This window comes from Nelumbo lutea, chromosome 6 (genome assembly GCF_056320005.1).
Source record: "Nelumbo lutea isolate HS-2025 chromosome 6, American lotus-T2T, whole genome shotgun sequence".
NCBI classification, from domain to species: Eukaryota; Viridiplantae; Streptophyta; class Magnoliopsida; order Proteales; family Nelumbonaceae; genus Nelumbo; species Nelumbo lutea.
In genome coordinates, this window is record NC_142689.1 from 62,787,738 (window position 1) to 62,996,113 (window position 208,376).

General features: G+C 39.5%; 5 protein-coding genes, 1 long non-coding RNA gene and 1 pseudogene across 16 annotated transcripts; 1 reads left to right on the forward strand and 6 right to left on the reverse strand.

Annotated features, from left to right (window-relative positions):
- Nucleotides 1-14,809: 14,809 nt before the first annotated feature.
- On the reverse strand, nt 14,810-16,163 carry LOC148849221 (methyl jasmonate esterase 1-like). Its single transcript, XM_088951203.1, has 3 exons — nt 15,706-16,163; nt 15,482-15,619; nt 14,810-15,372 (listed from the first exon to the last, which is right to left on the reverse strand). Exons 1-3 carry the CDS (start codon nt 16,081-16,083, stop codon nt 15,088-15,090), a joined length of 801 nt encoding a protein of 266 aa, XP_088807329.1. The 5' UTR covers nt 16,084-16,163; the 3' UTR covers nt 14,810-15,087.
- A 16,286-nt stretch (nt 16,164-32,449) lies between these two features.
- Nucleotides 32,450-86,388, reverse strand: LOC148849222 (delta-1-pyrroline-5-carboxylate synthase). 5 transcript variants are annotated; one of them, XM_088949101.1, is made up of 22 exons: nt 85,943-86,336; nt 85,566-85,714; nt 83,639-83,710; nt 83,407-83,510; nt 71,390-71,492; nt 71,083-71,244; nt 58,466-58,743; nt 50,486-50,636; nt 48,442-48,606; nt 48,149-48,226; nt 40,456-40,545; nt 39,431-39,517; nt 39,244-39,330; nt 39,061-39,157; nt 38,816-38,919; nt 38,564-38,639; nt 36,626-36,776; nt 36,473-36,541; nt 36,003-36,069; nt 35,836-35,906; nt 35,270-35,358; nt 32,450-33,017 (listed from the first exon to the last, which is right to left on the reverse strand). In XM_088949101.1, the coding sequence occupies exons 2-21, from the start codon at nt 85,623-85,625 to the stop codon at nt 35,277-35,279; spliced, it is 2,154 nt and encodes a 717-aa protein (XP_088805227.1). In that variant the 5' UTR covers nt 85,626-85,714; nt 85,943-86,336; the 3' UTR covers nt 32,450-33,017; nt 35,270-35,276. The 5 variants fall into 5 exon arrangements, with proteins under 5 accessions (XP_088805227.1, XP_088805226.1, XP_088805229.1 ...); XM_088949100.1 differs by lacking the exon at nt 32,450-33,017 and adding an exon at nt 34,322-34,632; XM_088949103.1 differs by lacking the exons at nt 32,450-33,017; nt 85,943-86,336 and adding exons at nt 34,322-34,632; nt 84,025-84,086.
- Nucleotides 86,389-88,993: 2,605 nt separating this feature from the next.
- On the reverse strand, nt 88,994-147,773 carry LOC148849223 (ubiquitin carboxyl-terminal hydrolase 14-like). Of its 7 annotated transcripts, XR_016100594.1 has the most exons (4): nt 146,168-147,764; nt 145,743-146,079; nt 143,042-143,195; nt 142,767-142,940 (listed from the first exon to the last, which is right to left on the reverse strand). XR_016100594.1 is itself a non-coding variant. In XM_088949106.1 (3 exons), the coding sequence occupies exons 2-3, from the start codon at nt 146,050-146,052 to the stop codon at nt 89,181-89,183; spliced, it is 345 nt and encodes a 114-aa protein (XP_088805232.1). In that variant the 5' UTR covers nt 146,053-146,079; nt 146,168-147,764; the 3' UTR covers nt 88,994-89,180. The 7 variants fall into 7 exon arrangements, 6 of the variants coding, with proteins under 6 accessions (XP_088805232.1, XP_088805235.1, XP_088805230.1 ...); XM_088949106.1 differs by lacking the exons at nt 142,767-142,940; nt 143,042-143,195 and adding an exon at nt 88,994-89,215; XM_088949109.1 differs by lacking the exons at nt 142,767-142,940; nt 143,042-143,195 and adding an exon at nt 96,057-96,180.
- Nucleotides 109,188-109,610, reverse strand: LOC148849224 (uncharacterized). Its single transcript, XR_016100595.1, has 2 exons — nt 109,474-109,610; nt 109,188-109,372 (listed from the first exon to the last, which is right to left on the reverse strand). It is a non-coding gene; the product is annotated as an uncharacterized LOC148849224 (long non-coding RNA).
- On the reverse strand, nt 146,746-147,153 carry LOC148849225 (putative inactive receptor kinase At1g27190 pseudogene; annotated as a pseudogene).
- Nucleotides 147,774-150,867: 3,094 nt separating the features above from the next.
- LOC148849226 (autophagy-related protein 101-like) lies at nt 150,868-164,986 on the reverse strand. The gene is made up of 7 exons (XM_088951248.1): nt 164,414-164,986; nt 164,131-164,170; nt 162,331-162,416; nt 160,465-160,560; nt 156,011-156,152; nt 155,749-155,911; nt 150,868-151,333 (listed from the first exon to the last, which is right to left on the reverse strand). Exons 1-7 carry the CDS (start codon nt 164,444-164,446, stop codon nt 151,258-151,260), a joined length of 636 nt encoding a protein of 211 aa, XP_088807374.1. The 5' UTR covers nt 164,447-164,986; the 3' UTR covers nt 150,868-151,257.
- A 32,602-nt stretch (nt 164,987-197,588) lies between these two features.
- LOC148849227 (uncharacterized) lies at nt 197,589-199,261 on the forward strand. Its single transcript, XM_088948668.1, has one exon. It carries the CDS (start codon nt 197,864-197,866, stop codon nt 198,872-198,874), a length of 1,011 nt encoding a protein of 336 aa, XP_088804794.1. The 5' UTR covers nt 197,589-197,863; the 3' UTR covers nt 198,875-199,261.
- The last annotated feature ends 9,115 nt before the right edge of the window (nt 199,262-208,376 follow it).

The following is a 208,376-nucleotide window of genomic DNA, read 5'->3' on the forward strand; positions in this document are numbered from 1 at the left end:
ATTAATTTTTTAACCTAAAAATAATTAATCTTTTTCCTTCCCAAGAACCCTAAATAGTCTCGTTCTCTCCATTCCATTCTCCACAACATACTGCTCCAGAAAACTTCAATGGCATCCAGCAATCGACAATTGACAATCGGTGATGTACTCACCGGCATCTTATTCTCTCCGTAGTCCATTGGTTAACCTTCTATTCTCCGTAGCCTCCTATTCCAAGAGGTGTCACTAACATCCAACATTCAGCAATTGACAACCAATAGTTGACAACAGAGGACGTGCTCACCGATACACCAGTGCTTAAGTAACCTCAACCAAAACAAGAAAAAATTGAGCATTATTTTCTTATAGTTCTTCCAACTAGGTTCCTCTCACCGGTAGTTATATATGTTATGTTTTATTTGATTCACTTATTTTTTGTTTTTTTTCCTAGTAAGGCACAATAATCTCCTTGGTTAGCGGTTGCCGGTTGCCAGATGTCGATCAAATCTCTTGGAAAAGGATGTTATGGATAATAGAAGAAGGTTAACTGATGGAGTACAGAGAGAATAAGATGCCAGTGAACACGTCATAGGTTGTCGGTTGCCAGATGCCGGTGAAGTTTCTTGGATCAGTAAGTTGTGGAGAAGAGAAACATGCTAGTGGACATGTGTCCAAAATTTATGGCATGGGCAGGGATGTGGGTAGGAAGCTATCGGCAGGAGATCCGGCCTCTTTCCTTTACCCACTCCGGTACATGTTTCCCTTGCAAAAGTTATCCAAATAACTTCAGTGCCAACATTTTTCTTCATATTCACTTTACCTGGTTAAAGAGAGAGGCTAGAGGGGATTAACATTTTTTGGTGTGTAAGTGACTAACCCACCCTTTAGGAGTGCATCTGATGTTGCGTGATCTGATAGTTCCCAGCTGGTTGATGATTCAGATGCTGAGCTAGAGAATTTCCTGCTGGAAAGTAACTTGGATGTCAAGCTGAATATGGCTGAGCTAGAAGGTAGTTCGAATGCCGAGCTATGTAGTTCTCTAGAGAGACCTACAAGGAAATTGTGTTAGAGTGCCAGGTTGCTTTTACCCGGGGTGGGCACTCTTATGCGTAAGTCAGCGGATTAGGATTTTTAGAAGGAATTAGAGTGCTAGAAGATCAGAGTGTGTGAGAGCTGAATCATGCGCACCTTCTTTTAAGAAAGCAATTCCTTTATATAGGTGTGAGTGGCTCTAGGTCCCTCGTAACGTCTGAGATTCTCAGAGAGCTGCTCCCTCTATGCTTGGAGAGAATACCTCAGTCAGTTACGTGATCTATGTAGAGGGCTAAGATCCCTTTGATTGACTCTGAGGTGGATGATGTGGGTAGGTGGGCTTAACGGTCTATCTGTTCCCAAGTCAGCTCGGCCAGTCCTCGGAGGAGGCCGCTCCTTACCCCGTGGTACCTTAGGTCAGCCAAGCCGAGGTACTATAGGTCATCCCTAGACAAGGTGCTGCTAGTTGCTCTATCGAGGTGGTCTACTTACTGAGTGTTTAGGAGTCATCTAGGTGTTTAGGGATGCCACGTGTCGTGATGTCATTTAGAGGACCAAGTTACCCCTCATCAACTACCTCCACTCCTGAGTCGACATTAACTCAACGAAGGGAGTAGCTCACAATTTAGAGGACCAAATTCTCAATTTGGTAATTTGTCCGACCGGTCCGCAAATCACTCGGCTCACTCATCCTGGGCACGCAAGTTAGGCACGCAGTACAATCTTTTTGATGTTGATTTGCTAATAGGGCATCTTAGCCATCGATTTTCCTCACGAGCAGGTTATAAATTGGGGGGTCCCCACTAGGGTCCCACTCGCATTGTTCCGAGGTTTTCACCGAGGGAATGGGTGATCAGTTGGATGAGAGTTCTGCCAAGAAATTGTTGTTAGATTGCCAGTTGAAGTTTGCTTGCTGCCGGTTTCTATTTCCCAAAACTGGTGTCCTTTTTATTCTGTAAATATGTCAAGCTCTTTGGGTAGCTCTGAAGGGAGGTCACTGAACTTTTCTTGGGTTGAGGAGAGGTCCTCAATGCCGAGATCTCGACGTCTCAGTTGGATCCTGAGATTACCCCATTCGGCCCTAATGAGCTGAGCGGGGAACAAATAGTAAACTTAATTTTGACATTCCAAATCCCGACTGAATACAATTGCATCCAGCCTGGCCTGGATCAATTCCCGTGGAGTCATGGCCGAGGTGAGGCTTGTGTCTTTGAGGAGAAACTGATCGCCGGCCTCCATTTACCACTGCACCCTTTCATTCCCAAGGTGCTTTTTTTTGTGTCTCCTTGGGGAAGCTTCATCCTAATGCTGCCTAGACTCTTGTGGGGGTGATTTCTTTGAGCTACCACTTAGATTTCCCTCTAGACATTGACATTTTTTCTAGGTTGTGTAGCATAAAAAAGGTCCCAAACGTGCCCTATTGCTTCTATTTGCCTTTTCGTCGCGTTTATAAGCTCCTGGAAGGCTTTCCTTCAAAAATTTAGGATTGGAAGGGCAAATATTTCTTTCCTCCTCAGGAGGACAATGGCGACGTAATGCGAGAAAGGTCATTGAAGTAGAGTTCAACAAAGAGCTGAGTCATGAAGTTCAACATCTCGTGCATCAACGGTTTCTAGTAGAATAGTTTCTAGTTGAACCCATGCTCGTCCAGGTTGGCCTAAGCCAGTTAGGTAGGTTGACCGAATCATCCTTTGTACTAATTTTTGTAATTGATTTTTTAGCTTGGCTAATCTTTCTTTTGTCTTTTTCAGAGGTGGCGAGTATTGCTTCCCTTTTGGAGATGGCAAAGAACTGAAGTACTTGCCATCATTTGCCCCATGCAATTGCATTAGGGCTTGGAAACTGTTGAGATAGTCGGTGGGGGTCTATTGTTCTATTATAAGATTCCAAATTGGGGGCCTTAAAGTCTTTAGGCTGTGCGGTCACGAGGTTCTCGGCGGCCAATGACGAGGCGCGGGATACAAGTTGTGGCAGCGAGGTGCCAATCTGGCTGGCCTCCTTCTTCTTGTGTTTCTTCTCCACCTCGCTTTGCAACCGAGGCGAGTTGACTCTTCCTTGAAGTGCAATGTGAGCATCTATGGTGCCTCCTTCGGAACCCTTCAATCGAGCTAGTGGTTTTGCTCCCAATAGGTGTTGTATCTCGGGTCAGCTATTTTATCAGGTTTGGTTCACGTTTTGATTGGGGACTTGGTTATGGTTTTGGTTAGGAACCTGGTTCAAGTTCAACCCAACGTTCTGATTCTACAGTTGTTGTTGTTGTGTTCGCTGTTGCTGTTGTGGTTGCTGTTGTTGTTGTATCCCTACCAAGGTAGCAAATCGATCTTCCCACATTTTCATCTATAAATTCATCACCCAAACATAATTTACCAACTCACGGAACTAGCACACAACGATCCCAAGAGGAGCCACTAGGGGCTCAACCGAAGGGAGAGGTACGTTCACCTAGGGCAGTAGAAAAGCCATGTTTGGCACAGTTGGGATGCTTGATAGGGTCAAGAGCAGTGTGAGTTGTCTGATGGTCACTGAAGGGACCTCTGGGGGTGGTACAATCTGGTCTGATGGTCACTGAAGGGACCTTTGGGCTTAGGTTTTATGTTAAGGGACCATTGGGTTCAAATTTTTGGAACCATCTAGGCCTAAGGCTTAAGCCTGGTCTAGCCTATATATATTTAAATAAATGTATTTTAAATATATGTATGTGTGCTATTTTATGTTAGATTATATATTTTATATATAAATATTATAATATAACAGTAATAAATATATATTATATATAATATTTTATATTATATAATGCATAAAATAAAATTATATGACTATAATATATCCTTTAACATTATATATATATATAAATCAGGCCCAGCCCGGGTCCATGATCGCCCCTGATCCAAATTCATACGTAGAGAAAATATTATATAATGTTATTGGATAGGAACACACTATAATTGAGAAATCTGTTAGATAGATTGTAATATTGTTATCGTTAGGCTGAATTAAGAAAACTATTTTGTCAGAATCTCTTTGTGTATATTCAAAAAGGGTAGAAGAATAATAATCTCAATTAAATAATGATTTCAGGCTTTTAAACTAAAGGAATCGAAGCCATCATAATCCAACAAAGAGTATTAATTCTCATTCTTTCTTTTATTGAATCATATATTAAATAATTATATTAAAGAAAAATAAACATGACAAAGAATAATTTTTTTATTATTGATAAAAATAAAATACAAATTTAAAACTAACTAAAAAATGAAGTTGTTTTTGTTTGGTTGTGAATCAACCCATTGATATCATAATTAAATAATAATAATAATAATAAATAAGATAAAACACACAAAGTACTAAAAATACAAAAAAAATTGTTGAAAATATTTGGACACATCTCTGATATTGTATTGTATATTCATCATATTAAACAAAAATAAGTGTGATAATAAAAATAATTTTTATAGATATGGAAATATAAAATAGTGTAAAAAATTTTAAAAACATATTATTTACTATCATCATCATCATTAAAATTTGTAATGTGCAAAGCCTGTGCACAATTTCTAGTGCCTAAAAAGGAAAAAATCGATGATATGTACAAGTCAAAATATTTTACTATCTTCTTACCTCTTCCAAAAAAAATTCCCCTTTTCCATGTCCAAATCACCCCCCAAGAAATTATAGACTTTTTTAATCTTTGAGAGCTAAATTCGTATATTTTCATGGCATAAATTATTTATCAATGTTTTTGAACTGCTGCTGACACAGATGCCAGACTATTCTACCTAGGAATTGTTTAGGCAATTGGTTCCGTTTTACCCCAAACCCAGTCCTTAGCCAAAAACCGTTGAATTGGTCAATGAACCTTGACCCAGGCAGTCGAACTATCAACCTGTTCAATGGTTTTAGCCATTTTATTTTAAATATTGTTTTTTAATTTGTTTAATTTTTTGTTAAAACGGGCCATCTATTCGAACTAGAAGGTTGAACCATCGACCCAAAAACCAGTGGATAGTATGGTTTCGATTTTGCGTAATGTTTTAAAACATTGTTATTTATTTGATTTTTGTCAAATATTTAAACTTTTGTTTAAATCTTCCTTCACATTTCAAAGATATCGGGCCCATTTGGCATGTCTTTCTGGATGGGCTTTCAGCTATTTACAAGTTGGGCAGATCGATTTTTAGTCTCTTCCTGTTTGGTTCATGGAAGATCTAGCTGCCAAAAGCCGGAGCGCTAAAAAGACGCAAGAAGCCCATTTGGGGATAATTTCGGAAAGCTCCAAATGAAAATTTTTGTCTTTCACACTTTATTCTCATGCGGAAAGACACAAAAAGACACATGGAAAGACATGTATATGCTAAACTAGCTTTGGGCTGCTCAGATCTTCGTGCAAAAGATCAACGTGTCTTTTGACCGTCAAAACTACCTGAAGATCTTCTCAAAAAGACTTGCCAAATAGACCCATCATCAAATGCTCACCCTTTTTTAGTTAGGATTGATGTAATACTTTAAACTTTTTGAAAATTTCATTTTTTTCCCATGACTAAGCTATTAGAGTAGAGGTTTATCGATCAAAAAACTGCCTCAATGCCCAAAAATTTTGATGAAAGCAACTCTTCAAACTGCCTAATTTTTCTTTCTATTTGTAGGACAAACATCAAGAAACCCACCAAAAGAATAGAGGAATCAGTTCAACTTATTCTAGAAGTTTAAGTTATTTTAAACCTTCTAATTTTGTTAACCTCTATTTTCTGATTTTTTGGAAGCCAAAATAAGGCAAATTCAATGGAATTTGGATTTGCTCCTAGGTGGATTGAAAACATTTTCCATACTTAGTTTTGTCATTTATAATAAAATATTCCCATGCAATAAAGACTACGACGTTATATGAGGTTGGTGTGAGGCGCAGTCCGTGGGGAGCAAATTCGATTCCCATTCAATGGATCAAAACAATACAAATCATCGTCCTTCAAAATAACAGATGTCAAAAACTCAAGAGAAAAATTGAGCACCGTTGCTGGGCTAATAAATGAGGTGCTACATTTGATAAGAGCAACGTGTATGAATGACTTATAGTTGAATGAAATCATTCAAGGGTCTGTGCCTATATAAACAAAGGCAAGATATTATTGGACGGTTGTTATATGCTAACCAAATCCTTTTCCACCTTTTGTTTGCAATTTATCACAAGCCACTCGTTTTCCACTCTAGATCCAAATGGGTGACAATTTGACCTGAACGGATTTTCTCTTTTAAGTCATATCACATTGGTGATTTGGAATCAACTTACAACCAATTGAATTAATGAAAATATTTTTGCTTTTGTTATATGAAAAAGCAGTTAATAGGCCCAATTTGTTTTCGTTGCGAGGCTGGATCTCCTGCTTACCCATATCCTTATCCACACCATAAATTTTGAACATATGTTCACTACTACATTTCTCTTTTTCATATGTGCATAATTGTATGTGAATTCAATGGGATGGATGGTATATTCATTCCGTCGGAACTCACCCATTAACCTAATTAACTTTTTAATCTAAAAATAATTAATCTTTCTCTTTCCCAATAATCCTAAATAGTCTCGTCCTCTCCATTCACAGCATATTGTTCCAGAAATCGACAATTGACAATCGGCGACGTACTCACCGACATCTTATTCTCTCCGTAGTCCATTGGTTAACCTTCTTCTATTCTCCATAACGTCCTATTCCAAGAGGTTTCACTGACATCCGACATTCGGCAACTGACAACCGGTAGTTGACAACAGAGGACGTGCTCACCGATGCACCGGTGGTTAAGTAACCTCAACCAAAACAAGAAAAAATTGAGCATTATTTTCTTATAGTTCTTCCAACTTGGTTCTTCTCACCGGTAGTTATATATGTTCTATTTTATTTGATTCACTTATTTTTATTTTTATTTTTTTTGGTCAGGCACAGTAATCTCCTTGGTTACCGGTTGCCAGTTGCCAGATGTCGATCAAATCTCTTGGAACAGGACGTTACGGAGAATAGAAGAAGGTTAATTGATGGAGTACAGAGAGAATAAGGTGCCAGTGAACAACACGTCATAGGTTGTCGGTTGCCGGATGCCGATGAAGTTTCCTAGAATAGTAAGTTGTGGAGAATGGAATGGAGAGAATGAGCCTATTTAGGGTTCTTGGGAAGGGGTAATATTAATTATTGTTAGGTTAAAAAAATTAATTAGGTTAATGGGTGAGTTTCGACGGAATGGTCTGTGTCCCATTACATAATTACATCCCATTGAATTCACATGCAATTGTGCACATGTGAAGAAGAGAAACATGCTAGTGGACATGTGTCCAAAATTTATGGTGTGGGCGGGGATGTGGGTAGGAAGCTATCGGCAAGAGATTCAGCCTCTTTCTTTTACCCACTCTGGTACATGTTTCCCTTGCAAAAGTTATCCAAATAACTTCAATGCCAACATTTTTCTTCATATTCACTTTACCTGGTTAGAGAGAGAGGCTGGAGGGGATTAACAGTTTTTGGTGTGTAAGTGACTAACCCACCCTTTAGGAGTGCATCGGATGTTGCGTGATCTGATAGTTCCCAGCTAGTTGATGATTCAGATGCCGAGTTGGAGGATTTCCTACTGGAAAGTAACTTGGATGTCAAGCTGAATATGGCTGAGTTAGGAGGTAGCTCGAATGCTGAGCTATGTAGTTCTCTAGAGAGACCTACAAGGAAATTGTATTAGAGTGCCCAAGTTGCTTTTACCCGGGGTGGGCACTCTAATGCGTAAGTCAGCGGATTAGGATTTTTAGAAGGAATTAGAGTGTTAGAAGATCAGAGTGTGTGAGAGCTGAATCATGCACACCTTCTTTTAGGAAAGTAATTCCTTTATATAGGTGTGAGTGGCTGTAGGTCCCTCGTAATGGATATGAGATTCTCGGATAGCCACTCCCTCTATGCTTGGAGAGAATACCTCAGTCAGTTACGTGATCTATGTAGAGGGCTAAGATCCGTTTGATTGACTTTGAGTTGGATGATGTGGGTAGGTGGGCTAAACGGTCTAGCGTTGTTACTCTTGGAGAACTCGGTCTTGATAATGGGCTCAAAGAGTAAGTTGGCAAGCACATCACGTAGGTCGATACCTGTTCCCAAGTCAGCTTGGTCAGTCCTTGGAGGAGGCCGCTCCTTACACCGAGGTGCCTTAGGTTAGCCAAGCCGAGGTACTATAGGTCTGCCCTAGACATGGTGCTGCTAGCCGCTCTATTGAGGTGGTCTACTTAGTTTTTAGGTGTCATCTACGTGTTTAGGGATGCCACATGTCGTGATGTCATTTAGAGGACCATTTTCCCCTCATCAACTACCCCTACTCCTGAGTTGGCGTTAACTCGGCGAAGGGAGTAGCTCACAATTTAGAGGAGCAAATTCTTAGTCTGGTAATTTGTTCAACCGGTCCACAAATCACTCGGCTCACTCATCCAACTTGGCTCAAAGAAGGGTGATGCTGTGATGAGGTTTGGATTTTTAAAATTTAAGTGGGCACGCAAGTTAGGCGTGTAGTACAATCTTTTTGATAGTTGATTCGCCAATAGGGCATCTTAGCCGTCGATTTTCCTCACGAGCAGGTTATAAATTGGGGGGTCCCCACTAGGGTCTCCCTCGCATTATTTTGAGGTTTTCACCGAGGGAGTGGGTGATCAGTTGGAGGAGAGTTCTGCCAAGAAATTGTTGTTAGATTGCCAGTTGAAGTTTGCTTGCTGCTGGTTTCTATTTCCCAAAACTAGTGAGTCCTTTTTTTTCTGTAAATATGTCGAGCTCTTCAGGTAGTTCAGAAGGGAGGTCGCTGAACTTTCCTTGGGTTGAGGATAGGTACTCCTTGCGAGAATGGAGAGGCTCTCATGCCGAGATCTCGACGTCTTAGTCGGATCTAGAGGTTACCCCATTCAGCCCTAGTGAGCTAAGTGGGGAACAAATAGTAAACTTAATTTCGACTTTCCAAATCCCTACTGAATACAATTGCATCCTACCTGGCTTGGATCAATTCCCATGGAGTCATGGCCGAGGTGAGGCTTGTGTCTTTGGGGAGGCACTGATCGCTGGCCTCCATTTTCCACAACACCTTTTCATTCCTGAGGTGCTTTTTTTTGTCTCCTTGGGGCAGCTTCATCCTAATGCTGCCTAGACTTTTGTGGGGGTGATTTCTTTGAGCTACCACTTAGATTTCTCTCTAGACATTGACATTTTTTCTAGGTTGTATAACATAAAAAATGTCCCAAACGTGCCCTATTGCTTCTATTTGCCTTTCCGTCACGGTTATAAGCTGATAGAAGGCTTTCCTTAAAAAATTTAGGATTGGAAGAGAAAATATTTCTTTCCTCCTCAGGAGGACAGTGGTGACGTAGTGCGAGAAAGGTCGTTGAAGTAGAGTTCAACAAAGAGCTGAGTCGTGAAGTTCAACATCTTGTGCATCAATGGTTTCTAGTAGAATAGTTTATAGCTGAACCCATGCTCGATCAAGTTACCCTAAGCCACTTAAGTAGGTCGACCGAATCATTCTTTGTACTAATTTTTGTAATTGATTTTTTATCTTGGCTAATCTTTCTTTTGTCTTTTTCAGAGGTGGCGAGTATTGCTTCCCTTCTAGCGGTGGCGAAGAACTAAAGAAGTACTTGCCATCATTTGCTCCATGCAATTGCATTAGGGCTTGGAAACTGTTGAGATGGTCGGTGGGGTCTATTGTTCCATTATAAGATTCCAAATTGGGGGCCTTAAAGTCTTTATGCTGTGGGGTCATGAGGATCTTGGTGGCCAATGACGAGGTGCGGGATACAAGTTGTAGCAGCGAGGTGCCAATCTGGCTGGCCTCCTTCTTCTTGTGTTTCTTCTCCACCTCGCTTTGCCGCTGGGGCGAGTTGTCTCTTCCTTGAAGTGCAATGTGAACATCTATGGTGCCTCCTTCAAAACCCTTCAATTAGGTGTTGTAGCTCGGGTCAGCTCTTTTATCAGGTCCGGTTCACGTTTTGATTGGGGACTTGGTTCTGGTTTTGGTTAGGAACCTGGTTCAGGTTCAGCCCAACGTTCTAATTCTATAGTTGTTGTTGTTGTGTTCGCTACTGCTGTTGTGGTTGCTATTGTTGTTGTATCCCTACCAAGGTAGCAAATCGATCTTCCGACATTTTCATCTATAAATTCATCTCCCAAACATAATTTACCAAATCATGGAACTAGCGCACAACGATCTCATTAGGAGCCACTGGGGGCTCAACCAAAGGGAGAGGCATGTTCACCTAAGGCAGTAGAAAAGCCAGGTTTGGCACAGTTGGGACGCTTGATAGGGTCAAGAGCAGTGTGAGTTGTCCGATGGCCACTGAAGGGAACTCTGGGGGTGGTACAGCCTGGTCCTTCCCCCTAGTGACCTGGTTGTTGTTGTTATTGTTTGTGGGTTGGTTGCTAGAAGAAGCCATTAGATCAATAGGAATGAGAGAACAAGGTGAAACTATGACTTCTTATTGTGTGTTTCCACAAACGGCACCAATTTATGGTGTGCGATTTGACAACTCCCTACTAGTTGATGACTTGGATGCCAAACTGGAGGTTTTCCTACTAGAAAGTGGCTCGAATGTCGAGACGAGTGGTGTCGAGCTAGGAGGTAGCTTGGATGCCGAGCTAGTTTGATCGGCTAACTGTGTAGTTCTCTAAACAGATTTGCAAGGAAATAGTATTAGAGTGCCCGGGTTGCGTTTACCCGGGTGGGCACTCCGATGCTTATGTTAGCGAGTTAGGATTTTAGAAGGAATTAGAGTGCTAGATGATTAGAGTGTGTGAGAGCTGAATCATGTGTGCCTTCTTTTAGGAAAGTGATTCCTTTTATATAAGCGTGAGTGGCTGCAGGTCCCTCGTAACGGGTCTGAGATTCCCGGAGAGCCGCTCCCTCTATGCATGAAGAGAATGCCTCTGTCGGTTACGTGATCTATGCAGAGGTCTAAGATCCGTTTGATTGACTCTGAGGCGGATGATGCAGGTAAGTGGGCTTAACGGTCGAGCATTGTTACTCCCGGAGAATTCAGTCTTGATAATGGGCTCAAAATGTAAGTTGGCGAGCATGTCTCGTAAGTCGCTACCTGTTCCCAAGTTAGCTCGGCCGGTTCTTAGAGGAGGTCACTCCTTACATTGAGGTATTATAGTTTGTCCCTATATGAGGTGCTGCTAGCCATTGTGCCGAGGTGATCTGCTTACTTATTGATGAGGTGTCATCTAGGTGTCTAGAGATGCCACATGTCGTGATGTCATTCGAAAGCTTAGATTACCCCTCATCATCATTGATTACCCATGCTCTCAAAAAATTTACTTACCATAGGACCCACTATAGCACCGTAAGAATATAGGGAAATTGGTTAATTACGTTAACTAACTTAGGGCATGTTCGTTTGCTCTGAAGTCTGACATCTAAAAGTGCAATAATTACATTAAGAGGTATATTGGTATTAGTAAACTTTTCTCTCCTCTGAACTCTAATTGTAGAGAATGTTGTTCTGAATTCTGAAAATTATCAAATATCCATTTTGACACCATATATGAGAGTTTTTGTTTGTCTTTTAGGGGTATCATTGGAAAACAAAAAGTTGTATGATTGCATTTTAAGAGATAAGAGATAAGAGGAAATGAGCAATCATTTTTCTGTTAAAGTTAAAAGCTTCCTCTTAAGAGATAAGAGTTAAGAGGAAACGAAGGCCCTTACTCATCGTGAGATACCGACAAATGAACGAGGTCTTAACATACAACCAAAATAGACTACATCCATCATATCGAAGGTCAAACCGCATTTGCTACGACACTGTCATAGTGCTACGCTGAAACAACTAAATCAAAACCTTCAATGTGTTGGCATGTCCCCACCTTGAATTAGATGAAGTGGCGTCTTGGTGGGGCCACTACAATACATTTAAGGCTATCTTATATATATATATATAGGATTGGGGTGCTCTCTCCATGCAAGAAATGGTGAGTAGACCTGCTCATGGGCCGGGTGGCCCGACCCGACCTAAAATTAGACTTAAAATGGGTTATGTGATTATGTCCATTTGAATAAATTTTTTGATTTAAGAATGTAAACCTATGTTTTAAAACGTAAAAGAAAGGGAAAAAAACCATCTTGTAGGCCAATTGTTCATTTAAATAGAAAAAAAAAACCATATGAATTTTTAATTCTAATTTGAATAGGGCAAATTGTAATTTTTTTATTAGGTCGGGCTTCGGGCTCGGGCTTTTTATCAGGGTCGGGCTCAGGTCGGGCCTAGTGTATTTCCATTAATGATGAGTAAAATCCTGGCCCGACCCGACCCATGAACAGGTCTAATGGCGAGTAGATTCCCACGTGAGAGCAACCCATTTCCTATTAATTATATAAATATTGTTAAATAAATATATAATAATTATTATATATAATTATCTAATTATATAAATATATATAATAGTTATTATAAATATTGTTAATAACTAGATATCGAATTATTCGAACGATTTTGACTGTTTTATTAAATTTTTGTTAGAACGGGCCAACTGTTCGACCCAGTAACTGGACCCCTAACCAATTTGGTCTCCGGGTCGGTTTTAAAAACCATGATGTTATGCCATTCGAGCGTGTGACTCATATGACCCGAAAATGGAACCGTTATGGCCATCGGTTTTCGGGTCAATGGTTCGACCATCTGATTCGAACGGACAACCCGTTTTGACAACAAAAAATAAAAAAAAGGCCAAAAACCATTGAATGGGTTGACGGTTTGACCACTCAAGTCAATGGGTTATTGACCGATTCGATGGTTTTTGGCTAGGGACCGGAATTGGCGTAAAACGGAATTGGTTGCTTGGACGTTTCCCAATAAAAAAATAAAAAAACAGAGGGCCCATTCTGATAATAAAAATTACAGGCAAAAAATTGAGTGTGTGGGGTCCATTAAGTAGTACCATACGTGTTATGTCATTCGAGCGTGTGACTCATGCGACCTGAAAACAGAATCGTTCTGGCCACCGGTTTTCAGGTTGATGGTTCGATTGTTCGGTTCGAATGGTGGCCCATTCTGACAACAAAAATAAAAAAACGACCAAAAACCATTGAATGGGTCAATGGTTCAACCGCCCGAGTCAATGGGTCATTGACTGATTCAATGATTTTTTGCTAGGGACCGAGATTAGGATAAAACGGAACCGGTTGCTTGAATGGTTCCCAATTAAAAAAATAAAAAACGGCCAAAAACCATTTTATGGGTCAACTGGTTGATGGTTCGACCGCTCAAGTCAATGGATCGTTGACCGATTCAATAGTTTTTGGCCAGAGACCGAATCAACGGCAACGATTCCATTCCAGCCCCTGTCAAGGAGGGCCCTTCCACTAGTGATTTTTTATTTTAGCCACCTATGAGGGTAATTGGAGCTTTCTTCCTCCTCCCCAGTGAATTAATGCCAATTGCGATGCATGATTCAATCATACGTTATAGCTCTCCCAGTCTCCCCGTGGCTTTTGTCGCTTGAGAAGAGGTTGGTAAGTGCGTGTATGAGCAAAAGCTGGGCATCTAGAAGATGTGAGTGAAATCTGATATCAATCTTGCTGTTGAAGCCATTTCCCACATAGAATGATGGATACTGTTCAGCTCTGTGCCCCTCTCTTTGCTATTGGCATAGAGTTCTTCAATCAAGAACTTCACTTAATAGTTTAAGTTGTTAGGTTGAATGGTTATTTGAAATGGTAGGGGAATTTATTTGTCCAAATTATCTAATGGTTGGTTCCTTAACATGATAGGAGAGTTTGTTTGACCAAATGGTCTAATGATTCTTTCAAATGGTAGGAGAGTTTGTTGACCAAATGATCTAATGATTGGTTCCTTGACATGATAGGAGAGTTTGTTCCACTTGGTTAATAGGGGCAGATCAAGCTCTTTTGGCGTCGGGCCTTGCTGTTAGTTACTGTGAAAGATCAAACCTTCATTGTTAGCTCTTCAATGTTTAAACACCATTTTTAACGAAGGTATTTTACTCTAGTCCTTTTCAGAAAAACTTCCTCATAATTTGCGCCTCACACCAAGGATTATCTCTTTGCACTTGCATGTTGTCATTAATGGGGAATATTTTCAATGAATGACTGCAAGTAGTGCTGTGAGATTGGTGTGAGGTGCGTTCCGTGAGGAGAAAATCCGAATTCAGCTGCTAAGTCTTCTGTCACTATAACCAATGCTTGTTGAAGCTTTACCCCAAATAGTCAAAGGTTGGATGCTTCCAGTCTGGATCATTTCCTCACAAAGTGCTTGTTGAAGTTTAGTGTGAGGCACACTCTATCGAACTTTATTTCAATCAACTGTTGGATGTTATTATGGTGAGGTTAAAGCGCACTTTCTGTACCATGCCTTTACCAATTAAAAAAACTTTGAATTGCCATTTCACTACCAAGTTCATCTAACACCACGAAATGTGTGGTTTGAACGTGTTTTTGTTGTCAGGTGATTCATACTCGAAGTTTATTCCAACGCAGCACCCAGTACCATGTCAAAATGTTATTGGACTCCCTTGGAGTCCAAATGCACTAAACCCGGAGTGGTCGTTTTCTTCCGGTCAATGAATCATATAACATAAAAAATTCTTTCTTATCCGGTTTCTTCCTCTTCATTCTCATGTCATGATCATGTTAATTAATTAATGAACCAAGAAAACAAAAAGCTGTAAAATTTTAAATTAAAAATTAAAAATTATACTGCAAAAGCGATTGAAAGCAAGAATCACAACAATAATTAACAGTTCAACACCCGCTGGGCGGTTGCACCATAAATACCCAGAAATGAATATAAAGTTGTTCGTCTGTATACAGGGTTGGAGTCTTGGAGTACTTGGAGATGATCGATCACAGTTCACAGTTACACAGACCTGAAGACCCATAAATAAATTAAAGAAAAAAGAAAAATCATGATATATTGTCTTCTGCAATTAATTAAGCCAATAATTCTGCATACAACTACAGGTAGTACAAAGACTTCTCCATCTTCCTAAACATAGACTTAATTGTGGTATCCAAATCAAAACTCTTCATTCAACTGATCAATTCATCATCCTCATCAGATCAGACGTATTTCTCAGAAATCTCCTGTAAACATGAGCAGAGCTCATGAGGCTTTGAGAGCATCACCATATGATCAGCACCCGTAATCACCTTCACCTCTTCGGTTGGATAATTCTCTACCATCCACCGCTGGAAACTTTCCTCCAGGACTCTATCTCCCTCGCATACCACGAAAGCTCGACTGACCGACCCGAATTTCTCCTCAGACAACAGTGTTGTGTCCTTGGATAAATCTTCTCCGAACAGTGCCGCCGGCCTTACCAGCATTTTGGCCAGTGTAATATCCTGCCGTGAATGAACACGTACGTACAGTTACAATATATATTACCAACCGATCGATTAATAACTTTATTCGTATTTTACAGAAATGACCTATCTATATATATATACCAACCTCAGGTTGGCAGCGGTTGTACATCCTCTGTGCCAAGTACTCCGGCCCAAATGTAATTGAAGCCGGGATGCTCTCCGGTGTAGGACCCAACGTCAGTTGAATACCTGATAGAGATTCCGGCGAAGTTCTTCTAAATAACTGATTTCCAGGAACGAAAACATGGACTCATTAGGTAACAGAGGTGACGTCGACACAAGTTTATTGAAAGCTAGTGTAATAATTACCTCTTCTAGGACAGTTGCAGGAGGAGATGTATAGTCTGGCATGATGGCAGTGACGAAGACACCGGCGGCGATCTTCTCGGAGAAGCTCTCCATGGCTAGTGAAATGGCATTGCCGCCCAAGCTGTGACCCACTAGGATCACCCTTTCACCTGGAGGAAGAGAGGCCATCAAATCCATCAGAGGTTGCACGTATTCGAATACCGATGAGACCTGATTGAGCTGCTTTGGGTCGACACCACTAGCTGCGAGATCTAGAGCTGTGACTCTGTGACCCCCAGATTTTAGCAACGTCGCCAGTTTATACCAACACCATGCTCCTTGACCAGCGCCATGAACCAGAACAAAATGTTTCATCACCCTCTCATCCATATCTCTCATTTCGTTTCTGCTCTATCTTTATTTTCTTATTCTTCTTTTTTCAGTTTTCCTCAAACCCCATTAGCTCTAGCTCTCTTCTGCTACATATATATAAATTGGCATTGAAAAGTAATCCAAGTTTCTCACTCCCATCCCTTATTTCTCTATTTTTCAAAACCCAATTCTGTCCTCTTTCACGCTACGTCTTTGACTACCAATTTTGTCTCCTCTTTGACCCGAGTGAGGTAGGCATAGGGCACGTAGGCACCAATGAGAACGCGCTTACTTTGATGAGATAGACTTCATGGGTCGGGTCGGGCCGGGCTCGGGCCGGGTTTTACTATTCATCAACAGAAATATGTTAGGCCCGAGCCCGAACCCGAAGCCCGACCTAATAAAAAAAAATTAGAAAGTTTCCCCATTCAATAATCAATATAAATCAGAATTTATTTACATTAAAAAAATATATAAATTTAAAATTTATTTATATTAAAATATATATATAAAGAAGGGAAAGAGGATGTGGAGAAGAAGAATTTGGTTGGAAAAAAAAGGGAAAGAGGTGAAAAAAAGAGGGGTATTCAACTAGGTTTTCTAGGTTTATTTATAGGTCGGCCCGGGTCGGGCTCGGGCCGAGCTATTTTGGCAAATCCCGAGCCTAGCTCGAATTTATTACGGGCCGGGCTTTTTGGCCCGAGGTTAAGCCCACGGGCCTATATACCTGTTCAAGCCCATCCGGGGACCGGGTTAGCCCGTCGGGCCACCCGACCCATGAACAGGTCTAGCTGTGAGAGTGTCGTCTTTGGCTAGTAGATCTGTTGATGGGCTGGCCCAATCTAAGATGGGCTTGGACAAAAATCAGGCCTGCGGGTTTGGGCTCGGGCCTAAAATATCAGGCTTAAGCTTTTTTTGGGGATAAGTTTGAGCTTTCTCAAAAATGTTTAACCCGAGTCCAAGCCCGAGTCTGACTTGATAATATATTTATATAATAAAAATATATTTTATATAAATATATATATATATATATATATATATATATATATATATATATATATATATAGTATTTTTTTATTATTCTTACCTTTATTCAAGTACTAGTGAGATTTTTCATTATTTTTTTTAGGTTTTGAGGTCTTTTAATATAAACAGAACAGTTTTTATTGAATAAAAAAGAAAAAAAATATTTTTTCCAATTTTCTTGTTGGGCTCGGGATCAAGACCTAGATCCGCTGGTTGAGCCTAGATATATTCTGTTAATACTGAGACAAATCCTGGCCCCAACCCGGCCTGACCTGACCCATGAATAGGTCTATTGGCCAATATATTAGCTACGAGACAACATCGATCTTAGGCTCAAGCTTTACTTCAAGGATTAGATTATTACATTATCTATTCAGTGAATCGCTTGCTTCTACTCCAATTCTTACCACCATTAACTTAGCTACAAATACTTTGTTCACATTTTCTCTTGGTATCTAGTGTATGTGTATATTAGTCCTTATTCATTTTCCTTCTTTTGTTTTTCAGACTTATTGTTTACATTCACATTGTACTTTGAATTTTAAGAGTCTGTTTGATTTGCAGTTGAAATTGGAATCAAAATCCTTTAGAATTAGAATTAGAATGGTCAATTCCCATAGTCTATTTGGTACAGACAGGAATGAAAATAAAAATTAAAATCAACAAGAATGGAGTTTCATTCCCAAAGGAAGAGCAGGGAATAACTATTCCCTTAAATGGAGGAATACCATTCCAGCAGGAATAGGAATAGAATTCCGATTCTGCCAAACCAAACAGTTGGAATCGGAATAACCCTTTCTGATTCCGATTCCAAACCTCTATTCTTACAAACCAAATGAGGCCAAAGAGTAAATGAAGAACACCCATCAACCAAATAAATACAGAGTGAAAGTAAAGAAAAGATGCATGGGTGCACAGCAGCCCTCACAGTAATATAGTTGGTCGATCCATGCTCATGAATATGGGGTGTCCCACTTCCATCCTCAAGGTAGCTCCTAGCTTCTCTATATTATTCGTTATGCCTAACCACAAATGGCCAATTAATGAAATGATGCCTACTCCATCACATCGTGTTCAGCAATCATATTCGGTGAAGTGAGCCTATCAACACTTCTCCACATTTGAAAGCTCTACTTCTGGTCCCCGCTTCAATTGGAAGCTAATTTGGAAGCTCAGAATACCGCACAGATTCCAGGTTTTCTTATGGAAATTAATATGGGATGGTGTGCCTACTAAGTGGAAATGCTTACCATGGCTGCAAGAAGAGGACCTAATACGTAGCTTCTGCAAAGTCAGCGAGGAGACAACCTTCCACCTGTTCTTTGAATGTGCTTTTGCAAGGGCAATTTGGTTTGAAGTCCAAATCGGGCTGAACCCAGCCATAATATCGAAAAACCAACCCCACACCATCATCACCCAGTGGTTTACAAGCCTAAAATCAACACTAGGTGAGCAGCAAGCACTCTTGTACCTCAGTAGATTCAGCATCATCTGTTACTTCATATGAAAAGCATATTCGAAAATAGACAACCGGATCCATATCATGTCATACAGATGGCATCCCAATTCCACCTAACACACATCATCCAGCATAGGCAAAGACATTGCACCGTCTCACTATCACAGTCTATGCCAACCTTAGATGTTGATGGCTCCTTTGATCCTAATACAGGATATGAAAGACGAGGGTTCATCATCCAGCATGTGCAGCATCAACTCGGGAAGCCTAGCTGGGCCATCGACAACTATGATGCCGAAACAAGAGCTCTCTTAGGAGGTCTGCAAGCAGCACAATCACATGGTATTACCCATCTTTTGGTTTTCTCACATAGCGCAGCCTTAATAGAATTTACTACCACAGATAAACCAATCCAATGGTCTGATCATCTCCACCGAAGCTACTTGCAAAGACTGATTTCATCTTTTGAATTTATTGAGTTTGTACATATAAGTAGAAACAACAATTGCTTCTTTTGACTAAAAAATAAGCAATTATGTGGATTACACTCGATCTCTTTTTTAGGCTCAGTTTGGCAAGACTAGTACTGTCTTATTTGTATCTGTCCTCAGTTTGGCAAAATATATATTTGTATTTTGTGCATTGTATATATTTGTATCTGTCCTCTTCCCCAACTGAGTACTGTCTTATTCGTATCAGACTCAACTCAGGTTTTGCATTTTACATATTTATATTTGTGCTCCTTCTGAATTGAGTATAAATATGTAGGAGTGTAGAACCTTATATGTATTTGTATTTGTACTATACATATTATTTTATCTTGGGCTTCCTTTGGAAATAATACAAATATAAATATTTACAGTGCAAAGTCTTATATGCCATATTTTTAAACCTTGTATTTATGCTGATACATATTTGTATTTGCACTCTTCCCAAACGAAGCTTTAGGCTATGTTTGGTTTGAAGGAAAAGATAAGGGAAGCTAACTACAAGGTTTGTAAAAATTTCTCTACTTTTTCCTTCAAACCAAAGACAGCCTTAAAAACACCATCCACGTACAATAGGCCCATCACATTCCATTCACATGAGCCATAAGGACCTGTAACAAGCTTTGTGATTAAAGCTTGGAAGGAGTACAAATACAAATATGTAGAGTGCAAAACTTCATATTTTGTATTATTTTATATATATTTGCACTCTACACATTTAGTTTCCTGTTGATGAAGTAGAATGAACTCCCTGCCCTCATGCTGCATGAGGGCAAAGTGATACCTCTTCCCTAAGGCTGCGTTTGGGAATGATATAAATATGTAGAGTGTAAAATGGTTCATATATATAAATTATAAAATTGGGTTAGTTTTGCACTGACAAATGTACCTTCTTACCAAAACAGACTTGATGCAAACATGATTTCCAATAAAGCATATGTTTTTTGTTTTTTTTGTTTTTTTTTATCAAAAGTTCACTTGAATGCAAATTTACTTTTTTTTTTATTTTTATTGATGTTCTTTTACATCTTATTATCAATGTAAATATGCATTGGTTTGTCATTAATTTGTCAATGCATAAATGTAATGTTGCCAAACACAAGCAAAAGTGAACCTGAGTGCAAATTTACCCTGAACCAGGATTTATACTCCATTTGCATCATTTCCAAATGCATCTTAAATAACGAAGAATATGGCATTTTTGTTTTTATTTATTTATTTTTCTTTGATTGTTTAAAATATATTTTAAAATTTTAAAGAATAACTAGGGATAATATAGACATTTTAATCTTTTTGTCCATAAGGATACCGTCAATTTTGCAGAATCTAGGTTTAAACTACTTCTCATTGAGGGCACCTCACACTAGCCTTACAGTAAGTCACAGCCATACATTAGGAATATCTCCCCAATGACAATTAATATACCAATATGGAAAATACTCCTCCATAAATGTTGTGAGATTGGTGTGAGGAGGACCCTATTACGAATAAATCCAAATTCATCAGTTTAACTTCAAATATTTTAGTCTTTTTTTTAAGACGTGGATCTGATGTAGGCTTTTGAAGTTTGACAAGAAAGAATGCATTAGCGAGTGGCTGAGTCATTTTGAAATCTAAAGGCTATGATAAGGCCAAATGGCCGGTGATAAGACAATTATTTGGATGGATAGTGGAGAAATGTTTGAACAGAAATAATTCATAAACCAAAATCATCATCTAAAATTCTAAAGTCGGTCTGATACATGTGTGATACATGTGGGCTATCTCCTACCACACAAGGTGAATCCTGATAATCTTTATTCTTACCTAACTTCAGCAATAATCCAGACCTCCCATTTTTTAATTTGCGTTAATTGGGCCGGGCTGGGGGAGTGGGCGACATGAAAAACATAAAAAAACTCTTTACGACATCTTCCAAACACGGAATTTTGATCTTTTTAGTGTAAAACACCAAAAGTGAGTGCAAATTAATTTTTTGTTTTAAAAATGCCCGAAGGTTGACCCATTCAACAATTACTCAGTTACATCAGATTCCAAAGAATGAATAAAAAAAAGTAGGTGTTACAGACCAAGTGTGCATTGAATAACAAGACAAAGCATGTTTAGCTAGTCTAGGGGCAACCCGATTACAAAGCTAGGGAGCAAAAGTAACTGAATAGTCTTGAAACCAGCCAGCATTCAAATTTTATCTACCTTAGCATGTCAAAGGTATTTGAAGATTCAATTTTGAATTCGATATTTGATATAATTGAATTGAATTTGGACATGATTTGATTCGATTTAATAAATATCCGAATTCAATCAGTTTTTTAATTCTTATATTCTATATATAAAATATTTATTTTATATATTTATTAATTATCTAAAATAATTAATCAATCGAATTTGAACTGAAACGAATATTCAAATATTTAATTGAATTAGAATTCGAATATTGGTTTCCAATATCCATTAAGTGGATATTGAATTTTCTAATTGGATTCAAATTTGTAGAAGCTTCGCCTTTTCCTCGAGGGTCTGCAGTTTGCTCAAACTTTGGACTGCTCCCTTTGCATTCTTGAAGGCGTTGCTCTAACTATTGTCAACCTTCTGTCCTGAGTAGATAGCGACCCACTATGGCGACTTCACAAGGTGATAACGTGCTAACAGTGCTGCTCATTGTATAGCTAGACATGGTCTGTCCTTGAATCACTCTTCTCTTGTACTTGGATTTTGCCTCCTGCGTTTCTTTTTCAGTCTCTTGTAATAGATTTATTTACCAAGTACGTTGAATGGATTTTCCTTAGGACTTGAAAAAAAAAATTATGTCGTTGAGCTAAAAAAATTGACTTTGAAACTAATGTTGGTAGTTTCTATGAATCCATTCAGTATCCCAATCGAAAAAGAGATTGGATTTGGTCCTAACAGAACTATGTTCATGCCATCCTCACAGCCTAGTGCAGCTGTGCATTGGAATATCTCATTACTTCTATATTTTTATTCATAGAGAGATATTCCCAATGCGCAACTGCAACAGGCTGTGAGGACGATATAACATGGTTATGTGAAACCAAATCCCATCTCATCAACAAGGGTCAACGCAAAAGTTCTTCCAAACGTGTCCAAAGTTGGGTGGATTAGGGACATCACAATAGAATTTTAATTGTGGCAATCAATTTGTTTACAAAAAGAGTCGTTTGGTGAAGAGGGATGAAGGAGTTAGATTTGTTTTCTTTTTGTTCATGGGCTCAAGATTCGTTTAGTGAAGATTACCTAAAGCTGTAAAACAGGCCATGTTGGGCCAGCACAACTTGAGGTGGTGGTGGTGGTGGTTTGGGAAAGACTTGATTATGGTGGTGGAGGAAGGAATTGAAAAGAGGAGGGGGAGGATGAGGTGGAGATTGAGAGAGAAGGCGGTGACAGTGGTTCTGTGGAAGGGTGTTTGCTCACCATTGTTGGTTGGTTTCCGTCCGATGAGAAGGAAGTGAATAGTGATCTTTTGAAGGTGGGGGCAATCCTTGGAAATGAACAAAACGCTAAAGACAATCTTGTCCCCAAAAAACAAAGAAGAAATAAGTACTTACTGAATTAGCAATTAAAAAGCCACCCAATTTTGACTTATTTTTAATTACTTATTTTCAAAGTAAACACTCATTTTGGGCTTTTCTTCCAAACATGAATAAGTGCATATTTTCCATTTTACTATATGGTCCCCGCACTTAAAACAAGTACTTATTTGAATAAATATTTCCATCAAGTGTTCCCAAACAGATGCTATATAAGCTAAAAATAGTAGTTCAAATTACATTTTCAGCCCTTATATATAGAGAGGTACTAAATTCAAAAATTGGGATATTTTAGTCAAGAAGAAAAGTTTTACACCCTCATTAGTACCATTAGTAGCAATTAGTAATTAAACACGTACATTGCATGTGATAATTTTTTTTTCATATTAAATACTTGAATTTTAGATATATCATAGTTAAGATATAATTTAAAAATTAATAAAAGTAACAATATAATTAAAAATAAACTTAAATGCTTGTAGTAAATGTGCATATGCATTGCACGTGAATATTTAAAATTACAATAACAATTACTATTATTATTTGACTATAACATCATTTCATTTATTGATAGATTTTAAATTTGGCATTTCATTTTCATCATTATTAAGAATACTTCTTACATTTGATACTTATTTTTGTTTAGTTGAATGAATATACAATATTAGAGATATGCTCTATTTTTTATTTATTTTATACTATATGTTTTACTTATTTTAATTTTTTATTATAACCCATTTGACTCCAAATGGTTGAATGGCTTACCCACCACTAGGAGGAAAGAAAATGATTTTGATTGCAAATTACTTTTCAAAATATCTATTTTATATTATTAAAATTAATATTTTGAATTTAATTAGTAGAATTTAATAATAAAAAATATATATCTTAAATATAAGATTTAATGAGAGAGAATAGGAAAATAGTTTTATTTCCAATTGATTTTAAAATTTACATTGCATTTTCATCATTAATAAAATATTTCTTATTTATCATACTTATTATTGTTTAATATGCCAAATATATGATGTTAAAAATGTTCTCATTTTTTTTATTTCTATATTTTTGCACTTTATCTATTTTTGTATTTTATTATTTAATTGTGACAACATGGATTTTTATTTTGACAATTATTTTTATTTAATATGATGAATATAGAACATTAGAAATGTTCCTAAATGTTTTCAAAAAAAAATTATTTTTCATTTTTTGTGTTCTATCCTTTTTTAAATATTTATTTTCAATTATGAAATCATGAGTTTCTTTGAAAAGTTTGATCATTGACCCACCATCTAGATCAGAAAATAGCTTATCTTCTAAATCAGTTAAATTATATATTTCATCTATATTATATAAATAATTTTTACTTATCACACTTAATTTTGTTTAACATAATTAATATATAATTTTTTATATATTTTTTGATCACTTGTAATTTTCTATTTTTAAAAAATTATTATTTAACTATAATATAATTGATTAATCCATTTGACTAAAACCACTAACCCACCACCCAAAAAGAAAAATAGTTTGTTTTTTAAGTTGACATTAAATTTTGTATTACATTTCCATCATGATAAAATTATTTCTTATGTATAATACTTATTTGTGTTCAATATAATGAATGCATAATATAAGAGATACACCCAATATTTTATTTTCTATAAATATATAACACTACATATATGCCCAAAATTTTCTCTATTTATTTCTTTTTGTGATTTTTTTTATTTTTTATTTTTAAAAGTTTTATTATTTGACTATGACATCATTTGATTTCTAGGTAGATCTTAAATTTGGCTTTTCATTTTCATCATTAATAAAAATACTTATTACATTTCATAATTATTTTTGTTTAGTATAATGAATATAAAATATTAGAGATATGCCCAATTATTTTTATTTTTTGTATTATATATTTTATTAAATTTAACTTTTATTATTTAATTATGACATTATTTACTAACCCATTTGACCCCAAATGGTAGAATTGCTTACTTACCACGAGGAGGGAGAAAATGGTTTTCTTTTTAAATTACTTTTCTAAATATTTATATTTATACTATTAAAATTAATATTATGGATTTAATTAGTAGAATCTAATGATAAAAAATATATCTTAAATATAGGATAAAAGTTTTACATTCATTTTCCATTAATAAAAACACTTCTTATATTTCATAATTATTTTTGTTTAGTATAGTGAATATAAAATATTAGAGATATGGCCAATTATTTTTATTTTTTGTATTATATACTTTATTAAATTTAAATTTTTATTATTTAATATGGAATTATTTATTAACCCATTTAACCCCAAATGGTTGAATTTCTTATTTACCACTAGAAGGAAGAAAATTGTTTTGTTTTTGAATTACTTTTCAAAATATTTATTTTTATACTGTTAAAAATAATGTTGTGGGTTTAATTATTAGAATTTAATGATGAAAATATATCTTAAATATAGTATTTAAGTTTTACATTCATTTTCCATCATTAATAAAAACATTTTATATTTAGCATCCTTATTATTGTTTTATATGTAGAATATATGATGTAAAAATGTTCCCAATTTTTTTTAATTTCTATATTTTTTTTTTACATTTTATCTATTTTTTAATTTTACTATTTAATTGTGGCAACATTTGACCCAAAATGGTTTAATTTCTTACCACCACTTAGATGAAACCACTATTTTTTTTTTCTAGGTAGATTTAGTATAAATTTTTATATTATTGAAATTATTAATTTAATATGTATGTATTTAATTAATAGAATTTAATGGTGAGAAGAAACAAAAATGTCTTAAATATATGATTCAAAGAAGATGAATTCAAGTTAATACATTAAATTTTGGATTTAATGAGAGAGAATCGAATGCATTAAATATCTTAAAATTACTTCTTTTCAACTCATTTAATATCAATAACCAATTACCCTATTTTCCTTCATTTTTTATCAATAAAATAAAATATGGAGGGATAAATTTTGTCCTCAGGAAATTCGAATAATATTCTTGAGGCTATTTGTGCTTTTTAAAGTAGCATAGATATAGGATGATCATAATGAAATTTCTTATTATTGTTATTTCTAAAGCTTATTTAAGTACAATATGCTTTACCATGGTTCAAAGTATCAATTTGTTGGGGTTCAAGTATCTTCTATGAAAACTTTAAATATAAAATCATAGAAGCTTGTTGAGTATTGCTTCGGATCAACAATTATGTATAAAAAAAAGTATCAATATGTTCAATATTGAAAAATTCAATATGAAACATTTAAAAACTATAATACTTACTTTTTTTTTAGTTTCAATCAATGTCCACCTAGCCACATTTAATATTTTTTTAAACATGAAAAATGACCATAATTCCCAACATATGGCACATTGCAAGGTTCAAAAGCCAATACGTATCCCAAGATGTGGTATGATATGTTATGATATTTTGAACCTTGCATTGGACCTAGATAGTAAGTTAGTGGTGGCAGGGTACATATGTGGGCCTATTGGAATTCACTACACAAAGAGCCTACTCTTTAGATTTGTACCAAGTTACTAATTGAATTAGGTCAAGGATTAAAAAACTTATGATATATTGAGATTTATTTATTTATTGGGATGAATTTGCAACATGCATATACACTCTGCTAGCTAAGGGCATGGTTTAAAGCACAAAAATATCAACATTCTTAAATTGCTCAATCAAGATTCTAGGGTTGACAACAAAAAAAGAAATACCAAACAGAAAAACAATTTCATTTTTTGGTTAATAAATTTTTGTATTTAAATTTCATTGTCAATAAAAAAGTATTGTTTATCACACTTAATTTTTTTGTATGATTAATATAAAAGATGCTGAAAGGGGCGTAAAGGGCTAAGAGTAGACCAACAAATACACAGGTAAAAGTAGCAAAAATGATATAAGCACTAATAATTTAATAGTGGACATGACATAAATAGAATGGATTGGCCAAACAGGATTTATGTAGCCGACCGTATAGTTAGGATAAGGCATGGATGATGTTGATGGGGCTAGAAGGGCTAGGGGTAGACCAAAAAGCACATGGGTATAAATAATAAGAAATGATATAAGTACTAATAATTTAATAGTGGACATGACATAAATAGAGTGGATTGACAAAATAGGATTTATATAGCCGACATACATACATACATACATACATATGTATGTATTTCTTTATACTTATAAGTTTGTATTTCTTTGCATTTAAAAAAAATAAAACTTGTTATTTAATTATAACATCCTGAGTTGACCAATTTGACCTAGATGGTTGAATTGCTTGCCATCTACCAAGATGGAAGAACAGTTTCATTTTTGGGCCGATTTGAAAACAAACATGATTTTTATAATGCTAAAAGTATTGGATATAGATTTAATTAGTAGTAAGAAAAACATCTTAAATATAAGATCTAGTAAGGGAGAATATGGGTTAATGACTTAAGTATAAAACTTAATGTAATAGTAGTTCAAATTACATTTTTGACCCTCACATAGAGGGACTAAATTTAATAATAGGTATGTTTAGTCAAGAAGAAATCATTCATGCTTTAAATCAATAATCTTTTCTTCAATTAATTTGTTTTGTTAATACATGATGATCATAATAAAATTTCTTATTATTGTAATTTCTTAAGCTTATTTAATTATGCCCAAGCATTTTTTTGGGTATATGTGATGTGGATTAATTTGGACCACATAGGGGTGTGGTGCTGTAGGCCATGGTTAAAAGCATTAATATGCTCAATATTGAAAAATTCAATATGAAGCATTTAAAAGCTGCAATACTTTATTGCAAGGTTCAAAAACCAATGCATGTCTCCAAGATGTGGTATGATATGTTGTGATATTTTGGACATTGCATTAGACCCAATTAGTGGGTTAGTAGTGGCAGGGTACATGTGTGGGCCTACTTACATTTAGTACACAAAGAGACTCCCCTTACACCTCCTCAAAGGGAGGGATTCCAAGCTACTAATTGAATTAGGTCAAGGATGCAAAAAACTTATGATATATTCAGATTTATTCATTTATTGGGATGAATTTGCAAGATGGGTATACACTCAACTAGCTAAGGGCATGGTTTAAAGCACAAAAAATATAAAAAATTGCTCAATCAAGGTTCTATGGCTCATAAAAAAATATCAAATACAAAAATAATTTCATTTTTTGGTCAATAAATTTTGCATTTCATACGTACCATCAATAAAAAAAATTCTTTTTATCACACTTAATTTTCTTTTATATGATTAATATAAAAGATGTTGAAGGGGCTATAAGGGTTAGGGTTAGACGAAAAAACATACAGGTAAAAGTAGTAAGAAAAGATATAAGCACTAATAATTTAATAATAGACATGGCATTAAATAGATTGTGTAGATGAAACAAAATTTATGTAGCCAACCCCATATATATAGTTAGGCTAAGGCATGATGATGTTGAAGGGGCTATAAAGGCTAGGGTAGACTGAAAAACACATGGGTAGAAGTAGTAAGTATAAATACTAATAATTTAATAATGGACATGACATTAAATAGAATGGATGGACGAAACAAGATTATGTAACCGACTTGTATAGTTAGGATAAGACATGGATAATGATGATGATGATGATGATGATGATAACAGATTGAAGATGTGACCATTTTTTTTTTTACATTTTTTTTATAATTTTGTATTTCTTTCCATTTAAAAAATTTTGTTATTTAATTATAACATCCTGGATTGACCAATTTGACTTGGATGGTCGAATTGCTTTCCTGCTGCCTAGACAGAAGAACACTTTCATTTTTAGGCCAATTTAAAAGAAATATGGGTTTTTAGTTTGAATCAATTTCCACCCAACAACATCTAATATTCTTATTTAGACATGAAAAGTGCCCTTAATTCTCAATGCATAGCATTTGGCAAGATTCAAAATTCAATACATATCCTAAGATACAGTATGATAAGTATGATATATTGCAACATTTTGAACCTTGTACTAGACCTAGTTAGTGGGTTAGTGGTGGCAAGGTACCTATATCGACATTCACTGCAGAGCCTTGTAGATTGCAAAACCATACCACAAAGGGAGTAATGCAAGTGAACAACTGAATTAGGTTAAGGGTGCAAAAACTTATTTTATATTGAGATTTATTCATTTGTTGTGATGAATTTGCAAGATGGGTACACACTAGTTAAGGGCATGGTTGAAAGAACAAAAAATAAATAAATAAAATTACTGAATTGCTCATTCAAGATTCTGGGGCTGACAGCAAAAAAAATATCAAAATGATGAAAATGACCATTTTAAAACACAAATTATTTTCAAAGCATTGATGAACCAACCCTTAAGGCATTATCAAGATGAACTTTTCTTAATGGAAGTCCAGAGAAACACATGAGAATTAAGATTGTAGAAAAACTAAGTTGAAGGGACAACTTGGTCTCATAAAATAAGGATAGTCTGGGGTTTCAGCATTGTTAAAGTGCTGGAATCCAAACCCAAAAGTTCACGGTGGCCCTTTGATGTAATCAAAGTTTGGATGGAACTGAAGTACAGTGGCTGTGTCTAGCTAATTGGATGGAACTGAATTCGAATTAAAACAGAAATGGGATATTTTCTGCATTCCTACTTGGGAAGTTGGGATGTATGCTACACAAACAAGACGTCTACAATGGGCTATGTAACCCAATCAGCTTAAGCTAATTGTCGGTGATCCATACTGTTATCGGATTACCAGCAACCGACATGGTTAGCAGATCCAACCATGTAAGCCAACATTAGTGTACGAGCTGGATTTTTCCTCCAGTCTCAGACCAGCAGGAGAGATTCTGTGTAGCAGATCCAACCATGTTTAATTTACTCTTTCCGAGTTTGACAAGAGATCGAGTACAGGATTAAATGAACAACTACTTGTGGATGGGCAAGCATACATGGGTTTAAGCTATGAAGTTGAAATCTGAAGAAATCATCAACCTACTCAACTTAAAAAAATCTTTGTAAAATTAGAACAGCCGAAGTTTGCTGAAACCCATTTCGAAGGCGCCAAGATTTCAAAAATTCAGCGATTCAATTGTTGAGTCTTTGTTGGTATTTGATACATCTATAGCTTTTAATGTCTGGTAAACAGAGCAGCAAGATCTGGTTTAGAAGAAGATAGAGTGTTCATGGTTCAATTTTCATACTCAGAAAAGAAAAAGAAGAAAACAACAGAAATCATTTATGGAATGGAATGTGTACACAGAACCCACTGCATCGGGCAATACAGGATTATATTGGATTTACAGAGGAACTAGAGTCAACAATTAAAGAACAAGGGAGTGGAGAGGAAAGGGAGCGATATAGGTGGGGGAATTGGTTAAGACGGAGGAGACATCTTGACGAAAAACCAAGTGCACAGCTTCCGCAAGAATGAAAATGAATTCTATCGCCAGTTTGATTAGCTCCCGGCATATATCCAACCTCAGAATCACCATTACTTTGCGTATTGTGTGTAAGAAATCTCCTACTCGTCTCCGCGTCTCTCACAGAGTCACAGTCACTCTCTCATCCAATTTAACAAATGCATCTGTTCTGTAATCAGCATTTGAGAGACGCCAAGGGACGTCTCTCTCTCTCTCTCTCTCTATACAATTATTGAAGTCGTAGAGGAGGTGGGTGAATTATTAACTATACAGTAGTGGAGACCGGAGTTGGTCAGTTGGCATCTCTAAAATGTGAGGCGGGACCAAACCTACCTACAGAACCGCAGATAAAATGAAGAATAAAGACCTGACAAATAGTATCTATGTAATCTTATTAAGAGTTCAAATCTTACCCCTACAACATCCCACAGCATATCTCCCCCGTGTATTCGAAACATTTCCCAATGATAACATCATCGTTTCTGAGATTACTATCGAATGTTTTCGATACATGGCCGGGATGTGCTGTTGTGGGGCGCAATCTTGTGGGAGGACTGATTTGGTATGTACTTCCCCGCTTAAAAAACAATCATGACAGACGCGAGAGTTGGAGATGAAAATAAGTCGGATCAGATTCGATTTGAGTCCGAATCCGATTTAATAAGAGCCGGATTCAGATACCTTGGTTTTAATAAATCGGATCGAATCAGGAAAGTTATTAATGGAATGCTATATATTGAGAATACCATCAAAGTATACCACAACACTTTGACCAATAAAAAGCTTGAGAACCTGGTTCGTGACCCTCATGAATGTTTTCGGTGCATTGGACAAACCGAATGGCATCACTAGCCACTCATATAAACCATCATGCATATTGAATGTTGTCTTCCACTCATCATCGGGATAAATTCTAATTTGATAGTAGCCTGATTTCAAGTCCAACTTAGTGAACACCTTGGCCCCAAAAAGCTGATCCAACATGCCATCCAAGCGTGGAATTGAAAATCGGTATTTGACGGTTATCTTATTAATTGTTCGGCTGTCAACACACATTCTCCAAGTGCTATCCTTTTTGGGTACTAATAAGGTGGGAATCGTGCATGGACTCATATTGTCTCATATGAACCCTTTAGCAATCAATTCATCTACTTACTTTTGCAATTCCCCATGCTTGATGGGACTCATTCTGTAATGGGCCTTATTGGGGAGACTAGCACCCGATGTTAAATCTGTGCAATGTTGGATATCCCTTAATGGTGGTAATCCTATCGATAAATCCTCGGGACACATATCATTAAATTTATCAAACAAAGGCCTCACCTCCTCTGGAGCCTCCACACCTTTCAACTCAAGCCCCTTGTTAATTAAAGCATACGCAACACCAATCACTTTTAAGGCACTTGTGAATTTAGTCATGACAAAAAGGCTAGAACCCTCATCGGGTTTCAGTTTAGTCTCTTGTGATGGACATAAGATCAACATTTTCCCTTTAAACTCAAAAGAGTAGGTATTCTTTCGTCCTTCATGGACTACGTAGCGGTCATATTGCCATGAGCACCCAAGTAGCAAATGGCAAGCATCCATGCATACAACATTACACCACACACAATCACTATAATTATTGCCAATAAAAAAGCTCACTAGACATCCTTGTGTGACTGAAACCTCATTCATTCTTTTTAGTCATGTAACCTTGTAGGGGTGAGGGTGTTGTTGAGTTTTTAGGTTCAGTTTATGAACAACTACTTCTACTATAACATTCTCACAATTACCGTTATCAATTACAAAGCTTGCAACTTTCCCATCTATAATACATGTGGTGTGGAAAATATTATTTCTTAGCCAATTCAATGATTCATCCTAGGAGCTAGGAATGATCACTACATCACCAAGGCCTCTCCCACATCCCCATACACCATTTCTCCCTTTAAGGTTTCTTCATTATAAAAATCAAACACGAATGAGGCTAAACAATCAAATGCTTCTAATTGGGTTTCTCTTATCTTCTACAAACATCACCCATTTTTTTTTATCACCCGTTACACATTCAACAGATTTATGGCCTGGTTCACCACACTTAAAACACTTCAGTCCAGGTGGACCCACTTGGTTTTGATTAAATTCAAGCCCTTGATTTCGGTTCAGCCCATGGGACTGTAGCTGATTTAAAGGCGGGTTAGGATTATCACGTGGGGGTGGTCTGGCCACATTAGTTTGGGTTTGACCCAATTGGTTAAGTTGACTGCTTTGTTTTTCTATGGTTATAGCATGTTGATGTGCCATAGAAACATAATAGCAGTCAAATAGGTCTAATATATCCCAAATATTTGGTCTCAAACCACCTATATACCTAGGCACCAATTGGTTTTCAGTTTCAGCTAACTCATTTCTGGCCACAAACAGATGAAACTTCTTTATATATTCATCTACTGTATCAATTCTTTATTTTAGATTTTGCAATTCTTGATAAAGTAAACGAATATAATTATGGGGTAGAAATTCCGACATCATCTTTGTCTTGAGTTTCTCCCATGTCTTAATCTTTTCTTTGCCTCTTCTTTGTCGCATAACATTCAATTGATGTCACCATGCTATTGCTTGTCCTCTAAACTGAGTGGTTATTAAGGACACAATATTATTTTTTAAAACTTTATTGAATTCAAAGATTTCTTCTACCACGAATAGTCAATCCATGAATTCTTCTAGAGTCATGCCTCCTTGGAATCCCAAGATCTCAACCTTGATATCTGCTTGCCATTGTCTCTGATCACCACCCGCAACTATAGTCGATCTGGTTGTTTGCCTTGATGATGAAAGGGAAAGTGTGGAGATACTTGTGTTGGAGTCATTGTCCCATGTTTCCAACCAGGAACGCAACAATTTCACCTCATCAGCAAGTGCCTCAACTTGTCTTCTCAGCTCCGTCATCTCCTCTTGTGTTTTGTTATTGAGTTCTTGCTCCATTATGTGAGCTACTGGTTTCTTCTTGGGAGCCATAATCCGAATAAGGATCAACGAGCTTTGATACCAACTAGCGCAATACGGAATCAAAACACGTTGAGAAAAGTTTCAAAGAAGAGAGCAGAAATCAAAATACTAGGAAGAAAAATTCTCCATTGAATAATTAAGAGAAAATTCAATATAAAAAAGTGTCTTAACCTTCCCCTAACCACTCTTTATATAGGCATACACCCTTATGATTCCTATTCATAATTTGAAAGCACTCCATAATAGAATCCTATTAAAACTCTTCAAAAAAAATCATAATTGAGTAATCCTAACCTAAGAAAACACTCCATAATAGAATCCTATTAAAACCCTTCAAAAGAAAAGTCCTAATTAAATATAAATTTGAAATCTCGCCATAATACTAACTTGGTAAATACGAATTAAGATAAAAACTCTGTGATGGCACCAACTTGGTGAAAACAAACTAAGATAGAAATTCTACAACGATGCTATAGTGGCAAATATTTACTAAGCTGGGCCAGTGACATCATCTCTGCTTCTTATGTGTCTTGGATTGGTCCCAACCTGCACAAAACTTATTGGCCTTCTCTTTGTACTGCATCAATTACACTACTGCCATGTCTATTTACTATACTGGTAAACATTTATGGACGATTAGCATTGTCTGTTTGGCATTTTACTTCAAGGAATTAATACTAAAATGTCTGTTCCATATCTATGGCAACCAAACAGCTGGTTCTAATTGCTGCCATGTGGTACCAAGCATAAAGCAATTGCAGGCAAAGTCAATGTTCTAGCTCAATAAAATGTGTCTTTTCGGGTGTGGTCGATCCATCATACCCTATCCATTGTAGAGCTGTAATGTGGGCTAGAATGGCCTAGCATCACTTGGGCCATGGCCCGGTTACTGTAGCAAGTGGTTCGTTAGGCTTAAGCCCGCCTGACCCAAACCTCATGCTGTGTTGGGCTGAGGGTTTTGAGGCCCACAGGCTGGCACATAGCAATGGCTAGCACAGCCCTCGGCCCACATAATTTTTTTCTCATTCAAAAGTGGGCCATGCCCGCCGACATTACACCTCTAATTGCCCAAGCCCAACGACCATTTATTTACCGAAAATTTATTAAAACGAGAATCTGAGATGATAAGAGATCAATTGTTAACCTCATTCTCAGTATTGAAAGGGAAACCCATTAATATTTTCTATTATTACCTCTTCAGTGTGGAGCATGACGACACTCCACATGGACCCTGGCCAAAAATCATATGGCATATGTGGAAGCGTCAATTTCCACACACTAGTGCATCCAAATCTATGCTCTTTAGTCTTGTGCAGTTTGGATACTAGCATCTAAACCATGGCTAGCTTAAAAAATCGTTCAACATTTTGATTGCAAGCATCGATTAATTTTCCTGCATATTTCATAATTTTCCACTAATTTCCGCCAAGATTTGCAACTGTTAAAATTGTGAACCAGTAATCTCCATTCTTGAGCAAGTAGCAACTAGAAACTCTTTCAGCTAACACCAAAGGTTGATATTGGAGTTATCTGTCATCACCTGCCAGGCTTTCAAGTCTGTGTATAAAAACCAGAAAATGGCATGACTCATGAGCGCAAGCATACGCATTTGCTCTATATCCATTTCTGGTTACACGTCAAATTGAATGCTTCGGTTGCTGTTAACACAAAGCACATGCACAAGTTAACCATCTAATAAATGGAGCAAATTCTCGCAAAAATTTCGTGAGAAACCTAACTGTAATCACTTGTTTCATGTAATCACTTGATTCAAAAGAGATACAAGGTTAGAAAGCTAACATAGGACCCCTCATGGCATTCTACTAATATACTGATCAACCATAGGTCTAACCCGATGGACCCAAACTGATTGGGCCGGTTCTGGCTCCAAGATCAGTACCGATGGGTTGATTCCAGTTCCTAATCTATTGTCCTTGTCCCGATTATGATCGGTTCAGCCTATCGATGAGACAGTTGTCGGATCGATTTCAGTTCTACCAGACCCGGCCAGATTTTGCTTTTTCATGATTTTGATAGTTTCTACTCTTTTTCCCTTCAATGTCCAAGATACTTGTGCTTTTGTTACCGAGGTAATGTAAAGTGAATGAGATAATAGTGGTGGGCTATGTATGTTATCTTTTCAAGGTATGCGAACCAATAACAAATTTTACAAAAGAGAACCAACGACAGTCGTACAAGTACAGCAAGAAGCAGTGAGAAACATAACGTTAGAAGAAATACCAACGATAACATTATTAGATGTAAAAGAAAGAGTTTTTGACAAATTCTCCTTACAAAACATTTAGGACTGCAACGGAAGATCTTTGTGGGTGTAAATGACCCCTTTATCACCATCCACCACTTGCCCACTTCCTCTCAAAATCCTATATTTCAAAACCACAAGTCAGCAAATGCTTAATAACATTAGTAACTTTTTTTTTTTTCATTTTCAAATGTATGTAGATAGTGTGAAACCTTAGATAATAACTGTTTTATATGAACCGACCATATGTAAAGAAGGCATTTAGTGGCTTGAACTTTCTTACAGAGTTCAAATGTGCCAAAGAACATAACCAATTGTTTTCCATTCAGTAGATTATGAAATTGAGCATTTTATTAATATGATTACTTTAAATTGACATAACCAACTTCTATTTTTCAATTAGAGAATAAAACCAACAAACAAGTATCTGAAAGAAAAATTATTATGGACACTGGGAACACAATTTGGTTTTAACTGAATAATGCTCACCCCTAAGTTGGGTTAGGAACAATCAATAAAATTTATGTAGAAAAATAAAAAGCATACATCCAAATTACTCTTAAAATATACCAACAATTAGTTTTCAACATGTACTTACCATCTTGTTGTCAATAATCCTTCAACTCCAACTGGACCTCGAGCGTGAATCCTGTTTGTGCTTATTCCAACCTGATCAGTCGTTCAAAGAACCAGTGATCATGAGAAAAGAGACTAGGTATCAACTTTAGATGGTGTTTAACAGCAAAACGTTAGGATTATCAATACCTCTGCACCAAGTCCAAAACGAGCTCCATCACAAAATCTTGTGCTCGCATTATGAAAAACTGCAGCACTGCCAAGGTCAATCAGACATCAGAACTAAGAGTTATTTATATGTTTAAATGAACTAAAAATTTAGACAAAATTGTGACAGAAGACGGTGAAAATACTGAAAACTTGTAATAGCAGTGGATAAATTTTAGCATATGAGAAACTGTATAGCCAAGTCAAGGAAACAGAGTGGATCTAAATATAAGAATTTCTCTATTGTTACATCCTTCCCCATCATAATGCTCTTTATAGGTCAGCAACTTCTTTGAATGAGACTGAAATTCTCTGAATGATGGGAACTAGAAACTTTAGAGCTGTCTGCAGGTTACAATCCTAGGGTCAGAGCCTGGCAGACCTCTACCATGGCTTTGTGGTTAGGTTCAGAGATACAGGTTCCCTAAAATTATAGTTACGACCATTCAAACCTGTCAACTTTCTGCAAGAAGATTTCTGCAACTTCACGTTCTTCAGCAATGATGCAATCAGTATGGGCACTGCAAACAATTCGAAATACAACAAAACTAGATATCATCATTTCTTAACAAGAAAGAATAAAGAAAATGGGAGATATATCATGCCTTCCATGACGATGTATGTGTTCAATGGCTGCAAGCACATCATCCACAATTTCAACAGTGCAAGCCATTGAATTGTATTCATGATGAAATGTCAGGGCCTCTGTCATGTTTAACAGGGTGCTAGCTCTTGGTCCACCATATAGAGTAACACCTACAAAGAATGCACAAAAAAATTAAGGAAGCTATCATTATATTCTTCCTAGTGGTTTTCTCTCCGTGCCACTGCTTTAACATGGAGATGCTAATGTTACTGTTACCATTATAGGTAGTATAACAGAGGTAAGGCCTGAAACAGGATTTGGCTAGGCCAAAAATAGTTGGGATAAGGATTTTTCAGTTGAGTATTTGATATGGATTCTCAAGCCTAAATATGAACCAAAAGCTTTTTGGTTCAGCTTCCTTTTTGTCAGAAAAGTTCAGTTGAATATTTGATATGCTACAAAGTGTGATCCTTGCATAATCATAAAAAAAAATGTGCTCCTTCCAATATGGGGTCAAAAGCTGATCAAAGAAAACCTTGAAGCCACTAGCCAGTCAAAATAATCCAATAAGTTTCTCAAGGCTGAGTCTGACAAAAGTGCAAAAGGAATATGTATCATGTAAACACAGATTTGGTTAAAAAGTACAATGCAAACTTGATTCAGTTTTGCATTGATAAATTTTGTATTCTGTTTGGTCGTGGTGGATACAAACACAAATTTCAAGACTGGAATCTACCTATTTTACATTCATCAATTTTAAGTGCAAAGTTTGCTTCTATTTTTGCTCCCATTTTAAAAGAAAAAACATCAGAGAAACAATTTTACTTTCATTTTCAGCACAAAAATATATTCTTACCAAAGAACTGTAAAACCGAACCAGAGTACAAACCACAAATTCACCTCAGTCATGCATTTGCACTCTTAACAATGCATCCTAAGTGGAATTTGTTTCAAAGTGCTAAATTATACTAAACTAATAATAGAAATACCTTTTTTTGATGAATTAATCATAGAAATACCTTGAGACACATTTCTCAGAGTGCCCAGATGTTGCTAAAAGTTATAACGAAAATCATATGCAAACTTTTGGGAACATCACAGTCATCTTTGTCTAATATGAAGTTCTAAGCTAACTAATTAGGACTGGCTAATTAATCCTGTTTTCACAGTCCAATTAGATCTAGGGCCATATCTGTTATAAGCTAACTAATTTGGAATTTTCTGAATCACATTCTATACATTTTCCAAGTAACACTTCCTAAAATCAATGCACATCCCATCATGTAATCCTAGAGGAATGCCAGACCTACTTGGATAAGGGCTGATGTGGACAAGGATGGCTTGATCAGTAACAAATATTTCATTAATAGTAGCTACGTTGATTCTCACATAATATGTGTGAAAATTTGTGTTATGCATAACATGTTACTAAGCCCAAATTTTATGTCAGATAAAGGAATTGCTTGCATATTTTCTAATACCTGCTCTGCTTTCTAGACCACTGCAAACGTTTGGCCAACCTCTTGATGACATCATATATATTACAAAAAAGAAAACCTGATTTCCTACTCTAGAGTTCAGGGTTTTTCCTTAAAGGCTTGCATCTCTTGCTTTCCATCCATGGGCTCTATGGCTTGAACATGAAGCTCATTCTGGGATTATAGAAATGAAAGGAAAGCACCCATATCCAATGACTAGGATGCAAAAAGAACCCTCAATGCATTCACAAGGTCAGTGAAACCAAAGGCATAATATGTGGCCTTCAAAAGTTGAGTGCAACATATGGCATACTATTCCTGGGCAGGAAGTTATCAACTTACTTTTGATAAGAGCAAATTTATTAGTCAACTGATGTATTTTACTTAAGCGTAATTACTTCAAAGTACAAAAAAAAAGCAAGACAAAGTAAAAAAACCACCCTTAGTAAAAGGGAAACAATTTCTATTAGAAAAAATACCTTCAGTGCGAAGCTCAACAATGAGGTCATTAAGCCCACCAGTCTTGACCAAATCTTTGTGCACAAGTAGTGTTTCCTAAGAACAAAAAGGAGGAGAATGGGAGAGTGTAGCAAGTCGTAGATACAGAGATGAAGATCATATAGTGCAGATGATGACTGTTAATACAAGTCAGATTCTGTGCTAAACTGTCTATTGGAAAGAGTATCAATATACAGGCTTTTCAATCATGTACAACTGTGACCAGGAATTACCATCGCATTACAGGCTGCAGGATAATCTATCTTCGCATCTAACACAATTTTCTTTGCCATATCCATATTAGCTGACTTATCAACATAAACATGGCAAATTCCATCTGGACAGAAAAATTGCAACTTTACTAGCATGTCCCAGTTTTTAGTCAAATTTGTGCAGCAATTGCATCATATGTAAATTTCAAACTTGTGTGCAGGAAAAATATATTAATAAATAATATCCTTGTGATGTTATGTCTTACCTGCATGACCAAGAACAGGAATTTTGGTTGAACTCTTAATTTGAGAAACAAGTTTATTGCTGCCTCTTGGGATCACAAGATCTATCACATCATCAAGCTGAAGAATGAAAACAGAGTTTAAATTTTAATCACTATATATAACAGTTGGCATAAATTCTAAAATTTCCTGATCCTAGGGCTCACCTTGAGCAGATCAGGTATCTCCTCTCTTGAAGTCACGAGTCCAATAAGCTTTTCACCAACAGTATCTGGGATAGCCTCAGTAATAACCTTAAAAATATAAGAAATAATTATAGAATAACCAAGGGAAAGCAGCTGATTTAGACTTCGTAACAATCCCCAAATTATGCCTAATATTGAGAAACCAAACCTTGTGCAAGATTGCATTTGATCGCTTGGCTTCTTTCCCTCCCTTCAGGAGAAGTCCATTTCCACTACGAATTGCTAATGAAGCTATCTGTTGTACAATGTCAGAAGCTAAGAGTTAATAAAGCCCAGGAAAAAAAAATATGAAATTTGGTTTATGCCAATAGCTTTCACATTGTGGTGTTTCCGTTCAAAAAGACATCTATTACTTACACCAACTAAAACCATGTAATACTGTGTTACAAAATGTAACACTTCTTAATTCAGATGCTTGCACCTAAAACCGGAACCTGTACTTTTCTTTCAGGAAAAGCTCTACATTTGATAACAACACTGAAGATGGAAGTGTTTTTTAGACATTATTCAAACATCATTAACCAATAATCAACTACCACTTGTAAGATTATTGTTGTCTTGGTCACTGTGCTATTGGGATATGGTAGGAGGGGTTTTTTTTTTTTTTCACTTGCAGTTTTGTCTTGGTGATTTCTGGTCACCTGAGTTTGAATTCTCATTTTTTTTATGCATATCCAAAGGCGTTAAAGGCACTTGAATATGTCAAATGCAAGGATACCACCATATTACAAATATATCAGAGATGACTTGCAGCCAGTAATCTACTAGATCACCAAAGCACAAATCCACAAAACCAGTGATTAGCACCCTTCCAGTCTATCCAATAACCAGTAAGAGCATCTCCTCATTTTCCCTCTCTTTTCTCTAATTCTGCAGGTTGCTTGATTGGCACTACCCACCCCAAACAATCTCTAGATTGCAAGGATTGGATAGAAGAAAGGTTATACAGAAGTACTTTGCAGACTGGAATGAAGAAACGAAGCAAAATGTTCCCTTCCAGGGTTGTTTAGAGCTTAAGGGAAGTGAATGACTACCATAAGCAAAACAAATGCATAGACATTGTCAGATGGGATGGAAAAACTACCAGCATAAACAAACATAACAAGAATAAATCAGCTATACCCATCTCAACCATCTTTATCAGAAAGAGATAATGTCATCTTGCTTTTTCACCTGAACTAGGGCATCAGGTCGAGACTCAAAAACGATCAGGAGAACACCCAAGGGACTTGATGTCTTCTCTAAGATCATCCCATCGGCAAGCTGGATGAAAAGGTAGTCATTAGAACTTTTGGAATGATCGACAGATGAAAAAAATTATATCATGATATTCTACATGGTACATATTCACTACTAGCCCAAAAACTTTATTAACATATTATAAATTCTTCCAGGAAGATCAGAAGATGACCTGCTTCACATTACTTCCTCCAATCTTAAAGTATAACCAGTGTAACCAAGGTGCTGTGGTGGTGACTGGTGACTAGTAGTGAAACAAAACATATGATATAATTTTTTTTTTTATCAATAACAGCACTTTTATTAAAAGAGATAAGTAAGATACAACCAGCAAGGAGGGGTAAAATGTCTTAACCCTCCCTTTCAAACCTGAAAAAACATATTACAGAATAGCCCAAAACAAATTAGATCTTCCCATCCCCTGTTTAGCCAAGGAGTCAGCCATGGAGTTGGTGTCCTCTTAGCCCATTGAAACCTTATGGTCATGTTCTGAGTTAGTTGCTTGATTTTCTTTCTTTCATTTGAGAACTTCCACATGCTGGACTCTTCCATCTGCAACCATCTAACAGTCAGTTGGGAATCACCTTCCACCAGCAACTTGCTAATATTCAACCGCTTATCCCTTTTGACTCCTACAACTGCTAGGATTTCAGCTCTCAGAGAATCCCCCCAGCCTATAGGTCCTGAGAACATAGCAATAATTTCCCCTTCTTCGTTCCTGAAAATACCACCTATGCCTGAAGGGCCTGGATTTCCTTCACTACTACCATCAAAGTTCAATTTGATGAAACCCAAGTCTGGTGGAGTCCAAACAGGTCTGATATCACTAGACATAGGAGCTGACCGAGCCACTTCTTCCCAGTTTCTAATGATGTCTCCTACTGAATAGGCTTCAAAAAGCTTCAAAGACTTGACCCAATGAGCCACCCTAACATATACAAGTTCTATGAGGGCTTCCCTACTTTTTTCTTCTTCATGAAATAATCTTTGATTTCTTTCTTCCAGACCATCCAGCAAACAGCAGCTCTAGCGCATCTCCACAAAATTTTACCTCTCTTCTTTAGACCCCTCACTGGAGTGGAGCTAAACAAGCTTTGCACACTTGAAGGGGAGGGCCACCTGCAACCAAATAAAGAAAAGAACCAACACCAAATATCTGAAACAAAAGAGCAAGAGACAAGCAAGTGATAACAGCTTTCACCATTCTTCTTACATAAGATGCACCAGTGTGGGGATAAACACCAATTAGGCCTTTTCTTTTGAAGTAGGTCACAAGTGTTACACTTTTCTAGGATTGCTTCCCAGCAAAAAGCACCTACCCTAGGAGGGATGGGGCTACCCCAAACTTCCCAAACTAGAAAAGGAGGCCCAGGTAACGAACTAGACTATGTCAATGCTTTGAAGAAGGAGGAGCAAGAGAAGATACCCGAGGGAACAAGAGACCACACCTTGGAGTCCACAATGGAAGGTTCAAGGACTACTTCATCCAAGATTTTAAGCAGATTCAAAATGGGTTCTAACTCAGAATCCTTGAAAGCCCTTCTGAGACCCAAGTTCCAATCGGTAGCGGAATTAGACAAGTTAGCAAATGTTGCTACTGGTTCATTTTTAAACCCAGACAAAGCAAACAAAGAGGGAAACTGCTCTTTCAAGGGAAAATCCCCCACCCAAGTGTGTTCCCAAAAAAGTACAGACAAACCAGAACCAAGATCGTACCTGATAAATGGAATAAAAGACTGCAGGACAGCATGAATCGACTTCCAAGGGGAGGCTCTTGAAGCCCTAGATGATAGCCCCAGATCCCAGCCATCTGCCTCTTGCCCATGAATACTTAGGATTATTTTAGCCCACAATTTTTCTTTTCTTTGGACCATCTCCATAACCATTTCCCTAAAAGAGCTTCATTCTTCTTCTGCAGATTTCCCAGCCCCAGTCCCCCTTCACTTTTAAGTCTTGTAACTAGATCCCACCTAACTCTATGGTCCTTTCTCTCCTCCCCAGGTTCCCATAAAAAGTCCCTCATTAATTTTTCCAACTCCCTACAAACTCCTTCTGGGATTCTGAACACCAACAAGAAATATACTGGAAGGTTTGCCAAAGTTGACTTAATCAGTGTTATCCTGCCCCCCAGAGACAAGTAGTTCTTCTTCCAGGAAGCTAGCCTTTTAATGAACCTATCAATCACCGGATTCCAAAAGCTCCTTTTTCTAGGATTGTCTCCCAAAGGAAGCCCTAAGTACTTCAGTGGCCAATGAGCTATCTCACATCCTAACACTCGAGCCCTTTCCTCCACCTCTCCCTCACTCATATTAATACCAATCACACAACTAACTCTTACCCAGATTTACCTTGAGGTTGGTCATTTGTTCAAACACCCTAATCGCCATCTTCATATTGCACACCCAGCTAATCTCCTCTCCATCACAAAATAGAATTGTGTCATCTGCAAATTATAGGTGAGTGACCGGAACCCTATCCCTCCCCACTCTCCAACCACTTATAAAATTTCTGGAGTCTGCCCTCTCAATAAGCCTCCCTAGCACTTCAGCAATTAGGGTAAAGAGAAAAGGGAGAGAGGGCCCCCTTGCTTAATACCCCACACAGCTGGAAAGTGATCCACCACCTTGCCATTTACTAACATAGAATAATGGCAAGTCCTAATGCACCCTTTAATCCACTTGCACCACCTTGGACCAAAACCACAAGACTCTAGCACTTCCAACAACAGAGACCAATCAACTAGATATGCCTTCTACAAGTCCAACTTACACACTAGCCCTTTCTCACCTCTACTTCTGCAGTCTTCCACACTCTCATTTGCAATTAAGATTTGGTCCACAATTTGTCTATTTGTCACGAAGGCACCTTGGTTATGGGAGATGATCGAGGGGAGCACCTCTCTAATTCTTCTAGATAACACTTTAGCAATGAACTTGTAGAGGTTGTTAACCAAACTGATGGGTCTGAACTCTTTAGGATGAGAAGCCCCAACCTTCTTCGGTATTAAAGCAATAAAAGTAGAATTCAGGCCTGGGTTTATCACACCTTATTCAAAGAATTCCAAGAACACTGCTTGAATGTCAGCCTTAATTATCTCCCAACAATCTTGATAAAAGGCCATCGTGAAGCCATCAGGGCCCGGGGCTTTGGATCTATCCATAGAGAAAATGGCTTCTTTGATTTCTTCCAAGTCAAACTCTCTTTCCAGCCACAACATCAACTCATTAGGGAGCTTAGGTCAATCCAACCCTTCAATCCTTAATCTCTTCTGTAGAGGCTTTCTAAAGATGGATTTAAAGTGTTCCACAAAAGCCCCGACAATCTCTTGTTGTTGTGTTAAAACTGTCCCATCAACAACCAGCTTAGATATGGTGTTCTTCTTTCTTCTGCCATTGGCTAGCATGGAAAAATTTTGTATTCCTATCTCCTTCCTTCACCCATTTGTGTCTAGATTTTTGTCTCCAACTTACTTCTTCTTTGAAGATTATGTCCTCTAGGCTCTTCTTTAACTCCCACCTCATTTCTTTATCTCGGTCCCCAAAACATCCTCTTTCTTCCTTAGCATCTAACTCCTCTATTTTACTTATCAACTGCTACTTCTTCTATTCTAGCCTACCAAAGTGGAGAGAATTCCATTCCTTAATTTTGACCTTGAGCTCTTTCAACTTCAAATGGAATTTCATCCCTTCCCAGTTGACTTTGGGGTTACTTTCATTCCACAAAGTTTTCACTGTCTTTGAATTCCGGGTGAAGTAGCCACATATTTTCAAACCTAAAGGGAGAGGGCCCACTACCACCAATATCAGACTTACCAATCATTATTGGTCAATGATCAAAAGTAACTCTGGGTAGAGCCCTTGACACCAGATCTCCCCAATTCTCCTCCCAGTTTGTGTTGAACAAGAATCTATCTAATTTGGAGCAGATAGGTTCAGCTTGGAGATTAGACCAAGTGAAGCTATTGTGAGAAAGGTCCAATTCCTTTAACTCAAAAGCATTAATGAACTCATTGAACTTCCTCATACTGGTAGTGTTCCTTTTTCTCACCTTATTGCTCTCTTCAATGAACCTTATCACATTGAAATCCCCTCTGACACAACACGACCCCTCCTACAGACCTCTAATATCTCCCAGTTCCTCCCAAAGCTCCTTCCTTTGTTTGTAATCATTGGGACCATATACATTGGTAAGGACCCACTCAAATCCATCTAACACCTACTTAAATTTGACAGAAATTAAGAACCTTCCCACTAATTCTTCCACTCCCTCCACTACTTCATCCTTCCACAAAGTAATTAACCCTCCAAATGAGCCCCAGGAGGGGCTCATAACCCACCTCAGTCTATTCACTCTCCACACACTTCTAGCCCACCTTTTGTCAAAAGTCATAAGTTTAGATTCCTGAATTAAAACAATTTATAGATTTTCTTTCTTTAAAACTTCCTTTATTAAGGCTCTTTTTCTTACACCCCCCAATCCTCTCACATTCCAACTTAAAATCTTCATTCCTTCCACAGCTCTGCCTAGCCCCATTCCCTTTCCTTCTAGTAACCTCATTTTCTTCCCCTCCCTTTCCTCACTCTAGCCTCTGTGCTCACATCCACTTCCAACTTTAATTTCTCAACTTTGCCTAGCCTTCTCTTCCTCCCATTCCCACCATCTTTTTCAGCAAGTAAATACCCTTTCAGCTCATTTAGGTTTCTCACCTTACAACCTAACTTTTCTACAAATTCATCTAATGACTCCACTTCTTCCTCTCCCTTCTTGTCCTTCCCCCCCCCCCCCTACCTCACTTCTCCTATTCCCCTCCTTCTCCTTCTCCATCTTACCATTGTCCTCCTTAGTTTCCCCTTTGGTTAATTCATTTGGATCTGCTCTCCCCACCCTCCCCACCTTCTCACCCCCCTCCTGTAACTCCCCAACCTCCTCAGTATCAGCCTCTGGACCTTGGGTATTCAGCAAAGGGGCATAGCTGGGATCTAAAAGACAAACATCACAGGCAGAGCAAACATTAGTATCTAAAATCGAAACCACGGCCATACCTGGAACTGAAGGAGAAGGAGAAGAGACATCCAACTGGATAAGCCCATTCATTCTTCGTGTAGGGCTTCTCTGGTCGGCACCTAGGCTAACTTCACCCTTGTTCGTACCTCCAAAGCTCTATCGTTCATCCTCGTTTGTGCCATCTCTCCTCGAATTATGATGAGTAGCCGAAGTCCTCTTGCAGGTCCCTTGTCTTAAGTTACTCTTCTGGATTGGTTCTCCCTTACTTGGTGTTAGATTTTCCCCCTCAGCTTCTAAGGCATGCTCGACAACATTCAGCCCTTCGCACCTAGTGGAGGATTTATGCAAGAAAGGATCCTCTACAACGTGCTCTGAGAAAAGGATATCAATATTCAAGGCATCTTCCAACTCTCCTTGATGATCTTCCCACTGAATTTTAGCTTCAACATCTGAGTTTCACATCTCCTCTGAACTGTTGCAACTTACCCATCCACCGTCCTCGTCTTCACAGTCTTCCTTACTCCCCCTGGAGTACCTCGGGTTTGGCCTTTCTCGTTCTGATCTGTCCTGGTCACCTTCTCTGTGTTTTGTCACCGGTAACCAGCCCAGCTTCCTCTTCGATGAGCTCTGGTTACCTGAAGAAAAAATTTGGTTCCCAGGGATCGAGCCATGTGAAGAAGAAGATAGACCCATATTCTTGTCTATCAACAGCTAAGTAGAGATTCGACTCACTAGTCTTGGGCCCTTAAGCTCGGTGAGAACCACCCGACCCGGAAATGAACCAGATGGTTCAGAGAGTGTAGTGCGTAGCTCGAACTTAGTCTTGGGCCGAACCCCCCTCCCTGGTCTGACCTGGTTACCCCTTTGACCAAGTCCGCATAGGACAAAACAGCGGTAGAGTTGTTTTGGTTTTCAAAAAAATTTGAAAACTTTTCCACAAAAGCCTCTTTGCTTTTGGCCTTCAAGTTTTCAGCTTCCTCATTCAGAGAAACCTTCACTCCTGCAGCTGCCAAATCTCCAAACTTCCTTTGCTCAAACCTGCCAACTGTAACCCATCTTGCCACGTCATCATCTCCCTCAAGCTTTGACCTCCCCAGCCACTGCAACATTTCAACTTCCGAACTCACCCAGACTTTAAACCAATAGTCTTCTGCACATATTTGTACTACCCTTGGAACTTCCTCAGGCTTCATTCCAGCAACTTTCAAGTGTGCTGCCCTCAAATCTGTGGTCTTATACGACAGAAGAACACCATCCATCGCCTGCATCAGATTCTCCAAGGTTGATTTTTGCCAAAGATGAAAGGGTAAACCCAGCAGCTTCAGTTTAAAGCTTCCATCTACAGCAGCAACCTCATTTGAAAGAGGACACCAGTTTTCAATTCTTATAGGACCTTCACTCGTTTCCAACATAGTGAAATCCATCAACAACTCACCCACATCAAGGACTGCTTTCCTATCGTTGAAAGGAATAAGGATGACCATCTGGTTCAAACCAAGCTTCGTTGTCACCTCTTCTAGCAGCCCCTTCCAATCCTTCACCTCCTCTCTCGCAGATAAGATGTATTTCTTTTCCCAGTTTCCTTTCTCCCCATCCAATGCAACTCTTGGTTCTGGGATAGTAAACACCACAGTTGGCTTTCCTTGGGTTCCCACTGTGTCTTCTAAGCCCAGCCTCTCTAGTCTCTTTCTTCTTTCTGTCATCTCTTCTTTCTTACTCTGTCCGCCAACTACTCTCTCTGTTTGTACCTTAACTGCCTTTGATTCCTTACTGACTAATCTCCTGTGTAGAGCATTAGCCACCGCTGTTCATCCCTGCTGCCGAACACCTTCAGGGATAACTACTATCTGTCTCTTCCTTTTGTCGAACTTCTCTTCCAAGGTAACAAACCAACCACTAGAGTTCTTCCTTCTCTCAGCTGCGTATTGTCTCCTTGCCTGCCTTAGCGAACTTTTCCACCTTTCACTCCAACTCACCTGGCCAGTGGCACCATCTAGGAAACTCTGAAACCACGGAACGGCATCTCCCACTAACAGAACTGTTCCTTTCTTTCCTTCTCTTATCTTAATCGTAAGCTTCTTTTGGTAAAAAGTCTCCTCCAGCAACAATTCCTTTCGTTCTATTCTCAACACTTCTCTCCACTTACCAGCTGGTGAGAAACTTTCATGTCCTTCAAACGCCATCTTCTGGCAGTCATAAGTTATTCCAAAGTTGATAGTGCTTTAAGAGTACTAGATTATTGATGCACATATGATATAAAATTTGAAAAACTACTACCACTAGTAAAAAGCATTATTTGGTGTGCGAAAATACTAAATGCCTAAACATATAATTGGTTGATTAATTGATGACTACTTCATTCTTTGACCACAGTTTGCAAGTATGTCATCAAAAACTTCATTCATATAATTCATTTCAGGTGCAAATGTCATATCAGATCCATATCCAGGCACAACATAAGCTTGCAGGAGGAATATTAGAAAATTGTAATGTAAATAGAAAATGTAGGTTAGGTAGTTCTAACCAGACTAAACTTCGGTGGGTATGGACATAAATAATTCTTTTTTAAATCAATAAATTGTGAAAAGTTACCAATCAGTATATACAGGCAAATTCTCCTTACCTCAGTTTTCTTTAAAACTTGACCAATTGGATCATCCATGTTAGCAAGTACACGAATTGATTTTGCAAGGCTAGAGATCTGTAAAATGCAATGCACTGGATTCAAAAAATGAACCCATGCTTTCATAATAAAACTGCACAGCATGGAAATGCTTTCTAAGAAACAAAGTACATCATAAGAGCATGTACGCACATGCATCTTTGGAAATAAAACCAGAAGGACAAAAACCAAAGAGTGGTAAATGAAGACAAACTAAGCAAAAAGAAAAGAAAGTTGAATATTATCTGCCTTACCTTCCCAGCCTTCAAAGCTAATCGAGATATCAACGACTTTTCATATCCAGCCTGCTGTGCAGCAGCAACATCAGCTTCATTTTCAACCTTAATTAAGTTTTCATTTGCTTCCAAGGCATCGGCTATGTCAAGTAAAATTTTCCTTCTATCTTGTGAAGTCAGACCCTGCACATAAAACATTTGCAGAATTTACACTTGAGCTATAATAATAGCTTGCTCTTGTGAACAAACAAAAAATGGATCACCATGAATTATACAGTTACAGAGGTACACAACACCAAAAATTGCAGACGAAAGGCATAAGTGTTTTAGGAAGTTACAAACCAAGATGAGATAGCCAAAGTGTTTGTAGATCATTTCAAATCAGTTGTTGGGAAGCCGTTGAATAATAGATTAAGGCTGGAAGGATTAGATGGCTCAGGCTGTCTGAAGAGCAAGCAAATTGGCTAGAGAGAAGTTTTGAAGAAGAGGAAAGTAGGCATGCAGTGTTTACAATGGACAGATCCAAAGCACCCGGGCCAGATGGTTTCACTATGGCTTTTTATTAAGACTGTCGGGATGTGTTAAAAGAAGACCTTTGTGATCTGTTTAAGGAATTTGAGGACAATAACAAAGTAAGCCCTGGAGTTAATGACTTAATGCTACCATCATTGCCCTAGTCCCTAAGAAGAAAGAAGCAAAAAATCCTAAGGACTCTAGGCCAATCAGCTTGGTGACTGGTGTTTACAAAGTCTTGGTTAAAGTGTTATCTTTGAGGATTAAAGTAGTGCTGCCCTCTGTCATTAGTCAAGCTCAAGGAGCTTTCGTTCAGGGGAGACAAATAATGGATCAGATCCTAATAGCAAATGAGTGTCTAGAGGACATGAGAAAGTCGGGAAATCAAGGGTTCAAGGAGCTTTCTTTAAGTCCCTTTGCTTTTCCCCGGGATAGTTGGTTTTCCAGCTAAGGAGATCTGGTCTAGACCTGTTCCTCCAGTCCTCCTAAAATCATTATTTTCTGCTGGGAGGTGTTCTATAGGAAGATTAACATTTTGGACTGCTTGCAGAAGAGAAGGCTTTCCATGTGTCTGTCTCCTAACTAGTGTGTACTTTGCAAGGCTAATGGTGAGGGTTGTTCCCACTTACTTTTAACCTTCTTTTTCTGCTACTATTTGGGATTGGATCTTTGTGCAAGTGAAATTTGACTACAGCTGTAGATCAGCTCTTTGATCCCTCCTTTGTGTGGCCCACAAGAGCTGGTAAAACAATGTGGAGGTGCATTAGAGCTGCTGCTTTGTGGACAATTTCGGAAGAAAGAAATGCAAGGTTGTTCCAAGAGAAGGAGAGAAATATTTAGACTGTAAAGGATTGTAATTTGAACTAGGGCAATCCACTGGTTGAGATCTTTGGATTCCTTTCACACATTCTCTTTTGATGACATGTGGAGGAACTAGATAGTTGTGTCTAGTAGCAGTACCAAGAAGAACAGGGTACCAGCTGTGTGGGTGCCTCCTTCCGAAGGCTGGACAAAGTTGAATTTTGATGGTAGCAGCCAAGTCAACTCAGGTCCTTCAGGGATAGGAGGGGTGCTGAGAGATAAAGACAGCAATATATTAGCCTTATTCTCAGCCCCCGTGGGTATAGGAGATTCTCTTAGAGCTGAGCTTCTAGCAGTTGTACAAGGTATTCAGATTGCATACCAGTTAGGAGTTCAGAATCTGCTTATTTTAGGAGATTCCAAAGTTGTTGTCGGTTGGTTAACAAATCTAGGTTCAGTTATTTGGTGCTACAGGGACCTTCTGAGGAAAGTTAATTAGTTTTCAAGAAACATGACTTTTAATTCTCAGTGGGTGGGTAGAACAGCTAATACTATAGTGGATGGGTTAGCTAAGCAAGGGGCCTCAGGGGACCATTTTTTTGGGCAGCTCTGTAATTTTTCGTTTTCTAGTCTGTTGTACTACAATGTTGTTGTTTAGGAGAGGTACCAGCTCGTGCCTCTCCTTGGGTAGCCTGTATTTTCTTATCATATTGATCTTTCTTGAAGTCGTCTAGAACATCTCCATTACCTGAAGTCGTCTAGAACAATCCCTTGCTGCAACTGCCATGTCACATGCACCAACTTCTTTGAGTGGAGTCCATAAATGTGCATCCTGATGAAAGAGGGTACCAACACGCTCCCCTTGAAGTGCTTTTATGATATTATCAGTAGCAAAACCACTTCAATAAAAATTAGAAATGAAATTAGAGTTTAATCAATAAAAACCAAGTTAACAGGGAATTTATGCCACCTAATGCATGTAAGCATAGAATCAATCTTGTACGGATAATAAAAAAGCAGTTAATTAGCAATTTTCTAACATATAATTACAATTTGACAATATAAAAATTATCCAGGGGAACAGACACATAACCATGAATAACAAATCCATGATAAGGTGTAAAGTGTCACCTTCCCTAATCAACAATAACAAATTACAATTGATCCCAGAACAAATTCTCCCTAGCGTAAAGAGACTGGGCCGAATGGCCCCTAACAGCCTCTTGTGTGATATCCTTTTTTATCTTTTATTTTATGTTGACGGGCCTGTTATTTATTCTTGTTTTTATTTTCTTTATGTAATTGCCAAGCTGGCCACCCACTTAAGGGCATACTTGTCGTCATTAATTTTTAGAGATTAATAAATAGGGTTAGAGTAGAGGGGTGTATCATTTTTTGACTCCTCTTACCTCTTCTCTTCGACATACACATCTCTTGCATTATTATTCAGCTCTGGTTTGTTCTGTTAATCACTGATTTTAAATCTGATATTAGAGGACTGATTTACATCTTGGTATCAGAGCGGGTACAGTTCTTTCTTCCTTTTCTTTGTTCCTGTACACTCTAAAATCAAGAGTGTATGGAGAGAGAGGTTTTCTATAGTATAGAGAATCACTTGCCTAGTTGGTAGAAGGGTTTGGAGATTTAAGTTCTGGCCGAATATTGCCAAAAAGTGATGCTGTTTTGCTGCTGCCCGAAACCCTAGCCAACTAGAGATTTTCGAGGTTACCAGGAAAGGTGAAGCTTGGGTGTGGCGCTCTGTGCTTGGAAGGTGTCTTGTGACTGCTAAAGAAGGGTGGTTCAGGTTTGGAAGAGTTTGGGTTAGTCTGGTTGGTGCGGCACCATCTTCTCTCTTCCTCTCATCCACTAGATAGAACAAAACCCTAGTTTTTCAAGCACCCTAGTTCTGGTTTGACTTCAAGTAAGTTTGCATAGTTAATTTTTCAGTTCTTTGATTTACGTTTGATTAATGGAGACATACGGAAGTGAGTTCAAGCAAGTGCCGATTTCCGGACCTGCTCCAGTAGATTCCATTTTGACTGGTGTTACCACGATTAAGCTAGATGGGACGAACTATCTTGCCTGGGCACGGTCTATAAAAATTTATGTTTGTAGTAGAGGAAAACTTGGGTATCTCACAGGCAGTAAGGTGAAACCCGAAGAAATAGATCCTTGAATTTGAGAGATGGATGCAAGAGAACTATACCGTTATAGGATGGTTAGTTAACTCTATGCAACCTCATATAAGCCAACACTATCTTTGGGTGTCTTTTGCTAAGGAGATATGGGACAGTGTAACTGAGACTTATTCACAGAAACTGAATGTAGCCCGAGCATACAAATTGAAAAGTGATGTGAAGAACCTGAGACAGGGGGAGAAGAGTGTAGCAATCTACTACTCTATACTAAAATCCCTATGGCAGGAAATTGATGTTATGGAAACTGTGATATGAGAGAGTAAAAAGGATGCTGAAATGTACAAAAAGCTGGTGGAGAGAAATAGGGTGTTCGAGTTTCTCACTGGACTCAACCCTGAGTTTGATATTATCAGACAAAATATTTTGGCCAGAGATGAGGTTACTCTATCACAGGCATATGCCATGATAGGTAGTGAGGAAAGTAGATGACAAGTTCAGTTGCAGAGTCCACCTACAAAACACCTTGCACATGCGGGAATGAAATCTAAGGGACCTACTGAAAAAAAGGAGAAAGTGTGTGAATATTGCAAGAAACCACGGCATACCAAGGACACCTGCTGGAAACTTCATCCTGGATTACTCCCTGAGAGGTTTAAGAACCCTAAGAAGGGCAGTCAAGTGGGAAAACCCAAGACTGCTAATGTTGCTACAGTACCTGAAGGGGGAAGTAAGGAGAATGAGGAAAAACCAACCGTTGAGCAGTTGGTTGCAATGAAGTTAGACTTTGAGAAGTATGGGAGGCTCCTAAATCACTTGGAAGCTACAATTTCTTCAGCCCACCCTTCCAATAGTACATCCTCTTCATCGGCTTTTGCTCACTCAGGTACATATGCCTCAGCAAATCATGCTTCAATCTCAGGTAATCATAAAATCCCCTGGATTATAGATTCCGGTGCATCAGACCATATGACCAGCCTATCTAACCTTTTTTGTTCATATCATCTCTTCTCTGGGAAAGAGAAAATATCCCTTGCCGATGGGTCACTTGCTCCCATCTCTGGTAAAAGAAATATAAAGACCTCTGACACCCTGTTCTTATCTTCTGTTCTCCATGTTCCTAAGCTTAACACAAACCTTTTATCTGTTAGTAGCTTAACAAAGTCCATGAACTGTAGCATAACCTTCTTTCCCACTCATTGTGTTTTCCAGGACCTACAGTCTCAAAGGACGATTGGGAGTGGCCATGAGGTGAACGGGATATACCTGTTGGACACACCAGATCAAGCCTTTGGACCACCTCATGGAGTTGCTTTCGAGTCAGTTGTGTCAGAGTCTGTTAACAAAGTTTAGTTATGTCATTTTCGGTTCGGTCATTTGCCTTTTTCTGCTTTAAGTCATCTGTTCCCAAATATGTTTAAAGGAGTGTCTTTATCTAGTCTTCATTGTGAGCCATGTGAACTAGCAAAGCATTGTAGACATTCCTATTCAATCAGTAATAAAAGATCCCTTTCTCCTTTCCATATTGTTCACTCTGATGTGTGGGGGCCATATCACATGCCAACCATGGGGGGCTACAGGTTTTTTATCCTTTTTATTGATGATTATTCTCGTTATACTTGGGTTTATCTCATGAAATCTCGGGATGAAGTACCCGCTATTGTGAAAAATTTTCATGAACTCATCCTCACCCAGTTTAATACTCAAAATATTCCATTCTAACAATGCCAAGGAGTATTTTGAGAGAACCCTCTCCACCTATCTTGAAATTTTTGGGGTTATTCATCAAAGTTCTTGTTCCTACACTCCACAACAAAATGGGGTGGCGGAAAGAAAGAACAAACATGTGGTTGAGGTTGACAGATCCCTTTTATTTGCATCCCATGTTCCTGTAAAGTTTTGGGGAGATGTTGTTCATATTGCTACCTAATCAACCGTATGCCCTCCAGGGTCCTTGGCTTTAAAACCCCCTTCAGTCTTCTCTTCCCGGATGAGGATCTCTTTACTCTCCCTCTTCGTGTATTTGGTTGTACTTGTTATGTGCATATTCATAGTCACCAAAGGCATAAATTTGAACCTAAGGCTCATAAGTGTGTATTTCTGGGATATGCCTTTACACAAAAGGGTTATTGTTGTTTTAATCCAGTTCGTGGCACCCGCTTTGTATCTCGGGATGTCACCTTTGCAGAGTTGACTCCCTTCTTTAGTATTCCTCCTGAGGGGGAGAAATCTGATGAACCCTTTGCTATGTCTCCAGCTGTTCCTCTTCCCATCCCTTGTGAATCTGATCATGGGGTGTCCACCTCTTCCACTGGACCCACCCTTGATACCCCTACTCCTCCTCTTGCTTCTACTCTTACTCTCCAAAGGTGTTACCAAAGGTGGCGATTCAGACATATGCAGGTTGTTTCCACTCCTTCAGAAGAGCATCTTTCCATTCCCATAGTTCCTGAGGAAACAGGTTAGCCCTCTATCGACCCACCTTCGACCGTCCCCGATCTTGACCTTCCTATTGCTCTTCGCAAGGGCAAGCAGAAGTGTACAGCCCATTGCATCTACAAACATTTATCTTATAGCCTTCTCTCTCCTTCCTACTACTCCTTTCTTGCTTTTGTTTCTTCCCATGTGATACCCAAGTCTGTACCGGAAGCATTATCTCAACCTGAATGGAGGGATGCTATGATGACTGAACTTGAAGCATTACATAAGAACCATACCTGGGATATTGTGGGCTTGCCGGAAGGGAAGGAACCAGTGGGGTGTAAATGGGTGTTTACCATTAAATATCACTCCGATGGCTCGGTTGAAAAGTATAAGGCTAGGTTGGTTGCCAAGGGTTACACCCAAATGTATGATTGACTATCTTGAGACCTTTGCCCCTATAGTTAAGATGACTTCAGTTCGGGTTTTGCTTTCTCTAACAGCTACCTTTGACTGGCCCCTATACCAGTTTGATGTTAAAAATGCTTTCTTGAATGTAGATCTACATGAAGAAGTCTATATGTCTCTACCTCCAAGGGTGTATGGGAAAGAAATGAAAGGCAAGGTGTGTAAACTACACAAATCCATTTATGGACTCAAACAATCTCCCTAGGCTTGGTTTGAGAGATTTCGGGCTGCTTGTCTCCTTTGGCTATACTCAAACACAATCTGATCATACATTGTTCCTGAAGAGAACTAACACTCAGGTGACCTTCTTGATTGTTTATGTTGATGATATTGTGGTCACGGATGATGACAGTGAAGAGGCCAGGAAACTAAAAGGGTTTCTCAATTCTGAATTTGAAATCAAAGACTTGGGAGACCTTCGGTATTTCTTGGGCATTGAAGTTGCTGAAGGGTTGAGAGATCCATCACATGGACGCCCAAAGATTGCGGAATAAGGGGCGAATTTAGAAAATCATATTTTCAAGGATAAATCTTGAACCTTAAACTGAACCAGATTTGAACCAAAAGGAATGGGAGAGAATGATACCTGATACGGAGAAGCAATATCTCCCAACGAAGGTGTTCACGCCCAAGGAAGAATCCAAAGACTGCTCCCACTGAAGATGGCGCAGTGCAGGATGGAGCAGAATCAGCAGTGTTCTTCCCCAAGAACTCTGTCCTTCCCAAGAAACAGCAGGATGGAACGTGAGCACAGCTTCCTTTTCAATCCTTTCTCAAAGAATTGATGTCAAGATCCAATCTTGACTTCTCCCACAGCTGGAGATCGAATTGGCAAACAGGGCGGCAAGAGCAGGGAGGCGGCAAGAGAGTATTCGCAGGGTGCAGAATTCTCTCTTCTTGATTTCAGCACTAAAGAGGATCTGATGTGTTTCTTGGTCTCTCTCTCTAGGCTACCGCCCCCTCCTTCTTTTTGTTAACTTGAAAAGATCAGCTCCTAATCTCATTAGGAGGTGCTTATTCAAATCATATTTGGATCAGCCTTCTCTTCTAATGATAAGGATAAACCCTTATCTTATCTGTAGATTAGATTAGCTTTATCCTAATCTTATTACGAGGTTTCTAGATCTGAATCACATTTAAATCTGGACTCTCTGAGTGGATAGGACTAAGACCCTTTCCTAACTGCTAATCCATCTCAGAATTCGCCCCTTTAATCAACTAAATTAATAGCCCAGTTCGAAATGGGCTTTAGGCCCATTAAGCTTATGTACTCACTTAACCTTCCTAACTGTTGCCCAGCTGGGCTTCCTTGTATGGCATGGGACCCTAGCATTGATCTACACATCAGCCACATGGGTTCGGCCCAACCTTTGTTACAAGGCCTGGTCGAATACACTGTTAAAGACAGTGCACCCCTTGAAACCCATCAAATGGGCTCTATGGGCCCAACACTTACCCTAAGTGGTCCCTGGGCCAAGCCACATTGTAACACCCAGGGACTGTGGGCAGATGCAAGATTAGCCCATCAGGTATTATCCTCAATGGTCTTACACTTAACCTCTCAGCCCATAATGATCATACACTGCCCGACAAGAGAGGACCTCTCCCTCGGCTGCAAGGAACAGTGTTGCACTCTCCACTTATATGGATCCCGGGAATTAAAACCCTTTTGCAAACATTTTAGAAACCATAATATATATACTTTTATATCTCATATAAAATATATTTTGCAAAACAAATTTCAACGGTTGAAATCGGCTACCGGCAGTCTTGGTTTCCAACAGTGAGAGTGCATCCTCGATCATTACCTTTTTCCGACAAAGGGGCTGATCCTGTCACTATGATCACCCACTCAGATGAATTCTCGGATTGTCCCAACATACCCAGGTTTTAACCCCCGCTAAGGATCTCATTGATTGGTACATCAAAGACAGCCCGATCCAACACCTAGTGCAGTATCATAATCGAGTCTAGGGGTCGGGTATAACTTTCCAGTTTTGCCCATCAATCTCCAAGGTCCAGAGTAATACTGGAAATCTGGTCCAGTTCAAAGATTCAATTAATTCCACACTATATGTGCCTAGGGTCTCACCCCAGTAGTTGAGACAAGCCACCCCAACTGACTTGGTGGCACCATAGTGTCAGCCTTGTCAGGATAGGTCTCCCCAGACCGACCCACTGGCTGTGAACATTCTAAACTAACACGAGTCTCAATAAGTGTCCAGTTTAAGGGTATTACACAGAAACATACTAAGGGAACATGAATCAAATATGTACTTTTATTCATTTACAATAAACTCATAAAGTACATCAATTTTGATTGAAGCTAAGGGCATACAAAACTGTCTAACAGTTGCTCGGTCTAAGGAGGGTACTTTCATATCTTAGCACAAATATGTCCTTGATCTTCTTGCTGAAACTGGTAAACTTGGAGTTAAACCCGTCTCCACTCCCATTGATCCTAATCATAAACTTTCTACCACAGATGGTGAACCTTTGTCTGATAAGGGAGTGTTCCAGAGACTGCTTGAGAAGTTGTTATATCTTTGCATGACTCGGCCAGATATTTCCTATGCAGTAAGTGTTATTAGTTAGTTTATGCATTCGCCTAGAGATACTCATCTTGCTACTACGGAAAGGGTCTTGTGCTACTTGAAAGGTACTCCAAGGAAAGGTATTCTATTTGCTAAGCATGATCACATGAAGCTGGAGGCCTTTACTAATGCAGATTGGGCAAGATGTGTTGATGACAGGAGGTCCACCTCTGGTTATTGTGCTCTGGTGGCTGAAAATATTGTGTCTTGGAGAAGTAAGAAACAATCAGTAGTTGCTAAATCCTCAGCTTAAGCAGAATACAGGGCTATGGCTCATGGTGTATCAGAACTACTATGGCTACGATCTCTTCTAGAGGAATTGGGGGTGGACTACGAGAAACCAATGATGCTCTATTGTGACAATCAAGCTGCTATCAACATTGCACATAATCCTGTTCAACATGACAGAACTAAGCACATTGAGGTTGATAGGCATTTCATAAGGGAAAGAGTCTCTTCAGGAAAAGTTTGTTTGCCATTTATCACATCAGAAGAGCAACTGGCAGATATCTTGACCAAGGGAGTTCCCAAAGGGAAACTGACCCACTATATAAGCAAGTTGGGCATGATTGACATCTATGCTCAGCTTGAGGGGGAGTGTAAAGAGACTGGGCCGAATGGGCCCTAACAGCCTCTTGTGTGATATCCTTTCTTATCTTTTATTTTATGTTGATGGGCCTCACTTAATGGGCCTGTTATTTATTCTTGTTTTTATTTTCTTTATGTAATTGCCAAGCTGGCCGCCCACTTAAGGGCATACTTGTCATCATTAATTTTTAGAGATTAATAAATAGGGTTAGAGTAGAAGGGTGTATCATTTTTTGACTCCTCTTACCTCTTCTCTTCGACATACACATCTCTTGCATTATTATTCAGCTCTGATTTGTTCTGTTAATCACTGATTTTAAATCTGATATTAGAGGACTGATTTACATCTCCTAGAAACCCGTTGCTTAGCAATGGAACACCACAGGAAACACTGAAAGCAACCTTTTGTGTCATTAGAACTAAAATAAATTGTCATCAACCACATAATAATTAAAGAGCATGAATTCAGAGCAAGATATGCATTGAATTCCAGAACACATTATGAATGAAATAGACATATACCTTGTGATGACAACAGGAATACCAGCATATGCTGCATAAACAGCAGCTTTCACTTTAGCAGTCATGCCACCTCTTCCCACCCTGGACTTATCACCAAATGTGATTTCTCCTTGATGCTTTTCTCTGATATAGGTATGGATTAACTTTGAATGTGGATCACTGGGAGGACCACTATATAGGCCTTCCACATCACTTAACAAGACAAGAAGGTCAGCTTTCAGCTCCAAAGCTAGTAAAGCTGCTAGACTGTCATTATCCCAGAATATACCAGAAGAATCCTGCAAATATTGTTCGCAATGAGAATTCAACAGTAGAAATAACGGATGAGAAACATAAAAAGGTAATGAACTAAGTATGAAGCGAACTTATAAAAAAAAAACTAAGTATGAAGCGAAATATGTACCAAAAGGTCCTTTGAAACAAATTGTCGTCAGATATGGAACCTATAATGGTTCAAGGATATGACTACTTAAATAAAATTTGGGAGAAAGACCAGGACCAACTTTCTAATATTATTGCCTCTATAGATAAAAAACAAAAATTTAAGAAGAATTTATAATAAGGTGACAAGATATCACCCATAGAAATTCAAAACCAAATATCTACACCACCAAGACCCCCCAACCCTATTAATACAGACTTTTCTTCCCATTTTTACAAACACAAACAAGACTTGCCACCAAAACCCAAAGCACTTGAAGACCCAGCAACCCCCCTTAAAATCCCTAGACCAACAATGACCCCAACAACTTTCACCATTCAGGTCTCCCCTTAGCTTTCTTTGTTCAAAGGATATCTCTATTCCAATTCCTGGAGCATTTTTCTCACAAATTCTTCCCCTCTTAAAACAGATAACCCTAATAACTCGCTTGCTTGGACTTCAGTTTCCACTATCTTTTCCAAATCCACATTTTCTTCTATTTTCCCTTTTTATCAACAATTACCTCCTCATCTTTCTTCTCCTCTTCAGTCTTGTTTTCCTCTAAATCATCCTCTTGTCCCGACATCTCCTCTTCTCTCTGCCCAGCATCTTCTTTTTGAGCTTCAATATAAGATCCCATTTCCTTTTTTTCTCACCACAATCCTCAATGTAGCCAGAGTACTACAGCTTCTAGTTGAGCTCTGCCTTTTATTCCTGGACTTCCTTTCCTTCCTCTTATAAATCCTCTTGAACTTATTGCAAGGACCATCTCTAAAGAGACCTTTCAAATGATGAAATACTTTAGTAACATGAACTAATTATCCATTGTTTGAACATGTGGGATTTTTCCAAACTAACCGAAGCCCCAACACTTTTACTGTTCTCACCAAGCAAACTTACATATCCTTTCCTCCCAGAATCCATCCCAATTTTTCAATAGACACCTGGGTGACTAAAGATTGATCCATTAAGCCCACATCCCCTTATGAATTTTCAACTACTGTAGTAAACTTGAGCTCTTTTTTTCCCACAATCATCTCACTACCTCCAATCTTCAAGGCTGAAAATTCAATCTCACCTGAAGCCATCACTAGCTCCTCCCAAGAAAGATTGTTTGCAGAGCTACCTCCGTACCCCCAGACTCAATTGCATTGCAATCTTGCTTTTCAAACCTTGAAACTAAAAGCACGTCCACTATCCTATCACTAGTAAGACAAGGTTGTTGTGCATCAGAGTCTTCTAATACTGACATTTGTTTGTCCTCTACTATTGCAACCCCTCCCCTGAATTCAGATAATACCAGACTTGCTTGTTCTTCTACACTAGAATTCTCTTTCCCTTCCTCACCATTTTCATTCATAGATCCTGTAACTTCCGGAGATGATTTCCCCTTGCCTACATGTTCACATGATTTCTCCTCTGAAGATGAACTAGCCCTCAACTCCATGGACTTGGTGTCACTTCTCAAGCAGCTCTCACCCACTTCCCTTGAAAATTTGGTAATCACCCATTCCCATACTTCTGTTTTACCTTTACCAAATCTTGAATATTTTCCTTAAAGAATGATTCTTAAAAATCACCCTCTTCCTCTCCCTCAAAACATTTGAATGTAGCCTTTTTTGTTTGCCCCAACATTTGGTCAACTGCTAAATCTATATCTTCTTCTGAAGTATACCAGAGTTTTTCAACCTTTTAGAGGTAGACAATGATAGATGGAGCCTTTAGTATATCATCACCTCTCTTAACTTCCCCGCACATGACCCAATTAGTCACCACATGACTTCTCGAACAGCCTCTCAAAAGAAAGCCCAATCAAATAAGGCCCACTAAACTTGAGATAGGCCCATTTAATTTCCTCCTCACGTAATCACTTAAGGACATACCTACTGGCTCATAACCCCTTGTTCAATACCATCAACTCAGGTCGACTGGAAGTCTCTTCCCAGACCTTTTGAAATTCTCTTAAAGACATTCAAACTCTTGCACAACTGACAGAGATCTTCTGCCATTGGTAGCAATCTGAGCAAATACCCATCACAAGCTAACCCTTCTCCCTTTGCTAGGCAAACAACCTCATCTTAGCGCCTCCTCCTTTGGTAACCATACAAAGATTTTGAAATAATCCAATCTCTTACTGCCATATAACCAATCTTCTTCCACCCCTGGCTTTTATTGTACCTTGTTTTAGCACCTCCTTTGGTAACTTTGCAAAGATTTTGAAATAATCCAATCTCTTTCTGCCATGTAACCAATCTTATTCCACCCCATGTTTCCTCTTTGTTAGCCTCCAATTAGAGAGACAATTCAATAGAGATCGCCAACCAAACTGAGTGGTAAAACTTATCGACTACCACTTCTACCTTCCTTGGTATCTCCTCCAGCCCCCATTAAGAAGAATTGTTGTGGAATGGTCACAAGTGAAAGTTTCATCCAAACAGCCTCCACAGATCAACACAATGGAGGAGAATGTTTCTTGTTTCCACAGATTGAATGGGAGCCCTATAGTTCGATAGATTTCATTATCTTCCATGTAAAACTTCACATTGGACAATGGAAACCATCTTGAAACTAGAATATTACCATTGTCTGAACTAATATTTGTCGCTCCTAACTCCAGCTCCTTATCTACCAAATCAATGAGCGTTTTTCACTTCACAAAAGGTGCGAAAATCATAGTCCCTTTCAGATTTAAGCCTTTGAATACTTCAGTTGCCGGTTGCCACATTCTTCCAATCCTAAACGTCTTCTTTCACCCCAACCACAAACATCTTCTCCTAATCTCTCTTCTAACCATGAACTTCCAACCTACAATTACCAGCACCCCTTACCACAGTTAACAAAATCTCTCGAACGGTCATCCTTTAACCAACTTTATCATTTAGAGCCTCAGCTGCCTTAGGTTCTTTACAAGCTTCTTCCATGCACATAAGAAAATTCTGTAGTACTTTAAAAATCAAACCCCACCCAAAACTACTTTTTTTTCCTTCAGGAAAACAGACTAGTTACTTTTCTATTCTCCTTTCTTTCTGCAATGAATTTTCTTCCTTCTACCTCTTTTGACCTCTGCAAACCCTTTTCCCTATCCAAATATAAAGCCTCATCAACAAAATTATTGAACCAAGCAACAGTATCAAAGCGCTACAAACAGCACCACAGCTATTTTCATCTCCCTAATCTTCGAAGACAACTTCCCCCTAACTGTGAGATCCTCGAATAAGAAACATTTTGCTCCAATCTTCTCCAACCTCTTCCATTGTGCTGGTTGTGAAAACCTTGTCAAAGCCTCTTCCATCGTACAGTCAGAAGTTGGAGGAATCAAAAGCTCTAAAAATCTACATGTCAAACCAATTTTTATATTCCATTCAATTGGTATCCTTCCCATTTTATTTTGTGCTAGTGCATTAAAAATTACATTATATTAGAGCCTATCCATCTAAACTTTTTGTATTCATTCATCTTCATCCATTGAAATGAGATTCGGTACCAGTTAGAACATTCTAAAAAGTTGTGTGAAAATCCAAAACTGTCTTACAAAATGAGATGGTAACACTACATCAAGGGCAAGTCAGAAAAACTGAGGTAATAATCAAATACGGTAGCAAGCTAAACTAGAATAAGTGATTCAAAAAGTCCACAATTCTGCTCTTTTTCAATGAGCATCCATGCCCAAGATAATCAACAATGATAGATAAGTAAGGACTTCTCATCGGGCTACCAACTGAAATGGTCCCATAGGTTACAATATCATGGATCACAACCATCCAAAGTTTTTCTTTAGTAAATCACAACCATCCAAGGTTTTTGAAATGCTTTTTATAATAATATAGGAGAGAAAATATATTCAAAAGAAAATCCTAGTCTGATACAAAAAAAAAAAAAAAATGAAACATTATGCCCTGAGAAACCAGAATGTGCAATCCCAATGTCAAAAAGCTTAGTACACCGTGTCTCGAAAAATCAAAAAGTCAGAGTGCAATTAATTTGGTAGATTTCAGACTATCATATTGGACCTCTCAAAATGACATCTTTATCAGTAACAAGATCAAGCTCATAAATTCATTTTGCAGAGTTCAGATAATATGACAATTCCTAACCCCCATAGGGTAGGGAAGAGAAAAACAACTGCCATACAGGATAACATACATCAATAAAGAAATAAAAATAATATGACCACTAACCAAAGATGGTGGTTGAACAATATAATAGGACTAACGAAACTATTTTAGCAAAATTCAATTTCTCAGTTTCCAAGCAACTGCACCAACTCAATTTCCTTCTCAACCATATTCATAACAACTGCTGCATCATCATCATATCGTGTCATCATACCATTGCCACAAACTTCAGATAAACAAAGAAAATCCCTCACTCAAATTTTGTCCAATAATCCAAATGCAAGACATTAAGGCTAAGATTAATGAAATGATCCGAAAAAAGCCTTTAGGCTAATCTTAACTGGTATGTGTTGCTAAGAAACAAATCATCAAAGCCTGGACTGTAAACTTCAGTAAAAAAATAAGAAAATAAGGTGGTCTGAAGTTGCATTGATATTGTTATACTAATGCATATATTATTATTCTTATCTCTTTCTTTCTATTCCCTTTCTTTTGGGAGTGGAGGAAGGGGTGGGGGAGGCCCAGGTTAAAAGTTTGCGTGGTTTCTTATTTAGAAACAAAACTCCATTAAGAATATAATTTTATTATAATTCTTTTGAGAGAGAAAGAGGGGTTAGGGGCCATTGCTCAGTATAATGGTAAAATGTCAAATGTTAGATCCATATCCAATATACCCCTCCCAATACCCCAAATATCTGGGACCATCATTAGCTAATAACCCTTTTAGAGAGAAATAAACAAGTTCACAATTATTTTAATAATGTAAAATTTTATTTTACCTAAGAAAAGAGATTAAAGAGAAAAATATTCTGAGAATAGGGGCTGAGAGGAGGAAAAAAGACAAAACCTCCTCAGGTAGTGTTTCAATTATTTTTAAAAGAATGGGGTTAATTTAGTGAGACAAAAGTGTGCAATCTAAAGGTGTTGATGCTTCAACAAGTAGAATGGAGTATTTTTTGGATTAGGAACATAATTCATAAAAATATTTAAACATGCAAACGGGTAGCTACCTAACACATGAATGGCATGAGCATTTTACTTGCTCATGCCATTTTACTTGCTCATACCAAAGGATGTCAAGGACCTTCTTCAACAGTGGCAAGGAACGGGGTTAAGTAAGAGGGGTAAAACCTACTGGCTATCAGCATTACATGCAGTGCTGTGGGGTGTTTGGGACGAAAGAAATAAAAGGCTTTTTGACAACAAACTAAGGTCCCTGGAGGAGCTAATTTCGGATATTTCTTACCTTTGTAATATTTGGACGGTGAATTCAGATCTGTTCAAAGGAGTCTCAACCAATGACCTCAATAGAGATATTTTCCCCTTTCTATTTCTCCCTCATCTCCATCAACCACCCCTGAGAATTCCTGATCCCATCAGTGAAGGAGTGATGATCTTAAACTTTGATGGCAGTGCTATAGGCAATCCCGGAATAGCTGGTATTGGAGGAACTTTAAGGTACGAACGAGGAAACATCAATTGGACTTTCAGCGGCCCAATTGGCATGGCAGAATCCATAAAGGCTGAAGTCATGGCTGCCCTCACAGGAATCAGAATTATAGAAAATTTGGGAATTCAAAATGTAACCATTGCAGGTGATTCAGCCAATACTATAAAATGGTTAAGAGACAAAGAGGGAGGACCTTGGAGATTAAGCCACTATCTTGATGAGGCTATGGACTATTTGGACTTCCTAAATGTAAAGTTAGTTTGGATTCCAAGGGAATACAATCATACAGCAGATGGCTTAGCTAAATGTGGAGTTTTCTTAGAGCATTTTTATAGCGACAAGCTTCCTCCTTTGTAATTTATAGGGGTTCTTCCCCTGCTTTGTACATCTTCCCTTGCCCCCCCCCCCCCCTTTTTTAATGAATCTTGATTTTTTTCAAAAAAAAGAGCATTTTACTTGCTCATTTATCCTAAATTAATATGTAGAGAAGATGAGCCGAATGGCCCATAGGTTGTTTATTCTTCTTGTTATTTTGGGCCCATCCTGTCCAAGTTAAGTTATTTTTTTAAGTTCTTTGTAAATTCTGCCCAACTAAGGGCCTCCTTGTAATTACTCAAAAATATCTAATAAAACAGTGTTAGAGGGCTGAGATAGAGACAATTCGAAAACTCTTCTCAGAACCCTCATTGCCGAAACACACGTCTCCTCTCCTCTCTTCAGTTTCAACATGGTATCAGAGCATATCTGAACTTGAACGTCCTAGGGCTGGAGGCTTAGTCATGTACTGCCTGATTCTTAGAGGTCATTGGACAAGCCCAAGACTAGAATCTCTTGGAGAAGGGGTTCGGTGACCAGGAAGAATCAGAGAAGAAGAAAAAAAAGGATTGAAGCTCGGCTGTGTTTGGACTGCTGAAGCTCGAACTGTAAGTTGTGCTCAGTTTTCTGGTTCTATTTTGCATTACCTTCGACTGTGTTTGGATTGTTGAAGTGTTCGAAAATCCTAGCTGTTCTATACTACCTTCAACTGCATTAAATCTGGTTTAACCCAGAAATTTCTGGGTTGTTTTTCTCTTCTTCTTGGACTGTTAAAGCCTGCCGAAACATCCTTGTAATAAGGTTGTGTATTGTTACCCTTGTTCGGCTGTTTTTAGAGGGTTGTACGAACAGTTTTTTGGGGTCTTTTCTCTTCTTTGACAGTGGGGTTGTTTCTATTGCCCACGCTGTGTTTGTGAAAAGGCCTATTCAGCAATACAGATTGGTACTTACTCTTCTTGGTTGTGTACAACCTTGAAAAGGTACTTCGGCTAAGTGCACAGTGCCTAGGAGTTTCTGATTTCTTCTTGAAGCTTGAACTCAGTGTGTTGCCTCCTTGTGGTCGGCTGAACTCAGTGTGTTGTATCCTTGTGGTCGGCTGAACTCAATTATTGCTTGTTCTTATCCAGCATACCTGTAGAAGTCATCTGAAATCATATTTGGAGTGTTTACATGATGTACTCCTCAGAGTTTGAAATCAAAAGTGGTGCTGAATATGGACTGGGTCAAGGGGCTCCAAGTGATTCCTTATTGACTGTGACCACAATTAAGCTAGATGGAACTAACTATCTGGCATGGTCACAATCAGTAAAGATTCATGTTTGTAGTAGATGAAAGTGGGGGTTCATTTCCGGGAGTAAGAAGGCTCCCCCAGAAGATGATCCATCCTACGAGAAGTGGATGCAAGAAAATTACACTGTCATTGGGTGGCTTGTGAACTCAATGCAGCCACAGATCAGCCAGCACTATCTATGGATGAATTCAGCAAAGGAAATATGGGATAGTGTTGCTGAAACCTATTCCCAAAACCTAAATGTGGCCAGAGCCTATAAGTTGAGAAGTGATGTGAAGAATCTGAGACAGGGGGAGAAACCATTATCTGTATACTTCTCAACTTTGAAGTCTTTGTGGCAAGAAGAATCTGGCCAGAGCCTATAAGTTGAGAAGTGATGTGAAGAATCTGGGACACCACCAATGATGCGGAGACCTATAGGAAACTAGTTGAAAGAAACAAGGTATTTTAGTTCTTAACCGGACTAAACCCGGAATATGATATCACAAAACAGAATATTCTTTCCAAGGAGTGTGTATCTTTGTCACAGGCTTATGCATTGGTGAGTAGTGAAGAGAGCAGAAGGGCTATACAGGTTCAAGGGGTTGATATTAATGATCACTTTGCCAATATGGGGATTAAACCTAAAGAGAATGTTGGAACTTCTAGTGGCACGGGAAAGAAAGAAGTTGTATGTGAGTACTGCAAGAGGCCAAAGCACACCAAAGACAAGTGCTGGAAGTTACATCCTAATCTTGTTCCCATCAGGTTTCAGAAAAATATGATAGTAAAAGATCAGGAAGTGCAAATGTAGCTGTCAGGCCAGATAGTGAAGAGATGTCTGCTTCTGCACAGTTGGCAGCCATGAGAGCAGAATATGAAAAGTTTGGGAATATGATCAGTCAGCTGAGTGATGTGACCTCTGCTACCAACCCTTCAGGAAAATCTACTACTTCAGCATTTGCTCATTCAGGTATAAGGGCTTCTGCTAATCATGCTACTTCTTCAGGTAATCTCAAGATCCCTTGGATTATTGACTCAGGTGCTTCTGACCATATGACCAATCTGTCTACCTTGTTTGTTTCATATGACTTACTTCCTGGATGTGATAAAATCACTTTAGTTGATGGTTCACTTGCCCCTATCTCTGGTAAGGGAACCATCAAGGCTACAGATTCCTTGTACCTACCTTCTGCCCTTCATGTACCTAAACTAAATACAAATTTGTTGTCTGTGAGCAATTTAACCAAGTCACTAAACTGTTGTGTAACATTTTTTCCTTCCTAATGTGTTTTTCAGGATCTGGAGTCTCAGAAGGTGATTGGGAGTGGCCATGAGGCAAATGGAATATACCTGCTTGATACTCCGGGACAATGCATTGATCATCTTGGGAATGTTGCTCTTGGATCTGTCTCTTCAGAGTCTGTTAGTCAGATTATGTTGTGTCATTGTCGTTTTGGTCATCTGTCCTTTTTGGCTTTGAGTCATCTATTCCCTGAACTGTTTAAGGGGATTAGTCCGTCCAGTCTTCATTGTGAGTCTTGTGAATTGTCAAAGCATTGTAGAAGCAAGTATCCTTTGAGAAATAAAAGATCTCTTGTTCCTTTTAATATTGTGCATTTTGATGTGTGGGGGCCTTACCACTTACCCTCCATGGGTGGCTACAAATATTTTATCATGTTTATTGATGACTTTTCACGATTCACTTGGATATTCCTGATGAAATTCCGTGATGAAGTCCCAAGACTTGTAAAACAATTCCATGAATTTGTTCTAACCCAATTTGATACCAGGATTAAAATCTTCAGATCAGACAATGCAAAAGAATACTTTGAGAAAAACCCATCCTGCTATCTTTCTGACATGGGGGTTATTCATCAAAGCTCATGTGCTAGGACCCTAGAACAGAATGGGGTTGCTGAGAGGAAAAACAGGCATATTGTTGAGGTTGCAAGAAGTATCTTATTTGCCTCACATGTTCCTACCAGGTTTTGGGGTGATGTTGTACTTACTGCTACCTATCTCATAAACCGCATGCCATCCAGGGTTTTGGGTTTTAAGTCTCCCTTCACTCTTCTTCATCCAGACAAAGATCTTTTTCCTATTCCTATTCGTGTCTTTGGCTGCACCTGTTATGTACATGTTCCAAATGTTCAAAGGCATAAATTTGAACCCAAAGCCCAAAAGTGTATCTTCCTTGGTTATTCCCCCAAACAGAAGGATTATTGTTGTTTTGATCCAAAGTCTGGCAATCGGTATGTCTCAATGGATGTCACCTTTGATGAGTCTTCCCCTTTTTATGGTTCCTCTCCTGAAGGACATTGTCCACAGGGGGAGAATTTGACACAGGTGTTTGCTCTTCCTCTTCCTGTCCCTATTGAGTCCCTTGATGTGTCTGCCTCTCCCTCAAATGAATCAAGGTTGGATCAGTTGTTCCATTCTCCTTGTCCTGGTACCCTACCTCCTCGTCCTGTCCTCAATCCCAAGGTGTATCAAAGGCAAAGATCCAGAAATGTGCAGGTTGTTTCTCCTACAACACATGAACCTCCTACACTTCCAGTCACAGAAGAGACAACAGGTACTGGTTCAGCACCCTTGGATTCATCCATCCCTGACCTTGATATTCCCATTGTTGTTAGAAAAGGAAAACGAAAGTGCACTGCACACTGCATTTCCAAGCACCTTTCTTACAGTTTGCTTTCACCTTCATACTTTGCCTATCTCTCTTCTGTTGCTTTTCATCCTATTCCCAGGTCTGTGTCAGAAGCTCTTAAGATTCCAGAATGGAGGGATGCTATGAAATCTGAAATAGATGCCCTACACAAGAATGACACATGGGAAGTGATGGATTTGCCTTAAGGGAAGGATCATGTTGGTTGCAAGTGGGTCTTTATTATCAAATACAGAGCTGATGGTACCATTGAAAGGTACAAGGCCAGGCTGGTTGCAAAAGGCTATACACAGACATATGGGATTGATTATTTAGAGACTTTTGCACCTGTTGCCAAGATGACATTTGTGAGGGTTCTTCTATCTTTAGCTGCTCACTTTGACTGGCCCCTTTATCAATTGGATGTGAATAATGCATTTCTGAATGGTGAATTACATGAGGAGGTTTACATGTCTCTTCCTCTAGGGATGTATGGAACTGATATAAAAGGGAAGGTATGCAGGCTGAAGAAATCTCTTTATGGACTAAAACAGTCCCGTAGAGCATGGTTTGAGAGATTTAGAACAACACTTGTTAACTTTGGTTATGTGCAAATACAGTCCGATCATACTTTTTTTGTGAAGAGGAGTGGACCTCTGGTAGTATATCTCATTGTGTACGTAGATGATATTGTAGTGACGGGTAATGATGCCTCAGGAATTCAAGATCTAAAATATTTTCTCCATACAGAGTTTGAGATTAAAGATTTGGGGGAATTGAGATACTTTCTTGGCATAGAAGTGGCTCGATCCAAGGATGGGATTCTTATCTCCCAAAGAAAGTATGTTCTTGACTTGCTCTCTGAAACTGGAAAGATGGGTACTAGACCAGCTGCTACTCCTATTGATATGAGTCATAAACTCTTAGCCTCAGAAGGGACATTGTTAGAAGACAAAGGAATCTTTCAGAGACTTCTTGGGAAACTTTTGTATCTATGCATGACTCGGCCAGATATTGCATATGCAGTCAATTGCATTAGCCAATTCATGCATGCTCCTCGAGACACTCATTTGGCAGCTGCAGAGAGAATCCTAAGTTATTTGAAAGGCTCCCCAGGAAAGGGTATTCTGTTTTCCAAGCATGGTCATATGAAACTTGAAGCTTACACCGATGCTGACTGGGCCGAGAACATTGATGACCGAAGATCTACATCTGGGTATTGCAGCTTGGTAGCTGGTAATGTTGTTTCTTGGAGAAGCAAGAAACAATCGGTTGTTGCTCGGTCTTCTACTGAAGCAGAATACAGGGCCATGGCACATAGGGTTTCTGAATTATTATGGCTAAAATCTTTGATGGAAGAACTTGGAGTTGAATATGACAAGCCAATGATGTTATACTGTGATAATCAGGCTGCCATCAACATTGCTCACAACCCAGTGCAACATGATAGAACCAAGCATATTGAAGTTGATCAACACTTCATTGGGGAAAGGGTCTCTTCGGGTGAAGTGTGTCTTCCTTTCATCACATCTGAAGGACAGTTGGCATATTTTCTTACCAAAGGCATTCCCAAGGAAAAACTTCAGCATGATACCAACAAGCTTGGCATGATTGACATCTATGCTCAGCTTGAGGGGGAGTGTAGAGAAGATGGGCCGAATGGCCCATAGGTTGTTTATTCTTCTTGTTATTTTGGGCCCATCCTGTCCATGTTAAGTTATTTTTTTAAGTTCTTTGTAAATTATTCCCAACTAAGGGCCTCCTTATAATTACTCAAAAATATCTAATAAAACAGTGTTAGAGGGCTGAGATAGAGACAGTTCGAAAACTCTTCTCAGAACCCTCATTGCTGAAACACACAAGTCTCCTCTCCTCTCTTCAGTTTCAACATAATCCTTTCTTTGGGGTTGGGGGATGGGAGTTTAAGTTGTTGTAGGCATGGCTGGCATGCCTTCAGGCAGCATTTGTAACGAGGAGAAAAAACTACTCTAAAATCTAAATGTAGCTACTCCTCTTTTTCCACTAGAGAAACACTCATTCCTAAATAGCATATGCGGGTTTGCATTTCTCATTTTGTTGTGCAATATTACCAATAAATAAGTGGTTATGCAGCATACCCTCTTTTCTTAGTCTCTTAGACAGTGCAACTTCAGTAATTTTTTTCTGACCTGGACAGAATCTTGTCTATGGTCAAAACCCTGCTTAGTCAAGCATGGTGGCTTAGCCTTGACCCATTCATGCTTCAAAGTTCTGAATAACTTTAACGAACAACATATTCTCTATTATAAAACATAAAAAAGTACCAATGGAAAAAGTGATATACGATAAAATGATATCTTTAAATGACGCACAGACCTCCAATTAAAAAGAAAAATCCAAATCCAAAAGTAACTTACTTCATATGGAGCTTTCCTGGTACTGATTGCATCATTTTCATTAAAAATAGGAATAACCCTCAGAGCTAACAATGATTTCACTGTTTCACATAGTTGCATTCTGAAATCAGGATCCCTAAAATCATTATCAGTCACAAGAAGCTGGGATGAGGTCACGTCCAGCTGCAGAACATAGAGAAATCAAAAAAAAAAAAAAAAAAAAACTTCAGAGAAAGACATTGCACTAATAATAAGGAAAGAAATGCTATGCATGTGAAGCAACCTGCCATTATAGATGCTATGTGGTGAGGTTGTAAATATGCTTTACCTGACTGAACAGTGCATCATAAAGAGCCATAAGACCACTCTGTCCAACAGATGCGCATGCCTTGCCATCAAGTTCAACTTGTGGCTTTTGGAGATCAGCAAAGCTACAAGAGATAAAAAACATAATTTAAGTTTGTCTAGTAATTATTCATCCCATAAAGCCATCCTTCAGTCAAACATATTTTGAAGTGTATAAGAAAGGCAAAAAAACTAAATATATAGTGCAAGGAAAAGTGCATACTACAAATACTTGGAGCTATACACAAACAAATGAAGCAGCATTTTGATATTATTCTCTTTTTCCTATGCCTCTCAGTAGAAGGAAATCTAACTATGAAACCTTTTTGTATACAATATAGTTTGTTTCCAAATGACATAACTATGGCCCAGAAACCAATATTACAGATTTACCACTGAAATATGAGAAAAAGAAGAAACATATTTGGATAATCTGATCAAACCATATCAACATGTTCCTTAAAATAAGAAACCACAGGTCCACAGTTTATTAGCAGATGATGTTTTAAGTTTATAACCCCTTAATCCTCTAAAAATTAATGCATAATACAACAAACCACTAATTGATGTAACACTATTTGGTGTTTAGTTGACCTTTATGGAAAAACACTCCAGTAAATAGCTTCTAAATCCAAGTAGGGAAGGCAGTGGTGCTTTATAATTGATTTCTCAGTCAAGCAGTTTGAGGATGTGAGACCTACTTGGAAATTTATCTCTCAGCATCTTGAAAATTTTCTTTGGGAAGTTATATCTATGAATATATTAGCAGATTTTAAATTTTCAGTTTGATCTGAGAACAAAAGTAGAACATCTGCTTTGCTGGCTTTAAAGACTCAAAACGTTGCCTTTTGACCAGATACATAATTCTTTTTCTGCCTAGCCTAGCAATATTCTTCCCTCATTCTGTTGAGTCTAGGTGGACTGTTGAAGTCGTATTAGGGTTTCATTTTGTACTAGGCCTACACCCACTTTTATTCATAACTTTGATGGTTATTTTTTATAATGTGATTACCATGATTCTCTAATTTTCTTTTGTTTAATAGCCAAAGGATATATAAATTATTTCTAGGGTAAATTACAAAGAACCCCCTGTACTATGACCATGAGACAAAGACCTCCTTCCATTAGCTTTCCGTTGAAATCTGCCATTGCAATATTTTTTAATCCCCATACTACCCTTGTAATAACTATTAATTGGGAGAAAACATTGTTCATCTTCCCCAACCTCACGATACACAAACAACAGCGGTGACAGACTTCCATTGAGGTCCTCCCTCTCTCTCCCCCGACCTCTCTTCTTCCCCTTCCCCTTTCTCTCCTCCCCTTTCTTCTTTCTGATTTCTTCTATTTTCCGTTCCTTGCAGATGAGGAACAAACAGCAGAAGGATGGAGTTACTAATGAAGTTGGTTGGAGGCTGGCCACGTTTAGATTGCCAGTGATATCATCTGTTTTGCTTGTTTAAATTCTAATACTGGCATTCTGACTCTTCTTGCCAGCCATGTTTAGACTAAGGACTCGAGATCAGGTCGGCCGCCCAAAGTACTGGTGGTAGTGAATATGTTGTTCACCTTCTTCATTGGTCAAATGTTCTTGGCGATGCTCTGCAAATTCAAGTTCGGACTCTACTTCTTTGTTGGATTGGTGTTGATCATGACAGTGTTCATCTACTTGTTTTTGACGGAGACAAGAGGTGGGCCCATTAAGGAGATGATGCTCATACGGAGGCAGCACCCCTTCTGGGGCAAGTTCATTCCTGATGAAGTTGAGAGTCTCGAGATGGGTAGAGGGAACAAGCACTAATATTATATGGAGTCTCCTAATTGGCCGCCCTAAAAGCAAGCGACAATGTTGGGATCAGTTCCCGGTGGGAACGCCGACGGCACCAAAGAGGCAAAAGGGCTTCCATACGGTGGGTAGCCGAAAAGTGGTGGGGCGGAAGCCGGTGGGTAGCTAGAGGACGGTGGTGTTGAAGACGGTTGATAGGTGGAGTAAGGCGGAGGAGCACCACCCGAGCTGCTTCCACTTCCATGGGGCTTGTGCTTGTCCTTGGAGGGCTTGTCCCCTGGCGTGTGGTCGGGAGCGTAGGGCGTAGAAGGCGCAGCGTAGGGTTGCACCGGTGGTGCTCCGTAGGGAGTGGCCGTTCCATACGGCTAGGCAGGTGGCACACCGTAGATGTATCCTGGAACTGGATACCCTGACGGATAGCCTGCCATGATTCTCTACTTTTCTACTTATTGCGAGGGGAAGACTTTGACTTGAAAATTGAAACCTTTGGCTTCTACGATGACCCAAGGGGGGCATTGTTCATCTTCTTCGGTTCTTCGACACATAGTTCTGGCAGCAACAGTCTCCTCCACCTCCATTCCTCTCACCTCTCATCGTTTTTCCACATCTCCCTCCCCCTGTTCTCCCATTTTCTCCAATGAAATAAACAAAGAGGGGCAAAGAGTTGCTATTCATTGCTTCCCACCTTGAGGTGAAAAACAAAGTAGCGACGAGAAGAAATCTCTCTCCTCCCTTGGTGAGTTGATTAAGATCTGGAGGGAGAGAGCTGCCGAGAGATTTCTTTCTTAGGAGTTTAGGCGTTTAGTTAGTTTCCTTCTCATCTTGCTTTGTTTAATTTAGCGAACACATAAACGATTCAAGGATTGGCAATTTTGGTGTGTGCTTTTTTAATTTCAAAGAGTTGGGAGAGAGAGAGAGAGAGAATGAGAGAGGACGGTGAGGGAGGGGAAAAGAAGAGAAAAAAGGGAAAACAATAGATTAAATAGGTTTTAAGAGAAAAAGGGCAAAAAAAAAGAAAATAAAAAAGTTTAGTGGGGTATTTTGGTAATTAACGCATTCCGTCATCTGACTTAACGGTCAAGGGGGGTCTTTGTCTCATGGTCATAGTACAGGGGGTCTTTGTCACAGATCCCATAGTATAGGGGGGTCTTTGTAATTTACCCTTATTTTTATATGCCACTACTTCATGGTAGCATTGAGAAACATATCCTAGACAAATTTGGTTTCAGTTTCCAATTAACATCATATATTTCCCTCAAACTGTTCCTACATTATCAACTGATTTTTCCAGTGAATAGATGATTTAGAATTGAAAACATTCTGCTTTGATGCTCCTGCATTAGCATTTTCACATAAAGGTGCAAAATGTGGCAAATCCCATTGACTCACTTATGAAAATATTATCTACTGCAACCTAAAACCTTTGAACAGATGGCTATAAAGGGAAGGAAGAGAACTATGGTAGTCATAAAAAGAATGTGTTGTGTAAATGGAAAGTTATCCTGCATAGATAAAATGGTGGAAAATGTTTCTTCCAATCCCAAATAGTTGAGATAAGACCATGTATGACCGTGATATTGTTAGGTGCTGCCTAACTCGGTTCGTAGAGTGAACCAAGCTCGTAAGGGAAGAGGAAACTGAACGGAAACAGAGAGGGGGGAAGAAAAAGGGGATTCAGAGGGAGAGAGAGAGAGAGAGAGAGAGAGATTTGTTCAGATGGAATTCCTGCCTCTTTATTTCTTCTTCGGGTTTTTATAGACAGGTAAGTTGTTTACAGTTGCAGTCTGTTACAAGATGGTTACAGCTTGTTGTAGGACTGTTATTCTGTTCTAACAGTCAGCCACTTGGACTACATTCTTGCTGATGTGGCTTCTCCCTTTTCTTGTAAACTTGGTAGGCAGGCTGGCTATTCCCGTGCACAGGCCTTGGTTTTCCGCAGCTCTTGGTCTTATCAATACCCCCCTGGTTAAGCTGGATCTTGCCCTCAAGATCAATATGAGGGAACTGGTGTTGCAGTTGTAGATAGGGTTCCCATGTGGCATCCTCTTCCGGTAGTTGTGACCACACAACTAAGGCTTCTGGAACAATGTTGGAGCCTTTCTTGACCCATCTGGAATTAGTGATACGCACCGGCTCTGTTTCTAGGTTCATATCACTTGAGAATTTTGGAAGATGTGGTTGAGTTATAGCCTCTGGTTTCAGGCATTTTTTGAGAACTGAGACATGGAAGACTGGGTGCACTCTTGAATCTGGTGGGAGATCCAATCTGTATGCAAGAGGTCCAATTTTCTCCAAGATCTTGAAGGGTCCAAAGTAGCGAGGTGCCAGTTTGTTCCATCTCTGCTTTTGTACAGAAAGCAACTTGTAGGGAAGCAATTTCAAGTAAACCATATCACCAACTTGATAGTGTGCTTCCCTATGGTGTTTATCATATGATTGTTTCATCCATTGTTGGGCCCGGAGTAGGTTCTGTTTAAGTTCCTGTAGAATGCTGTCTCGATTTAGCAGGTGTTCTTCTGGTGAAGCTACTGTGGAGCCCCTCTCATAGGGAATCAATGTGGGTGGATCACGACCATATAATGCCCTAAAAGGGGTCATCCCAGCCGATATTTGATAGGTAGTGATGTACCACCAGTGAGCCCAATGCAGCCAGCTGAACCACTGTCTCAGCTTTGTTCCGGTGAAACATCGTAGATATGTTTCTAAGCAACGATTGGCCACCTCCATTTTCCCATCTAACTGTAGATGGTAGCTTGTGGATTTGCTGAGCTGTACACCTAGGAGGCAAAAAAGTTCTTTCCAAAAGAGGCTGATGAAGACTGGATCTATGTCAGAAACAATATACTTTGGGAACCCATGGAGTCGAGCTATTTCCCGCACAAAAGTGTTAGCTACTGTAACTGCAGTAAATGGGTGTGGCAGTGCTAAGAAGTGGCTGTATTTTGTAAGGCGATCAACCACTACTAGTATAACTGATTTACCGGCAGAGGTCGGTAGGCCTGTTATAAAATCCATAGAGATATCTTCCCAAACTTGGTTGGGTATGGGTAATGGTTTTAGTAGGCCAGCTGGGGATTGGGCCTCATACTTGCATTGTTGACATACCTAGCATGTAGATATGTATTTCCTCATGGATTTTAGCATACCTTTCCAATAAAATTGGGATGACACTCTCTTATATGTGCGTAGGACTCCTGAGTGTCCACCCATCGGTGTTGCATGGAAGTAATTTATGAGTTGGTCCAAAAGTGCTGAGTCCACTGGTAACACCATTCTACCTTTATAGTACAGCACTGACCCTTGGATAGAATACCCCGGTTTGTCCCCTGTTTGCTGCAACAACTGTGTCTTTATTGCTTGGAGTTCCTTATCACTGTCAGCTGCCTCCCTTAGTTGGTCCCATAGCGATGTCGTGGGTTGTTGGAACACCTGCAATTGGAGTATGCTCCCCACTCCATGTTTAGGTTGACGTGACAATGCATCCGCAACCCTATTTGTTGCTCCTGGTTTGTATTCAATAGTGTAATCAAAGCCCATTAACTTTGAGACCCACCGCTGCTGATCTGGAGAAAGGACCCATTGTTCCAATAGGAATTTCAAACTTTGGTGATCAATCTTAATTACAAACTTACGGCCTAGCAAGTAGGAGCACCAATGCTGAACTGCTAATACAACTGCCATCAATTTCCGGTTGTAGACTGAAGAGTGGTTTTGTGTGATGGATGATGCCTTACTGAAGAAGGCAAGGGGCTGACCATCTTGCATCAGCACTGCTCCCACGCCCAGTCCCGATGCATTGCACTCAACCACAAATGGTTTGTTGAAATCCGGTAAGACAAGAGCTGGTGGGGATGACACCGCTGCTCTTAAGGCTTCAAATGCTACTTGGGCTTTGTTGTCCCATCTGAATGAGTCCTTTAGAAGGGCTGTCAGTGGTGCTGCAATTATCCCATAGCTTTTAATGAAGCGTCGGTGGTACCCTGTGAGTCCTAGGAATGCCTGGAGTTCCTTGGTGTTACATGGCATTGGCCACAGTTGGACGGCAGCTATCTTGTCTGGATCTGCTGAGACCCTTCCATCTTCCACCACATGGCCCAAATAATGTACACGGCCCTGCCCAAAGGCGCACTTCGATTCTTTGACATACAATTGATTTTGTAACAGAATGTCTAGGGTGATCTGCAAATTCACAAAATGTTGGGCCCATGTGGGCCTGTACACCAAAATGTCATAAAAAAAGACTAATATGAAACGACGTAAATGTGGCCTAAACAAGTCGTTCATTAAGGCTTGGAAGGTAGCTAGGACATTTGTAAGGCCAAGTGGCATAACACAGAACTCATAGTGGCCATCTGAAGGGATGAGAGATCCATCATATGGATGGCCGAACCCTACAGGAAGGTTGGGCAAAATTTCAAAAATTTCTCTCTCCCATGTGAGAATCACATTCCCTATTTTAGAAAACTACATTTTCAATGATCAATCTTGAAGCCAAACTGAACCAGATCTGAAATCAAAAGGGAGTGGAGGGATATACCTGATACGAGGTAATAATAACCCCCAATGAAGGTGTTCACGCCCAAGGAGAAATCCAAAGACTGCTTCCACCGACAATGACACGGTGCAGGATGAAGCAGAATCAGCAGGACGGCTCTTCAGCAAGAACCGAATTCTTCAGCAAGAATGTGATGAAGGGCTGGTGAGCACGACTTCAGATTACCTTTTCTACCAAAAGGTAATATCAAGAACCTTTCTTGATCACTCCCACAGGTGAAGATCGAACTGGTATGGCGGCAAGAGCAGGAGAGAAGAAGACAGTGCAATCAAATTGTGTTGTCTCTCTCTGGAAATCAATAGTCTATAAGATGATCTGGAGGTTCGCCCTACTCCTCTATTTATATCCTTAAAGAGAGGTTCTCTTAATCCCACTAGGAGTTTCCTAATCCAAATCTTTTATTTGGATCTGAACTCTCTTTAAAAGATAAGGATATCCCTTATCTTATCTACAGATAAAGATCAGCCTTCTTAATCTAATTAGGAGTTTCCTGATCCAAATCTTTATTTGGATCTGGACTCTTTGAATGGATAGGGATAATCCCTTATCCTATCTGCTAATCTAAATCCTAGAACCGCCCTCTTTTAATTAATCTCATTAAGCCAGTTCGAATTGGGCTTTAGGCCCATTAAGTCCATCTGCTCACTTAGCCTCCTATCTGTTGTTCAGTTGGTTATCCTTGTATGGCATGGGACCCAAACATTGATCTACACATCAGCCACATGGGTTTCAGCCCAGCCTCTGTTACAAGGCTTGGCCGAATTCACTATAGGAGACAGTGAACCCTTGAGTCCATCACCATGAGCTCTTAATGGGTCCAACATTTACACTAAATGGTCCTTGGGTCAAGCCACCTTATAAAAACCTAAGGACTGTGGACAGATGCAAGATTAGCCCATCAGGTATTACCCTCAATGGTCTTACACTTAACCTCTCAGCCCATAATGATCAAACGCTGCCTGACAAGAGAGAACCTCTCCCTCGGTTGCAAGGTACAGTGTTGCACTCTCTACTCATATGAATCCCGAGAATTAAAACCTTTTGCAAACATTTTGAAACCTTAAATATATATATATATATATATATATATATATATATATATGTATGTATGTGTGTGTATCTCTATATAAATATAATTTGCAAAACAAATTTCAACGGTTGAAATCAACTGCCGGCAGTTTAGGTTTCCATAAGAGAGAGTGTATCCCCGATCATTCACTTTGTCCGACAAAGGGGCTGATCCTGTCACTATGATCACCCACTCAGATGAATTCTCGGACTGTCCCAACATACCCAGGTTTTGAACCCCTCTAAGGATCTCACTGATTGGCATATCAAAGATAGCCCAATCCGACACCTAGTGTAGTATCATAATCGAGTCTAGGGGTCAGGTGTAGCATTCCAGTTTTGCCCATCTATCTCCAAGGTCCAAGGCAATATTGGAATTATGGTCCGACTCAGGGTTTCAAGAAAACCCACACTGCATGTACCTCAGGTCTCACCTTAGCAGTTGAGACAAGCCACCCCAACCAACTTGGTGGCACATCAATGTCAACCTCAGCAGAATAAATCTCCCGAGATCTATCCAACGGCTGTGAAGATTCTAAACTAACACGAGTCTCATATGTGTCCAGTTTAAGGGTATTACACAGAAACACACCATAATAACATGAATCAAATATGTACTTTATTCATTTACATTAAATGTCATAATGTACATCATTCTGATTAGATCTAAGGGCATACACTGTCTAACACCATCATGAGTCCGAAAGGCCGTTTTTGGAATGTCACTTTCATGGACTCTAATCTGATGGTATCCAACCCGTAAATCCAACTTTGAAAAAATTCTTGCAGTCTTGAGTTTATCCAGTAGCTCATCTATTATTGGAATTGGAAAGCGGTCCTTAACCGTAATATTATTAAGTGCCCTATAATCCACACAAAATCGCCACATCTCGTCTTTCTTTTTTACAAGAAGAACGGATGAAGAAAATGGGCTATGGCTAGGTTGAATAAAATTTTTATCCAACAGTTCTTGAACCTACCTTTCAATTTCTTGTTTTTGAAAATAAGGGTAATGGTAGGGCCTTACATTGTTAGGAGGCACATCCGGCAATAGTGGGATTCTATGGTCATGATTCCTTGTTGGAGGTAGGTCCGTTGGCTCCTTGAAAACTGCAACATATTGCTGGAGGATGTTGCAGAGCTGCTGTTTGTCAGCTTGAGTTGTTGTATCCTGGGCCTGTATGATTTGATCCCCAAATGATGAGCTCATTCGGGTCTCGTGCTTCTTTCAACATGGATTCCAAGCTTATTGGGCTGGCTTGGCTATCTGAGTAGCCTTGCAAATGTACTCTTGTCCCTTCTATCATGAAATCCATAGACAAAAGGGCCTAGTCGCATAGAATAGGCCCAAGTTGCTACAACCATTGAATTCCTAATACAATGTTGGCCCACTTAACTCTAGTGGATACAAATCAACCCGAAATTGTTGATCTTGGATGTGTAACCCAATGTCTGTGCAAATTCCATCGCATTGGAGTGAGGTCCCATTTGCCACATGGACCTTAAATGAGGTTGTGGGCTGAACTAGCAATCCTAATCGTTTGACTAGAACAGTGGTTACAAAATTTAGAGTGCTACCATTGTTGATTAGGATAGACACCTGGCGACCCCGAACTAAACCCGTCACCCTCATGGTTTGGGGTGATGAGAACCCTGCTAAGGCCTATAGCGATATTTCTGGTTGTATGGTCTCCACCCAATGTTCTTCAGTTGACAATCCTTCTTCCGGTTGCTGATCCTCCTCAGTCTGTAACAGGAAGGCTTATTGAGTTTTGCATCTATGACCGGGGACAAACTTATCTTCACAGTTGTAGCAGAGACCTTTCTCTCGACAATTTTGCATTTCTGCCCACATTAATTTCTTGAATGGAATTACGGGACTCTAGCCTAAGTTACCTAGTGATTTGCCTAATATGCTGTCATCTTTACCGGACCCCATCCCTTCCGATCTTGGTGTAGTAAATGATTTGTTCGTTTGCTGCCAGAGCCTATTTAGACGTCGGGCTTGAGCTATCTTTTCTTCTTGGGTGCAGTCTAGGGCTGCTGCGGCCATTACTATTGCTGGGTGAATCACCTTGACCTCCAAACGGATTTCTTCCTTGAGTCCTCCCACAAAAGCTCCGACCAAAACCTTCTCTGACCACCCTTGGACTCTCAACAATAGACATTTAAACTCCAATCGGTAGTCACAAACACTTCCTACTTGTTTTATCTTCGCAAGACTCTCGTCAAAATCTTCATAACCGGAAGCCCCGAATCGGACGCACAGAGCATCCTTGAAGTTGAGCCATGAAATACGGGGATGTCCTCGACGGTACCATTGATACCAGGCATCTCCGTCCAAATGCATTGTTGCCAATGCCACCCTGTCTGATCCGGATGTCTCGTTGTATTCACAAAATCTTTCTGCCCTGTATATCCATGGGATGGGGTCTCCGCCTGAGAAAACTGGGAAGCTCAGTTTGGTGTTTCTTTCCAGGGTGGAGCTGCTTCTTCGGTTGCTTCCTTGGCTAACTCGATCTTGGTCAATTTCCCTATCTTCAACCGACGGGCTCTGCTCCAATCTTTGCAAGATTTCTGTTAAAGTATCCTTGATACCTCGCATCTCGCCTGAAACTCGGTGGAGCTCGACTTCCACTTGATCAACTCGGGCCTCCATGGTTGTAGATCGCGTATTGATCATGCTCTGATACCAATCTGTTAGGTGTTGCCTAACTCAGGGTTCGTAGAGTGAACCAAGCTCGTGAGGGAAGAGGAAAATGAAGGGAAACGGAGAGAGGGGAAGAAAAAGGGGATTCAGAGGGAGAGAGAAAAAGAGAGAGAGAGAGAGAGAGAGATTTGTTCAAATGGAATTCCTACCTCCTTATTTCTTCTTCGGGTTTTTATAGACAGGTAAGTTGTTTACAGTTTCAGTCTGTTACAAGATGGTTACCGCTTGTTGTAGGACTGTTATTCTGTTCTAACGGTCAGCCACTTGGACTACATTCTTGCTGACGTGGCTTCTCCCTTTTCTTGTAAACTTGGTAGGCAGGCTGGCTATTCCCGTGCACAGGCCTTGGTTTTCCGCAACTCTTGGTCTTATCAGATATAGAAGTAGGCAATAGGCACATAATCAAAGGTCTTCTATCTTCTAAAGGAAATTTAGGAGTCCCCCAAATCAAGACTCAAATTTTGAATGGCAGAAAAGACACATTGTCGCTTTACAGGTGCAAAGTGCTAAACAGACAGTTTCATAATGGCATGTGTTAGTGTTCTCATGCCTATGCCAATGAATAGAAATTTGAAATTGTAATACTTTTACAAATATTTAAGCAAAATGTTACATATGGAAGGTAATAGAGACTATAAGATGTTCTTTTGAAAGACACTAAACTATTAAACACACGAATTTTCTCTCAAAAAGATATGCAAAAAGAAAAAAGAACCAACATGAAACACTGCAAAAAGTAATAGATAGAAATCAAGTCAGGTGGAAGAAATAAATTCAATAACCATAAATGCTTGTAGGCCTTCTGATGCTTTTCTAGTGATAGATATCTATGATGAGGTTACTAGAAGAATACAAAAGAGCAGGATAGTTATTTTCTACCATATGGGAATTTGTGTACCATATCTAATCTAGGATACATACAAACATTAGCCTATAAAAATGGCATCAAGACAGAGTGCAAAAAGCATTGCTTGTTCTAGTAGCACCACTGTTTATTTTTCTAATTTTGAAGAGCATTATATACATTGTTTGTCAAGTTGCGAGGAAAGTAGAAAACCAACTTCTTCATCTTCTTATATGTGTTTACTAAAGGCCTTTAAATACCTAATATTTAATTTATTTTACAGTAGGCTGAAAGTAGATATAAAATGTTATTTTCTAGTGAGAAGAAAAACTATAGTCAACCTTCATCCATGTTCACCAGGACAATCATGAAAGAAACAATACTTTCCCATGAAACTGGCAGAAGGCAAATGATGCTCAGGAGAATAAATTCTTTGAAAAGAGCAGAAAAAAGTAATTAAAATGATCCTATTTCTCAAATGATGCCATTCTTTAGCTGGAGTTGCTCCTAACAGAAATTAAAATGAACAAGAAAGCGAAGGTGGAGGTTGAATGAATGAAAATTTATGAAAATGAAATCAGAAGGCAATATAGAATTTAGGTCAAAATGTGTAGTTACTTTTTTCTTTTGAAGGGCTACACAAGAGGGGGGGGGGGGGGGGGGGGGGGTAGGCCATCCCCCAACCCAGGTGCAGGTGGGATTTGATCCCAAGTCTCTGCTACAACCAGTAGGAGACCTTACCAACCAGCTGATTGGCACCTTACAAATATGTAGTTGCAATTCATCTTATGGTACTCCCAAAAAGAACGATGAAAAAATTGCAAACAGTTGACAATCTATTCCTTGTCAAATAACAGAAATCTTTAATCCAAATTACGCATTAGTTAGGTAATAAGAATCAATCAGAAAGTAACTAGTGCCTAACTGTCAAAAAATTATAAGGATATGCACTAATACTTTCTAGTAGAAAAAATCAGACTGCATTTTCTCTCCTTCGGAGAAAGTAAAATGTGATAGCAGAAAGGAAGAACGGAAACCTGCTGTTAACTAATCTCCTGTATCTAAGCCTTTGACGGCCAACACCAACAGCACCTGAAGTAACCAAAATAACCTCATAGCCTCGAGAGTTCAATTCTTTAATCTGCAGTTCATTTCATTAAGAGGGTAGCATTCAAGCTCCAAATTAAACTGCTTTGATTGGGGGTATAAAAGAAATGTAAAGCAATATCTAAGTTCTATAATAACCAGGAACAAAAAAAACCAGGTTACCTGCTCACAAAGTGCTCCTAGTCTGCCCAAGGCCAATCTTCCATCAGCTCTGGTGACAACAGCAGTTCCAACCTTTTATAATCAAAACAAAACAGGAGCCTCTATGTCAAATCACAAACCACTAGAATTAATTGATGAAATCAAAGACCAAAAAAGAATTCCGCACTTGCAAGAAGTCAAACAAATGGTATTCATGGAGTTATGTCAACTAAAAAATCCACAGGGACTATCAAACTACTCAAGTACCAGTACCAAAATCTAGAGTCTAGTGGAAAAGATGTAACAATGACAATAACCCTTTTTGAGAGAATGTTTTTATGAGGCCGTTTTGAGAGAAGTATAGAAATACTATTATAGGAAAATAAAAGCATCAAGTACAACCGTACAACAAGATGCTGTATGCAGGGACAATACAAAAGCTGCCCCTGCAGCACTATGCCTCCAAACCCTGCATTATAAAAAGATTATCGTATATAAGAAAAGGAATTACAACCTATAGTTTTAAACAGCTTATGTCTAGCTAGCTAAGAGAACACTTTTCCCAATATCTTTTGAAAACAAAATCAATAGAGCTGCTCTCATTCTTAAAGATTCTTGTGTTTCTTAATGACAATAACCCATTTGATTAAGAACTTTATCCTGCTTTAAAATATAACAAGATAAATTCTTTTCAATTTGCATTACTTCCCCTATACATATCCTGAGCAAAATAAGTAAGTCATGCAAAAACATAAAAAATAAAACACCTACTGGTGAGTGGTGACATTAAACCAAGTATAAAATTTCCTAAGAAAAGGAAAAAACGTCCATTGGTGACATTACTTCCCCTATACATATCCTGAGTAAAATAAGTAAGTTATGCAACAGATCCAACATATGCAAACATGATTTTTTTTATCAATAACGAAGGGAAAATATTACTAAAACAAATATTATGTACAAGAATAGAGTGAAAGGGGAACATGTTATGCCTCCTAGATTGATTGAAGGTCACATATAAGATTGAATTATCCAATAAGGCCCTTTTACCTTGGATTATCTGGCAAGTGATTGGATAAGGGAAACTGTCACACTGTTTTTTATTATTGTTCTCTTTTGTTGTCCGTATGTCTTCTACTTTTATAGAATGGCCATCCTAATGTTTATCAAACACACAAATTGATCGGAACTAAATAAAATCAGTAATGGTGGTCACTGCAATAGCAGGAGCCAAAGCATTTAAGCAAAAGCATGCTCTCACTGATCATTTCATCTATTCATCTGTGAACTTGGAAGCAATATCTAGCCAAAATGTTGTGCCACTTTAGCTTAACAGTGTAATCCCAACCACTCCGTACAAGTTTTTGGACTATAAATGTATAACGGAAAGAAGTTGAAGAAAGATACTGATGGGACCAGCCATAGAGCTACTCTGATGTCTGAGTGGATTACGTTAGCGTTGGAACTAAAGAATGGGGAATTTCTACATGCAGACGATACTAAATGACCTCAGCCATCAAGCCAGCTAGTGACTTCAGTAACAAAGCTAAAATTCTCAGTCGCTACCCACATTGTATTAGCAAATTATTAGCTCAAATTGGGGAAAAGCTTTCTTCTACTCGCCACAAAATCTTGGAGTCAAGTGTAAATGCAATCAAAATATCAACTTCCACAATCCAAATAAAGCTTTCAACTAATCCAGTTTAGTACTAAAAGCAAAGTATGACAGCAGAACGATCAAAGGAAAAGAAGATAAATTTACTTAAAAAATCACTGGCATTTCTATCAGAAATAACGGTTTTGTAAGTCATCAGAGATTTCACTAACAAAAAAATAGGGTTTACGAAAAGAAAGACCAATGGCAAAGAATTAGAGCCACAACGCTGCAAATAAATCACACCAATAAGTGAAAAATATAAAGAATCAAGTAGAAGAGAATGAGTGCAACCTTAACAATAACACGCTTAACGTCTTTGACGAAAGCTCGAGTCGGATCCATGGCGTCCATTGCGTTTCAGTTGTTCGGTTCTTGTTGATGGACGAAGAGATTCGAGAGTCCTACTATTCAGTGATTTTCTTCCACTGTGCGAATGCGGTCTGAAATGCAAGGAACAGGGGAAGGAGCTTAAATAAGACGCAGCTTATGCTTGCGGTGTCAAATGGACTGGATTTGGTCCAATCCGATCCGGTCCATTGTAAGTCCATTAATGGACCAGGTCCAATCCAATTCAATGAATAGTTTGGACCATTTGGACCGGTCAATTCAATATCTGGACCGTCCATTGTTCAAAACCGTTTTAATTTTATCTGGACAACGAGACTTACAAAAAACAGGGAGTTCTGTGAACAGTTCCGGCAGATCTTGCTGCGGTCGGATCTGAACCGAGATTTCGGCCTGAGAAACGATGCTGAACTTGAGAGGAATACTTCCGGCAGATCTTGCTCCGGTCGGCTCTGTTCAACCAACAATGAGACAGAGCTTGTACGGTATATTAGGGGAGATAAAACACTAGAAGAACCAATGTGGATGATGGACGATGAGAAGACTCTCAAAAAGATCATGAGAAACCACCGAAAATCCGAACGAAAATGAGGTGCAGATCGCCGCACCGCTGCTGTTCGGGTGTCGCGAGGTCAGGGAAGATGAACAGTACCGAACGATGGATGGAGAGGAAAATGGAAGGGTAAAAAAGATCAAAGATAAAAAAGGAAGAAAAACGGAGTGGAATCAGAGGTGGAATATGGCTTTGTAATTTTGTCAAATCGAGTATAACTTCGGTCCAACCGGGTTTAAGGGATTAAATCGGGATTCATGGGTGGATGGTTAAGATTTATAGGCCAAAATGTGAAGTGTTGTGATGGCTTTGATCGCTGATTCGGGTTTGGTGTGCATGGGCCAGTCAGATTGACCAAAACGAAATCTTTCCTAATGAGTGGGTAAATTGGGGGGAGTTTTTGGTTAAAATTTCGTAGGATGGAGTTTTTGGTTAAAATTTCGTAGGATGGAGTTTTTGGGCGGTATGAGGTGAGTAGTAAGGTGGCCAACTGGGCCCAAATCAGGCTGATATGGGGGGTAGTGGTTTTGTCAATTTAGGGCTTCTAAATGGAATCTTGGTGTAATGAAGGGGCAAATAAAGGCAGTTTTGGGCTGAAATTTTATAGGCGGTTTTGGTCTAGGGGTCAAGATCGTAAGATTTTGGGTCAACAGGATAATCTAGAATGAAATCTTGGGTCGAAACTTTATAAGGTGGTGTTTCGGTGTGTTTAGGTCTCAAATGTATTGTTTGATTGGCTCAGATGTGTTTGGATCAAGGGGGTCTGGGTTGCAAGTGTTTCGGCTATGACAAGGCTAAAAAAGGGAATCTTGGTTTAATGAGAGGGTAAACGGAGGAATATTGAGCTAAAATTTTGAGGGTGAGTATTTTGGAATGTCTAGGATTTAATGGTGGTGTCTGATATGAGAATTGAAGTGCAAGTGGGTGTTGATCGGAACCATTAAATTGGTATCAGGTATATTTAACGATGGATTTGAAGGCTTTAATGCTAAAAGTTGGGTGTTTTGGATATTTGGGTGTTCTTGATTGTCCCGAGAACCAACCGATTTGGTTTTGGGTCCAAACGTTACATACCTTATCGAGTCCAAACCCACCAAATATAATTTATAGTATATTAAATAAATAAATTGTATATATATATAAATATATAGAGAATATTTAATATATATTATTGATTTAGGCGCACATGGCAGGCCCAAGATGGTGACACATGGCATGGGCCGTATTGCATCCTAGTCGTCAACTAATAACAAACTCGAGGCAAGCTCAATTATAAATAAGTGGTGTCACTCCCTAGGTAAGATATATTGGCTTCTATTGCTCTAAGCTCCCTAGCTCTCTAGTGACCTCATATGAGCTATCTCTACTCAGGCTTCGCCCAACCCCTTGTTACGCACTTACAAACTTGACCGTCGGAGTCTCCACACTTGGAATAACACCCAGGGCCTCTGACATGTTCCTTTGCTCACAAGTCGGACCTTGAAGCCTTTGTACTCAGCTAGCCCTTGTCTACGGAAGCATAATTACATTGTTACCCTCATCCCATCCTAGGCAGCAACAATTGGCGTTGTCTATGGAATCGATTGCTAAGACTTCCCTTAGGTGAACACTTTCTCAAAAAACTACTAAGCTTCCAACACAATGGCCAATAATCAAGATAACACTCAAAACGCTCAGAACCTTGTCACCATGGACCAATTCAAGATGGTCCTTGACCGGCTCGACAATATTACCCAAAGACTAGACGACGTGGGGCGCTCAGCAGGAGGCCGCCCCCAGGGTAGCCACCCCGCTGGCAACCAGGGGCATCATAGTGGACGCTCTTCCCAGGCTCCACTGATCCAGCGCCCCATTAAACCTAAAAGATCCAACCCCTCTATATCCAACAGCAGTAGCCTATGCGCTAGCAAGTCGTCGAAGACCTCTTGCCTCCCTAGCCGACGAGGAGGAAACCCAGCAGGGTCTAGCGACAACCATCGGGACCATGAACGACACTATCTAGTGAAGAGCCCTCGGGACGACGACGAGCGCTCTGGCAACTACAGTCCTCCTTCGTGGACTGGAAGCCGACGTCATGCCTCTCCCTCTCATGTATCAAATCTCTGTGAACTCCTCAATGATCAACGAGCTCGGAGGAACTAGGACATGCTTGCGTCAGAATACTCTAGGAACTAGTCTGACCCATTCCACATTCGAAAGGATTAGGACGAGGCCCATGCCCCCAATGATAGAAGAATTCATGACCTACAAGCGTAAATCGGCACCATGCAAGATGAACTTCGACAAATCAAGGAGGGCCGAGGTGATGCCTCCGCCAGTTAGAAACCTTTGTCCAATAGAATGGACGCCTTCACCGAATCCATCACCTCAAAGCCTCTCCCACCTCACTTCAAATCCCCTACATTGAAATGTACGATGGAACCATCGACCCGAACGACCACCTAGAAAGCTTCCAAGCGCTCTTGCTCCAATGTGGATATTCTGACACCTTGACGTGTCGAGCGTTCCAGCAACCTTCAAAGGGGGCAGCCCGCCGATGGTTCTCGGGACTCCCCATCACTCCATCAGTTCTTGGGAATAGTTCACCAATCTCTTCCTCTACCACTTTGTCAACAGTCGATCGTGCTCGAAGATCGTTGTCTTGGTGTGTCCAAAAGTGTGTCGTTAATCACTTTGGAACACCAGTTTAATCATTTAATTTTTTTCTGACTCTCAAACAGTTACTAACACAGTAAAGGGAGGAGAATGGGTCGTATCCACAAAGAAGCAAGGGAAAAATTAATAAACACTCAAATCCGGACAAGAAAACACAAGAGGGAAGTGTAGAAATATAAAAATTAATTAATTAAACTGAGAAAAATATAGAATTCGAACAGTACTGAAAGTTAAAAATGTAGAAACATAAATAAATACATAAATAAATTAATAGACGAAATGAAATAAAAATCGGTAATCCGATCAGAGGTAGCAGTCTACGGATCTCTCCTTTAACCCTCGAACTTCTCGAGCTAGGCCTTCCATCTTACCTGGCCAAATTGCAGATCTACAAAAAAAAACGAAGATCAAACTAAATGAAAATAAATTGCAGAAAGTAAATAATGAAACTAGAGTTGAAAGAACATAAATTAAAACTAAAATAAAGTAAAAGTGGTTGGGATTCGATTCTAGAGGTGGTAGTAGTGGTATGGCGAACTGCAAGTGGGAACCCTCCTCTTGCTTGGGCGTCCTCCTCTTCCTCTACCCCTGAAGTTCTCAAGATCAACCTTTCGTCTTACCTGGGGGCAAAATCCAACCCTTTTTCAGGAGCCCTTGGGTCCTTTTTATAGAAAAATGTGGATACAACTGGGATTAGAGAGAAAGAGGAGGGTGGCAACTTGGTTTTATAAAAAAATATGGGTGCCCTAGGGTTTAGAATGAAGAGTTAGGATGGTTCTAGGGTGATCATAAGGTTGAGAAGAAAAGGAGAAGGCACCCAATATTGTGTAAGATTGATATTTAATGGCTAAAGGCTGAATGGTGAAGATTAGAAATTAGGTGGCTCCTAGGGTTAGAATGCTAAAAAGAGAGTGTCCTAATGGATGGTGGAGATCAGAAGGAAGGGAAGGAGGATTTAGCAGTTAGGGGCGGCTAGAGTTTGTTAAGAATGAAAATAATGGGTTAAAAGGCGCCCTAGGGTTTGCCAAGGCGTAGGGAGCAAGCTAATATAGTAGGAGGGGCACCAAACTAGGTTTTGCAGTTAAGAGGCGCCCTCTTGCTTTCAATTTTTCACAAAAACACCCCATCTCTCAGCTGGGCTTCTCACCAGCTTCCCAAAATCTGCATTTCATCCATGAAAACTTCCCGGTTTTGCACAAAATTTGCACAAAGATCGTCAGAGGCCACAACATTGAAATTAACTAGGAAAATGACACAATTTGACTACTCTAAGGCCGAAAATACCCATGAATTGATGTCTGGCATCAAAATGCAAGGTTATCACGTCTCCCTCATGTCCATCCAACAGAAGTGTGGCAAAAGCCTGCGGTCCTACATCAACCGCATCAAGAAAGAAGAGCTTGAGGTCCGAGACCTCGACCCCTCAGTCTTCATGCATGCAATAATCAACAACCTCCTACCTGGACCCCTCAAGTGGTCCTCCACCAATACATCGCCCAAGACCAAGGCAGAAATTTTGAAGAAGGTGTAGAAGTACATTGCCGCCGAGGAGGCCTCGGCCAGCGAGTGCCAATAAGGTGAGGCCAACCCCAGACAAAGGGGTTTAGAGAAGAAGAGGAAGAATGGAGACAACTGTGATAGCAACAACAAAAATAAAGATGGCAACAAGAAGCTGCTAGTCTTGACCTATAACAAATACATGCCACTTAACTCTACCCAAATGCAAATCGTCATGCAAGTAGGGAAAGAGGAGTGCATGAAGTGGTCAGAAAAAGATGAAGAGGAACCTTAAGAGGGGTAACCCAAAGAAATACTACAAGTACAATTGTGACACTAACCATGACACCATGAATTACTATGACTTGAAAAATGAAATTAAGTCTCTCATCCGTCATAGTCACTTGAAAGAATATGTGGGGGTGATGTTGGCATCTCGGCCTCAACAATAGCAGTAGTAGAAGCACAATAACAACAACCTGGCCGGGGTTATCGATGTCACCGCCTGGGGTACGGCCTCGGGTTGAGCCTTGGCCTCGACCTGAAAGGCCTACGCCAGGTAACTCAACACCCAAGGGCCAGCTCCCAAGAAGCCAAAGAAAGATGAGGTCATTTCCTTTTCGGACAATGACCTGAAGGAGGTTTCGGTGCCCCATGACGACACATTGGTGGTGTCGATGACCATCACCAATTTCATGGTGAAGAGTATCCTCATCAATAGCGGATCATCAATCGACATCCTCTTCCATGAAACTTTTGAGAAGATGACGCTGACTATAGAGTGGCTGCAGCTGGTCGATGTGCCACTCGTTGGCTTCTCCGAGAATGTCATTAAACCGGAGGGAATAATCACCCTACCAATCACGGTAAGAGTAATGCCTCGACAGGTGATGACGATGGTCGAGCTCTTGGTCGTTAAGATAGGCTCCCCAACAATGCCATCATTGGTCGGCTAACCCTTCATGCACTCGAGGCGGCCATTTCCTCCTACCATCTCGCCCTGAAGTTCCCCATTGAGCACAGTGTCAGAGTCATTCGAGGGGATTAACAAACAGCCTGACAGTGCTATTTGGCAGCACTAAGTGGAAAAATAAAGAAAACTTTGCCATTAGAAGGGCCCAATCTCAAGGACAAACCATCGAGCCAAAGTTAACCGACCGAGGAACTCATATCGGTTCCCCTAGATGAGGATGAGCTCGAGAAGACGATGCGCATTGGGTCCAACCTTCTTCCAAACACCCTTTCCAAACTATTAAGCTTCCTCAAAACTAATGCTAACGTTTTTGCTTGGTCTGCTGCTGACATGCCCAAAATTAACCATTCGATCAATTCTCACAGGCTGAGCATGGACCCGAGCTATAAGCCAGTTCGACGAAAAAAGTGGAACTTTGCATTAGAGCATTGGAAAGCTATCGGAGAGGAGGTAAACAAGTTACTTGACACTGGTTTCATCTGAGAGGTGCACTACCCTAATTGGTTGTCCAATATGGTCATGGTTAAGAAGGCTAATGGAAAATGGCAGATCTGTATTGATTTCATAGACCTCAAATGAGCATGTCCTAAAGATAGCTTTCCTTTGTCAAGGACTAACCACCTCGTCGACGCTACCACTGGGTATGAGCTTCTACTCCGGATACAACCAGATCAAGATGCACGTTGAGGATGAGGAGAAGACCTCGTTCATCACTGAGCATGGCACTTACGACTATAAAGTCATGCCCTCTGGCTTGAAGAATGCTGGTGTCACTTGCTAATGACTTGTGAACAAAGTCTTCAAACACTAGATGAGAAGAAACGTCAAAGCCTATGTGGATGACATGGTTGTGAAGAGTCTGAAGGTCGACCAACACACTTAGACCTAGCCAAGATCTTTCCTACGCGCTGAGGAAGTACAACATGAGGCTTAACCCCAACAAGTGTGCTTTTTGCGTCACCTCGGGCCAATTCTTGGGCTTTGTCACTACACAATGGAGTATTGAAGCCAACCTAGAGAAGATTTAGGCTATATTTGACATGGCACCACCTCGGTTGATCAAAGAAACTCAGAGGCTTACTGGCCGAGTGGTTGCTTGATAACTCTTCATTTTGATGCCTTAAGGGCATCATTTCAGGGGTATTTTCGGCCTAAAAATAGTCAAAGATTGCCATTTTTCTAGTTAAATTCAATGTTGTGACCTCTGAGGGTCTCTCTGCAAATTCTATGGAAAACTGGGGAAATTACATTGCTGAAATGCAGTTTTTGAGAAACTAGTATGAAGTCCAGCTGAGAGAGGAGGTGTTTTTGTAAAAAACTGAGAGCAGGAGGGTGCCTTCTATATGCTAAACCGAGTTTGGTGCCCCTCCTACTGTATTAGCAAGCTCCTCACGCCTTAGCAAACCCTAAGGTGCCTTTTTACCCATTTGTTCACTCTTATCAAACTCTAGCTGCCCCTACGTGTTTAATCTCCACCCTCCACCTCTTTTAATCTCAACCACTCATTCTAGGGCACTCCTTTTGCAGCTTTTAAACCCTAGGGCGCCACCTAATTGCTAACCCTCACCATTCAGCCCCAACCACTAGATCTCATCCCTCCACTCCATCTTATATCTCGGCCATCCACTATAGGGTGCCACCCACATCTTCTAATCTCCACCTTTCAACCCTAGGCGCCTCAATCTCCTCCATTCATTTCTTGGCGCCCAAATCTCAGCCCTACATAATATTGGGCACCCTCCTCATCTATTCTCAGCCTTAGGATCACCCCAAAACTATCTTAACCCTCCATTAGAAACCCTAGTTTTGTTATTTACTTTTCGCAATTTATTTTCATTCTGTTTGATCTTTGTTTTATTTTCTACAGATCTGCAATTCGGCCAGGTAAGACAGAAGACCTAGCTTGAGAAATTCTAATTTCGTTATGATGGATCTCTCATCCCTTCACTAACATACCCAGGTGTTGACCCCCTCTAAGGATCTCACTGATTGGCATATCAAAGGCAGCCTAATCCGATACCTAGTGAAGTATCGAGTCTAGGGATCAGGTGTAACATTCCAATTTTGCCCATCTATCTCCAAGGTCTAGGGTAATACTGGAATTTTGGTCCGGTTAAGGATTTCAAGAAAACCCATACTGCATATACCTCGGCTCTCACCCTGGCAGCTAAGACTAGTCACCCCAGCCAACTTGGTGGTACATCAGTGTCAGCCTTGGTAGGATAAATCTCCCAAGATCTATCCAATGGCTGTGAAGATTCTAAACTAACACGAGTCTCATATGTGCCCAGTTTAAGGGTACTACACAGAAACACACCATAATAACATTAATCAAATATGTATTTTATTGATTTACAATAAATGTCATAATGTGCATCATGCTGATTGGAGCTAAGGGCATACATTGTCTAACATGTTGGTGTTTAAGGAAAGATGTCAAACAGCTACACCAAAGCGGGTTTTGTGGTTACTTAATTAGGTCCTTGTGAGAGCAAGGGGAGCCTCTCACATCCCCACATCTTACTTGGCTAACCAAAGGAAGTGGTGTAATTCCAAGTGAACCTAAATGGATTCACATTGGTTGAACCACTAGTTTAGGATGCCCTAGGTCAACTCTGGGTCGTGTGGTTGATTTACTTGCATTTTTTAAAAATTTAAAAACTCAAATTTGAATTTAAATTTCAAATTAAAAAAAAAAACAAAAAATAATAAAATAATAAAAATTCAAATTTGAATTTAAATTTTAGGAATTTAAGTTTCAAAATCTAAATTTGAATTTAAATTTCAAATTTCAAATAAATAAATAAATAAAATATATAAATATTAAATTTGAGTTTAAATTTCAAGAATTTAAATTTCAAATTTTGAATTTGAATTTAAATTTAAATTTCAAATTTAAAAAAAAAGAAAAATAAAGAAGAAAATGGGGGGGGGGGTTAAAACAAAATAAGGGAAAATGAATTCAATGGCCAGAGTGTGTGGAATGAGAACCTACTTTCAACCTGAGCCACAAATAGATTGGAACCATGTGTGTTGACAATTAGACAAGATTAATGGGATGGCCCACAGAATTGACCAAGTCCTTGCGTATCCTCAACAAAGTGGCCCATACCTAACCTTGTCATCATATTCATCATGTTCCATTTGTGCAAGCCCGACCCATCATGTTAGCTAGTGCCTTGCGGCGGGACCTTGTCAACCAGTCATTTCAGACCAAGTACATGTGACCAACAAATTTTTCCAACCCAATGCTAACCCATTCTTTCACTCATATAACCCTAGGTGGGAAAATCAACTCAACTTCACTTACAGGGCCCAAGTCCAAGAAACCCCTCTACCAGATGTGCACTCTCAATGGTTTGAAGGCCAGACCCACTAAGAGTACAATGATAACCCTGGGACTTAACCAGTTCAACCATGTCAAACCTTGACGGGTTTGTCGAAGCCCTCAAAATTAATACTAGTCCCACAATAAAATATTTGCAGTAAAAGTGGTTCTAGGTCGAATCCCATAGGGAGCAAATCAATAATCTCTTAGCCGAATGGGTAATGTAATTGAGTGAGAGAATTTAAATACTGAAATTAAAAGAAAAGAAAATAAATAGCAACTTAAACAAGAGAAAATCAGTCTTACCGAATTTTGGTTCAAGGGTTCGGGTTGAATCGATTGGCCATCGATCCTAGGTACACTTCAGCATTTTTGCAATTCAAGCATTTAACCTTAGATTTATTAGGATAGCCATAATAAACCTTGTGTTTTCCTAATTCAGTTGACCAAACCCAACATTCGATCAACACTTATCACCACTCAACTAGGTACGATAGCGTTCCATGTTAAACAGGGATAGCATTAAGATTTGTGAAAACAGTTAAACCAAAATAACAATAATTGAGATAGTTGCAATTACTGAATCTTGTTCCATCGATTCCTTTTAGGTTGAACCATGTTAAAACATTGGTCAAAGGCTGTCACGAACAATTGACCCAAAAAGATGTCAACCTAATTGCTACTTGTACCATTATTCGTGACAATTACGGATCACCGAAATCATGGATAGCAGTAGGAAAATCAACATTAATTCAGTTTGTCAAACTAATTAACATTAATATCCACTAAAAATATGCACAAGAATCAATGAATACTTGAATTAGAAAGCAAAAAAATAAAGTAACTACAGAACCTCACAATGACACAATCGAACCTCCCCCCTTGAACTAGAAAAAGAAGCTTAACTACTCATGATCTGCGCAATCTCCATGCCTTTCTTCTCCATAGCCGAGCTACTTTCTTGAGCTTCTTGGCCTCTTGATGATCTCTTGGATCTTGGAATGAGTCATGCTAGAGCTGGTTCGCCCCCCTCTTTATATAGCTAAAGGAGATGGCTGTTTTCCAACTCCTTCTAGGAGATCATCTTATCTTTAGGGAGTCTTGATCTTCTTTGAACTAATCCTATCCTATCTCTTATATAATCTCCAACCTTCTTATTCTTATAGGATTACATTCAAAGTTTAGATCTAATAAGACTCTCTCCCTCTTGGGAGATTACATTCGAATTAAGATTCTAGACTCTTGCATCCGAATTGGGCTTCTCTGCTACTTGGGCTGCTTCTAGGTTCTTCTGCGAGTTGGGCTTCAGCTGTTAAATGGGCCTAGCTAGGAACTTGCTCCGACTTTGGGCCTGGTTTCGTACTCGATGAGGACCGAATCAGTCAAAACCTAAAACACAAAAGTTGTGGGCCTTTCTTTCTTCTTTCTAATGCTTCTTGAATTGCCCAATCCGGAGTCTGAAATTGTGCGTTAGGCCCATATCACTGACTGTCGCTAAAATTGTGCAAAATCACCCGAATTGGCTTGTTTCCTTCCAATTGCCTTCTTTATTGCCCTGAATCGAAATACAAGAGTAATGAGTGCGTTTAAGTGCTAAAGTAGTGTAAAATGATGAAATTAAAGGGACAAAATAAGGTTCTTCTAAGTCTCATCAAACCTACAGACAGTGCCAACAATATCAACATCATTTAACTCCATGAACCAGCAATTTCAGAGGCCACAAGTACAAAACCAATTCCAGTAGATGTACCCTAGGAATCAACTGGCTCAAGCTTATCAAGCTCACCCACAACCTCCTCAAGCCCGTACAGTAGATGACCAATTCATTCAGCTTCAGTAGTTGATCCTAAATCATCAACAGTCCATCGATAGATTAGAGAGCCAAATAGGATGGTTATCTAAAGTCAAGGCGAGGAAAGAAGTAGGGCAAATACCGAGTCAATCAATTGTGACTCCTAGTAATCAACCACCGGGTTTTTCTCCACAACAAATTCAACTATCTCCTAAGAACCCTCAACTTGAAAATGCCAAAGTTGTTACAACCTAAATGAGTGGGAGGATGTTAGAGGACTCGTATGAGAAAACGTGAGATAATGAAGAAGAAAAGGAGCAGGAATACCCTAAGTTGGGAGGGGGGGGAAAGAAGAAGGAAAGGAAACTTCAGGAGAAGAATCTTTAGTGAACCAACTTGTAGTTCCCTTTCCAATTTCATTCATAGTCTGGTCGATGTGAAAGAAAAAAGAGACTCACAATGAGGAGAGCAAGGAAGTTCATATTAGCTTCCCTCTCATCGACGCGATCCAACATGTCCCAACCTATGCCAAGTTTTTAAAAAAGCTCTGTACTCAAATTGTGGAGCCACGATCTGCCCCACAAAGAATAATGCTCTCGGCAGATGTTAGTATAGCACTCCTAAACCACTTTCCCCAAAAAATGAAAGATCCTGATCTCTCATAAGCTATGTCATCTTTGGAATCATCTTCGATCAGGCTCTACTGGATCTTGGGGTCAGTATAAATATGCTTCGGTCAATTTATGATAGGTTCAGGATCGACGAGTTAAAACCTAGCCCGGTAATTCTATAACTCGTTGATTGGTCAGTCAAGTCTCCTTGAAGTGTTATTGAGGAAGTTATTGTTAGGGAAGAGTGTTGTCACTTCCCAGTGGATTTTAACATCCTAGACATAATCCCAACTGAGGAACTGAACCATATCCAATAATCTTACGATGTTCGTTTCTAGCAACGACTAATACAAACTGTAAATCGAGAGAAATGGACATTTCATTAGGGGAGCAGGAAGTCTGCTTAAACATTTCTAGTGCCTCTAAGTTAGGTTAACGTTTTTAGATAATGAAAGTGCGTGAATGTGTCTAGCTGGAGGCGTTAAACTTAGCGCTGGTTGGGAGGCAACCCAACGTAGTTTTTAGTTGATTTTTGTCTACAGTGTTAGAATTTTTGTTTCTTTTCTTGACTCGAGACCAAGTGACAGACCTTGAATCCCTCAGGAAAACCCTATTCATTGTTCCCTTTAGCCCAAATCCTCTTTCCATCATTCTAGTCATGCCATTGGGGACAATGGCATTTAAGTTGGGGGTGAGGAAAGAGAGAGAGAGAAATGAAAAAAAATTGAAGCTAAGCCTTTAAATATGTAGAATTAAAATTTCACTGAAAAATTTTTAATTCTTTTTCATTAAAAGAGATTCCCAAACAGAAAAAGTTGAGGAAATTGATAAAAGAATATCGAATTTTATAGAAATTGGTAGCAAGTGATAGGAGTCAAAATTGGTTTCATTTGAATATTATCAAAACCATTTAGAAATTGGAAAATACTCCCAATTTGCCCCTGCCAAGATAAGAAGAAAAAGATGGAGAAATTAGACAAAAATTCTTTAAATTGTTAGAAACAGTTGTCTGCCGTGAATAATGTTGCAAAAAAAAAAAAGAACAATAAAAGGTTAATGGACACCCTAGACTTAGTAACTGAGTCTCTTCACCTAAGTCAAGTGTCGAGATTCACGTCAAACAGGAAAGAGAATGCCAAAGACACTCACCTAACACTTAATAACTAGGTCTCTTCACCTAAGGCGGGTGTCAAGAATCGCGTCAAACAGTGGAAGGTAACATTAGAAATAAGTGTGCAAATCAAGTTCAGGGGTACAAATCCATTGTAAAAAATGATAAGAAGAATACACGTTTGATTTTCAAAAAAAAATCAATCTCAACTACAAATGAAAGGGTAAATAAGATTTTTAAGCCAATTTTTTGTAATATTCAAAACAAGACAGTTTTACCCCTAAAGCCTAATACCGATCTATACAAAGTTTGAGAATACTGGAATCAGGATGGTTGACTAATTTTGTTAGGGATGATCTTGAGATGGGAAGGATCTCTATGCTCAGTGTAATTTTAAGGCTGCATTGCTAAGGGACTAGCAATGCTTAAGTTGGGGGTGTGATAACTCTACATTTTGATGCCTTAAGGGCATCATTTTAGGGGTATTTTTGGCCTTAGAATAGTCAAAGTATGCCATTTTCCCAGTTAAATTCAATGTTGTGACATCTAAGGGTCTCTCTGCAAATTCTATGGAAAATTAGGGAAGTTATGTTGCTGAAATGTAGTTTTTGGGAAGCTGGTGTGAAGTCTAGCTGAGAGAGGGGGTGTTTTTGTGAAAAGCTAAGAGCAGGAGGGAGCCTCCTATATGCTCAAACCCAATTTGATGCCCCTCCTACTGTATTAGCAAGCTCCTACCCTAGGGCAACTTTTTACCCATTCTTTTCACTCTTATCAAACCCTAGCCGCCCCTACGTGTTTAATCTCCACCCTCGATCTCTTTTAATCTCAACCACTCATTCTAAGCCACTCCTTTTGTAGCTTTTAAACCTTAGGGTGCCACCTAACTGCTAATCCTCACCATTCAGCCCCAACCACTAGACCTCATCTCTTCACTCCATCTTATATCTCGACCATCCACTCTAGGGTGCCACCCACCTCTTCTAATCTCTACCTTTCAACCCTAGGCGATTCAATCACCTTCATTCATTTCTCGGCACCCAAATCTCAGCCCTACATAATATTGGGCACCCTCTCCATCTATTCTCAGCCTTAGGATCACCCCAAAACTATCCTAACCCTCCATTAGAAACCCTAGGGCGCCCATAACTTTGCTAAAACCCAGTTGTCGCCCCCTCTTTCTCTCTAATCCTAGTTGTGTCCACCGTTCTCTATAAAAAGAATCCGAGGGCCCATGAGAAAGGGTTGGGTTCTGCCCCCAGGTAAGACAGAAGGTTGATCTTGAGAAGTTCAAGGGTAGAGGAAGAGGAGGATGCCCAGTCAAGAAGAGGGGTCCCTACTTGTAGTTTGCCAAAGCCACTACTGCCACCTTTGGAATCGGATCCCAACCACTTTTACTTTATTTTAGTTTTAATTTATGTTCTTTTAATTCCAGTTTCGTTATTTACTTTTCATAATTTATTTTCATTCCGTTTGGTCTTCATTTTATTTTCTGCAGATATGCAATTCAGCCAGGTAAGATGGAAGGCCCAACTTGAGAAGTTTGAGGGTCAAAGGAGAGATCTGGAGACTACTACCTCTGATCGGATTATAGATTTTTATTTCTTTTTGTCAATATATTTCTATATTTATTTATGTTTTTGCACTTTTAACTTTCAGTACTCTTTGAATGCTATATTTTTCTCAGTTTAATTAATTAATTTTTATATTTCTGCGCTTCCCTCTCGTGCTCTCTTGTCTGGATTTGAGTATGTATTAATTTTTCCTCGCTTCCGTATGGATACGACCCGTTCTTACCCATTTACTACGTTAATAGTTGTTTGAGAAACGATAACAATTATAAATGTTTAAACTTGTGTTTCGGGGTGTTTAACGATGCGCTTCCGGACACACCATTGCCCTCAGCCGATTCATGTCAAAGTCGGCCGACTGTTGCCTGCACTTCTTCCAAGACATCAAGAAACTAAAGGACTCCTAGTGGACCGAAGAATGCCAATGAGCCTTTGATGAGCTAAAGTCTTACCTCGCCTCGCCCCCTCTACTCACTCGGTTGCTACCAGGAGACACAGTGTTCCTGTACCTCTCGGCCGGGGACGAGGCCGTTAGTTCTATTCTAGTGAGAGAAGGAGTGCATAGGCCTATCTACTATGTCATCAAGGTCCTTTATGGCATTGGGCCCGCTTCCCCAAAGTGGAGAACTTAGCTTTTACCCTGGTGGTATCGAGCAAGAAACTCAAGCCCATAACGTCACTGTATTGACCAGCTAACCCCTCAAGTTTGTCCTCTCCAAACCTAAGACCTTGGGTTGGCCAGCCAAATGGGCTATTGAGCAGTCTGAATTTGACCTACAGTACCAACCAAGACCTGGAATCAAAGCACAGGCCTTGGTGGAGACCTTGGGCTCTAGGACCTTCCTTAGGTCACACTCCTCCCATTTGGCCGTGATGATTGCCTCTCGGCCACTCTCCGCTTTGGCCACCCGGACTTCCAGTTGCTCCTTCTTCTCCTTAGAGATCCTCAACTACTGCATGAGGATCTCTACCTTATCGTACAATCCGATAGCATAACAAGATGCCTGAACGACCAGCCCTCTAGACAGGACATGAAGAAGAATTTCTTCTTCTAGTTGTGCACGGACGACGGGTTGTCGACCACCCTTCCATGACGGGCCTAGAAATAGTATATACCCGCCTTAGAGGAATACTGCCTCGGGTTGAATATGCATCGAAACACCTTCTTAGTCAAGTTGATGCCTCAGAGTCGAGCCATCACCATTACACGACGATAATGGTCCTGATGACATTGGGGGTCAACTGACTTTATGAGATGTTGTAACACCTCAACAACTCGGGGATGATGGGAGGAAGGGGAACCTGAGGCCAAACTAAAGATAGTGCACGTGCACGCACACCTCACCCAATTCTGGCTGCCACGATCGATCATTAGTATCAGGGACTCTTAGCGTATATCCCCTCGGAATGTGATACTTCTTAGCAAGAGCCCTCACTTGCTCTATGCTAAGCTAAGCTATCCAACTCGGAGTGTGGATAATGCATTAGCTCTACACCTTGGGCCATAGCCTCGACTACGCGTCTAGGGCTTGACTCTTCAGCCTCATTGCCCTCCACCACTTCGGGTGACCCTAAGGCACCTTCGCCATCCCTCGACCACTGCACTTTCATTAGGAGAGTCATCGCCCCAATGGCTACACTCGACGCCTATAGGAGAAGTCCTCTCCTTCAATACCTGGATCTCAGGCCTCGGAGGCAGGCCCTTGGACTCACTACCATAGCTATCACTACTGCTGACTGGCGTGGTGGTACGAGGTAAGCTCGCACTTGACAAGTTAGGGAGATTGTAGCACTCAAGACCAAAGTCAGAATAAGACATGGCTAAGGTCATATTCTTTACTTAGTGGACGAGGTCTCTGAAAGTTAAAGGGTGGTTAAAGATAATGATCGAGATCTCTGAAGGTTCAAGATGAAGAAGACAAATGGTGGTGACTGTCTTGACCAATGACCTTTTCAAAGGAAAATGGAAAGCCTAGATCGTCTTCGATTCAATGTCCATGGAGTGACTGACCTGACAATTAGAATTGACGTTTGATATGTGTCAATTCATCTCAAGAAGACAAAGCGGCGTCGGGTGAGTCAAACAATTTGCTCATCAACTCTGAACTAGAGGCAACTTAGCTCAGTTGACCCGACATTCGTCTCGCGTACGATCACGACTCGATACTCATCTTGTGTACGGTTATGACTAATCGACACTGAGACCCATCGAGTGTACGGTCACTACCCGACACCGAGACCCATCCTGTGTATGGCTACTAGTTGTCGACATCATCACTTGTCTTGTACACGACCATGGCAAGCCGATTCGTTGCCCATACCTCACATGACAACAACTAGCTGACGTTGACACCTGACCTACACTCAATTTCACTGATACTTCTATGAGCACATGGTAGGAGGGCACATGCATCTCATACCCGTATAAAGTACGATACTGAGACCTTGGCCCTCCTTTACTTTCTCAAGAGACGAATCCATCAAAAAAGTAGCTGCCACCAAGGTAAGGGAAGCCCTCTGAAGCCTAAGTTGACGTCTCCACGCTTTTGAGCTCTCTGATAAAGCCAAAGCCGAAGCATACGCATCCATGCTTCTGAGTCGAAGCATCTGTCTCCTCTCTAGAACACGCCACTTAGCGCCTCCTAGTAATGACATTACACTCTCTTCAACCGAAGCTGAGGTCCCCACTTAGACCTCCACCACAACCTCGAGAGGGGGGGGGGCAAATGATGTACGCGCACATGGCAGGCCAAGGATGGTGATGCATGGCATGGTTCGGATTGCATCTTGGCCGTCCACTGATAACAAATTCCAAGCAGGATCAAGTATAAATAAGTAGCACCACTCCTTAGGTAAGCTATCTTTGAAAGATTCGGTAGTATCCATTGTATGGAAGCCAAAACATATGCGGAATGGGTGGGCGAATTTCAAAATAAATTTTTTACCTACCTTTCAACTTGGAATCGCATTCCCTAATTTTAGAATCAAGATTCAAGGATCCTATTTGAACCAGAACTGAACCAGATCTGAACCAAAAAGAAAATGGAGTAATTATACATGATCTAGAGAAATAATATCTCCCAAAGTTGGTGTTCACACCCAAAGAAGGCACCGAGATCTGCTCCTACTGAAGATGACACAGCAACTGTGGAACAGAACCAATTGGGTGCGTCCTACACTGAATCCTTCACAAGAATCCTTTGGATGACAATGAACACCAAACCGAATCATCCTTTCAACCAAGACTGATATCAAGAACTTTTCTTGATCTTTCTCCAACAGAGAAAACGAACTGTGACAGATGGTGGCGGCTGTAACAGGAGGAAACTAGAGAATAGGTGGCGAACTGCTTTTCTTCTTTAGGGTTTTTGAGATCCTATCTCACAAAACTGCAGAGTGTGTGTTCTATTTCACTAGGGTTCAAATTCTTGTAATTCGAATAGGGTTTCTTCCAATTGCTTAATGATTAAGAAAAAGATCTCCTGATCATATCAGGAGTTGCCCTTATCCAAATCTGTATTTGGATTAGAACTCTTCTTAATCATATCTACATATTAGATAAGCTTTTGGGCTCATCCTAATCTCAGATCTGCCCCTTAATAGTGACAGATCAAATCAGCCCAGTTTGAGATGGGCTTTACGTCCAATAAGGTTATGTGCTCAAATATCTTCCAAGCTGCTGCCCAGTTGGGATTCTTTGTATGGTGTTGGACCCAAGCATTGACCTACACACTAGCCACATGGGTTCGGCCTAGCCTTTGTAACAAAGTCTGGCCGAATTCACTAGAGAGCCCAGTGAACCCTGTGAGCCCATCACCTGGACCCTATGGGCCCAACACTTACACTAAGTGGTCCCTGGGCCAAGCCATCTTATAAAAGCCCAGGGACTATGAGCAGGTGCAAGATTAGCCCAACAGGTATCATCCCAAATGGCCTTACACTTAACTTCTCATCCCATAATGATCAAGCACTACCCGACAAGAGAGGACCTCTCCCTCGGCTGCAAGGAACAGTGCTGCACTCCCTACTTACATGGATCCCAGGAATTGAAACAATTTGCAAACATTTTGAAACCATGCTTAAATAAGGATAAACTCCTAATCCCATAGGATTTTCCTAATCCAAATCTTGTATTTGGATTTGGACTCTCTTTAAGAGATAAGGATAATCCCTTATCTTATCTGTAGATAAAGACCAGCCCTCCTAATCCAATTAGGAGTTTCTTGATCCAAATCTCTATTTGGATCTGGACTCTTTGGGTCGATAGGGATAATCCATTATCCTATCTGCTGATCTAAATCCTACAACCGCCCCTCTTTGATTAATCTCATTAAGCCAGTTCGAATTGGGCTTTAGGCCCATTAGTCCATGTGCACACTTATTCTCCAAACTGCTGCCCAGTTAGATATCCTTGTATGGTGTGAGACCCAAACATTGATCTATACATCAGCCACATGGGTTCAGCCCAACCTCTGTTACAAGGCCTGGCCGAATTCCATCACCATGGGCTCTTAATGGGCCCAACATTTACACTAAATGGTCATTGGGTCAAGGCACCTTATAAAAACCCAAGGACTATGGGTAGATGCAAGATTAACCCATCAGGTATTACCCTCAATGGTCTCTATGAGTGGATAAGGTTAAGACCCAATCCTTTTTGGCTTGACCTAATCTCATATCCGCCCTTTTAAGCAACTGATCAAATCACCCTAGTTTGAAATAGGCTTCCAAAATGCTGCCTAGTTGGGCTTCTTTGTATGACGTGGGACCCAAGCATTGATCTACACATCAGCGACATGGGTTCGGACCAGCCTTTGTTACAAGGCCTATCCGAATTCACTAGAAAGCCCAGTGAACCCCTTGAGCCCATCACATGGACTCTATGGGCCCAACACTTATACTAAGTGATTCCTGGGCCAAGCCATCTTATAAAAATCCTGGGACTGTGGGCAGATGCAAGATTAGCCCATCAGGTATAACCCTAAATGGCCTTACACTCAACCTCTCGGCCCATAATGATCAAACACTGCCCGACAAGAGATGACCTCTCCCTCGGCTGCAAGGAACAGTGTTACACTCTCTACTACTATGGACCCCGGGGATTAAAACCATTAGCAAACATTTTGAAATCGTATATATCTATATATCTTATATATAAATTTTGCAAAACAAAATTCCAACGATTGAGATCAACTGCTGACAGTTTGGTTTCCATCAGAGAGAGTGCATCCCCGATCATTACCTTTGTTCGGCAAATGAGCTGATCCTGTCACTATGATCACCCACTCATATGGGTTCATGACCCATCCCAACATACCCAAGTTTTAATCCCCTCTAAGGATCTCACCGATTGGCATATCAAAGATAGCCCAATCCGCTACCTAGTGCAGTATCATAATCAAGTCTAGGGGTCAGGTGTAACTTTCCAGTTTTGCCCATCAATCTCCAAGGTCTAGGGCAATACTAGAAATCTGGTCCAGTTCTAAGATTCAATTAATCCTACACTGCATGGACCTTGGGTCTCACCCTAGCGAATGAGATGGGCCACCCCAACACTTAGCAGCACACCAGTGTCAGCCTTGGCAAGATAAATCTCCCCAGACTTATCCAACGGTTGTGAACATTCTAAATCTCCCCACACAACCTTAATCAAACATGCACTTTATTTATTTACAATAAATGTCAAAAGTACATCAAAACTAATTGGAGCTAAGGGCATACAAAACTGTCTAATAGCTCCCACTTGCACTTATGTCCAATCTGGTACAAGCCAGAGTCCCATGCTTTCCATGTGTTTCTCAAACACTTTCTGTGTGAGTGGCTTAGTCAATGTGTCTGCCACATTATCCGCTGATGCTATCCTCTGAATTAGGATGTCCCCTCTACCAACAATCTCTCGCAGTACATGGTACTTCTCTCGATGTGCTTCGACTTCGAATGGGCTCGAGGCTCCTTAGCCTGGGCAATCGCTCCACTGTTGTCACACAACAATGGGATGGGTGATGTGCTGGACGGAACCACTCCTAATTCGTGAGTGAACTTTTTCATCCATACGGCTTCCTTGGCAGTTTCACTTGCGGCAATGTACTCAGTTTCGGTCGTGGAGTCTGTTGTGGACCCCTATTTGCTACTTTTCCAGCAAATAGCACACGATCCTATCGAATAGAAGACAAAACTCTTTTGTCCTTCGAAGGTATTTGAGTATGTTCTTCACAGCAGTCCAATGCTCCTACCCTGGGTTGGTCTGGAACCTGCTTACCACACTCACCGCCTGAGCGATGTCATGGCGAGTGCACAACATGGCATACATAATGCTCCCTACGACTGAGGCATATGGAATGTATTTCATGCCCTCAATCTCCTCAAAAGTCTTGGGAGACATCTTCTTGGAGAGAGTGATTCAGTGCCTGAAAGGAACGCTTCCTTTCTTGGAGTTCTCCATGTTGTACCTTTTGACAATTTTGTCAATGTAAGCAAGTTGGGATAATCCTATTATCCGCTTCGATCTATCTCTATAGAGTCAAAGACCCAGTATATAGGAGGCTTCTCCAAGATCTTTCATGGAGAATTGCTGTGAAATCCACACATTGACTGAAGTCAACATTCCTTCATCATTCCCAATGAGTAGGATATCATCCACATACAACACTAAGAAGGTGACCTTATCCCCACTGGACTTCTTGTTAACACAAGTCTCATCTGGATTCTGCTCAAAGTCAAATGATTTGATGGCAGAGTCAAAACGGATGTTCCAACTCCTAGAAGCTTGCTTAAGTCCATATATGGATCTATTAAGTTTACATACCATGTGTTACTGACCAACAACAATGAAGCCTTGCGGCTGCTGCATGGAGATATCTTCACTAAGATCTCCATTCAAGAACACAGTTTTGACACCCATTTTCCATATCTTGTAGTCTTGATATGCTGCTACAGCTAGCAGGATCCTAATGTCTTTCAGTATGGCCATAGGCAAAAAGGTTTCCTCATAGTCGATGCCTTCTTTATGATTATACCCTTTCGCCACCGAACGAGCTTTGAATGTCTCAACTTTGCAATCGGGGCCCTTCTTCCTCTTATAGATCCATTTGCAGCTGATTGCTTTTACCCCAGAGGGCGGATATACTAGAGTCCGGACTCCATTGGCCTCCATCGAGTCCATCTCGGATCTCATGGCCTCCACCCACTTCTGGGAATCAATGTTCAACATAGGTTCCGCGTAAGTCACGGGATCCTCCTCACTAGTCAAGGCTTCCACCAGGTAACTATCCTGGTCATAACCATAATGGACTGGTGGTCTGGATACCCAGGTGGATCTTCTAGGTTGGTCACTACCTGGAACTTGTGGGACATCTCCCACTACTCCTGAGCTCTCCTCATCAATAACTATTTCATAACAATGGGTGTCCAGGATGTAATCGGTCTCTAAGAACTGAGCATTTTGACTATAGAACACTTTCTGCTCACTTGGGTCATAGAATAGATAACCTACCGAATCCTTTGGGTAGCCTACAAATAGGCAATGGATGGTCTTGGATTCCAACTTGTCCACACTCATTCTTTTAACGTGTGCAGGACAACCCCAAATCTTCAATTGTCTGGCACTTGGTTTATTTCTGGTCCAAAGTTTGTTTGGAGTTTTCGGAACTGATTTGGTTGGAACCTGATTTAGCATGTAGATAGCAGTCTCTAATGCATATCCCCAAAAGGATGTGGGTAATTCTGAGTGTATAAGAAGTGACCGGACCATGTCTAACAATTTCCTATTCCTCCTCTCTGAAACACCATTAAGTTGTGGTGTTGCAGGAGGAGCTAATTATGATATTATCCCATTGACCTTCAAGTAGTCATTGACTTCGCCAGAGAGATATTTGCCACCTCGATCTGATCGAAGGGCCCTAATTTTTTCCCTAACTGTTTCTCGACTTCTTTTCTAAACTCCTTGAACTTTTCAAAGGATTCAAACTTCTGTCTCATTAGGTACACGTAACCATATCGTGAATAATCATCGGTGAAGGTGATGAAATACACATGTTGGTTATGAGTCTTAACACTCAGGGGACCACATACATCAATATGTATAAGGTCAAGAGTGCCTGTACATCTTTTAGGCTTATCGTTAAATGGCCGTTTTGACATCTTACCTTGGAGGAAAGGCTCACAAGTGGGAAGATCTTCTACGCTTAGAAAATCCAAAGGACCATCCTTTATTAGCCTTGTGATTCAGTCAATACCAATATGGCCAAGTCGGTAATGCCACAAGCACGTAGGAATAACTATATCATGATTCATTTTCTTGAGGATTTCAACTGACGTAGTTTTGGTTAAGTTAGTTTCTAGAGAAGGATAAAGAACATAGAGACCGTTCTCCAGTTCCCTGCATGCGATGAATTTATTGTTCCTATTAATAGTAATCATATTACTAAAATAGACAGTATATCCATCAGCACACAGTTTAGAAACAGAAATCAAATTTCTTCTTATGTTTTGTACATAAAGACAATCCTTAAGTACAAGTATTCATTCTCTAAAGACTAATTCTACGGTTCCTATCGCCGTAGCTGCAACACTTGCAGAAGTCCTCAAGTAAAGTGTCACTTGTCCTTCACTCAGCCTTCTGCTTATTTTGAACCCCTGCAGTGAATTATACGCATGAGTTGAAGCCCCAGAGTCAACACACCAAGACACAAAAGTAACTAGTAGATTAGTCTCTATGACACAAGTTTCAAAATTACCTTTCTTGGATTCTAGGTAGATAGGACAGTTCCTCTTCCAGTGGCCGACCTGCTTGCAGAAATGACAGGCATTAGAAGCCTTGTCTTTCTTTTGCTTCTTAGATTTAGTGGCCTTTTTTCTGGGGATTCCTCTTTACCCTCCCCTTCTTGCCTAATTTGCCATCTTCAACAAGCATGGCTATCGGCTCATCCTTCCTAATCAATTCTTTGGCTCATTGCAATATATTGTTGAGCTCTTGAATACTGACATTCAACTTGTTCATATTATAGTTCATTATGAACAGATTGAAGGATGGAGGCAAGGAGTTAAGAATGGTGTCTATCTGTGTCACCAGATCTAGCTCGGACCCAAGGGCTTCTAGCTCATTTATGTAACCCATCATTCGAAGACAATGGTCATGCACTTGGTGCCTCTTGGTCATCTGCGCGGTCATGAACTGCTTCAGGACCTTTTGGTGAGTAGAACGGTTCTACTCTTCGTACATAGTTTTTAGACTATCCAATATGTCTTTGGTGAGTTTGATCTGATTGAATTGCCTCTGTATCGGATTATCTAAAGAGGATATGATACAACAACGAGCTAAGGAGTTTTTCTCCTCCCACTCTTGGAAGTCCCTCCTGCGGGCTTATGAAGCCCTGTCTCCCGGACGTTTCGGTGCAATATTCTTTGCCACTTTATCTAACTTTTCTAAAGTTAGGACCAACATAAGGTTTTTGTGCCAGTCAGCATACTTTGGGCGCTTAAGCTTTTTATCGCCGAGAAATTAGATTTCTTCTGAAATTCTGTACATAAAGGCAATCTTTTAGTACAATAATTCAATCTTTGAAAATTAACTCTACAGTTCCTACAGTTGTAGTTGCAATACTTGCAGAAGTCCCCAAGTAAAGAGTCACTTCTCCATCACTCAATCTTCTACTTGTCCTGAACACCTGCAGTGAGTTACACGCATGAGTCGAAGCCTCAGAGTCAATATACCAGAAAGTAGAAGTTACCAATAGATTGATTTCTATGACAAAAGATTTGAAATTACCTTGTTTCTTGGATTCCAGGTACTAAGGACAATTCCTCTTCTAGTGGTCGGCCTACTTGCAGAAGTGACAAGCATTTGATGCTTTGTCCTTCCCCTGCCTCTTAGTCTTAGTAGCTTTCTTCTGAGGCTTTCTCTTTGTCTTCCTCTTCTTCTTGCCCGATTTTCCAATTTCAACAAGCATGACAATGGGCTCATCATTTTTTATAAGTTTCTCGGCCCTCTACAACATATTACTAAGTTCCTGGATGCTAACATTTAGCTTGTTCCTATTATAGTTCATGATAAACTGATTGAAGGAAGGAGACAAAGAATTTAGGATGGCATCCACCTTAGTGACATGGTCAAGCTCGGATCTAAGAGCCTCAAGTTCATTGATATATCCCATCATCTTAAGGCAATGGTCATGAACCTGTTGGTTCTTGGACATCTGCGCGGTCATGAACTGTTTCAAGACCTTTTGATGAGTAAAACGATTATGCTCCTCATACATCGCCCTCAGACTGTCCAAGATATCCTTGGACAATTCGATCTGATTGAACTATTGTTGTTTCGGATTGTCTAAGGATGCAATGATGTAGCAGCAGGCAAGAGAATTTTTCTCTTCCCATTCTAGGTAGTCCCTCCTACGGGCCTCAGAAGCCCTATCACCCGGATGTTCCAGATATGGGTTTTTAGCTACTTTGTCCAATTTTTCTGATATTAGGACCAATATAAGGTTTCGATACCAGTTAGCATAGTTTGGTCCCTTCAGTTTGTTGTCGTCCAACAATTTAGCGAATTGCCCATTTGTCATTTATGATAAAAAGTAAATATTTGTCCACAACCTTATTTGATTCATGTTATCTACATAGATATGGCTTTTAATCTATGTTCCATTCCCATTTGTTCATCTTTAATATTTCCCTCCTATCTCATTGACGGAGACTACGAATTATGTCTCTAGAAATGTGGAAAATCACACAGGGTGCATGGAGCCAACTGTTTCAGCTGCATAACCCCACCACCTTTCTGTGAAGGATCATATCCACTCATCTTATGAGCTTTCCCTTTGGCCTCTGTTAGACAAGGTTCATTGACATTTTAGGTTAAACCTTTCTATCCAACGAGTGCTTACCCATCATATTCGTGAACGCTAAGGTACCATGAGAGAGTCTTCCATTTTAGGATAGGCCCCTCCCACACTGGTCTATGATGCCCCTATCATCTTATGAAACATTCCAATAGATCCAACAGCAAATGGATAACCCAATTTTATGGTGTGTTTCCTCATTACTGAATGATTCATCTTCATGCTAATGATGAAAGGCCTTTAGAGAGTTTATCATATGAATCTCCCTCTCGCATGCACTCATATTTCAGCGGAGGGAACAAAAATTATGCCTTAGTTTAATTTAGGTCAAACCAAAGTGGCTCCCACTAACTTTCATAAAGTCAAATTTTGGTGGGCCCTAAACGGCTCAGGTTCCATACGGTTCCTCTTGGGGGAGGAAGCTGACGTGGAGTCCACCATGAAGGGAGATCATCCAATGATCTTAAGGGCACCATGGCAATGATGTGCATTCAGCCATGGTGTGCGCAAGAGCCACTATCGTATCAGCATGGGCCAAGTACTTATGGCCCATGGACGTTGCAAATCACACATCCATACATCACATACATGAAAAACAGAATTGATCCAATCAATTAATATATGCAAAACCCATAATTAAAGCCCATAATTATCCATAATATTTCTGATTAATATTGTCTAGGTATATGGGCTGAATTGCAAAGAGCAGTTCGGCCCATATAGCTTTTATTTAGTTAATGGGCTAAAGTAGTTTTAACACATTAAAACTGGGTTTTACAGGTGTGGACCGAATTATATCTTGCAATTAACAATCAACTCCTGGACCCAATAATGAAAAATTAGGGCTGAGAACAGCCCCCATCGAACCACAGATTCGGTTCAACCAGTTTGGTCCAATCTGATTCGAATGGGTCTAGAGTTTGATTTTTAATTCAAGATTTAATTCAAGATTATGATATGAAATTAAACTACTGATAAAAGACATTCAAGAATCAGTACAAGGGCTGTTCGTAGATCTTCTACCCTGCAAAACAGAGGTTAGTTCGCAATTTGCAATTTCTCAAACTGTAAATCGCAGATAGTCGAGCCCTAATCTATGAAACTCCTTCCTTTTGTGTGATTTGCTTCGAATTTGAATGAAATAAAATAGAAAACCCTAATTTTCTATAATATTACATCAAAAATAATTCCTATGCATTCTATCTAAAAATTAAAAAAGAAATTAATTATAGACAAGAATGAACAGAACAGTAGGTGCGCAATTTTCTTCTGCCAATCAAGACTTCGATCTCCACCGTACGAACAACCCATAAATCAAGATAAATATAAAGAACAATTCTAAATATAAATCAGATTTAAAAGGATTTAATTTCAAATCAATCGCCCTTAATCTGGGAACCGATTTCCCAAAAAAACAACAATCTGCGCAAATCGGGTAGAACGCCTTCTTCCCATTTGCGCAGTTTCAGATCTGGCCAATTTTGGATCAAGATTTGAACCTGGCTCTGATACAATTGAAGGGATGAGATATCCATCATATGGATGGCTGAACCTTGCAAGTAGGTTGGGCGAAATTTCAAAAATTTCTTTCTCTCCCATGTGGGAATCACATTCCCAATTTTAGAAAACTGCATTTTTAAGGATCAATCTTGAACATAAACCATACCAGATCTGAAACCAAAAGGTAGGAGTGAAATATACCTAATAAGGAGTTGTTGTAACCCCCAATGAAGGTGTTCACGCCCAAGGAGATTACTAAAAACTGCTCCCACTGAAGATGACATAGCGTAGGGTGGAGCAAAATCAGCAGGATGGCTCTTAAGCAAGAACTTGATTCTTCACCAAGAATCTGGTGGGGGGCGAGTGAGCATGACTTCAGATCACCTTTTCTACCAAAAGGTCCCTTTCTTGATCGCTCCTACAGGTGGAGATCGAACTGGTACTGGCAGCAATAGCAGGAGAAGGCAAGAACAGAAGATGGCGTCAGTCCAACTGTGTGCTATCTTCTCTCTTGTATTAGTAAGTTTGAAGGATCATTTGGGGTTCGCCCTTCTCCTCTATTTATAGCCTGAAAGAGAGGTTCTTCTAATCCCATTAGGAGTTTCCTAATCCAAATCTTGTATTTGGATATGGACTCTCTTTAAGAGATAAGGATAATCCCTTACCTTATATGCAGACAAAGATCAGCCCTCCTAATCCAATTAGGAGTTTCTTGATCCAAATCTCTATTTGGATCTGGACTCTTTGAGTGGATAGGGATAATCCCTTATCCTATCTGTTGATCTAAATCCCAGAACCACCCCTCTTTAATTAGTCTCATTAAGCCCGTTCGAATTGGGCTTTAGGCCCATTAAGTCCATGTTAACACTTATTCTCCAAACTGTTGCCCAGTTGGATATCCTTGTATGGCGTGAGACCCAAACATTGATCTATACATCAGCCACATGGGTTTAGCCCTAGCTCTGTTATAGGGCCTGGCCAAATTCATTGTAGGAGATAGTGAACCCCTGAGTCAATCACCATAGGCTCTTAATGGACCCAACATTTACACTAAATGGTCATTGGGTCAAGCCACCTTATAAAAACCCAAGGACTATGGGTAGATGCAAGATTAGCCCATCGGGTATTACCCTCAATGGTCTTACACTTAACCTCTCAGCCCATAATGATGAAACAGTGCCTGACAAGAGAGGACCTCTCCTCGACTACAAGGTACAGTGCTGCACTCTCTACTCACATGGATCCCGGGAATTAAAACATTTTGCAAACATTTTGAAACCATAATATATATATATATATATATATATATATATATATATATATATATATATATATATATATATATATATAGTGTGTGTATATATGTATATCTCTATATAAATATATTTTGCAAAACAAATTTCAACGGTTGAAATTGGCTACTGGCAGTTTTGGTTTCCATCAGAGAAAGTGCATCCCTGATCATTCACTTTATCCGACAAAGGGGCTGATCCTGTCACTATGATCACCCACTCAGATGAATTCTCGAACTGTCCCAACATACCCAGGTTTTGACCCCTTCTAAGGATCTCACTGATTGGCATATCAAAGACAGTCCAATCCAACACCTAATGCAATATCATAATCGAGTCTCGGGGTCTGGTATAACAATCCAGTTTTGCCTATCTATCTCCAAGGTCTAGGGCAATACTGGAATTCTGGCTTGGTTCAGGGTTTCAAGAAAACCCACACTGCATTTACCTCAGGTTTAACCCTGGCAGCTGAGACAAGCCACCCCAACCAACTTGGCAGTACATTAGCGTCAGCCTTGGAAGGATAAATCTCCCTAGGTCTATCCAACGATTGTGAAGATTCTAAACTAACACGAGTCTCATGAGTGTCCAGTTTAAGGGTATTACATAGAAACACACCATAATAACATGAATCAAATATGTACTTTATTCATTTACATTAAATGCCATAATGTATATCATTCTGATTGGAGCTAAGGGCACACATTGTCTAACAAGATCTTCTTCAGTTGTCGAGTTGTTGAGTCGAGGTCTCCCTCAATAGCCAAGGTGCTAAGCTGAGGTCTTCCTCAGTGGCCGAGGTGACACTCTATGTACACACTCGATTAGGCTCGTGAGACCTTTGATTACATGTCTCCCTAGTAGCTGAGGTCTCCCTAGTAGTCGAGGCATTGAACCAAAGTCTTCCTCAATTGTTGAGGTGCTATGTCGAGGTCTCCCTCAGTTGTTGAAGTGTCGAGCTGAGGTTTCCCTAACAGACGAGGTGCTGAGCTGAGGTCTCTATTAGTTGTCAAGGTTCTGAGTCGAGGTCTCCCTCAGTGGCTGAGGTGTCGAGCTGAGGTGACACCCTATGTACACACTCGATTAGGCTCGTGAGACCTTTGATTACTGGTCTCCCTCATAGCCTTGGTGCCGAGTTGAGGTATCCCTCAACTGCTGAAATGTCGAGCTAAGGTTTTCCTAGCAGGAGAGGTATCGAGCTGAGGTCTCCCTTAGTTGGTAAGGTGCTGAGCTGAGGTCTTCCTCAGTTGTCAAGGTGTTGAGCCGAGGTCCCCTTAGTGGCCAAGGTTTCATCGAGCTCAAGCTTGATTCGAATTAGAGACTTGAGCTTGAGCTCCACTCGAGTCAAAAGCTCAGAAGTTTGAGCTCGACTACCTTTGATTGTAGGTCCCCTAGCAGCCGAGGTTTCCCTCGGTGACATTTTTGTAATTTCTATGGAAAAAAAAGCGAGAGAGAGAGAGAGAGAGTAACATTCTTGTAATTTGTAAGGAAAAAAACAAAAAAATTACTGTAGGAAATCGAGAGTTGGTATTATTTTTTTTTTTGAAAATGTATTATTCAAAATGATGTAGGTGCATGCGGTAGGGCTGGATGCAATCCTGATCGTCTGCTGCTAACATCCTCCAACCAATCCCAGGCAAGTTCAAGTATAAATAGGGGCGTCCCTCTATTGGTAAGGTCACTTGGCATATTGCTTCTCTTAAGCTCTCTTACTTTCAGGTGACCTTGTCTGAGCTCTCTCATCAGGCCTTGTTCAACCTCCTCTTGTACACTTGACTAACTTGATTGTCGAAGACTCCACCCTTGGGATAACACTCGGGGCCTCTGACATGCTCTCTCCTTCACAGGTTGGACTTATCAGCCCTCAAATTCATCCACCCTCAGGCACATCAACCCTCGACCAAGGATGTAAAATACCTTGTTGTCTTGGGCCCATCCTTGGCAACAACAATTGGCATCGTCTATGGGAAATGTTGCTAAGACTTCCCTAAGTGACCAACGTAATTCCAGAACAACTAAATTTCCAACAATGGTTGATAAGCAAGATAACATTTCAAATGCTTAGAACTTGGTCACAATGGACCAATTTAGGATGGTCCTTGGTAGGCTGGATAACATAACACAGAGACTAGATGAGGTGGGGAACTTAATAAGAGGCTGCCCACAAGGCAGCCGCTCCATTGGGAGCTAGGGATAGTACAGTGGACGATGGTCTACTCATGCTCCATTGGTCCGGCACCCCTTGGCCCAACGAAAGCTGACCCCTCCTTGTCTAACAGTAGCAACTGATGCGCCAACAAACCATTACCAAAGACTTCTTGCCTCCTCAACTAACGCGGGGGGGGGGGGGGGGGGGCTGGGTCCCGTACCACGAATGTCACTACAGTGTAGAGAGCTCTTGGAACTATAGTCCTCCCCCAAGGGCTGGAGGTCGATGCCACGCCTCTCCCTCACTAGTATTGGACCTCCACGACCTCCTAAAAAATTGTTGGGCCCGAAGGAGCTAGGACGTACCAACCTCCAAGAGCTCTGGGAACTGGTCTGGCCCATCCTACGTTCGAGAGGACTAGGACAAAGCCCAGGCTCCCATTGATAGGAGAATTGGTGACCTATAGGCGCAGATCGGTAACATGAAAGATGAACTCATACAGGTGAAGGAGGGCCAAGGTGACACCTCCATCAGTCAAAATCCCTCGTGCAATAGAATGGACGCTTTCACTGACTCCATCACCTTGAAGCCTCTCCCACCTCAGATCAAGACTCCCACAAAGGAGATGCATGATGGAATGACCAATCCAGATGACCACCTGGAAAGCTTTTGAGCATTCATGCTCCTCTATGGGTACTCCAACACCTTGACGTGTCTAGCTTTCCAGGTGACATTCAAGGGAGCGACACACAGATGGTTCTCTAGGCTCCCCCCTTGCTCCATCAACTTGTGGGAATAGTTCACCAACCTCTTCCTCTTCCTCTTCCTCTTCATCAACAGATGACGATGCTACAAGATCGTTATCTCACTCATGTCCATCTGATAGAAGCATGGAGAAAGCCTGCGGTCCTACATCATTTTCAAGAAAGAAGAGCTTGAGGTTTGAGAACTCGACCCCTCGGTATTAATGCATGCTGTAATCAATGGACTCCAATCCAGACCCCTCAAGTAGTCCGAGCCGACCCCAGGAAAGGGACATCAGAGAAGAATAGAAAGTACAGAGATGGTTGTGGTCACAACCCCCACAACAATAGCAGAGGCGCTGACAAGAAGCCACTGGCCCCGTCATTCAACAATTATACTTCACTCAATTCCACTCGAATGCATATCCTCATGCAAGTAGGGTAGGAAGAGTAAATGAAATGGCCTATGAAGATGAAAAGAAATCCTAAGAGGGGTAACCCAAAGAAGTATCACAAGTACCACCGCACATTGGCAATGACAACGAGGACTGCTATGAACTCAAAAATGAAATTGAGTCCCATATTGACCGTGGTCACTTGAAAGAGTATGTGTGGGGTGATGCCAGTGCCTTGTCATCACAACAACAATAGTACAACAACCTGGTCGGGGTTGTAGGGGGCACGATCCCAGGTGGAGCCTCAGCATTAACCCCGGCCCAAAAGGCGTACACTAGGCAACTCAACATCCAAGGCTCGATTCCCAAGAAGCCAAAGAAGGACAAAGTCATCTACTTCTCGGATGACAACTTGAAGGGTGTCTCGGTGCCCCATGATGTCGCATTGGTGGTGTCGATGACCATCACCAATTTCATGGTAAAGAGGATACTCGACAATAGCGAATTATCAACCGAAGTCCTCTTCTATGTTATCTTTGAGACGATGAAGTTAACACTAGATTGGTTGTAGCCGATCGACGTGCTACTGATCGGCTTCTCCGGAACCGTCATCAAACCAGAGGAAAGAATCACCCTACCAATCACAATAGGGACAGAGCCTCGACAGGTGACTAGGATGATCAAGCTCTTGGTTGTGAAGATAGGCTCCCCCTACAACGCTATCACCAGAAGGTTGATTCTTCATGCACTCAAGGCATCCATCTCCTCCTACCACCTCGAAATGAAGTTCCCATCCGAGTTGTGTTTAAGTCGTCTGAGGGAACCAACAAGCTGCTAGACATTGCTATATTGCAATACTAAAGGGAAAAAATAAAGAAGCTTTGCCATTGTAAGGGCTTGACCTTAGGGATGAACAACCAAGCCGAGGATCTCGTCTCGATTCCCTTAGATGAGGCCGACCCTGAGAACATGGTGCGCATTAGGTCCAGCCTTCCTCTAGATACCCTTTCCAAACTGGTAAGCTTCCTCAAATCTAACGCCGATGTCTTTGCTTTGTTTGTCACTAACATGCCTGAAGTTGACCCCTCTGTCATTACTCATAGGCTAAGCATGGACTTGAGTTTTGGGCTAGTTCGGAAGAAAAAGATGAACTTTGCACCAGAGTGTTGGAAAGCCATCAGAGAGGAGGTAGACATGCTATTTGGTGCTGACTTCATCTGAGAGATACATTACCCTAACTGGTTGTCCAGTGTGTAATAGTTAAGAAGGCTAATGGGAAACGGAGAATTTGTATTAACTTCATAGACCTCAACCGAGCCTATCCTAAAGACAACTTTCCTTTGCCGAGGATTGATCACCTTGTTGATGCCACCACAGGGTGCGAGCTACTAAGCTTCTTGGTTGCCTTCTCCAGATATAATCAGATTAAGATGCATGCCGGGGATGAGGAGAAGACGTCGTTCATCACCGAGAATGGCACCTACTACTACAAGGTCATGCCCTTCAGCCTAAGGACTGTTGGAGCCACCACCAACGACTTGTGAACAAAATCTTCAAGAATCAAATGGGAAGAAACGTTGAAGCCTATTTGGGCGACATAGTGGTGAAAAGCCTGAAGGATGACCAGCACACCTCGGACCTAGCTGAAACCTTTCAATGCTGATGAAGTATAACATGAAGCTTAATCCCAACAAGTGTGCTTTTGGCATCACCTTGGTCAAATTCTTGGGCTTTGTCATCTCTCAACGGGGTATAGAGGCCAACCTAGAGTAGATTCAGGCCATACTCCACATGGAGCAACCTTGGTCTATCAAAGAAGCTGAAGGGATTCCAGTGGACCAAAGAATGCCAAAGAGCCTTTGACGAGCTAAAGTCTTACCTCACTTCACTCCCTTTGTTCACACGATCCCTTCTAGGAGAAACATTATTCCTATACCTTTCGGTGGAGGACGAGGCCGTCAGCTCTGTTCTGGTGTGAGAGGATGAAGGAGTGCAATGACCAATCTACTATGTCAGCAAGGTCCTTTGTGATGTTGAGACTCGGTACCTTGAAGTGGAGAAGTTGGCCTTTGCCTTGGTGGTCTCGTCCAAGAAACTCAAACCCTAATTTCAAGCCCACAACATCATAGTGTTGACCAACCAACCCCTCAAGTCTGTACTCTCTAAGGCTGAGACCTCACAAAGTGGGCCATTGATTTGCCCAAGTTTGACCTGTAGCACCAGCCGAGGCCTACAATCAAAGCGTAAGCCTTGGCGAATATTTTGGTGAAGTGCACCTTAAGAAAAGCCCTCGGCCAGGCCCTTTGCTCCAATCAGATTGATGTATCTTTTGACATTTATTGTAAATGAATAAAGTACATAAATGATTCATGTCATTGTGGTGTGTTTTTGTGTAGTACCCTTAAACTGGACACTTGTGAGACTTGTGTTAGCTTAGAATCTTCATAGCCGTTGGATAGATCTGGGGAGATTTATCCTGCCAAGGCTAACATTGGCATGCCACCAAGTTGGTTGGGGTGACTTGTCTCATTTGCAAGGGTGAGACATGAGGTACATGTAGTGTGGGTTTTCTTGAAACCCTGAACCGGACCAAATTCCAGTATTGCCCTGGACCTTGGAGATAGATGGGCAAAACTAGAATGTTACACCTGACCCCTAAACTCAATTATGGTACTGCACTAGGTGTCGGATTGGGCTGTCTTTGATATGCCAATCAGTGTGATCCTTAGAGGGGTCAAAACCTGGGTATGTTGGGATAGTCCAAGAATTCATCTAAGTGGATGATCATAGTGACATGATTAGTCCCTTTGTCAGACATTGTGAATGATCGGGGAATGCACTCTCTCTAATGGAAACCTAAACTGTCGGTAGTGGATTTAAAATATGTTTAAAATTTGGTTTTGCAAAATATATTTATATAAAGATATTCTATATATTATGGTTTCAAAATGTTTGCAAAAGTTTTTAGTTCCCGGGATCCATGTGAGTAGAGAGTGCATCATTGTACCTTGCAGCCGTGGGAGAGGTCCTCTCTTGTTGGGCAGTGTTTGATCATTATGGGCTGAGAGGTTAAGTGTAAGACCATTGAGGGTAATACCTGATGGGCTAAACTTGCATCTGCCCACAGTTCTTGGTTTTCCTAAGGTGGTTGGATCTAAGAACCATTTAGTGAAAATGTTGGGCCCATTAAGAGCCCATGGTAATGGACTCAGGGGTTCATTGTCTCCTACAGTTATCTTGGCTTGGCCTTGTAACAAAGGCTAGGCTGAACCCATGTGAATTATGTGTAGATCAATGTTAGGGTCCCACACCATACAAAGAGAGCCAAATGGACAGTGGGTTAAAGAGCAAGAGAGCACATAAGCTTAATGGGCCTAAGACCCAATTTGAACTGGGCTTGAGTTAGTTAATTAAAAAGGGGGAAAATTCAATTTTGAACTGATTAGGATTAGCTGAAGGGTAAGATATGTCTTATCCATTTAAAGTCTAAGATTTGGATTAGGAAACTCTCTCCTAATTAAATGGAGGCTGATCCAAGAAGGCTATAAATAGGGGGCGGATTCCTTAGATTTACACAAAAGCAAATTGCAGAAATCTTTCCCAGTTCTTGCCACGCCTACCTAGTTCGATCTCCACTTGTGGATCAGATCAAGAAGAGTCTTTGATATTGTTTCTTAGTAAAAGAAACAATCTGAAGTGGTGCTCTCTAGCCCTTGCTCGATTCTTGTTGAAGAATTTAGGTTTTTGCTGAAGAACCATCCTGTTTCACTACACATTGTGTCATCTTCAGTGGAAGCTGGGCGTGAACACCTGCGTTGGGAGTTACTGTTACTTCGTATCAGGTATATCCCTCACTTCTCTTTTGGTTTCAGATCTGATCTAGTTTTGGATTCGAGAACGAACCTTGAAAATGTGATTTTCTAAATTAGGGAATACGATTCCCAGATGGGAGAGAAAGAAATTTTCAAAATTTCGCCCAACCTTCCTGCAGGGTTTGGCCATCCATATGATAGATCTCCCATCCCTTTATGTAGAAGATGAGGGATGTCGACCGATCTGGAGATTGTTTATAGATGGATCTTCCAATGCTAAGGGAAGTGGAGTAGGCCTCATGCTCCTCACCCTGGATGACAACGAGGTAGAGTATGCACTAAGATTCGGGTTCCCAGCCTCCAATAGTGAAGCTGAGTATGGGGCCCTGCTCGTCGAATTGCAACTTGCTAAAGACCTTGGTGCCCAACACATCGAAGTCTTCAGTGACTCAATTGGCGATGAACCAAGTAAATTGGGAGTAGAGGCCAGAGAACTAAGCATGGCTAAGTATTTGGCCAAAGTACAAGAACTATCGCACCGCTTTCAATACCTCGCCTTGTAGTAGGTCCACAGACTGGGAACATGAGGGTCGACGCCCTATCTAAATTGGCAAGTAACTCGGGGCTAGCCCTCAGCCGCACTATGCGCGTTGAGAAGCTAGCACAACCTAACATTGAAGAAGTATAGGTGCTCCTGGTGCAAGCCGTGTTCTGTTAGATGGACCCTATCCTCACCTATCTATAGAATGAGCAACTCCCCACTGACAAGAATGAGGCGAGGTGAGTTCGACGGCAAGCAATCCACTATGCTTTGCTCGAAGGAAAGCTCTATAGAAGGTCCTTGATCTTACCCTATCTCCGATGCCTTCGTCAATAGGAGGGTATGTGCTCCGAGAAATCCACTAAGGGATCTGTGGCAACTACTTCGGAGGTAGAGCCTTGGCACAAAAAGCACTTAGGCAATGGTACTTTTGGCCGACCATAGAGAATGATGTAGCCGAGTTAGTGCAAAAGTGTGACCAATGCCAGAGGCACTCTAATATTTCCCATTGACCAACCACAACCCTCTCGGCCCTTAGTAGTTCATGGCCATTCGCCAAATGGGGAATGGATCTCCTTGGCCCCTTCCCTTAAGCCATTGGGAATAGAAAGTACCTTGTTGTCATAATTGACTACTTCACCAAGTGGATCAAAGCCAAGACCTTAGCAACCATCATGACCAAGATTATCTAGAATTTCTTTTGGAAGAACATCATTTGTCACTTCGGCATCCCCACATGCTCGCCACTAACAACGACAAGCAATTTGACGACGTTAGGTTCAGAGAGTAGTGTGCAAGTCTCAACATTAAGCAGTAGTACACCTCGGTAGGCTACCCCCAAACCAATGGCCTATCTGAGGTCACTAATAGAACTATCCTAGAAGGGATGAGGACAAGGTGGGATAAAGCCAAAGGCCTTTGGGCCGACGAGCTATACAGTGTTCTATGGGCCTATTGGACGACACCTCAGATAGTTGGTGTGTCTAGAAGCACGTGGTTAAACACTTCGGAACACTAGTTTAAACATTTATAATTTTTTTTGTTTCTCACAGCAACTATAAACATAGTAAATGGTGAGAATGAGTTGTATCCACAGGGAAGCGAGGGAAAAATTAATATACACTCAAATCTGAACAAGAGAACACAAGAGGGAAGTGCAGAAATATAAAAATTAATTAATTAAACTGATAAAAATATAGAATTCGAATAATACTGAAATTTAAAAGTGTAGAAACATAAATAACTACAAAAATAATATAACAAAAGAAACGAAATAAAAATCTTTAATCCGATCAGAGGTAGTAGTCTCCGGATCTCTCCTTTGACCCTCAAACTTCTCGAGCTAGGTCTTCCATTTTACCTGGCCGAACTATAGATCTAAGACTAATGGTTGGTATCCGAATACAGAGGTGGCAGTAGTGACTTTGGTGAACTGCAAGTAGGAACCCCTCCTCTTACCTAGGCATCCTCCTCTTCCTCTACCCTTGAACTTCTCAAGATCAGCCTTCTGTCTTACCTGGGGGCAGAATCCAACCCTTTCTCAGGAGCCATTGGGTTCTTTTGATAGAGAATGGTGGATACAACTGGGATTAGAGAGAAAGATGGGGGTGGTGGTTGGGTTTTAGCAAAGATATGGGCACCCTAGGGTTTCTAATGGAGGGTTAGGATGGCGTAGGGTGATCTTAAGGCTGAGAAGAAAAGGAGAACGCACTCAATATTATGTAAGGCTGAAATTTAATGGCAAAAGGCTGAATGGTGAAGATTAGAAGTTAGGTGGCTCCTAGGGTTAGAATGCTAAAAAGAGAGTGACTTAGAATGGAAGGTGAGGATTTATCAGTTAGGGGTGGCTAGGGTTTGTTAAGAGTGAAAAAATGGGTTAAAAGCACCCTAGGCTTTGCTAAAGTGTGGGGAGCATGCTAACACAATAGGAGGGGTGCCAAACTGGGTTTACTAGCTAGGAGGTGCTCTCTTGCTTTCAGTTTTTCACAAAAACACCCCCTCTCTCAACTGGATTTCACACCAGCTTCCCAAAATCTGCATTTCAACCATGAAAATTTCCTAGTTTTCCCCAGAATTTGCACAGAGACCCTCAAAGGTCACAACATTGCATTTAACTGGGAAAATGGCACATCTTGACTATTCTAAGGTTGAAAATACCCCTGAATTGATGTTCTTAAGGCATCAAAATGCAGAGTTATCAATAGCCATGGGTGAGACCCCATTCAACTTGACTTATGGGACCGAGGCTATAATTCTAGTAGAGATCGGCTAGTAGATGCTTTTAACCAAGGCGTATAATGAGGCCGAGAATGATGAAGAACTTAGAAACAATTTGGACCTGTCGGAAGGCGTTTGAGAATAGGCTCAACTCAGGGTTGCAGCCTATTAGCAAAGGGTCGCGTGTTATTACAACTCTTGGGTGAAAGAGCGACACTTCAAAGAAGGTGACCTTGTCCTCAGAAAGGTCATGGTGCCTGAGCCCAGTGTTGGAAAGCTCGGCCCCAACTGGGAATGACCCTATAGAATCTAGCACGTCGTTGGCCCCAGTACCTTTCGGCTAGAATACTTGGGTGGGAGTCGTATTTGGAACTCTAAGAAGCCTCAAAATGTATTACTAGTGATGTAATCTTTTGTACAAAGAGTTTATCAATGAAAAGTGTAAAGTTCCTCCCACCCCAGCTCTAAATTTAGTGTAAACGTTCCTACCACGCTCAACTGCTAGGACCCCTTAGCCGGGCGACTTTCCGCAGCACACAACCTTCACCAAGGTTATATGCTCGGACTAGATGGCAACCAAGGAACATGACTCTTGGTGAGTCATACACCTACTTGCTTTTTTTTGTTAAGGCAGAGAACCTCGGGGGCCTCGGCTATAGTATCAACCAATGACGTTGTCCCACTACCTAATGAACAAGCACACTAAAATGGACAAGATACTTCACTAAGATAGGAAACACTTTGTGACCTCGGCCAGGCACGCCCTCACAGCCTCGACTACACACAAGCTCACACTCCAAGTCCTTGAGGAAAGTTAATCTAGGCAAGCTAAGGAATTCACCTCCCTTTCCCTCTCACGGTGGAGCTCGGCCTTGGCTTATCCACTTTGATGGGGATGGAGAATAGACCAAGAGAGCTAAGGCATTTGCCTCCCTCTCATTCTCACTACGAAAAAGGGCCCTGAGCCCTCAACGGTGTAGCTTGGCTTCGGCCTTGCCACCTTGACGGGGATGAAGAACAAGCCAAGAGAGCTAAGGCATTTGCCTCCCTTTCCTTCTCACTAACGAAAGGGGCCTTGGAGCTCGGCCCTGGCCTAGTCACCTTGATGGGGATGGAGAACAGGCCAAGAGAGCTAAGGCATTCACCTCCCTTTCCTTCTCGCTAAGGAAAGGGGCCCTGAACCCTTAGCGGCGTAGCTTGGCCTCAACCTAGCCACCTTGATGGGGATGAAGTATAAGCCAGGAGAGCTAACAAATTTGCCTCCCTTTTCTTCTCGCTAATGAAAAGGAACCTGAGCCCTTGGCGGCACAGCTCGGCCTCGGCTTAACTCCCTTATCCTAATTTACTAAGTGAATAGCTAAGTAACAGGCAACTAATTTTTGCTACTTGTGACCTCTTAGAGGGGGGCATTGGCCCCTAGCACACTAAAAAGAAAAACACAAAAAAAGAAAGAATAACATGGCACAAGTTAGACAAAAAGTATTTCATTGATTTATTCTTTCAAGCTTTAGAAAAATGGCCTTGGATGGATAAGGTTGAGCCCCTTAAAAGATTGACAAGGTAAAGAAAATGGGAGGTGGGGAAGGATGAACAAAAAAAGACTTCATAGCTCTTCAGGCCTTGTCGTCGACGTTCTCCTGAGTTGCTTCAGTTTGTGTAGGTTGTTCTTCGTTAGCCTAACCCTCGGACGGCTGCACCCTGTTGGTTGGCAAGGACCCCTCGGCCACAGGATCGGGCTGAATCCCTAGCCGAATAACATCAAAGTTAGGTAATGAGGCCAACACTTAAGCTTTGGTGTCTTTGATGCCCTCTAAGTATGAAGTAATACCGAAGGTCACCAACTCCTTATGGTAGGCCAGGGTGGTCTTCCATTCATCCATGGTCCAGACCGAGGCCTCCTATGATCTCCTATCAGCTGCCTTGAGCCTCTCCTTAGTGGATCACAATTTTGCCTCGGCCGCCTGCAGCTTCTCCTACATCTCCTTCCGCTTCCCCTTCGCCTCATCGAGGGAAGCCCGGGCAGCCCCCTGCTGCTCCCTCTCAGCAACAACCTTGGCCTCCAAGTCTTTGCGGTGAAGGCACTCTTCCCACAATGCATAAGGTCCTTAGCTGCTCCAAAAGGACCTCGACCTTGTCACAAAGGCCGATGGTAGTGGAAGACACCTGCAAAAGATAAACAACCATCAGCTAGGGAAAGCAAGAAAAAGAGGAAATTGGCCTAAGTACTAGAGGAAGAGGAACTCACGTCGGCCAGTCAATCCTTGAAAGTGTCCCGGACACCTTGCACACTCACTTGGGTCTAACAGTGCTTGTCCCTAGCTGGGAGCATCCAGGTTAGTAGGGCCTGACCGATCCCCGGGGTGCTCAAGGTGTTGCCCTCTTGGACACTCCATTGAGGGTGGAAAATCCGTCCCATCGCCAAGGGTAACTCATCATGATGTTCTGATGAGGTACGGTGCCTCGACTAGTGAGAACCCCCAGTAGCACCTTCAATTGGGCACCCCCTCGGCATACGGGTGCCTCCTTCACCACCCTCGGTTGGGCTATACTTCATGGTCAGTCTCTACCCCCTTGGAGGTTAGAGGGGCTCAGTGGGCCTCTTTGCGGCAGGCTCCTTTCTCAACTCAGCCTCTACAGGCTCCTTCTCTTTTCCAGCCTCAACAAGCCCTTTTGTCTTCTTGGCCCCAACAAGAGCCTTCGACCGAGGTTCCCTCTTAGCAGTGATGTTCTTCGGCGGCTTCTTCCTCGGAGGCCCCTTGCCTGAAGTCCTCTTTCAGTACTTCACCATCTCTAGCAACATTTCCTTCGTGTTGCCCTGCATCTCTATAGAGAAAAATGCGAGCCTGTTAGTACGAGACGTAAAGGAAGAAAGGTGATGTATAAAGCGATAACAGGAGTTCCCCTACCGAGGCGAGTGGGGCTGAGACTAACCCACACCAAGGCTTCCTTTGATACCAAGGGCTCGGCTTGGATCATCCCAATACCCGAATCCGAGTTATCACCTTGTCCTCCTCATCCTTATGCTAGGGAATTATCCTCTCGGCCATGAGGTCCGACTCCTCCAATCAAACCTGAATGAGCAACCTCTGGATAAGATATGAGAGAGTACTTCTTCTAGTTATGAATGGATGACGGGTTGTCCACCACTCTACCTCATTGGCCTTGGAAGTAGTACAAACTTCCCTAGTAGGGTGCTGCCTTGGGACAAACATACACCGAAATATCTTCTCGGTCATGTTCACACCTTAGAGTCGAGCCATTACCATCACGGTAATGATTGTCCTAATGACATTGGTGGCAAGCTGATTGAGGGAGTTCAACAACTCAAAGATGAGGGGGGTATGGAGAACCTAAGGCCGAATTGGAGGTAGTGCTCATGTACGCACACCTCCCCCTCCTTCGACAACCAGGGCCTATCACCTACGTCGGGGACTCTAAGCCTATATCCCCTCAGAATATGGTGCATCTTAGCAAGAGCCTTCACTTTCTCTATGTTAAGTTCACTATCCATGTCGAAGTGTGAATAGCACATTATTGTGATGCCTCGGGCCTCAGCCTCGGCTATGTCCTTAGGGTTGGGCCTTCACCTTCACCGCCCTCCACCACTTAGGGTGACACTAGGACATCAGTAGCAGTGTCACCCCTCGGCCTCGTAAAGCCAGTACTTTCATTGGGAGATTCATTGCCCCACCAATTGCACTTGGCGCCTCCTAGAGAAGTCCTCTCCCTCAATACCCAGACCTCGGGCCTTTGAGTTAAGCCCTCGTACTCACTACCAAAACTCTCGCTACTACTTATGGATGTGGTATGACGAGGCGAACTTGTGCATGACAGGTCAGGGAGGTCATAACACTTGGGACCAGAATCAGAGTATGACATGGCTAAGGGTGCAGTCCTTTACCTAGTAGTTGGAGTCAAGATAGAAGTTAAAGGATCAACTAAGAATGTGGCCGAGGTCTATGGAAGCTCAAGTTGAAGAAGGCAAATAGTAGTAGCAACCTCAACCAATGCCCTATTTAAAGAGAAATGAACGGCTTGGATCACTTTAATCCAATGAACACAAAGCAACTGACTTGATAGCCCGAATCGATGCATGACACGTATCGTTGACTTCAGGAATGCGAAACAACACCGAGAGGGTCAGTCGATTCACCCTCCGACTATGGGCCAGAAGTGACCCAACCCAGGTGACCTAGTGTTTGTCTCACGTATGGTCACAACTAGTCAATGCCGAGACCCGTCATGCGTACAGCCATGACTCGATGCCTTTCTCACGTACAGCCATGACCAATCTACATTGAGACCCATCCCGCGTACGGTCATTACTAGTTGATGCCAACACCCATCTCGCACATGGCTATGACAGACTGATCCATCTCCTATCCCATACATGGCAACGATCAGCCGATACCAACGCCTATCCTGTGCATGGGTCGACCATGACTTTTGTGAAGCACATGGCTAAGGGGCACAATCACCTCGTACCCGTACAAGGCACAGTACCTAGGGGTGTAAATGAATCAAATTCGAATTGGATCAGGCAATATTTGAATTTGATTCAATATCCGATAGATATTGAAAATTAATATCTAAACTCAAATCCAATTAAATATTTGAATATTAGAATTTGATTAATTAATTATTTTAGATAATTAATAAATATTTTATTGATATAAAGTATATAAATATATAAATTATTTATATAACTTAATTATTATATATAAATTATATAAAATGTTTTATATATTATATATAAGAATTAAATAATCGGTTGAATTCGAATCCGATTAACTATTCAATAAGAATAGGATATCCGAATTCGACCGATTAGATATTTGAATTATCCGAATTCGATTTAATTATATCAAATATCGAATTTGAAATCGGATTTTTGAATACTATTGACACCCCCAACAATACCTAGCCCTCGGCCCTCCATGATCCCAAGGTTCAAAGTATCGAGATGTATTGGTTGTATCGGCTGATACGTTTCATGCCGATGGCTTCCCGATATGCCCCTCTAGGGGTTGTATCGGGTCAGACACTAGTTCAGAGGGTATGTAGGCCTTAAGTCGACCCCTCTGAACCAATTTCGTAAAAAATAAATAAAACCTAAAAAAAAGTACTGATATCGGCGTATCGACTTATGTCGATACTTTGAACCTTGCATGATCCTCCTAAAAGGTGGAGTCAACTCTAAGGCAGTTGCCACTAGACAACAAAGGGAAGCCCTCAGTAGCCGAGGCTAATGCCTCCACACTTCTAGGATGACACTCTCTCTAACCTAGTCGAGGTCCTCGCCTGACGCGTCACCCAATGCCTCTCAGTAATATCGTTGCACTCTCTACGGTCGAAGCCGAGGTCTCCACCTAGCTCTCCATTGGACCTCATCCATCTTGGTCTCGAGAGTGGGGGGCAAATGATGTAGGCACATGTGGCAAGGCCAGTATGGCACCATGTGGCAGGTCCAGGATGTAATCTTGGTCGTCTTCTACTGACAACCTCCAACCAATCCTAGGCAAGTTCAAGTATAAATAGGGGTGTCCCTCTATTGGTAAGGTCACTTGGCTTATTCCTGCTCTTAAGCTCTCTTACTTTTGGGTGAACTCGTCTGAACTTTCTCTTCATGCCTCGTTTGACCCCCTCTTGTGCACTTGACTATGATCGTCGGACACTCCACCCATGGGATAACACCCAGGGCCTCTGATGTGCTCTCTCCTTCACAAGTTGGACTTATCAGCCCTCAACTTCATTTGCCCTTGAACACATCAGCCCTCGACCAAAGAAGTAGAGTTTTCTTGTTGTCGTTGGCCCATCCTTGGTAGCAACATGAAACAAAGACAAAATGATGCTTCCATATACCCTCTTACGTACAAGTACTGAGGAATCCTTTGGGAGAAAGAGAGCATCGTTAAATGTAATCCTCTTAGTAGCGATGGAAATTGGGCGGGTTGCCCAACCCGTCTAACCCGCCAACTCATTAATGACCCAGTTATATAAAATTAAATGGGTTGGAATCAACCCAAACCCGCTTTAACGCAATCCAACCCACCCAAACCCATTAATCTTATATTTATTGACTTAAAAACCAAACTAACTCTCTTTTAACAAATAAGTTGGTCATAGCTTGGTGGTAATTGTAGTTACTATTTACACAAATGGTAAAGGTTCAAATCACATTACATGCATGTTATTTTTACGCAAGCGGTGAAGCCATTTGACTATGTTCGAATTTCGGCTTTGACTAAACCACTTAGGTTCAAACCGGTCAAACCAACTTGAACTATCTAATTGGATTATCTTCGAACTAATCACATCAAGGGTGGTTGAACCGTTTATATCTGGATCAATCCGGTCAGATTGGACCAAATCGGTTCAACCAATTGTGGATTGACTTGGACCGAACCATATCAAGTTTGTGCACAGGTTTGGGACTGAACCAACGAACCCGAAGCGGGTCAATGTAAGTAAATCGGATCGATCTGAATTTTGATCGGGATGTGTGGATATTGGTCAATCGGGCGGTCTAGACCGGGCAAAGTGCATGAACACCGAACCATCCTGCCCGAAACCATTTTAGGTTCAGGTCGGGTCGAGCTATATAAATACTGTTTGGATTGGATGGCCCAAACCGGGTAGAGCAAGCAATATCGAACCATCCCACCTGAGGTCTATTTCGAATTTGGGTCAACCCTGATTGGTATATGCTAGATTGGGTCAATCCATGTTGAACTAGTCCAACCTCGGGTCAAATTGATTTAAATTTATGGGTGAAGTATGTTGATTTAAGACAACTAAATTTAGTTAATAATTAATAAAAAATTAATATATTAATTATAAATTATTTAATTCAAATGAAGAAAAAAAAAGCTAAAAAATTAATACTTATGTTTGTAATGGTTAACCCAATGGTTATCCCCAACACAAACCAACCCATTTAAATGAACGGGTTGAGTCATAGAACCCACCAAGTAAATGGGCGGGTTAGGTGGATTAGATATTGGGTGAAAAATTACCACCCTACCTCTCAGCATTACACATTGGTCCCAAGAGATTTTAACTAGAGCATCGTTAAATGTAAATCTCTCAGCATGACATTACACATTGGTCCAAAGAGATTTTCAGTTATACTGCTCAGCCTGGTAATTACACATTGGGCACAAGTGATTTTTGGGTATCCCATGGTTAAAAGAAAACTTCTCATATTACACATTGGACACAAAGAACTTTTTGTACATCTATCCATTAAACTCGTCATTTTTGCCATGGTTTTCAAAACCAAAACGGATCAGAAAAGCCGAGACTGAGGGTTCCATTTTTCCCCAAAATCATTGATTTTGATCAATAAATCACTGAACCGATCGATTAACCAGTCAAACCATCCAAACAGTTTTAACTATTTTTCAAAATTTTTAATTTTTTTGTCAAAACAGGTCAGCTGTTCAAGTCAAACAGTTAGACCATTCAAACCAGTAACCAGACCCCTGACCGGTTCAGTTTTAAAAACGATGATTCTCGCAATCTCTCTTTATACAAGACACCCTTCAACTTTTAGGTATTATATATAAATTAGTTTCAGCCCAAACCTAACCTAGTACATTGACACCAATATTCTTATCTTTTATCTATACACCACGAATTGGCTTAATCCAATATAAATTTATTACAAATGAATCAGGTCAAATCTAATTTAATAAATATTTTGGACTAGATTGGTCTAATCTAATGTCACCATGATCACTGTTTTTTATTATTATTCTCTTTTATTGTCCGTATGTCTTTTGTATGCCTTCTAATTTCATAGAATGTCCATCCTAATGTTTATCAAACACAAAAAAGAGCAGGCAGACTGATTAGGATTATAGTTTATGGCCATTTGTCCTTTACAAGCAGAATAAGTCAGTGCTTGAGCACAACTCTGTTTAGACTTCTATTTACATGAACAAAAAGTGTTTTAGCAAAAAGTTATATAAGCTTTCTGAGCTTTGGCCAATGGAGCTGCTCCATCCAGGTGCTTCTTTGCCATTCAGAAAACGAACTAACTTCTTGGAGTCACTGTATATATGTCTTGATCAGTTAAGGTAGAAACTGCTTCAAGATCCACTATTAAAGCTTTTTTCTCTGAATCGTAGCATGAAACCACCCAACATGACCTCCCTCCTGTAACACATTTTGCGTGAGATTCAAGCTAGAGGGAGCAGCAATACATGTATTGTTGTTTTGCATAGAGGTGTCAAGCTAATAGCTTCGCAAGCTGTTCAGCAGTTCAAGGGGGCTCATCAGAATAATCTTAAACGCTAGGTTGTTTCGAACCTTCCAAATCAGATATAGAGTTATGCTTATTTGTCTGGATTTTGGCCGGAGAGATTTTGAAGCCATATTACTCGCACGTAAGGCCATGTGAAGAAGAGGTGTTCAAATGTTTCTTTGGTTTGCTCATATAAGGAGCAAGTTAATTCTTCTGGTTGCAGCCACGAAGAACACCTGTCTTTGGTTAACAGCTCTTTCCATAGGAGATTTTTTTTTTCCATAGAAACTTCCAATTGAAGACGGCTGAGGTTGCTATTAGATTTCTGTACATGGAGCTCAGAGAGAGCATTTAAGCAAAAATAGGTTCTCACTGGTCGTTTCGACTATTCATCTGTAAACTTGGAAGCATGTATAGCCAAAATGTTATGCCACTTTAGCTTAACAGTGTAATCCCAACCACTCCATAAAAGTTTTTGGAATATAAATGTATAACGGAAGGAAGTTGAAGAAAGATAGTGACGGGACCAGCCATAGAGCTACTCTGATGTCTGAGTGGATTACGTTAGCGTAGGAACTAAAGAAAGTGGAGAAAGTTCAAGCTCTGAAAAATCTTCATTGCTTTTCACTTCCTCTCTTTCTCTGTGTGTTTCTATTTTGTCTGCTCTCCTCTTTCCTTGTTCCGCTGATCTGTCCTTTGAACTGAAAACCCGTCTGTATCAATTTTTTTCTGAACCCAGAAGTTCACTGGTAAACAAATGATCCATCGCAGGATCAGCAGGAGGTAACCCCGCCGCCCCAACACCACCACCGCCACTACCGAAAAGTCCTTGCATCCTCTTCAGGTAAAGCCAGTACTTCTAGAGATGACTTGCGACGTTCTCTGTAAATGAACCAAATTTGAAACTATGAAGTCTCTGTAATTCTGTGAAGTTTCAGGCATATGGGAGAGAGAAATAGGATGAGAGATAGAGAAGAAGAATGGGAGTGGACGGAGCAGAAGAGAGAGGGGAAGAAAGTGGGAACAAGGAAGAGAAAAATGAACATCTAAAGAGCATATGGCGAAAGAGAGAAGTGGAAACAAGAAAAAAAGAATAGACACGTGCTATACATGCAAAATGGATGGAGAGAGAAGTGGTGAGAGGAGAAAGTGTTTTGGAATGGTAGAATAATGATGTATTTCATTCTATTGCCAATCGGCATATTTATAAAGTAAGCCACTGTAATAAATAGAAAGAAGAGAAAAATAAAAAGAAAATAAAATAAAAGTAGAAAAATAGAAAGAAAAGAAAATAATAGAAAGAAAGAAAAACTTTCTAAATCAATCCTTCCACAATCCTAGGAATCTGCACTAGTAACCCCACATTTTCCAACACTCCTCCTCAAGCTAGTGAATAGAGATCCTCCATTCCCAGCTTGGCTATAATTCTTCGAAAGTTTATACTATTGAACCCTTTAATAAGTACACCGGCCAGTTGTCCTTTTGTAGACACATAGGGAGTGCAAATCAACTTGCTGTCCAGTTTCTCTTTTATAAAATGTCAGTCAATTTTGATGTGCTTCGTCCTGTCATGTTGAACAGAATTGTGAACAATATTGATGGCTGACTTGTTATCACAATATAGTTTCATAGGCTCTTCTCGTGGAATCTTCAAGGTAGTGTGTCCTCATGGGTGACTCTAATATCATGGAAGTTGTTTGTAGTGAAGTTGTTTGGCTTCAATCTTTATTTCAGGAGTTAGGACATTCTTCTCCTACGCCCATTCCTCTGCGGATAACACTAGCACCATTAAGATTGCTTCCAATCCTGTCTTTCATTAAAGGACAAAGCATATTGAGGTGGACTACCACTTTATCCGTGACCTGTTTCTTGCAAACTCAATCTCTCTCCCTCATGTTGCCTTTGATATGCAAGTTGCTAACATCTTCACAAAGGCCATGACGAGATCCAGACACTTATTTCTAGTAAGCAAACTGATGCTCATGCCTCTACATCAGTTTGAGAGGGGAGTGTGAAGAAACTCCTTGATGTACCATTTTATTGTAGTCCCTTTTGTATTGTTTTCTTATTTATTATTATTTTCACTTCAGCCTTGCAAGGGCCTCTCTATAAATTCTCTAAATTGTGTTGCCCTACGGGCCTCTTTGTAACTTCTTTAATTTCACTTTCTATATAAAGGACCCCTGGGGTAGGGTCGAATCATCCATTCTTCATCCCCAGAATTCTGTATTCTGCTCTGGGTTTGTTGACAGCTCCCACCCAGTAGAGAAGACCGGAACTCCTCCAAGACTTGTTAGATCCCACAGATTTTATGAGTGAGAAGAAAAACAGATATGGGTGACACAACCAGTCAGGTATCCTCCCAAATAAAAGCCTCCAAAGAGAACTAGGACTAGGGTTGAAGAGCACAACCCTAACACCAGTTGAAACGCCCAGAGCACAATACCCCTAATATGTCCAATGAGTGAGAAAGGAAAGAACAGAAATTATAGAGCAGCCTGCTCTGATACCATGTCAACAAACCCAAAGAAGAATACAGAATTCTAGGGTGAAGAAATGGATACTTTGACCCTACCTGATGCAGGAGCTTAAGAGGCAAAATTGGAATTTTATGAAAATTTATGCATTTCTGTATTTTTTGATAGTAGGGGTATTTTTGTCATTTAGTAATTTTATGTGGGGTCCATTGATAGGGTTTCATTTTTTTAATTATAGTTTGTTTATGTTTAAAATTTTAGAGTCATTGCATAAGTAGGGTTAGAGTTATTGAGTGTTCTTTGAATTGAAATAGGATATGACAGCTTAGTTTGAGTCCTACTAGGATTATTGAGTCTAACAGTTTGACTCCTAAGACTATTATGAGTTTAACAAGTTTGACTCCTAGGATTATTATGAGATTAGAGTTTATAAATTATATTGAGTTTCTTCAGCTTATGCTAGCTATGGTGAGTGATTCCCATGCTCTAGAGTGATTCTAGGCACCATGTGAGTGATTCGAACTATTTTCTCTCTTCTTCTCCCTATTTTATCTCTTATTCTTCCAGGAAGCCATTACAGCCATCGAAGCCAATGACTTTGATCAAGAAGATCATTCAACATTCTCTAAGGACTAGAACTGAGCTGGTCCTACATCAGTGATGCTGACAAAAGATGAATGATATTTGGTCTTTGGTTGGACTTCAACATCCTCTATTTATGACATAACTGACATGACCAATCAGTGCCACAAATAGGAAGGAGAAGCCACTGGCATGATTTTTGCTAATCTCTTTTCTCAATAACTCCTGTTCGGTTAAATAATTGATCACAAAAATACCCCTACTATCCAAGAAAATAAAGAAATACATAAAATTTCATAAAATTCCAATTTTGCCTCTTTAGCTCCTGTATCACTACCCCAATGGGCCTTTATATAGATAATGGAATTAGAGAATTTACAGAGTGGCCCTTGTAGGGCAACAAATAAAATATTTATAGAAAGGCCTTTCCAGGGCTGAAGAAAAAATAATAAAATAAGAGATACAATACAATATGAACTACAGTAATATGGTACATCAGTGAGTTTATTCACATTTTGCTCATGTTAATAAATCATGCATTTTTTTCTAGTGATATCTCATCAGTATCACTATCAAATGTACTTTTTCTATTAATAAACTTCCTTTTTAATTGACTACTAAAAAAATAAATCCATGCATTTCTTGTAATTTGAGTAAAAGTCACATTTTGCCTTTTTCTATTTATGATGCGCATTATTGTGTTCCTTTCTAAGTTGATTTACAGTAATGTTTAGTTGTCACCCATGACTTCACGGTTGGGCTACAAATATTTTGTGATTTGTGTTGATGATTGTACTTGCTATACTTGGATATACTTCATTACATAGAAATTAGAAGTTTTTTTATGTTTAAACTTTTTCTTGCTCTGCTGAAGAACCAATTTGACACAGCTGTGGGAATATTCCATTTAGATTTAGGGGGACAATACATTGACGGAGACTTCCAATTTTTTTTTTAAGGGAACAAGGTATACATTCACAAAAGTCTTGCCCTGGGACTCTACAACAGAATGGGGTTGCAGAACGCAAAAACTGGTGAGAACCTTGCTGTAGGATTCCCATGGTCCTACTTCCTTTTGGGTGGAGGTAGCTTGTACAGTTGTTCATCTTATTAATTTGATTCCTTAGTTCTTGGTAATACTTTTCCATTCCAAACATTGTTTCATTAGCCACCAGACTTCTCTTCTCTTCGTGTTTTTGGGTGTATGTGCTTTGTCCACCTCCTCCCCATGAACAGACTAAGCTCATCCTTAGTCTATCATATGTGCCTTTATGGGATATAACTCCAACCACAAAAGATTTATTTGTTATGATCCTCAAGTTTGTCGAATCAAGATTTCTAGAAATATAGTGATTCTTGAAAATATCTCCTTTTTTTAGTCATATTGCAAAGTGTCCTACTCCTTTTGCGGTTCTGTGCTCCTTTGATACTACAAGTTCTTTGGACTGCTCATCAGGTCTTGCTCCATCTCTTATTCAGTATGCAAGGTGGACAACCGGTCAAGAACCTATTGCCCTAGCTCCAACACTATCAGTTCAAGGTAACTCCCCCAATGATGACACTGTAAGTTCTCTTCCTACTTGTTATTCTGATGCCTTACCCTCTTCTCCTCCACCTTTATGTTTCTCTACTTGCATTTCTAAGCCTCCTAACCGCTATGGTTTCTCTCCACCCTATAGCTCCTTTTCCGCTATTTTGTCATCTACAGAGATTCCTAAGATTTACTGGCAAGCTGTCTATTCTGCATTGGAAAGAAGCTTTGAACACTGAAATTCAGGCCCTCCTAGAAATGTTACATGGGATTTGGTTCCTGCTCCTGATGCCTCCATCATTATCAGTAGATGGATCTACTATGTGAAATTGAATTCTAGTGGTAGCATGGTATAAGGATATAAACAGGAGTATGGCATTGATTATGAGGAGAAATTTCCTCTTGTTGCCAAGTTGTCCATAGTTCGCATTGTGCTTGCCATTTCTATTGTCAAACAATGGGACATTTATCAAATGGATGTTAAGAATGTTTTTCTACATGGACATTTGAAGGAGATAGTATTTATGAAACCCCCTCTAGGATATCATGATGATCCTACCATGGTCTATCATCTAAAGCTTGGACTCAAACAAATTCCTAGAGCTTGGTTTGAGAGATTTCCTTCTGTTATTACAGATGTCAGTTTTAAGAGTCCTTATTAGAGATCTTAAGGGTCTTACACATGTGAAGGCTATTACTCTTTTGCTTTTATATGTGGATGGCATTGCCATGTAAAGAGATCTCTATACTCAGACATAGGGTATTACTCTTTTGCTTTTATATGTGGATGGCATCCTTATTATTGGAGATCTTAAGGGTATTACTCATGTGAAGGGTTTTTTTAGTAAGACCTTCAAGATGAAGGATCATGGTCTTTTTACCTATTTTTTGGGCTTTGAGGTAACTTGGTCTTCTCAGGGCTATTTTGTCAACCAATATTAGTGCGCTATAGATTAAGTCACATTGGCTCATCTGACAAATGAAAAGCAGGTTGACACCCCTCTTGAAATCAATCTGAAGCTCTCTAAAGATGATGGTGAACCTCTTACAGATGCTACATTATATCAGCAGCTTGTGGGTAGTCTTATTTATCTTACCATGACTTGTCCCTTCCTATGTTGTCCAAGTGGTTAGCCCATCTCCTTGACAACCACATATATCCGTTATCCTTAGGATTATTAGATACATTTGTGGTACTTTGTCTGAATGCATGTTTTCCTCATCATCATCTTCCTTGGACTTATTTGCTTATACCGATGTTGACTAGGCAGGGTGCCTAGGCACTCAAAGGTCTACAACATGATGGTATGTTTTCTTGGGTGATCCTCTTGTTTCTGTTTGAAATGGTAGAAAACTGATCTGCTTCATTCCATTTCCAATCGGCATATTTATACAGTAAGCTGCTGCAATAAATAGAAAAAAAACTTTCTAAATCAATCCCTATAATTAAGGGAATCAATCCTTATAATTAAGGGACTAACCTTTTTTAATCCCCATATTTAAGGGATTATATTTTTCCACAATCCTAGGAATACATATTCACATAATTCTATTTTTACACAATTACCAAATATATAAATGCTAACTACCAAATATACATCTACACCAGTAATCCCACGTTTTCCAACACTCCCCCTCAACTTGGTGATTAGAGGTCCTCTATTCCCAGCTTGGCTATAATTCTTTTAAAGTTTGTATTACTGAGCCCTTTAGTAAGTACATCTGCCAGTTGTCCTTTTGTAGAGACATAGGGAGTGCAAATCAACTTGTTGTCCAGTTTCTCTTTTATAAAGTGTCGGTCAATTTCGATGTGCTTCGTCCTATCATGTTGAACAGGATTGTGAGCAATATTGATGACTGACTTGTTGTCACAATATAGTTTCATAGGCTCTTCTCGTGGAATCTTCAGGTCTTCTAAAATTATCTTCAACCAAAGTAATTCACACACTCCTTTTTCCATAGCCCTGAATTCTGCCTCTACACTTGACCGAACCACTACATTTTGCTTCTTACTCCTCCAAATTACTAAGTTTCCTCCCAAGAAGGTACAGTAACCAGAAGTGAACCGTCTATCTACCGGAGACCCTGCATAATCGACATCTGTATATGCTTCAAGAGTCAGTCCCCCATTTCTTTTGAATAAAATTCCTTTCCCTAGATTGGCTTTCAAATAATGCAGAATTCGATGAGCAGCCTGTAGATGAACTTCTTTAGGATTATGCATAAACTGACTTATTACACTTACAGCGTATGCAATATCTGGTCGTGTATGTGCAAGATAAATGAGTTTTCCAACCAGTCTTTGGAACATCTTGTCTACACTTGCATTCTCGCTGGTTTCTCCATGTTTATGATTGGGATCTATAGGCGTGGAAGCTGGTTTACATGCCATATTTCCTGTTTCTCTCAAAAGATCAACAACATACTTTTGTTGAGAGATAAAGATGCCTTGTTTAAAATGTGCAACTTCAATTCCGAGAAAATACTTTAGTCTCCCCAAGTCTTTTATCTCAAATTCTCTGAAAAGGCAGTTTTTCAATGCTTCTTTCTCATTTTTATCATTCCCAGTAACGATTATATCGTCCACATAGACTAATAGTGCAGTAACTCCCCCTGAGGCTGTGTGTTTGATAAACAATGTGTGGTCACCTTGACTTTGCTTGTAACCTATACTAAGCATCACCTTTGTAAACCTTCCAAATCATGCTCTCAGAGATTGTTTGAGGCAGTATAGTGCTTTCTTCAACCTACAAACTTTGTTCCCCTTAATGCTTTCTCCAAAACCCGGTGGAATGTCCATGTATATCTCCTCTTCTAGATCACCATGGAGAAATGCATTCTTTACATCAAACTGTTGCAAATCCCAATTATAGTTAGCAGCCAAAGACAGCAACACCCTTACTGTATTCATTTTAGCTACTAGGGCAAAAGTTTCCTGATAATCTACCCCATAAGTCTATGTATATCCCTTGGCTACCAGTCGTGCTTTGTACCTTTCTAACGACCCATCAGATTTGTACTTAATTGTGAACACCCATTTACAACCTACAATCTTCTTGTTTCTTGGTAGATCCACAACTTCCCTTGTGTTGTTCTTTTCTAGTGCCTCCATTTCCACTCTCATGGCTTTTCTCCACTCCTTATTAGAAAGTGCCTCAACTAAAGTATTAAGAATTGGAATGGTGTTAAGGCTGGCTAGGAAACTTTTATGGGATTTAGAGAATCTTTGGAACGACACAGATTTGGCTAAAGGGTACAATGGGCATTTGGTACATTCTCTGGCTCCATTTCTTAGTGCAATAGGCAGGTCCTACTCAGACTGTGAAGGTGCAGGTTCAGGTTCTACATATCCCTCAGTTCCAAGATTAGGAGTTGAATCATGGACTTGCACAAGTTGAGGATCTGTATTTCTTCTCCTAGAGTAAACTTGCATATATCTCACATCATCATGCACATCATTGGTGGGGTTAACAATGTCTGAATTTGGTTCAATGGTCGGGTTGTTTGATTCTTGTTGAGACTCGGGAATGTGGGGCTTAGAGGATTGTGACTCAGAGGGATGTAATTCTTGACGGTTGGATGACTGTGATGAGGGTAATACATCTAAGGAGAGTAGACATGAGGCCTTATCTTCCATTAATGAGGGCCCCCCTGAAGGTAAGGTTGAGTGAAAAAGGATTGTCCCTCCTCAAATGTGACATTGATGGAGGTGTTGAATTTTCTGGTGGGTAGATGATAACATTTATAACATTTTTGAGTTGGGGAATATCCCAAGAAGACACACCTGATTGCTCGTGGATCCAATTTTCCCTTATTATGGACATGAACAAAGGCAGTGCAGCCAAAAATTCTTGGAGTGAGATTATTTGAGGTTCGAATATCAGGGTAGAATTGAGAAAGGACTTGTATTGGGCTTCAGTTGTCAAGAACTTTAGATGGTAGTCTATTTATGGTGTATGCAGCAGTAAGAACAGCTTCCCCCCAATATTGTTTTGGCACCCGGTTTTGAAAGAGTAAGGCTCGGGTGGTTTGCAAAAAATGGCCATTTTTCCTCTCAGCTATCCAATTCTGTTGGGGAGTGTTAACACAGGAGGATTCATGCACAATGCCTTCTTTCTGAAAAAATGGAGACAAATTCTAATTAAAATAATCTATAGCATTATCATATCGAAACCTTTTAATTTTCACACCAAACTGAGTTTGGACCATGTTATGAAAGTTGGGAAGAATGGTACCCACATCAGATTTAGACTTAAGAAGAAAGATCCATGTGACCCTAGTGCAGTCGTCAATAAAGGTGACAAACCATCTAGAACCAGTAATGTTGAGAATTTGAGAAGGACCCATATATCCGAATAAATCAAATAAAAAGAAGATCTTTTATTGCTGATTGGGAAAAAAACCCTTTTGTGCTTAGCAAGTTCACAAACATCACAATGAAAGGTTTCAACATTAATTTAATTCCTTTAAACAAGGAAGGAAGCATTGTTTTTAAAACAGGAAATGAAGGATGACCGAAACGGAAATGATGACGACAAATTAAATCTTTATTGGAGGTAGATAAGAATGACTCGTGTGATATGCATAACAGTGTGAGATGGTTTGCTGGTTGCTTCAAGGTAGTAGAGTCCATCCCTTTCCTTAGCAAGTCCAATCTTCTTGCCCGAAACCTGATCCTAAAATACATAGTAAGAAGGAAAGAACACAACATTGCAGTTCACATCCTGGGTGAGTTTATGTATAGAGATAAGGCTAGTGGATAATTTAGGAACATGAAGCACATTTTTAAGCAATAGGGATAGAGTAATTTGAATATTCCCAATCCCAGCCACTATGGTGAAAGAACCATCAGCAAACGAAAATTTTCTATTACTAGAATATGGTGTATAGGTGAGAAAATGTAGTGAAGAGGGTGTCATGTGGTCAGTAGCTCCAAAATCAAGAATCCATGGAAAAACACTAGCCGAGGCATGTAATCCTAGAGATAAAGACTCACTTGAGAGAGCAAGAGAGGTAGAACCACTTCCTGGTTTCAAGGATTTCAGGAAGCTCCTTAGCCTTTCAATTTCTTCATCATTAAATGGTCCCTGACTTGAGTGTTCTTGTTGCGGGGTTGTGGAGACATTATGGGCCTGTTGAACTCCTTTTGAAACTCCTCGATTTCCCCATTCCTTGCTGGATGTGGGAGGTTTCCCATGAAGTTTCCAGCACCGATCTTTTGTGTCTGGGCTTCTTGCAATAGGTGCACCAGAGGTTATTGTTAGAGTCACGGGTAATTGTGTCACAAGCCAAGTTGTGATTGTTCTCACCCTTTGAACCATTGTAACTTCCTCCCCTTGCCACCATGGCTAAGCCTTCGAGATCTTTAGGCTCAAGCATGATTCCACGGTGGCTTTCCTCAACTCTGACAAGGGCTGTGACTTCATTCAATGGATGCACTTCTTCTTTGCCAAGAATTTGTATTCGGACCTGATCAAATTCAACATTCAGTCCGACCAAAAAATCATACACCCTATCTCTTTCAATAAAATTCTTCAAGATCACAACATCATCAAGGCACTTTGTCTCAAGAACCTGATAATGATCAAGCTCATGCCATAAATTTTACAGCAGATTTGCATACTTTGTAACACTTCTGCTCCCTTGTTTGGCCGCTACTGTCTTCACTCTGACCTCATAGACATAAGCAACGTCATGGGCTTTGGAATAGGTTTGTCGGACAGCATCCCAAATAGCCTTTGCAATGGGAAGAAACATACAAGTATCATTGATCTCGGGTGTCATTGAACTCCACAACCATGACATAATCATGGAGTCCTCTTCGCCCCAAGCATCAAAATTTGGCTCGCCCAACTTTGGCCCTGTTCCAAGAAGGTGACTAATTTTTCCTTTTCCCTTCAAATATGTACGCACTAGTTGTGATCACTTCAAGTAGTTCTGGCCATTCAGTCTATATGTTGTCTGAATATTCTGCAAATCACTAGTGTGAGGATGAGAATTTGTTGCTTCTTCATTGGTTTGGACGGGAGCACTTGTTGCAGTCATGTCGGACATTGTTAATGGAGAAAAAATAAGGCCGGCAGGAAAGGAGAATAAATGAGGGAAGAATTGGCCGGAATAAAGGAGAATAAAGGAACACTTCTGGTTACAGATCAACACTGAAGGCCAGAAGAGAAAAACACAAAAAACTGGCAATTAAGGCCGAAAAAAAACTCAAGGTTGACAAGCCTAGAGCATTGATACAATGTTTTGGAATGGTAGAATACCGATGTATTTCATTCTATTGCCAATCGGCATATTTATACAATAAGCTGCTGCAATAAATAGAAAGAAGAAAAAAATAGAAAGAAAAGAAAATAGAAAATAGAAAATAGAAAGAAAAGAAAATAGAAAGTACAAGAATAGAAAGAAAAACTTTCTAAATCAATCCTTCAACAATCCTAGGAATATATACAATTCTGTTTTTACACAACTACCAAATATAGATCTGCACTAGTAACCACACGTTTTCCAACAGAAAGGCATTTGCCTCTCATGCAATGGAGAAGCTGTTAAGATTCCGTTTTGCGAAAGGGGAGAGCACCCCTTTCGCTTTAATATATATATATATACTAGCGAGGGGCGCCCGTGCTAAGCACAGGTGAATAATACTAAATAATTGGGAGAATAAAAAATGAAGAAAATTGATAGCAATTATATTGGCAGTCCCAGTTCTTGATTCTTCATAATAGAAATAATATAGAATAAAGAAAAATTAGTTTATATATAAAGAGGTGTTTCTTTAAATAAGATCAATACAAATTTCTGAAGGATAAAGAAGCTTATTCATCGGAAAAAGAAAGAATTGCAGCCTAATATTTCCATTTGTGTAGGTCCCATCCTCACCCCTATGACATTGAAACAACTGCAACCTAATATTTCCATAAAAGAAGATATTAACAATATAACTCACAAAAATTCCAAAATGGTTCTCAAAGAGGGTAAAGAACACAACAATCTAAAACATGCTTACTTGTCATTTGAACATTTCAATCAGATATCCTCATGTTGCCATGATTCAAAAGAGAAGTGAATCTCTATATAATTTTTGTAGGACAATGTGCATTTTTTGAGATATGGAATACCAGTCGTGGCTCCACCAATCTGTTGCTAACAACAATTGCCTCCTATGTACAAAAAATTATCCAAATATTTAGATTAACAAATGGCAACTGAGATCCATAGTTTAAAAACAGGTTACCTATATTTATTTTGTATTTGAGTATGCCCGAAACTCTCTCTCTCTCTCTCTCTCTCTCTCTCTCTCTCTCTTATATGCATAAAAGGCACTCCCTATCTCTCTTCCTCAACCCTATTATAAAGATAAAAAAGTCTTCTTAGAGGAAACAACATGAGTCTTTTTGCAACTAAATTCCCAATAGCTAAGAAACAATTTTATTGAAATTGGTGAACGCATTTGGTATCCTCCTTGTTTACCTCATTCAACATGAGTCTCTTCACCGTGTTCTAGCAGTGTTGGGTAACCAAGTGTTGGGTAATCAAGATATCAACAGTTGAGACCAATTGTTCTCTGGTGAAGAACTTATATAGTTTCCAATAGCAACTTTTTTAGCTCTTGGATCCTCCACGTCAAATTAATCCATCTTCCATTAAGACCATGTAGATGGGAGCACCACCCCCTCCCCCAAGGAAAAAAAAGGCCCTGCAGGTGTGGCTCCTAAATATGGATGGGTTATTCTTGGGCAGTTCTATTATCCAACATAAATTTCAAGGTATTCTTCAGGGCATTAAGCAATAGCATCTTCCCCATTCATTCAAGTACTTCTAATTGGGACCACCTTCTTCCCAATTTCCATTGATGGTTATATTTTCAAATGCAGGAAGATAACCTTGTTGAAAAGCATGGAGAAACACGGATGGTTTCTACATGCTTGTCTCTGTAGTGATTGTTTTAGAGATGGAAAATGATTTTCCGTGGAATGGTCCTGGCAATCAGAAGTTCCACCTTGTGGCATGGTCACAGGCAAGAAGAAAGCAAGCGAAGAGATGGGCGCCAGGCCATTAAGTGCTACGAATAAAGCCCTCCTAAATGGTTTTGGTGTTTTAGTGAAGAACAAAAGCATCTACGGAGGAAAGTTATCTGTGGTAAATATGGTTTTCCTCAGTTTAGGTGTTACTCATGCCAGGCAACAATCCCCCATGGCAGCAATTTGCGGAAAGGAAAAATGCAAGTTTAGGGACAGTTCCTCAAACACATGACATCTAAAGCTGGTGAAGGCTCTCACATTCTGTTCTGGACAGATTTTTGGTGCAGAAAAATTTGCAATGGTGACTGTTATGAAGTAGAGGCTGGCCAGGTGGTGTGGACCCAAGGCTGAGATGGAACATAAATGATTGAGAGGTAACCACCCTGCTCTCCTTGTGAAAAGAAGCATGACACAAGAATCTGGAAGCTTACTAAAGATGAAGGTTTCTTCATTGAGTTCCTTCTAGAATTCCATAATTGCCCCCCTTCAGGACTCTTCCCTTGAAGGTTATCTGGAATGCCCATGTCCCGTCCAAGGTACCATTCTTGTATACTGCAGTTTTGGACAGAATGCTAACAATCAATCACCTGATCCTTTTTGGCTAAGTTCAATCACTTGATCTCTAAAGGCATGATGCTGACCAAGATGTGTTGCCTACATCAGTAAGATAGTGAATAAGTTCCTTAGTTTCTGATTCATTGCAAGGTGACTTATGAGGTTTAGTGTCACTTCAGCTGGCTCTTTACTTGGCTGATCCCAGTAAATCAAATACTGTTGCTTTCATGGCTTTCAAAAGGATATTTTAAAATAAGTACAATCCTTTGGAACCTTCTGCTTTTCACAATATGCTCATGAATCTGGAAGAACAGGAACAGTATTATCTTTGAGCTTAAAAGCAGCACCATAGAGGTTTTAATTGAGAGATTTAAGAATCATTGATTAGGTGGTCACTTATTTCTAAAGACTTTTACGAATATTCTAATGATCATATCAGATAATAGATGGATGACTTTCTCTTCATGGAGACATTAATGGGGATTAACTGTTGTATCTCTTTGTCACAGTTCTAGCTTGGCATCTATGCCAGTACTTTGAGGGCTGATCCTCTTGTCTACCTTGTTTATTCTTCTTAATAAATTCTCCATTTAGTACTCTGGAATACAAAGTAGCTAAAAGCCTAAAACACTTGTAACCTGTTTTAAGTTTAATAAATAAAATTACTTTTCCAATAAAAAAAATTACTGTCAAATTTAGGCTGAAATACAGAAAGAAAAGGCATTTGCTTCAAATAGCAGCAGCAAACTTGTGTAGATTAATATTTAGATGCCTAGACCTTAATAAAATTGAAAGAAAGAAAAGAGATGGTTTCCATCAAAACATGAGAGGCGTAGAGATAATTTTCTTTGCAAAACCAACAGAAAACAGGGCTATAAGAAAATTTATTGATAAAACATAACTACTTATCCATGGATTGAGATAAATGAGATGCTCAAAAAGAATTAGCAACAGTCAACAATAGAAGAGCTTTTGGTTTATAACTTTGCATTCTCTTGTAATGTGTCTACTGGAAATTCATATTCACTCCTTTTAAAGCACAATGGATGGAAATACGTTTAGAAAAGTTATTCTAACACTATAGGTTGGGCTAGATAAAGTGCCGTTGCTAAAGACACATGAAGGTATTACCTGCTCCTTCCAAATCAGCAGTTATAGTGCCAAGCTTTACTGCAAGGGGGTAATTAGTTTCTTTGTAGTGTTCAATAGCATGGTTGTTTCCACCACTACCATCCCAATTTCTCCCCCCACAAAGGATCATCCCATCAGTTAGATTCAACCATAGATTTTCAGTCTTGTCACACTTAGCACATTTCCACCCAGATGGAGGGACAATGACCCCATTGTCAATCTGTTGAAGATTCATGGCATAAGCACTGACTTGCTTCTTATCAGCTGTCCATGCTGCTACTTGCTCTTTCCGCTCAGCACCTTCAGCCATTAAGATAACATCAACTGCCAATATGACCTGCAATTTCGAAGCATAGGCATGTCTTGGCAATTACAACCAAACATATTCTCTTTTGATATAATAAATAATGAGAAACTACAATTACCTTTTCTGACAACTCTACGGAAGGAAATGAAAGCTAGACAATTTCTGGCAATATGACAATGTAGAAACCACCCTCCATACCTGCAAATAAAACAGAATAATGTAGAAAAGGGTGTTGTTTTTCATAGTCGAGACATAGCTTCCACCGATAAACAGGAATTCATCCATGGCTTGAATAAAGAGAAGGAAAAATAATAAATGTATGTTTGTGTACAAATAGCTTATTTGATAGCAATCCAACTCCACCATTAGAATGCATTTGGTTTCTACCAGAAGTTTCAAACAATTCGAATGATAGTACAGTAACAGCAAGGAAATAATAAGCCTACAAGATATATATTTATGACGGACAGTTTCTAAATGCTATAAACCTCATCCATTTTTTAATATATGCATAGACGTGTACAGAATTAAATATATACTGATTGCCAGAAGAGTCGGTTTCTTGAGGGGCCTATCTTCAGGTACCGGTTTTTTCGTCTGCTTTATGTGCAAATAAACTGGGTTCCCAGTCTTTTCATAATTCCAACCCACATAATCCTTCCCAAACGCAAGAAACGAGTTCATGTCGATGAACAATCAGCCTTCAGATCTCTGAAACTCGCAAAGAAGAACATCAAAGAAACTAACTTCTTTTGGTGAAAAAAGAAAATAAGCAGAACTCATGGTGCTCGAGTACTCGGGAACCACATAACCAAACTCTCCAAAATCCCCATGGACGAAAGAACTATCGTTAGAATCAGCAGACCTCATAAGCCTTGCGAATCCGAAATCAGTAATCCAAGCATCTAGGTCTTCGTCGAGGAGAATTACATTGGAACTTATGTTCTGGTGCAGGAAAGGGGGTTGGCAGCCATGATGAAGCCAAGCGAGGCCCCTCGCCACACCCTTGCCAATCTTAAGCCTCGTTCTCCAATCCAATGAACTGTGCTCAATATTTGTAATGGCAGAACCGTGCAACAGAGAATACAGAGTTCCGTTAGGCATGTGTTTATGAAAAAAGTCCCTCATCTTCTACTACGCAGAAATCCAGAGTTCCGCCAACTTGACCTTCATAAAGGGTTTCTGGAACAACGAAACCTGAGCAAGCTTGTGAGCCCTCAAGTGCTCCACCCAACTGCTATCTTCATATTTTCCAGCCACATACTTCCTCCTGCGAAGGCGACGACTTGACCTCTTGCTCAAACCACCACAGTTGGACTCAAGAGAACTACAGCAGAGCCCGTTGTTGCCGTCGAAGCCAGCAGCATCGAAATCGAAAAAGGAGGGAATCGTACCAGAGAGATGGTTATTAGCAATCCAGAACTTCTTAAGACGAGTAAGACGGGAGAGTTCATAAGGGATTGAATCGGAGAGACGATTGTTTGCAAGTTTAAGACTATTGAGAAGCTTGCAATCGACGAGCTCAAGAGATGGATGCGAAAATCATGGCAGAGAGGAGGATAAGAAACGGCTGGGATCGAACTCTCGATCTCACCATGGCGAAAGCGAGTCCTCGTCCTCGAGCAGTTCAGGTTGGGGCTAGGGTTTCAATATGGTAGTGTTGATGGTGGCGAGTAGTCGAAGAACAGAAGTAGCGGCGAATTGACTTCAGTTTTGAAATCAGTAGAGAAAGAACGCGGGGTGAGGACTAAGGAGAGAAGCGGAGAAATAGTGACACGCGCTATGCATGCGAAATGGAGGGAGAGAGACTTGTCTTTCATGCATTGTTTACACGTGGAATTCATTGATACAATGCTATTGTTTTGCGAAAGAGGAATGGGTAAATACATTCCTTTCGCTTTAATATATATATAAAAGATAAGAATTTTATGATTGAAATGGTCATTACCTTATTCATTTAATAAATAAAAAGAAAATAAGTAAATACCTGCTAAATATTTTCTAGAAAAATTTATTCGAATAACTAATTTATCGAAAAATGAACATACCTAAAAGGCAAAAGACATTATCGGTCCATGAATGGTTTTCGTCCTTTTGTTTGAGAATGCGAGGAGACAGAGGGTGGAAATTTGCAAAAAATGTGTTTACATATGACATAACCCTTTCTGAAATTAGGGTGATTCCTTCGGGGTTTAATATAACCCGAATAAGATGGATCAATGGGAATCCATTAAAGTTGATCCATGATTTATATGGTCCCATGTAGCCACATTAACTCGTACTACTTTTATTACTTAGATCCACCAATTTTTTCAGACCCATCAATTTCATAAAGGATGGATTGTTGTAATTCTTATTTTTCTGCTAACGACATTTTTTTACTACTTTTATTACTTAGATCCACCAATTATTCAGATCCATCAATTTTATTATCATTTTAGTATTTTCTGTTAATATTTTATTATCATTTTTTGGGCCTTGAATTAAAATTTTAACACTTTAAAATTAAATTTAATATTTATTAATTCTGAATCAATTTCAAATCCATTAAAAATAATTGCAATAATAAATTTGAAAATTAATTACTTAAGAAGAAAATAGCACATATTTTAAAATAAAAAATCATTAATTATTAATTTTAAATTTAATTATTAAATATTTGAAAAATAAATTAATCATTTTAATTTTGAATTCCATTTAAAGTAAGCATATGCTTTTTAAAAATAATTAAATTAAGATTAAATTCTTATTTTAATTGAATTTAATTAAAATAAAAATCTTACATTTGATTAAAATTTATTAACTTTTATAAAATTTTCAATTTAAGTTAAAATCAATTTCATTTAGTAAAACCTGTACACCACACGAGGCCATCTTAGCTAACATATATATTATTTAGAAAAAAATGTATGCAACTAAAAAAGACATGATACCCAAAGAGCTTTGACTAATCAACCTGTGCCGATGAAATTTGATAAATATCACCTATCGTTGATTGTTCTAGTGCATGAATGGTAAACCCATCTTGTCTTAACCAACTAATCTTTGAATATATTAAGCTAAATTAGTGGGGCCCTGTGTGATGCACGGGATCACACTCCCTGTCCCTCACCCCCGTTGTCAGGACACTTTACACCATCCCCACCCCATCGCTAGTGGTGGGGCGGATTCGAGGTGAGGCACCCATTCCCTGTTAGGGATGGGGAATCCCCAAAATTTCCCCACCTGAGGCAACCACCTAAAAATAATCTAATTTAATTTATGGATATTTAACAAAGAGGATTATGGGAATTTGGGGGTATTTTAGGATTGGATTATGACAATTTAAGGGTATTTTATAAATGGCATTGTGGGATCCTAGGATTATAAGAATATGAGGAAAACTTAGAGATATTTTAAAAAATCAATATTGAATCTATTGATATTTACTAATTTGCCATCGGGTTTGGGGAATGATATGCAAACCCTGCCCCTGATTTGGAACAAAAATATTTTTCTCGTCCCACTTTGTTTCTTCCCCATCACTATTTAAAATTCAAGAAAACTTACCCCATTTGGGGTTTGCATACAATTAATTTAATTTTTTAATTAAGCTTTAGGTTTTTCAGATTTTTAATTAATTTTTTATGTTTTTCATTATTATTCATTAATTTTTGTATATGAGTATTTTTCAATAATTTTCAGTATTTTCATCATTTTTTTTGCATATTAGTCACTACAAAATTAATTTGCCTTTGCTTTCAGTAAAAATAAATTAAATAACTAAATAAATACCATAGTTAATAAAAAATACAAGTAATTTTCAATATTTTTCAATAATTTCTGACTTGGATATTATTTTAATAACATAAATACGAATAAATGTCAACACGTCAAGAAAGGATGGGGAATCTTCCTTAATAACCATCCAAGCCATAAATAGGTTGAGGTCAAAACATTCCTAATAGTAAATTGATATTTATATTGAATACCCGTCCAATTTAATATGAATAAATTGTTTAACCATTAATTTATATTAACTTTAATATAAAATATTATTAATTTTCAATATTTTTTAATTATCTACAGTAGAATTATTTATAAATAAGGTATAACACATGAAAAATGCACATTTTAATAGATATATGAAAAGAAGCATTACAATTAACAATACCAAGACTCTAAAACATGTACACATCACACAATAATTATCACTCTATTTCAATTTTCAATTTTTATTAATTTTTTTTAAAAAATTATTTATTTAGTATTTTTATATAAACAATAACTCTATTTTTCAAATAATAAATATGATTTTATTTTTAACATATAATTTATATGTGAAATAAAATATATAAATAATTTAAGATAGATAAAATAGATCATTTTTATAATTTTCAGCTTTTATTAAATTTCTAGAGAAAATTAAATCTTAAATGGATGTTAATATAGATGCTGTTGGCCAAATGAGAAATAAGCCCCCCAGAGTCCCACGTATAGATTATGGCTTGGTTTAATAACTGTTCTAGTGCGCGTGTTTGGTTCTAAGTTCTAACCAAGTTGTCCAACCATGAACCATATCATCCATCAGATTTGACATTTAAAAAACAAAATAATTAAGAGTTGGTAAAACTGGAATTTGAACAGGTTGCATCAGCATCATACCACATGGGCTGCAAATGGATTAGATTCTAGAACTCATCAGTTATCTATCCGTTTATCCATAATGGAATCAGATCGGATTTAAAAATGATACTAGACCCGACTAATTAATTAATTTTACAGATTTATATACCAAATGATGCTTGGATCCCTGGTGGTCAGTTACAGGTCTAAATATGGAGAATGTGACGATTAATTAATTTTATTGATTTTATAGATTTATTTCCACAGAGAGGATGTGACGATTACAGGTACCAAATATTGAGATTTTCTTTGGACCACAGAAGGTTTTCCAGTTACAGGTTTAAAGTTCTAATTACCTACCAGATATGATATATGCATGACAACTCCAAACTGACGCCATTGCTGAAGTCACTAGACAAAATCCTCCCCGCTCTTCCTTCCTTAAGAAAGAGACCCCTATACAGAATTTTTGTGAACCTCTTCTCATGTAGTGTTGTTCTATTCAACACTACATGAGAATAAAAGGGAATGGAAAACCAGTTTACACTTTAACATCAGGAAGTAGCTAGCCATGAAGAAGAGAGTTGGTTCGCTCTCAGACAATCAGCTAAGCATTGTTGGGTGCCCAGTCTGGAGCATTCTCTTGAACATGTCCATGCCAAATGTAGAATCTGATGAACTGTTCAAAGCAGCACCCATGAAAACGTCAGTAGCCAATCAATAGTTGAGAACTTAAGATCAATTCAAATTTATACAATGACAAGAAAATAGAAAAGTGGAATATATTAAAGGAGCTAAGATAAAGTATACATATTCTTCTAATGCTTCAGTGGTTTCAATGAGGACTGAACTTATGGCCATCATGCTATTTAGTATTTAATCAACTGAGCCACATGCTTGTGCCCAAGTCCCACAAATTGTCATAACGTGTGTAGGAAATAAGCTCAATTTTCTCAAGGATGATCATGTTGGAAAGTGTCTATAGAATTTGAAGGGTAACAACAAGATTGGCAAAATTATGTTGAATGTCTTTCCTTTTGCTATTATTTACTTAATTTAGCTTGAAAGAAATGCATGTGGTTTTTTAATCATGCCTCCACTAAGAAAGGGTATATGGTGCTTTCATGGCTATCAATAGCCAGATTTACATGGGTGGGTACCATATCATGTCCAGAACAACAATATGAAGTAGAAATTTCATGATTTGCACCTTGTTCAGTCCTGACCTTGCCAAATCTGGGTCACATGGTTTATAGCTAGTCATCCTTGTTTTTTGTTCTGGGCAGCACAGAGACCCTGTTGTGAACCTTCTTATTGTACATAGGAGTTATTTTATATTGGTTTTAATAGTTTTGAGTGAAATACCATCTCTAGTTCACCGCTTTAGAAAAAGGTGGGGGCACGAGGAAGATTGGCAGTTTTGGAGACCATGCCATGCTCACGTTTCCAACTTTTCTACAAAAACAAACTTATAAGTTTACCAAATTGATGTGTTGTATACTCCCTAGCAATGTGCTAATGTCCACATTACATGGTATTGCATAGAACACAGTAGAGTTCCCAAATATACATCTCACAAAAGACATGGAGATGGTGAGTGAAAAAGGTGCCATGAAGGTCCGACTTCATAGAAATTCCAAACAACTGTGAGATCACTATGCCCAAGAAAACCCATTCCAAGCTTTTAGAAGCATTATCTATTCCTCCAAAATTTCAGATCTGAAGCCACTCAATACAACAGTAAAAGCTAATGACAAAAGAGAGCACAACCAGAACTCAAAATATGGAGCTTCAAGAGTTTTAATGCCTAGAAGTGTGCTCTCTTTTGGTATACAGAAAGGCATTTTGAAGATCATAACAACTTTCACCCTCACTTGGGCATTTCTGCTTTAATGTTTCTGGGAAGATGAATGGACCTCGTAGGGTATGTTATTTATACATGAACAATCAGCTGTACTAAATATATCTATTGTATCCATTTCCCTAAGCATACTAGGATCTCTCTAATCGGGTTTAATAGGTGAGCTAGTCACTGTGGCCACTGGCCACTCTGACAATATTGGATGGGATTTGCCTAGTCACCCTCAATAGCCGATGATGAAAGATGCAACTGCTTGATAATTCAGATGCCAGATAATCCTACCATTTTCCCTAGCCAAGACACCTCCTGTCCTTGCTAACCCCAGGGTCTCTTGTTGTTTTGGAAAAGGTAAAGTAATATTTATTGAGAAAGAAACACACCAGAGGCTGAGATCAGTCTCTGAACAGGTAGACTGATCTATTCAGAAATTACATATGCCATTAAGACAAAGAAAAAAATACATCTGACACATTACAGTTTCTAAAATCTGCCGCCACAGACAATCAAGAAATCAGCTTGCCCACTAACTTCTGAGTTAAGTCCTCCAGACTTGGAAACTTATTACTGAACACCCTTCTATTCCTCTCGGTCCAGATACACCAAATTACAGCACTTGGAATCATCTTCCATAAAGTCTTCTTTTTCTTGCTCAAGCCCACAATATGCCAGCCGCATAACAGCTCTTTTACCGACCTCGGCATCACCCAGCAAGCATTCAAGGAGCTGAGGAAGTGGTTCCACAGCTGAGCAGAGAATGGCCAGTGAATACACAGATGATCAGTAGATTCAGCACTGCACCCACAAAAGCTGCAAGATAGGTCCGAAATCTGAATTCCCCTGCTCACAAGGTTCTCCTTGGAAAGGCATTTGTTAAGAGCCATAGTCCAAACCAGGAAACTGGCTTTAGTCGGACTAATGGGATTCCACACTTTCTGAACTGGGAAATCAGGAACACCCCTCCTACAAGGCATAGCAGCCAAAGATTTAACTGAAAACATACCATCAGAATTCCACTTCCAAAGCCACTTATCCTCCGAGCTATAATCCAACTCTTGAAACTGGAGACAGGTCAGGAGATTCACTGCCTCATCCACCTCCCAAACAAAGAGATATCTTCGGAAAGAGGGAGTCCAAAGAACTGAACCACCAGAAGTTCTATAGCACTCAGCAACTGAAGCCTCTTGGTCTGAAGCACACTGGAAGAGGAGTGGGAAGGACTCAGCAAGAGGAGCATCAGTACACCAAGAGTCCTTCCAGAATTTGATCCTATTAACATTACCAGCCCTGATTGAGATCCCCCTGGCCAGATCTGGAAAATGCTTCATTATCCCTTTCCACAGAGAGATACCCCAGTTAGGAGGGGGATCCCTAGTTCTCCAATTTCCCCAACTCACACCATATTTGCTGGCAATAAGAGACCTCCACCAAGCATCAAATTCTACAGCAATTCTCCAAATCCATTTACATAGAAGGGCAGAGTAAAATTGTTTCAGCTTCCTTATACCTAGCCCCAGGGTCCCTTTTTAGCACCCATCAAGTTGAGGTTTGACCAATCTCACATTTGGGAGTTTGGAAATTGTTCTAGACATTCTACAGGAGACTATTGGAGGAGACAACTAGTTTTATCTCAAGTAGTTTGACTAATCTCTCCACACCTGGGGGTTTGGAAACTCTTCCAGACAATCTACAGAAGAATATTGGAGGAAACAACTAGTTTTATCTCAAGTCAGTACTCAGTAGATGAAATGCTTCTATACTCATCAATATAGAGCATTGAGAAACCAGTGCCCCCAAGGGTGGAAGCTTTTACCTGGCTAATAGCCAGAGGGTGCTTATTAACTCAGGACATCCTAAAATTTCCAAGCAGATGTGCTCTATGCTTGTCTGGAAAGGAAAACATTTTTCATCTGTTCTACCATTGCAGCTTCATATTCCCAATATGATCCTACTTCTTGAAGCTGTTTAAAGTGGATTTGTGGTCAATTTCAGATCAGTCTGAAATCTTTGGTTGCTGGCCAAGAATTCAGGGTGGTACTAAGGTCAAACTGCTGTGGAGTTGCATTCCATTGTCTTTGTGTTGGGAAGTATGGAAGGAAAGTAAACAGAAGAATTTTCGAGAATAAGAAGAAAAGTGTCAAAGAGGTGGTGGCACGGATCAGCTCTTCAGTGATTGGTTGGATGTTGATACTGCCAGAATTTCAAGGCTTAAAAAAAGAAGACTTCGGGGAAGATTTTTTCTGTTCCCTGAATTTAAAAATTCTCTGTGTTTCTGTATTGTTTGGTTTGACGTTTGCCTTGTTTTTGTATTGTTACAGTGGGGGTGACCTCTTGTCACCATATTTAAGCTGTAATCTTTTATTTTAGCAATAAAATATTTTCTTTATTTATCTTCAAAAAAATAATAATCAGCATTTGAGAACTGAAATAGCACTCAGTCTCTTAGAGCATTGAAAATTCCTGCATCAAGGATGTTCTGGAAGGAAAATTGAGGATCATTCATGTCTATGGTCCTTCTCCCCAACCTCAGTGAAGATCTTTCTATTAGTCTTCTTCGTTAAGATTTTTATGATTGATCATTCATTTATATGGCACATTTATCCTCACAGATGTATCATGTGTCAAGATAATTTAGGATAGTTCATCTTCTTCTGCAACCCTAGGTGGCGTCTAGAGCTTGGATTTTTTTTTTCCTTTTTCTTGTAATAGCAACTTAAGAAAATTTATTGGTGAAAATAAGAGCCATATACAAGTAAAGAGGGATGTTGGGCCACTGACAACAACCAAAACACACACACAGAGAAGTGTCCCAAGAAAAAGACCAGAATTTGATTGCAACTGGAACAAAAGTTTAGGATGTAGAAAGCAATACAAATATCCTGTTTGGGGAAATCTCTTCCATTTGGTTCTTTTTGTACTTAATCCATTTGTTTGATGTAACATATATTATTTTTCATTTTGGTCAGTTATCAAAAAGAATGACATCGATTATCAAAAAATATTCTTTTCTATCAAAAAATTGATGGGGTCTTTGCTGCACAAGAGACACAGATGATGCCCATCATAAGTGAGAGTATGTTAAAGGTTAAGCTATTTCTGCTGCATAATATAAAAGATATAAATGAAGGTTAAGCTACTAGCCTACTACAACTTAAAACAGGCACCTTCAAGGTTAAAATAACTGAATAGAACTCAAATCCAATTAAGATAAGTTTGGAAACCCAAAAGACACCAACCTCGGGATTGTGATTTCATAGGGAAATGAGACACCCTCAACATTTGGAACAGGAGGAATATGATCTCTTTTCTCATTGACAAATTTTATGATTTGAAACAAAACTTCATGAAGAGATATTTCCAAGGCTGCTTGTCGACCACTTTTCTCCTCCATCACACAATCTATAATGAATCAAAAGCAAAAACCCTATTAGGTACTGCATCACAAAAGAGTGTAAATATGAACGATCAATCAGATTGGTTTCAGAATGGTACGTGTACCTCCAGGAGACATTCTACGATGTGCTTTTGGGTGTTTTGTGATATTCAAATTGATATACCATTGTTCCCAATACAGGCGTTCTGTTTTGTTAGTGAACCAAGTTGGCTTATTGTTTTTTACCTCATAGAAAGATAAACATACCTGCATTATAATTTTTAGTAGTTAAAGTATATAAAATCATAATAAGTTGCTCATGAATTGCATAATCCAAATACTCAACGCCCACTTTCATTTGATGGTAAAATTTGGACAGTGGGTGGCATGTAGCCATATTTACCAGGGCAGAACTTAAAGCAAGAACTGATAAGTGATAATCAAGCCTCAGAAATCATTAGCGTTTAGAGAATTACAAGTGTATTGCTTGTTGGGACAAAAAAAAGGGGCTTGGTTGAAATGGGCGGAACAGCTGACAACCAATCCCAATTTCAAGCATTTTTTCTAGGTGGAATTAGAAGAGTTAGGGTTTAGTTGGATGGTAGGGAAGCCAAAACCAATCTCAAGCTCAAGATGCCACTTGTTAGCACAAAAGAGCTAAAGCCTGGTTAAAAGGGTTAAGGAGCGAAGTCCTTATACTGCTAGGGGTGAGCAAATGGTCAGTTCTACCAAGAACCAATTGGACCTGACCTTGAAATGGCCTTAGTAAGGCCAGTTCCAATTGGTTCTCAGGTAGGGCCCAGTTCCAAATCCTTGGAATCAACCCCCCACCCAGGTTGCTTGGTTCTGGAGGTTTATCCTACCCTGACCAACCCAGAGAACTGATCTTGGTGGAACTGGCCTAGGTGTAATTTGAACTTAGCATATGGGTTTGAATGATGAATTATATATTATGTTATATTGTTGGGTTGATTGTGGACTTTATTCTATTTGCATTGAAATTGCATTTAACTAAATTGTGGAATGTCTGTGAAATTGGATTATAGATTACTAATGATTATGTGATATTATTTAGGTTGTTCATGGATTATGCTTTATTTTCTTTGAGATTGAATGACTAATATGGACTTGAAATGTGGAATGTTTATGTTAGATTATTATCCAAAGTCAAAGCTTTGAAACGGAAAAAAAAAAAACAGCATATTGTTATTTAAAAAGAAAAAAAAGGTTCCATGGATAGACCTTGAAATCGCCTAGGCTAGAGAACCAACCTTAAAACCGATTTGACATGGTACATTCTGGTTCCGAATACCTGGAACCAACCCCTACAAGGTAGGTTGTTCCAAGTTCTGCCTTGGAACCAGACCAAACCAACCCTTGCTCACACCTAATACTTGTCATCTCCCTTTTTCCATACATTTCAAGTTATGGTCATTTCCCTAACTAAAATTTACACTCCACATTGTTTCGAAAACATTTCCAAGCTACTCATACATTTCAAGTTATAGCCACTCTCTCTTTCTACATTTCATAATCATAATATCTTTCTCTCCTTTCCATAACCCCCATGGTCTGTAGAAGTCAAGGCTCTCTCCCCAATGAAATTTTACATTCCTGCTACATTTTCTCAATGCTTTCCTGGTTAATTTCTGTAGATTTCATTGGTATGCCACTTTCTATATTTCAAGTCATAGTTACTCTGTAGATTTCATGGGTGTAGTGACTCTACATGTCAAGTTTTAGTAAGAGAAACTAGCTCAATATTCCAATCATAGTCACTTTCACTCTACATTTCCCAGTCATAGTCTAATCCTTCTTTATATCTCAAGTTATACTTCTCTCTTGGATCAAAAATTAAATTTCCATATCATTTCCTAAGAACATGCACCTCAACCACTGCCATGACTAGAAGCAAAAAAGTTACACTAGTAGTGGCAATCGCAAAGTTATCATCAATGGCTTTAAGACATCAAATTAAAAAATTGACTAACCCTGCCCAAAACTAAACAGTAGAGATATACTATACCAATCAAAAGCCAATACCTTAATGGTGAATTTGTTCCTTCTTTTCTTTTTTCTTTTTTCTTTTTCTTAGTTTTGAGTGGGTAATTGAATTTTGTTTTGATATTGATTTAAGCAATAGTATCATTCCCGTCTAAAGTGTTCCAGGACTTCCATAGGAATACTTCCCTGGAAAGGAGATAAGTGTGACTTTCATTTCTCTCATCCTGAAGCTAGAAGGGCAGTAAATCTAAAAGATTTCAGGCCAATCAACTTACTCTATAGTTTCTATAAAATCTTGGGTAAGGAGTTGGCGGAAAGGCTTAAAAATGTGCTAAGCAGTGTAGTGGCTGAAAACCAATGTGCTTTGGTTCTTAGGAGGCGGATGCTAGACAGTATGTTGGTGGCAAAAGAGTTGATTGATTTGAGGAGGAGAGAAAAAAGACCGGGCCTGATCTGTAAATTGGACTTAGAAAAAACCTACAATAATGTTAATTGGAGTTGTTTGGATTTCACTCTGGAGAAAATGAACTTTGGGAAGAAGTGGATAAATTGGACCAAGGTCTATATCACTTCACCTAAATTTTCAATACTGGTAAATAGGGAATGAGCGGGCTTCTTCAAAAGTTCAAGGGGTCTCTTTCAGGGGGACCCCCTCTCTCCCCTCCTATTTATTTGCTTGATGGAGATTCTGACCCAACTCATCCTTCAAGTGGGGGAGGCTGGTTTGTGGGAGGGTTTCTTGGTGGTGCCAGGAGAAGAAAAATTCCAAGTATTGCAGTTTGTTGGTGATACTTTGTGTTTTATTGATTGTAAGGTGGATCAACTGAAAGTTCTCTTATGTGCTCTGCTGGCTTGAAGTGGTGGCTGGTCTGAAGGTGAATTGGAACAAAAGTCTTATCATCCCAGTGGGCAGTGTGGAGAATATTGATTCCTTGACTGATGTGCTTGCTTGTCAAGTTGGTCACTTGCCTATGGTGTATCTGGGTCTGCCTTTAAGAGCTAAATGCACCTCTTCCTTGATTTGGGAACCTGTTTTGGAACGGTTAGAGAAGAAACTTTCCTCTTAGAAATCAAAGTATCTCTCCCTTGGAGGAAGAATTACACTCCTGATGAGTTCCTTGTCAAATCTCCCTTCTTATTTCCTTTCCCTTTTCCTAATCTCCCCGAAGGTGGCTCAAAGAATTGAGAAGTTGCAGAGGGACTTCCTTTGGAGAGGTTGAGAGGAGGATAAAAAAAATCATTTGGTAAATTGGAATCAGGTCTGCCCTCCTAAAGACCATGGGGTCCTGGGGATTAGGAGGATAAATGTTTTCAATCATGCCTTACTGGGCAAATGGATTTGGAGGTTCGGGACTGAGAGAGGCACTTGGTGGAGAAGGTTAATTTCCGCTAAATATAGCTTGGATAGGGGAGACTGGATAACTACTGATTCCCTCTCCTCTTTTGGCTGTTTGATTTGGTTGAAAATTATACCTTCTCCCTAGTTTTGAAATGGTTGTAGGCTGGCGTTCTGGAAGGATCCTTGGTGCTCTGATCATCCTTTAGCTGAGCTTTTCTTGCAGCTATTTCAGTTAGCTTTGAACCAGGCTTGGGTGGCAGACTGTTATGATGTCCAGAGGGGTAGTGTGGTCTGGAATCTTTTGTTTAGAAGGAACTTTCAGGACTGGGAGATGGAGAATTTTGTTCAGCTTCTTCAGTTGCTATCTGGTCAGGTTATAGACACTAGTGTGGAGGACTCTTAGATCTGGAATGGGACTGCTGATGGGCTGTTCTCTGTGAAGTCTTTTGCCTTTTCCCTGGCTGACTATATTCTTGATAAAGTCCCTGTGTCTAAGATTTGGAACCCTGTTTCCCCTTCTAAAGTTAACGCCCTAGTTTGGGCTGCAGCTCTAAATAGATGCCTCACCAAGGTGAATCTTGTTAGAGGGAGTTTGCATGTGCCGACCTGTTTGCTCTGTGGACAGGGGCTGGAAGATTCAGACCATCTCTTCTTGCATTGCCCTGTGACTTTTTGGCTATGGTGGCACTACCTCTCTGCAGTTGTGTTTCCTGGCTTTTGCCTAGTTCTCTCTTGGATCTTCTGTGGGGCTGGAGCCTTCCTGCTCTCTCAAAGTTAGCTCAGTGTGTCTGGCTGTCCATCCCTGTTGAAGTGACAGCACTGTTTGGGCTGAAAGGAATGGAAGGGTGTCAAAGAGTCAAAGGGGGTGGAGTTAGTGTCCCTTTCTTTTGGAAAGCTGGTGTCTTTGGTTGCAGCTGCTAAAGGCTTTCAGCCAAACATTCTGGGCTCCCTGCTAAGAGATAGAAGCTTGTAGAAGTTGTAAGTATTATCGCCTTTTTGCCTGGATGGGAGCTTGTCTCTAGGGGGCTTGTTGTATCTTGATTAAAGAGATATCAAATAAATTACTTTACTTTCTTCAAAAAAGAAATTATTAGTTTTTTCATGTGGTTCTTCTTATGTTATGATAATGACAGAACCAACTACTACTTGTGTCAAAACATATAGAAACCCAGAGATTTGCATAAAGAGCAGGCTCCACAAGAAGTTCTAACTGAAAGGCAGCAGCACTATGTTAACCTGACTTTTCTTGTTTGGGTGTTTCTCTACCCAAAAAATGAACAGGTCAATCTTCTCCTCTATTTTCTTTTCAAGTTCAGAATCCTCACATTGCACCTACACAGAAAGTAAAGGTAAACTGAACCACTGTTACGGCAGCTTGAGCACAAAAAATGCTATTGCTAATATCTTGAATCTCAAATAACATATGCATCACAAGTAGAGTTATTGTATTACTTATTGAATTGATGCAAAGCTCACATTCCATCTCCTTGTTCTGGGTAAATTTATTATACCGCAGGTCGTGCACCACTCAAGTTCACAACTTGTTAGCTACTAAAATATTTGTTCAGAAGGAAAACTGTCTCTCCTTTTGTGTAGCTTTATACCTCCACTAATATCCACTTTTATTATTCTTAATACAAAACAAATCACTATTTTTTTTTCAAAAAAAAAAATAAAGAAAAAGTAAATATAAAAGTGTATGCCAAGTCAACTGGATAGAGCATGGGTTATGCAAACTAAATCCACTGTAAGATACACATATACAGCAAGACCTAAAAGGATAATTAGAGGTTGTTTAGTGAAAATAAGTGACTGTAGAACCTTGATTTCCTGAGTTTAATATGGATAAGAGTCTTAACAGAAACATTTCAATAGATAAAGAAACCAGAAAAAAAAAATTGACTTAAAACTTTCCATGTTGAGCTAAGTGTTGAATTTAAAGCTGAATATGCTACCTGAATCAACCACCATTCAGAAGTCCTCAATATGGAACTACAAAATCAATATGGGATGATTTCAAACCTCAACTTAACCCAATAATATAAGTCACCATCTAGACTAGGAAACAAAAGTGGGGAATCGCATCCAAGCAACCACCACATGATACCTTCAATGGACTAAGGAGTGGTAGTGAACAACAGCATGGATGCCATTGAAATCATAACCTATATGCTATCCAAAAAAAGTGATTGCAAAACAAAACATGATGTATAAATAACCACAAATATGAGCATATAAAGCTTATGGGTCCATATCAAGAAGAAAACAGCAGGACCATCAGATAGAATTTTATAAATAATCCATTTATAGAGAGTGTCCCTTAAGGAAGCAGTGTTGTGAATGCTTTTTTTTTTTTTTTTTTGATAAATGAGAATAGTTTTATTAAGTCAAAAAAATATCAGTACATTCAGCCTAGGAAGAAGCATGAGGTGTTACCTTCCCCTAGGACTGAGTTATAAACACTAAACAAACACAAGCCTGAAGCACAGTTACAAAGTGGCCCAAAACAGATCTCCCCTTGACACCCCTTGCTTGGCCAGAGAATCAGCCATTGCATTTGCTGATCTGCTGACCCACTGAAACCTGACTGACATATTCCTTGTCAGCCATTTAACTTTCTTTAACAGATCCCTGTAGCCCCAACAAGCTGTATGATATGCTGATGAACAATCCTATCTCCAAATGCTGCCATAGGTCAAATAAAACGGGCAACTAAGGAGGAAGAGATTCCCAATCAATATATGAGACCTGTGATATTATTTCTTTGGACACCATAAACTTTCTGGGGGAGCTACCACTAGCTATGGTGATAACAATGAATGTAAAAACTTCCTAAAAAGCAAGATAGAAAATGGCAAGTCCATGATTCCATTGTTTAAGCAAGCAGTGCAATTTACAAGATTCTAAAGAATAGTTAAAATTTTTTGCCTTTTTTTTGGTTTTTTGCTTTTATTTTCAATTCCTTGTATTATTCATTTAGTTTGAACTAGTACAATTAAGCACTAAAGAAAATTAAATGTTAATACATCATGAAAAAAGATTAAATAGTATTCAAACTTGACATAACATAATATAAATTGTAACAAGGATTTTGAGACTTACATATGTAATTTCAAAAAGTTCTGAATCTTTGTCTTTGGGCCGTACAAGACCTAAAGCTCTATGAAACACAATAGTGTGTAGAATACCTGCAATCATTTTTACATCAGCTGGCAGTTCAGGTAAACATGAGGGGAATAGGTGCAAGGCTAACGCAAACACAAAATTAAGAAGAAAATGATTATTGATAAAAAAAGGTTAAAATGAAAGAGATGAAATGAGAGAAAAGATAAAGCACATTATATTAAGAAAAGCAAGATATGCATATGAAAAGGAATAAAATGTAATAAAGAAGGGGAAGACAGCCTTCTTTCCTATGAAAAGTTATGAAGATAAGTGGCTATCACTATACAAAAAAGCCCTATTCACCACTGATCTAGTGAGTCCATTAGCAATTAAAGTTAAAATGCCTTAGAGTCAACATGGTTTGAAGTCATAATAAAGCTTTTAGTTCTTTTATTTCATTTGAGAAATGGCCCAGTCTCCAAGGTCCTGCTCCCATTTTTTAGCTCCACCTACTTGTGTTGATGGAGACCTTATAAAAATAGATGAGAAAACCTACACTGTTTAGTCATACTCAACAGTCAACACTGGGAGAAGAACCATGACCTTGGATTTGGTGGAATCATTATCCCAAATCACCAGATAATTGTTAAATTCCCAAAAGATATATCAATTCAATCTCAAACAGTGCCTCCAGCCCCTGCAGCCCGCAGGGCTTCAAGAAAGCAACCCCGAGAATTCCATAAAACTGAAGGCAAGGGAGGAGGCCTTAGGAGCTGGGGAAAAAATGATTTTTGGTAGGTATCTCCTTAGGTCATCCAGCAAGACACCATAGAATTCCTTAGAAGCTAAGGTCCATGTATAGATGTTCCTTTTGTTTTCAAAGATTGGGGTGTTCCTTTTCTTGCTAGACTGCCCACATAACTGTATGTAAATTGCCTTCTAATAGATTTTCCATTTCTTTCCCAAACTGTAGCACTCATTTTCTTTTTGACCATTCCCAAACTTTGGCTTTTGAATAGGACCTGGCCAATACATGCTACTAAAAGAATGCTTGGAAATAAAGCAGGAATCTCAGTCACATTCTAGTGGAGGTACAGTCAAGTCCTTGGTGTCTGGATTAGAAAATGATTGATATGGAATAACCAGTGCAGTTAAGATGAAAACCGAAAAGGTACGGAAATGATTAGAAGCCATTTATATAGACCCATGATGAGAACCGTGTAATGGACAAGCCAAGCACCACTCTGTACTTTTCCCTGTATTTAAACATACTGGAGCCTGTATTTAAAATTCGAGAGGATTTAGGATATTAAGTTCCAGCATTTGGACAATGATCAAGAACTTAGTGCCATGATAGAATTGCTAAAAATATTTAAAAAAAAAAAAACAAAAGAAAACCTTCTGAGAAAGGAGAAAAATGCAATATCATGAATTGATGGATGAAAGGAATTCCATTTGTTAATGTGTTTTATTCAATTCCCTTCTCACTTAGCCTCCCACATATATCTGGAGGAACCTTTAGCACATAAAAGGAAATTAATTTCAACAGGTAAAGTCATAGATTAAGCAAAGAAGCAAATTGTTTTCCCGAACTCGAGCATGTATAAGACTTACAGACAGAAGTGCATTGACAGAAACTAAATGTCCTTAAACACTCATCCATTGCATAACAGGAACGTGAACACAAAAAACAAAAACAAAAAACTAGTCCGTATTACATCAATCCGCATAATCACTGACTCGTAGGTCAAACTCCACCTAGTTCTGCGAAGAATTAAAAGTAACAAGGTATCTTACAGCGCAGCACTTCCCGTATCTCAGAATGCTCCTCCACTTCCTACAGTCACGTAAATACATAAAAACGTAATCAGGCAACAGCGTCGTCAATCAGTAGAAACATTTAACTGAATGAACACCAGATAATATCAATATGCAGATTTAGCAATCTGAAATCTGAACTTCATACAATCAAGGAAGAATGATGAAGAACCAAAAAAAAAAAAACAAAACATGAAAACAAATTTTCATACGCAATAGTGGATATAATTGAAGTAAGATAATAAAAGCTTCAGAGCCTCACCAGTTCTTTAAGGTGACAGACCTCGCAGTTCATGATGTCGTGCACCGAATAAACCTGCAAAATCAAATCCAGTCGAAGAAATAACCCAAGAAAGGCAGCAGCAACTTACCAGATGAAGACATGAGAAGTCATGAAACCCTAGAAAATGATCGAGAATATTGAGCTGAGGGAAGGAGCAATCAATGTTCCTTGTTCCGGTTGAGAAGAACTGGCCTGAGCCCCGAAGTCAATATCGGTCATGGAAAATAGTCCTCCAGCTGTGAATGATTTTTAAATTTTAATTGAACCATTGACATCAGATTCGAGTGTTGCGTAACGTGTCAGATCAGACCGCGGCAATTCATTATTCATTAATCTACGTCAACTCAAAGTATTCGTGCGTTCCTGACTTCCCTCTCGACCGAGAAGATGTAAGCAATGTTCCCAATGGTACCCAGAAAATACAGATACAGGCCTACAGCCCAAGGTAGACCCGCCAATGATGGATAATCTCACGGCTCTGGGTGCTTAGGCTTCTTATTAAACTTTCTGATGAGAAGTTCCAATTCAACGGCTACAATTGAAGCAGAGGATAAGATTGTGTTTGGTTTGAAGGTTTGTATAGGTTTCTCAATCTTTCCCTTCCTTTCTCTACCTTTTCCTTCAAACCAAACATAGCCTAAAAGAGTAAATTGTTTTTTTTTTTTGGATTTTTAGCCTGCACTCCACCTCAGAATTCAGATTTGAACTGCAGACCTACAACAATTCAAATTTATGAACAACTCCACCTATAATACCCATATCCGCCCATGAATTGGCATCAATTCCGAGCTGATACCTACCCCAACAGTAAGAAATCAATTCAGTAGGAGTGTGCATTATCCTAATAAAGATACTATTGGTTAGCACCAAAATCCATCCAGTGAAATTTGTTTATTCTTAAAACATTTTTCATTTCTTGCAAAAGTGCAATAGAATATCAGCTTAATACCTCCGAAATTGTTTTTTTTTTTATCAGACAAGGAAGGCATTAATACAAGCCATCCAAGATCTCTGAAACAAGTTTTGCAAATTGATATTCCATAGAGCGGCAAAAAGAATAGCTTGAGCAAGGGGGCATTCAAAAATAGGTGATTAAAACTGGAATAAAATCCTTAACGGCTCTCCACATAAACAATTGGTATGTAGGGGGTATAGGGAGCCTCCAAATCCATTTAATACACTTTTTTTATCATTATTAAGAATTGTAAGACCAAATTGTTGAAGTTGGGCATAAATTTGTTTGGCTGAAAATTTACCCGATGGATGATGAATCCAAATCCAAGCCAGAGTAGTTTCCTCAGAAAAAATTGGCGTATTTAAAATTTCAGAGACTTATTCCTAATTCAAATGAAGATTGAGAAATTGTTGATTCTAGGATTCAATAGAAATTATAGCTGAAATGGGGAGATTTTTGAAGACAAATGCACATGTTGAGGTAGCATTCTGAAGCTATTATTTGATTTAATCAAAGGAACCTGGTCCAAAGGAATAGAAGAATCCTTATTAACTAGATAACCAATTATTTTTTACATATCTTGAAGTTTAGGAGCAGTTAGTTTCTCGAAAAAGGAAAACACATTGTTCTTTAGATATTTTGATTTCCACAATTGAGCCCATAGTTTGTTTTGCTTATTAATAAACCTCTAGTCTAACTTTTTAACAAGACCAAATTTACCAATTTCATATTCTTTAATCCCAAACCTCCATTGCTTTTAAGTTATGCAATTCTATGCCAAGCATATCACCAAAAAGGATTGGGATTAGACTTGGATTAATTGGCCCACAAAAAGTCTTTTACTGTTTTCTCAATTTCATTAAGAGTATTTTGGGGAAATTGAATGACACTCATGGAATTGAGAGGTATAAAATTGGAGAACTGATTGGATAAGAATATGTTTCCATGGCTGACTGATTGCAGAAGCTTTCCACTTATTCAACTTGATTTTGATATTATCCAAAACATAGTTGAGATTGTAATGCTTATTTCTAGACCAACACAGAGGATTACCCAAATACTTGGATTGAGGATTTAGAGTATTGATTTGTAACAGATGTCCGATCATTCTTCGAGGTCTCAGGTGTATATTTTTACTGAAATGCTTGATTTATCAAGGTTGATCAATTGACTAGAACAGCCTTGAAACTAGAGTAAAATATTTTTCAAATTATCAAGATCCTCTCAATGAGCTCTGAGGAAAAAGCATGATATTATCTGCAAAGAAAAGATAGGATATAGGAAGAGAGTTTGGGGAAATTTAAATTCCTTTTAAACTACCTTCCTGTTCAACTTTAAGAAGCATTCTCGAAAAGACCTTCCATTGCAATAATAAAAAAATATAAGGAGAGAGAGGATCTCCCTATCTTAGACCTTTAGTAGATGTAAAATGTCCTTAAGAAGTTTCATTGATTAAGACTCAGAAAGAGATAAACGAGATACATTGATGAATGATTCGACACAAATCCATAGAAAATCCTAAAGCTTGTAAGGTATTTAATAAGTAGGGCCATTCTAGTCTATCATAGGCTTTAGACATATCTATCTTCATAGAAACATAGCCTGTACCCCTTTTATGATGTTACAAAAAATGGAATATTTCATGAGTGATGATAGAATTATTCAGCATCTGATGGTCAAGAACAAAAGCAGTTTGGGTTGGGGTAATACATTTATCTAAAACAATATGGAGATGATTGGCTAAAATTTTTGCAAAGTTCTTATATAGGACATTAAAAAGACTAGTGGGTCTATAATCTTGAACTTTAGTACTAATACATGCAAAGCTGACCACTAGTCAGGAACCGCCAAGTGACAACATGAGAGAGGCAAAGTTGTTAATTGACCAAGCTCACCTAGGGCAGGCTGACCTGACTTAACTTGGGCGAGCTGATTTGACTTGGATGACCTGACCTAACTAGGCCGAACTAACCTGACATGACTTGGCCGAGTTGACTTGATTTTGAAGAGTTGACATGGTACCATCTCATAGGGGTAGAGCTAAGGGGGACCAGGGGAGCCATGGCCCTCCTATGGTCCAAAAATTCTCAATTTTGTATAGTATTCTATGAAAATTTCCCCCTTCCCCCCACTCCCTATCCCAATGGTTGCCCCCCCTAGGGCCCATCCAAATTTATCCCCCCTCTTTCAAATCAACTTTAACCCCCCCCCCACCCATAAAAAATTATTGGCTCCTCCCCTGCCATCTCATAACATGCACAAGCAACACATGGCCAAGTTGATAAAAGCATCAATGCCAGCACATTACATGTTGGCTCATTGCCTACCACGTGCATACAACATGTCAACAAGGGAATGACAAGTGGACTGAGCTCCAATCACATGTAAGAGACGTGTTGGTTATTGGATAAAGCTATTCTCCAATAAATAGGTGAGCCCCTCATTCATTTGGACACAACATAATGATACATTACATTACTATGCACAAGACACACTGGATACCTTAACATACGTCTCACATCATCTCACAATCTCTCTAGCTCTCACTAAGCTCTCCAGCTCATCTCACGGAGCTCCCCAACTCTCTCACTAAGCTGTCCAGCTCACAATTTCTTTCCATGGTGTTACTAAATTACCCGTCAAAGTCCATGCCCCTAGGATATCACCCTAGTGCCTTAAACGTCTCTTTTGGTTGCATGTCTCCCTTAGTAGGTAAGGTGCTGAGCCGAGGTGACACCGTATTCTAGCAAATTTTCATCTTCGCATTGTTACCAATTTCAATGTTAACAAGTACATCAACTTTCTTATGCTCTGTTACCCAAGTACCTTAATCATTTTTTATTCCTTCTATAGAATTCCTTTTTGCCTAAAATTAGTACTTTTAAGAAAATAGTTGGTATTTCTATTTGCTAAATGCAACTACAATTGTCTGGGTTTTTGTCTCCAAAAACTTTCCACTTTGGTTGATATTTCCTCAAATTTTCTATAGAGATTATTAATACTACCATTATCCCAAGAGAAGATTGTTTTGCTAGAATAATTTGATTCTCCAAATCCTTAAGTCTCAAGTTGGGATCATTAAAATGGGATTTGTTCCATTTAATTAGACAATTTTTAACTAGATCCATCTTCAAGACTAATCTATAAGTTGCATGCCCATTAATTTGGAGTCTCCAACCATCTTTAATAACATTTTTACAATAATTATTGGACAACTACATTCCATAAAACCTAAACAGCTTTGGATATTGATACTTTATAGGATTAATATCAAGAATAAGAGGACGATGATCTAAACCCCAAAGAGACTAAGGCTCTATCAAAGGTTCTTTTTAGGCAATGTTCAGTTGTCCTTTTATTGGATCTCAACAAACTACCACCTCTAATTCCAATTTCCAAGAGATAATTAAGATCAAAAATAAGATTTCTATATTTTCTTGAGGTGGATTTAGAAGAATATGAGGAGGTATTCGGGTCTGGTATTTATATAGAAGCAACTTTATTAAAACCACCCATTGATTTTAATTGGTGAACTAGGGGTATCCAAGCAAGGTCTTTTGCATTGAGTAGAAGAGGAAGAACTAAGGGTATCATGGAATAAAAGTCGATTTAGAGTAGATTGGATCTAAGGTGCCAACTAGTACATTTCCAGAGAGAATTTGCTAGAAGCATGATTAGGGTTAGACAAAGGTTTTGGGTTTGAGTAAGGGGATAATACTAAAGCTAGAGTATTATTAGAATCATTCAGAAGATCATCTTGACATTGATAAGTTGATTCCTAGGATTGAGATATAGTGGAAGGTCACAGGTTCATTACGAAGGTGGACAAACTCCCTAAATTGTGGGCATTTCCAAATACACCTCATGTTAAGTTCAACTCAACCATGGACATGGAAGATTCATGCTTCTTTTATTAAAAAGTAATCAAACAGCCAACCATTGGTATGGGGAAGGGGGCGAGAACAACAACGAAAGAGATGACCAATTTTCCACAAAGATAACAAATCCAAGGAAGATCTTCATAATAAAACATGATCTAGTTTTGAACATTAAAGAAACAACCTATTTTATGGGGTTCCTCAACAGAGATATGGACTTTTGCTCAGATATAATTTTGAACTATAGAAAACGAATGTGTAGGTCTGGTTCTCTCAAATATGGGTCAACCTATATCCTTAGAAAAACATCTCAAAAGGAAGGTCATGAAGTTGCACCATATTTCTATCTCATGAAGATTTCATTCATATTGGGGTCTCCTTGGAATCCAAGGTTTCAGAATGATTCATTAGCTATTTAACTATTAGGGCCCATTATCCCTAACCTAAATAAAATCATTTTCATATCTAAATCTAAGACGAAAGTGTCATCATTGGAAAGGAGTAATTAGTAGGCTATTAGAACTTAGATTTCACAAGTTATAGAGACCTTGTTTTAATTTATCAAATTGATCAATAAGGCAAGGAAATAACCTACATATAAAAGAAAACTGCTATTGTTTGTAGAGGTTCGGGGGAATATGAGGCTACAGATTCACGAACTCTACACTTTCTAGGTTACTTGGTTTCGTTAAACATATTTTGAAAAGCCTCATTCAGAGCTTCAAGATCACCCATAGTTGACATAACTGAGAAGAAAAGAGAAAAAAGAGTGGAAAAGGATAGGAGAAAGACGACACGGTAGGGAGATTGGGAGAGCAACTGATAGAGAAACAATAGAACACAACTCTAAAGAATAGAGGAATTAAAGTATAAAGAGACTGGACCGAATGGGACCTAGTATCTCTTCTTGTAGAATGTTTTTTATTTATCTGTTAGCTAATGGCTAATGGGCTTATCTTAATGGGCATGTTGTTTCTTTTTTGCTAGTTCTCTTTATATTACTGCCTAGCTGGCTGCCCACTTAAGGGCTTATCTTAACGTAAGAGAGATTCGAACTCTTCTTCTTCTTCCTCTTCTTTTCTCCATCTTCTTTCTTTTGTGTTACTGCTCTCTTCTTCTCTTCCACTTTTCTCTCTAAATTTTCCAAGTTTGCATTAGTTTTAGAGGACTAATTTACATCTTGGTATTAGATCAGGTTTCTTTCTTCATTCTTTTCTTCTTTCTCTTTTCCTATACACCCTTTGATTAAGAAAGTGTATGGAGAGATAGGTTTTCTATAGTTCAAAGTATCTTTTGCCTACTTGGTAGAGGGTTTGGAGAGTTTAAATCTCGCTAGCAATTGCCAAGAAGTGATGTTGTACTATTTCTGCCCAAAACCCTAGCCGATTAGAGATTTTCAATGTTACAGGTAAAAGTGAAGCTTTGGGTGTGGCGCTCTATGCTTGGGATGTGCCTTTTGACTTCTAAAAGAGTGCGGTTCAGTTTTGGAAGAGGTTGGGAAGCTCTGGTAGGAGAGGTTGCATCTTTTCTCTTCCTTCCCAATAGCCAGACATAATGAAACCCTAGTTTTCAAGCATCTGGGTACTGGTTTGACTTCAGACCAAGTTTCTGGTTTTTTTTTTTTATTTTGTTTGATTAATGGAGCAATACGGAAGTGATTGTGGGTACCGATTTTAGAAATTGGATCAATGATTCCGTTTTGACTGGTATGACCATAATTAAGATAGATGAGACAAATTGTCTTGCTTAGGCGTAGTCTATAAGGATTTATGTCTGTAATAGAGGAAAATCAGGGTACTTCACAAATGGTAAAGTGAAACCCAAAAAGACAGACCTGAATTTAACAAATGGATGCAGGAGAACTATGTAGTCATAGGATGGTTGGTCAACTCTATGCAGCCTCATACAAGTCAGCACTATCTCTAGATGTCATTGGCCAAGGAGATCTGGGACAGTGTTTCACAAAAGTTGAATGCGGCTAGAGTTTACAAGCTGAAATGTGATGTGAAGAACCTAAGACAGGGGGAGAAGAGTGTGGCAATCTACTATTCTATACTAAAATCCCTATGGCAGAAAATGTTTAGGAAGTTGGTGGAATGAAACAGGGTTTTTGAATTTCTTACTGGACTTAACCCTGAGTTTGACATCATTATGTAGAATATTCTAGCCAAAGATGATGTTACTCTCTCCTAGGCATATTTTATGGTAAGCAGTGGGAAGAGTAGGCGGCAAGTTTAGTTATAGAGTCCACCTATAGAACACTTTGCAGATGTTAGAGTAAAGCCGAAGGTTCCAACTGAGAAGAAAGAGCAGGTATGTGAATATTGCAAAAATCGAAGCATACGAATGACATTTTCTGGAAGTTGTATCTTGATCTTCTACCTAACTGATTTAAGAATAACAATAATTTTACGAAGGGTAGTCAGACAAGAAAGCCTAAGATAGCTAATGTTGCCATAGTACTGGAAGGAGAAAGTAAAGAGAGTGAAGAGAAGTCAACCATTGAATAGTTGGCAGCAATGAAGGCAAATTTTGAAAAGTATGGAAAGTTGTTAAATCACTTGGAGGCTATTGTTTCTACATCTCACTCTTCAAGAAACACATCATCATCAACAACATTTGCTCACTTAGGTATTTGTGCATCTACAAACCATGCTTTAGTTTCAAGTAATCATAAAATCCCTTGGATCATTGATTCTGGTGCATTGGACCATATGATTAGGTTGTCTAATCTTTTCTGTTCATACCACTTTCTCTCTAGTAAAGAGAAAATTTCCCTTGCTGAAGGGTCTCTTGCTCCCATTTCTGGCAAAGGGGATATAAAGACCTCTGACACCCCTTATTTATCCTCTGCCATTCATGTCCCTAAACTTAATATAAATCTTTTATCTATTATCATCTTAACTAAATCCATGAACTGTAGCATAACCTTGTTTCCCACTCATTGTGTTTTTCAAGACCTGCAATCTCAAATGATGATTAAGAGTGGCCATGAGGCGAATGGAATATACATGCTGGATATACCTGATAGAGCTATTGGACCACTTTATGGAGTTTCCTTGGAGTTAGTTTTGTCAGTCTATTGACAAAGTCATGTTATGTCACTTTCAGTTTGGTCATGTCTTTTTCTGCTTTGAGTCATTTGTTTCTAGATATGTTTAAGGGAGTGTCTTTATCAAGTCTTCATTGTGAGTCGTGTGAACTGGTAAAGCATTGTAGACAATCTTATTCAGTAAGCAATAAAAGATCTATTTATCCTTTTCATATTCTTCACTCTAATGTGTGGGGGCCATATCATTTGCCTCTTATGGGGGGTTACAAGTAAGGTTCAAAGTATCGATACAATACGCATATTGGCCATATCGTATCGGTACTTAAAAATGGCCAAAACACTTTTTTTTCAAATTTTGGTTTTTTGGGAAGCTAAAAACATGTTTTTTATTATAAAAAAAATTGGGGTTTTGAAACACCTCGAAACATGCATTTTGGACTGTATGTTTTTCAAAAGATCTAATACAATATGCCCGATATGGAGTGTATCGTATTGATACTTTAAACCATGGCTACAGGTACTTTATCCTTTTTATTGATGATTACTCTCATTACACTTGGATTTATCTCATGAAATCCCAACATGAAGTACCAACTATTATGCAAAAATTTCATGAACTCATTCTTACCTAATTTAACACTTGAATAAAAATATTTCGTTCTGATAATGCTAAGGAATATTTTGAGAAAAAACTCTTTCAGCCTATCTTGAAACATTTGGGGTTATTCATCAAAGTTCTTGTTCCTACACTCCACAACAGAATAGAGTGGTGGAAAGGAAGAACCGGCATGTGATTGAAGTTGCTAGATCCCTCCTTTTTGCATCCCATGTTCCTATAAATTTTGGGGAGATGCTGTCCTTACAGCTAACTTTTTGATTAACCGTATGCCTTTCGAGTTCTTTGATTCATAACCCCCTTTAGCCTTCTCTTTCTGGATGAAGATCTCTTCTCTCTTCCTTTCCGTGTTTTTAGGTGCACCTGCTATGTACATGTTCACAGTCATCAAAAGCATAAATTTGAGCCTAAAGCTCGTAATTGTGTTTTTTGGGATATGCCCCCACACAGAGGGGATATTGCTGTTTTGATCCAGTTAGTGGCACTTACTTTGTATCTCGAGATGTCACATTTGCTGAGTCTACTTCCTTTTTTAGTATTCTTCCTGAGGGGGAGAAATCTGAGGAACCCTTTGCTATGTTTCTAGCAGTTCCTCTTCTTGTTCCTTTTGAGTTATTTAATGAGGTTTCCACTCCTCCCACTAGACATACCTCCAGTATTCCTGCTCCTCATTCTCCACCTCATCCTCCTATAATTCCTCCTCATCCTGTTCTCCAAAGGTGGTACCAAAGGCATAGATTCAGGCATGGGAAAGTGATTTCCACTCCTATAAAAGAGCCTCTTGCTCCTCCCATCATTAATGAGGTAACAAGTTAGCCTTCCTCTGACCCATCTACTTCTTTCTCAGACCTTGATCTTCCTATTGCTCTTCGCAAGGGCAAGTGGAAGTGTACAACCCATTGTATCTCCAAACACTTGTCTTATAGCCTTTTATCTCCTACCTACTACTTTTTTTTTTCGCTTTTGTTTCTTCCCATGTGATACTTAGGTCTGTACCAGAAGTCTTATCTAAACCTGATTATAGGGATGCTATAATGGTTGAACTAGATGCTTTGCATAAGAACCATACCTGATATATTATTGACTTGCTAGAAGGGAAGGAACCAGTGGGTTGTAAATGGGTATTTGCTATTAAATATCATTCTGATGGCTCTATTAAGAGGTTTAAGGCTAGGATGATTGCTAAAGGCTACACTTAGATGTATGGTATTGACTATCTTGAGACATTTGCTCCTATGGCTAAGATGACATCAGTCCGGGTTTCGTTATCTCTAGCTACTATTTTTTATTGGCCTCTCTACTAGTTTGATGTTAAAAATGCTTTATTGAATGGAGATCTATATGAAGAGGTCTATATGTCTTTTCCTCCGGGGGTGTATGGAAAGGAAATGCAAGGGAATGTGTGTAAACTACATAAATCCATTTATGGTCTTAAATAGTCTCCTCAAGATTGGTTTGAGAGGTTCAAAGTTGCTCTTGTTTCATTTTGTTACACACAAACTCAATCTGACCATACCTTGTTCTTGAAAAAAAGTGGCTCTCTGGTGACATTTCTGATAGTTTATGTCGATGATATTGTCATCACGGGTAATGACACCCAAGAGGTCAGTAAACTCAAAAGATTTCTTAACTTTGAATTTGATATCAATGATTTAGGAGATCTCCGATATTTTTTGGGCATTAAAGTTTCTAGATCTAAGGATGGTATCTTCATTTCTCAGCATAAATATGTCATTGACCTCATTGTTGAGACTGTTAAGCTTGGTGCTAAACCAGCCTCAACTCCTATTGATCCCAATCATAAGCTTTCTGCTATAGATGGTGAACTTTTATCTGATAGGGGAGTGCTTTTGAAACTGCTCGGTAAGTTGTTATATCTCTACATGACTCGGCTAGACATTTCCTATGCAGTGAGTGTTATTAGTCAATTTATGCATTCTCCTAGAGATACTCATTTAATTGTTGTAGAAAGAGTTTTGTGTTACTTGAAATGTACTCTAGGGAAATGTATTCTATTTGCCAAACATGGACACATGAAGGTAGAAACATATACTAGTGCTGATTGGGCAAGATGTATTAATGATAGGAGATCCACCATGAGTTATTGTGCTTTGGTGGTAGGCAACTTTGTTTCATGGAGGAGTAAGAAACAGTCTGTAGTTGCTAGATCCTCTACTGAAGCAGAATACAGGGCAATGGCACATGGTGTGTCAGAATTACTATGACTATGATTCCTTTTAGAAGAATTTGGGGTTAACTATGAGAAGCCAATGATGTTTTTTTTGTAACAACCAAGTAGCTACCAATATTGCACATAATCCTGTTGAACATGATAGAACTAAGCACGTTGAGGTTGATAAACATTTTATACGGGAAAGAGTTTCCTCAAGAGAAGTTTATTTGACATTCATCACCTCAGAAAAACAGTTGATTGATATTTTGACCAAGAGAGTTTCGAGAGGAAAACTAACACATTATATAAGCAAGCTGGGCATGATTGACATTTATGCTCAGCTTGAAGGGAAGTGTAAAGAGACTGGGCCGAATGGGCCCTAGTATCTTTTCTTGTAGTATGTTTTTTATTTATCTGTTAGTTAAGGGCTAATGAGCCTATTTTAATGGGCCTGTTATTTCTTCTTTGCTAGTTCTCTTTATGTTACTACTTAACTGGCCACCCACTTAAGGGTATACTTGTAAGTATGCTAAGATTGAATTTAGTAAAAGGATTAGAGAAGGGAGGGAAGAGATACTCGAACTCTTCTTCTTCTTCCTCTTCTTTTCTCCATCATCTTTATTTTGTACTGCTATTCTCTTCTTCTCTTCCTCTTTTCTCTCTAATTTTTCCAAGTTTACATCAATTTTAGAGAACTGATTTACATCCTAAAGTTTCTTCAGTTCTAAATAATTAGTAAGTTTTTTTGAGACTCCCGTTCGAGATGGTGGACGACACCCCAAACCAAAGCAGATTTCAAAAAATAAAAGTCATATCACTGTATTAGAAAAGACATGGACAGGGCATACCCGACTAGACTAACAAGAAGTTAAACTAAAATCTTACTAAAACCAGTAAACTAATATAACAACAAATACTACCAACTAAAAAATCAGTAGGAAAGCAAACTAGTTCCCAAAATAGTTCGCAAGAAACTAAAACAATAACATCATTTAATGTACATCATAGTTTCTGAGATACTCCCTGATATAACTACCACTAGAAAGCCTCGCAATCTTGTTGTTCACCAGGGCTTGATCTTGGATTAAAGGTGTTCTACAAAGATGATAGATATTGTTCTTTGCCGTTTAGGGTTAAGATGAGTTCTCCAAACTTTAAAATATATGGTTTCTAAATTCTTGAAAATTTGTCAATTTAGTAGCATCATTATCAGTTCGTTAGTTATTTATATCACCTGACAATATGTATAATTTAAAATTTTTAAAAATATCAAAATTACCCTTTTAATATTTTTGAGACCATTTTACCTTGGTTGTGATCCTCACCAATGACAGTCTAAATCCCTCTTTGTTATGAATTGAATAACTAAAAAAAGGATTATAATGACTGTGTTCTAAATCTCTCTTTTTCGGAAACGGGATGGCAGGAACTATTTCTGTCATAAAATGAACAATGATGTCCAATCACAAGGAAAAGGGATTTAAATAGGCTATTTTGATTATTAATTTCAAAATTACACTTCTCTTACCTATTCAAAACTCAAAACTATTTGTATCTAACGTCGATTAAGGCACGTTTATAATAAATTGGGGCTGGCCCAAAGTGTGTAAGGTAATAACTATACAATGTAATTAATCAAAATAAAACAAGATATTGGCTGTGCAGCCTGTGCTCTGCTCATGGACTAATGAGGAATCAGAACTCAGAAGCACTGCGCTGCAACTGTAATACGCACTTAGTTTTTTGTCTTTTTTAGGTCGAAATCGTGGATGGCTTCATTTTTTCTGTCCGATTTCTGGAATGTATGGTTGGATTTTTGGAAGTATTTAGATGGCAAATGCCACTTTATCCAGTGTTGTTTTCTTTGGAAAGAATTCTACCCCCTCAGCATTAATTTTTTACTCTATTATCATGTTTTTTTTACCTTGTTCTCTCTGTCTATTCTTGTCGACCAAAGGACCAACAAGTATTTTTTCTGAGTCAGAATGTCAATACGAATACATGTCATCTTTGATATAGAGTTGCCACGTCAGGGTGGGCAGGTTGATAAGTTGATTTGACATCGAATGTGTATATACTTTTGTATAATTTGGGCGGTGGTGGTGTAAGGCAATTCTATAACATAAAGTTGCCACGTCAGCGATTAAGACAAAGAAATCGTGCTTGCTAACATTTGTTCCATTTGCTTAATGGTAATGCATCGGATATTGTATATTGGAATTCGTGAGTCGTGACAAAACTGACAATTCAAGAATCAGAGTAAGTGCGTGTAATAAGTAACCAGTTACAGCACATCCCATCCCATCCCAACGATATTGTATATTGGAATTTGGAACGTGAAGCATTACTGAGTTATCATCTAGCTCCTTGATGTGAAGCATTATTTACAATATACAAACAATTAAATATTAAGAAAACTTTAGTATTTAGTAATAATCAGGGAAATGTGCATTCCTTTCAATCCATTTCCTTTGAGAGAAGAGATTCCTTTCTTCCAACCCAATATATTAGGGTTGGAATTGGATTTACTTCTTCCAACCCTATATGGGCCCAATTTAGTTGAACCTCTTCATATCAAGCCCAGGTCCCCTGGGCAGGTCTATTTCAGCCTAAGCCCACTCAAGTTGCAGCCCTATTTGCACCTATACAATCTACCACCTAAACTGTAGTCATTGGCACTACTCTGGTCGAGTTTATTTTGGCTCTTAAATTAAGGATGCAAGCTCCTTCAAAACACACAACTGACAGACAAAAAAATGAAGGAAGAAAAGATCTTCAAGCCTTAAATGCAATATTTGTTATATGCCCATCAATGGAGTGGGGTGTTTTGAAGGATTGAGGAGCAAATGTTTTTCCACCAGGTTTACCTACTAGCATAAATCCTCAAGTGAATATACAGAGCTTCTGCCCCATGTGAATGAGATGTTCAGTCTTTCGTTAATAGATAATTAAATATTTTTGGAGATTTATTAAGCATGTATAAAAGATCTAAATCTTGATCCTATAGGTGTATGAGACCCATATTAGGTACCGGCCCAGTATGGTTCAGTGTATCGATACACCTCTTTGTACTGGCAAAGGTTTTCGAAAATACCTGTAAATAAGTATACCGGATTCATATCGTATCGATACTTTGAACCTTGATACTAACCTACTGCCTACTGGGCTCTATTTTTGCATTAGCTTGCTAGAGTTTGGTTCAAATCAGTTTCTTTGATTTAACTTTTACTCCATGAAAGTTGGACTCTGAAAAACTACAAAGATCAATCCTAATTGTTGTACGATGGATCTCTTGCAAGCAAAAACTCTATAAACACTCTGAAAGCAAGGGCATCCAGTCATACATTGAGAACATCTCCCTATAAATTGTACATATATGTATGGGATATATTCCTAATGTGCCGCTTCACGGCTGGATGCTATGTGAATAAAATTTTGGAAGGATAACCAATCAACCCAGATCAGAATTTTATAGCCCCATAGTACCGGGGGAATGCATCCTGACCGTAAATTGATGCTAAACTCACGGGCAGAATGTGATTTATAGGGGGGAGAGGGCTAGTAGTAGAGGGGGGGGGGGGCTGGAATTCAGAGTTCTGCATCGGGTGTATCCGTAGTTCTCCGCAAAACTTTTGCTTGTATGAGATCTGGGCAATTGATGGATCATGTATTACAAGCATTAAAATAAAGGAAAACTATGCTAGCATGGATTAATTATATCATATATTTATATGAAACAGTGCCACCTTGGTGCAGTTCCTTTAGCCAAAATGGACTCAGTTTGGGCTCCAACTTGGGTGGCAGGTTGGCAGGCCTTGAGACCCCCAAGTTGAACTTAATCTCAACCATTTGGAAACTTGGAACTAGGTAAGCCATAGTAAGGGGTGTTCATGGTTCGGATAATCAAATAATTGAGCTTTTCTCTAAACCGAACCGATCTTTTGGTTTTTGGAAAATGAAAAATCGAAACTTAATTGTAAACTTATAAGATATATTATAAATCAACATTTTTGAACCGTCATTGACTCAGATGGTCAGACCATTCAGACTGGAAACCGGTCACTTGAACGGTTCTGGGTTTATCTTAACCGTCATTTAGTGAACAAACGTTGAAAAAGTCAAAAAATCGTCGACCCAGCCGGTTGAACTATCGACCCATTCGACCCAGTCAATAGTTAGCGGTTCAGTATTTTATAAGTTTTGTTTTTTTTTTTATTTTAAAATAAAAATAAAACAAAAAATAAAACACCAAATATATTCTAATATCTAACCTTCTTACCTTCGAAAGTCTTAGCCTCTTAGGGTTTTGTTTTGCCAAACCCAAAACCAAAAGCCTTTAGACGTTCACCAAAGACGACGACGGCGATACACCGGCACCACCCTTTCCAGAATCTGAGCCAGCACCCGCCGGCGACCAAAGTTGCAGCGGTAGCCGGCGGCTAAAGCTTCGACTTTCAAGTCTTTCACTCTTTCTCAAGCACATCTTGAAAGGAATGGCTCTAGTGACCACTATGATTTTTCAGGTAACTAAGTGAGCCGGCAACTACTGTTCAGTTCAGAACCACCATTATTCAGTTTAGAACTTTAAATTTCAGTTTTTATCTCTCATTTAGCCATTTTAATGATTTTTAATTAAGTCTCTTTTTTTTTGCAATACTATGATTATGATTTTTCAAGGAACCGAATTACCATTTGCATTGGTGATCACTCCATTGGAGCCGAAAGCCACTACAAAATCTAAGGTTGAGGCATCCCCTGTTTTTCAATTTTGAGGTTGAGCCACTGTAGAGTCAGAGGTTGTGTCTTAGTCGGTGGGTGGATGTTAGTTGTAGATCTTCTGATAGTTTCTCATGAAGCTTCAGAGAGAACCCCTATTCCTTTGCAATCGAATTCGCTAGCTGCAACTGCTTTCATGGAACCACTCAAGAAATGGATGTTCATTGACAAGGATGGTGAACAAGTTGGCCCAATGGAGAAGGATGCTATCAGAAGGTTTTGGTCAAAGAAGACTATTGACTGGACAACCAAGTGCTGGGCTTCTGGGATGATTGAGTGGAAGAGATTGCATGATATTCGTGAACTTTGTTGGGTATTGGCCATTCGTATTTTTTTGTATTTTCTATATTTATTATTTTTATATTTAGATATTTTAATTTTTTCATATGTTGTTCTTTTCCTATATTTTTCTATTTATATTTTGTATTTCATTTAAGTTTTATGTTATTTTTTATTATATTTAAATATTTTTTTGTTTTTTAATTTATTTATGATGCCATGGGCCGAACTGTTCGACTTGGATGGTTGAACCGTCGAACTAAAAAATGGTGCCTAGAATGGTTCTGTTTTTGAGTCAGTTTTAAAACCTTGTTATAAACAAATACATACATACATACATACATACATACATACATACATATTGATTAACCAAAACAGAAGCCACCGATTCAATTAATCAGATTTTTTGTTTGATTTGTCGTATTTCGGTTTTTGATGAACACCTCTACCAACAGCTAACTAGCTCTTCATTGACAGCATTACATGCAAGCCATTGAAAGACTTGTGAATGGTTTAACAAGAGAATTAGGGTGTATTTTGGATTGGGATGAAAACAGAAAAAAATGGCATTGTAACTTTTGAATAGGTTAACTAATTCGAGTTTGAGTGTACCATGTAGTGTGGACCACAGACTTCACACAACAAACATAATTAAGGGTTTGTTTGGTTTGCAATTGGAATTGAAATCAAAATCCTGTAAAATTGGAATTAGAATAAATTGGAATGGGGTTTGATTCTTAAAGGAAGGGGAGAGAATGACCATCTCAAATGGGAGAATGCCATTCCAACAAGAATGGAAATGAAATTCCAATTCTGCTCAACAAAACAGTTGAAAGCATAATGATCAATTCCAATTCTAGACCCTTATTCCCATAAACCAAATGACCCTAATAATCATCATTATTATTATTTATTTTTTTCTATAAAGTTTTTGGTATCTTATCTAACCTAAGTATAAATAGTAAAAATAAAAAAATAAAAACAGTAGGGTTAATTTGCATGGTTGGTGATGGTGCAAGATCTGGATACTCCTAGCTGGAAGATGATCCAAATACCAGTTGCACGGCGAGCTCGACCAAGCTGCAAAATAATAGATCAGAGAACCCGGGGTGGCTAACCCAATGAGATCGCTCCGATGCTTAAGTCAGTACTATATTATGGATGCGAGCTGAATACTTGAATGCTTTAGTGCTATTGAGTAAATAATCACGCGCACCTTTTCCTTGGGGTTGGATGTCCTTATATAGTGGAGTAGTTGTGGATCTTACGAAAAAGCTCCAGGATCTCTGGGCTGCATAGATAAGATCTGTTCTGCTTTTGAAGGAGAGCAATGTGTCAGTTGATAAGGTTTATCGTTTTCCTCCGATTCAGGCGAAGTGAGGATGAATCCCATCATGATCCCGAGAAATTTGGGGTCCATTGGGGAGGTTTCTGGAGTCGATTATGTGGCATTTTGGCTCTTTAGCTCCGAACTGGAACCTCGGTTCTTTAGCCCCGAACTGGGCTGGGTGTCAAGGTGTCTTTGCGCCGAGGTGGTTTTTGGGCCAAGGTGACTGAATACCCGAGCTCCGACTGTTGTAGACTGGGTTCCTTTGGCTGAGTTGTCACCCCTCGAGCAGATCACGTCCACGTGACCCCTTCTTACTAGGTCGTGCCAAATCACCCTTCATCAATTGCCCCCCACTCCTTGTGCCAGGGGTGCTGACCCGGTGCAGGGAGTTCATGATGAGTCTAGGTGGATTTGGCACGAAGTCTAGGTGACTTGGAGGGCGGGCCGTTGGTTGGACCTATTCAATCATCTGGCTCAACAAATGACCCAAATCATGTCTCGGTCACACGCATACATCACACTGCTTATAAATTCCACAGACGTCAAAGGGTGCTCTCAACCGATTTTGTCCTCGGGTAGCGTGCAACTGAATTTCATGGGAGCCGTCGGATCGCACAGATCTCAACCGTCGATTGTCGGATGTGGTGGATTATAAATAGAGGCCAAAGGGTCCATTATCCTCCCCATAAATTGTGTAATTGAGCTTTCTTGAGATTGTGTCTGAGTCCTTCATCTCGTCATTCTCTCCCCTTGTGTCTGAGGTCGTTATCGCCTTCTTTGGTGAGTTCGTCTTCTTTCACTGGTTGTTCCCTTTTCCTTTTCCTGTCCAATATGTCTAGTGCTAGCATAGATAGGTTAGTGATTCTAGTGAGCCCCGGGGTGTCGAGGTGCGGTCCTCAGCTCCCGCCGGTGAGGCTAGCTCTTTGCTAAAGAGCTCCTCTTTGAACCTTTTAGGAGAAATGCCTTTAGCTGATGTCGGGCCATCTCGGCTTGAGCATGGCCATTCTCGACTCACTGGCGATGGCCATTAAGGACCCTAGGGTGAGGCTGGATGTAGAGACCAAGGCAGTCATCCATTCTTGGAGGAACCTTGGCCTTGAGATGGAAGATTTCTTGGCCGAGGAAAAGCTTGTGTGAGATGGGATGAGTCCTCCTGTTAGACCTCTACCTCGACACACATTACTTCTCCCTTTTTTTCGTTTTGCAATTACTTCAGTTCACAGCTGACTGAAAAAATTCTCTTTTTCTTCTCTTTTGTAGGAGCTATAATGGGTATCGACACCGCTAACCTATTAAAGAGCATTCATAAGGGGAAGAAGAGAAACGCCTCGTAAAGGTCCTGTTGAGAGGAGGCTACCTCTTCGGTTTCTATCGAAGCCAAGGTCGTAGCGCCAAAGCCATCTTCTGCCGAGCTCCCAAGGGAGGAGGTTTGCCCCCAACCTCCGATTGTTGACCTGAAATAGGATCAGGATGAGGAGACCCCAACTTGCGAGCCCGAAGGTACTTCAATGCCTGAGCCTGAGCCTCCCTCAGTGAAGGAGAGCATAATGACTCTGAGGCTCGGGCTCCTTAAGAGCAAAGGTGCAATGTTTCTTGTGGAGGTCGCAGAGTGGGCTAACATGCCAACAAGTCAGCTCAGAGGAAGAGCAGCTAGTTACTGTATGGTGGTAAGTACCTGCCGCTTCATTTACTTTCTTGTCCTTCTACCAATTATACTTACACTTGCTTTTTTTTTTAGGTGAACTCTGCTATCCACTCGCTGGTCTATCAATCTAAGATTCACTTGAAGCAAGTTTGGGAGGCCAAAGAGAACGCTCAGAAGCTTTACCGCGAGTTGGACTTAGCTTGGGGTGAAATTCTTAGGGCAAAAAAGGGAGCTCAAAGCCAGGAGGAGCTGATTCTAGTGCTAATGGTGGAAAAGAAGAAGCTCAAGGGGGAGAAGGAAACTCTCCACCAGGAGAATGAAAGCCTTGAGATGATGATCAAGGAGCGCACCGAAATCTTTGATACCGCAATTCAGGAGGCAAGAATTTAGGAGAGAGATCGTGCCATCAAGGAGTTCAAGGACAAAGGATGTCGATTCCCCACTACGTGAAGGCCCACAGGCTGGTGAGGTACTTCAAATCAGTAGCAGGTTGGTGGTGGATATTGGCATGCCTCTGACATTTGTCACACTTTTTGATGAGCTCGAGTGCATATGCCTTCATTGTGGGCCAATAATAGCCTTGCCTTAACACTTTTTGTGCAAGGTCTCTACCCCCCAAGTGTCCACTGCACAAGCCTTCATGGGTGTCACGAAGTATGTCCTCAACTTGTGATGGTCACAGGCAGCGCATGTAAGGGACCGTGAAGGATCTTTTGTACAACTGTCCGTCTATAAGGACGTACTTGGTTGACTGATGCTTTACCCTTTGAGCCGCATTGCATTCTATGGGTAGGGTCCTGTGGAGCAGAAAACCAGCGAGCGGGTTGATCCAGCTCGATTCCGCTTGCGACACGAGAGCGACCTCTTCTGCCCCTCGAGAATGTTGGGCCGAGGTAAGTCCTCTATGTACACAGTTTGCATAGTGTTGTTGCTCGTGCTCTCTAGACGTGACAAGGCATCGGCCTCAGCATTCTTGGACCTCGAAATTTGCCTGATAAAGCAGAAGATGAAGCTACGAGGATCTCTCTGACTCCATCCAAGTAAGCTTCCATAGTTGGGTCACGGGCTTCGTACTCGCCAGTGACTTGGTTGACCACCAATTGTGAATCGCTGCATACGATGAGGTGCTTTGCTTTCATTTCCCTTGCTAAAGTCAACCTGACAATCAACGCTTCATACTCTACCTCATTGTTCGATGCCTCAAATTCGAACCGAAGAGCATACTCCAACTTCACCTCACTCAGTCCTACACTGCTTCCCTACTAGATGGATGAGCCATCGACGTGGAGGATCCAGGGCTCCTCGTCCCAGATCGGTACCACTATGACTAGGCCTGGTGTCGTACTAGTTGACGCTCCCGTCGTGTGAGCGAGCTCGGGCAATTCGGGGGTTGCTGCACTGAATGTGCACTCTGCTACGGAGTTCTTCAAGACCTAGGCTTTGACTGCTGGTCGTGGCTCATACCGGATATCATATTCACTCAATTCGGTGGACCACTTTGTTAATCTTCCATACACCTCGGGCTTAAGCAGAATCTACCTTAGGGGTTTGTTGGTGAGAACAATGATAGTATGGGCCTGGAAGTATGGGTGAAGTTTTCGGGCTGTTATGACCAGCGCATATGCTAGTTTCTCGATCTCCAGATACTTAGTCTCTGCATCTTGTGAAATTTCACTAACATAGTAGATGGGTCGTTGAACCTGATCTACTTCTTTGATCAGTACCAAACTAACTACTTTGTCGCTTGTGGAGAGGTATAGCTTTAACATGTCCCCTTCTTCAGGCCGAGTTAAAATTGGAGCAGTACTTAAATACCTTTTTAGCTCGTCAAAAGTGAACTGATACTCTTTGATCCATTTGAAGTTCTTGCTCTTTTTTTTTTATATATCTTTAAAAAAGGGTAGGCATCGGTCTGCCGATTTAGACATGAAGTGGCTTAGGGCAGCCATCCGGTCAGTCAGCCTCTGAACTTTTTTTTTTTATTTTCCGGGGTGGTCTCATATCTAGGATCAGCTTTATTTTTTCTGGGTTGGCCTCGATGCCACATCGGTTGACTATATAGCCTAGGAATTTACTTGAAGTGACTACGAAGACGCATTTATTTGGATTTAATTTCATGTTATATCTTCTTAAATTTTGAAAAACATCATTTAAATGATTCAACAAAAAATTTGAAAGATGGGTCTTCACGACCATGTAATGTTGCCCTAGCATTTTTTTGGATTTAATTTCATGTTATATCTTCAAAAACTTTGTTTACAAGGTGCTAGAATGTTGCCCTAGCATTTTTCAATCCAAAGGGCATGACCTTGTAACAATATAGCCTGAGCTCAGTTATGAAACGGTCTTGTCTTCGTCAGTGGGATCCATCCTAGTTTGGTTTTAACCGGAATAGGCATCCAAAAAACTCAGCAACTCATGACCTGAGGTCGCGTCCACTAGGCGGTCGATCTTGGGTAGCGGGAAGTAGTCTTTCAAGCAGGCTCTGTTCAGGTCGGTGTATTCGATGCACATGTGCCACTTGCCATTGGCCTTCTTCACTAGAACTGGGTTGGCCACCCAACTTGGGTAATGGACTTCCCTAATGAAGTCTACCACAATGAGCTTCACGACCTCGTCATCAACTACCCTTCAACTTTCTGAGGCGATGTTGCGTTTCTTTTGTCTTACTGGCATGATTAAAGGATCGGCATTAAGCTTGTGAGTTATAATTTTTGGATCAATCCTAGGCATCTCTACCGCAGACCAAGCAAAAATATCTAAATTTTTAAGTAAGAAACTTACTAGCTAGGTTCAAAGTGGTTCGTTGATCGAGGCAAAGACTGGTATGTGGACCGTTTCTTCTTTTGGGGCAGCTCGCTTGTCGGTATACTTCGCCGATTGCTTAAGTTTGACATCCTTTGCTAGTTTTGCTTTTCCTTTCAAAGTGGCCACGTAGCACTTGCAGGATTTGAGTTGGTCACCTCACATGACTCCCACCTCGTAGTCAGTTAGGAACTTCATCGCTAAGTAATAAGTGGACACTATGGCATGCAAAATGTGCGTGATAGGCCGACCTACAATTGCATTGTAGGGGGATGGAGTCGTGACTACCAAGAACGTGTGCTCAAATTGCATAATGTTTGGCCATGTGTCGGATTCCACGGTACTGTGATTTGACCAAGAGGCCTGACCTCCTCACCGCTGAACCCTACCAAAGGTGTATCTGTCAATTTCAAGTCGCTCTGTTGTAACTGTAATTTGTCAAAGGTCTTCTTGAAGAGTATGTCTGCTGAGTTGCTTGAGTCTACTAAGATGCATTTCACCTCGAAGTCGTTGATCCTTAGCTTCACTACTAAAGCATCACCGTACAGGTACTAGATCCCGTGAACATCATCCTTTGTGAAGTAGATCGGTTCTTCGAGCCAAAGTTTCTTTGGTGGGTTTTCGCCTTCGTTCTCTAATTCGCGGACCAAGATCCTTCCAGTTGCTAATGTACATCCGACAATTAGGGACCCACTGGTGATCATATTGATCACTCCACGGACTGGCCCTTCCTCTAGCAGCTATCGAGGTGGCTGCTCATTCTGCCTGTTGGTCTCGGGGTCATTTCTCCTGTAGTCCCCTTGTCGATTTGCCTGTCGGTCTGCTTGCCCCCTCTCTTCTTGTAGTATATAATTCTTCAGGTACCCACGACAGATAAGTTCCTCGATCTCATTGCGGATATTCTTGCAGTTCTCCATGCTGTGTTCATGACTTCGGTGGAAATGGCAGTAGAACAAGTCTTGCGGCATCACCGTTGCTACTTCTTCACCGACTCAGCATTGCTGCTGACTTCGGTCTGATTAGGTATCTCGACATCATTACGGATATTGTTGTGAGGTGGATCCTGGTTCCTTCTTGCCAGGTTCTCCTGGTTGTGGAGTTTGCATCGGCTATTACGAAGGACTGAGGGGTCCTACCTCGAGTTCGCATCTCGAACTCCAGGTTGGTTGTTATCCCCTCATGAACCATTGTTTTCCCGCTTGGAGTGCCACGCCAGATTGGCCCTATTGAGCTGACTATCATCGGGCCTGTTTCCAAAATTTCCTTGTGAGACTGGAGGAGTGTGCTGACCCCTGGGAGGAACCGACACCTGCGAGGTCCCCTCATCCTGATGGTGGGATCGATTGACATTTTGGCTAGTTCTAGGATGATTATGGTTCTGGCCTTGGCACAACCTTGGGTGTCGGGGTGGGATTGGTTGTTGGTTCGGCTGTAGTGGTGGAAACTACTACTAATACTGCTGGTACAAGTAGTACTGCTAATAATGTTGGAACTGTTGGACCTGCTGCATCTGGATCTGTATTGTCCGGATGCACTGAATGAGGTCATGGAATTGGGAGTGCCCTATTCCAACAGGGACCACAGATTCCTTAGAGAAAGTTACGCCCATTGGGGGAAGCAGGATGCTTACTTGCATAGTGCACTGCGGTACAGATAGTGACGGGACCCCTGAAGCTGTAAGGGGAATAGTAAATTGGCCGATGCGTACCGTGGGACCTTGGGGGAAGGTTGATTGCTGATCTTGCCCCTCGATGACGTTCATCTCGATTCTTTTCCCGGTGTTGCTGTTAGAATCCATTGAGATAAATCAAAAGCTAGAATTGCAACTAAAATTGGGATGACCTTTCGGTCGTTTCCCACATATGGCACCAATTGATGGTGTGCGATCTAGATACTCTTAGTTGGAAGATGATCCGAACACCAGTTGCGCGGCGAGTTGGACCAAGCTGCAAAATAATAGATCAGAGAACCCAGGGTGGCTAACCCGGTGAGGTCGCTCCAATGCTAAGTCAGTACTATATTATGGATGCGAGCTGAATACTTGAATGCTTGAGTGCTAGTGAGTAAATAATTGCACGTACCTTTGCTTTGGTGTTTGATATCCTTATATAGTTGAGTAGTCGTGGATCTTACGAAAAAGCTCTGGGATCTCCGGATTGCGTAGATAAGATCTGTTATGTTTTTGAAGGAGAGCAATGTGTTAGTTGATAAGGTTTATCATTTTCCTTCGATTCAGGCGGAGTGAGGATGAATCCTGTCGTGATCCCGAGAAATTCGGGGTCCATTGGGGAGGATTCTGGAGTTGATTATGTGGCATTTCGGCTCTTTAGCTCCAAACTGGAACCTTAGTTCTTTAGCCTCGAACTGGATTGGGTGTTGATGTGGTTTTTGGACCAAGGTGACTAAATACCTGAGCTCCGATTGTTGTGGACTTAGTTCCTTTGACTGAATTGTCACCCCTCAAACAAATCGTGGTTTTACTCGAAAATACCAAATTACGTAAACAAATCAAACCTATTAATTTGTATTTATCTGAGCTCCGATCTAATCCCACATTCATGGGATTAGATCATCTTGTTATATGGAACATGGTGGGTTCTACATGTTATTCCTTTGGAACGTTACCAACTACCACCAACCTTTTGTATTTGACACGTCCCACTTAATTATCTCATCAATCTTACCTTGGATAATGCTTGTGTGATTGCTTCACAAAATACCAAATTACGTACACGCCACCCATCAACTTTTGGTTTTACTCGAAACCTGCCTTTCGCTTTGGTTTGGTGATTCTTGGAGGAAAGAGATATTGGTACCAACGTTTTGAAAAACGATTCGAAAATGTAACCGTTCTGACACCGGTTTTTGGATTGATGGTCCCACCATTTAGTTTGAATGGACGGTTCATTCTGATAGTAAAATTAAAAATAAAAAACTAAAATAATTAAAAAATAGTAAAAAATTGTTGAACAGGTCAATGATTTGACCACCCGGGTCAATGTTTTATTGACTTTTTCAATCATTTTGATCAGATTTTGGGTTTGGGGTAAAATGGAACCAATTGCTTAAATGGTTTCTGGGCCGAACGGTTTGATCATCCAAGTCAGCGACGGTTAAAAAATGTTGATTAGTACAATAATGAGATCGCTTTCATCATAATGAGGCGTTTGTTCGGGTGGTTGCTAAGTTGGCTCAGGTCGGTGGACAATTTTATCCCAATAACTCTGAAAGTCCTATTTGATTCGAGTATGGATGCTCAACTATAAATAGGTACGTCACGTTCAAGGTAAAGGACTAGGGGAATTCTACACTCTTTGAATATCTCTTTTTACTATCTCTTTGACTTGTACCACCACTATTTCAACTTGTTTATCCCAACCAAATGTCTCTATCCTATTGAATTGAGCATCAGAGTGCCTACTTGGGGAAAAATTCCTCGAACCTCTACCCTTCTCTTGGTTGCAGATCTCGGTGTGCGGTTTCGTCCTTCCACTTCGGCCTCGTCTAGTTAGTAGGACTATCTGATCGTGTCCTCAATTCGGAACATCTCGAATCGAACAACATCGACCTTCATTTTTATTTTATGTAGATCCAGACCCATAGTCCTTAATGATATATATATATAACCAAAAAAATCAGCTGCCATTTTTTTAACTTTACGTGAACACTATTTGGTGTGGGAGTGAGATCCATCTACGGGTGTTCATTAAAACCAAAAACTCAAAAAACTAAACCTAACAATGAAACCGAATCAAAATTTTGGTTAACCGAACTGATTGGTTTGGTTTCATATAGGTGCTTCGAAAAACTAAAGACATTGAACCATGAAAGTGACCGTTGCTTTTTGAAAATAGCGATAGATGGAAGAGTGTAAAATTTTACATTGATAAAATCGATATAGTTTTTACATCGATTATCAATGTAAAACTCTAGAGCTGATGAGGTTTTACATTGATTATCGACGTAATATTAACTCCACTCCATTTAAACATGCACGAAACTGAATCGGAGTAGAGTTTTACATCAATAATGATTACACCCTCTTTCCAAATGCCTACAAAACCGAATCAAAGTAAATTTATGACATTAATTATATATATATATATATATATATATATTATTTATAATATGATATTATAAATACTTCTAATATTTATATTAAAATATTGAATCAGTCAAAAGCTGATCAATCAACTGATTATCTATTGGTTTTAATTCGACTTTGGTTTTCAATTTTCGAAAGCCAAAACATCAGTTCGATTTAAAAAAAAGGCCCACGGTTTGGTTAGAGCACATCTGGACCCATCTAACGATGGGTTTCTTGACATGTGGCAATTTTGGTGGGCACCTGGTAGCTGTTATGATTATGACGAGGAAATCATTGATGCGGCACACCTATCTTATATTGATTTTATGAGTATAGAGTTTATACATAACATAAAGGGAACCGGCCCAACCCGGACATCTATACCGACTTGCAGAATGCAGAGTGCAGATAACATTTGCACCAAACTTGCAATATGGAAGCGAGTCCGGATCTGCTCTTCATTTTTCATTGCGAACATCTTTCATACTTGTACTAATTATTTATGGGAGATGTTCCAATACATGGTGAGATGTAGTTGTATGATCACTGTAAGCATGTGAGTAGATCCTAATGATTTCAATAGCTTCATGTAAGCTGATATTCATCTCTGGTTAACGATAGTAGAGACTCAATGGTATATTTATTTTTGTTCATAAAATTAGAACCCTAGAATGGTATATTTACTCTACATCATGGTTTTAAAAATTGATTCGAAACCAAAATGGTTCTAACCACCGGTTTTTGGGTTGATGATTCAACCATCTAGTTCGAATAAATGGCCTGTTCTGATTTAAATATAAAAATAATTAAAATACAAAAAAAACAGCCAAAAATCATTGAACGGGTTGAATGGGTAGACAGTTTGACCGCCCAGGTCAGTGGGTTATTGATCAATTCAATGGTTTTTGGCCAAGGACCAGGTTTAGGTTGAAACAAAACCAGTTGCTTGGACAGTTCCCAAACGAAATGTTCTGATTGTCCGTGTTAACGGCGATTCGGAAACACTGCTCTACATGGTAATTGATTTTGGGTTGCAATGTGAGGTGGGTTTGATCAAGTTGAGTGTCAATCCTAGCCCAACCCTAAAAGTACAAACCTTGGGTTTGGGCTTGACCTCTACATGGTAATTGATGTTAGGGTTACACCGCGTACTAGGTTGGGTCAAGTTGAGTGTCAATCTAAGCCCGACTCTAAATATACAAACCTTGGGCTTGGACTTGACCCAACTTGAGGTCAATGTGAGTTTATCAACATAGGCCCCATTTTGGGTGGGTTGGTTAAGTCTTAAAGAATTTATGGATGCATTTTTGTATAGTTATCTTTTATTAGGCTTTATGGCCTAATTTAAGAATAGAATTGATGAAATTATATTTAAATTTCATTCAAAAATATATACATACATATATATATATATATATATATATATATATATATATATATATATATATATATAATTAGAATAAAAAAGATATTTTTATTATCGATTAACCCGTTTATGATACCGATTGTTTGTCACAAGTTTTTTTGAATGTGATGTCTTCCCAGTATCATAGTCCCCCATTGAATTGGACCAGGCTCAAATTGGGCTCATATATACTACCCAAGGCCTCAACCGAAGCCCAACCCACATTAAAGTCAGACCCAAATTTTCTAACTAAGCTCAATCGTTAAAAAAACTTAGATTGAATCGGGTCAGACTCAGGTTGGATTAACCAAATTGCAGCCCTAAATGATAGCATAGGTCTCACCTCGAGGGCCCAAATCTAATACTCAGGTTGGATCAAGATACTTTGGGTAATGGGGTCCTTAGCATGTTGTCAGTGATAAATTCTCTCTGCCATTCTTTTCTCATATCTCTCTCTCCACCCTTGCAACTTGCCAATGAGGGTCTACACTACGCACATGCCCTCTGTGGGCTGAGAGACTTGATCTATGGATCCTGAAAGAGGATATTGTCTATCTTAGCTTTTTCCAGTTGAATTTCCACTGGAGTTGGTATCGCGGAATAAACCAATTTGATTATATTGCTCGACGTAGGTCCCTGGAGGGAGAGAAACAGATAGAGAGGAAGAATTAGGAACTCTCTATTTTCCTCCTTTCATGGAGTTCCACTCACTCACTTTTTCATTCCTCATCAGGAAGACAGAAGTTGCTCTTATCGATACAAACCGACACACAGATGTTTGGAAAATAATTCTTGACCCAGCCTGCACCCATTGACTCGGTGGTTATTTATCTCGGGTTCGGATCCACATTCATTTGACAGCCGGGCTCAATGTTGTTTGTTCAACACCGATCACCCAACACACCCCGTTTGGATACAACCCAATGTATTGGGTACATATATTTGGTGTGATTGGCATTTGAATATTACAGGTTCCAATGGAAGTTTTATTATTTTTAGGCATCGTTTATTGGTATTTTGCAGAGTTAAATTGGTCAATTGGATAATTGATTATGATCCCACATTTTTATGTCGTTTTAATGAATTTTATAGTAAATGAATTTTCTGAAAAGTATTAATTATCTGGCTAATTGATACCCGACCTAGAGGGTGGATAATTTGTTTATCTGACTGTTGATAATGCTAAATCCCTCCTACCCCTCTCTTTACTCGGGTAAGTTATATGAAATTGGATCATTGACAACAAAACACGTTTCAACATTCTACCAATATAATCTCACACCGCACATTTTAAATATGGCAGGTCCCAGTCTCATGGTAAGATATAACTTGAGTTGAGACGTTATATACCACAAAAAAATGCTGAAACCGAATTTATCCAAACAATTTTGGTCAGGGAAACACTTTGAAGATAAATTCACCCACTGTTTTCAAAATCGGATCGGACCGAACGGTCGGACCAGAAAAATTAGGAACTGGTCACCTGACCAGTTCTATTTTCCTCCAAAACCACTTTTTCCTCCAAAATCGTTGATTTTGATAAACAAATTGCTGAACCGGCCAGTTATCCGTTCGAATGTTCGAATGGTTTTGACCATTTTTCATTTTTTTAATTTTTTTGTCAGAACAGACTGTTCGTTCGAGTCGAACGATTGGACCATTCAAACCGGTAACCGGACCCTAACCGGTTCCATGAATTCACCAACCCAAATAAGTTAAAACTAATGGGGCTTTAGTGTACCTTGGACCTTGGAATGAGCAACTCCCTCCAAATATCCAATAAGCTGCATAGAGAAAAAGAAACCATGACCCCAAGGGATAAATAGGAAAGCCCTTAAAAGGCTAAGCTGATCTAAGAGCTAGTAAGGAGGTGAGCAGCAGGGAGATATCCTTTCCTAAAAGGGGCCATCAAAGAGACTAAAGAATCTGTTGTTCAAACTTCAAACTTGAAAAGCGAATTCCACTCACAAGGCAATTGGGTTGGGCCCCGTAATGACGACCCACTTTGTAGACTTGCAGTATGCAGCGTTCTAAGTTTGTTTGCCAAGGACAAAAAGACTCCAATACACAGATGTGTGTCCTCAGAAAGAGGGAGGGACTCCGGTCCGGACTCTCTCTCTCTCTCTCTACTGACTACTGCAACTCTGCAATGTGCATCAGTAATTTTTATTTTGTTGGTGGTAATTATTTACGTTATTGAGAGAAAGGCAAAACGTACCCATTCCAATTCAGAACGTCGACGGTGGGAAACCCTATAAAAGCTGTGTTGCCGCATAACAGGGAACAGATAGTGGGGCCCATACGGAATGTGGAGGCATCACATCCATGCATCGATGGTTGTCATGTCATATCATGGGAATGCCAGTATGGGGGGTTTTGTATAATTTGAGCTGACGATCCATAAATAACTTCAGCTTGTAAGGACCAAGGTGGCCCCTCCCCCCCGACCTCGATTACTGTCACCGGATCCAAGGTGGTGATTTCAGTGATCACTTCAGTATTAATCGCTTAAGCCTCACGTCTCTAACGTAAGAGAGATTCGGCTGGGGAACGAGAAAAGAAAGCGGCTGACAGCGACTGACCGAGTGGAGGAGAGGGGGAGCCCGGGCATCGAGGGACGACGCTCCATTCCATCGGCTGAGCTCAGCTTTGACGGCGACTTCCAGGTTCCAGCCCCGGGACTGGCCGACTAACCGGCAAGGGCAGCAGAGTAGGGGGTGCTCTCCCGTCGTTTTCCGCTGCCGGGGCACGGCCAAATATTGAAAAAGTCGGCATAGACATGGCCATAACGTGTCGGTTTTGTTATTATCTGAACGCTTCTCGCGTTTCCGGACGGCACGCGCGGTCAGGTACGTTGGTAGGAGTAGGACATGAGGTGGGGGCGTAGGAAAAAAAAAAAAAAAGAAGATAAAACTCAAAAAACAGAAACCGTTTGTGAACAGACATTGTTTTTTCCCTTTCTTCTTTTACTTTCCCTGACCCCTACGATATTTCATGGCATTTATCCTAGACTCACATACATGTGTACGTGCCGTGTTTGTGTTTATGTCTCAGAGAGAGAGAGATGAGGAGAAGAAATTTTAAAATTTTAATAGATAATTGGTGTTAGTTAACGTTTGCTAATGGTCAATTATTTGGTTTCTTTTTCTCTGGGGATCACCATAGTCAGTACAGTGTGATTTGAAGAATAAAACAGGATTAATACAGATTGGAGAGTTTTCTTGGTCAATTTAACCAAGTTTGTTGACATTCACTCGCATTATTGTACTAAGATTGATAAAAAAAAAACGCGGATTGACAGAAGGAGAAGATCAAAAGTGAAAAAAAAAAGTTGGCTGCTTATGGGGGGTCGGGTTAAATTTAGTCCTATATTTTGTCTTAATAAGACACGCTAAAAAAAAGCAAAGCTTCAGTTGTCCGGCCTCCTTCACAAGACCAACCAGACACACAGAAGTTTCAGTTATGGTGATTGGAAAAGGACTCCCGACTCCACTCCACACATGTGATGAATGTGAAGGCAGTCCGAGATGTGTATGTATATATATTTTAATGTTTCTCCTACTGTGGAAGGTGCTATTCACAGTCCAGCACGACTGGGTTGCCAACTTCGAAGTCCCTGTCGGTAGGGTGTCTCTCTGTTTCTCATGGAATGTGTTCCACTTCCACATAGTAGTATATGTTGATGAGGTTACATCAAGCCCATTTGCTCTTTGTTCTATATGATCTTTCACTTTGTAGGTAAGCCAGGCTTGGTGCACACCTTCCTAGGTTACCTCTTGGTCTCAGTTATAAGTCCAGGACCGTAGTCCTTCCCACTAGTCCTACCCCTTTTTTTGAACATCATGCAGTACATTTTGCTAGGGTTCTCGATCTCTAAATGGGTTGAATTCGGGTACCATCTGTCCATACCCGAATTATATCTATGCCCTATTATTAAATTAAAGTATTCAAATTAAATTAGCTAGAATATATAGCTAATATAGCATTGCATACATACATGCATGCTAGCTATTAATAAGAAAGAAGCTTAAGAGTAATTAATTTCCATGATGCTTGAATAATATATAATCTGTAGCTTCTTTAGTTAAAATACATTAATAAATATGGATGCCAATTTTTTATAGTTATTAATATCAACGTATTAAAAAATGACTTGGAAACAGAACCATTCTAGTCATTGGTTTTTGGGTTGACAGTTCGATTATTTGGTTTGAATGAACGGTTCGTTCTGACAAATAAATTAAAAAAATATAAAAAATATAAAAAATGGTTAAAACCATTGAACAGGTTGATAGATTGACGGTTCAACCACTCAGATCAATAGATTGTTGACTTTTTCAATGGTTTTTATCCGATAACCAAATTTGGGATAAAACAGAACTCGCTGCTTGAACGGTTCCCAGTCCAATTGTCTGGGTCAACAACAATTCAAAAAGCATGATTAATACCCATATATTTATAAATTATATAGGATTCAGATCTTAACCGGTTTGGATATACCATTCACACAACCCTAGCTACAATTAACATAGACTTACACGGATTGGAGGAAGCTTAGAAATGAAATGATTTCATGGTGGCTTAATTTTTCTTTATGGGCCCATTCATTTTTACTTACTTGATAAGTGATAAAATTTGTCCAGATAAATTTGGTTCCATCATTCTTATTCTTATGTGATATAAGTTATATGGGTAAAGAGCAAGACGAGAGGGAGAGAGTGTTATTTCAGGCACATGTAAGTTACTTACCCATCCCTTCACGAGGGCATCAGTTGCCCATATAACTGCTACTCTCCAGAAACTTTGGGATCGGGGCCTATATTACAGAGTACTAGCTAGTTCACCATTTTCATTTAAAATGGATTCATTCGCTGTATGTTAGCAAGCTAGGTTTTTTCTTGAAAACGATCCTTTTACTCCAGAAACCCAAATTGAACCCATTTCAGGTGACAGTAATTGGTGGATTTTACAAAATGAAATGGTTCTATTTGAGGTTGCATCCAAAATGACTAATATGGCTAAACCTCAATAAGAGCTTCCAAGTAGGTGGAAACTTCTCACAAACTAACCAAAAAATTAATTATTCTCTTTAGTCAAACAACAACATCATCAAGTAGTGCATGAATCAATCATGCTAATTTTAACCCTAATTTGGCTATCTACCAAAAAAAGGAAAAAAAAGGAAAATAAAGACCTAATATGCCAACCCCTAAGGCTGAACCACATCATTTTAACCAAAAGCTGGCTGCCCGCTGCCCCACGTGTGAGAAAGCATGTGTGCATAACCCACTAACCGTGTGATTAATTAATTAATTAATTCAAGCATGAATCATTATGTACCATTAGCACCACACGGGAGCAATCATCTTGCTTGATGCGGGTGGGGTGGGGTGGGGGGGAGTTAACATCAGCACCCCACAATTCGCTACAGCATATCCCGACCTTGTATTAGGAACATCCCCACAGACTTCTTCGGGAGATGTTCCAATACAAGGTCGGGATGTGCTATGGGGCATTGTGGGGCGCTGATGTGAACTCGAAGAAAGAGGGCTAAATTCAAGCCACAAGTTTCGGACAGTGCCTTTTTACCTGGGACATTCAGCTTTACACGTGTTTCAACGTGATAAGCCCTCCTTGAACTCGTAATTATTGTCTTTGAACGAGCATCTCCAGTAAGGACCCAGAAGCCCTTATTATTAAATATACTTTGTTTTAAATTTCTTTAGTTTGATTACGAGATTACAATAAACAAATCCTCACTAGTCACTAATCAAATCATCATCACACAAACATAGATATAAGTAAAGTAAAACCCATCTAGCTACAAGAGATTTGGGGAATGGCTCCATGACTCAGTATTCTTGAATTGTTTTATCTATCAGATGGGCTAAAGAAAATTGCTTATGTTCCTTAAATTTTGATGGATGTGCAAGAATTGAAGTGGAAAAGTTGTTTTAATGATTAATTCGTTAATATTTCTTGTGTTTGTCACTGAAATCATGAAGATAATAATGTAGTCTTATCAATAGCCATTTTCATAAGGGAAAAAAAAAAATGAAATGAAAAACCAAAGGGCATCAAAAGGGTAAGTTGGGAAAATAGAGATATGGTCTATTATTTGATCAAAACCCTCTAAGAAACCGCTTACAGCCAAATTTGAAAACCACTTTTTGGAACAGATAAAGTGGTTTCTTTCTTCTTACATCTATATTAAAGCCCCAAATCTCCAATCCCTGTAATTCTTTTGCACCCACAAAAAACTATCCAACAAAACCATCCATGGCAACTGATCGATTCCTGTTTTCAAACTAACCTCCTTATTGCTTTGAGTACACAAGAAAAACCTACTTTCTTTGTAGCTTTTTCACTACTCAAAAGGACTTGCTTTTCTTGTTTTGGATTTGTTGTAGATTTACAAAGAAGAAAAGATGATTCAAGAGTTGTTAGGAAATACTAGTGCAGGACTAGTAGGAGGAGAGAGGAACATCTCGATTGGTGCTGGAGTTTTAGAAGGCTCATCACCATCTCTTTCGTCTTCTTCTTCTACAACGACAACAGCAACAACAACTACTTCAACTACAACCACCACAACATCATCAGGATCCTCAGAGCACCAAAATGTGAGGTGCCCAAGATGTGATTCTTCCAACACCAAGTTCTGCTACTACAACAACTACAACCTCACTCAGCCTCGCCACTTCTGCAAGACCTGCCGACGGTACTGGACCAAAGGTGGCGCCCTCCGTAACGTGCCGATCGGGGGCGGCTGCCGGAAGAGCAAGAACACAAGTATGTCCACAGTTTCAGTTGCCAAATCAAGCATGGGGAAGGTCAAAATTGCATCAGAGATCGTTAAATCGAGCCTTGGAAGTGGGTTTGATCACGACCCGCCATCTAACCCAATTTTATGGGCTACTCCACAGAATTCTCAACTGTTAGCCTTACTGAGAGCAAGCCAAAACCTTAACCCTAACCCTAACCCCATTTGTAATCCAGTTACCATCAAAGATGAGGCGGGTATTATCGGATCCCATATCACGTCGGACTCACCAGCAGTGACGGGTGCAATAAATGCACGAGTCCTGAACCTAGATCCTCTGACTCAGGTTCCAATTGGACTATGCAGCTCATTCTGGAGAAACAATCTACATCAAACACACCACCACCACCACCACCAATCTCATCAGCAACAGCACACATTATTACTGGGTGAAGTTCAGAATTCAGGGATTCAAGATCTTTATCAAAGGCTCAGACAATCCGTGAATTACTATGATAATTCGGCATCAGTCCAGAGTAATGTGGCAGCTGTTGCAGCACCATCATCATCGTCTTCGTCTATCATAGAACCAGCTCCTGTTGCTGGAGGAGAACTGGGTTACTGGAATGCCGCGTTTTCATGCTCAGATCTATCAACAACCAATGGTGCATTTCCTTAAGGACCTCGTCTCTTCCTTCTCTATTTTTGAATAAGTTATTTTTCATTTGGGTTTTCCATTGTTTGCTTGTTTGGGGATATGGTATATGAATATGGTTGAAGTATCAGTCTGTTCTATCTGGTTTTTTTTTCTTCCTTTCAACTTATTCTTAACTAATTTTAGTGCTTTTCTCTGTGTTTTAAAGTGTGGTTACCTTGTGAGTGTATGTACCAAGAAGCAGGAGAGAAGAAAAAACAAAGGAAAATGGAAAGATTATTAGGTGTTTCTGAATGTTTTCATTTATATGAGAAAATTAAAAAGAGCTCATGTTTCACTTTGTATCCATTTACTGTCTACATAAGATGTCATTTTATAATTATCAACATGTAGAAGTATTCCAAGGTTTCATTTCTTTTTCCTTTTTTTTCTTGAATTTTTAGCGTGGTGGTCAGTAAGACTTCATCAAGATTGATCAGGAATATATGCTTAAAGTACTTGAATTAATTCTTCTTCTTTTCCACATTTTTTTCTGGATCTATATTTAGATAAAGAAGAAAAACATAGACAACAGGAAAAAGAAAAAAAGAAAAAAGAGTTTTCATAATTCTTCACCCTGGAAGCTCTATGATTTCTTTTGCATCGAAGACGAGGTGGTAGAAATTAATGGTGGGTCGTAGATGGAGATTCCTTGGTTGTATTGTTGTGTCAAATGGTCAGTGAAGGGATAAAGTGACGTTCAGAAAGTGCTGCCAGAAACAGCATATTGATTCCGATTCTTACAGTTGGAAGGGTTCCGTTTGCAGCTTTATCTTGGAGAGTTGTTTTTGTTATTGCCTGCTTTCTTTGAAACTTGCAGCCATATTCTCGCTAAGTACCGTTGCAATACAGATTTATGTCTTTGGGTTTTATAGCTTCTTGTCGCTCGAATATCAATGAAGACATCTTTACTCTTGCTCGCTAGCTTCCAGTCTTCTTCCCACATCTCTCTCTCTCTCTCTCTCAATTATTGAACGTGTAAGAAGAAGATAATGTAGGCTTGACTCTTGATTCCAGGCAAAGTTCTCCCAGTGAGGTTGCAGATTTCATCCTTTTGAGACTTTAATTTTATAGATAATGTTGATTTCTTTGTGGGAATAGTCTTAAATATAGGATATATACATACGTAAGGATTTATGAGAAGAAAGTAAAAGTAATAGAAATACAAACTCAAATTAATCCATGTGGCCTCCAAACTTGCTCTTCATTTTTGCAATTTCCCTTCCAAACTCCAGAACTGGGATCAGAGGCGAAAAGATGAAAGAAAAGTTGGAGATGGACACAGATTCGAATAATATTCAAATGCATGAATTATATCACCATAATGAATAACGACAATAAATGTCTAAAAGCAACCTAAATTTCTGTAAGGAATCAACTTCCATTCTTTGTCTGTGCTTTAATAAGAGAAAATTCTAAATCATATAAGTAGAACCGATGTTGTATGGGTTAAATAACATATGTTTAGTAGGTTAAAACTAAGGGTAGTGTTTTCAACTCGCCGTTGAACGGGAGGTTTGAACCATTTGAACTGTCACCCGACCTCTTTTTTATGTCTGTTTTTCAAAAGTCAATCCAAAAACCATTGATTTGTTCAAGATCCACCTGATAGCAAAACTTGCAAAAGGCCATAACTTTGTGCTTGGTTGTTTGGTTGAGGTGATTTTTTTTTTTTTTTTGTTTAGAACTTGAGTAACTTGTTGAGACCTACGTGTTCCAAGGTGTTAACGGTGCCTTGCCCAGCTATTTTTACAAAAGTTTGAATTTCCGTTTTTATCCTCAAGTCCTAATTTTAACATTTTTATGAATAAAAATATCAAAAACTAAAATAAAAAATATAAATTACATAAAATAATAAATACTCACAAGCACACACACATATGTATAGAGATATACACATGTAACTATGTATATATGTATGTAGTATGTATGCTGACGTGTCAAGTTCTATCCTATTTGAACCACTGACACACAACTTAGAGTAAAAAATGGTTCAGCCTCTAGGTCATTACTTCTTCTTTGTAGCTATGACAGAATGTTTATTTATCAGAGAGAGAGAGAGAGACTTTAGATGGCCTAAGTCATATAATGAAAGCCACCAACCACGTAGGAACTTCATGCCATTAAGAAACTGTATAGCATTGGGCAGAACTTAGTAATTTTCACTGCTGATGATGTTACACATAATTGGGGGGGGGGGTATCTAATAAAATATTAACTAAATATATAATGAAAATAGTTGGCAAAATTATATGCAATTCTCATGAAATATAAATTTCACATGATAAGCATATAAGGTGCATTATCCAATGAAAGTCCCATTATATGGGGTCTTGGGAGGGGTAGACTAGATAGGGACCTAACTTTTGGCATTTTTCTTTTGGCTCAAAACGGTTATTCTCATACTTGAACCCACATTCTCACACTTGTCAGCCTGAGATTTTACTATTCCCCAAGCTTTAGATTTTGCATGGCAATCATATGTTGTCTCTCTCTCTCTCTCTTTCTCTCTCTCTCTCTATCTATCTATAAAATAAATTCTTGGCCACGTATGTTTTATGTTCCCAAAATTCTTTTGGAAAACTTTGGTTGTCAAAACCTAGCCATTTCCTTATGTATTATTGCAAATTATACAATATGCATAAAACTTCAATAGTTCTATTGGATTAATTGCGTCTATCTATATGCAATCCTTACGGAAACATGGCTTGGGAAAAAAAAATCATATTGAATCAAGGTAAAAAACAATCAAATTCACTAGATGCATGTGTGTCACTTATAAATAGAAAATTTGTTTGGATGTTCACATTATTTTTTTTTAATGATTTATTTTTGAAAATTATGGAACATCGATCATATTGTAATTAAATCATAAAAATTGTTTCTCAATATATTTAGTACGGATTTATAAGAAAAACAACAGATTTAAATGATTATGATTGCCATATAAATCTTACCGTCCAGAAAAAAATAATCACATTTAACATTCCGGATTTAAATTTTTATTTTATTTAACTGAATATGAAAGCTGAGGTTTAAGCGTGCATGGGAAGGTGCTCTAGCTAATGTATTTGTTTGTTCTTGTCTAGGAATCTAATATATAGAGACAATGGCTATGGTTGATTAAACTATGCATAACTCTATAAAATTTTTGAAAGGAAAAGAAAAAAATCAAATAAAGCTGGCCATTAATTTATAACCAAAAAATTGAAAAATTGGGTGCAAAGATGAGCAAAAAAAAAAAAAAAAAAACAGATGAACAAGTTAATGTAGATGCAGAATGTTATATTACAAACTTTAATAGATAAAAATGAAAAATTAAATTGAAGCAATGTTAAAATTTCAGGATATAACTTGAGAAATATTATAGTTAAACTGCCTAGCAGTACTCATGGATATTGGAAGTAATATTAACTTTATTTTATTTTATTTTTTTTTAAACTATTACTTTGTCAAAATTCAAGATTTTTTTTTTCTCTTCAGAGGGGGGGGGGGGGGGAGGACATTTCATATGCCTAAATAATGCAAATATCTTATATCAAGATCAAGAAGAATAAGAGTATTGATGAGGACAATGCCACCAGTCGTCACTACATCATATTATAGTCTCTAAAGAATGATTAATGAAAGTCTCTAAAGAAAAATCACAGGAAGAACTAAGGAATGATCAAGGTTCAAAATATCGATACGCCCAATATGTTGGTATGGGTGTATCAGGCGAATTGATACTGCTTTTTTTAGTTTTTTTTTATTTTATTTTATTTTTTCTGAAACAGGTTCAGGGTAGCCAGTTTAGGGCTCCTCCATCCCTTGAACCGGTCAGACTCCAAATGCACCCACCATAGGGGCGTATTGGAGGGGTCATGGAATGATACGTATTGATCAATACGGGATGATATGTATCGATACTTTGAACCTTATGAATAATTAATGATAGATTTAGAGAAAATAATTATGTGATGGTACCCTTTATTCTTCAAAGCATATTATTATTTCTAGAATCCTCGTATGTGAATTGAATATTAGGTAGCCAGCCTATTTCTTGTATTGACGACATTATATGGTATATTAATTTGCACTTACATATTTTAAAGATAATGCTGTAAAAAGATTAATTCTAAATAATGCCCCTTTAATATTTTAGCTATTTGGTGCATTAGAACTCTTGCACAATCCTTATTGATGGATGCATGTCACTAAGCAGATCGTCCCGACCAAACTATCAGATGGGCAGAACATGTGAAAAGAGTAGTTCAGATCATCATAATCATGTAAGACAGGTTTAAGCTAGTCGGATCATTTAAGCCATATTTGGTTTGAAGGAAAAAGTAGGTAAAGGAAGAAAAATGTGGGGAAATCATTACAAATCTTATATAGATTTCCCTATATTTTCCTTCCTTTCCCTACATTTTTCTTCAAACCAAACATAACCAATAGAAAAATCCTCAACTACGAAAGAATCTGAATCTTCCATGTGATGACAAACTATTGGGGCTCCACATGTTCCAGACATAATCCACTATTCATGGAGCAGATTTCAGTCTGAGAACTCTTCTCTGTTTTCGAAATATGCTCTTATGTAGCCATTGCTCTAAAGTAAAACTATCAACTTTGAACAGCTGATAATGGATAGAGTACATGATGGTTTTAACTTTTAATTAACATATATGGGATTGAAATTTGAATGAATAACCAATTTAAAACTTCCTATCTATCTGATGATTCTGATGGACTGTTCAGAGATTGGCTGCATGCTGCACCGTTTTAAAGAAATGGGTGAAGCTGTTTGCTGAATAAGCTTAATTAACCTTCTACCCGAAATGTTTTGGATTGAATAATATAAATGGAAAATTCCGCTTTATTATCTTGAGCTTTGGGGTAATCTCAAATGCGTCACTGTAGTATTTAAATTTTTAAAATGGGTTAAGTCAGTCCAAAACCGTTAATCCATGTTAAGTATTATATAAAAGGACAAAATTACCCTTCACCAATTATCTAATTTTCTTCTGATTCGTATCGGATCTCTAACCACCCCCTCCATTTCAGAAACTCTGTTGACTGTAGTTGCAATTATTGGGTCCTGCATTTGGAGCATAGACTCAGATATAGATTTCTTTATGAAGGTAAAAAAATGACAAAAACAAAACAAGAAAAGATGTGGCTGCACTGGTTCTCTTCAACAAAGACGTGTTCATGGGTCAAGTGTTGATGGGTCCGACTGTACGTGCACTGGTGTTCATGGGTTCGGATTCATCAATTCACATCCTCTATTCTCTCGTCAAGTCAATCCAACTGTGGCTTAATATTATTATGGTTCAGTCTTGAGTAGAAGACAATTAACAGTGTTTTGTTTTCAAGGGTAGTTTTGACATTTTGAAGTGGCACGTTATATGTGGTAAGATAGCTGACAGACTGTTAACGGTAGAGATTAAATTGACACTTTTTGATAATTTGGATATTAACTTGACACTACCCCCAAAATTCGGGGTACTAAAGTGAAATTTTCCCTAATATAAAATGGTGAGAAACATGTATTATCGCATCATATATGAGAGTCACTTCAACCAATATATATATATATGACTGATCAGTGACGTTTATAGTTAAAGCATCAAATTTTGATGTTGATGTTTTATATAGAAACAACAATTTTTATTGATCAACCCAAAATGTTTTAGACAAATAAAAAAAAAAAATTCTTTCACAAATATGTGTTCATCAGCTCAAAATATTTTAGGTAAAAATAACAATGATACCAAATACAACACTTCTACGCTTTCTTTGTCGGGCAAATGATGCTACCAAGCCATTATTTTACTGAATAAGTGAAAATCTTTCTTTGTAAAGTAAAAAACCTTGTGGGTAAAGAAGTAATTAAGAAGGCTTGGAGAGGAAAATCTTCCCAAGAATTAGTATGAAGTAGGAACATTGTTTGGCAATATTAATTTTAAGCAGATAGGGTCGCCTAATTAAGAAGTCTAAGTGAACCATGAATCTTCCACGTGGCAAGATGGTATGGGCTGAAGAGGGGCCACATTTTCCTCTCTATTCATGACCTTTTGCCACGTGGTCAAATTTATGGGTATAATTAAAATAAAAAATATAAATATCATCAAATTACTCCAATCCATTCATATATATAAAATAAAATGTATGTTTCCTTCTTTTCCTTTAAACTTGAAATAATTCCAAAGAATGGGAGATAGCGTTAAGACTCCGTCTCATCTCATCTCATGTTGTCATGGGTGAAGAAGGGACAGGTGGTGTTCGGAGGGCCGCCAACCAGAAGGCAACCACAAACACCGGCCCAGACGATCCCAACAGGTGTATTATGTTGTGTTACCGCTTTCTTGTGCAAAATGGGCTGGCAATGACAACCCATATTGAAAAGGGCCCACTGGATTAAGATTGAAGGTCCGTATCATCAATCCTCGATAGAAACAACCAAGAAAGTAGTTACTTTTGTTCAATTATGATTCAAGCAAAGAACTCTTTGGGGAGGGGGGGCTCAATTACAGAATTACCCTCATTAAATCATAAAATTACTCTGTCCACATACACATCTATTATACAGATTCCATGTCCTTTGTCCAACTCTGAGAGCCCAATGGCCCTCTGCACACTTCTGACGTAACAGGAGATAGACAACAGCTTACAAGGGCAACGATTCAAGGGGAGCCTTGGCATTGAATAAACTGTGTGAACTCTGTCGAGTTCATCACCTATTGGCCTAAGTAGTATTTGAAGGTGCCAGCTAGGTGGTTGCTGGTAAGGTCCCTGATTGGTCGTAGCAGGGGAATTGGCCAATTGCCATGTCATGTCTAATGTTTTTAGTTTATTGAGGAAGGACTCCAGTACCAGAGGAACCTCAAAGATTGGCCAATTTCCTTGTTATCAACTCTTTGATTTCATTTTGTTTCCAATTTTGCTAAGAGATTATCTAAAAAGCATTGCAGTCTTCTTTTAGCCAATTATTTTGGTTGAGAAGGGAATTTTAGAGTTCGGCTTCTGCCAGTGCAACATCCGTTCGAACAGTCTTTACAGCTTTGTATTAGGAATATCTCTGTATTTATGTACTTTATTTCGTGGGAAGATATTTTCAATACAAGATTGCAAGAGGCTGTTTGAAACAGTGTGAGCATCAGTTTGCATTGACCAGAGTGGAACTTGGACCTTTAAACTCCTTTTTGACCTCCAAGCTAATTTGACATGTAGCCAATGACCAATGGTTATGTTGGCACAGGTTCAAATCTTGCATGCACTTTGTCATTAACCCACTAACTAGGTCTAACATATGGCACTTTGCTCTAGGAGCGTCAATGGACCAGTTTTGAGTTGGACCCCATCCAAATCAAAATCTATTTGAATGGATTGGATGGATCACTAAGACATATTGAATTGGACCAGTCCAGTCTAGACTTAGTAGTGTAAAGTATTTATTGGATTGGATTGGACCTGGTCCATCCGTAGTGGATTTATATTAGATTGGGATTAAATTGAACCGATATTCCGTCCATTGATAGAAAATAAGAATACAGGTATCAATGGACCAAGTTTAGATTAGAACAATCCAAAACTAAAACCAATTTGAACAGACTGGATGGTCCAGACGTTGAATTGGACTGATTCAAAATGGTCCAAAATAATCATCGGATTGGATTGGATTGGACCAAATCTGATCTGATTCATCCCTACCTTGCCCCCTGTGGAGGCCAAAGATGTGTTGGAACACCAACACAAACCTAATTTGCCACGGAAAAGTTTAATAAAGAATGGCCCAACTAAATAGCCAGTTCACTGTATACATGAACAACCCACTAATCTTTCACATCAGCCTAATTCAGAACTCAAAAGAAGTCTTCATATTTTAGCTGTAAAACCAATGATAATATCCCACGCCAGTGAAAAAATATATAGGGCCCATATTGAGAGGTTGAATGATTGTGGGCCCATGATTGAAGGTAAAACTCCACAAGGTTAGTATATGACTGACTGACTGGGCTGCATGATTGAAGGTGTGGCTAAAATCCAGTGGGTTGGTCACGTGGGGAAGCTCCCGACTTAACCTTATTTTGTAACATTTTTCCATATCATGTTGGGAGCTTCAAGACACCATCCGTTCTATTTTTGGCACGTGGAAAGACAACGTGGCTAATCTGGATCGTCCACCCTCTCGGAACTCTTTGGATGGCCACGTTTTCAGTCCATCAATCCACTTCAACCTATATCCTCACCACTGATCCTTTCCATGACTAATATTAGCCATCTATTGTTTCAATTTCTTTTTTTTTTTTTTAATTTAAAAGCCATCCATATAAAAGGGCTTGTTTTATGTGCAAGGGTTATGAAGCTAAAAGTTTGAAAGTTCTTATATGACTCGGAGGGAAAGATGGCAACATGATGTCATGTAGAACTTGGAAGGTTATAACTACATTTTAGGGGGTGTTTGGAGCATTCCTATTAAGACTCCATGAATACCTTATGGGCATTTTTTACTTCATAATACCTAAATCATGTTTAGTTGGACAGATTTGACTTCTAACGCTTATACAACATTGTTTTAAAAACCTAACTGGACGGTCGAATCATTCAACCCGAGAACTTGTCATAGTTTCAGGTCTGATTTTGGGTTGAACCACTAAACCATTCAACCCAAGCAGCATTTTGCGGGTTTTTGACTGATATCGATTATATGTAGAATTGAGAATTTAAAAAAAAAAATCTTTCATATATAAAAGCTGGGCATTATCAATCAACATCCTCTCTCTCTCTCCTTACCCCCTTATCAATCTAATAATTACTGGGTTTATTTCTAAAAAAAATTAATGGTATGGGTCAAACCGTTCAACCTAAAATGGTTGAACCACTAACCCAGAAACCGATGACTAAAGCGGTTTTATTTCCGGGTTGATTTTTAAAACTTTGTTATACAATACCATCATTTACATGACGGTGGGGGGGAGCATCCTTTTGGCATTTTCACTTTCATTGTCTTGCGTGGTACCTAATAGTGCCCATGTGTTTTAAACTACAATAAACAATTGTACATTGCATTATGTGGCAAATTATTTCCCGTATTTCCAATGCCACAATTCAGGTACAAATGTTGGTAATTTAAACACCACGATACCAAACACCTACTTAACTTGTCAAATATATGATTTAACGTCATTCAGACAAGCACTATTACAACAAAAACAAGGCCCGCCTAAGAGCTTGGCTACATACCTTCACAACTTTGGCTGTAGGGAAACGTTGTCCAGCACATGTTACCATGGGTGTGGGGTAAAAGGGTAATTTCCCTTAATATTCTTTTGATCAAAAGGACAAGCAGGGGACTGAATGGGCTGATGTGTCATTCCCAACAGCCAAAGTTTTCTCGTATAGTTTATGACTGAGACTGGCCAGAAGCGTTCTAGGGAAGGGGTAATGTAATCATGAATGCGAACTGATTTTTTATTTATTTTTTGTTCCAGTCCTCAAATGG

Bases quoted from the DNA above. Each gene is read 5' to 3' on its own strand.
- LOC148849221 (XM_088951203.1), bottom strand. From the start codon at position 16,083: ATGAGAGATATGGATGAGAGGGTGATGAAACATTTTGTTCTGGTTCAT. The intron at 15,620-15,705 runs GTAATTATTACA...CCTGGAAATCAG, and splicing joins CTGCAACTGTCCTAGAAGAG to TTATTTAGAAGAACTTCGCC. The intron at 15,373-15,481 runs GTTGGTATATAT...CATTCACGGCAG, and splicing joins ACAACCGCTGCCAACCTGAG to GATATTACACTGGCCAAAAT.
- LOC148849222 (XM_088949101.1), bottom strand. From the start codon at position 85,625: ATGGACGCCATGGATCCGACTCGAGCTTTCGTCAAAGACGTTAAGCGT. The intron at 40,546-48,148 runs GTAAGGAGAATT...CTTTTCATCCAG, and splicing joins AAGTTTTAAAGAAAACTGAG to CTTGCCGATGGGATGATCTT. The intron at 39,158-39,243 runs GTGAGCCCTAGG...TTCATTCTTCAG, and splicing joins AGATACCTGATCTGCTCAAG to CTTGATGATGTGATAGATCT.
- LOC148849223 (XM_088949104.1), bottom strand. From the start codon at position 146,052: ATGGCTGAAGGTGCTGAGCGGAAAGAGCAAGTAGCAGCATGGACAGCT. The intron at 131,352-145,742 runs GTAATACCTTCA...AATGTGTTACAG, and splicing joins TGCTGATTTGGAAGGAGCAG to GAGGGAGGTCATGTTGGGTG.
- LOC148849226 (XM_088951248.1), bottom strand. From the start codon at position 164,446: ATGAACTGCGAGGTCTGTCACCTTAAAGAACTG. The intron at 162,417-164,130 runs GTAAGATACCTT...AAATGATTGCAG, and splicing joins GATACGGGAAGTGCTGCGCT to GTATTCTACACACTATTGTG. The intron at 160,561-162,330 runs GTAAGTCTCAAA...CTTTCTGTGTAG, and splicing joins AACTTTTTGAAATTACATAT to GTGCAATGTGAGGATTCTGA.
- LOC148849227 (XM_088948668.1), top strand. From the start codon at position 197,864: ATGATTCAAGAGTTGTTAGGAAATACTAGTGCAGGACTAGTAGGAGGA.